Raw genomic sequence first — 246143 nt, forward strand, 5'->3', positions numbered from 1 at the left:
GGAAGTGTGCCTCGAATTAATTTCATTGACTTAATTTATTCACCTCCTTTCGCTGACCATTTGGAAAACAGATGAAGGAAAACAGCCTATTTTGTAGAATATTCATGGTAAGTGCCAATACGGCTGATGCATTTGGTGGGAATCAGAGCACCAAAGCAAAAGACCCTGGGTCCCTGTTCACAGAGAGCCGATGCTTGATAAAGCAGCGCTCAGGACTGGAGAGACACAGGTTCTTGATGATCCTTCGAGCTGGGTTTCCAACCACAACTCCTCCAAGCTCCTCTTTCTCAGAACCTCTTCTAGCATTCGCCCATCCTGCTCCAGCTGTAAAATCTGCACATCAAATAAATATCTGGCGGGGTCGTGTTACCTTTGGAAAAAGCAGATCAGATCATGGAGCAGAGGAATTTGAGTGGGTAGATGTGTTAAAGATTGTAATCTCCAATGCAGACCTTTCTGAAAAGAACACAGACACTTCAAAATGCTGAAGCTTTCAACGCTTGCGTTCTTGTCTGTCGAAGTTCTGCTGTTTTGCTGTGTAACTATTCTAATGTTGCAAAGCACAGGGCACAAGAGATGAGCTGTGAGACGGCATTTCAAGGCATCATAAAGTATTTTATTAAACACACTATCATGAGACTCATATGAGGAACACTACAGTTGCTGCCCATGCACAGTGCTTCAAATCAGTCACTGAGTGACAATTAAATGTTACAGAGAAAGATCCAAAAGATTAGACATGGTTTGAATATGAGTTCATTAGAAACCTTGATTTTAACATTAATAGTTGCATTTTGTATTGTTCATTCACTGGTGCGCAGTCATGTTGGAACAGGAAGCTGTTCCCCAAACTGTTCCCACAAAGTTGGGAGCATGAAATTGTCCAAAATGTCTTGGTATGCTGAAGTATTAAGAGTTCCTTTCACTGGAACTAAGGGGCCAAGCCCAACCCATGAAAAACAATCCCGCACCATAATCCCCCCTCCACCAAACTTTACACTTGACACAATGCAGTCAGGCAAGTACCGTCTGGCAACCGCCAAACCCAGACTCGTCCATCAGATTGTCAGACAGAGAAGCGTGATTGGTCACTCCAGAGAAAACGTCTCCACTGCTCTAGAGTCCAGTGGCAGTGTGCTTTACACCACTGCATCCCATGCTTTGCATTGCACTTAGTGATGTAAGGCTTGGATGAGCTTTCTACGCACTGTTCTGTTGCTAATCTGAAGGCCACATAAAGTTTGATAGGTCACAGGTGACAACCTATCACAGTACCACGCTTGAATTCACTGAGCTCCTGAGAGTGCCCATTCTTTCACAAATGTTTGTAGAAGTGTCTGCATGCCTAGTGCTTGATTTTATACACCTGTGGCCATGGAAGTTATTGAACACCTGAATTCAATGATTTGGAGGGGTGTCCCAATACTTTTGGCAATATAGTGTTTATCCTAAGAGAAAGTGATACCACAGCACTTGTCATAAACGTCAGTTTGATCCTGATTTTGTGTGTGCACAAGTGTGTGCACATAAAAGTGAACAACCAGTGCACTGTAAAAATGATATGATCAATACATTATGACAACATATGTTTTTACATTGCTTTAACTCATCAAAATAAGTCCACTTTTTTTCCACTTTTTTTTTTTTTTTACAAAATAAATAAAAAAAATCCAGAATTTTTTTTTTACACAACTGTTTTCAACATTGATAATAATCATAAATGTTTCTTGAGCATCAAATCAGAACGATTTCTGAAGGGTCATGTGACAATGACGACTGGAATAATGATGATAAATTCAGCTTTGATCACAGAAATAAATTACACTTTAAAATATATTCACATAGAAAACAGTTATTTTACATTTTAATAATATTTCACCATGTTACCGTTTTTTTGTTGTATTTTTAATAAAATAAACAGACTTAGTGAGCTTAAGATACTTACAGATCAAAAACCTTTGAACTGCAGATTGTATATATACACACATAGTTGGGGGTAATGCATTACAAGTAATGCGAGTTATGTAATCAGATTACTTTTTCCAAGTAACTAGTAAAGTAATGCATTATTTTAAAGTTTACAATAAAATATCTGAGTTACTTTTTCAAATTTGTAATACAAGTTACTTTGTTTACCCATTTATTGACTGACAGCTCTCATGTCCTCATGTTGAGATAAATTGTGAGTAAGTGCAGAGGCGTTGTGTGTGAACATGTTGGTTATTGTAGCTCTAGCTCTGAATGTGAACATGCATTTACTCATCTCACTTGCACAAAAACACATTCAGTATTCCTCAACATGAGTAAAAACAGGTAAATGCAAACATGTTCATTAAACATCTTATTAATTTACACAAATATAATTTATGTATTTAATCTCACTTTATTAACCGATGTCTTTGCTGCGTCCTCGACTGTACATGAATTTGATTTCCTTTTGCATTTCACTTTTGGCGTGAAAGGGCCTTGAACAAACAAGCCCAGCCCAGATGAGAAAAAGTAACGCAAAAGTAACATAGCGCATTACTTTCAAATGACCAGCATGCACTGCCTCAGGGATTTCAGGAATGGCACAGCAGTGGGAGACGACGTGCCATCAGAAAAGGTAAACACTGTGACTCTCCAGTGCTATCAAAACATTGGTTCATGATTTCTGCTAAAGGATGATGGATATGATTTCATTTTGAAGCTGAATTAACCGTTTTAACAAAGAAAGAGTTAATCAATAAGCAACTGTAAACTCTGGAGGTGTAAAGGCATAGAAGATGCATAAAACACTGGATCCTAGTGTTCAATAATATTATTAATGTTGATTATTCTGATCTAATATGACCTCTGACCTGTAAAGTTGCCAGAATAATAATCAAACCCTGTTTGTTAATTGGCCAGAGGAGAACTGGCACCCCGACTGAGCCTGGTTTCTCCCAAGGTTTATTTTTCTCCATTAGGTCACCTGATGGGGTTTTGGTTTCTTTCCACTGTCGCCTTTGGCTTGGGTTGCTCAGTTGGGGACACTACATTTGTCAACTAAATATCCACATGAATCTAATTAGTAAAGTAAATTAACTATATAAACTAAATTACTGGTCTGCCCCCATTGTCACTGTATGATAATTGAAATGAACTGATGACATCACCGTTTTCTCCGGAGCGGCTGTATGGCCGAATAAAATTATTTTGCATTATTTTCCTGTTTAACACTGTGAAGCTGCTTTGAAACAATCTGCATTGTAAAAAGCGTTATACAAATAAAGTTGACTTGACTTGACATGTGTGTAATTGTCTCTGCTAAAAGAGTCACTATAAGTTAGCCATTGCTTCCTGAAGAACACTGTGACTCTTTCAAAGCCTTGTTTGAACAGCCTGACACGGCCACTTCTGACTCATCGATTGTAAGATTGGGGCGGGGCTAGCCTTGTGTCAGGTGAGAGACGGGTGGAGCAGATGGGGCTATACAGTCTTTCTAATGGTTGTTATTTTTTGCAATTCCATTTAGTTCCACAAGTGGCACAGAAACCACACATTTCACCTTAAACCCTTAAAGGATTAGTTCACTTTCAAATAAGCTTTTGCTTATAATTTACTCACCCCCTTGTCATCCAAGATATCCGTGTCTTTCTGTCTTCAGTCGAAAAGAAATGAAGATTTTTGATGAAAAGATTTCAGGATATTTCTCCATAAAATGGAAGTCAATAGACGGTTCAAGGTCCAAATGAGAGGTTCAGTACAGCTTCAAAAGGGCTTTAAACCACATCAAATGGTACCAGACGATCAATAAGAGTCTTATCTAGCGAAACAATCTGTCAAGTTTAAGTTTTATAAGCACAAATGCTCGCCTTGATCTGTTCATTGATGCGCGCTCGTGACATCACGTGAAACGCAATTACGTTGAAAAGGCGCAAAGACGTTTGAATATGTGGATACGGTCCTCCTTCCGCTCATTTGTAAACACTGACTCGGTACTTCTGCCTGCGTCTAGCGGGACCTTTTCAACGTATTTGCGTTTTACGTGACGTCACGAGCGCGCATCACTGAACAGAGCAAGGCGAACATTTGTGCTTTTAAAACTTAAACGTTACTTTTTTTTTTTTAAAAATGACCGATTGTTTCGCTAGATAAGACCCTTATTGATCGTCTGGTACCGTTTGATGTGGTTTAAAGCCGTTTTGAAGCTGTACTGAACCTCTCATTTGGACCTTGAATCATATGGAGTCTATTGACTTCCATTTTATGGAGAAATATCCTGAAATCTTTTCATCAAAAATCTTCATTTCTTTTCGACTGAAGACAGAAAGACATGGATATCTTGGATGACAATGGGGTGAGTAAATTATAAGCAAAATTATATTTATAAGTAGTTTATTTGAAAGTGAACTAATCCTTTAAATGTATAACTCAGGCCTTTAGCGACCTTCTTAGTATTCCTCAATCAATTTATTATGAACAATATAACAAGAAAAAAATAATAAAATAATAAAATAATGCTTTTCCATTCTTTTTTTGTAAAACTTGTATAAGGTCGCTAATGACCCCCGGGTGTATCGGTGTACGTATTTTTTTTCCTGCACAACAATAATTGAATATTTGACGACTGAATAAGTGCAGTTCACCTTTATTCCTCAAGGTGGCGATGTCTGAAATTCAATGATGAAATGACGTTTCACTCAGTCACCGCAGACAGAAAACCAAAATGGCTCAGTAATTAATTGCTGAACGCGATCAAATGAGTGTCACTGTCACTTGATGGTCGATCTGGTGAAGAAGCTGTCAGCGATCAAAATATTGATTTTGAAGATGTTGAAAATGATAGTTTCGAAAATATGTTTGAGATTGTGAATATGAGCCAGACGCTGAATGTACAGGGAAATGAGCTCTGACGAGGACAGTGATGATGATATAAAACACCTGCTCAAACAGAACCCTTCCAAGCTCCAATAGGTAACGAAATATGCTTTTATTCTTTTGTAATTGTTATTAAATATCAAGAGAATTTTATACTAATGCGGCAGTTAGAGATCCATTCGTGTTAGATATAGATCCGGGTCGTTAAAGACCTGAATATGTAAGAATGGTTGGCGAAACATTCATGCATTTAAGAGTTAAACAAAGGCTGAACAAGAAAATGACAACAATGCAAAGTCTGAAATTTAAGAAACCATTTAATAATAATGATAATAATAAAAACAACTGATGTATTTCACAGATGAACAGAACTGAATTCAACAACAAAAAATACAAATAATTACAATGTCTTAGTACATAAATATGGCTAAAAACATTTGGCACATAGGACGAATGCAGCGTGAAGTGAGCCTGAGGATGAGGATGGGTGTGTATCAGGACGGCTCCCTTGCATGAGGACATATTAATGGCCTAATATCGTCCCCTACCTATATAGTGAGAGAGAGAGAGAGAGAGAGAGAGAGAGAGAGAGAGGGGTAGTGATTATGAGAAATAAAAAGAAACATGGTTTTAACTAGTTCATTAAATATTTTAAACATCAAATGTAAGCACCGCAAACTCATTTTCATGTAAGAAAGCATGCCAGTTAAAGAATCATGGCAGAAGTGGATAAAAATTAAAGGGATAGTTCACCCAAAAATTTAAATTCTGTCACGCTCAAGTTGTTCCAAAGCTGTATACATTTCTTTCTTCTGCTGAACACAAAGGAAGATATTTGGAAGCATGTTTGTAACCAAGCGGATCTCGGCAGCCATTGACTTCCATGGTGGGGAAAAAAAGCTGCCGAGATCCGCTTGGTTACAAACATTCTTCCAAATATTAAACATTCTCAAGTATCATTTTCCTGTTATCACTGTAAAGCTGCTTTGAAACAATCTGTATGGTATAAAGCCCTACAGAAATAAAGCTGACTTGACTATCCTTCGACTTTAGTTGATACCTAAACTTTGATACCTAAAGTTCAGAAACACTTCTTTGTTGAGAAAAGGTTTTTTAAAACAAATAAATGTTGTCTAAATGACTTCATGGAGATTGTTTCTCAGTAATTAAGACTTCATACATAGGGAAATGGCGTAACTAAATTTAATTTCTGAACATTATTCCCCCATGAACTTCCAGTTGCATCCTGCAGTTGAATAGGCCAAGTCATTTCAGGGCAGCTTTTGTCAGCAGCCATAGTAAGATGCACATTCATCCAAATATTGTTTAAAATGAATTATTTTATAACTCACATTTTAATCAAATTAAATTATTTAAAAAGTTACCAAGCAGTAGTCTGTCCGATTTAAATAATCTCATTGCCCTCTTCATTTTATGAAAGATACAGAATTTGTTATACACACAAAATTAGGAACAGAAACGACTCTAGAGGCCCTATTTTAACAATCTGAGAGCACGATCTGAGGCACATGGCGCAGGTGCACTTTTGCTAGTTTAATGACGGAAAAAACAGTCACCGCACCAGTCACATGGTCTAAAAGTGTTGTATCTCGTCTCTTAATGAGTCATGGGTGTGTTTTGGGCGTAATGTGCAAAAAAACAATCAGAGTCTCATCTCCCATTCCCTTTAAAAGCCATTTGTGCACCTGCGTTCTTCTCGCACCATGGAGGATTCACTATTTACATGTGAAGACTGAACACTTCTCCAGAGAGGATATATAATATTTTAAAATGTGTTTGCTGCTGCGTGTGTAAGATTCAGAGTGTACGCGTTTTGTCCTCCTATAGGCTCATATTACTAACACACCCTTTAAATAACACTAAAAATACTGCCCTATTGTCTTTAGAGCAGGTTTGTGTTGGTCAATGGCGCAGTCGTTTTCAGTTCCTCAAAATAGAAATGCTCCAACAATGCTCCTGAACACACCTGGTTTTCAGACCAGGCGCCCATGGGTGAACAGATGCTCCAGTGCATTTGATATTTAAACAACGTGGAGCTGGACGTGAAAATGATAACTGCGTCGGGCTGAAACTAGCAGAAAACACTTGCGTCGCACCTGGTGTCACATTGCGCCGAGTTATGATAGGGCCCTAGAGCAGATTTTTTCTTGACACACCAAAACTTATGCAGTAATACATTTTTAAAGAATGATGTCATTATGCACGCTATTTTATCGTGAAGAAGCCAATTGTACGGAAACAAAATTTCTTAACTTTTTTTTATTACACATTTTCACTTTGCCGCTAACAGTGCACAAAAGTGGATGGAAACTTGGCTATGCTAAGTGAAAGAGAGAGAGAGAGAAATATGAAATCGTCCAGCATGTCTATTTTATTCTGCTCAAAATCACTTGAACACACATTCATTCTGAACTTTTCAATAGTAACTTCCCAGAAGGATCTGACGGCATCAGTACTGCATCAGTGAGGCCTGTAACTGTCCTCAGGTCAGTGCAACACACAAAGGCCCTGTTTGTAGCTAGCATTGAGTGGCAACCCTCGGGCGGTCCGATCACAAGTGCTCAGGCGAGACAACCACTTTCAGTCTTGATTTCATCACTAGATACATTATTCACTACATGTGCACTGTGAGTGCAACACAAGAAACAAAGTGGGAAAAAATGACCAAACCAAGGATATAGGGAAATTTTAACATGTTTTGGACTTACACCTGTATTTAGCCGAGACGGATGTTAATACCAGGTGTGATCATGGCCTCTGATAGACAGAAACCAGTCTAGAATTGCTGCTCTTTCTCAGGCTGTCCCAGCGGTAAAAACACTGAACAATTAAAGTGAAAGACATCTGACATGGTTTGTTTATTCCACTCTGATTAAGAGGGCCAATCAACACCTGCGGTTCTTTCTTATGAAAGTTTGGTCACTGACCGTCCGATGCACGCTGATCATGAAACTGGACAGCACTTGTGTACATCACGAGCTCCAGTTAGGCAACATCTTGGCATCAAGTTGCACATGTTGACTTTGTATGACCTCTTAACAGCACGTAAAAACAAACTGCGATTGGACCCTTTGTGTATCAGTAATTGTACCATACCCAAACGCAAAAGCAAACGGGGTGGAAACACTGTCACAATCATTCTGGCCAGGTTTATATATATAAACAGACAAAACACAGCTGACACAGTTGAATGAATGTGGATAAATGTCCAGGCCCTCACCTCCTGATGTGGCCAGCATCTAGTTGCTCCTGTAAGACTGACGCTCTCTTCTGCAGGAAGCTGACCTGCAGACAAACACAGCTCAAGCTTAGTGGTACATGGGAAAAATATTGGTGTGGGATTTAATTAATGGTAACATTTCATTTTACAGTGTCTTTGTTACATGTACCTCTAGTAATAACAGTAAATTATGCATAACTACATGCAACTAACCCTAAATCAATCCCTAACCGTACATGCTGTTAATTAATATTATTCGAGGACACTTTAAAATAAAATGGAACCCAATTTTAACTCAGAAATTGCTAGTAAATTTCACAAATAAGTATTAACATATGTATGCAATGTGAAGGTTTGAAGTAGAAAGAATAAAATAGTATTTTCATATAAAACTCATTACCACAAATACTTAAAATAAACTGTTTTATATTTATAACTATTTTTTTTTACAATGTACACTATATTGCCAAAAGTATTGGGACACCCCTCTAAATCATTGAATTCAGGTGTTCAATAACTTCCATGGCCACAGGTGTATAACATCAAGCACTAGGCATGCAGACGCTTCTACAAACATTTGTGAAAGAATGGGTCGCTCTCAGGAGCTCAGTGAATTCAAGCGTGGTACTGTGATAGGTTGCCACCTGTGCAATAAGTCCATTCGTAAAATTTCCTCACTACTAAATGTTCCACAGTCAACTGTTAGTGGTATTATAACAAAGTGGAAGCAATTGGGAACAACAGCAACTCAGCCACGAAGTGGTAGGCCACGTAAAATCACAGAGCAGGGTCAGCACATGCTGAGGCACACAGTGCGCAGAAGACACCAACTTTCCAAACTTCATGTGGCCTTCAGATTAGCTCAAGAACAGTGCGTAGAGAGCTTCATGGAATGGGCACTGGACTCTAGAGCAGTGGAGATGTGTTCTCTGGAGTGACCAATCACGCTTCTCTGTCTGACAATCCCATGGACGAGTCTGGGTTTGGCGGTTGCCAGGAGAACAGCACTTGCCTGACTGCATTGTGCCAAAGTTTGGTGGAGGGGGGATTATGGTATGGGGTTGTTTTTCAGGGGTTGGGCTTGGCCCATTAGTTTCAGTGAAAGGAACTCTTAATGCTTCAGCAAACCAAGACATTTTGGAAAATGTAGTGTATGTTTATTATATTAGGAACCACTTACACAGGTTTCATCACTTGAAATGGCTATTTTTCCCATGCAATGACAACAAAATCATTTACAACAAAACCATTTACATTAGGGTCATGTTTAAGCAATCTCAGTTCATTATGGGCCAAGCTCCTAGTTCTCTGGAAGACCACTATAATGTCTAACAGTTACTTTGACCTTGTAACTATAGTGTGTAACACAAATGTATTTACATTATGCAACTACAGCAAAGTGAGCAAAATCATTTTTTATTTCCTCTTAAAGGAATGCACTTTGTGAATTCTGTCTTTCTTTAATTTTTTTTTGTATGAGCCTGAAAAGAATGTACATTGTTCTGCGAACATTTTCCAGGAAACAAAGATACACAGAGCAAACCTCAAAGCAAATCTAATGTTACCATCCTTGCAAATGCATGCCTCTGATTCTGAAAAGAATGACTATGGTTAGATTCCTCAACTGCCGCTGGTTTTGTTAAAATAATGCACTGCAATGTGCAATGCTCGAAATATTCAAGGACACTGGAGGCCACGCTGGTCACCAATTACAACGCATAAACATATCAGATCACAGAGCTGTGGCTGCGATTCCAAAAGAATCTAGTCAGAGCTATTCAGAGGCGTGCGCCAGGGTCTTTGAACTGTGATCTCGAAATGTTGTTTGAGGGGCCCCGGACCATGCCTGACAAAAAGGAGCTATTGTTTAGATTCGAAATGTTTAACAAAAATACTCTTGCCACAGACTCGTGTAGAACAAGACCGACTGTAACTAATAAGACCCTGGCCGGAGCCCTTGAAGCCTGTATTAATGTGGTTGGCGGGTGTAATTGCACATAAGCAGATGAACTGGACCGGAGACTTCAAAGCCCCGTGGCCAAATTAGATCCATGTCTATGGAGGAACTCGCAGCACTTGTTACCCCCTCCCCTTCCCAAGAAATCAAATAAACAAGAGCCACTTGAGTTCAAAGATGTGAGGTCTGACTGCTCGGCATTATTAGCTGAGGGACAGGAAGCATGATGCTGCGATCGCATACAAGACACCAAATGTACTGAAGAGGACTGATCACATTTGCAGAGCCACAGGACTGTAAAATGCATTCTGTACATTAACAACGGCTGGTCCTTATGAATGAATGACTTTAAAGCACAAGTTAGTAACAATCAATGTCATTTAAAGTAAAACAGTGGAACAGGTCTGTAAATTTGCTCATCATGACATACAGAACAATTAAAGTAAACCTTAATATCAAAGAGCAAGCTCTAAACAATGTCAGAGACAATAGATCTCAACCAAAAACGTCTTACTGTTTTTCCAATCCAGGTTCATTGGAAATAGACGGCTCTGGCTACATTTTTGCAAAACCTGCAATATGTCGTTTTGGGGATATTTTGAGTACTACATTTTCTCAGAAACAGTTAAACGTGACTGCAAAAAACATCACATTCTTATTACTCAGCACTATTTTACCGATCTGAGCGCATGGTCTGAAGCTCATGGCACAGGTGCACTTAGGACGTGGCCGAATCCACTTTTGCTAGTTTAAAGACAAAAAAACGGTTGGCGCGCCAGGCGCATGGTCCAAAAGGGTTGTGCCTAGTCTCTTAAAGGATTAGTTCACTTCAAAATGAAAATTTCCTGATTTTTTACTCACCCCCATCCAAAATGTTGAAGGTCCAAATTTTTTTAATTAATATATATTCATTTTTTTTTTTTTTTTAAAGATAATGGCAGATGGTTTGGCTAGATAAGACCCTATTCCTCGCCTGGGATCGCGCAGAGCCTCTGAAGCACTGTGAAACTACATTGATTTGGACCTTCAACATTTTGGTTGCCATGGAAGTCTAACAAACTAAATTATAATTTTGAAGTGAACTAATCCTTAAATGAGTCATGGGTGTTTTGGGCATAATGTGCAATAAACCAATCAGAGTCTCATCTCCCATTCCCTTTAAAAGCCAATTGTTTTAATAAATTATAATCATAATTTGGGTAAAAAAGAGCAAAAGTTGTTGTTGTTTTACTGTATGTAATGTAAAATGTAATGTATTTTCAAGGAGCCTAAGTTGGGTTTTTTTTCAGCGATTTATGTTTTTAGTGTGTGAGGTCTAGTGTAGCTGAGTCTTCAAGCTTTGTTTGGATGTGGTTGGGGTGTTAGTTGTTCTCATAGCTGTTGGGAGTTGGTTCCACCACTGAGGAATAAAGATCAGAAGTTCCATGATCTGGACAAAACATGGACTCTTCATGTGGAGAAAAGGGAGAGTTGTGTGGCCAGAATTAGTTAATTGTAGCCAGGCTTGGGTGAGCTGTTTGATGATGTGTTGAATGTGATGCATTGGCTTTTGAGTTTTGCATGCAGTTAGAAGGAACTGACAGCCAATGAGGAGACTTGCAGTGATATTTTAGTCCTGCTCTTTCATCCATTCGCTAACCCTCCTATGTAGGGTCGTGGGAATGGTGGAGCCTATCCCAGTGTCTCAGGCCATAGGCAGGGAAACAGGGATGAATGGTCAGTCACATAGTTCTTATTTCATTGTATGAAATAATTAACTTCTTGTTCCAAACCTGCATGAAGTTCTTTCTTCTGTTGAACATATTGAAGAAATTTTGAAGAATGTCGGTAACCAAACAATTGCTGGTCCCCATTGACTACCATAGTACGGGGAAAAATACTATGGAAGTCAATGGTGCCACTCAACTGTTTGGTTACCAACATTCTTCAAAATATCATCCTTTATGTTCAGCACAAGAAATAAATTGATATAGGTTTAGAATAACTTGAGGGTGAGTAAATGATGATAATGTTCATCCAGTTGGTCATTACCACAAAATAAACTCCACCGCTTCACACGCCAATCAAACCATCTGGGTTTATTTTGCGATAATTTGTGATGTACTACTCAGGCTATCAAGCTGTTTTCCCCGGACTGTTTGCAGGAAGCAGAATTATCATCCAGGAATCCAGGAATTATCCATGTTATAATGCACATCATCCTGTCTATATATAAGAGATCCAGGTGTGTTTATGAATCGGTTGAGATCGAGTTCATGTATATGAAACTATGCGATGTCCAGATGTGTCTGTGTTGGTGGTTTTTTGGACCTGCCTATTTGTGCGTGTGTGTCCAGTGGGAGCTCTTGTGGCGTGTGTATTTGTTTGATCACCTGTGACTTAAGCGAGGTGATGGTGTCCTCCAGCTCCTGCTGCAGCTCTGCAGGCATCAGGCCTTTGATCTTCAACTCACACTCCTGACGGACATGTGTGATCTACAAGAGAAGAGATGGGAAGAGTTTAAAATGCCCAGTAATAACGGCTCCATCAGGCTGTTAAACACTGGTCAGTCGTCAGTAAACTATAGCTGTGGCAAGACTACCGCAAATGAAGACAAGTAAAAACTATACACATGTATGTTGTATGAACATAGGCAAGTTTGGTTAGGTATCCTCCTCACACACACACTCTCATGTAGAGAGTGTAGTACTGTACCATGGTTAGTGCTGCAATTGTGCATGTATCTGTACTGAACCAAATCGATATAAATGACTGTGTATATGATAGCCAATCAGAAGAGCATGTGGGCGGAGTTTCCAAAATACAATCCCCTGTCGCTTGTCGTGTATTGTCATAGTGTCTAGTTAGGACATGGTTTTAGACTAAGGCTGTGTGTCCACCAAAGCATTTTTAGCCTTCAGTTGAGACGCTTTGCTTGCTATGATACGGAATATCCCCGGAAGTGTTACTAGTATCTCATTTCACAGAAAGTTTGTTTCTATATAAAAATGGAGATACAATGTGAAGTATTTGCTCTGCCTCTTGTTTTAAATTATTTTGTTCCTTTATTATGCTTGTTGCTGTCGTCTGTTGACGTTGTACAAGCAGAATGTGGCGGTTGGTCGGTCTTGTATTTGGCCCGCCCCTCCTGCACTGTGATTGGACGGCTGGGTAAAAAGTGACAGTGATGAGCGCTGCATTTTACTCATAGACTATAAAACAATATGGACGTAGTGTCTGTGACGTCACCCGTAGGTTTCTGAAGACCGCTTTTGAAACCTAAAAGTTGGCCGTCGCCATCTTGACAGCGTGTCCCCTGAGTGTCACTCCCGGATAACTGGAAATGGGCAAAGAGGCGGGATGTGGGTGGAGCTGAGGTGACGTGAAGACTAACAGACAGCAGACAAATGACAATCCACCTGTCACTCAAGTGGCCACGCCCTTAATTATGCAGAACTTTAAGGCTTTATATAATGTAAACGAATGAGTTATGAAAAAATTCACCCCCCTCACAGTTGTCATGAAGGGCAAAAGAGCGCCACATATTTAAAACGGCCTGAGCGTAACGAGATGCTGAGCGTCTATTTCACGCTCAAGCGCTGAGCGTTCAGCATTGAAAACAATTACAAAAATATGCCAGCCGTGTAAAAAAAAAAACGCTTTGGTGGACACACGGCCTTAAAGTTACAATTATTATGATGCAGCCTCATTTTACATTTTACAATGTGCACATAAAATACTCTGTAGTTTTGTATTGTAATGTTGGGCTAGTCTATGCTGGTCTATCTTGATGCCAAGTTTAGTGAATGTGAGAATGTAAGACGATTTCTAGTCTTGGTCTTAAGGGGTCTGGTATTGGTCTAGGTTTAGGTCTTAAGGGATCTGGGTCTTGACTCCAACTCTTGCTCCTCTGGCTTTGATCTGCTGAGGTCTTTGCCAGGCTCTGTCCACCATATTAAGTTAAAAACATCTTAATATTCGCCTTGTTTGAGGGAACAGAAGCGCAACAAGAAAGATGATTGCCTTTCCTAAAATAATTTTCCTGTTGTGGATTTAACTGATTGTTCTGGCTTTCTATAATTAATCTTTCAGGGTACAATGAAAGGATTGGAAGCCACTTCAAAGAGGAAGAGTATACATGATCTGAACATATCTCTGTTCTTTTTTTGTCCCACAGTGAGCTGTAGACCAGGCCTTTGCCACTTAGCCAATTATCCCCATTTCCTGCCCTCCTCTACATTTGACGCATCAATCCATTTACTTATTTCTTATGTCTGAGTGAATTTAACCCATATGAACTGTAGTACTGGCTATTGGGACAACTCTGAGTGTCTCTTAGCTGACCGTATTTGGTCCAAGGGCTCTTGAGATCTAGGGGTTGATGCTGGACTCAAAACAGCATGTTGCATTGCTCTACACTAGCTTCCAAACCCAAAGACTTTATCTCAATTACCCTCTTCATCATACACATTCCATGCAACACAGCTAGTGCACATTACAGCAGACGCAGCCCTGCGTACTGTATCGGGAGGCCCACGTGTAATTGAAGTCGACATGCCATGAATGTTTGCCTCAGAGAGTGGGAGGTAAAGGCATCTATGAGGGAAAGGAAACAGGGGGAGTGGATTTCATATAGAGCTAGACAGCTTCTTAAGAATAGGAGCCATCATGGTGCGCTGTGTCTGGCTAATAGCCTGTTACGTACAGCTTTCTTTGCGCAACCGTATTCAGCACGAGATGAGCCAAAACTGTGCAAGGGAAAGGCGGCTCTTGGCAGCTGAATGCTAACAGCACCATGGCTAAATTGACTTGTAAGAATGGGTTGATAGAGGGTTTACTAGTACTGGTGTTAATGCATTAGATTGTGGAGGACCCTTCAATAGCTGAACGCTCACCTTTGGCAAAGTGTCAGTGATTAGAAGAGGTTTGGCCTTCATTTATAACAGCAGCTCTGTGAGGAGTCTTTACTTTTAATTGAAATATTTCCTGAAGAAAAGGCCAGTGGATTTTGCACATGAGAACCTTAAGACTTATTTAGGCCCTATAGACTCCAAGAAGCCCATATCTATTATCCGGTTCCCTAATTAGCCCTTATAGGCTAATTGTCTTCCCTGAATATTGTTTATAATTAATCTGTTTATTAAAATAATTCGGATTACTATTTATTTATTGAATTATTGATTAACTGGATAGATGTAATATCATTCATTTCCCAGGGTGAAAAAAAAGCAATTCAAATGAATTATTTAATTATATTTATGTGTTAAACAAATGCAAGGTAGCTCACAAACTGCCGTCAATTAGCAAGCAAGAAGTATTCTTATTAACTATATAATAGGGATGTAACGGTACATGTCAGACGACAAATACAGTCAGTCGCAGACATTCCAGTCCAGAAGGGTGCATGTGCGATAATGTAGCGCTGTTTGCTAACCGCCACAACAGGAAAAAGAGCAGAAGAAGAAGAGACGATCTATGCACCAACCCAAAACAAGAGTTCAGATGGCAAGAGCTTGCTAGTAGCCACCGCCCGGGCGGCAGAAAGTGGCATCCTGTTTGTTTTCTTTCTTATACAAAAGCAGAATGTTTTGTTTTATTGTGTCTGTATGACCATAAATGACGGACCATTTTAAGTTTTTTCCACTGTTGTAATGAGACAACATGATATGGCATTGTGCCCATTTGTCGTGGAAGTCTCACTAAAGTCCAGTGATGAAATATGCGTGTCCTGGAAATGGGAAGCCGCAGGTGCCGCTTCACTCACTGTCTCCTCATGGAAAAGTGAAGTACACTCAGATGTCGTTGGCTCTTTTGTTCCTTCTCGCTAATCTTTCTGTGATTTCTTGAAAAAGCGTAATATTGAACTTTGTGCATTCGCCATTGTTACCGCGTGTTAATGAACTTTCACCACAAAGAAAACTAGTATCTGCACTAGTATAGTATCTGTTCTATTTATTGCTCTTCAGTTTAGTAGCTGATTGTGACCAAGTAACTTTTTTTATTAGCCCTACAAAATAAATCTATGGAAAGAGTGCTGCTTAGTGCTTAATACACTTAAGGAGGCTGTACTGCACCAACTAGAGGACTAAATGCCTCAAATAAATTGTAATTTGCACCACTGTCAGTTCAAAATAAATGAAAAGAAACCTAGCAATGGGGATTTGTTGCTTTTTTCGAACTCATATCGAACTGTGATCCCAAAACCAAGGTGCGTATCGAATCGTGACTTCTGTGTACTCTTACACCCCTACTATATATGGAAAACAAGAAAAAAAAAGCCAGAAGTATTTATTTTATATGTCTGGTTTGTTTAGCAATACCAGTTTTCATATCGTGTCAGGATGCTTTTGCAGAAAGTCCTGACACCTGTGCTACAGAAAGCTGACAGAAAAGCCGCCTTGATACCATGTCTGACAAACGACAGAGCTGAAGTTATTCATTTCCAATGGAGAGTAGTACAGGAGTTACGTGGAGTTCAGGCTATATGCAAATTCTTTGGATCCGATTTGAGCTTTGGGTATGTTGAAATATTTCAGCTTTTGTGGCTAAACTGCATGCAACCACCTGAATGTGTGTTGTTATGTGATGTATTCTAATCAAAACTACTGCAAAGTGAGATTTACTAATGTATTTGCACTAAAACAACTACAAGCTAGATTTACTAACAGCTTGCACCACAGCGCAGTTTAGTAAATCTACAAATCAAAAGTACAGGAGTCAGCATGGGCTGGTCTGCGGCTATGCAGCCCCATACACAACAAACTGTGATGCACTGTGTATTCTGACACCTTTCTATCAGAACCAGCATTAACTTCTTGAGCAATTTGAGCTACAGTAGCTCGTCTGTTTGATCGGACCACACGGGCCAGCCTTCGCTCCCCACGTGCATCAATGAGCCTTGGCCGCCCATGACCCTGTCGCTGGTTCACCACTGTTCCTTCCTTGGAGCACTTTTGATAGATCTGACCACTGCAGACTGGGAACACCCCACAAGAGCTGCAGTTTTGAAGATGATCTGACCCAGTCGTCTAGCCATCACAGTTTGGCCCTTGTCAAACTCATTCAAATCCTTACACTTGCCCATTTTTCCTGCTTCTACACATCAACTTTGAGGACAAAATGTTCACTTGCTGCCTAATATATCCCACCCACTAACAGGTGCCGTGATGAAGAGATAATAAGTGTTATACACTTGGTGTATATTCATACATGCATTAGATACATGCATTTATTAACCTCTTAATTTAGAAAAAATCTTATCAATACCAGTTGATTCATCACTAGAAGAATACCTTCTTTGGAAGGAAAGTTTTGATGTGACCTCAACCGTTCCTGAGGTTCCTGTAGCTCAACTGGTAGAGCTGTTCAGATCACTGATCAAAAGAAGGAGCTCGTCTATATATTAAATATATAAAACACTATATATTTAAAAGTCACAGACGTAAAGATAAATAAAAAAGAAACATCAATGTCCATTAGATAAGTGTTAAAGAGAATGAAAAAATGAAAATTCTGTCCAACCTGTAGGATTTTCTTTCTTCAGCGGAGCACAAGAGAAGATATTCTGAAGAAATGCTTAAACAATGAGAGTCAGTGGGGTTCAAAACAACATGGTTGACTGTCATTGTATTTCACAAAACATATTATTTTTGAGTATACTATCCCTTTAAACATTCGCGACTGTGGCATGAAGTACAAAGACACTCAGTATATTCCCAGGGACATAATCATTCGGAATTTATACAGGTTTTGTTTTGCAATAAATTCTGACAGGTCCTTAAAATCACAGCTGAAACACCGGGTCACTTTGAGGATAAGGATTTGTGCTTTATTTTTGATCTTCTTCCATCAACTAATGAACCGCATATAAAAGCTTCCAGATTTCACAGCTGAACAATATGACTAGTGAACGATTTCATCTTCATTTCCTTTTTTTAAAAGGTGTTCTTTGTTGTTTAATAAACCAATCTCTATTTTGAAGACTGAGCAGCAGTCTCTTTTCCGCAGCATTCTCACTTAAAATGACACTATTTCATCTATATATAGTCTTTAGATTGTGCCTGCATTTGACTTTACACGACGCAGGATGTGTCACTAGCTGGGGTTTTTGACAGCTGCCAGCTGAAAGCAGCAAGACCTCGGCACTTTGAATGTTCAAATAAAGTTTGTCATGTCGTCAGGAGCTTGATGTATGCTAATGAAGGGGTGGAGAGGAGGGAAAGAGTGCACAAGCATAAAAAAAAAACCCAGCAAAGTGACAAAAACATTGTCAGATTCACAAGGGTACATCAAAAACCGGCACCACTCACAAAGTTTTGCGTCTCAAAATTGGCGGTTCTGGAGTCAAGAGCACCGGTTCAATATGAAGCTCTCTGAAGAGCACGCAAACTGAAAAGGAGCGTTTTCAAGAGGCTGGGAGCGATGTGAGCAGAAATTAGAGGTTGGAGGAGACTCTTTATGAAGTTATGAGGCAGAAGTATGATTTATGAAGTGCCTCTCCAGTGGAGCGGGGCTCCGCAGAAGCACCGGTGCCGTAATGGGAAGCTAATGGAAAATGACGGCACTTTCTCTACGGTGCGTTGGCACTGAAGTGGAACAGATCTAAGGTTCAGGCGTGCTTTTTGTGGAAACATAAGCCAAATCTAATGTCCCTGTCACTGTAAAAAAATAATACTAACTATACTGGTATGTAGTACATTCATTGAATTTGTTTATGCAATACAGTATTAAAGTCAACAAGAAAAAGCATTTGCAACTCATTTTATTCATCAAAAAAGAAAAGAAAAGAAAAAATTAGGGTACTCAATGGGAATTGATTGGGTCTGTCCTTAGAGGGTTTCTTTTTTGCTTGACATTTGGGATGTTATGGTGCACGTATTTGTACCGAACATTTTCTGTATGGTTCTTATGGTTCGGTGTGCATGCGTACCAAACGAATACAGTGTAGCTTTAACCACGGCACATGCAGAATGTAATTTCATACCCTGAGTTTTCCTCTAGGATGGGACAATATCATTTATATCACTATACTTTGATGTTGCGGACACATCTGAAAAATAACTAAGGACACAGAGTGAGCTGCCGCTGCTGGATAAGCGCACAATCCAAGTTGTCTTTAAGATGAGATGTGCTTTATATTAAGAGCTGTAAACTAAATCATAAACCTACATCATAAACAAACCTACAACCTACATTATAAACCAACTAAAATGGTATTTCCATTTTGCATAAAGGATTATCCTGACAGCAAGCGTTAAAAGTGTTAGCATTAGTGTTAATGTTGTTGCCATTGCTGGTTAGTAACTGATTACATTAGGTCCCTATCATACACCTGGTGCAATGCTACGCCAGGCGTGACGCAAGTGTTTTTTGATAGTTTCAGCCCGACGCAGTTATCATTTTCACATCCAGCTCCACGTTGTTTAAATATCAAATGCACTGGCGTCTGTTCACCCATGGGCGTCTGGTCTGAAAACCAGGTGTGTTCAGGAGCATTGTTGGAGCATTTCTATTTTTGAGGAACTGAAAACGACTGCGCCATTGACCAAGACAAACCTGCTCTAAAGTCAATAGCGCAATATTTTTGTGCTATTTAAAGGGTGTCTTAGTAATAGAGCCTATAGACGGTGCACAACGTGTGTACACTCTGCTTATTACACACACAGGGACACGCAGAAGCACACACACATTTTAAATATTGAAAATAAAAGGATTCCTTTCTGGAGAAGCGTTCAGTCTTTCCTCCATGTAAATAGAGAATCCTCCATGGTGCGAGCGCAACTGGCTTTTAAAGGGAATTGGAGATGAGACTCTGATTAGTTTATTGCACGTTACGCCCAAAACACACCCATGACTCATTAAGAGACCAGGCAGACTAACCCTTTTGGATCATGGTCTGGTGCACCGACCGTTTTTTTTTCAATTGTTAAACTAGCAAAAGTGGATTCGGACACGTCGTTAGTGCACCTGCGCCATGCGCTCAGATTGTTAAAATGGGGCCCTTTACCTTTACCCTAGTACTTATCATTAGATTACATTACATTTTAAAATATTTTAATAGACTACAGTTGCATTTTATTGATTACATATTATTCCCACAATGGCAGTAAATTATTCACAAATCATTGATTCTCCTTTAATTTTTTTTTTTTTAAATGCACACATTTACGTCATTCCATATTTAAATGTATTCTCAATTTTTCCCCAAAAAATTCTCACACTTTTTAGTCAGCCGAACCTCTTTGACCTAATATATTTACTCGAGGAACTCCCTGAGATTTAAAATTTCTCAATAATTAAGTCTTAAATTATAATAAATAATTTAGCATTTTCTTGGTGGTTCAGAGATGTCGGTTAACGTTCACCTGAGCTGCAGGTAAACAAATAAAACGTTTCATTTTTTAGTAAGAGTTTAATTTTGATTTGCTTTAACTTCATATTTGTATGATTTATCAAATTATGAAACCCCTGCAGTTCCTTCAAGAACCTTAGATTAAGAAACCCGTAATGTCATTTTTCATGCAAATCATGTAGTTAATCACAAAGAATGGAATATATGTTCTTGCTTGTTAATTATTTTCTGTACTTTTATATCAAGATTATTTTCAAATGAACTCGATAAACGAGTCGAAAGTATCAAAAAGTAGTCATATTATATTACCTAAAATGCGTATTGTAATAGATTATGTTACTAACTACAATTTTCGTAATGCAATTTGCAATCAGTAACGGACTACAATTTGTAAGTGATCTCCCCAGCACTGGTGGTTGCATGGAAGGAGGGAAGACAAAATCTTTCTCTCTTCTGACCAACGTAATCAATCTCGCTATATTGTTTTCCTCTTTTTTAAAGTCATAGAAACACTATATTTGTGGATTCTTTTTCTTTTGCTATTGGAGCAAATGGGAATGCAATTTTGTTGTAGTTTTTGACGACAACTATGATGAGCTTCTTCCAGTAATTTGAAAAGGGCCAATCATTTTTGCAATCCGTTTGGTGATAGAGAAATGGCATACTGTACATTTGGCAAAGCGAGTCAAGATTTGAAAGCTTCGGGAGTGTTAGATTCATCCTCGCTGACATCACTGAAATCCCATGCTTGCATCAAAAGCTCGGCTTCACCCTCACCAGCAGAGAAGGGAGATTCGGTAGATTAAGACTCAATGCCGGCACTGCAGTCGTCAGCACACTTAGCATGCAGCGAATAGCTCTTGTTTAACTAACATGTCAAATCCATCCTAATATGAAAATAACACCTTGCTGCGCCTCAGGAGGAAACCTCTCGGAGGACTTCGTAACTTAACTGTTTCGAAGGCTTTGTGTCTGTAATCGTCTCATCCTGCGTGCCAGCGAGACTGCGCAGAAACACACCGCTGCCATGCCGACATTTCATGCCAAGCAGGCGTGGAGGGGCCCGGAGCAACCGAGCAAGGAACATCTGTTTGAAGTCTGGGCAAAAAGAGGGCTGTTTTTGCATGCCGAGGATTGCATTACAAAGACATGTCTTGGAAGATAAACTGGGGCAATATCACTGCACTGAAAAGAGAGCAGGCCTCTCAGCCTTTATTTCCACATATACCTTCCTCTCTCACGAACACATTCGCAGTGTTGTGGAGTGATGTGAGGGTTTATGAGGTGGGAGTAGATGTTCTTTGCATGCGCTCCATCTCTTAAGGTGGTCTGGGTTGGGCGATCGCATTCCAAAGTGGAGGTCTCGTCTAAAAGTCAAAATGAAATCAAAACTGACCCTAGACACAGCTCATTATGTCACCCTCATATCAAAGTTGGGAAGAGGTTGTTCATGCTGCACTTTTCCATGCAACAACACTGCTTAGTGACCATGTTTGTCAAGCTTTTGTGGTCTATTTTGTCCTTTATAGGGGTATGAATTGATGTTATGTGGAAAAGAACAGCTAATTCAGCTAATTTTTCTCACTGAACATGCTGATTCACTCAGAAATATGCATTACAGAACATTTCGGAAGTAAAATGGCTTGCAAAAGCTTGCGTATAGTGCGATATTATATAGCATATCTCGAGTGCTTGTGTTGTTGCAAAATGTGAACATAAGGCATTACGATATAATAAACATTAACAACATGGTTTTCTGTAAAGCTGCTTTGAAACATTGTGTATTGTGAAAAGCTCTATATAAATAATTTGGACTTCTTAATGTGACGTATATTTTGGTGGCATAATGTAAGCAGGACTTTATCTATTGTGAAATGACTAGCTAGTGATCATTGGGCTATAATATCAAAGCTATAAAGCAGAAGAAAGAAGACATGAAGAAACGTTAATATGCTTTGAAAGACATTGTTTTTGTTGGTACAAGAGCGCATTTTATATGCTGAAATTCACTATATTGCCAAAAGTTTTGGGATGCCTGCCTTTACATGCATGTGAACTTTAATGACATCCTTAATCCGTAGGGTTTAATATGGAGTTGACCCACCCTTTGCAGCTATAACAGCGTCAACTCTTCTGGGAAGGCTTTCCACAAGGTTTAGGAGTGTGTTTATGGGAACTTTTGACCATTCTTCTAGAAGTGCATTTGTGAGGTCAGGCACTGATGTTGGACGAGAAGGCCTGGCTCGCAGTCTCTGCTCTAATTCATCCCAAAGCTGTTCTATCGGATTGAGGTCAGGACTCTGTGCAGGCCAGTCAAGTTCCTCCACACCTTGGAGCCATAAAGACATTCCTCATCCATGTCTTTATGGACCTTGCTTTGTGCACTGGTGCGCAGTCATGTTGGAACAGGAAGGGGCCATCCCCAAACTGTTCCCACAAAGTTGGGAGCATGAAATTGTCCAAAATGTCTTGGTATGCTGAAGCATTAAGAGTTCCTTTCACTGGAACTAAGGGCCCAAGCCCAACCCCTGAAAAACAACACCACACCATAATCCCCCCTCCACCAAACTTTACACTTGGCACAATGCAGTCAGGCAAGTACTGTTCTCCTGGCAACCGCCAAACCCAGACTCGTCCATCTGATTGCCAGACAGAGAAGCGTGATTGGTCACTCCAGAGAACACGTCTTCACTGCTCTAGAGACCAGTGGCGGTGTGCTTTACTCCACTGCATCCCACGCTTTGCATTGCACTTGGTGATGTAATGCTTGGATGATCTGCTCGGCCATTGAAACCAATTCCATGAAGCTTTCTACGCACTGTTCTTGAGCTAATCTGAAGGCCACATGAAGTTTGGAGCTCCTGAGTGCGACCCATTCTTTCACAAATGTTTGTAGAAGCGACTACATGCCTAGTGCTTGATTTTATACACCTGCGGCCATGGAAGTGATTGGAACATCTGAATTCAATGATTTCGAGGGGTGTCCCAATACTTTTGGCAATATACTGTATTTTGCAACTTAAAAAAATAAATACATTTGACATTCATGCCTGTTTACTTTCTTAACATATTAATTCCATGTTGATTTTAAGGTTGAAGCTTTTATTTAACCTTCCAGATATCCTAGACAAACAGCAAGACGTGTTATCATCTATCCACCATCTCGTTGTTCCTAATTGTGAGGCGTCATGACACAATCTGACCACTAATCTATTGGCTCTCCGTCCGACAAAAGGCATCTTTGGGGCTCTTCCACAGAATATGCTGCCAACTCAGTGCAGCTGTTCCTCTAGAGCCCGCCTGTAGTTTAACAGACACTTCAGCCCAGGGCACATCCCAACAACTGTCTGAAGAGCCCAGTAAAGGTCACCAGAGGTTTTCAAGACAAAAGGGCGTTTCTACACTCATACCAGGTTCAGAGACCCTCCTGGAGCTATTAATCAGCTAATTAGCTCTCTCTCTCTGTCTCTTTCCTTAACTCAAGGTCAAAGTGGCCTGTTATTATCTAGAAATCCCTCAGAAACAAGGACAGCATTCCTGGCCCAGGGCTCTGGCTCTTGAAGCCGGATCTCATGGAATGTGTAAAATGTGCACGGGGCATATCAGTGACTCAGTGAGGAGACGTGGCTTCTTCCTGGCCCTCCAGGGGCCGTGGTACACACTCTGGGGTCCGAGCCGTTTGTAACTTTACCTGCTCCTGGTATTCCAACTCGCGGCTCATCAACTTCTTCTCAACGGCATGCAGCTGTCTCTGTAGGGTCTCTACACGTTCCTGAAGAACCTGAATGGGAAAATTGTGAATCAAGTGTTAGATAAAGTATATTTCAGAGAAAGGAAAGAAGCATCACTGTCAATAAAGCAGAGCATTGATCAGATCCATAACGAAGGGTATCAAATCAAACAGTTTGATCAGCTGACAGCCTATCATTTAATTTCAAAACCATTTAAAACTAAATCAGCCATTCATTCTTCTAAAGGGCCAAGCAGCAAATAATCCTGCAATCACTGTGGAAACTGGCACAGTTCCTGTCACTTTGAAGCAGATGTTTCTAGCACATCTGTACACTTCAGCGCCGATTATCCACCGTGAAAATTAGGAAAACGAGCAGGATGCTAGCAAAGCAGTTATTTGCCTCAGAGGTCTGCTAGATCCATTTAAGAAATTGCTAAATTCTGATTGGATGAAAGCTGTTGCACATCCTTAAAGAGGGCATAAAGAAACATTATTTTCATACTACATTCTATAACCTCAATTTATTACAACACTAAGCTACACAAACAGCTTGCTCACAGCTCATCATTAACATGAACATACAAACACTCGCATTTGCATATCAACACCTATTTAGCATCCTGACACCTGCCCTGACCTGATGATGGGACAATACATGGAAATTAGCCAGGTCAGTTCACCCAAAAATGAAAATTCTGTCATTAATTCCTAATAAACCTCATGTCATTCCAAATCCTTAAGACCTTTGTTAATCTTCTGAACACAAATTAAGATATTGTTGATGAAATCCGAGAGCTCTTTGGCCCCGTCCACACGGAGACGCATTTAGCTGTATACGTAAATATGTTGTGTCGTTTTGGCGTTTCATCCACATGGATCCGGCATTTTGGGAGCCTGAAACCGGTATTTTTTAAACCTGTGAACAGCCAATCCGTATATTCTGTGAAACGGTGATGTGATTACCCCACATCTTACGCATGCTCCAAGTCTTCTTCTCCATTTTTAGTGTATCTCTGTGGCAGAATTACAGCGCCACATACTGGTCTGGCATGTATACTACATCGTTTTGAGTCAGTATCAGTGGTTTCGTGTGTACGCAGATATTTCTGGAGACAAGGGAAAAAAAATATTGGATAGGGAAAGCTCTGGCTTCGTGTGGATGCGGTCTCTGACCCCTCCATAGACAGCAATTTAATTACCACTTTCAAGGTCCAGAAAGGTAGTAAAGACATCATTAAATAGTCCATATGACTCCAGTGGTTCAACCTTAATGTTATGAAGCCATGAGAATACTTTTTGTGCGCAAAAAACAAACAAAAAATAATGACTATGCAACAATTTCTTCTTGTCTGTGTCAGTGTCCTACGCAGTTTGCGTTATTACTGCAAGTGTATCGATTCATAGTTCTACGTCAGTCGCCAACTCACCATCACATGGACTATTTTATTGATGTCTTTACTACCTTTCTGGGCCTCGAAAGTGTTAATTAAATTGCTGTCTATGGAGGGGTCAGAGAGCTCTCGGATTACATCAAAAATATCTTCATTTGTGTTCTGAAGATGAACGAAGGTCCAACGGTTTTGGAACGACATGAGGGTGAGGGTTAATTAATGACAGAATTTACATTTTTGGGTGAACAAACTCTTTAAAGAGACAAGCAAAAACAGCCTTGTTTAATTGTAAAAGGTAGAGTGGAAAATGCTTGTGAAAAATCGTTTTTTGGTGCAAGAAACCTTGCCTAATGTTATAAGTGGACTTCACTCTTCTGCAGTGCGATCACTGAAGCTCCAGCATAGTTTTATTTTCTGAGTATAAGGCCTGACTTTCTGGTTGTGAAGGGTGAAAGGTCAGTGATGGTGTAATGCAATGGAGTTGACTGCTAAATCGACACAGGGTCCAAAATGAACGCTATACCAAGCAAAAAAAAAAAAAAGTGAGTTGCCTTTTTGAGAAATTGCAAACATAATACAGTGTTTAAATCCCACCTTCAGCCTTCAGCCTGTACTGATGTAATCAAAGAGAAACAAACAGTTGTGTACCTCTGTGTCGATCCTTCAACCAACAAAGCACTGAAACAGTATGTTTTACAAAAACACTTCCAGTGGACAAAAAACTCTTCATAACACACAAGTTGTGAACCCAATGTACACTGTCCCTTACAGCCTCATTTACATTAGCACTAAATGAAATATGGTGTCGACCTAAGGTCCATCAGTAGGTGTGGCATGCTCATATTAGACAGGCCTAAATGAAAAGTTAGAAAGCTTGCGTTAAGGATGACAAAGTCATGACCTTCACCGTATAGTAGTCCACATCTAATGAAACACAACAAGCCAGTAACCCAAACGCCAGCAGACTCCAGAACTGTAACAGCCTTTGTGTGGTGATGTTTCCTGGAAGAGTGCTGACAGTTATGAGCCGAGTCTTTCATGTGGTTCCGAGCAGATTTACGAAACAGTCGAGTGCCGGGGTGGGGTGAGGGGCTGGAAATATCTCTGTCTTTGTCATAAAAGGACCCTGTCATCTGCGGCTCTCATTAATAAACAGCCTGAATGAGTCATTGTGGGTGATCCCTTTGTCCCGATGTTCTCCAGAAGAGCTCATCGAGTCCTTCCAGACAGGATAAAGGTCACTGGCTAAGCCAGGCACGAAGGTGAGGGAGGCCAGTAAAGACAAGCTCTTAAAAGGGGGATTTGTGGCCCGATGCTCTACAGGGCTCCATTTCATTTGATCTCCAGGGACAGAGAGAGCACTCAATGGGCCACTTCACCACAAACCCTAGGTCTCCTGGACTCCCGAGCTGCACTTGATCTAGGATACACCTTGATACCGCCTTGTGTTTTCCCTCGAAAACCTTCCGAGGGAAGCGTAGCAGCCTCACAGCTGTTGTTCCTCTCTGCGTGAACGTGTGATTTTCTATGGTGAATCTCTCCAAACAGGGTCCAGATGGCCAGGGCGATACGCTCTTTATCAGCCAGCCAGAGCGGGATCAATCTAAACAAGCGGCAAACGTGGAACATTTGATTTCCTGGGGGCAAGGGAAGGGGGATTGAATGGAGAGAGAGGCATGGCAGTGGCCTTTATTCTCTCACTTTCTTGTCTCGGCCTCCTTGGTTTTCTTCAACAGCTGTTTATCCCCATAGATTACTAAAACACACAACTAATACGGCGTCCGCACATGTATGGACCTGCATAGATGTTGATGCGCTGAAAAGCTCACTCACGCTCAAAGGTGAGACCTGAGTCATTTTTCTTGGGTGGTCCACCTCGAACGATAAGGCAAGTATGTCTCCCTCGGGTAAAGGCAATAGAAGAGAGAGAAGAGAAAAGAGAGGGCCTCTTTAAACTGCAGCCCGTGTTTTGTTAGCACTAGCTGGCTATTCATGTGGAATTTCTATTTGTAGTGTGCTGCTTTAAGAAGTTTTCCAAGCGTCAGATTAAAGAGATCCGCTAATGACGACAAGCCAGAGCACTTTAAAGCTACAGAAGTGCAGTTCTGGCCCAGAGGGCTGTGCACACATCAATGTGGCCGTGTGAGAGAGCTCGCAAGGCTAAATTACAGACGGTCTTCCCTTCGCTCTGTCTTCCAGCTGCGCACATGTGAGGTTGATGATGACAGCAGGGAATGTGGATGTGGTAGATATAATGTCTTTAACCTGACTATTGAATGATAGATGTGAGGAAGAGTTTTGCCTGCAACGACAACTTATTTATCAAGGCCAGATATTCATTCAACGGATGGAATTAAAATGAACTATGCACCTTCTTAATTAAAAGTGCTGGTCTAATTGTGAACCATTCATCCATGCATGCTAAGGTCCTTGCACACTGAATCTGACATTTTCGAATGCGTATTTTTGTATTCGTCGTCCTCAAACATATTAGAATCAGTGGTATCAAAATTAGCGTGTTAGCGCATGCGATACATTTGTTCAGTTTAACGTTTTAAAAATATTTAAATTAAATTTGTCATCCTTGGGCTAGCGTTACATTATATGATCACGCTCTTATTCATGCAAATGCTTTTAAACCATTCAAGCGTGACAAGACAGTATCGTGTGCACAGACAGCGCGCCAGAATCGAGTTCTCTTTCGCGTCTGAACGAACATTAACACAGAATTATGCAAAAATGCCTGTTTTGTCGAGTATTCTCATAAGATAACGTCTTATGTGATAGTGTGTCTAATGTGTAGCTTTAATAAGGATTAATCTATATTTCATTTATTATCTATGCAGTGCAGAGTTTTTGATAACTTTATTCAATTTCTGTATATATTCTGCCACAGGTAGATCTGACATTTATTATAATAGGTTTACGTGAAGATTGGTTTAAGTTCACTTAAAATGTTGAATGTAATGTACACTGTAATGTTGAATGTCTATAATTAATGTTTTCATAGAGACATCATGCGGCGTTTTGCCTCCGATCTTTCGTATATTGCACTTTAATAATTGTTTCATCAATACAGCATCCTCAATAAACCCGTCTCCGGCGTGATGACTCAGATCTTTCGAATATTACGATTTATTATGACCTCTGACCTGTAAAGTTGCCAGAATAATAATCATATACTGTTTGTTAATTGGCCAGAGGGGAACTGGCACCCCGACTGAGCCTGGTTTCTCCCAAGGTTTATTTTTCTCCATTAGGTCACCTGATGGGGTTTTGGTTTCCTTGCCACTGTTGCCTCTGGCTTGGCTTGCTCAGTTGGGGACACTACATTTTCAACTAAATATCCAAATAAATCTAATTATTAAACTAAATTAACCATATTAACTAAATTACTGATGTAATTACTGAACTAAAGCCCACATTGTCACTGTATGATAATTTAAATGAACTGATGACATCACCGTTTTCTCCGGAGCGGCTATACGGCCGAATACAATTATTTTGCATTATTTTCCTGTTTAACACTGTGAAGCTGCTTTGAAACAATCTGCATTGTTAAAAGCACTATATAAATAAAGACTTGACTTGACATCAGTAGCAGTTTTAGAATCAGTGATACCTTCATAAATAAAAAGATGCCATATGATTACAACAAATATTTAAAATATATTGTCTATAAATTGTTTCTATATTAATCTGGAAAGTACCTTGAAATTATTACAAAATGAAAAACTCAGAATTACAGAAAAAATGTGTGTATAATTAGTTTTTTTATTTTTATCGATTGACAGCACTAGTATTAATTAATCCATTGCGAAAACAACAAAACGCAAAACAATACAAAATGGAGTCTTTAAGCAGTGAGGACGATTTTGTCTAAGGTATGGACACACACGCGGCATCGGAAAGGTGCGCGTCAGGCATTGAAACCAGCATACAAAGGCTACAGCATACAATGCAACACCATTATTTTGTGTGTGCTATACTATTTGCACAATTTTAGGAGCACTTTTTGTCATAGAGTGCTTTGTGCTGTGAGACGAAGTGAATCAACATGTCAGATGCCATTCTGGCGTTCGCTTGTACGGGGACTCTGAATGGTCAAAACACCTCTCAAAATGCTTGCTACAGATGCGAAAAATCGAAACCGATAATTTTTTTTAATGACAGATGAAAGTTTCATCTGTAAACGTGTAAACGAAAGGCCGTGTGTAAACGTGATTGACACAACGTGAGGTCATATTTATTTTTTAACGCACAAAAATTTCGGAAAAAAGGACCTTTGCTCTAAAGAAAAGAAATATGTTCATACTATCAATGTTCATTCTATCGATGTAACAAAGGTTATATAATAAATAAACAAATGTAATAACCAACTAGAATTTAGCATTTTCTGAAGAAAATGAGCGTTGTTTTGTCCATACAAAATTTGCTGGTTCAAGTTAAGCCACCTTCAATTCTTCAATGTAAGTCTTTTGTCATTTTTTTCCCCCACCCGTTTGCCAAAAGGGAAAAAAAGAAGTTAAGATAGAGAGACATATTCTTCTGGCAGCGGCCCTGTGACTCTTTATGAGGCAGATATTGGGTTTGTAAAAGCAGTGTTTGAGCTTTTATTTCCTTTCTTGCTTTGGTGTTTTGTGGTTCTGACACAGTGACTGCTGCTTTCAAACAATCACAGTTCAATACCATCCATACTCTCCCGTGCCAAGAGCTGAGCACGCCAACACGTCCTTCACAAATCCTTCAGCAAACTACAAACACACAAAGCAGCTTGTGGGAGAAAAAAGGGTCCAGTGCAGTGTTGCGGTGTAATTAAAACAGACCTGATGCTTGGAAGTCTTTTGAGAACAGGAAATAAAAAATATGAAAGCAAACGACTGTGTTTAACTGCCCTTGAGTAACAGATACTACACACTGCCACATCTGAAAGAGAAAAGACAGATTTTGCTATTGCTGTTGTTGTTGCTCACACTAAAAGCTGCACTGTGGATAAATTGATGAGAATTGAATAGAAAATGACATTACTGAATCAGTGTTCAAAAACGCGTCCTTGCCCGATTCACTACAGCACGCTTACAATAATGATGTCAGGTCGGATTTGGATCAGGTTTACATCAGGCCTGTAAGTAAAGAACATAAGGTTCTGCTATAATGGCGACAGATATGCTACTTATCAGTTCAAACTACATTTTATTTTCATCTTGTAGGACTTCTGCTATCATTGACTCTTGGTGTAACAGGCCAGATCTGATCACATGAAACCATATGCTACCAGTAGGGTTGGGTACCGCTCTCATTTTTACCAGTACTGAAATTCAGTGCCGACTTTAGGGATGTTTACCTCAATAACTGTGCAGAAACTGTAAGTCATTTATAGAAGTGTTATTGACATTATGCCAGAGCTGCCTTGGTCACTGTCTGACATTGTCTGTGATGTTTGTTTACTGTAATAATAATAATAAAAAAAGTGATTATTACTTAAGGCGAGACACTACAGGTGAATAGGTTGTTTTTTTTCAATTAATCAAAGATATGTGAAACTTCTCCAGTTTATTACTGGCATAAACATAAGGAAATTGAAGTGTTGTGTAAATTAATGTTTGAATATGCAAATTAAGCCTTATAAACTTAAATATATTCTCATTTGCATACATTTCCAAAAATTAAATCTGGAAATTGGAAAGGACCAGGTTTAAATTTCTTGGTTCTATTTGTTGACATATTAGATGAGAATTTTACTGAGGGTTTTACAGAGGGGATTCTGGATATCTTATTTTGTGCTATAGTAAATTGGAAAATACTGACAATAACATTTTGCCATATTTTTTGGAGTAAAAGGACCTATAACTCAGGATAGGAATGATATATCAACAAATCCCTCAGCAAAAGCCATCCGAATATAGTTCAGTATAAGACTGGAAAAGTTGGTGCTTGTAGGTGCTACTGAAGTGGATATATCTGACTCTGAGTGTGACAAAAAACTCACTTTGAGAAAACGGCCTTTAAAGTTTCATAAATGTATAATGTCATACATTTCTATGAAACCCCCAACCAACAAACAAAATATATATTCAGTTCATTAATATCAGTTTAATATTTAAAACACATGGGAATTGATAAATGGATAAATGATTAATAGCAATAGCCTTAAGCTGATGAGAACTACCTTAACAAACACACAACAACAGTCGGACAGACGGACTGTCGCTGTTTGTTGTGTGTCCATCTATAACTAATTGAATCAAAATTGCTGACAGGGTTTCAACGTCTAATCTGTTGTTGTTTGCTTTCTTTTTACTAGCTCTAGTGAGTGACAGCTGTTGCCGTCTTTTCTGTGAACATTTATGAGCTGATTTCGGCGTTGTCTGCATTTTCTCTCAGGCGGATAATAAACAAGGAAACGGCAGCTCATATCACGTAATGCGTGAGAACCAATCACGTAGTCGGAAATTCACATCGACCAATCAGATGTGGTTTTCGGCTGTAGATTCCCCGGCAAACTTTCTTGGTTGGTTATTTCTACAAAGGAAATGCCAATATTAGCTGTGTATGAGACTGAGAGCTTTACAATAATACCAGACATGACATGTTTCTGTGAATGGAGGCGGCACGGGAGTTCGCATTAGAATGCTAACTTTTGGTGATTTCCAAGTTGACAAAATATAATGAAATAACCACCTTAATGTGTAATGTTGACATATTTTTTATTTTGACATGAAAGCTTACATGTTAAGGGAGCAAACTGGCCCAAAATCTCAAAATTGACCACTGCATGAAAAAACTATGTTTTCACCTGCCGTGTCTTGCCTTAAACCAAACTTTTATTTTGATGAGTTACCATGAAGAGCTTTGAGTTTCATTGTGTTTATGATATGATGGTAGTTTTTCTTAAATAAAACGGTAAAATGCTGACTCTCAGAGCGGCTCTGGAGTGGAAGTTCATGCATTCATGTCCTCATATGAGACTGTCATGCGCAAAAAAAGGTAAATTAAACCACGCGTCAGCTCCATTTATTCACACAGAGACACGCAGAACATGCAGGATTCATATTTAAATAGTCTTTTTGTGGTTTAATATTCACAGACACTGGTCTATATCACTAGATGCGTTCTCAGGTACCGACATTTGGCACTGATTGAATCATTACTCGTTAGTACCAACATAATTCCCTTAAAAGTACACAACCCAACCCTAACTATCAGTCAAAATATTAGATTTTTTAATGATTTAAAAAAAGTCTCTATAAATGCTCACTAGGCTGCATTTTTGGATATAAAATACAGTAAAACAACAGCAATATTGTTGAATATTATTACAATTTAAAATAGAAAACAGTTATTTCAAAAATGTAATTTATTCCTGATGCAAAGCTAAATTTTCAAGCAGAAATTACTTCAGTGTCACATGATACTTCAGAAAATGTTCTAATATAATAAATGATATGTTTATATAAAGTGATCAAACCTCTTTAAAAGAATCTGATTAAACAGCTTGGTTCATATGTTATGGCCTTTGTGGATCTTCTAAGCTTTGGTTACTTTCAATGCAGGGACAGAAATATCTCAGGTTTCATTCAAACTATCTAATTTGTGTTTGAACAATTAACCAGTTCTATGGGTTTGGGACAACATGAGGGTGAATAAATGAAAGAATTTCAATTTTTGGGGATCTATCCCATTAAGCACTGGAGAACATCTGATATTTCATATTCCTATGGTAGTTTTTTACTGTACATGTAGGATCTTTGGCTGTTATTGGCTCTATTTTTCTTCTGATAGTGTGGGGGTGTGTTTAATTTTTTATTTCTCTTTATTACTAAAGTTATGTTACATCTGTTTACACACATCTTTCTTGCTTTCTCAATAAAAAAAAGACCTTAAAAACATATGTATAGCAATGCTCTAGAGCACCCTGGCAACTGCCACTCACATTTTCTTCAGATAATGTTTCCTTCTGCTTTGTTATTCTTCTTAAAAAAACAAGGACAGTAAATGTGTTGGGCTCAGGCGGGAGGTGAGGGCTATCTGACAGTGTGTGAGGGTGAGAGCTGCACTTTCGAGACTTTTCTCACGCAGGCCACTGGGACGTTATCACATGCTGCTTCCTGTGATACGTGGTTCAAAGGGTTCTGGGAATCTGCCCCATCCCTCATCCACTCATTTATCAGCTACCCTCTTCCTAAACTCCAAACACACACACACACACACACACACACACACACACCAAGGCAAAGCTCAAGGTTATCTTACTCGAATCTCACCAGATATGCTAACTCATCATTCCTGTGGCTGTGAGAGTCTGTGTCAAACCTCAACCATATGACGGCAGATCACTGAAGCAGCTCAGAGGTCATGGCAGGGTCGGAGAAAGAATTAGGGAATAACAGGACACATTAGTTCCAGACACCATGTGCTTGAACTTGAACAGACAGAAAAAACGGAAACGAGTACATCAAATTACAGTTCACCTAAAAATCTACTCCTCATGTTGTTCCTAACCTATATGACTTTTTTTTCCCTCTTTTGCATCTTTAACAACTATGTATTAACTTTTAAATTAATCATTTGATACATTGCACTTATTGTGTGCGGTTTTATTTTGTACTTAACTACATATTAAAAAAAATACATGCATGTAATGACAGCTGTAATGGTAACAACACTATATTTTAGGTTCAATTCTCACTATTAGTTGCTTATTATCATCCACATTACTAGGATATTGGCTGTTTATTAGGATTTATGAAGCACATATTAATGCATGATCATTTTCTACATCCCTTAAAGGGTTAGTTCACCCAAAAATGAAAATTATTCCAGGATTTACTCCCCCTCAAGCCATTCTAGGTATATATGACTTTCTTCTTTCAGATGAATACAATCAGTTACATTAAAAATGTCCTGGCTCTCCCAAGCTTTATAATGGCAGTGATTTGTTGGTTTATTTTTGAAGTCCATAAAAATGCATCTATCATTTATAAAAGCGATCCACACGGCTCCGGGGGTTAATAAAGACCTGAAGCGAAGCCATGCTTTCGTGTAAGAAAAATATCCATATTTAAAACTTTACAAACTGCGATATCTAACTTCCGCTAACGGTTGTCTTCACTTTCACGAGAGACTGGCGTTCCAGCAGATGGATGCACTTTTATGGACTTCAAAACAGAAACAACCATTCACTGCCATTATAAAGCTTGGGAGAGCCAGGATATTTTTTAAGATAACCCGATTGTGTTCGTCTGAAAGAAGAAAGTCATATACACCTAGGATGACTTGAGGGTGAGTAAATCATGGGCTAATTTTCATTTTTGGCCGAACTATCCCTTTAATCCTACCCAATACCTAAACTTAAACGCCACAAACACTACCTTCCTAACTATTAATAAGCAGAAAATTAGGAGTTTATTGAGGCAAAAGTCGTAGTTAATAGTGAATATGTGTTCCCCATACTAAAGTGTTACCGCAGTAATTAATCTATATACCATTCCCTTACCCCTTAACCCACCCTTAAACCTACCCATACTACTAAACCTGTCCTAACCTTACCTGTTTCGACCTCAATAGCAGCACATGTGGTTTTTAATACAACAGCGACACAATTACAGTACATAGTAGTTAAAGACACCTAATATAGAGTGTGACCAAAAATGTATCAAAGTTCAATGTACTCATTGTGTTGATGTTGTATTGCAAAACCTGCAGTGGGAAACAGGTAAGGTTAGGACAGGTGTTGTGGTATGGGTAGATTTAAGGGTGGGTTAAGGGGTCAGGGAAGGTCAACAGTGTAATTATAGATGTCATTACAGAAATTAATTAGAGACATAATTACATGCATGCATTTTAAATCTAAGTACAATGTATGCACACAATAAACAATTCATATACAGTCAAACCAAAATCTATTCAGGTAGCTTCAACATTTTCTCACATGATCACAGTTTATTCGCTATAGTTTATAAAATGGTAATAAAATATGACAAGAACTCAGATTTAAGCTGTGTCAGAACAAATTAATCTAGTTAATGCCAGATAACTTTGATAGAAAGGGATGTAATGGATTACATCAACCAATCAGCTGTTAAATTTAAGAACACAATTAGATTATACCAATTTAGCTCCACCAATGACCAAGCAATGCTTCATTAAGGTTAAAGATGCTTAATATAAAGTGGGACCCATTTTTTTTGACGCAAGTACATATTAGTAAACACCTTTTTTTGTGTTCCAAAGAAGAAAAAAGATGGACTGGCGATTTGTTTTTCATTTCGATTATACAAGTAACAGAACACCTCTCCTCAAAAAGTGAAGCACAAATGGAGTGAGACAAGTTTCAAGCATAATACAAAGTATGAGCAATAGCCTCAGCAAATACCACTAACCATGGGCGACATCTGACTCTTGAGTTAAGGGGTGGGTGGATGGGGGCAATATTTTTTGGTTGTACCTACATCAGCAAATGATTCGCAGAAATTTTAAGCAAACTAGTTTAAGTTTGCTTGTTTAATAATTGACTTCATTTTGTTATCATGGGAAATAACACGCTCAAAATGTGAATCATTATTTTGCGAGCAACTGCTGATAAAGAAAAATACCACGTCGCAGTATTGAAAATATCTGCATCTTACACCATGAGGGTGAGCCCATGGATATCATGTCGCAATGTGCAAACTTTGCACGAGAGTTATGCCGGTGATCAGTGTGGGGGTAACGCATTACAAGTAACTCGAGTAATGTAATCAGATTACTTTTTCAAGTAACTAGCAATGTAACGCATTACTTTTAAAATTTAAAACAAAATATCTGAGTTACTTTTTCAAATAAATAACACAAGTTACTTTTTTTTCCCAATACAAATATTACTTTTTGAGTAAACTGTGGCTGCAGTTGTATCTGCCTGTTATATCCTGTGTTTTATAATACACAAATGGGTAGGTTTACGTGTTCAAACGTGTCTGAATAACGGAAAAAAATAAAATACAATAAATGTAAATAAAATTAAGTTGGCTGATTAAATTGAGAATCACACTCTATGTCATAATGGCAAAATCATAACCCAATGTATAGTTTCATAATGACGATAACCATGCCCAACGTGTCTGTATATGACGGCAAAGGTTTCTCACTGAAATCAATGGAGTACCCTGCACGTTAAAAAGTGACGCCGAAGGGAACTGACCATGCATCAATATGTGACGAGTTGGGAGTGAGAATGTGTTGGTGAAGAAGTCTCAAACGTCAGTCAATTATTCACTTCAGAAACTGAAAGTAAAAAATAAACGAGCTTATGGCATCTGACGCTGCATTCAGGGCGCATTTTCTGTTAGAGACGATGATTAATCAAATTTATTTTCTTAATATTTCACTTGTGGCTTGCTTTTCACAATACAGCGATGTAAGCAATCCAGCAGGTGAGATTTGCTAAGTATATATCCCGCAGTATGTATGCGTATAAAGTTGGACATACTTAAATATCTAACTTAGAGTGGAGGGATTAAAATAGTTTACATTTTGCTACAATATAAACAATCAAGCAGTTGAGAAACACTCGCTGTCACATCCTGTCTCTCTCCTCTCAGTTCTAATAAAGCTGCTGTTGTGTGAGTAAGAGAGGTAACGCATGTCAGGACGCATTCTCTCATCGGACGTGTTTTAACGTGTCACTGCTGTCTTACACTTGAAGTGTGTGTGTGTGTTTAAGATAGCCTTGAGAATACACACATCATCCCCCAACCTCAAATGAACACATGGTTAAAAGAGCACACATGAAAGAATCAATTACAGACAGGACTCGCAGTGGAGGGCTGCACCTGTGGAATGGAAAGTATCATGTGTATCAGAGTTTTACATATTCTGAGGAAAGTGTGAGTGGTGTTTGCCTGTATGGTTGCCAGTGCGTATCAAGACAGTTGCTAGGGTGTTCTGAGGGGGTTACTTTGGGGTTGCCAGTGCGCTTATATGTGGTTGCTAATGTGTTCTGGGCAGTTGTCCAATCCCTGTGTCATTATGAACACGTGTATGACTAGGCTCCTTCTTAAATGTATGTGTGTGGGATTTTTTCACCTGTCTCATCATCCTCAAAATAAAAATCATTGGTTCTCGAGCCTCAAGCAACTTGTTTGAGCTTCAGTTCACCATATTTGGTGTGCTCTACGTGAATAAAGGCCTAAATTAAATCTGCTCATTACATAAAGCGAACAAACCACTCCATTCATATGGATTACTTTGATGTTTTTTGAACTTTTTGAAGCTTGAACGTTTAAAGGGCAAAAATCTTTCTATTCTGATCTTTTCATTTGTGTTTTGAAGATGAACAAAAAAAGTAATTGATGACAATTTTATTTTTGGGTGAATTAACCCTTTTAACTAAATGACGTAATGCTGATGCTTGACTTAAAGGGTTAGTTCACGAAAAAATGACATTTATGTCATTAATTACCCTCGTCATTCCAAACCCTTAAGACAAATTAAGATTTTTGATGAATTCTGAGAGCTCTCTGACCCCTTCATAGACAGCAACACAACGACCACTTTCAGGGCCCAAAAAGGCAGTAAAGATAGTGTTAAAATCGTCTATGTGACTCCAGGGGTTCAACCCGAGGGCTCTATCATATACCCGGCAAAATGCAACGGCAGGTGCGACACAAGTGTTGTATGCTAGTTTCAGCCCAACAGTTATCATTTTCACGTCCAGCTCCACGTTGTTTAAATATCAAATGCACTGGCATCTGTTCACACGTGGGCATATGGTCTGAAAACCAGGTGTGTTCAGGAGCATTGTTGGAGCATTTCTATTTTGAGGAACTGAAAACGACTGCGCCATTGACCAACACAATCTGCTCTAAAGTCAGTAGTGCAGTATTTTTTGTGTTATTTAAAGGGTGTGTTATATTTATATTTATGCATTGTGCCCTTATTACAGTGCCCTTATTACAGGGACAATCCCCCTGGAGCAACATGGAGTAAAGTGCCTTGCTCAAGGACACACTGGTGGTGACCGCTGGGATCGAACCAGCAACCTTCTGCATATCAGTTCCATGGTTCAACCCACCGGACCACCATCTCACATGTTAGTAATATGAGCCTATAGGGGGTGCACAATGCGCATACACTCTGATTATTACACACACAGGGACGCGCAGCAGCACACACACATTTTTAAATATTAAAAATAAAAGGATTCCATTCTGGAGAAGCGTTCAGTCTTTTCGCTTGCAAACTCTGCCATGTAAATAGTGAATCCGCCATGGTGCGAGCACAATTGGCTTTTAAAGGGAAAGGGAGATGAGACTCTGATTGGTTTATATAGGCTCATATTACTAACACGCACTTTAAATAACAATAAAAATACTGCACTATTGTCTTTAGAGCAGGTTTGTGTTGGTCAATGATGCAGTCGTTTTCAGTTCCTCAAAATAGCAACACACCAACAATGCTCCTGAACACACCTGGTTTTCAGACCAGACGCCCATGGGTGAACAGACGCCAGTGCATTTGCTATTTAAACAACGTGGAGCTGGACGTGATAACGATAACTGCGTCGGGCTGAAACTAGCAAAAAACACTTGCGTTGTATCTGGCATCAGGTGTATAATAGGGGCCATTGTGTTTTAAAACCAATAACAACCGTTTTGCATAGAATAGGCCATTTGCATGGTAATGCATTTAAAAGTTTGATTCTCAGGAAATTTTTCCCCTGATGATCAACAATTGTGGTATATTGTGTTGGGCTCTGCTGTAATAAGAGCAGCGCAAGTCTTTTGAATTAATGCCCTAATTCTGAAAATAATGAATCAATAAAAGAACACTGCCATTGTGGATCAGATGAGCATGCCAACAAAGCACAAACAAGCAGTGATCCTGTAGGTTATAAATAGAAAAGTCAGCATCAGAATGACACATGCCACATGCGGCCCGGATGAGATGTGTCGCATGCTGCGTGAGTGATGTCAGAGCAAGAGTGCAGCATGGCAGGGCTCCCGTGGCGATGGAGGCATTGATCAAAGTGCTGCGGTTTGACACTGGAGGTGGGGAACTATTGTTGATGTCACAGCCAGGCATGGCAGCAGAAGTCGAGCGCAAAGCCAGGCTTAAACAGCAGCTGTGCATGATGGGGCTGCTGTGTTTAAGCAGGGGGTTGAAGCCGGACCAGCACCCGCGCCCTTCTGTGTCATCTGTGTGCAGGAACACAACTGCACCAAGGTGAGTCACAATGTGGCGGAGTGGCTTTGATCACAGATTCGTATCTAGAAGGACGGCCACAGTCATATCTGCAAACGAGTGTTTGGGGCACATGCTACTGCCAATCAGAGAGAGAGGAAGGAAAACAGGAAACAGCAGGAGATCAAATACACGCACTTGCTCTGACAGCAGCCTACCTAGGCAACATTTTAATGCATCATAGACATGTTCTGAATGTGAAACGCTGTCCAAATATTAGGTAGAACAATTAACTACGGTCACATCTTGATACACCAATTCCAGAATTATATCGAATTTATGAACTGCACAAATAAAATAAATACCATACAAAACAAATCCATACAATCGTGAAATAATTCATGTATGATTATTTTACTTCAGTAAAGGGGGGGGGGGGGTGTCTAATGCTATTTCATGCATTCTGACTTATTTACACTGTTAAAGAGTTGATTCTCATGCTAAACATGGCCAAAGTTTAAAAAAAACAAGTTGGATGTATGAGGAATTCCTTATATGGGCACTTCACCTGGATGAGCGCATACACACACATACACAACAACCAGAGCGAGAGCACGCCCATCAACAAGTTCCGTTCGGGTTACGGGAGCTGTCTGTGGCGCTGTCATTTTGTTTTTAGACCACAAAATCAACAATGTCACTAAATAAGTGTGTTTCTGATTGTGAGGGAAGAATAACCTTGTTCAGCTTCCCAAATAACCCAGTGTTAAGGAGACAGTGGATGCAGTTTGTGTTTTTCGGATTTCTGCAAGTGTGTGTTTGTCCCCGGTCATGAGTGGAAACTGCAGGCGGTTAATGAAACTGCATCAAATGTGTGTGTTTAGTTGGCAATCGGTGCATAAGTGCATATAATGTGAACAACATGAATGTATAGTGAATCGAAAGTTATCCAGGGATAATGTCATGATGTATTGTGTGTGTGTGTGTAAACAGGCTGCGCCACACATTTGACAAGGACAATCAGCAAAACAGGGGAACTGCAAGTTTACAATACTTTTTTCAGTATGAACACATGCACTGAAATTGGTTTATGCATTAATATATAAAAAATATATTATTTAAAGGTCTACTGATATTATATTTTGCTGATATGATAATAACATGTTTAAAGAAATGCATAAAAAGATTTGTGCCGATGCTATTAAACTTTTTTATATTGAAAAAGTGTTAATGTGACAGAGAAAAGCCACAAGAGTTTATGTTAAATTAAAGGGATAGTTCACCCAAAAATTTAAATTACCCCAGGATTTACTCACCCTCAAGTCATCCTAGGTGTATATGACTTTCTTCTTTCAGACGAACACAATCGGAGTTATATTAATAAATGTCCTGGCTCTTCCAAGCTTTATAATTGCAGCCCGAAATTTCTTCGTAAATTGAATACGGAACGCCGGTCCACCGGACGCTAAAGTTTTAAATATGGATATTTTTCTTACACAAACCTATAAATTCACTTCAGAAGGCCTTTTATTAACCTCCCATGTGGAGCACTTTTATAATGGATGGATGCACTTTTATGAACTTCAAAACAGAAACTCCCATTCACTGCCATTATAAAGCTTGGATTAGCCAGGACATTTATTAATATCTAATTTAATAAATAATAAATAATCTGATAAAATTGGTCTGAAAGAAGAATGTCATATACACCTAGGATGGCTTGAAGGTGAGTAAACCATGGAGTAATTTTCATTTTTGGGTGAACTATACCTTTAAATGTTATTTATTTACACTAGTTATTAGACCAATAATGATCAGAAATTAAGCAGAATGTGGGACTTTTAATTATAAACAAGCCTAAAATCTCTCTTAAGGATTATGGGTAGTGTAGTACTTCAGTGTGGATTTGGCATTTAAACATGATTATTTCTTTTTTAAAGTTACATTTATACTGCCTTGTGTCTTCTAGAGAAGCACATGCCGTCAACAACAAGTCTTTTATGCTTCATATATGACCCTGGACCACAAAAGCAGTCATAAGGGTAATTTTTTTTTAAATTGAGACATATACATCATCTGAAAGCTGAATAAATGAGCTTTTCATTGATGTATGGTTTGTTAGGATAGGAGCCGAGATACAACTATTTGAAAATCTGGAATCTGAGGGTGCAAAAAATCTCCTTTAAAGTTGTCCAAATGAAGTCCTTAGCAATGCATATTACTAGTAGTAACAATAAATATTTTATATATTTATGGTAGGAAATGTAAAAAATATCTTCATGGAACATGACCTTAATATCCTAATGATTTTTGGCATAAAATAAAAATGGATCATTTTGACCCATACAATGTATTTTTGGCTATTGACACAAATTTACCCGTGAGACGCATGACTGGTTTTGTGCTCCAGGGTCACATATGTTTTCAGACATTTCAGGAAGTTTCTATGAGCAGGGCAAATATAAAGGAAAGGATGAAAAAGTCATAGAGTGGTAACACATATACTCTACCAGACGACACTATTTTGGTCCTTATACAGACATGTGCAAGACAGTCGATTAAAGACAGAAAGAACGTTTCCACAGACAGACCTTCTAAAGCTTTCGGGTGGAGAAAGTGGGACTTTAGGAGACTTGACAAACAAACAAGCGTTTAATCTTAAGCAATATGAGCAACAGAGACATCTGATAGCAGACAACGCAATCTGAACAACTGTTTTGGGATTATTGCATTCAAACGCGCTGCACTTTGATGTTTCTTTCTGCTCTTTTTTGTCTCAAGCCCTTCAGCTTTCATAATCCGCCTTTGAAGTGAGCTACTTGGCAACAATGTCAGTGTGTGACACGCTTATTCTTACCGTCCAAACACACACAGGCTGTGCAAAACATTCTTTCCTGTCCACTCTCTCTCTCTCTGTTTTATCAGTAATGCTATACATGTGTCTGGACTTATATCAGCTAGTCAGTCATTAATTAGACCCTCATTAACAGCAGTTAACACTCTGGGCTCAGAACACTGAAGGTTTTGCGTGGTCAAACACACATAGAAACAATCTGGTAAAGCCATTCAGACTCCCTTACGCTCCTAAAATCTGAACTGTGTGTCAGGCTAAAACTCAAACTCAGTGCAATTGAAACACACTTATAATGAGAGAGCAGGAGCACGGGTTCAACTTCTCGGGGTGTCTTTACCAATATCAAAAGTGACTGAGTTTGCTGGCTTGACATAGTCATAACAGGAATATTGAATATAACCCAGACAAAGCAAGTGGCTCAGATGCACTTTTCTCATATTACATGATCCACAAAAAGTCTTGCAGATATACACTATTTTGACAAAAGTTTTCGGACACCTGCCTTCACATGCACATGAACTTTAATGACATCCCATTCTTAATCCGAAGGGTTTAATATGGAGTTGGCCCACCCTTTGCAGCTATAACAGCTTCAACTCTTCTGGGAAGGCTTCCCACAAGCTTTAGGAGTGTGTTTATGGGAACTTTTGACCATTCTTCTAGAAGTTTATTTGTGAGGTCAGGCACTGATGTTGGACGAGAAGGCCTGGCTCTCAGTTTCCGCTCTAATTCATCCCAAAAGTGTTCTGTCGGGTTGAGGTCAGGACTCTGTGCAGGCCAGTCAAGTTCATCCCCATCAAACTCAGTCATCAATGTCTTTATGGACCTTGCTTTGTGCACTGGTGTGCAGTCATGTTGGAACAGGAAGGGGCCATCCCCAAACTGTTCCCACAAAGTTGGGGGTATGAATTTGTCCGAAATGTCTTAGTATGCTGAAGCATTGAGAGTTCCTTTCACTGGAACTAAGGGGCCAAGCCCAACCCCTGAAAAAAAAACCCCACACCATAATCCCCCCCTCCACCAAACTTTACACTTGTCAATGGGATTGCCAGACAGAGAAGCGTGATTGGTCACTCCAGAGAAAACGTCTCCACTGCTCTAGAGACCAGTGGCGGTGTGCTTTACACCACTGCATCCTACGCTTTGCATTGCGCTTGGTGATGTAATGCTTGGATGAGCTGCTCGGCCACTGAAACCCATTCCATGAAGCTCTCTACACACTGTTCTTGAGCTGATCTGAAGGCCACACAAAGTTTGGAGGTCTGTAGCTATTGACTCTGCAGAAAGTTGGCGACTTCTGTGCACTGTGACCCTCAGCATGCGCTGACCCTGCTCTGTGATTTTACATGCCTACCACTTCATGGCTGAGTTGCTGATGTTCCCAATTGCTTCCACTTTGTTATAATACCACTATCAGTTGAGCGTGGAATATTTAGTAGTGAGGAAATTTTATGAATGGACTTATTGCACAGGTGGCAACCTATCACAGTACCACGCTTGAATTCACTGAGCTCCTGAGAGCGACCCATTCTTTCATAAATGTTTGTAGAAGTGTCTGCATGCCTAGTGCTTGATGTTATACACCTGTGACCATGGAAGTGAATACTTTTGGCAATATAGTGTATATTAGCAAGGGATGAATCAAAATGTATAATCGATACCATGAAGTCACTGATGATGTGATGAAATAGAAGGAGCCACAGATCTCTTCTTCAGTTTGGTGTAACAGATTACTGAGATCTATGATTAGATGTGGACACTGCACACAAAAGTGGCGGATGAACGAGTTTGCAGGGGCAGGTTTAAGTGAACGAAATGATTGGAGAAGTCCTGCTTACGTCACCACGACTTTAAATTGTAACTGGTAATCCTTTAAAAAACAAGTGTTATGAGATACAGAGCAGAGAAAACAATGTTTCTAAAGTACTGAGAGTGTTTTCACATACTGACATTGATTGTACATCCATGTCACACACTGTATTCATAACGACCAGCAGACTGTGGGAAACACATGATGTATGCAGGTCTGGAAAGATTTCTTTTATGAGCTCATATGAAGCTTTCAGCAGCTGGTATCGTTTCCACACTTGCACATCATTTCAGTGTCCATCCTGTCAGACCCTTCTGATTTAACTCATTCATATTGATAAAACTCTGGGCTTTTGATCATAAACTAAAAAGTATGGTTTAGAAATTAAGTATGAAACTAAATCCAGTGTTAGCAGAGGGACAGAGATACATCAGGAGATCAACGCTATTCACAGTGCAACAGTCTGTAAACTCAGCGGCCATCTTGCACTCAAAGTACAGCTCCTGTCTAATTGAATTACTGAAATGTCAAAAACTACTTCAAAAACCTCACATTTCAATAACATTTTATAAATCAGCAATAAAAATCTGACATGAACTGTGTCATAAACTTTGTTTCGTACTCTCAACCGAAACCAGGCATTGCAGATTGGCGTCTGTCTGTTTTTATTTTTGTTTTCCCTGAAACGAGTTTTAGCACTTCCTGGAGTCAATGGGTTGCTTGAAATAAGGTCTGTGCTGAACACAAGCTCAAGATGTTTTCACATTTTATTCTACAATATAAAATACATCATTAATATCCCCTAGTGATTTTTTAAAAAGCGTTTACTTGTCTTGACTGCAGTGCCCTATTTGAAAGGTGGGACTTACTTTACAAGAGCCTTCCAATTTCTCCCATTCATAACAATATTAGCAGTCTCTTGTCTGTGAGATTACCTTTTGAGGGCTACTGCACTTACGTCTAAAGAAAAAACAGGTATTTTGAAGAAAATACCAATTTACTAATCTATTAGAGCTGCACAATTCTGTTTAAATTGAGAATCCCAATAATTTTTTTGTTTCGAACTGAGATCACGATTCTCCCACGATTCTGAACTAAATAACAAAAAAAACATGCAATTTACTAGAGGTTCTGAAAAAATGTTAATTGCTGCATTGTTTAATTCATTTGAATGATTTTATTTTTTAAAAACGGGTGAATGAATGATTCAATGACAAATACATTTTTAACTGTAACTTGTCGCCACCTACTGGTGTAACAATGTAATCGGTTCATTTGTTATTTGAAGTGGCAAGTTCCATTATATTGCCAAAAGTTTTGGGACGCCTGCCTTTACATGCACATGAACTTTAATGACATCCCATTCTTAATCCGTAGGGTTTAATATGGAGTTGACCCACCCTTTGCAGCTATAACAGCTTCAACTCTTCTGGGAAGGCTTTCCACAAGGTTTAGGAGTGTGTTTATGGGGATTTTTGACCATTCTTCGAAAAGTGCATTTGTGAGGTCAGGCGCTGATGTTGGACGAGAAGGCCTGGCTCTCAGTCTCCGCTCTAATTCATCCCAAAGGTGTTCTGTCGGGTTGAGGTCAGGACTCTGTGCAGGCCAGTCAAGTTCCTCCACACCAAACTCAGTCACCCATGACTTAATGGACCTTGCTTTGTGCACTGGTGCGCAGTCATGTTGGAACAGGAAGGGGCCATCCCCAAACTGTTCCCACAAAGTTGGGAGCATGAAATTGTCCAAAATGTCTTGGTATGATGAAGCATTAAGAGTTCCTTTCACTGAAACTAAGGGGCCAAGCTCAACCCCTGAAAAACCCACACCATAATCCCCCCTCCACCGAACTGAACAGAAACACTCTCTCTCTCTGTTGCACGTGCGATCGGTTCTCCTTGTGTCTAAATAATCAAATACACGAACGCACAGATGTCAAAATGTCCATCGTGTGGAGTATCTTGCATGAACACAGACGGTTATGGCTTAAATGTACGTAAAAAGGTGCTCTATAATCTATTAAAACGTTTTTTTTTTTGTTTTTTTTTAAATGCTTTATTAGAATACGCAATGAAAAAAATCATATTACTGTTATATATTTTGTCACATACTATTGTTTTAAAAATGCACTATGTATTCAAATCTGCACACTTCTTGACTTCTTTACCATCCAAATATCTAAAAAAATCTTAAATCAAGATGATTTTACTATTTTTTCTTGACTTCTGGGGAAAAAATCTAAATGAAGTGAGTTTTTGCTTAAAAAAAGCTATATTATCAGCCAGTGGGGTAAGAAAAATTATCTTATTTCTGTTTGGGACAGAAACAAGATTTCAATCAGAAACAATATAATATTTTTTACCCCATTGGCAGATATTTTAGCTTGTTTTAAGCAAAAACTCACTTCATTTTGATTTGATTTTGCAGAAAACAAGAAAAAAATATATTTGTACAATGTCTTCTTCCTTATCTAGTAAAAGCATCTTGATTTAAGAATTTTTTGATATTTAGACTGGAAACAAGACAAAAATACTAAACAAGAAAAGCAATTTTTTGCAGTGTATTTCAGCTTGTGCTTATAATGTTTATGGCAATGTTTATGTTTGGGAGAGTACAGGAAAGGCTGACCCTGAACACAGAGAGCATTACAGTTCAAAGCAGGAGTCACCCTCGTAAAAACACCACACTCCAATCGGCCACGATCCCAAAACCCTCTTTGAAAGCTCCACAAAGGACAGCAGAGTCATGTCTACTCAATAAAAGCCCAGGCCAGACTCCGGCACCTCTGTCATGCAAAAAGGCATGTTGGAGGCCTTTTGTGCGCAGTTGTTTCAGTTGTTACACACATAAAGAGCTGAAAACACTCAGTCAGCCATGATGGATTGGTCAAAACAACGACAAAAACAAATCATTTGGATGAATCTAAAGAAGCCTCTTTGTTAAGGGTGTCACACTTTAAGCTCATTTTCATCTGCATCTTATATCAAAGTATGTTTGTTGCTGGGCCATATTGTACACATCTGTTGCATCTGAAGTCCTCTTATAATGCTAGTCAGGTTTTCTTCACCAAAATTTTTTTTTTCATGAGCATTTTCTAGCCTCTCCCTGACCCTTGGAATTAAACAGGCTGTTTTGTTACTGTACCTTTAAGACTTCCATATGTACATGTATTTGGCTAACCTCTTTGCATATGAAATGAGTTACAACACCCTAACCTGAATACTCAAATGGTATTGATATAAGTGTCCAGATCAGCGAAAAGGGTGATTTCTGAAAATTCTGATAATAGAATAGAATGTTTAGGCAGCAATGTTGTTTTGAAACAACACCAATGTTATGGAAATGTCCTAAACTGTAAAATGACCAACAAAACCATGATTTAAACATCTTTACAGTTCAAATATTTTTTGCCAAAACAAAGAGTTTTATAAAACGATAAACCATGCATATTATATATAATTGGTGTGTACAAAATGGCAGATGGGCTGAATGAAAAAGCTAATTCAGGCCTTGTCCACACTAATAAATTTTTGTTTGAAAACGCATAATTTCCTCTCCGCTTTGGCCTTCCGTCCACACTGAGACAGTGTTTTTGTCTGCAAAAAATGTGCTTTTTGAAAAACTCCACTCCAAAGTCGATACATTTTAAAATGCTGTTTTCGTGTTGTAGTGCGGACTGTGAAAACTGAGGTATTTGACAACGATGACGCATGTTTATTAGTGACGCATATTGAACTGATAGATATTCATGTTTATACTGGTATTGTTCCTGTTATGCGCTATTCACGGTCACACTGTTGCTAAAGATACACTATAGATACACTAAGTATTGGGACACCCCTCCAAATCAGTGAATTCAGGTTTTGGGATGCATGCCTTTACATGCACATGAAATTTAATGACATCCCATTCTTAAGGCCTGTACACACCGGGACGAATATCGCGTGCGCTATTTATCGTTTATCGTGACGTTTTTCGGCGCGTCTTAAGTGTTCACACCCAAGCGATTTCCACTGGCGATGCGCCGAGTGAACGTGCACATTCAGTAGATGCGCTCCCGGTGGCGGTACACAAGTTGGTGCTGCGGCACTTTACGCTTCTGACACTCGCTTGTCACACAGAAAAAGAAGAGAGACAGTATTTACGTGCTTGCCAACACCACAGATATATTATGTCTATGGCCAAAACCATTCACACACACTTTTTGCTAACTGGCAGGCAGCATTAGCTGCTCATCTTCTTTGTCTACTTACTACTTCTTCATCGTATCAATGTGTGCTCGGCAAGACCGTTTTGTGCTTGAGCGCCACCAAGTCGTGTTTTACTGTCACTTCAGCAGCTCCAGGCACGTGAACAACAGCGCTGATCTCATTGGTCAGCCAGTTTTTAACGCGCCACGTCAAAATAAAAAACGAACCCGAGGCGTTTTTTTAAAAAATGACGCTTTTACGCCTGGCGTTTTGCGCGTCGGTGTGAACACTCACATTGGCGCTCATTGTTTAGTCACGAGGCGTTAAACGCGAACGGAAATCGTCCCGGTGTGAACAGGCCTTTAATCCGTAGGGTTTAATATGGAGTTGTTCCACCCTTTGCTTCAGCTTCAACTCTTCTTGGAAGGTTTCCCACAAGCTTTAGGAGTGTGTTTATGGGAATTTTTGACCATTCTTCTAGAAGCGCATTTGTGAGGTCAGGCACTGATGTTGGACGAGAAGGCCTGGCTCTCAGTCTCCGCTCTAATTCATCCCAAAGGTGAACAATCGGGAGGAGGTTTACACCACTGCATCCCATGCTTTGCATTGCACTTGGTGATGTAAGGCTTGGATGATCTGCTCGGCCATTGAAACCCATTACATGAAGCTCTCTACACACTGTTCTTCAGCTAATCTGAAGGCCACACAAAGTTTGGAGGTCTGTAGCTCTTCACTCTGCAGAAAGTTGGTGACTTCTGTGCACTGTGACCCTCAGCATGCGCTGACCCTGCTCTGTGATTTTACCTGGCCTACTACTTCGTGGTTGAGTTGCTGTTGTTCCCAATTCGTTCCACTTTGTTATAATACCACTAACAGTTGAGCGTGGAATATTTAGTAGTGAGGAAATTTCATGAATGGACTTATCACAGTACCACGCTTGAATTCACTGAGCTCCTGAGAGCGACCCATTCAACAAATTTTTGTAGAAGCGTCTGCATGCCTAGTGTTTGATTTAATACACCTGTGGCCATGGAAGTTATTGAACACATGAATCCAATGATTTGGAGGGGTGTCCAAATACTTTTGGCATCATAGTGAATGTTACTTTGTACACTCTTTACATCACAGTCCTGCAAAGATGACAGAAAATGTACTCGCATTTGCTGTCCTGTGGCAAAACATGAGAGCAGTTGCGTTTTAGACCAAACATATAACTGTGAGTGTCTGTGACCTGGACGCATCAGTGAATGCTGAGATGTTTCGCTAAATGAAATGATTCTGCCAGAAGAATTGCGTGATATCTTTATTATGTCTTGTTTCGTCTGTATCTCAGTGAGCTTTTATGAGGGTTTACGCAAGTGTAGTAAGGTGAGTTTAGCGTTTTTTGATGTTTTAGTATGGATGGGAAACTTTTTGGAAGACGCTTGAAAATGCTAGTGTGGACGGAGACCGTTTTGAAGTGAAAATGGCGTTTTCAAATGTATCCGGATTAATGTAGATGTAGCCTCAGGTTATACTTTATTTTGATAGTCCACTTCAGACATTCTACTAACTCTCATTAGAGTATAGGTAGACTGTTAGGTTAGGGTTCGGGTTAGTAGAATAAGTTGACATGTAGTAGTAGTAAAGTTACTTCTAGTCAGTAGAATATCTGTTTGGAGCATCAAACTAAAGTGTCAGAAGATATTAAGCAGACAGTCTACTAATACTAGTTGACGTAGTTGCAAAATTACTTAAAGTCAGTAGAATATGGACCATTGAAATAAAGTCACTCTCGGACAGTAGGTGGCGCTTATGAAAATGCATAAATACAGCATTTACAGCGGAGTTAACAAATCACATGAATGGCTATTTCAATGTCAGAACGACAAATTCCGCAGACATGTTATATCTTATTATTGTTACATAATAATAAAGAACATAATAACATAATAATAAAGATTAAGGGCCCTATCATACACCGGGCAAAATGCGACGCCAGGCGTGATGCAAGTATTGTTTCTAGTTTCAGCCTGACGCAGTTATCATTTTCACGTCCAGCTCCACGTTGTTTAAATATCAAATGCACTGGCGTCTGTTCACCCATGGGCGCCTGGTCTGAAAACCAGGTGTGTTCAGGAGCATTGTTGGAGCGTTGCTATTTTGAGGAACTGAAAACGACTGTGCCATTGACCAACACAAACCTGCTCTAAAGACAATAGTGCAGAATTTTTTGTGTTATTTAAAGGGTGTGTTAATAATATAAGCCAATAGGCGGTGCACAACACGTGTACACTCTGCTTATTACACACACAGGGATTTTTAAATATTAAAAATAAAAGGATTCCTCTCTGGAGAAGCGTTCAGTCTTTCCTAATAGTGAATTCGCCATGGTGCAAGCGCAACTGGCTTTTTAAAGGGAATGGGAGATGACACTCTGATTGGTTTATTGCACGTTATGTCCAAAACACACCAATGACTCATTAAAAGACGAGGCTCAACCCTTTTGGACCATGCACCTGGCGCACCGACCATTTTTTCTGTCGTTAAACTAGCAAAAGTGGATCTGGACCTGCACCTGCGCTCAGATCATTAAAATAGGGCCCTTACTTTATGTGTCTGAAAGTTAGAGTATAATACTGTTTCACATGATATGGGCTTTTTAACATCAATATACTTTTATTATCACGTAGCTGCCTGTAAACAGTCAGTTTGTGCGTTTCCTGACCTTGTTGGTTTGGTCAGCATCTCTGTTGAGTTGTCTCCTCTCCTGGTCCCAGCGGCTCTGAGCTTCTTGTATTTGTCTCTCTAGACCCTGCTGCGTCTGCCGGCTGTCTTCTTTGACATTGCTCAATGACGTCTGCAGCTCAGCGATCACCTGTGTAGACACATCCAAACACATACACGTTCATCTTCTAACAGATATGTCAGGGAGACTATAGCAACAGCGATCAGTAAAGCTCCTCTGGGTCTACGCTAATTACTCAGATAATGGATTCTGCTTAATTGAATGCTTGACCAGCTGAAGTCAAAGTCTCCAGCAATGTCTTTTTTTCACTGGAAGCCAAGATCTCAATTCAGCTGCTGGTGTTACATAATCAATCGCCTCTAATATACGCTCTGGATGCAGATGAACCAATAAGCAGATGAAATGGGTGAGAGGTAGTAGTAGTGAACTACACTAAATGTTAACTTAATTGAAGCAGTTAAATTGAGGCAATAACTTGTCATTTCATAAGTTTGAGATTATAGGGGAATAAATGTGAGCAGTGTTGAACTGAGAGGATCTCAATAGTGAAAGCATCAATCTCGAATTACTGTGATAACACCGTTTACACAGTTATTGAACCGAACTTAATCAACACTGAACTGATTTCAATTGAACAATGACACTATTGTCTTTTTAGAGCTGCTTTACAGCAGAATTAAACTCTGTTTGAATCATTGAATCAAGCTTTGAATCTGTATTGCATATGCGCTATAGAAATAAAGGCAACTTCACTAATTTGCATGAAACAAGTAAACAAAGCAATTTATTTTTAAATTACAGAAAACAGATGGTATTTAACTTATTTTGCCACACCCATGCAATGACTTGAAAACAGCACTAAGAAAGGACTTTCAAGAATTGTTTCTGACTTTTGACTCAACTGGGGTTGACACACTACCGAAAAACATTTAATTACAAACTTTTAGTTAAATGACAAGCAAACAAAACAAAAACAAGTGTGTTTACATGATTATGCCTAATGAACAGCAGTGATTGAGGTCATGTTCATGCCTTAATCTGTGTATTTTGAAGATAACTTTAAAGAGCCCCAGTGGTGAAAATCAAGTTTTTTATGTTGTTTATAAGTCTATGTGGTGTTTTAATATGATTTCAGACAAACCATGTGCAGATTCATAAGGCAACACCATTTCTGAGTATTTTATTCCAGTGAATCAAAGAAAGTCTCAAGAATACGGTTTGAAATCGTCAGCGTTTCTGACGTCCTACCTTTCAAACTACCTTGTAACCAACCACATCAATGTGTGGGCGGGCTTTAGCATATCATCATTACTATGGAGAGTCTCAAGAGAAGCCATACTGGTATATTATTCTGTTGATAAATGTTCAAAGAATTTCTAAGGATGCTGATTTTAGGAAGGATTGTGAAGACTGAGATTGTGAACGGGAACATGGTTTGTGTAACATTAGCAACACATTATTAGTTTGTTGACGTAGTCAGGCAAAAGGCTAATCATATTAAAGGTGCTCTAAGCGATTCTGGGTGGAGTAACTTCTTGTTGACGTTCGAAGTGTTGTCAAACAAAACAGAGGCTAGCTAGTCCCTCCCTCCTCCCCTCCGTGCTTCCTGATTGGAAGCCCTTCTGCTGCCGGAGTTCTCGCCACCTTTCGAAGACTTTTGCGATGTAAATTCGGGACTTTGCACGTTCCTTCTCCTTTTCCCTTTTCGTTGCAAGTTGTTCATCAGAACGTCGTCTCTTTGGTCGTGTGTCGGCCATATCAAAATCATATAATTTGAACTTTCCTCTTTATGCTTCTCTCTTCTTCACACACTTCATGTGCACGCGTACAAACCCCAAACCTGCACCCCCAAATCATTCTTGTATTCTATTCTATTGGCTTGTCGCATTATCCTGCTGAAAGAGCCACAGCCACCAGGGAATACCGTTTCCATGAAAGGGTGTACATGGTCTGCAACAATGCTTAGGTAGGTGGTACGTGTCAAAGTAACATCCACATGGATGGCAGGACCCAAGGTTTCCCAGCAGAACATTGCCCAAAGCATCACACTGCCTCCGCCGGCTCGCCTTCTTCCCATAGTGCATCCTGGTGCCATGTGTTCCCCAGGTAAGTGATGCACACACATCCGGCCATCCATGTGATGTAAAAGAAAACGTGATTCATCAGACCAGGCCACCTTCTTCCATTGCTCCGTGGTCGGTTCTGATGCTCACGTGCCCACTGATGGTGCTTTCGACGGTGGACAGGGGTCAGCATGGGCACCCTGACTGGTCTGTGACTATGCAGCCCCATATGCAATAAACTGAGATGCACTGTGTATTCTGACACCTTTCTATCAAAACCAGCATTAACTTCTTGAGCAATTTGAGCTACGGTAGCTCATCTGTTTGATCGGACCACACAGGCCCCTTCGCTCCCCACGTGCATCAATGAGCCATGGAAGATAATGCCATGACCATGTCGCCGGTTCACCACTGTTCCTTCCTTGGAGCACTTTTGATAGAGACTGACCACTGCAGACCGGGAACACCCCACAAGAGCTGCAGTTTTGGAGATGCTCTGACCCAGTCATCTAGCCATTAAAATTTGGCCCTTGTCAAACTCAAATCCTTCTGCTTGCCCATATTTCTAACACATTAACTTTGAGGACAAATTGCTCACTTGCTGCCTGATATATCCCACCCACTAACAGGTGCCGTGATGAAGAGATAACATTTTCAACTAAATATCCAAATAAATTTAATTACTAAACTAAATTAAAGGGGCTATATGCGTTTTTCTGAAATGTAAACTCGCGACTGACACCTGTGGCCAAAAAACAGAACTGCTCTCATTTTCTGCTCGCTCTCGCAGCGGTGGTGACGTCACATCCGCAGACAGCGCGGGAAAAGACGACCCGCCAGAAAATAGGAAAAATAGGATACAGGCTTATAGGTGCACCCACTGTGAGCGGACAAGGTGTCAGTATGCTCATCAGGAGATGTTTGAGTCATAAATGGTAAAATAAAAAGGCTATTGTTACGTTTATTTTGGGGAAAAAGTTGCATATAGCCCCTTTAAATACATCAACTAAATAACTGATCTGCCCACATTGTCACTGTATGATAATTAAAATGAGCTATTTGACATGAGTGTTATTCACTTCACCTGTCATAATGTTATGCCTGATCGGTGTATACTAGCTTTATAGCAAATCTCAATTGCTAAATCTAAACTGTATTATCGCCCAGTGTAATCAAGTGCTAAATGTCACTATAAGGCATGATAAGATGTTATAAACACTAACATCATGGTTTTCTGTAAAGCTGCTTTGAAGCAGTGTATTGTGAAAGGCCTTATATAAATTAAAAAAAGTTAAGCACTTAATTTCTGCCCATTATTTCAATTTCTTTGCATGTTTATTTGCATTCTGTCAGCTTATGCAATGTGCATTTCTCTGTTTACAGTTCGATGTCAAGACCAGAGAAAAAAAGTCAACTGTGAAATCTCATGTAATGCATTATTGGCTTTTAATAATGAACAGATTTTGATGGTTATCGTTTTGTTGCCTGTGTAAACACACTTAATGGCTGTTAAAATCTGTCTCTGTCAAGCGCAGATGAAGGTCTAGCCTCTAGTCCTGTCAGAATCAGTGTTGTTAGGGTCCAAATCAGAGCCATACAGTAAAATCCCAAACGATCAGCCCTGCATCACTACAGTCGCCCTTCACATTTCACACACAAAACCCAAGCTGAAAAAGAACAGAGGAGCATAGCGAGACAAGATGGACTGTTTAATGAAGCTCTGGCGAGATGAAAATGAGAAAAACTGGCCCTTTGAAATCTCGCAGTCCGAATTCAGATTCTATTTCAACTGCAGCCAAGAGAGCAGCGACGCGCAGGGCAGCAGCGAAGCTCAGGGCTAGACAGATAATTGTTTATTGTGCATAAATGTTCGGATGAACGGTTTTACTGGAATCCGTTCATTGTGTGGGAGTTGGGAGTGAACTCTTGGAGCGGACACAGAGGGAGAGATTAGGCTTATTTTGTCAGTGGGCGAACCACATGAAAGCACCAAACGCCCCATTATTATGGTAACATAAGTTCTCATGGTAATAATTATTTGGCTATACAGATTCTTTTGCCTAAAGGGACACACTCATCCCTTGATTGTTATTCCTCGCTCGTGATATTTGGGAATTTTGCCGTTAATGGCTTCAGCACGTCTTCTTTAATTTTAAAGCCTCTCTTTAGATTGGCGGAAATGTTATACTGTAGCTATGAGGTGTTGAACTGATGTCCTCTTTCTGATGGATGACTGAAGTATTGATATGGGCAAAAACAAAACAATGTACAGTATATGAGATAAAACCCAAAGCTTCAGTGATATAATGAGACATTGGGGATGATGGGTGGGCGATATGGCAAACATATCATATCACGATTTTTTTCAGCCAGGATCACAATCCACGATTTTATCACAATTCTTTTTCGTGTCACTCATTAGTATAGCCAAACTAATTTCCCCATTACAATGGTTACGATACAAGGTAACAAAATATATATATATAAAAAGAATGAAATAAAGAAAAAAGTAGTGTTATGCCATTTAGGATAACACTACTTTAGAGGGACCAGAAATTAGAAGAAACCAAAAACATTAAGAGCTAGCTTTGATGTAGCAGTTTGAAGATATTTAAATATATAACGTATATATTTTAAATTTTAAATGTCTGTGGAGGAGCTCTGACCTCATATGTGGTACCATTTTTGGGGGTATTACAGCTCAGACAACATATACTTAAATGTTTATCACTTTTAACAGTGTTTTAAGTAATTTTTTAGGTTAAAAAATAGTGTGTTACTAAATTTACACCACAATATCCAAGGTCAAACAGTAAAACTAACTAGTAATAACTACTACGACTCTATATTTAACAAAGCACATACGAAAGAGCTGAAAAGGAAGCGATGCTACCTGTTTTACAGCATACGGAAGTTTGTTGTGCATACAGCTGTGTAAATCTCAGAACTGTACTGATTTCATATGCGCATGCATAATAATGCTCTTGCACACATATCCATACGATAGTGGTGATGAAAGGAGATCTACTGTAGAAAGCAAAGCTCTGTTTGGACAACACCTTGTGTTGCCTCATCATTAGCTGCAGAGCTTCAAACACGAGCAAGATTAAAGGTCAGTGAAAGAGGAGCTGGATTTCCAAAATGCTAATTAAAGAGGCTCCAGTACAGCGAACAGTCATAGAGCCAAGATCCCTCTAGACCATGTATGGCATGGTATGGATTTAATTGCCGCATTTCACATGCAATTCCATAGCTCTGGGCACATCTGAGAGATGCCTGTTGATGCCATAGGTTAGTGTGTGCTTCAGAAGTTCAAAGGACACTTGTCTCTGCAACCTTGCGATGCCTTATGGGACGCTACAGCAACTGTGTTCCTCCACGGTTATTCTTCCAAGGCCAAATAGACACAAAGGAATATTTAAAAAATGGAATGCTATTCTTTTTTTTCCTTCTACTGCAATGTAAACCCTAATGCTCAAAATTATTAATTGGTTTGAGTGGGGTAAACTTCAATTAAACAAATTAGTCCAATCAAATTCAACTTTTATGAGTATTTAGTATTTTCTTTCCTTTTCTTTTGAGTTCTCAAAACTTAGACATTTTAAGTAATCTGAATCGTTTCATTGCTTTCAGTTTGATGAACTTGTTTCTTTTAATTTGGATAAACTTAAATTTAACTGAAACTGAGCTGAGATTTATATTTCCCAGCATACTTTGCCATGACACTCGAAAGGAAGAGTAAATATTAAAATGAAGTGTTATACAAAATTAAGTGTTTGTGCACGATTAACGTTAAGTGGGAGATTTAGTAGTGTGAATGAGCTTGGATTAAGAACATGTTATATATTGCCATATTCATACAGCAATTGCTATGCCATGCTAATGCTATCAAAGCATTTTAATACCAATTAGTGTTTACTGAATTAGCTAGTTAATGCTAGCCAAGATTCCACTACTAAAAATATTTAAGTAGGTATTACATGATCATTTTAAGTTAAATGTATGAATTAGCATACTCAAATATGTCAAGTTAAGAGTAATTTAAATGTACGAGTACAAAATAGAAATCTGCCAGTTCTGCTTACTTAAACTTTAAATTTCTTAACTTAATTTTTTGAGTTTTGCCAACTTATTCCGGTATACAAAGTTTGGAACAAAAGGAGAAATTTGCTCTTCTTTAATACAGAATATAATGACCAGGGGCTCCAATATAGTATTTTCATGACTACAAAACTAGCTAAAATAGAATAAGAAATGGACACAAATCAATTTTAGTTTTAGATATCCATCCACCCATCCATCTATTTAGTTTTAGATAAATGGCATATTCTAAAAAGGCATTAATCATAAAAATGGCATTAGATAGCAATAACGCTAGACTGAAATGTAACACTGTTAAACAGATAATAAAAGTAAATAAATTCAATACTATAATAACCCTGCTATTTTTATGGTTTCTGTTTTGTCCATTTGGGCGAATGATTCCAAACGAGAAAGCTAACAAGAGGAAGAAGTTATTTGGTGTGGAGGAGGCGCATTTGATGTGTATTAAACAAAGACGTGTTCCCACCAAATGCGAGTGGGAAACAAGAGAGAGGAAAAACTATGTTTATCCAGCGAATGCCAATTTTGTGCCTCGGAAAAGGAATTAATCATCAGTGGCCCTCTCAGAGGTTATTTAGAAATGGGAAAACGCCTGTGAACTCTTTTTCTCACACACTCCAAGTGTGTTCTTTTGATGTCAAGCATTGTGTAATTTAATAGGCCTGTGTTTTCACACAACATCTGCTTGTCAACCTGACATTCAACGCTCTGTGTTGTGGAGAGAGCTGAAAACAGGGCCGTGAAAGAAGAGCGAGTGTTTGAGCTGGGACTAAGGTAATGAGAGGCAATTATGACAGGCCCACAACCTCACGCTGAACAGTGCGATTTTACATCTACAGTGTTTGAGGAGTTCAGCTCGGTGTTAATCGTACACACAGAGAAGAATGAGGGTTATTCTTCTGAACCTGAAGCGAGTGTAATGGCATTGAGTCTGAGCAGATTAAATCTAATGTTTAACACATGGCAGAGGCCAGCCTCAGTAACACACATGATGGGATATAGAGGAGAGATAAGCCCTCAGACCTTCTGAGTGTGAAATCTCGGCCAGGAACTGAGGGTGGGCAACGAGTGTTGAGTAGGAATAGTATCAGGGGCTATGAAATGAGGACAGGTTGTGTTATGAAGGCGGAGGGGAAAAAACGGTTGAGGAATCCAACAGCACTGGGACTTTTCACTGTTTGTATCACTCTGCTTTACTGTTTGTTCCAGTCTGTGGGTAAGTAGGGGGAATTGAATAATTCACTCATTTCATTTATATATAGTAGGGAAACAAAAGCATAAACAAATATTACCGACTGATCTGTGATGTGCTGATCTGAATTCTGAGATTTTTGGTCTGAGGTTTTAAAGGGTATTAGTGGTGTTAAACGTGAAATGATGGTTAAAAATATTTAAGTAAATAAAATAAATAGTTTGTTCATTGTAGAAATTACAGCAGCACCAAGGGACATGACAAAACTGGCAACATCCTCTGAAATCGAAGTAAAATGAAAAGGATAAAGTTCACCTCTTACGCTCAGGGCGTTTTCATACCTGAAAGTCCGCACCAAGGTCCGAACCCAAGTTCATGTTTTGATACATTTTATACTTTCGGTTAGTTTTGGTTTGGTTTCACATTGCAATTATGAGAGTGCACTAAAGAACTTTACATGACGCACTTGCGTCCACTCGTCATCATCTTTGTGGGCTGCATATGGACATTGATTGGTTTGTAAACGGACGTGCGTCTGACGTCAGCGTCTTTGACAAGAATGAATGAACGGACGGACGCATATCGTTGCCACTATTGAACAGTGCGCATTGCTTGACAATTTTTTATTCGTTACGTTTAAAAGTGGGCATTTCAAGCTTTATATACACATATTTCTGTTTGTTTGTGAGACAAGTAGCTACTGACGCGCTCCAGTTCATGTGTAAAGCATGTGATCGCTCCCGCGATTATTGTCTGCTATAGACTATTTGTTTCTTATTTATTAAATCCAGGCAATTATCTGATTAAACGTTGATTAAAATTGTGAGATGGTGGTCCAGTGGGTTAAACCATGGAAATGATATGTTGCTGGTTCGATCCCAGCGGTCACCACCAGTGTGTCCTTGAGCAAGGCACTTTACTCCATGTTGCTCCAGGGGGATTGTCCCTGTAATAAGGTCCCTGTAAGTCGCTTTGGATAAAAGCGTCTGCCGAATGCATAAATGTAAATGTAAATTAAGATGCACATTAAAGAATTCACATTAAAGAAATGCTTTCTAAGCAAAATCATACAAAATTTAGTTCAAAATCATTTCTGACCTTCTGTCTTCTGACATATTGCGCATCTTTTCACTTTTCATAATCAATGTAGCCTAGATTGAATTTAAAAATAACATTATAATATTTAAACATAAACAGGAACTTCCTCTAAATGGTCTGAAAGTCCGAACCATACAGAAAATGCTTTCACACAAGAAACGAACCGAACCTTTGTTCAGTTTGATCCGGACCGAGACTACCTCTTTTCGTCGGACCAAATTTAGTCTGTTTGGTCCGGACCGTGGTACGGGGGAGGTTTCACACCTGTAATTTTGATTCGGACCAAACTGAAAAGTCAGAATGTCCGGACCAAACAAGGTAGGTGTGAAAACGCCCTCATTTAACCTTTAAATGCATGAATGTTTCCCAAATCGATCTGCGGATGAATGCAAATAATTTCTCCGTCTCTGTGAGTAAACTCAACCCGTCATGATTATACAGTTCACTGTTGCTCTCATATAGACATCTAGTTGTCCAGTGCGGGTCTGTTCATTCACGGTAGGTTTGTCCTGAAAATGTGCAGGTGTCATAGAATATAGAATGGGGTTGTCACACTCGTAAAAAACGTATGGAGAAAAAAAAGTATAAACGGATCTGTATTAAGCAGCGCTGCCATACTAGCCATTAGCATCTATCAATCTATCAAAATACAAGACACCACCCCCCAACACTGTGTTTGAAAAACCAGCCCACACCGTTCTGACCTTCTCTCCATACACCCATCAACACCTCCAGCTCCCCCACTCCTGCACTTCAGGTCTGTGAAAAAGATGTGTGACGGGTCTTATGGAAACAGAAGACGAGGAAAGCTCCAGGCCCGTCTGTGTTTTCGCCAGCCTGTCTGAAATCCTGTGCTGACCAGCTGGCCCCTATCTTCACACAGATCTTCAACAGATCACTTCAAGTTCCTGCTTCTAACGCTTCACCATAATCCACATCCCAAAGAAATCCAAAATCACAGGACTACAGAGTACAGACCTTGCCATCCATCCATCCATCCATCCATCAATCTATCGTACATACCCATCCATCCATCCATCCATCCATCAGGTCGTAATAACAGGACTGTTTTTTTGTGCTTGCCTGAGAACATTTGTATACCTGTGCAGACTTGGCCAGCTTCTGATTATATTCCTTCTCAAGATGCTTTATCCTGCTGTTGGTCTGTAACAAAAAAGAACACAGAGGAGGAGGGTGTTAGAAACAGAGAGCGTGGACACATGACACCAGATCGGCTGGCAGGAAGTGCAGCGAGACGCTTCGCCGTGACCTCTGCGACTGGCAGGCATGTTGGCATGCGTGTGGCTGGAGCTCTGGGCTCAGGGCCAGGCCTGACACCACAACAGCACACGGGCCTTTCATCAGAAGCCAACTTATCACCACTTAACAGGAAGAGAGAGAACAATATGACACCGTTATCTGCAAAACAAGAATATGACATGAACAAAAAAAACCCCGGCTGTAAGCTTTTATGGGCAAGGACATGAAAAGTGACAAAAAACAAAGAGATAAATGAGTATACGAGGGTTATTTTGTGTGAACAGACAGATGTGCTTTTGTCGCTTGCTCACAGATCTGATATTAGTAAGAGATTGACAGATAAAAAGGTAGAGTTTACTGCTGATTGGTTTGTTGACGCTCTGAGCTGCAATCCACCACTGCAATGCAAAACTAATTTTGTGTCTCTGTAAAATATTGATCTGTGACACTGCATGGAAAATAAAATGTGTTTTCTGAATGTGTTTTTGTGGAAGTGAGATGAGTAAATGCATGTTCACATTTAGAGCTAGAGCTACAATAACCAACATGTTCCCACCCAACGCCTCTGCACTTACTCACAATTTATCTTAGTTAATAGTCAATGAATGGGAAAGCAAAGTAACTTGCATTACTTTGAAAAAGTAACGCAGACACTTAATTACATAACACATGTTAATTGTAATGTGTTACCCTCAATAAGCTTCTTGCCCCAGGTCAGGGGCCATTGTTGGAGCGTTGCTATTTTGAGGAACTGAAAACGACTGTGCTATTGACCAACACAAACCTGCTCTTAAGTCAATAGTGCAGTATTTTTAGTGTTATTTAAAGGGTGTTTTAGTAATATGAGCCTATAGGCGGTGCACAATGCACATACACTCTGATTATTACACACGCAGGGACGCACAGAAACCAAACAAGAAATGGTTTATTTCACGTTACGCCCAAAACACACCCATGACTCATTAAGAGACCCTTTTAGACCATATGCATGGAGTAGCAAAACTAGCAAAAGTGGATTCGGACACTGTGCACCTGCGTCATGAGTTTCACACCATGAGCTCAGATTGGTAAAATAGGTCCTTGTGCTGCGTTCACACCGAGCACGAATTGAGCGTCAAATTCGCTTCTATCTAGACACATTTTGAATCCACTCATGCGTCCAAAGCGAGTTTCGAGGCACCAGACGCGCGTTCGAGGCGCTCCAGGAGCTGCGCCTGGATGACGGCTGCTTTCAGGTACTTCCACCTATCCTGTGCCCATATAGCTCTGTATGACTGCTCACTGCCACTATCAGTCGTTCCTCCAAGTTGAATAAGTGACTTTTAAAAAAAAATGTTTTTATTAAATGCATGAAAGAACAGTAACAACAATTTTCATCATTGTCATACCATAATAATGCAATAATACGCCATGGCCCTTAAGTATTTCAGTCCATATTAAGTGCCAAGTCCTTAAACACAGCCACTGTTTTGAATGAGTGACTCCGGGTGGGCCTGCCCCCATTTATAACGTGACAGCAGCAATCAGGCTCTTGATTGGTTAACGTGGCGTGGATAGATGCCAAAATTCAGATTTTTCAACTCGGGCGTCAGACGTGAATTTGCTTCAAATGCGTGAATGCACAAAAAGCACCAAATAAAATCAATCGCGTAAGACACTTAATTTGCCTCTTTCGCCTGAATGAGGCGAAATCGTGTCTGTCGCGCCACGCTAAACGCGTCTATCGCGCCACAGGACCTCCAGACACGCGTCAACACGTCTTTACATTGACTTCATTGATATGGAAATCACTCGCTCGAGACGCTTCGTTCACGTTCAGTGTGAACGCAGCATTAGAACTCCTTAGCAGACAAGAAAATGTCATGCTAAGAAGAACAATGTGTTCACTGTCGAAACATAGTAAAATGCAATGAAATATTTGTAGTTTATGTGTGGTTGGCAAAAAACAAAACAAAAAACTATTTCATTAGAATACACAAGTACTTTTTAATGGCCGTTAATAAAGAATTTTGCAAAAGTCCACATGAAGTTCACAACACAGCTTCCAAACCAACCCAACAAACTGAGCTCAACTCAGAAAGGCCAAAAGCTCTAGTGTGAAAAGCCCTCAGACAAAATATGAAACGTCGGTGCTACTGATCCAGCAGGCCGGAGACATCAATGAATGAGCTACAGCTAAAACACACACATCCATACCAGCAAACCTACAGCAGATCCACCCTGGGCCCTCCCTCTCTCCTCCTGCCAGTCACTTTATGTCCCCTCGAGCCCTTCAGATTGAAGAAACAAAGCAACTCCGGCATCTATAAAAAGGATATGCTTCGGTTTTTGCTGCTTGTGTTGCCATAGAGACCTTACGTTCCTTTAATTCTGCTGATGGGTAATGGGGAAGTTTGTGTGAAGGAACAGTCAATATAACATCCTCATACTTTCTGAACGCCAAATGTCTGTCTTTACGAATTTCCTCAAGCTTCTCACCCTCACGTTGTCCCAAACGTTTTCATGACATTATTTCCACGGAACACACAAGGATATGTTTAGGATATGTTTCCATGAGGACAGATCTGACAATTTCTTTCTTACATTTTGGACCGAAATTTTGGTCTGTTCCTAACACAAAGCTTCCATTCTTCCATCCATTCTCCAGACTAACAGTTCTACAGATGGTGGCACCAGCCCCTGAAGTTAATTTAATAATAAATGTACAATTGTTTTGTTAATAAGTGCAGTCACTAAAAATATATATTTTTTACTAATAATACATTTTTATTGGAAATCTAACGGTGAAGCACTGAGCTAGAATTAATATGCAGATAAAATTAACTTTTATTAAAGGTGGGGTAAGTGCTTTCTGGTAACCAATGTTGATTTCAAATAACCAAAACAAACACGCCCCTATTTTGATAGCTCCACCCCACACATACATAACCTATGCATCGACAATGGCGGAATCTGCTGTGCCAGCCGGCCGAGGGTATAATGTCTTTGGCTGAATCCGAAATCTCCCCCTAAACCCTCATTCACTATTCCCTACTTTAGTCCACTAATACAGTTCACTTGAAGTGAATGAAAACAAGAGAGTGGATTCGAAACACAGGCGCTGTGTGTACTTTGGCTGTACACTCATTATTGCGGTGCAATGTGGGATAGAATGAGTGCACTCGGTAACGTCCACTATGGTTTCGGACACCACTACAAATGGCTGTCCCTTCAAATAGTGCCCTATTTAAGGGTATAAGGGGCGGTTTCGGATACAGCCATCCAATAAGTGAAAGCAATGTGTAATGGTAATCCAGGTCGAATGTTCAGTGAAAAAGTCATCCCTTACATACCACAAACATAAACCCAGTTCTCATGAACAATTCGATAGCACGAGCACGACAGTCCACCTAACAAACATATTACAAATATGACAAGATTAGAGGGTTATATCGATCAGTAAAAGAGCAACCAAAGGAAACAAACATATATTAGGAGTTTATTATCTTACTTTTCGGACACACTTTGGGAGCGGACGCTTGAAACAGACAGTAAGGAGGTTTAGACGCTCCAGGCTTATACGGTGCGGAAATTAATGGGTCTTTGTCATCGCTGAAGTGAACGACAATCCGATCGCAAATGGACAAGCAAGCAAACATGACACATTAGCATATTCAAGCAAAAGCCAGCATATATTAGTTTTGTGAAACAAAACCAATGTTACTTGCCTATCGAGAAGAAATAAAGCAACCTCTGCCTTCGCTCCTTGAGTTCTCTCCAGCACTGGAAAGCTGATACTTCTTGACTGATCGTAAGCCTTCTCTCTCTTTCTGTCGCCGCTCAACTAATGTCCGTCCTGTGTCGTGTCTTTTGAATAATGACGTGCACTGAGCGCTCTCTTCTCCCCGTCATCAGTACACACGCCCCTTACTGCTGATTGGCTATAAGTTTGTTTTGATACTCGGCCCAAGACACTTTTCTAAAGCAGTTTTGAAATACCACTTACCCCACCATCAACAACAGTAATGTGCAAAGACCTCATTTATACAGGGAGTGCAGAATTATTAGGCACGTTGATTTTCTGATCATATTTTTTTTCCAGGCACATTTGACCAATTCCAAACCACAGTAATCCTAATAACTACTATTGATTTAGTATTTAATAATGTATAAGTGATATATAATTGTTCATGAAGGCTGGAAATGAAAAACACCTTATATTCAGGTGTGCAGAATTATTAGGCATGTTTTCTTTTACAGATAAATTGAGCCAAAAAAGAGATTTAACTCAGACTGAAAAGTCAAAAATTATTAAATGCCCATGAGAAGGATGCAATACTAATGCAATACTAGACATTGCAGTTAAGGCATGACCATTGGACAGTGAAATGCTCGTTGGGTCAGCAGGGTCAGACAAAAACATGTGGCGGAGCCTACCTGACAACCTACCTGGAGTCTCCAGAAGTGCAAGGTGTCAGGATCTCAGAGACTTCAGTTAGGTAAAGAATCCTAAAAAATGACCCCCACTAGATAAGAATCACAAGCTGAAGTATTGTAAAATACATGAAGCCTGCTTTTTTATAGGCTTTATAGGTTTTATAGGTTGAGAATGACTCTTGAAGGACCAGCACCACATCCTCTAGCTCCACTGTTTGAAGAATTCATCTTCCAGAATCTGGCAGTACGTTTTGGGAGTTCATTTTAGTCCATCCTGAAGTCCGTTTTGCAGAGATGGACTAAAAATGAACTCCCAAAACGTACTGCCAGATTCTGGAAGATGAATTCTTCAAACAGTGGTACTAGAGGATGTGGTGCTGGTCCTTCAAGAGTCACTCTCAACCTATCTGTCCATAAAGCCTATAAAAAAACCTTCTTCATGTATTTTACAACACTTCAGCTTGTGATTCTTATCTAGTGGGGGTCATTTTTTAGGATTCTTTACCTAACTGAAGTCTCTGAGATCCTGACACCTTGCACTTCTGGAGACTCCAGGTAGGTTGCAGCTTTGGAAAATGGTGGCGCTGGAGACTAAAGGGTTCCTGATGGTTTCACCCTTAATTCTTCACCTTAATTCTTAATTCTTTTGCAGTTAACAGGTGTCTTTTCTCCGCCACATGTTTTTGTCTGACCCTGCTGACCCAACGAGCATTTCACTGTCCAATGGACACGCCTTAACTGCAATGTCTAGTATTGCATTAGTATTGCATCCTTCTCATGGGCATTTAATACTTTTTGACTTTTCAGTCTGAGTTAAATCTCTTTTTTGGCTCAATTTATCTGTAAAAGAAAACATGCCTAATAATTCTGCACACCTGAATATAAGGTGTTTTTCATTTCCAGCCTTCATGAACAATTATATATCACTTATACATTATTAAATACTAAATCAATAGTAGTTATTAGGATTACTGTGGTTTGGAATTGGTCAAATGTGCCTGGAAAAAAAATATGATCAGAAAATCAACGTGCCTAATAATTCTGCACTCCCTGTATAAGGGAAATGTAATATTCTACTCTTAATAAATGTACCATTGTTCTTCTATAGTATCACACTGAACTGACCGACAGCTTAAGTGATAATTAAAGGAGCGCTTTACTTGCTTTCTGTGTAATTCAGTCATAATTCGAAGAAAAGTTTTTGTTTTTCATGAGACTTTGTGACTTCCTACTTTTTTCCATATATTAGGAAAGGGGAGTGGAAATTGCCAATAAGTCAATAAGTGCTCCTCTGCCGCCATCTACTAGTTATAGTGGTCATTTTAATGTCTTGTGCTTATTTTCCACAGTGTTAGTTTTCCTATATCTTTAAACTTTTCGTTTTACAAATCATTGCATTAAAAATAACATTAACTTTGGCGTGCTGGCAAAAGTGTGAATCAACTGAAAGCCCTTGAGAAGTGCTTGAATTTCACTCTCAAAAGGTTGTACGAACCCGGAGATGAATAATGTAAAAAAAAAAAAAAAAAAAAACGATTTCTTTCACAATACCATGTGGTGTTACTACATTACATCCATGGTGAATGTTGGTGATTTGTGGACTGAAACCCCTGCTTTTATTGACCTTTTTTTAGACGTGACTGTCCCTGGTCACTGTATGTTTTTGTTGTATGGAAGAGCACAGCATGAATATTCTTCTGAATCTCTCCTTTGGTGTCCCATGAAAGCAAGTCATAGAGGTTTGGAACAACATGAGTACACAATGACAGAATTTTCATTTTTGAACGAACTAAAAACAGACGATTCGATAAAAAAAAGGGTGCTTAATGGACCTGTTTGTGTATGGAAAAACACAAACAGTAAGAGTTAGAAAGCTGGAAGATGAAGCATTTGGGCTGCTTTGTGTGTGTTTCCTGGCAAATATCTGTACCTTGCCAAAGGCATCTTAGAGCTACAGGCGCTTTGAGCTTCTATCAGGTGCTGCAATCACTTCACAATGCTGCCGGTGTGAGTCCACGGCCTTTGAAGTGTGAACGCTGTATTTGAACGTTACTGTATTTGAAAGCACAAAGCATGCAGCGCCAAGCCAAACTTCATTAGCAATCTAATTCTGGAGCTGAGCAATCACAACACTCACCCTTCCAATCATACACATTAAAAAAGATGGAAACAGCAGCGCATACACCTACAGGGATAATATGAGATGTAATTATTATTAATATTTTTTCAAAATGAGAATAGTATAAGTACAAGGTTGCCAGGCATTTCTCCACATTTTTGCAGTGAGTGTCTGTGTGTGTGTTTAGAGGAGATTTTCAGGGCTTGCTCCATTGGATTGCGTAGCTTGGAGAGGAAGATAAACATGATTTTAAAAGCAATGTGCGTTCTCATGTATCCAAACTGCCTTGGGTTTATTGGTTCATGGTGTTAGGGAAAGAAAGAGCAGGATGAAGATTGAAACTTAAAGGAATTGTTCACCCAAAATGTTAAATTCTGCCATAATGTACTTACCCTCATGTCATTTTATATCCAGTATTACTTGTTCTTTTTCATACAATAGTGTTTACAAAGACAAAGGGCTGTCAAACTCTAAAAAGGCAACAACAAAAAATCCCATAAAAGCAAAGGTGGGAATAAGACACAAATATGCAAGTCATAATCAAGCTAGACAAGTCAAGTCATGCCAGTGGCTCACCTCAAGCAAGTTAAGTTAGAAGTAATAAGTAAAATAACCTCAAATGACACTATTTGGTAATTTATCTGCTAAATTTACGTTAATGGAACATAAGCTGTATCCCAATTCAGAGGATTCATCCTTCGACACGGACTTCGAAGTCTCCAAAGGTCGACCGAACGCTGTTAAATGGGACGGTCTAGGGCCTGTCCAAATACCCACACTTGCAGGTTTTACACTTGACCACTTGTCTACATATATGACGTATTTCCTGGATTTGGCCCAAGGGTTCAAGTGAAGACACATTGTTTGTGGATTATCAATACAAGCCAGCCCTTGACAACGACACAATTTATTAATTGACCGTTCGCAAAGACCCGCCCCCTTTAGTTACTGTTGCTATGTCCGACAAGCATTGGTGTTCTCACACCACACATGTTCTCACGTAGAGAAAATACATCACGGAGCAAAGAGGACACTGACAACACGCTGACAGCCAGGACAGAGCAAGTTACTTTTGATATGAAACAAAGTCTCAACTTTAAAATTGTGTCATTTTTTTTAAGAAATTGAAACAACAAATACCATTTTGTGGCTCTTTAATGTGTCGTGATTGCTGTAGAGCCTCAGTTAAAGCTGCCCGTGAACTGTCTCTTTCTTCTAGTTCATTGATAAGCATCACATTAACATGAATGAACACTAAAAGAAATGTTGTTTCAACCGTGGAGAGACATCAGTACACACCGTTTTTTCAAGTTCAAGTCCACCGACGTTAATCTATTAACTCTCCTAACTGCTTTGTCGGACAAAACGGCAGATTTGGCGATGTGATTGGTCAGATCGCCTGTCAATCAAACTCGCGGCGAAGGGTGAATTGTGGTGCTTCTAATGGTAAAAAGTGGTTGCAAATGTTGTACAATATACACATACTCATCTTTGCACCAATAAAATGTCCAACACTATATGTTTTACCAAATTATACACTGTAAACCCTAACGCTCAAAATAAATAATTGGTTTGAGTAGAGCCAACTCAAATGAAACAGATTAGTTCAATCTAACAAACTTTTAAAAGTATTTAGAACTTTCTTTTTCTTTTGAGTTCTCAAAACTGATACATTTTAAGTAACTTAAAGTGTTCTTTTAATTTAGACAAACTTAAATTTAGCCGAAACTGGGCTGGGATTTCTATTTCCTAGCCTGCTTTGCCATGACACTCAAAAGGGAAAGTAAATGCCAAAATTAAGTATTATATGTTTTTTTTGGTGCAAGATTAATGTTAAGTGGGAGATTTAACTTCTTATTTCAAGTTCAGAACAACTGAAATCTGCAAGTTCTGCTTACTTAAACTTAAAATTTTGTAACTTAAATATTTGAGTTTGGCCAACTTATTTGAGTTTACAGTGCATGTAATATCTAATTAATCTAACTTACAGTGGAATGTTTTCCTTGACATCTCGCATGAGTTCCTGAACAAGATGCATGATGGGATACGCTTAGTAGGGCTACACAATATATCGAAATATACATATTGCGATAAGCATATCGCACCGGCACGCAATATCTGAATGATTTTAATAGGCTACTTCGACATTGTGAAAAGTGTACGTTTTAGGTCGACGCATAGCAAAGAATAGACTGGGCACACGACTGTTACTTATGTGACTTGCTTGACGTTAAGTGAATAATATCAGTTGGGGAAAGAAAGCGAATGCGTGTCAATAGGATCCGTGCATTAGGTCTTAAAGTGACAGTTAACCTGCCGCTGTCTGTCAAACAGAGGTGTCAAAAGTATTCACATTCATTACTCAAGTAGAAGTATAGATACTGGGGTTTAAAAAGACTTCTGTAGAAGTTCAAGTATCAACTCAAGCTTATTACTCAAGTAAAAGTGTAAAAGTACTGGTTTCAAAACTACTTAAAGTATAAAAGTAAAAGTAATGTAAGGGGAAAAAATGCTATTAAAGGGGTAGTTCAACCAAAAATGAAAATTCTGTCATCTTTTACTCACCCTCAAGTTGTTCCAACCTGTATGAGTTTCTTTGTTCAGATTGAAGAATGTTTGTAACCAAGCGGATTATATGCAACCATTGACTGCCATAGTATTTTCCCCTACTATGGCAGTCAATGGTTGCTCTATCTGCTTGGTTACAAACATTCTTCAAAATATCTTCAGAACAAAGAACTTGAGGGTGAGTAAATGATGACAGAATTTTCATTTTTGGGTGAAGTATCCCTTTAAGGACAAAATATTAGGCCGCGCCACAGTGCATTCCCCACCTCCTCAAAAAAACATTTTTCTAAAGGCCATAATGACTATAATGTTATATTAAAAAGTTAATGTTGAACAATTTTAGATGCACGTGGCTACGCTTTTCAGCCGCATATATTCCCATTGAAAATGAACGCATTTTAGGACAATGCAAATACATTAAAGAACCATATGTGTACTACTGAGCATTAACGTGTTTCATGGAGCGGAAGATTTGATGACTAGTTGCCTATAAATATTGTAAAGGTAAGGCATGTTATCAATAACCATTTTTTGAATGTGTGATCAGTGTGGTCAGATTTGGTAGACGATTTCCAGCCCAAAAACCTCACCAAATGTACATTTATATTTTTTAAAAATGGTTATTGATAACATGCCTGGTTATTGATAACAATTTTGACTTTTTGCACCTTTACAATACTTATAGGCAACTAGTCACTCCAAGAAAAAAGCCCAAAACTTTAACTGCCAAAATAATATGATATTATTTTATTGCCATACCAATCAATGTTGATAAGTAAGTTACCATTTTATCTCCTTAAAACATAACATTGATGATAAAAAAATAAAAAAATAAAATCCGAGTAAAACGGATCAAATATGACTATATATCCTGGTAGAAAGATACCTCAGAAAAACACATACATAATTTTCAATGTCAACAATAAAAAGCCAATTTACGTGCAAAAAGTGCCCAATATAGAGATTGGAAAAAGCAATGTAATAAACAGGCATTTCACACGTTAATGCACACACCACTGCCAAAATGCATAATTCATTGATACTGTACAATAATCCGTCAACAAATAAATAACAACAATGCGCTTACCTTTGTGTTACACTTTGCTTTGACAAAACTACAGTATGTCTTTCGTGAAGTACATTGCACATGCACTTAGCACAGTCAAAACGGATTAATCATTGATTTTAACCTCTTTCAGCAACTGTCGGGGTTGCAGATGTCCTGAGTGTGTATATGATGATGGACAGGAGTCACGGTTATTTTTATAAAGAGTCTTCGATTCACAGGTGTAATTCACGTTTGAGAGTTGAGTCACTCTCCCACTCTTTACTGTAGATACAACTTACTGTATATTTGTGCCACTGGCATAGCGATCACTGGAATATACAGCTAAAGTTATCGCGCTAAAAACCCGGCTAAAGTCATGAATGAGCACGTCTGCCTGCTGATCGCTGATTGGCTGAAAGTGCGTGCTCGCTCGTCGGCGAGAACCCGCCCTATCTGGCAACATGGTGTGTGTGATTTGTGCAGGTGCAGGCGTGATTGATCGCGTACAACCCAATAGGGTGTCGGAATGGTTTGTGTTTATCCTTCTCATCCAACCACAATCAAATTCACTCTATCCGCATGGCACGATTTATCTGGATAGTTGTTTTTTATGACAAGCTGGAATGAAAACATGCCGACATGGAATAGGAGTAACGAGGCTATTTTTAAAATGTAAGGAGTAGAAAGTAGAGATAATTGCTTGAAAATGTAAGGAGTAGAAGTATAAAGTAGGCTGAAAAATAATTACTCCAGTAAAGTATAGATACTCAAAATTTCTACTTAAGTAAGGTCACGAAGTATTTGTACTTCGTTACTTGACACCTCTGCTGTCAAACAACAAAAGAAAAAGAGAAAATTACTCAGTGCTCTTGGCTGAATAACCTTTGAAGCTTTATTATGTATTAGCGTATATTTAATTAATGTGAAGACTAGTTCAAATTTTTAATAACAAGGATAAATTAAAATAACAAAATAATATTCCACCCCTAGTTCAGGTGTCTTTGTTTACCTGGATGTTCTTGATGTTAAGTTTTAGGTTGCTATAACTATATATTACCAAGTCAAGCAAAGAGTTTTCGGTATTTAAATATTGGCATTACATTTGATATTGGCATCATGTTTGTTTACATTGATATAAAATTATATTGTCAGATTTGTGACATACATTTTTGCTAAAACACTGCTGGTCACTTTCAGACGTTGTAGCGATGTTTTCTTTTCCCAGAAAGAATGTGAAACACATAAATGGTATCATTCTCAGTTTAATTAAACATTTTTTTATATAGCCTAATTTAAATAAATTTTACCAACTTAAAGCAATATCGCATCGCATATCAAATATCGCATTATTTAACAAGGTATTGCATATCGAATTTTTCTTAAAAATCGCACAGCCTGCCTCGAATACCACTCTGAAGTGTGGGTTTAGTGTGCATTAAGGCCACTGAGATGTGGCGTTTTCAGACCTGGGACAGTTGCAAGACACTCATAGTCAAGGTTTTTCATGTTAGAGAGATATAGAGCAATTATTTGTCCAGACTGTAAGCATCAGCTAAATCACTCACCACGCTACATTCAGACCATTATCAAACAGGTGCAAGACATGACTTTAGTTACTATTCATTATTCACAACATCTTACTGACTCCCTTTGATTTGGATTTAAAATCACAAAGACTTACTTACTGGAGCTACGGACATGAATGATATCTGAAATCAGGCATCTTATTGAAGAGAGGTGAGCTGTTACTCGCTTCTTTCTAATCAATCAGAGATAGGGCCCTATTTTAACACTCTGAGCACATGATGCAGGTGCACAAAAGTGGACCCAATCCACTTTTCCTAGTTTAATGACGGAAAAAACGGTTGGCGCTCCAGACACATGGTCCAAAAGGGTTGTGCTTAGTCTCATGAGATCTCATAGAGAATATGACATGAAATGCACACTTTAACCCCATTTTGAGAACTACGCCGAGACCTAAAGCACGATCAATGTAGAATCCAACAGCTTAGATACGCGCGTCTTCCTCTGCTTGTAAACAAATCGCTTCTGGGTCATGTGTCCGAACGCCGGCGCTACGTCATATTCTCGCGCATGCGTCGTGGAGGCACACACGGAAGACAAGAACAAGTTGGATAAAGGTGTTATTTTGATTTTTTTTTTGCGCACAAAAACTATTGTCGTCGCATCGTAAAATTATTGTAGAGCCACTGTGGTGAGATGGACTTTGTAACGACGTTTTAAGTGCCTTTTATGCGTCTTGGGAGTGTAAATGTACTGAATGCCAATGGAGGCCTGTGTGAAGCCTTTCTCAGCCATCAGCTTTCAACTAAAATATCTTCATTTGTGTTCTGAATATGAACGGAGGACTTACGGGTGTCGAACGACATGAGGGTGAGTAATTAATGACAGAATTTTCATTTTTGGGTGAACTAACCCTTTAAGTTGATGTAATGATGAACTTTATTATGTCAACAGAACTGAATATTGACAACAATATAATACAATATATATAACTGACAACAGAATATTTTTTGCAACTTAAAAGGTTTAATTAAAACAATAAATTTGAAATTTTTACTAAGTTGTGGTAACAGGTCCCCTGAATTACTTTTTAGAGTGTACAAGGAATACCCCATTAGATCAATTTAAGTTTTTCACTGTATCCAGTACCATTAACCAATTAACAGGTTTTTAATGTAGGATTTTTACAGTCTTTTACCATTTAAAATTATAATAATTGTTTTACAATGTCATTATTCAGAAATATGACCGCTGAATGCAGTGATTGACCAATCAGAGTCAAGTATTCCAGAGATCTGTGTAATAATATTGGGCTTTATGAGTCAAAACCATGAACCTCACAAAATGTGAAACATGACTACTGGCCAATCAGATAGCAGCTTGCAATTTTGAGAAAGTCATTACATGTGTACGATATGGACCAGATGGTCTTTGAACAGTCAATCTGTGGGCGTTGCATCTGCGTCTGAGACCATCCTCCACCTATCACCAAAAAGACACAAATGAAGTGCTAGACAAACTAATGCATGATAGCACAAAGGCCACCTGTCAGCGGAAACTTGATCAGTATTGAGTGATCACTCTGGAGTCTCCGCTGTCTCCTCCTCCTCCAGCTGAAGGGCGATGATAGATGGTGTTGTGAAGCACTCAGTGTTTTCTGCTCAAAGTGGAGAGTTAACAGCCTTAAAGTTGAAGGTTTGCCGTTATTTACAGGTCAACTCCACACACTTCGGAAATGTTGATGAAGCCGGCATGAAGAAAGCTGCCCACCCCTCATCAGAGCGCTCTAATCACACCACCAGATGGAGATGGCGGCTCTGGGGTCACCAGCCAAATAAAAGGCTCCTATTGAATCCCTAAGCTGGCCTTTGTATTGTTGCCCCTGGCGGCAAATCAGCACCCAAGGTCATCAAATGGGACGGATCGCAGGAGGTCCCAACTTAAACTACCCAGCAGCCTAAATCCTCACTCTGATGCATTCATGGCTGTGTTCCCATGATCCCTGCCGCCAGTCCATTGATCCACCTGCTAACAGAGGTGTGACAGATCCCTGCCCAAAAACAGACTTCGGAAGCCATGATGAAAATCAAACAACCCTAGCCACACACACTGGCTGGGGGTGTAGCCACACCTGCCAGTGTAATACGCGAGGACGAGGAAGGACGAGTGAGGATTGATGTGTTTTTCATTAGCATGGTGTCACCTTCACTGACTTGGCGTGTTCACAATAGGGCCGAGCAATATAGATGGACAAAAAAATACATCTCAATATTTTTCAGCCCTTTGATGATATTCAATGTTTATTCCCATATTTATATATTTTATAGATGTATGCGTTTTTAATCATTTCATCCATCATTTCAACTGAAAATGCTAAACTAAACAGTAAAAATCTGGATAATTTTGTTTTTCAAATCATATAAAACAAAGATATGGTCTGTTTTCAGCAATATATATTTAATATATATATTTATAAATATATATATATATTTTTAAATCATAAATAATGCCTACATATTCTAACACCGGTTTTGCTAATGAACTATAAATCTGAGGCGGTATAAAAACACCTGGTAACACTTTATTTTACAGTGTCATTGATGCATATGTTACATGTAGTTACTATAATAATAACTATAAATGATGCATAATTACATGCAACTAACCTGAAACCAAACCAAACCCTAATCCTAACGTAAGTACATGCAGTTACTTAATATTATTCAGTATTTAAATGTATATTTACAGTGTAACAAAGACAAGTGTAACCAAACATCTTAACATCATATCGTGTGAACTATAGCACAACAGAAGCACTTCCTGTCTCTCTCTACTGTACTCCAAAAAACAGTAGAGCAGCCCAAAAAATATAACTAAAAAGAAAACGCTGGTCAAATGAGTTTACTGATTTAGTCCAAAGAAGATGAAGATAGGCAAAGGTAATCTAATTCAAGTAAACTTAACAAAACTTTTTTTTTTTCATCTGTTTTACCAGGGGAAAATCATGGTCCCTATCATACACTCTGCACAATGTGACCCCAGGTGTGACGCAAGTGTTTTTTGCTAGTTTCAGCCCGACGCAGTTCTCCTTTTCACATCCAGCTCCACGTTGTTTAAACAGCAAATGCACTGGCGTCTGTTCACCCATGGGCGCCTGGTCTGAAAACCAGGTGTGTTCAGGAGCATTGTTGGAGCGTTTCTATTTTGAGGAACTGAAAACGACTGTGCCATTGACCAACACAAACCTGCTCTAAAGTCAATAGGGCAGTATTTTTTGTGTTATTTAAAGGGTGTGTTATTAATATGAGCCTATAGGTGGTGCACAACACGCGCACACTCTGATTATTACACACCCAGCAGCACACACACATTTTTAAATATTAAAAATAAAAGGATTCCTCTCTGGAGAAGCGTTCAGTCTTTCCTCCGTGTAAATAGTGAATCCGCCATGGTGCGAGCACAACTGGCTTTTAAAGGGAATGGGAGACTCTGATTGGTTTATTGCACGTTATGCCCAAAACACACCCATGACTCATTAAGAGACTAGATACAACCCTTTTTGGACTTTGTGCCTTGCGCGCAGACCGTTTTTTTCCCATCGTCAAACTAGCAAAAGTGGATTCGACCACGCCCTAAGTGCACCTGCACCATGCGCTCAGTTTGTTAAAATAGGGCCCATAGTGTAAATTTATTTGTTTTTAGTGAAGGGAAAGACCTGTTAGTGTTTAATGTCGTTATGTTTGACATTTAAAAGAGTTTCTGTAATTCTGTTTCTGGATTTTGTGGTTATCATTGTGCTAAAGAGTAGATACATGAAGGTAAACACTATTAACTCTATAAGCATGTTTCAATAATGCCAGTGACCAGAAATATCTTACTTGCTATATACATGTTGTTAGATATGATATGATAGCAGTTGATTTGAACTAAAATAGATAAGATTAATTGGATACAACTCTGGTAGTTGGAGCGACTTAATTTTTTTGAGTAATTGAGTAATGTTTATGCTACAAATTATTAAGTTCCTCTAACTCAATGTAGCTTGTTGATTGAACAAGCTCAAGTTTGTTCAATTCACTCAAAGTTGTCATAACAAAACAAAAAAAAGCAAACTGTTGCATAGATTTTTTTGTTGAGACAATTTTTTTTTTTAATTTTACAGTAAAATACATTTTACAGTTTTTAATATAACATATTTTAGGAATTTGGTTTATTAACATTATTTCTGTTATTTATATATATATATATATATATATATATATATATATATATATATATATATATATATATATATATATATATATATATATATATATATATATATATATATATATATATATATATATATATATATATATACATACATACACTGTAAAAAAAATTCAGGTCTCCAATTGAAAATGTTCTAGTGACTGATCACATCTAAATTTTTCAGTTGGCCAAATTGAATTTCTGTGAATTGATGGAATATATTTGTGACCCTGGATCACAAAACCAGTCATATTTTTATTTTATTTTTATTAAATATCATCTGAAAGCTGAATAAATAATCTTTCCATTGATGTATGGTTTAAATAAATCTAAATATTTAGAAAATCATCTTAAAAGTTGTCCAACATAAGTCCTTAGCAATGATTATTACTACTAATAATATTTTTTTTATATATATTTACGGTAGGAAATTTACAAAATATCTTCATGGAACATGATCTTAATATCTTAATGATTTTTGGCATAAAAGAAAAATTGATAATTTTGACCCACACATTGTATTGTTGGCTATTGCCACAAATATACCCGTGAGACGCATGACTGGTTTTGTGCTCCAGGATCACATTTAATTCCAATCTGTAAAACATTGTACTGTATTTTTATGGTAAGGTTTAGCAAACACAGATGCTGTTTTTTTAAACCATGAATTTCACACCTTTTTTTTTCAGAGTACATACTCATCCAGGAAACCTCTCCTACATGTTCATAGCATTAATTGTATTTATTTGGAAAGTAGCCATGTATTGTATAATTAGCTGGCCATTACTGCAAAACAAACCCCATTTATCACCATGATCACCACGTCTGTGTTAATTTTTTGATAACAACCAGCTGCATTATCCCTTACCTATAGATGTAACTGCTTTTAAATCTTGGTGGATCTTGGTCTAAATAAGCTGCTATATGGACCACACTTCATGCTGATTGTCAAAAGTCCATCTGTGCAAAACTGGGTTGAGAATTTCTTCTCGAGGGACATGAGCGAGTGGCCAAAGGCATTGTGGATACGTTCGGCAGCGGCTCTCAAAGCCAGAGCTTTCTCCACAGCTCTACACTGCCGGTCTGTGGCAGGCTTTTCTTGTGTCCCCGACTTTCCCAGCCACCGCGAGAGAAACAGAATGAGAAAAACTGGAGGATGGGAGGGAAAAACGGCATAACTTTCATCTCCGCAGAAGAAAGAAAAATAGAATCACCAAATCCATCCACATGCCTGGCTGGTCTAAATCTGATTTTCTGCTATTAAGCTCCATTTCCCTCTCTCGATCTGCCACTCCGAGGTGATGGGGAGGTGTCTTTGATCATATTCTCCCACTGTTTTGCTCTCTGTAATCCATGACCAAAAATAATGGGATTTGGTGTATCTCCAAATGGCAGAGAAACCAGTTGACAGAAATTAATAAGTTTGCAGGGACAAAAAAAGTGAAGACAAACAATGACAGCAACATCCCCATCTTCCGTCAGGAGTGAAAGAAAGAGAGAAAGTATGAATCATAATGTTAAACAGAGACTAAAAATGGTGGTGGCACATTAACAAAAAATAAATAAAGTTAAAAAGAGGCAACATCCGAACTTTGGGGCGGAATGACAGCTGACAGGCGTGCCGTGGGGGAGCTGGGTATACTGATGCGTCTTTGAAGTGAGCGTGTGTTTACCGCGTTCTCAGAGACAGCAGCAGCCATGTTCTCCGGGCCTGATTCACTCTAATCCCTCCTGTCACTGCTCAATGGAGATCTTGTACCAATGCCACATATCCTTCTTTGTCAACAGGTGCATTTCATTATGCAATGTGTACATGCAATCATCTTGACCAGTTTCCTGCCAGGTTTTATGTTCAACAGACTCACAGAATGTGTGCAGTGGTCCTTTAGCTTTATCGTTGAGTTGCTGCTTATTGTTTGCGTTCACATTCTGGTCGAAAACTGACCTATTCGTTTCAATATGACAACTGACATAAGAACGATTTGCGCTTTTCTCAAACACATCCTTTGGTTTGCTTGGGAGAATCAAGTATTTACCCCTGAAACTTTCTTTGAATTCAACTATTAACAAAAAGTTTAGGACATTTAGTGCCCTGTTTTAAAGATCTAAGTGGATGATCTAAAGCGCACGTGCACACGTCCAAATCCACTTTTGCTAGTTTAACAATGGGAAAAATATACATATTGCTTTACAAGAGATTTTTAAATGTGTAATATCAATTGACAGTAAAACCTTGTTTTTTGGATATATACTAGCCTGACACTGTCATACTCAATTCTAGTCAGAATATGAGTCTGATACTGCTCCAATGGGCTGTGATTATGGGGTGTTTCAATCGAACCAGAAAAAGAAAAAGCTTCTGCACTCAATTGGATAGACCTACAACTAATCAGAGCAACGGAGCGACTCAACTGCACACACGCTGGAAGAAGAAGTAGAAGAAGACGATGAGTGTAAACGATCTTTGTCGGTGTTGTGAAAATAATTTAAGGATACACAGAGTACTTACCAACACGATCATCATTTTTGAGAGAAACCGTAAAGGTGAATGCATATACGAACAAGTTCTCCGTTTGGGATTAGAACCAATTCAACCCAAGCGCTCTTTGTTACGTCACTGTCCATCATCGTATAAACACGGTCATCTGTCCATCAATTTGATTGGTCCGAACAACTCTGGTTCGAACATAGTTGCTCCACAACAGATCAAGTTCAGAACAAACTTCTCAACCTCAAATGTTGTGGGCGGGGCTAAGTTCAGCTGGCATCCAGGCTAGATACCTCAAGAATGGTTAAAAATAGATAAATACTTAATGAATATATTGCTGGTGGCTGTTAAAAAGAGCTTTACCAAAAAATGGTTGTCACACAAGAGCCCTACCTTAAATGCATGGATGAAAAGCACAATGGACATTTACAAATCGGAGAAGATAACAGCATTTTTAAATCATAAACTGGAACAATTTGCCTTGTGCTGGGAAAAATGGACCAACTATGCAACATCCCAAAGACCTGATTTTATTTTCTAGTTAATGTTTAGAATGCTCAGAAAGACTACTCCCTATTCACTACATAGTTTTTAACTTTATTTATTTATAAATTGTTTACATTTCTGATGAGTAGATGTACGGTAAACATGACGTATTGCTTATGTATGGGCACATATTTGTATGTTAATGCATATGTTTTTGATAAGAAAATATTTGTTATATAATATCTGATGTACATCTGATTGAAGTGTAATGTTTATCTGAGGAAAAAAAAAAGATGGGGAAAATGGTCGGTGCATGGTCCAAAAGGGTTGTGCCTAGTCTCTTATTGAGTCATGGGTGTGTTTTGGGCGTAACGTGCAATAAACCAATCAGAGTCTCATCTCCAATTCCCTTTAAAAGCCAGTTGTGCTCGAACCATGGAGGATTCTCTATTTACATGGAGGAAAGACTGAACGCTTCTCCAGAGAGGAATCCTTTTATTTTTAATATTTAAATTGTGTGTGTGTGTGTGTGTGTGCTGCTGCACGTCCCTGTGTGTGTAATAAGCAGAGTGTATGCGCGTTGTGCACCACCTATAGGCTCATATAACTAACATACCCTTTAAATAACACTAAAAATACTGCGCTATTGACTTTAGAACAGGTTTGTGTTGGTCAATGGCGCAGTCGTTTTCAATTCCTCAAAATAGCAACGCTCAACAATGCTCCTGAACACACCTGGTTTTCAGACCATATGCCCATGGGTGAACAGATGCCAGTGCATTTGATATTTAAACAACATGGAGCTGGACGTGAAAATGATAACTGCGTCGGGCAGAAACTAGCAAACAACACTTGCACCGGGTATATGATAGTGCCCACAGTCTGGACTGTCTTGGAAGGAAGTCTGAGATAGCAGTCTTTCTGATATGTCACATCCCTATAACGCAGTCAGCATTCCTGGGGGATGTTTGTGGATGGTGGGCAAACACTGTGTAAACAGAAGGCAGGTGAAACATTCTGACAACTTCCCCCCGGATCATTCACAAATACACTTCACATGTATTTACATTCTATTCAACTAGCGTAAAGTCGGATGCTTTCACCATACATGGCTCTTCACGCTGGCTCCTGCTACGCTGCAGAGGAACGGCACAAAAGAGCATGTGCTGACTTTTCAAAGCAATATCTCCACCTCTGTCTTCCACTTTTCTTCTGTTCTTTGTCACAGTGAGGAAACCAAAATAACCGCATCAGTTGTGTGCCGCACACCTTGTTACCATGGTGATCTCATGCATGTAGCTGGAAGCATAGATGCAGTGGCCCTACAGAATTACCATTTGTGTGAGAGAAAGAATATAGACAATAAGAACATAAAAGTAGTGCCCTGTGAATGTGGAAAATGCACACAGAATCACGGAATCCAGTCATAAAAATGAAATTTACTGTATAATACAGAATGTCAGTGAATAAATCAAAAGTAGGTTTGCACACTTAATCAAATCGCGATATGGACTAGTGTCTATGAATACCACCCACACACTGAAGCACGCGAGACACTGGTTTTCAGCATCTGCCATCTCACTATATGAACACATATTATCTGAGAAAACTAGTTAGATACACACAGAAACTCAAAAGTCTTCACTACAACCTGCCAAAATAAAAGTTTGGTTTAATTTTTGTGGAAATTAAGACAGAAATATATTACTATTGTACATTAAGTAATAATCACAATCACAATAATATAGTTTTTAGTAATACAGTAATTGTTTTTATTGAATATTAGTTATAATTTAAACTGTAAACCTGCACTTTATTTGGCAAAAATAAAAGGAATTGTTTTAATTTCATTTGAATACATCTTAAAAGATTAATTAAATCGTTTGTGTTATGCATTCATTTGACTGGCACTGTTTTTGATAATAAATGTGATGTAAATCATAGAGAAATTAAAAGACAACACAGAATTTTTATTTGGTCCTATTGTTAAATTAAATAATTTATTAGATTATTAATGTTTCAGGAATTCAATTAATTAGACATTAAATAATTAGAAAGTAATCCAGAAAAATAAAATAAAACGGAAAACAAAATGCTTTTGAAAAGATAAAATTAGTGCTGGGCAATCGATTAATCACGATTAATTGCATCCAAAATAAAAGTTTGTGTTTACATAATATGAAAAAATAAAAATGTTTTCAATATCATTCTGTATTACAAGTTTAACATTATCTGTGAATAATGACTACCAGAATAATGCCCCAGAATGCTATTGTATTATTTTTATTTGTTTTGTTTGACAGCCCAGACCCTCATTCAGTTTCATTATCTGGAACAACTAGTCCATTCGTCACCCTTTCTACTTTTGTGTTCCACTGCAGGAATATGGTCAAATGGCTTTATAACAATGTGAGGGTGAGTAAATGATGCAAATTAAAATGTTTGGGTCAACTGAATAAAACATAATGTTGAAGCCATTCATGAGAGGTGCCACAGGTCTATGCTCTGAGCCCGCTCTCATGTCGAATCTATGGCTCTGGGCTTGGTCTGACAGCTCAAGTGTATCAGGGTAGGTAAGGCTGGAGCCTTTTATCAGGGCAAACCCTTGAGCCTTTGGCTTTGGGGCAAAAAAGGGAACCAGCCACATCCAGTTTAGTGCCCACAGCTACAGTTTGTAACATTGCTCATTTCCCCCCTGAAATGACCAATCCCTCTGATGTTAAACTCTGAAGTTGCATCATCTGAGAAACCCTGATAACTCAAAAAGTGTGGAAATACTGTAGGAATGAGGTCAAACTAAATGAATTGGGAATATGTCTGTAAACTAAAGTTTAACACAATTGGATTGAATATGACAAACTGTCATCCTGTCATATGAAACAGAGCCAAAGTGTTCCTCCAAACTATTCCTGCTCATTTAAATCTTAAAACAAGAGTTCATGCCTGAATACCTCTATCCCTTTCCCGTACTACAACATAACTCGCTGTTTAACTACCATAGGCGATGCATTGTTGAAGAAATCTACTAGCTAGTCCTGAAACCATATTGTCGCAAATTTGTTGTTAAACAAACACATTGGTTAAAGTGATAGTTCACCCAAAAATGAAAATTAGCCCATGATTTACTATCCCCGCAAGTCATCCGAGGGGTATATGACTCTCTTCTTTCAGTCAAACACACAAATACCCTGGCTCTTCCAAGCTTTATAATGACAGTGCCAAAATGTTAAGCCTAAAAAAGTGCATCCATCCCTCATAAACATACTCCATACGTCCGTAAGCTGAATACAGAAGGCGGTCTGGCAGAAGCTAGATATTCCAGGACCAAAGTTAACTGCGGCACACAACCAGTAATGGCGTTTTTTAACCCAGTCTCATTTACAAAGAAATAATCGTGATAATGCCTTAATTTCTTAAATATGCACGTCGCAACAATAAAAGAATACATTTAGTGCCTGGTTAAGTTAGACTGCAGTGAATACAATGTAGTGTTTTGCACTGACATTCAGTGGGTGAAGTGATTTTGTACCGCATTGCCACATTCTTTATGTGTATAATCTAAATTTGTTTACATTCTACCTTTATGTTTGTTCGTAGTTGAGATTCTCAAACTTGTAAAAACAAGATAAGGTTCATGTATGCCATCTTTAAATAAAAACGGCTTTCCTTCTTGGGGTCTGGATGAATTGATTGGAATTGAAACTGGATGTAGCGATTAAAGAGAGACCCTGATCTAAAAATCAGCTTTGAACTTAAGTTTTCTTATTGGCAGATTTCGTTGAGGAATCTGCAGTAAAAGAGAAAACATGAAAAACTCTGAATCCAGAGGAAATCAGGACAGGAAGCCGTGATTTGTAGAGCCGTTACTCCAAAGCTAAAGAAGAAGAAAGTACAAAGAACATCTGAGCATCAGAGGCACTGGCTGTGAGCAGCAGAGAGAAGTCAGGTTTATCTGGAGGAACAAGGCTCCCAGGGTTCTCTGTGGTGGATGGAGATTGGGTACTGGTGGCTGCACTCACACACACACACACACACACACATATACACTCGCCGCAGCCAGATAAACCTCTGTTGTTAACAGAGACTGGAATAAATTCACTTTTATCTTCCTTTCTTTTCACTAAGCGCCTGACGTTGGAACAATCTAACACATGATCTTATCGCTTCTCATATTCTGTTTCTTATTATTTTATTCCACAAGCTCTCCTTCAAAAAGCCTGTGTCTTTCATGAAAACCCATTCATGGATTTAATGGATTTCTCTTTCCTTTTTCTCTGGACCTGTCTTCAAACTCTGGCTGGCCATTTCAGCAGCGGCTGACTGCCGAGGACAGCGTTTCTCTCACCATCAAAAGAATAAGAAATGTAAGCTTAGAAACATGCCAAGTCACTACGAATCTAAAAGCTTGAAAACTTCCAAATGAAAATAACTAAACTTTTCCCTCTGAAACATAGAGCTCTGATGCAGTTGGGGAGCGATAACGCAAATGAAATCATTAGCTGCCTTTAAAGCATTCTGGCTAATAATCAGTGAAACCAATAGGATTTATCTCAGTAACGTTTCTACTATCATTCAACAAGGGAAAACTAGTTTTTACATTTTCCGAAGAGAATGTCAGTGCAGTGGTGCTTTCTCGTCTCCACGATGCTAGGGTGCTGAGGTGTACTGCGTCCTTACCCACTAGCCTAAACCAAAAGAGCTTTCAATTACCTTTTTAGTCCAAGTTCCAGTTCCAAAGTCCAATCTGGGAACTGTTTCCACAGAAAAAAGACCTGGGTCAGAAAATTCAGCTATGCACATAAGAGGCCAGTGCAGGATTATGCCTTCAAGTGGTATTCAAAAACAACAACACAAAACAAACCTAGAATGCTTTATGCAACTAGACACATAAACAAAGTATGTGAGTGGCAAGTTTGTTTGTGAGCTGTGGTAAATTACTTCATCCTTTTGCTCTCACAAAAAATGGAATAGCAGTTCACTTGCAGGCTGAACACTAGGGACGGTAAACGGTAAACAAAACTGATGGTTCGGTTTTGAAGTCACTGTTTGTTTCGGCACGGCACGGCAAGGTTTTTTTTATTTTTTATTAAACAGTGGTTAAATGAACAAACTGTATCTGTCTTTAAACAAATTCAATTATAATCAAAAATTTCTTAAGAATAAAAAAATACCCTTTTTTTGCCCTAACTCACACATTACTGTAATATTAAATGTTAAAAACAGAGCCCAAACTATTAGCCTACATTCAATTGTATGCAAACATGTAAACTGCACATGCAGTTAACTTCTAAATCTAATTAGAAAATTATGTTTTTCCTCCAATTCCATTTACACAGTGTCTGTCATTTTCATGACAGATTTATTTAAACATACATTCAATAATCAAGATATCACTAACAGGTTAAGTAAATATAATGAATATACACTCACCTAAAGGATTATTAGGAACACCTGTTCAATTTCTCATTAATGCAATTATCTAATCAACCAATCACATGGCAATTGCTTCAATGCATTTAGGGGTGTGGTCCTGGTCAAGACAATCTCCTGAACTCCAAACTGAATGTCAGAATGGGAAAGAAAGGTGATTTAAGCAATTTTGAGTGTGGCATGGTTGTTGGTGCCAGACGGGCCGGTCTGAGTGTTTCACAATCTGCTCAGTTACTGGGATTTTCAAGCAGAACCATTTCTAGGATTTATAAAGAATGGTGTGAAAAGGGAAAAACATCCAGTATGCGGCAGTCCTGTGGGTGAAAATGCCTTGTTGATGCTAGAGGTCAGAGGAGAATGGGCCGACTGATTCAAGCTGATAGAAGAGCAACTTTGACTGAAATAACCACTCGTTACAACCGAGGTATGCAGCAAAGCATTTGTGAAGCCACAACACGCACAACCTTGAGGCGGATGGGCTACAACAGCAGAAGACCCCACCGGGTACCACTCATCTCCACTACAAATAGGAAAAAGAGGCTACAATTTGCACGAGAAATTGGACAGTTGAAGACTGGAAAAATGTTGCCTGGTCTGATGAGTCTCGATTTCTGTTGAGACATTCAGATGGTAGAGTCAGAATTTGGCGTAAACAGAATGAGAACATGGATCCATGATGCCTTGTTACCACTGTGCAGGCTGGTGGTGGTGGTGTAATGGTGTGGGGGATGTTTTCTTGGCACACTTTAGGCCCCTTAGTGCCAATTGGGCATCGTTTAAATGCCACGGCCTACCTGAGCATTGTTTCTGACCATGTCCATCCCTTTATGACCACCATGTACCAATCCTCTGATGGCTACTTCCAGCAGGATAATGCAGCATGTCACAAAGCCTGAATCATTTCAAATTGGTTTCTTGAACATGACAATGAGTTCACTGTACTAAAATGGCCCCCACAGTCACCAGATCTCAACCCAATAGAGCTTCTTTGGGATGTGGTGGAACGGGAGCTTCGTGCCCTGGATGTGCATCCCAGAAATCTCCATCAACTGCAAGATGCTATCCTATCAATATGGGCCAACATTTCTAAAGAAATCTTTCAGCACCTTGTTGAATCAATGCCACGTAGAATTAAGGCAGTTCTGAAGGCGAAAGGGGGTCAAACACAGTATTAGTATGGTGTTCCTAATAATCCTTTAGGTGAGTGTATAAGCTAATATAGTGCATATATTTACATAATTTATATAGAACATTTGTGACATATTGTTTACAAGCTGTTTTATCAGCATTGAAACATTGAGCGATTACACAAGATATGATAAGTTTCAGTAATTTGTACTGTTTCTTTCAACATACCTTATATTGCCAAAAGTATTGGGACACCCCTCCAAATCATTGAATTCAGATGTTCCAATCACTTCCATGGCCACAGGTGTATAACATCAAGCACTAGGCATGCAGATGCTTCTACAAAAATTTGTGAAAGAATGGGTCGCTCTCAGGAGCTCAGTGAATTCAAGTGTGGTACCGTGATAGGTTGCCACCTTTGCAATAAGTCCATTTGTCCATTTCCTCACTACTAAATATTCCACGGTCAACTGTTAGTGGTATTATAACAAAGTGGAAGCAATTGGAAACAACAGCAACTCAGCCACGAAGTGGTAGGCCACGTAAAATCACAAAGTGGGGTCAGCAAATGCTGAGGCGCACAGTGCACAGAAGTGGCCAACTTTCTGCAGAGTGAAGAGCTACAGACCTCAGATTAGCTCAAGCACAGTACGTAGAGAGCTTCATGGAATGGGTTTCCATGGCCGATCAGCTCATCCAAGCCTTACATCATCAAGTGCAATGCAAAGTGTGGGATGCAGTGGTGTAAAGCACACCGCCACTGGTCTCTAGAGCAGTGAAGACGTGTTCTCTGGAGTGACCAAAAGTTTGGTGGAGGGGGGATTACGGTGTGGGGTTGTTTTTCAGGGGTTGGGCTTGGCCCCTTAGTTCCAGTGAAATGAACTCTTAATGCTTCAGCATACGAATACATTTTGGACAATTTCATGCTCCCAACTTTGTGTGAACAGTTAGGGGATGGCCCCTTCCTGTTCCAACATGACTGCGCACCAGTGCACAAAACAAGGTCCATAAAGTCATGGATGAGTGAGTTTGGTGTGGAGGAACTTGACTGGCCTGCACAGAGTCCTGACCTCAACCCGATAGAACACCTTTGGGATGAATTAGAGCAGAGACTGCGAGCCAGGCCTTCTCGTCCAACATCAGTGCCTGACCTTACAAATGCGCTTCTAGAAGAATGGTCAAAAATTCCCATAAACACACTCCTAAAGCTTGTGGAAAGCCTTCCCAGAAGAGTTGACGCTGTTAAAGCTGCAAAGGGTGGGCCAACTCCATATTAAACCATATGGATTAAGAATGGGATGTCATTCAAATTTCATGTGCATGTAAAGGCAGGCGTCCTAAAACTTTTGGCAATATAATGTATATACCAAAGTTTAGTACTTGGGGTTAGAGGTTTATTCATATCCCTAACCCTAAATATGAGTAAAAGTTATAGAGATGCTTGACTTAGCAAACATTACGGATGAGTCATGTATTGGATTGCATTAGGGAGCTATGAAACACTGGCAAAATGAGTGTGTGAGTCAGATGTTTGGTTAATCCTCAGAGGACAGAGCAGATTTTGTCTGGAGGAATGAGTTTGATGTTGCGCCTCTGGCCAGAGAGAGATCAGAGAGCCGGTTTAGCTCCTTTACCTTGCATTATAATAGCCTGGTCACTCTCTCAGGCCTACGCTTACACCATCTATGCCATATTTATCTACATCTGTATTAGTAATCATAAAAATACTTAACTCACAAGTCATGACTTGCGCAACATACATATGGGCTTGATAACAACATCTATTTGTTGTGTGTCTCTTCATTACTAATCCACATCACTCTGTGAGAAATACCATAAAAGGACAGTTCTACCAAAAATGTATGACATTCTGACCTTTTAGGAAATACAAAAAGAGATGTTTAAACATGATCATTCACTTTAATTAAATCTCTTAAAGTTAATGGTGATTGAGACCTAAACCTCACTTGTGTGTTCCTCTAAAGAAAGTACAAATGTATTTTTATTTATTATTTTTGGCTGAACTTGTGTGGCTAATTCTGGTTCTCCACAAAGGGTCTTCTTCAAGGGGGCATTTATTAGTCTAAATAGAAAACATCCACCACTGGACTGCATTTACATCTTAGGATCTAGGTCTTCAACCCTGCTCCAGGAGACCCAGGCTGCGTCCCAATTCGCCTACTTATACTACGTCCTAAAAGTATGTACTCTTTTTGTGAAGAAAAAGTACATACTTTTGAGTGTGTAGCAGAAGAGTATGCAAGCTTTGGGACATACTACTTCGTCATCTTTAACCGACTCTGTTACGTGCGTCCCGTCACCGTGACGTGCCCTGTCAATCATCGTCACAGTTCAAATCCCCCACTTTCAATTTAATTTCCTACCGTATCGGAGAGAAATGTAGTCGCTCGTTGATCTGCCTTTCGTGGGTCTTTAATGCAGAGACTCCTCTCATGTGTTTGCAAAGTTAATGGCCAAACGTATCATTACAAAAGTTCTCAATGCTGCTGAAGGAGAAATGTGGATAATATTGAATAAATATCTTTTCGTCAGGTTAAATACTGATAATTGCTCACTCAAACCACTTTATCTAATCCTCTCCACTTAACCGTCAGACTCGCGTAACCGTCATGTTTGTAGTTTTTTAACACTTTTTATCCGCGTTTGTAGTTCTAATCGAATCCTCGTCCATCTCGCAATGGGTTGTGGGCAATATCAGCCGTTAGAGTGCGCATCGATCTGCACTTCGGATTCTGACCGGAAATAGTAAACCATCCGGGAATCTTTGGAATACTTTTTTCAACATACTAAGATTTGGGACATACTAATTCTTTTTTCGAATACTATTTAGTACGGATAGTATGCGAATTGGTACGCAGCCCAACTTTCCTGCAAAGTTTAAATGCGACCTGCTTCATCACACCTGCATGTGATTTTCAAGCAATCCTGAAGAGTTTGATTGGCTGGTTCAGGTGTGTTTGATTAGGGTTGGAGCTGAACTTTGCAGGACAAGAGCAGGGTTGAAGATCAAGGTGTTTTTCATCTTACTGGAGTCATTTGACATTGCTCGAAATGTTCTTCATTTAGTTTTAATGCATTTATTTCAGCAATCTATTCTACTTTCGTAAAGTGACACTGCAACAAAATTTTAGGGCTTAATTGACTTTATCCTGTGATTTAAAAGTTGGCTATACTGGAAATTTGAGAGGCCAAACAAGCTATTCTTATATTTCTAATGATATGCATTGACGAATCATGCACAAATAAAACCTGGAATGCATATTACAAAAGTAAAAACTTTAACGAGCCTCATTTATTGTCAAATTATGAATGTGTTAACTGCATAATATGAAACAGTGTTAAAACATGAAAACACATTAACTTTGGCAGCTCTGGTTTGAAGTGTGTCAATCAGTCTCACAGACAGACATAGTTGACGTCTCTTCAGAGGAGTTTTTCAGCCGCAGGTCAGGATGAGTATCAGATGAGGGGTGGCAGAAACAGAGACTGATTTTGTAAACAAGCCTTACGTGTCAGCTTGAGAGTGGAAAAGCGAGGCGGAATTCTCTTCAGATGGGATTTATGTGCAGCAATGCACTCACATATGGTTCCAAAATGGAGGCCCAGGATTTATGAAGAGGCCAAATGGCACGCTAATGTGCCGCAGATGTCCTGGGGGAGGGTGCAGTCAGCAGTGGTGCATGTGTTTAATGAAAACTAATCACTTTGATGGGCCTAATCAGGATTACCCTGTGATCAATACCACCTTTAGCCGGTTCCAGGCCAACCTGCGCTGGATTACAGCCACTTTCCAGCCCTCGTTTCTGTGGCTGGAATCAAGAGCTTTAAAAACAGAAAGGATGCAGGATTTCCGGTATAGTCGCCCAAGTCTGCTTGCTCAACCTTGATAGAGCCGGAGCAAAGAGGGGCTAATGTGTATAATTAAATACTAACGTGATCTCTTCCCTCAGTGCTGGAGTTCAATCCAACACAGGCCATCAGTGAACATGTGGATGCGTTTGTGTATATTGTACGCAACACACACACATGATTAGGTGATAATCTTGTCTTGTGTATTTATTCATCTGTTTGCCAGTAGTTTATTTGTTGCATGCTCAAGGTGAGGTTGTGATTTATTTATTTACTTTTTCTGCCACAGACAACATCTAATCATACACTATATTGCAAAAAGTATAGGGACACCCCTCCAAATTATTGAATTCGGCTGTTCCAATCACTTCCATGGCCACAGGTGTATAAAATCAAGCACTAGGCATGCAGACACTTCTACAAACATTTGTGAAAGAATGGGTTGCTCTCAGGAGCTCAGTGAATTCAAGCGTGGTACTGTTATAGGTTGCCACCTGTGCAATAAGTCCATTCGTTAAATTTCCTCACTACTAAATATTCCACGCTCAACTGTTAGTGGTATTATATAACAGTATTATAAAAGTGGAAGCAATTGGAAACAACAGCAACTAAAATCACAGAGCAGGGTCAGTGCATGCTCATCCAAGCCTTACATCACCAAGCGCAATGTGCAAAGCATGGATTGCAGTGTGTAAAGCACGCTGCCACTGGACTCTAGAGCAGTGGAGACGTGTCCTCTGGAGTGACCAATCACACTTCTCTCTCTGGAAATCCCATGGACGAGAGAACGGTACATGCCTGACTGCATTGTGCCAAGTGTAAAGTTTGGTGGAGGGGGATTATTCCAGTGAAAGGAACTCTTAATGCTTCAGCATACCAATACATTTTGGACAATTTCATGCTCCCAACTTTTTGGGAACAGTTTGTGGATGACCCCTTCCTGTTCCAACATTACTGCGCACCAGTGCACAAAGCAAGGTCCATAAAGACATGGATGAGCGAGTTTGGTGTGGAGGAACTTGACTGGCCTGCACAGAGTCCTGACCTCAACCCGATAGAACACCTTTGGGATGAATTAAAGTGGAGACTGAGAGCCAGGCCTTCTCGTCCAACATTAGTGTCTGACCTCACAAATGCACTTCTAGAAGAATGGTCAAAAGTTTCCATAAACACACTCCTAAAGCTTGTGGAAAGCCTTCCCAGAAGAGTTGAAGCTGTTATAGCTACAAAGGGTGGACCAACTCCATATTAAACCCTACGGATTAAGAATGGGATGTCATTAAAGGGGTGGTAAACCACGATTTCACTATTCTAACTTTAGCTAGCATGTAATGTTGCTGCTTGAGCATAAACAACATCTGCAAAGTTACAACGTTCAAAGTTTAAAGCAAAGGGAGATATTTGCTTTTAAAGAAATCCATTTCTAAGAACTACAGCAAACGGCCAGCAGGCAACTACAGACATTCCTCCAGGGTTGGTGACATCACCAGGCTCAATATTTACATAAACACCTCCTCCGTGAATATTAAATAAGGGGGGGTGAGGCCATTTTGTATCGCTGTTGTTGTGGTATAGTGGTAGGCTACAGGCAGGAGTGGTGTTGCTGCAATGCCGACGAAACACTGTTATTTTCATCCGGATTGCAGGTCTGGGGATGGGCGTTTAACATACAGCATGTTATATGCATGTGTTTGAGACAGAGGGGAACAGGTCTCAGATATATGCTGCCCATCATAAAGCACAAGACAGACAGGGTCGGAGGAGAAGACTGGAAAATGTGACATAATGGACAATATTTGTCCGTTGCAATTCATGAGCGGTTCAGTGTGAATCATGCGCGATGGGCGCGCCTCCCGCTGCACATTTCACGGAGGAAAACATCCACAATCTTCGCGAGTTCAATACCGGATTTGCACAAAGTCAGATGCGCGAGACAAACACTGCTTGTGCATGGATGCACGACGCGCGCTGCACATTTCACGGAGGAAAACATCCACAATCTTCGCGAGTTCAATGCCGGATTTGCGCCTCGGCTTGTCCTGAAAGCTGGATTTACAAACAGAAGCTGTTTACGGGCCACAACCTGTAAGTCTGATTTATTTTTCATCGATGTGTTTCCTGTAATAGGTTAATTGTACGTTGTAGCAAGGAAGTAAACAGATGACAACGCTGTTCTGCAAACCAGTCTGTTAAATGCTCATTCATACTTAACGTTATCCGACGAACACCTAACGTTACAAACACCTAACGTTAAAATCTCAACAGCGAACTTGGCATTAGTGTAAATGATTCTTTGATTAGAGCTTTTATGTATTATTTATCTACAGGCATGCTAAACATGGTTCTGTGTTTGATTTGGCTACTAGTAAAGCCAGTGTTTAGGGTTCGTTTTGGGTTAATAGTTCTTGCCACAGATATTTGGCTATAATCGTTCTAAAAATACAAAAGTACCATTCAGTAGCGATCACTATAGACCCGCAGTCTTTACTCTTGAGGACTGAACAGGTTCTGCTCGATCATCTTCAATAAAATGTTCTGGGTCTGATTCGGGCTCAGATTGGTGTGGTTTTATTGACGCTAATACTGACCAAAGCACAGCCTCCAGGTAAGGGGCGTGGCGTTTCCGACAAACGTGCACTGCGGTTAGCGAATCACAACACACTGGGCCAGCTAACCAATCTGAGCCCATTGCGTATTTTTGAGGGACTGGCTTCATACAACCCGGAAACCATCAGACCGTTTTACAAGGAGGGACAGAGCAGTGTAGAATAAAGGTAAAATATATGAAAAATAATGCATTTTTTTTTTAAACGAAGCATGAACACATGTTACAGTGCAAAAGAATGTGTTTTACCACCCCTTTAAAGTTCATGTGCATGTAAAGGCAGGCATCCCAAAACTTGTGTATATAAATTCTTGGATTGTGGAAAGTGTGAAGTGTGATGTGAATATTGAGTAACCACATAGACTTAATGTCAGTCATATTGGAGGATCAGAACTAGTTGTATAAAGACTTAGTAAAAGTATTCCATGTGCTATGTTCATATTCTTCTGAAGCCATTTGCTCAAAATCTTTCACACAACCATCATACATTGACCATACGACAACGGCTACTCTACCATGCCCACAGCTTTTCAAGAGCAGGTACTCTGTCTATGTCCGTCAAACAAAATGATGACATGAGTCAGCTTGCTCTCTGAAGTACCGATACAGTATATCCTATTTTAACATCACACAAAAAGCACAACTTTTGTATCATGATTCATGTTGTTATATTAAAACACTAAATATAATGGTAGAAAATAGTGAAATTACAAGGAAAAATCTACCCAAAGTGTCAAAAGGTTGGCATAACAGAGGCTTTACAGATGCAAACTGGGTAAATAATGTTTTTTTGTTTGTGTTTTTCTTCTGCATGTCATATTATTTATGACGTATCAGAGCACAGAGATGCTGGAAAAGTAGATTCACACCGGAGTCCATTAAGCATGCTTCTGTTTTTCAAATAAAACCAAATAATCCACATAAGATGAATTCAACAGATGCAAAAGCATCTTGGATGAAGCCCATGCGCATGTATACAGATGTTCACTCTAACAGTAGATAGAGGTTTACGGAGGAAATAAACCAAATATCACCTCAAATTATCTGAAGATAAACCTTATGTAATCGTCTAAATTAATGAAATCTGCCCAAACTCACCTGCTTTATTGGTATAATCAAGAAAACATCATGGAATGAATGACATAAATAAGTGTAAAATGAACGAAGGTCATAAAGAACGACAAGAGATTGGCTGATTTTGCTGGAACGAACAAAATTGTATTAACTACAAGTATCCTATTTACTTTTGCTATTGTTAAAAGAATTTGCCAAAAAAGGTTTGTGTGTCCGACAATTCCTTAAAGCTTGATGGACAAAATGGTGGATTGCAACAAGGCTTCTCAGCGCAGCGATTTGATTAGCTATTTGGGGTGTCAGTCGTTCATCGTAAGGTCAATTATCACATTATTCTCTCAATTTCAACACTGACATCAAACCTGGCACATCCTATTTGAAGTGAATGAGATTTGAGACAGAAAGGTGAGTAAATATTTTTTCCTGTAAATTACAATTCAAATCTTGAAGGGTTCAAACCTACAACCTTTCAGTTACCATCAGCCTTTCAATCTGCCATTGAAAAGCTCATATTGATTGGAATCACTTATTGAAATGCTGTGTTTCTCCCCTCAATCTAGTAACATGCATATTGTGCATTTTTGTGCTTATTAGATTATCATGACGTTAGCCTAGCAACTTTCTAATGTCAGAATCTGTGGGAATCGTAGATATTAATGCATAGATACAGCATTAGCAACTGTTACTGATTACGACAATACAATTATTTTTTTGTAGTAAACTCCAAATACAGTTATCTTCAAAATCAAAGTGTCATGATAAACACTGCGAAGATTAGGATCAAGGCAGTTGATTTATAATGCAATGACGTGTTTTAATCCAAAACCAATTAATTCAGAGGCATCTTCTCGATTGACTTCCATTCAAACAGGCCCTGTTGACCAGATGGAAGCATCTATGTATTAATGGTTAGTAGTTGAGTCTCTATGTGTAATGTGTGGGAATGAGGCTTCCTATTTAGAAAGTATCTCACAGGGGTTTGGAACAAGGCTGACAGGTCAGGTCACCCATATATTACATTAAATAAATCATGCAGGAGTAACCATGTGGGTTGTGAAACTTTAATTGCGACCTAAAAAGTCAATTTGAATTGAATTCAACACCAACCTTCTCTTGTGCCAGCTCTCTTTCAGACTTGTGGGTTCTTTCCAGGTCCTGCCGCACCTGATCCATTTCGGCCCGCAGGCGGTCCAGAGCTACTTGCTGGTCCTGAGCGGCCCGCTGTCGCTCCTCCTCCCGCAGAACACCCAACTGCGTTAGCTGCTGTTTCCTCTGACCGTGGGCTGCCAGTAGCTCCTTCCTCAGAGAATGCACCTGGGCCTCCAGATCGGAGATGGTCTGTTGAGAAACACAAACAACGAAATTTGTAAATCCGTTAAGGTGAACCCATATATGGAACAGATGATGTGTTTATGGAACACTGAATCTGGGAATACAACGCTTAGACTGTAAAACAGAAACAAATGCAACATTAAAAAAAAAAAAAAAAAGACTGAACAGTCCGGATATAGAGAGAGAGAGAGCGAGAGAGAGGATAAGAGAAACAAGCCAAGCAGGACCAGTGGAGCATTTGTGCCCATTCTAGGAAGAGGGAAACAGACACCACAGCCTCTGATCTCTGAGCCACAAGAGTTCAACATCAAAGCTCGGCATTCCATAAAGGTCAGCGGTTTGATTTAATGACCAAAATTAGTGCAAATCAAAGGTCAGTTACCCATGGGGACGAGGTACCGCTGCCATTTCTCATTTCAGGAAGATGAAAAACCTCATCGAGGCCACTTACCAATGAGCTGTTGCTTTATTGTGAAAGCGAGTGAAAGAGAGTAGGTGGATTGCTAAAAAAGAGCAGAAATCAGAGGCATTACCACAGGAATTAGCCCTTGATGGACCTGTCGGAGACCACATTCAGAGAGTCAAGAACCGTCTGCTGAAACTTGAGTACATAAGGAGAATTATGGAGAATCACTGCTAGTAGTAACTGGGGCAAAACATATTTCTAAGCTAACAAATCACACATTTCCTCTGCAATTCTGATCTATTTCCAAATACTTCTGAATAATCAGAGTAAACAATTTAGCAGGAAATATTGACTCGATTGTATCTACTTTAAGATTGTAAAAAAATTGGGCTTATGATTTTATTGTTTTCTCCCACCCCCTGGGACATTGGATACGCAAACAGAAAAGTCATTATTACATGCTGATGACAAATATTTCTCTCTTTAACAAGAATTGACAAGTCATGTACATAATGAAGCACATGGAATAAAACTCTTAAAAATACATCTCTTTAAAACCCATCTGACACTTTAAAGGGGTCATGAAGTGAAGAATCAAAAACCACACATAAGAGGTTACTCTACAACAAGTTTCAGAAATCTAAACTAACTCCCCAGTTTTAAATATTAATTATTCTTTGCTACCCTTCTGAGCGCCCAGATTTGAAATTGGGAATATTGTGATGTCACGAACCTCCTTGATATGCCCCTTAACATATTTAATAAAGGAGGAGTGTTCAGAACAACTCATGTCTGTCCACCAATAACAAGATCGATACTGCTGTTGGATAAAGATGTTGAAAAGGTCAGACACAGACATTGTGTCAGTGGATGTAAAGAAACTGCACCTCCAAAAACTTTAAATAGCTTTCCTAAATATCCGGGCATTGAAAATGTGTGGCTGAAGTTTACTTTTAATGACGTGAGCCTGAGCGACTGAAAGATAAACAGACTGTTTTGTGAATTATTCTCAACATGCTGCCGTTTTTTCAAAATATCTTTTATTGAAAGTTATGGTGGTGCCAAGCATTTTGTCCTCTGAGGCAACACAGGTAAGTACATTTATTTGTATGGTTCAGTTTGCTTGGTTTGTTTGCTCAGCTTTCCCATTGGCATTTTATCACCGAACCTAAAGATACTGAATCTAAAGGCATAGGGATATGTTCACAACCTGATTTTATTACATATATTTTGTGCCTGAACTTGCCGAACATACAAAACAAGGCTGTGTTCTGGGCTAAACGTGCTCGTTGTATGTGCGTAGCCTACAAAAGATGGTGTTTTGACCAGCTGAGAACTCATGAAAAGCTTATAAAATGTGTAAAGGAGTCAAAACAGCGTCAGAAATCCCTCCGTCACACACACAAACGAAGATCTGCTGCGAGGAGACGCGGTTCTGACGCCTGTACCGAACTGTGATGGGCAACATCACGGCACGAAAAAACAGGTATGATTGAGTATTCTGTCCTTTTTAGGGTCACATCTTGTGACATCATGTCCAATTTTGGTTCATTTACATGTCTTTGGTCTGTGTTGCGTTTATATATTTCAGTCGAACCGCACCAGAATTTGTTTGGAAGCGGAGCGAGACCCATCCCGGTCCACTTGTTTGGTTCAGATGGCAGCATTCACACTCATTCAAATGAACCGCACTAACAAGAGCAATCGCACCAGAGTTTGTTTTAATCCAAACAAATATGCCAAGTGTGAACACATTCCTTATATTTCCATGTCTACACCCCAAAGGAAACGCTCCAAATCCATTTGTCCTTTGTGTCAGAAGTAGCACGAGCACTTGGAGTACGTCAGAAATAGAGCGAGACATCAGTTTACTGTCTGGGATTTGTTGTGTTGCTCTGCGCTGCATCAAGTGTAGACAGCATCCCTGTTATAATGGGTTCTGTTGTCTATTGTCGTGCCCTGTGTAGGCAATTAAAACACCAAGCGTATCATTGTTTAAGTGTTGCTAAAAAAATAAGTACATACCCGATTGTTTCTATTTCTTCTACCTCGGGATCTGACTCAGGCTCAAACATCTACGCTCTATCACATCACGAGTGTTAAAATGCATGACATACTATGAAGAAGGGAGTACAGTGGGATGACGTTAACCAATCACAGCAGTGGGTGTTTACTTCTGTTTCTGCAAGAGATAACACCTTGAAATTGAGTGTTTTCAAACAGAGTGAAATTGAGGATGGAAATGATAATTTTTTTACAAATGTGACCCTTGACCACAAAACCAGTCATATGGGTAATTTTTTTGAAATTGAGATTTATACATCATCTGAAAGCTGAATAAATGAGCTTTCCATTGATGTATGGTTTGTTAGGATAGGAGACGAGATACAACTATTTGAAAATCTAGAATCTGAGGGTGCAAAAAAAAAAAATTATATTGAGAAAATCTCCTTTAAAGTTATCCAAATGAAGTCCTTAGCAATGCATATTACTACTATTAATACATTTTTTTAAATATATATTTACGGTAGGAAATGATTTTTGGCTTAAAATAAAAATGGATAATTTTTTACTCATACTGTTGGCTATTGCCACTCATATTGTTGGCTATTGCTACTAATATACCCGTGAGACTCATGACTGGCTTTGTGCTCCAAGGTCACAAATATTGGACCTTTTTTTTTTACTTTATAAACTAACCTCAAGAAACATAATATAAAAGTCTGAAACTGTCTTTCATGACCCGTTTAAGTCCACATAAAATATTGTACTTTAGCAATTAAAAGCACAATTGAGGCTAACAGACGTATACACAACAGCACACCCCGTCCGTAATAATAAAGTGACATCTTGATATTGAATAATCAGTGCTCCCAAAACATTTAACCCTTGCGCAGATGGTGGCGTGTGGTAGTCTGGCATGTTGGCAGTCCCTCGTCTGCACCTCGCGCTCCCAAACATCCATGGGAGGAGACTGCTAAGTGCATCACGTGGCACGTCTGTCGGAAAAGCATCTGAAGTTGTTTTGCGGCCACTTGGGGGAATAGCAGCAAACTTCAAAGCCGTGTCACACAAACACCCAGATGCCAAGACTGCGAGCGGGTCCAATACGGCCAGAGCAGAGCAGCACCAGCCCACATGCTGCTGCAACGGCACAAAGCTATTAGATCTCGGCTCGGAGGAGCCTTTAATCTATAATTCCCTCTTAAACTGGACTCTGGGAAGAATTTTCTGATGCATCTTTGATGGGCTTGGACGTGCTTTTATGAAAAGAAGCTGAGAAACTAGCACAGAAAATCAAAGGCAATAACCACAGAGAATGTCGCATCGTATATGATGTAACTTCAGCGCTTTAACAAACAAATTTAATTAAAATGAAGTGAGAAAGATGGAATGTAGGGCAGACTGTGATGTATTCTGTTATTTATGCACATATTCATTGACAAACAAAATACAAAAAATATGAATACCCTGGCCAAACACACAAAAACTGTGCTTGTGGGGCTTGCTGTGAACTCCTCTGCAAACAGGAACAGACAGAGTTTTGTGAGGGACTACACAAGCTTCCTCACAGAGGTACAGTACTTCCTGTCAGTATCATTCCACTGACTAAACTCTTAAAAATAAAGGTACTTAAGCGGCTTCTATGATTCCATGGAACCTTTCCATTCCACAAAAGGTTCTTTACGGTGGAAAAAGGTTTTTAAAATATTGTTCACACATAGAATTTTTTTCTTTTAACTCTTTCCCCGCCAAACACAGAATTTTCCGTTATTTGTGAGAAAACGCTTCCTTGCCAAACACAGAATTTTCCGGTTTTCCGTGTTTTCACTGTTATACGCTTTTATGCATCTTCTGAATGAGTACAGAATCTCCTGATCAAAACACAAGCGAGGAAGACGCAAAAAAACAAGCAATGGTATGTAAGCAGATGCATATGTAAAATAACATCAACATTAAACATCATATAAATCAAAACTGCCTAATGTTATTGAATGAAATGTCGACCCAGGACGAGCTACAGGACTGTGAAGCTTTGGGGGTGTTGATAGACTCAATCTACTCCATCTGTGTTTGATCATCGCTCTGAATCTGATCTGGATGTAGTCTTTGACAAAAACATGATTTTCTCAGTTTTTTGTTTAAAACATTGCTTTTTTATGAAACTTACCCATATTTAAGTGTTGATAAAAAGAAATGCATGAAGCTAGAATAAAACGGCTCAGATATGGGTTTGGGTTTGTGTAAGAAAAATATCCATATTTAACATGTTATAAAGTCAAATATATTCAACTTACATCCAATGTAAGTTGAATATATCTGGAAAGAAGAAAGTAATTTACTCCTAGGATGGCTTGAGAAAAAGGAGTGTCTCTCTGTGAAGTTGAGATCAAGCTTTAACCAGCCTTTGTAAAACAGTGAAATATCCCAAATGCATTGCTCAGGGAAACAGATAAGACAGAGTATGTCTGTCCCTGTTCTCTTAAGGCCAATTCAGACAGAGGGCAACAGAGACTTTGTCGGGCTTTGTCAGATTAATGTATTACCACTGTTGGTCGGCTCTCATTTTCACAGATAGAACATGATAAATCTGAGTTTTTCAGGCCGCGGAATGTCTGAGAAGCGATGTACTGTAATCTGGTGATTGTTGGTATTGGTCGGCATCTGTCATGCAGTGTGAATTGGCCTTCTGAGGTATTATATGCGTGACACGCTCCTCAATTTGCATTTTCAAGGACTACAGCACCATTCTGGATGAAAGACGGATGGTGCGATCCAAATCTTCGGCTGAAATGCATTTGCATGTCTTTAAGAGTTCAACGTGAAGCCTAGTGAAAAGCTTCAGTGATGTCTGGCCAGAGATTAAAACGCTTTTCATCATCGAGGGCCCATCTGGTGGTGAGGGCCCGTCTGCTGGAGCCCATCCTAAGTGACCCATCACAGCTGGATGGATGGACTCATGATGGTGCTGTTTTGATATCCAGAGTTGAAAAGAGCAGCTGAAATCAAGACAATGCCATTAGATGACTGCTTAAAAACAGCCGCAGTTTGGCAAAAAGTCCCTTGTGTCAACCATATGTCCTGAAAGTGTGTGTGTGTGTGTGTGTGTGTGTGTGTGTGTGTAGGGGGGTGGGGGGTCTGAACGATGACTTGGATAGGCTGAGTTGGATGAACTTCCACTCTCGTACAAGAGAAAAAAGTGAAACAATCATGGAATAGGGCTTCTTGATTATGACAATCATATATGATTATTTTGGTCACAAATATTTAACATGATTATTTCACAATAGCCATTTATATCAAGTATATTTTGCTGAAAATAAAGATGATATGATATCAATTAAAGTCTATATCTATATTCAACTAGTCTACTAGAGAAAAACACTTGTTTGATTAACATTAATGACACAGGCGGCAGCAGGTTTATTAGGCTGCTGTCACTTTAAGACCTAATGCACAGATCCAATATACTGATAAAAAGCCTTCTCCCAATGGTCTACATTCACTTTGGAGCTTCTGCAAAGCAGCCAGCCTTTGCCTAGATAACAGCTCTGAAATAGCTTGGGCGGCATGGCAATCCGACCGGGTGAATCCAAACCCCCTGCTGGTGCAAGAGACAACGTGACCGCCGTAAACAAGCCTGTTGTTTTTGGCACATCAGAAAGCAGGCCTGATCTCCTATGCCATGTCCGCCTTCATTTTCTGTGTTCTAATCTCTTACTGGGGAATCAAGTTCTTTGAAAGTTTGACAGCTTCATTAACTTGCCGATCAGAGCGGCATGATGTTATACTCCAAGGATTTCAGATGTTCTCCCATGCTGTTTGAACTCCAAGTTACATTACTGAGAAATGAAACTACAAAACAAAACAAAAAAAAACATGGAATTTGTCAAGAATGAAATCGCAAGGAAACATAATAATAGATTTGAATGGCAGAGTGAAGCATCTGTACAGTGGTACTAAATGGAATTAACTGATTGTCTCTTTTGTAAGTGTCTGAGACATTAACATCTGTCTGGAGATCAAATCAAATGAAATATGCAGCAATTCACAATCCGCAACAAAAACAACCTATGGACAGGTAATACATAAATAATAATTACACCACAAAACATTTTTTTCATTATTTAAACAAGAACAATATGGAATATGGCAAGTTTGACAATACTAATGATTTATAATAGCCTTAAATTGATATGGTAGTGTGAACATGATAAGCATTAAACTAATAATTTTAATGCTTACCATGATCCCAAGTCCCAATGTTAGTGGATCTGATTAGCCTTTAAAATAATTGTTTGTAAGAAATGTCCACATCATGTATAAATCAACCATGCCATATTAATCAATTAATATTTAGTTTATATTTATTAATTTCTTAAATTACTCCAATAAGGTCAAAGCGATCTACAGCGATAAGGCGGCTGGAAGCTATTTCCGGTGACTTCCAAATATATCCAATTACTCGATTAATCGCCAAAATAATCGTCCGATTACTTGATTATTAAAATAACCATTAGTGACAGCCCTAATTTATTTAATATTTATTATCATCTCCGGTGACTTCCAATGCAATAATTACTCCAAACAAGGTCACAGCGACCTTCAGTGACAAAGCAGCTGGAAGCAATTTCTGGTGACTTCCAAATATATACATCTGATTACTCAATTAACCGTCGAAATAATCGAATGATTACTTGATTACCAAAATAATCGTTAGCTCATATTTATTATTTATTAATGTCTTAAATTACTCCAAATAAGGTCACAGCGATCTACAGTGATAAGGCGGCTGGAAGCTATTTCTGGTGACTTCCAAATATATCCAATTACTTGATTAATCGGCAAAATAATCCTCCGATTACTTGATTACCAAAATAATTTTAGTGACAGCCCTATTTAATATTTATTAATGTCTTAAACGACTCTAAATAAGGCCAAAGCAATCTACAGTGACAAAGCCGCTGGAAACTATTTCCAGTGACTTCCAAATATATCCGATTACTCAGCCAAAATAATCGACCGATTACTTGATTACCAATTTTTTGTTCAAATGTATTATTTATTATAATTTTTGGTGACTTCCAATGCGTGTGAAGTCAGCGGAGCTCATGTGATCAGAGCTCCTCGACAGACAGATACTGCAGTAGAGTGTCGAAAGATGGAGAAGTTGCTGTGGACGATTTCATCACACATCTCTAATAGTTAATTATAGGTTATCAAATAGGTAAATAAAATGAAATACTTGTCATTTGTGATCTGCTTTTCAAAAGACAAGTCCAGTTCCGCAGCTTACCAGTAACATTAGATCATTCATAGGAAAGGCAATGCTTCCTATAGACCAACAGACCGACATTAAATCGCTCATTGTGAACGAGGCTTAATGCGTGCAGGCTGATAAAAGTCCAAATAAATGAAAGTTTTGATTCTGACCACTATTTTTTCCGGTATAACAATGATAGCGCCCTGAATGTTGTGAACATGTGGAATGGGCATTAAAGCGCATGTGGTCTCTGGAGTCTGCTGTGTATTGGTGTACTGTGCTGGCTGCAGGCAACTATATTTACTGAGAACCATCCTGATATTCTGGTCTTTTCATCCTCAAACAGACTAAAGAAAACAGGAACCCGAGGGCGGCAGAGTCCAAGGAAACTAATACACAGACCCCAGTCCAGAGACGAGGGGATTTGAACTCCCTCATCATCTTCCTTCAGATCAATACAGCCCTCCACAGACACGCATGAGAGGAGGGGAAGTGATAGGACTAAATCTAACTTGAATTTGGATTTGTAGACAAACTTGAATTCTCCAATGATGGTTGTAAAACCAGATGTGCTGTGGTTTCCTGCACCTAACAGGAAAACACACGCTGACACCATGTAATGTGGGTTACAGAACGGGCCGTGACAAACCAACGGTACAGGGCGAAATCAAGTCGCCGCGACCTGGAACAAAAGCTCCCTGTGCTGTGAGAAAAGCACGAGTCATTTGCTCATCTTGCACGCTCCTGATGTCCTGACCACATCAAGACATGAGTCTGAATGGCTCATCTTCATTGTGTGTGAAGGATGTCCATTCACACAGCCGGCTTTCCGCAGCGTGTCCTCTGATGTATTCCAGGAAGAGATGTGAGTGATGTTACCCGTCATTGGATGACCCTGTACTGTCTGCTGGTGGCGTGTGAAGGTTTATGGAATGTGAACTGACATGACAAACATCACCTCCAATAACAATCATTTTGTTTTACATCTTTAAATTAAAATCACACGTATAGGACTGACTAGAAACAAGTCTTGGTAACACTTCATATTCTGTGTTACACGTTACATGTTGTTCCTATAGTGAAAACAGTAAATTATGCATAATGGACCCTTTTCACATTTCTGGGGTTCTCATAAGCAGAAGTCGTCATAGTTGGGAAAACGTCTATAGCGGTGAATGGGAGATGACAGCAAATGTTGTTCCCATTTGCTCCAAAAGCAAAAGAAATCCATGATAGTGTTTCCAAGACTTTCCAAAAGAGGGAAAAATATAGAGAGACCGATCACTGCAGTCAGAAAAGAGTATTATGTGAAATTTGCCATGACTCACATCACACAGTATAGTGTTATAAATGTGTTACAAATCATAAAAAAATAAAAAATTTAAAAATTAAAAGATGTTAATTACTGTGGAAACACACCCTCAGAGTCTTTGAAAACGGCCTATTACAAGCAATTACTCTAACACTAAACCAAACCCTAATCCTATAGTTAGTACATGTTATTTATTAATACTACTCAGTAATTAATTGTATAAAGCCCAACTCAAAACCCACCTCAACTCTAAATGACTTTTAATTTAGTTGTTACCAAACAGATACTATTCAGTATCCAACCAGAACACAGTAACACTGGGTCAAACAATGGCGGGACTACCTTTTGAGTTTTTTTTTTTTACCAATGGCATATGGGGAAGTGGTCGGGGAAATAGCCAAAAACTCACTGCGCCTTAAAATGGTCTATCTGAGGTGCGTAGACCAAAATACTCCCAGGGAAATGATTAAAATAAGCCAGCACACGCTATCAATGAGGAAAAAGACAAAAATTGCGAGATAAAGCCACTGCTTCAATGGCAAGCATTTTTGGTCACAAGTGACCTTTCTCAATGCTTAAAGTGGTCGGAGAACCATTATTTATGCACATCCAACCTTTGAATCAGAATTCACAAAATTTGAAAAACAGGAAACTTAATAGCATACTTTTTATATGAGGTAATGAGTAGTGCTGAACAGAAAATAGTATTTAATTGCCAAAGACATTCTAGAGTTCATGTTGGCTGATATCTAATTAAATTAAATGAAATTAGCATACATTAAGTGAATGAATGATGAAAATGTACAGTTAAACCAAAAATGATTCAGACACCAGATATAATGTTTCACTAGTGGGTGCAGGACACTATAGTTCATTTATGTAAGTGAGGATAGCAAAATAAAGTAATCTGTGACATATTATACCCAAACATTCTTCATACAGTGACTACCAGTAAAATTGATAAACATTTGGGAGCAAAATGATTCAGACACTGACCTGAGCATGTTTTGCTGAAGTGGTTTTTCTTTCATTGCTAATGTGACCTTTGACTTCACACACTGAACAAAATGAAGCATTGCTTGGTCATTGGTGGAGCTAAATTGGTATTATCTAATTGTGTTCCTAAATTTAACAGCTGATTGGTTGATTGTAACCCATTACATCCCTTTCTATCAAAGTTATCTGACATTATCAAGATTAATTTGTTCTGACACAGTTTAACTCTAAGTTCTTGTCATATTTTATTGCCAACTATGTTGAATAAACTGTGATCAAGTGTCTGAATACATTTTGGTTTGACGGTACCTCGAAAGTTAATGGACAAAACTGTAGTAATAATAATTTGTTAAATTTTTATAGTGCTTTTCTCAGCACTCAAGGGGGCAATCGAAAGGCTTTGGCTTCCCTTTTCAGGCAGGAATATAACAAATTACTATTTGAATCTCCCCGCATTTGAACCTCCCACTGTGATTGTTGTTTTGGATCAAATTCCAATCTTCCAATCCATCCCACGATTTTCAAAAAGGACAAATGATCCATCACGCTTTGCACACTCTTCTCGGGAGGATCAAAACCTCTGGTTTTCAGATTATTTTCACATTGAAGTTCCGAAGCTACCTGGACAGCTGTGAAATGGAGGTTGTAGCTTGTTTCGAATGAGTCTCAAGCCCATAATGTCAACAAGTAATGGCAGCATTTTAGGGGCAGCACAGGAAAGAGGGTTTGAGGAAGACTGTGAACAACATCACTATGTCTGTTCCAAAGTTACACTGCTTGATTCAAAGAGACGTCCCAGTGTTTTGAGCTGCTCAGTTCACAGTATAGTCACAGTTTGGATATAAAGGGCACCAACTTTTTTATTGGATATAAAGGGCACCAACCAATTTTCTTGTGGGTGAATTGCTGATCTATTCTGCATTAAAGTGAAGAAATGAAGACAAAACTACAGAATTATTGCATTTCAAAATAAAACCATATAATAATTGGCATTTAGCTCTTGTTTTGGCTTGTGGTCATAAGACTCATTTCCGAGTAGTTTTCTTCAAGCTATCTGCAGCTGTTATGACTCTCTAAGTCACTCACTGAGAGCCTGCACTGCTTGTATTATCAAGAACGTTATGTTAAACTGATTACAACAACTAAACAAAAATGCAGAGCATCCTATAGGAAGTCTTTTGCTGTAATGGCGCCACCGGTGGAAAAGTGAGAACATAATATAAACCTTTGAGATTTTTGTAATGTTGCCAACATGCAACAGTGGGTCTTATGGTCAACAATTTTGATGCTCTTCCACACAACAGTGCTCATTCAGTAAATCATAGATGAACTATTCCAAGTGATATCCATCATAGCCTAGTTAAATTTTCGTGTAAGTGTAAGAGGGGTGTAGGAATATTCCAGGATCTTAAAGCGTTAGAGAGTTTCAGAGGATTGCTCTGAGATTTTCTATTCCAAATTTTAGGCTTCTAAAGAAAGTAAAGTAATACTGAATTATTACAGCGGTGAAATTTTGTCAACACTTTTCTAAAGTCATAATCCAATACATCATCAATATCAATACTTGAGTCTCTGATGGTTGAGGTTAAAAATAAGTTATTTGCTTCATAAATAGCAATAACTTTCATCAGCTCTCTACTCGTTAATATTCTTGCAAACATTTCCTGCGATCTTTTCAAGTCCATGAGTTGAGTTTCACTCTCAGTTTTTTGGAATGGAGATTTTTGGGCTGTAGTGGTTTGATGTACACTTGGCCAAAACTGCATCATTGAATCACAGAAGAGATACAGATCAGCCAAACCACAAACCTCTTCCTTCAAGTGCCAACTACCGGCTGATGAAGGACATGTCCACTGGATCAGGCCACGCTCAACAACACTGAGTTTCTTATGACACTCGTTTCTTAAGTTTTTACTATTATTCAGTTTTTGTATAACATGATCTTCCTTGTTTAACACAGCATTGATAAACTCTTTTGAAATTGTTTTTAGTGAGATAATTGATCACTGATATCAAACCACTAAAGATGGTTGACGAAGAGAAAACTTTCGCTCAAACCAGAAAAAACCCCATCATATTTTAATATTATCAACACGTTACCATACTTTTTCTCTAAAATATATTTCATCATGTAATGTTATGTCCTATGCGGCGTCAACATCTCTGAACTTGTTTCTCTTGCTAGGAGCCAATAAATATGGTTTAGCCATGCTGACAATTTACATTTAATCTTGTGGTTTGACGAGTCCACTGAATCCACAGTTGGGGGCTAGTCTATCAAATGGCTTCCCACAGGGATCCCACGATAGCCAGGCTGGAGAGGGAAGCGGCGGATGGGGCACTTGGCACAACAGGCACCAGAAACCCGCTGGTGACCAAAATGGAGGTCTTATGGCTATAGAGCTCATGAATGCTTTCTAAATAACATATGCCTGTTGCATCAGTTTCAGATATTAGAGAATAATGCTTATTAGTAGATAAATGCTACCTACACCGCAGTGACAAAACCAGCAAACAGAACTGTAGAACTCAGTGGTGGTGCACAGGCAACTATCCACAAAATAAACATCCCAAGAAAAGAAGAATGCACCCTACGGTTCCCAATAAAAGGCCAGAGCCACAATGGGCAGAGAAATGTACCTTCTTCATTCGGCAGCCTGTGGTTTAAAGCCGCTTTTTCAATTAAAATGATTACATTTTCAATGAAATCCCGCAGTGGAAAGTTGTACAAAAAAATAATGGGCAAAAAGTTTGCTTTTCCAAATTTAATCCTTGTTTTGTTTTTACGCACTGCACACTAAACATGATAACAGTGTTTTGAAAAAGTGTGCAAAATAAAAAAAATTAAAAAGTACCTTCAATGCAATGGAGTGTAGAAAACACAGATTCACAGCGTAAAAAGAATAATCATTAATTGTAACATTATCCTAATTAGCCAAACAAAATAGTGACAGAAAGCGCCGGAAAGGAAGAGACCCCCTACCTGAGCGTCGCGCTTCCTCCACTCCTGGGTTTGCGTTTGCTGCTGGACCATGGCGGCCCTCGCCTGCTTGTCCAAACTATCGATTTCCCGCTGGTGGTCCTGGACAAGGCTGTCCTTCTCGGCATTGTGTGTCTGGAGAAGGTGCGTCCGCTCCTGTTCATGCTGCAGTTTCAGTTCCACAATCTGATTGGACAACAAGGAGCAAGACTTCATCAGCGGAACATCCCTGTCGTCATGACAACTTGTGCATGGCTCAGCGAAGAAAAAAGTTCACGGCTTGCCTCACAACATAAGAAGCCTACGCTAGTTTTTGCGTCATTATGACCTAACATGTTGTTGTCCTTTCACTTCAGCGCTAATTATGACAAGCTAGCCTCTCTTTCAGCTCTGATTAGAAAAACTGGGCATAAAAATTGGCTTAAAAGTATGGCCAATATCATCATCATATGCTGCATAGAAGACGGTGGAGGCAAAACTGTGATATTATACAATTGCAAATCTTTACCTATAATCCCATTTATTCCAAAACACTGCTCCGAAAAAACACCCATTCATTTAATTAATTAGAATTTTCTTGTCTGTCCATACTGTCATGACGGATGTACCGCAACTTTAACAACCACTTACTGTTACTTCTGAGTCCGTTTCCGAAATGTTGCGCTTTGTCAAAAATGGAAAATTAGTCTAAAATATTCCAATCCACCCGGCATCCCTGCTAACTCTTATTCAGGGAAAAAATGTGGTCAGCATTGAAAGCAAGAAGGAAAATGTTGAAAGAGCACAAAAGCTAGCAGTGGCATTATCTCGCTGGCTTGCACCTGCTGTGCGGTGAGTCGAGCCTGGCGATGAGAGGCAGCACCGACGGTTCCCAAGGTCCGTTCCCACTCTCCTCTGGACGGGAGATGGTGACCTTGGCCAGTCCGGCCCCCTGTCTCCCAGTTAGCCTGCAGCGAAAGGCCTGGTCCCGGCCGTTTTTAAGCTAATCCCCCCACATTGTGTGGCTCGGCACCCTACCTGGCCTGCCAGCTAGAGGCTGCTGTGGTGCTATTGAGGGTAGGTGATGAATGGGAATTGAGATTCCCCCAGCCAATCAGGCACAAGGCCACAAAAGACGCTTCAAACAGCCCAATTTTAGTGGATTTGGAAATAAGATTTGGGAAGGAGATTTCTCATTCTCCAGCTTTATCGATTTCGCCCTTCGACACTGTAGAGATATATCAGACGTGGATGCATGCAGACGTCTCTAATAGGGCGAAACTGAACAGCCAACAGAAAGAGCCTCAACTAATTGATCAGGGACCACCGAAGGACGCAACTCTCCAGTCTTAAAGAAATAGCACAGATTTCTTCATAGCACATCATGCGAACTCTGTTAAACACACTGATTTTGAGATCTCTACTGGTAGTTACACTGAAATCCAACAGCAAAATTTGCAATATACACACGTCATAACAGATGAATAACCCGTGATCAGTGATTACCTTAGTTTAACGCCCGGCGTACAGCTCGCTGTGATGGGTTAAACCCGTCCCACAGCACTTGTCGGACAAGCGACAAAGCAAGGCTTTGGTTTTTGACAATTCTGAGTTAATTTTTTTCGACGCAGGGTGAAAATCCACGCCAAATATATGGCGATATGACAGTGGGAAAGCGCAGGGTGGGGGAGAGATTGAAAACATTGAAACGTCACAGAAAGGGCTGCTGGGTGCCGGGCTCTTAAAGCGCCAGCGCTGAATGGCTGCTGTCACTGGGCAGATGTGATTAGCGCCCCCTCCTAGAGCGCCAGCGTTGAGGTCATGGGGCGGTGGGCGACTGAAGGAGGCTCCCCTCGGAGAAACAGCGCCGTATCGGAGAGGAGGCACTCAGTAGGGGTTCTGTTTGAAGAAAGAAGAGTGGCGGAAAATATATTCTATTATTCAGAGTACAGATACTCCAAAAAGAACCATTCCGTCTACATGTTTGTGTGCAGCTTTTTCTGAAAACGAGAAAGAACGAAAGAGAGAATTGATGTGGATAGATAAGATAGATCCCCGAATGCAGCCTCCAAAGTTGTGAGTGGGATGTTAACGTCATACACTGCTTGACTTCTTACATGTTGTGACCTCAGACATCAGCTCAGTGTTGGCACACCAAGCCGGCATTACGTCAAATGGTGAGGAGGTCAAAGAGAAACAACACTTCTATAGAAATGCACTCTTTTAAAGTCCAATTGATGGGAATCCTGGGGAATGTTTCTTTGTGTCCACATGAATAGCTAAGAGTAACCCTCGGAGCAAAGTTCACTCATTAAATCAGCACTAAACATCTCAGCTCAGTCCGGCCAGCCGAGCTTTATGAATTTACCTTGAAAATTGCTCTCAGAAGAATACAGGCTAAACATCATTAACAACAATTCCTTAAACTCTTGACAAATCAGTACTGTTGTAATATCACAATATTGTGTTGTCAATAAGTCACTACACAGGAGTGGAGTGAATATCATAAAATCATGTCCATATCAGGCCATAGTTGATCCTGAAAAAATTATATGATTTTTTTGCAGTGTGACATTTTCAAGACAATTATGATGTAAAATGATGTAAAAGTACTTCACTTAAATGTATATATATTTCTTTGTCACTACTGTGACATATTATGATTAGTCTGGCCAACTTTAAGTGAGTGACATTACAGTTTGAACAGTTTAGACACTAAGTATTATATTACAATATTAAATTACCTTGGCAACTGAATCAATCACAGATTCATTAATTATCACTTGTAATATTTTAGACATGACAATAATTCATATTAATAATAATTAAAAAAAAAAAATCTCCATCATTTACTGTCTGAATAGTGAATAACAGGGATAGGTCTGAATAGTTCCCTGGCCCATTTGGTGGTCACCTAGCCTAGAAATCTAGTCGTCTAGCAATTCTCCGTTAGCTTGCGAGCTGGAAAAACCAAACTCTGGTCAGGCCAATCACATCGTGTATAGAGTCGGTGGGCTGGCTTAACATAATGACAGCAGAGTTGCGACGTTTCTGCGTGCTACTTGTAAACAAAGAAGCTGGTGAACAGCGCTCTTTCGAATCGGCTTTGGCCGTGACTCTGGAAGACTTAGAGTTAAGCTTTTCTTTGAGAAAAGAACAAAGAACCGCTGCAGAAAATGAGAATGCAGCAAATATTCATTATTCGTATTTGTCACACAGATGACTCTGACCATTTGACTAAACCAGGTTTGTGACAAGTAGGGTTGGGAATCGTGAGAAATTTTCTGGTTCCGGTTCCGCCTAACGATTCCGGTTCCATTAAAATTATTAAACAAATAGTGGTAAAGGAAAAAGGCACAATACGCAACTCAAACAATCCTTTTTGTGTTTATTACTTGCTTTCAAATTAATTTACAGGTTGGCAATGTAAAAAAAAAAGTCCTGTATTGAACATATATTACAGTATTAATTAAGCCATTCTTGCAAAAAACAGACATTAAAATTGTTCAAATGAAAACCTCTGAAATTGTCTTATTACATTTTCTCTCTCTGAATAAAACCAAGTTATAAAATATATTTATTAGTTATATGTATTAATTTGTTGTATATTAATTTAATAGTAATTCAGTTATTCAGCGAACTTGTAAATAATAAATGGTAATTCAGCATTACATCTCTCTCTCTCTCTCTCTCTCTCTCTCTCTCTCTCTCTCTCTCTCTCTCTCTCTCTCTCTCTCTCTCTCTCTCTCTCTCTCTCTCTATATATATATATATTTATTTATTTATATTGGCCCTGTCAACACGGAGACACGTTTAGCTGTATACGTAAAAATGTTGTATCGTATCAGCGTTTTGTCCAGATGGATCTGGCATTTTGGGAGCCTGAAACCGATATTTTTTTAAACCGGGTCCCAGAGTGGCTAAATCTGAAACCGAAACCCTTGTATCTTTGTGTGCACAGCCAATCCGTATATTCTGTGAAACGGTGATGTCATCACACCATGTCCCGCACGGTAAAGACTAGAAGGGATACAGCTGCGGCCACTGGGCATGCGCACATCAATATTGCATCCATTAATTACTGTATTTGAATTATTGTAAGGGTATGTTTAGGGTTGGGGTAGGTGTAGGCGTTAATAAAACACATTCTGGTAAGTAGCAAATGTATCTATTGTTATGTTATCGTGAGATTTTGCCTCACTTCCGACTGTTGCTCTACCCCTTCTAGCCACAACTCTTCTCCGTTTTTAGTGTATTTCTGTGGCAGAATTACAGCGCCACATACTGGTCTGGCATGTATACTACATCGTTTTGAGCCGGTGGTTTCGTGTGTACGCAGATATTTCTTGAGACGAGGGAAAAAAAATATTGGATAGAGAAAAGCTCTGACTTCAAGTGGATGTGGCCTCAGACATTTTGTTTCCCCCCCATAGATTTAGCATTATTAATCAGCATATTAAGAGGATTTCATAATAAACAATGTTTATCTTTTTGAAAATTATTAAGAGATGGCAAGGAAAGACAAAAATCTTTAAAATGTTATTTGTAAGTTTTTAATAGTTTATTACTTTGAGCAAAATATAAAAATGCTCTATGCTTTTCTTAAGAGGTAAACCCTGCACCCCCCAGTATGTTTTGTCAGTCACAAGGTTTTCTACTGTAAGTGCCATACGTCTAAATGTAAAGTAATTCATATTTAAAACAGTCTAATCTAACCTTATATATAACCTATATTCATATCCAGTTGGGAGAAATGTTTACTTTTGTAAATATTCGTAAAAGTTCTTGGACATCACTGCTTTGGCCAAGATTCTCATCTTTGATGACTATTTTGAGTGTTTTTCTTGTGCAAAGTACTATGGTTGCCCCGATGGAAATGCGTAACTGTTCCAAAAAAGTATTGTCTGGACGTCCACTGGGAGAGAAATATAGAGACTGGACCTCTTGGAACATTAATTGAATACCCCATCACCATCAGCTCAAAGGTTTTTCTGCTTTTTGCTAACTATTCAACACTTTTTACTCTAGAAAAAAAAGCCTCACAAAAAAACAAACAAGCATTTTCCTTTCTGTGTATTTTCAGTTATTTAATCAATACACAGTGCCTGGTGTTCAGTGCTGTTCACAATGATGCTAATTATATATTTATAATAATTTTTTAACCACTACAGTTTTTTATCCTAGGTCAAATAATAAAATTCAACATACTGTTCGACATAGAATAAATAAAATAAAATAAAATAAAATAAAATAAAAAATAAAATATTGTTTATTTATTTTCTAAAAAGGTTCCTGGTGTTACTGTGAATGATTCCTCAGCGTGCGGGTGGGAACAATAGGAACATCTCACTTTCAATCACTTCCCGACTAACCACCTGTCTGCCGCTAGCTGTGACCACCACAGGAAACACTAGGAGAGGAGGCGCATCTATGCCTGTTTTCCCTTTCACAAGCCTCTTCCCAGTCCCCGAGCTAACCTAGCTGCATACCCGCTAGCTTGAATTTTTGAACTTTGATGAAGGAGGAATAATGTAGAAGGGTTTGAGGCTTCCAAAAGATTTGAGCGACACAAAATTGAGGTTTCCTTGGCTTATGGGGTGTACTGGTTCAAAAACCAAAATGTTTGAATATTGTTTTGTGTTAATTTAGTGAAAAACATGGAAAATATGCCATGAATATTTTAACTAGATTTTTATTTGACAACAGATATTGAGTTAATTGTCTTTGTAATCTTTATAGAGTGCAACAGTCGGATTCCGGAAGAATTAAAATTAAAAATTAAAAAAGATAACCAATTTTTACATTTGATTAAGCTGTATTGAAGTTCTTTCCCCTCCCTAAAACCAGGCTGACTACCAATCATCACATGTTTTACAAACACAATAGGCTACAGTACAGTAGAGAGAAGAGTGCAACAGAATACTGTTACAACAAGCTGCCACTGCTAAGTTTGATTATCTACAACAGGATATCATGATAATGCCAAAGGCGTTTGACCTGGCCTTACAAATGAATGACTTTGAGTCAAAGAGGGATTGGATTCTGATGGTGGATTGAATCTTTCAAAACACAGGAAAAAAGAGATCATGTTGTCTGTCCTTCCTTTTGAATGTTAGGCTTTAGTGTAGTTTCTTACAGTATGTCATGTCTAACCCACTGCTGAGCACGCTAGCCAAAAAAGTCAGCAAGGAATTTATTTGCCTCGGTTTTAAATAGCCAGAGAAAAAAAGTGCCCACAATGCATTACGTGGGCAAGTTCAAAAGTAATGAGCCGTAAAGTGATAGACTAACTGGGACTAGTCACAGCATTTATATATTGTTGCCCTATTGTTGGTTTGATTGCTTATATTGTTCTCCCCTTTGGATAAAAGAGTCTGCTAAATGTTTAAATGTAAATGTATTTAACATGGACACAGTGCTGTATTTATTATTACTATGCTTGCTATAAAACATTAAAGGTGCAGTGTGTAAATTTTAGCTGTATCTAGTGGTGAGGTTGCAAATTTCAACCGCCCACCGTTCACCCTTCCCGCCGACACAGGACAAAGACAGCGCCAGAGAGATGTCCTGCTGTAATTGACCTATGGGTAAGCCCCTCCCATCGAACGCAGATGAGCCAATGGCAGTTTTTGGGACCAGAACTCGGACATCTTTAGGTTTCAGGGCCATAGAGAAACATTGGAAAATCCGAAGCTCTCATCGGTTTGATGGTGTTTATGCTACAAAAATGGTAAAACGATGTGCCTGGGTTACTGTAACACTGATTCAAGGTATCCTGAGAGGATTTTATGGTTGTCATACTCTCATTAAGTTACGATTAAAGTCCCTGCTAACGTACAAATCGAATTACTAACTGCTCTCACATCATGTAACGGTGTAGGTCAAAAACAATTATATTATAAATTATATATCTAACTACACTGATCAGGCATAATATTATGACACTGACAGGTGAAGTGAATAGCACTGATTATCTCTTCATCACGGCTCCTGTTAGTGGGTGGAATATATTAGGCAGCAAGTGAACATTTTGTCCTCAAAGTTGAAGTGTTAGAAGCAGGAAAAATGGGCAAGCGTAAGGATTTGAGCGAGTTTGACAAGGGCCAAATTGTTATGGCTAGACGACTGGGTCAGAGCATCTCCAAAACTGCAGCTCTTGTGGGCTGTTCCCGGTCTTCAGTGGTCAGATCTATCAAAAGTGCTCCAAGGAAGGAACAGTGGTGAACCATGACAGGGTCATGGGCGGCCAAGGCTCACTGATGCACATGGGGTGCGAAGGCTGGCCCGTGTGGTCCGATCAAACAGACGAGCTACTGTACCTCAAATTAGAGGTCTTCACGGAGCCCCCGAGACCCGTGGACCCGGGACCCGACCCGGGACCCGTACGGGTTCGGGTCTATATTTTAAATGATCAGCCGGGTCCGGGTCGGGTCCCAATCTATTACTACGGGTCCCGGGTCTGTTTAACATTGTCTGCAATACCCGAGTCGATCCGGACTCGGAGAATACCTGCCCGTGATCAGAGTCAGTCAGCACTGCTTGTGTGTTTTTTGTAACTTGCAACTGTAAAATTAGGATAAGAAAAGTGTGAGCCGGGAAATAAGGTTTAAAAAAAAGAAAGAAGAAAAACACGAGCGATCTCTCTCTCTCTTGCTCGCTCGCCTCACGCGCTCGCTCTCTCTCTCTCTCGCTCGCTCGCTCTCTCTGCAAGCGCACGGTAATAATAATGGTTACCTTCATGAGTGATGTGTGAAAAAAGCTAAAAAAACAACGAATATAAAGAAGTTAAACCCACGGCACCTCTTCTGTCCGGGCATCCTTCATGCATATTGTGGACAAACATGAGAAAAAAGTAAGTGCTGTCTACGTGTGACGCACTGTTGAAGTTTGATTTGAAATTATATTTAAATAATATATTTAAAATCAGCAACAAAATCTCAGTTGAACTGTCACAAATGTTTTCTATGATGCTCAAATTGCGTAAAAAAGCTCATATTTCAGGTTGCTCCAGCCACCGCGTATGTGCGCAGTATCAAGCGCGTGTCATTTCTATGGCAACCCGAGCTTCCGCTGTGATTGACTTTAATAATAATATGAATGAACCGTCTTATTTCTTAAAGTTTTGGTGGTCAGGCTCGCTCACAGAGATTATAGCAAATAAATAATGCGGACGTCAGCGGCCACCGAACGAGCAATCGCTATTATAGTTCAAAAAGGCAAACAGTCAAAGTTATTATGCGAGTTAACTCGAGTCGAAATGCAAATCTGCAAAGACGCATTTGTCATCCGTCACCGTGACATAAAGTGGACTTTTAAAGCTGAAATGATGAGTGAATTAAGCATGCTTGGAATAACAAGAGAGGAATAACATGGATTTAACTTTTTGGCAAGGATGTAATGCATCACAAGTAACGTTACAAGGAAGGGAGACGACGGCTAGGTAAGACAAAAAGTTATATTTTTCATAACTTGTTTATTGACTTGTTAATATCAGTTATTGTGGAATATGTGACAAACGGGTCCAGTCGGGTCTGTGTCTTCACGCCGGGTTCGGTTCCAGCTTTTAAATAATAGACGGGTCCAGGTCGGTTCCGGATACTACGTTTTTGGCATTTCTCGGATCTTCACGGGTCCGGGTCCAGCTTTTGAAATAATAGACGGGTCCGGGTCGGTTCCGTTAAGCACATTACGGGTCTCTTCGGGTTCGGGTATGAATTTTTGGACCCGTGAAGACCTCTACCTCAAATTGCTCAAGAAGTTAATGCTGGTTCTGATAGAAAGGTGTCAGAATACACACTGCATCACAGTTGCGTATGGGGCTGCATAGCCGCAGACCAGTCAGGGTGCCCATGCTGACCCCTGTCCACTGCCGAAAGCACCAACAGTGGGCACGTGAGCATCAGAACTGGACCACGGAACAATGGTCTGATGAATCATGTTTTCTTTTACATCACGTGGATGGCCGGGTGTGTGTGCGTGGCTTACCTGGGGAACACATAGCACCAGGATGCACTATGGGAAGAAGGTAAGCCGGCAGAGGCAGTGTGATGCTTTGGGCAATGTTCTGCTGGGAAACCTTGGGTCCTGCCATCCATGTGGATGTTACTTTGATACGTACCACCTACCTAAGCATTGTTGCAGACCATGTACACCCTTTCATGGAAACGGTATTCCCTGGTGGCTGTGGCTCTTTCAGCAGGATAATGCTGACACTGACACTAAGCAAAAATGGTTCAGGAATGGTTTGAGGAGCACAAGTTTGAGGTGTTGGCCTCCAAATTCCCCAGATCTTAATCCAATAGAGCATCTGTGGGATGTGCTGAACAAACAAGTCCGATCCATGGAGGCCCCACCTCGCAACTTACAGGACTTAAAGGATCTGTTGCTAACAGTTTGGTGCCAAATACCAAGTGAATTACAGTGAAAAATCCAGAAATCACAATGTATGATTTTTGTACTATTTATTTGTATGATACAGCTGCAAATAAGTATTTGAACACCTGAGAAAATCAATGTTAATATTTGGTACAGTAGCCTTTGTTTGCAATTACAGAGGTCAAACGTTTCCTGTAGTTTTTCACCAGGTTTGCACACACTGCAGGAGGGATTTTGGCGCACTCCTCCACACAGATCTTCTCTAGATCCGTCAGGTTTCTGGCCTGTCGCTGAGAAACAGAGTTTGAGCTCCCTCCAAAGATTCTCTATTGGGTTTAGGTCTGGAGACTGGCTAGGCCACACCAGAACCTTGATATGCTTCTTACAGAGCCACTCCTTGGTTATCCTGGCTGTGTGCTTCGGGTCATTGTCATGTTGGAAGACCCAGCCTCGACCCATCTTCAATGCTCTAACTGAGGGAAGGAGGTTGTTCCCCAAAATCTCGCAATACATGGCCCCGGTCATCCTCTCCTTAATACAGTGCATCACCCTGTCCCATGTGCAGAAAAACACCCCCAAAGCATGATGCTACCACCCCCATGCTTCACAGTAGGGATGGTGTTCTTGGGATGGTACTCATCATTCTTCTTCCTCCAAACACGTTTAGTGGAATTATGACCAAAAAGTTCTATTTTGGTCTCATCTGACCACATGACTTTCTCCCATGACTCCTCTGGATCATCCAAATGGTCATTGGCAAACTTAAGACGGGCCTGGACATGTGCTGGTTTAAGCAGGTGAACCTTCCGTGCCATGCATGATTTCAAACCATGACGTCTTAGGGCCCTATCTTGCACCCAGCGCAATTGACTTTGTACACCGACGCATGTGTCATTCCTATTTTGCACCCGCGCAAAGCGCGCTTTTCCCTCCACAGAAGCACGTCGCTAAACTAGTGAATGAACTTGCGCTACCTGGGCGGTTCAGCGCAAAAAAGGAGGCGTGTTCCGGCGCAAACAATCCCTGGTGCTATTTTGCTGTTCCATTAAACAATTGCGCCACTGACCAGAAAAAACCTAGTCTAAAGTCAGTGGCGCGTTGCGCGTTGTTCATTATGCTATTTTAAGGGCGCATGCTTGACCATAATGTATAGCGTGCACAACGCGCATACACTTTGCTCATGTAATCTACACAGATGCAACAGTTATTTTTGCAAATCATAAATTGTTACACTAAAAAATATTAACACATGAGATGACGGAAATCATTGTGGTGTGCCACGAAGATGTGAAAAAATAGGCATAAATCTAGCTTACAAATTATTCAGGCTAATTGTAGTCTAATAATTAAGGAGACCTGTTTGCCCAATAGTGGCAACTTCTGGCAAGACATATATGTATATAAGGACATCTAACAAATTGGTTTGTCCGTCAAGAACCAGGAAAAAAAATCGGTGAGGGTGGACGCAGCGATGTCCTCAGCTGGCGTCAGGTCCTGAGTAGAGGCAGATCCACCTCCCGTTACACGGCGTGCCCGATTGATGCTGGCAAGCTTGGACTTTCCCCGTCTTCTGATGTCATTGTAGCGCTTGCGGCACTGGTGCGACGTCCTGGGGATGCCAGCTGATGAAACAATTGTGGCTATTTCCTCCCACGCCTGTTTAACCGAGGCTATTTTGGGTGGGTTTCTCCCATCCCCATACAACACAACTTCTCTGTCTTTCACTGCTCTTACAAGAACATCAGTCTCCTCGGCTGTGAACCGCTCCTGGCGTGCGCCTGGTAAATACGCCATAATAATAGCAATCCATAATGGAACTTGCGCACCTGCTTTTACAGGGAATGTTGGATGACGCTCTGATTGGTTTATTCACGTTACGCCCAAACCACACCTATGAATAATGAAGCTACTTCAGACCAACCCATTTTAGATTTGCGCCGGGCGCAAGAGCCATTTATCCCGCCGGGAAAATAGCAACAGCGCCGAGACCCGCCCACAAAGTTACTTGCGCTTCGCGCTTTGACACTTGCGTTTCAGATCGTTAAAATAGGGCCCTTAGTGTATTACCAACAGTAACCTTGGAAACGGTGGTCCCAGCTTTTTTCAGGTCATTGACCAGCTCCTCCTGTGTAGTTCTGGGCTGATTTCTCACCTTTCTTAGGATCATTAAGACCCCACGAGGTGAGATCTTGCATGGAGCCCCAGTCCGAGGGAGAGCTTATTTAGCTTCTTCCATTTTCTAATGATTGCTCCAACAGTGGACTTTTTTCACCAAGCTGCTTGGCAATTTCCCCGTAGCCCTTTCCAGCCTTGTGGAGGTGTACAATTTTGTCTCTAGTGTCTTTGGACAGCTCTTTGGTCTTGGTCATGTTAGTAGTTGGCTTCTTACTGATTGTATGGGGTGGACAGGTGTCTTTATGCAGCTAACGACCTCAAACAGGTGCATCTAATTTAGGATAATAAATAGAGTGGAGGTGGACATTTTAAAGGCAGACTAACAGGTTTTTGAGGGTCAGAATTCTAGCTGATAGACAGGTGTTCAAATACTTATTTGCAGCTGTATCATACAAATAAATAGTTAAAAAATCATACATTGTGATTTCTGGATTTTTTTTTTTTAGATTATGTCTCTCACAGTGGACATGCACCTACGATGACAATTTCAGACCCTCCATGATTTCTAAGTGGGAGAACTTGCAAAATAGCAGGGTGTTCAAATACTTATTTTCCTCACTGTACATGCCTCGACAGGTCAGGGCTGTTTAGGCAGCAAAAGGGGGACCAACACAATATTAGGACATAATGTTATAAAGGCATAATGGCATAATAAAGGCATAATGTTATGCCTGATCGGTGTATATCTATTCTATTTCTAAAATGATAATTTTAACTAAAATCCATTGTTAGGCAACAGAATGTGCTTCAATGCAAATAGCAATGTGATAAGATTGTAAGGTGAACAATATTTCACAATTTTCAAGAAAGAAAGGAAAAAGATTGCACTGAAGATAAACACATTCCTGTTAGCCAATAAAAAATTTAAAAAGGTATCATCTTATCAGTTGATGGGACTTTGATTAAATGGAGAACAAATTAGATTTTTAATCAGGTGGAACTGGAGACTGAATGGAATGATATGATAAGGGATTTTAAATGGTGAAAACAAACCTATATTTGAACCTGCGACAGCCCATCCAATCATGTGTGGCTCATTGTAATAATGCTTGAATCTGAGTAAATGATTTGTTCATCTATATTTCTACCAAAAGGAAATGGTTAGTCACACTTAATGTCATGTAAATGGATTTGACCTGCTGCTCGTATCTCCGCTGCAGCTCCTCCAGCTGGAAACTGAACTCTTTACACTGCTTCTCTCGCAGAGATTTAGAGCGAATCAGATCAGCCTCTACTTTCTCCATCTGGAATCAGAAAACAGAGTGGCAGCATTATATTATAATACAGTATACTACATAATATTACTTTATTTTAAACTGAGATCTTTTTCGCTCCTCATGAGAAGGGCATACAAGAGTCACGATGACTACGCTTACATGCATAATTATAATGGGATTTTGACAATATTGCAATTAAACTTTACCTCATGCAAACACAATACTTCAATCTTAACAATGTGATTAAGCTCATAATCGTAGTAACCACAATCAATTTCAATTATGTGGCAATAAATCGCAATAAACACGCACGTAAACACCTTAATCGCATTATTACCCCTCCGACCAAAGTGCGCATGTGCTCGGATGTAAACGGATGACGTTTGACGTTCACAGAACGCCATGAATGAACGATGTGACATTATGAAGAATGGTGGTAAAAATAACCACACTTCTTAGTGAACACTTCCTTCGGAAAAAGAGTAGGGGTGTAACCCTGGCATCCTGGCCAAATTTTCCCATTGGCCTCAGTCCAATCATCTCCATACACTGATTGGCTTTATTATTGTCTCCTCTCCACCAATCAGCTGGTGGGCGTTCTGGCGCAATATGGCTGCCATCGCATAATCCAGGTGGATGCTGCACATTGGTGGTGGTTGAGGAGATTCACCCCCTTCTATATGTAAAGTGCTTTGAGTACCCAGAAGAGCGCTATAAATGTAATGAATTATAAATAATTATTATTATTACTACAGCGGAAGGCCCGCCTCTCCATTAATTCAATTGGACAATGGGAAAAAAACACGATGGCCCCGGGCGCTTTTCTGCTCAGAGTTGATTTTTTTCTAAAACTTCATGCGCTCAGAGCGCTCCTGGAAAAACGCGAGGCGCAGCAGGTGGTTAGGACACGAGGTGCCGGGGGCGCACAAAGCGCTCACTGCCAACAGAAAACTATTTAAAAAAGGCGCCTCTCACTGCAAAAACGCATTCTGCCTGATCGGGGCCTTTTGCTTGTGTCATGAAAACATTTTAAGGCCTTATTCTGATTATTGTAAAAAAAAAAAAAAATCACATTATTGGTGCACATGTAAACATAGTCATTGATAATATGCTGATAATCTAATGAAGAAATGTTCTAATAACAAGAAGCACACACATACTGAGTAAATAGTTCATGTATAATTGATTTTGCTATTGATAATTGGGTGGCAGTGGCTCAGTGGTTCCTGTAGGTTGTCTACAAACCGGAAGGTTGGTGGTTCGATCCCCGGTTCCACCTGACCAAGTGTCGAGGTGTCAATGAGCAAGACACCTAACCCCAGCTGCTCCCGACGAGCTGGATGGCGCCTTGCATGGCTGACACCGCCGTCGGTGTATGAATGGGTGAATGTGAGGCAATGTGTAAAGCGCTTTGGATGGCCATTGGTCTGTTAAAAAAGCGCTATATAAATGCAGTCCATTTATTGAATGAAATATACTTATAATGACTTTGAATTTTTTTACTTATAACTCTTGTATCTGTCTACCATATTGTTGCCTATGATGTTTTACAATGCAGTTTTAAAAAATACTGCAAAAATGCTAGTCAAAAGCTGTTAATTGGTTAAATAATAGCTATCACGTAGTGTTGAGAGACTGACTCTAAAGTTAACATTTTGGGTTAATCAACATAACCATGGTTCCCTGAGAGGAGGGAATGTGTATAACCCTGTGCCTATATATGAGTATTGGTCATATTTTTTGATATTTCACTTACTTTTACCACATGTATTATCATGGTGTTTATCAATACAAAAACAGATTTTGGTTTTAAAAGGACAGTTCACCCTAAATGAAAATTAAAGGAGTAGTTCATTTTAAAATAAAAATTACCCCATGATTTACTCCCCTTCAGGCCCTCCTAGGTGTATATGACTTTCTTCTTTCTGATGAACACAATCAGAGTTATATAAAAAAATGTCCTGGCTCTTCCAAGCTTTACAATGGGAGTGACGGGGTCCGTTGAGTATGAAGCTCATAAAAGTGCCTCCATCTATTATAAAAGTGCTCCACACGGCTCCAGGGGTTAATAAAGGCCTTCTGAAGCTAGTATATTCTCTGCAGTGTACAGTAAGCACTTACACTATTTTCAGCTCTAACATGATTAAATATCTTAGCTGGCTGAAGATACGCTTCACAGTTTAGTGTGTGTAAGTCAAGGCCATGTCCCATTATCCAGAGGACTTTCCTTTCTATGATGCTGTTATAAACAGATGAATGCAAATGGACAGCAGAAAAGAGAAAGAGGGGGTGGCAAGAAAAAAGTGTTAAACACTTTGATGTGGGTTGAATCTTGGACACATGATGATCGCTGGAGACACAGGGTGGAAAGAGAAAGGTGAATCAGAAAGAACATGAGCAGGATGTGGGCAGCAGCTCGGAGTCCAGAGAGAGCTTCAGGATCCCCTAACGCTCGCCCACAACTACATGACCATTAGTAAACACACACACACAAAGTCTGCCCAGGGCAACGCTGCAGAGGAACTCTGCCCACACTGTGCCAACATGACTTAATGCTAGCCTGGTTAAAGCATCCTGTGGGAGCTCACGTCATTTCTGATCATACATAAACACATAGAAGAACACACAAAATAACGTTGCGCTCCATCCATTTCTGGATGTGGGATATTACTTCCGACTGACTTACAACCATCAAGGCGTTTCATTGGCTATGTACACACTAGGGCTGTTCTGTTATCCCTTCACCTTTTGGTGCTTAATCCTGTTCTGTACACACACACACACACACACACACACACACACACACACACACACACACACACACACACACACACACACACACACACACACACACACACACACACACACACACACACACACACACACACACACACACACACACACACACACACACACACACACACACACACACACACACACACACACAGAGTTTAGTAATTTATGTGAGTGACAACCTCATTCTACAACCAAATTTTCAGTTATCATTTTCACGTCCAGCATCACGTTGTTTAAACAGAAAATGCACTGGCTCCATCTGTTCACCCATGGGCGTCTGGTCTGAAAACCAGGTGTGTTTAGGAGAATTGTTGGAGCGTTACTATTTTGAGGAACTGAAAACGGCTGTGCCATTGACCAAAACAAACCTGCTCTGAAGTCAATAACGCAGTATTTTTTTGTGTTATTTAAAGGGTGTGTAAGTAATATGAGCCTATAGGTGGTGCACAACACGCGCACACTCTGATTATTAAATACACAGGGACGCGCAGCAGCACACACACATTTTAAATATTAAAAATAAAAGGATTCCACTCTGGAGAAGCGTTCAGTCTTTCCTCCAAGTAAATAGAGAATCCTCCATGGTGCGAGCACAACTGGCTTTTAAAGGGAATGGGAGATGAGACTCTGATTGGTTTATTGCACGTTACGCCCAAAACTCACCCATGACTCAATAAGAGACAAGGGATAACCCTTTAGGATCATGTGCCTGGAGCGCCGACGATTTTTTCCATCGTTAAACTAGCAAAAGCGGATTCAGACATGCTATAAGTGCACCTGCACCATGCACTCAGATCGATAAAATAATCGTGTCAATCTAAAATACTCCTTCTACTCATCGTCTGTGAAGTGCTGCAGGACAAAGTCGTCAACGTCGTCGGAGAGTCCTTGCTTCGGAATCTCGTCCACAAATTCCTTGTTTTGGGAGTGGGAATGGGCTGTTTTTAGTGCTTGATAAATACAGTATAAGTAGGCACAAAGCTTCATGTGCTTGTCGTCTCCTAATTAGGACCCAAAATAGATAAATATGTAATCAGTTTTTTAAAACAATGAAAAGGAGGATGGCAAAAGCGTAGTGACAACAGCGGGAAACTGTATATTTCGGTGGGAAAGTGACGAAAGTGACATCAAGGCATACCCTCTATTACTATGAATGGGAGAATGTGCAACGCGCAATATGTTGGAATACTCAGCAGGAAATAAGGCGATATTTGATGCTATTCAAGTTTCCCAAAGCATCTTAAACTGATCTTAATCTTAAGCAGATTGTAGAAACCTTTAGCACCTACAATCCACATATGGGAAACGCAGACCAGGATTTGACTGGATCATGGATAATTGATTACAATTATTATTCATTTTTAGTTGAATGTTTTCTTTATAATAACGCACACTCAGGAATCATTCATAACAAGACCAGTAATATTTATTAAGAAAGTAAACCAAGCTAACTTTGATTGGATCATTTCGTTTTGAACGATGATATTTGTGATCTGGAGGCTATATAAATCTAAATAAGAGGCTTTTAGCAGCTAGGTAACTATAGCGTGAATGTTTGGTTGTGCACACATTGGACGCAGCTGTGGCAGTGATCCCGGGTGGCGCCGCAGCGGCCCGCTCCAGCATCTGTGTGCAGGATGTGATGTGTGTCTGCAGTGCTGATGCTGTGGCGGGGCAGGGACTGAACAGCGGAGCTGTTATGATGGAAATGGTGAATGTACAAACAGTCATACTGCATATATGTTGGGATGAGTAACAATTCCTGATGACTAACAATGAGACCTGTTTGCTCATCGAATACCAATCATTGGCAGCGATCGCAGACAGTGTTCTTAAGCCAGCTGAGGAAGATAATGGATTAACAATATTTTATTTGGCCTTTTTGCCGCTTAAAGGGGACATATTATGCCCCTTTTCACAAGATGCAATCTCTAGTGTCCCCAGAATGTGTCTGTGAAGATTCAGCTCAAAATAGAAGAGGACGGATCCTTTATACAAACTCTGAAAACTCCATCAACAACAAAACATGCAAATCTCTGAAAATTTATTTGGGGGAAATATGAAACAGCGCAATGAGAGATTGATAATGGTAATGGATTATAAAAAATGATTGGGTGGATTTTTACCATTATCGGCTGGTTGTTCACACACACTGTGATACAACAAATAAAAGTGACTTATGCATAATAGGTCCCTTTAAGGAGAGAGATCAGCAAACAATGTGAGCCCGATGAAACCTGCATTACCCACATGTGCTAAGTATTAGGTCATACTGGAAGGTTTTCATTGATATGAATTGTCGTCTGAGAGATGCTCACTGCCCATATGGGGGAATGCAGTGATATCCTGTGAGACTGAACGAGGGGATGTGATTTATGATCTGGTCTGCAGTACTGATCGCTTGCTGTCTGGACTCCCTGGAACAATCCACAGTCCACATACATCCTGAACTCAATTACACAGAGATATCAGTGAAAGAACGTCTCACATAGTCAGATGGTTTACAGCCTCATGGAGTGCTGCCACAATGCAGTTTGTTCAGGTCAAGAATGTCCACCTAGATGGAAAGCGACACAATGACTGGATTGTAAATTTTTAAAGTTTCAAAATGTATTATTTCATCGGAACGAGGCGACCACTTGGAGAGTCTACTCTGAGCTGTTCCCCAGACTATTAGTCAAAAATGATTCATTTCTACAGCAATCCTCATAATGGATCCATGTGTGGCTTTGTTGCACAAACCTCATAATAATACTTATAACATAACATTTGTAAAACAATAATTCTCCTCTATATTCTCTTGCAAAAAACAAAACAAAAAAAACATCAGGTAACTGCTGTTGAAGCTGTTTTTACATGGTGTCACAGTGTGGGAGAAGTCATCGTGAGATTTCCTCACTACTAAATATTCCACGGTCAACTGTTAGTGGTATTTAAGGGTGCTCCGATCAGGATTTTTGGAGCCGATCACCGTTTGCCGATCACAAGAAGCAGTTACCAGAGATCAGGATTTTTTTTACAGACATTGATTCAGGCCCTGAATTTCTTTTTTGAATCCCCCCTTAGGTGACTCTTGTTTTTTTATTTGAGGTGGAGGGGGCCATTTTTAGACATTTTTCTAAAAATACATAATTATCTCATCAAAATGTTTGATCATGCAGAGCATTTTTGTTTTTACAATGGAGCAATAGTTGCACAATAGCTTACACACAGCACAAGCCTGAAATGAATTCACAAAAAAGACAAGTAAACAGTCAGTAATAAAATAAAAACAATTAACAAGCAGTGACACAAAAAAATAAAATAGAATAAAGATACAAATAAAATAAACTGTAAAATAAAGTGCTTTACTTTTTTTCAGGTAAGTCTAACAGTAGTATTGGGGTAATAAATACTAAAGAAATTTAATAAGGAATCAAATGTAAAATAATATTGGATGGTCTTCCCTGAATAAATTAAATAAAGATTACTCCTTACAATTAAAGTCACAAAATTTAGTGATTCAAGAGCATTAGGATTATTAGCTGTGACTGTCACTTTAAGAGCTACACGGATCTCTGTTCTCAACTGTATACGTTCACTTAAGACAAAACCGACTATGTTTACGTGTATACTCGTCAAGACAGCAATTTTGTTCATACATTTGTTTGTATTTGGCCATTTAAGCACAGTTTTCTCGCAGTCTATTTGTGAGGTGGCTTATGCGTGTGCGCTTTGAGTGTTCATGAGCTCTCAGAGTGCATGTGAGTGCTGAGGGGTTAAATACTGGCAAGACTTAATAAAAAATGCAAATTATAACTTTAGTGAGAATCCAGCACTGCATTGGTTGTGCAAGGGACAATTCCTGACCTTTGCAACGTGCAGCCAGCTTATAGTGCAGACGCGATATGCTGATGTGAAGCCATTTGCGCATGTTGAGAGGGACAGAGAGCGCGCGCGGTGATTCACTCACACGGTTTGTGAAATGACATCTCACAGAAAGTTTCGAATTACTGTAAGCTATTTAATAAAGAAATATGAATTCTACCTCAGCTTCAGCATTATAATTATTTTATCCGAGCCGGACAGAGACTGAGACGGTGCTGCTGTATGTCATGACGTACCTCTCACGGCAGGCGCGCGTCTTTATGAGACGGCAGCAAGAGATCGGCCTTTATAGAGACCGCCGATCAATCATCCCAAAGCTATTATCGGCCGATAGCGATCGGTAGCCGATCAATCGAAGAGCCCTAGTGGTATCATAACAAAGTGGAAAAAAATTGGGAACAACAGCCACAAAGTGATAGGCCACGTAAAATCACAGAGCGGGGTCAGCGCATGCTGAGGCGCACAGTGCGCAGAAGTGGCCAACTTTCCAAACTTCAATAGCTACAGACCTCAAAACTTTGTGTGGCCTTCAGATTAGCTCAAGAACAGTGTGTAGAGAGCTTCATGGAATGGGTTTCAGTGGCCGAGCAGCTCATCCAGGCCTTACATCACCAAGTGCAATGCAAAGTGTGGGATGCAGTGGTTTAAAGCACACTGCCACTGGACTCTGTCAGTACATCACCAATGCATATTTTTCAAAATATATGATAATATGGTTCCACAGAGTCGTTTACACCACACTCTCTCGTCGCATACCTTGTATCCTGTTTTGGTGCGTAAATCTATTTAATTACTTCAAGAATGTGACATTTTAGAACATTTTTCACAGGGGAATAATACAACAGACATTTCAGTGTGTTGAAGAAGAAAGGCCTGCTAGCTGAAACATCCTGTTGTATTATTCCCCTTTGAAAAATGTGAAATAAAGTGACTCAATGACTCTAATTTTGAGTGTGGATCACAGCTATATTCTCAAAATATATGATGCCATCAATTCAAATCCAGTGATTATTGTAGCAGCCTAGAAACATACATTTGGAAGCTGCGTAGTAGCCAGCACATCAGATTTAAGCGAATTGATTTCAGCCTGATTGTGTATCAGAGGTTGTGTATTGAGATCTTTGGATTATGGATTGTGACCGTAAAGTGTAGCGTGTCACCCTCGACTCACCTGTTGCTTCATGTCAGCGTAGGTCTTCTCCGAGCTGAGCTCCACCTGCTTTTTAAAGTTCTCCAGTGCGCTCTCAGCTTGCTGGGCCTGATGTCTCTGACTGTCCCGAAGACGAACCAGCTGCTCCTCTTTACCCCTACAACATAAAACACACACAAACTGGGTCACCCTGTGACTGCTACACATGAATACCCATGCATTATTCTTAGGAATAAGAGCACAGAGTGAAACCTTGTTTTATGTGCTCTAACATAACAGAGTTGGAAGACACGTCACATAAAAGCATCATGTTGTGCTTTATACTCATTTTTTATCAGCTGATTGGGAAAGTGTTTTATGTTCACACAGAAAACTTCAGCGCACAAATGTGTGTCGGCGCAAAACAAACAGCGTCTCAGACTCATGTCTGACAACAACGCTGAGACATAACCGCCAAAAGAGCTGTCAGTTGCAAGCCAGACTGCTACAAAGAGCTTGTCAACCTGCTTTCACTGTCTATTTCCGTGCATGTGAGGATGTGTGTGAGGCACATCTCGCCCTCCCTCAAACGGGTGTAATTACTGTGGTAATTACTTTTCATTGAGAGAACAATTCACCAGGGCCAGTGAAACTACATATTAGCTCTTCATCAAACAAGTTAACCAGCACATCCAAAAAGCCACAGGCTGAACAATAACAAAGAGGAAACGTGACATGCAATGACATCAGAGACACAAGACATTTAATGTGAGGAATTGTTTTTGTTACAACACATATTTGATCATGATTTGTAATAATAACTATAACTATAATAATACAACTGATAATATTTTTACACAAAGTAAATCATACACACACATACATTTTATATATGTATATAGTATATATTAGTGCTGTCAAATCGATTAATTGCGATTAATTTCATCCAAAAAACAAGTTGTTTACATAATACATGTGTGTGTGTACTGTGTATAATTATTATGTATATATACACTGATCAGGCATAACATTATGATCGGTGAATAGCACTGATTATCTCTTCATCATGGCACCTGTTAGTGGGTGGGATATATTAGGCAGCAAGTGAACATTTTGTCCTCAAAGTTGATGTGTTAGAAGCAGGAAAAATGGGCAAGCGTAAGGATTTGAGTGAGTTTGACAAGGGCCAAATTGTGATGGCTAGATGACGGGGTCAGAGCATCTCCAAAACTGCAGCTCTTGTGGGGTGTTCCCAGTCTACAGTGGTCAGTATCTATCAAAAGTGCTCCAAGGAAGGAACAGTTGGGAGTGAAGGCTGGCCCGTGTGGTCCGATCAAACAGATGAGCTAATGCAGCTCAAATTCCTCAGGAAGTTAATGCTGGTTCTGATAGAAAGGTGTCAGAATGCACAGTGCATCACAGTTTGTTGCGTACAGGCCTGCATAGCATATTTTATTTTATGGTCATAATGTTATGCCTGATCGGTGAAAATACACACACATGCTTGTATATATTTAAGAAATATTTGCATGTATATACTGTATATATATTTATATAATTTATATTATATATAAATATAAATATTTGATCTATAAATAAAAAATAATTCTTAAATATATAAATGCATGTGTGTGTATTCAAATATGCATCATAATTATACACAGTACACACATATATTATGTAAACAACTTATTTTTTGGATGCAAACCTTTATTTTGGATGCGATAAATCGATTTGACAGCATATATATATCATCAGTTATCATAACATCATCAGTTCATAAGAAGGACATCCTTCTTTAGTTATTGTCTCATTTAGTGCACACATACAAAGCAGACATAACAATAAGAGGAAATTAAAAACAAAACAAATGCAACAAAAAAAAAAAAAAGTTGGGGACCTTTTTTTCTCTTTCTATGGCCTCTTTTCTGTGTAATTTTGGTCTCTCTCATGTTTGACATCAAAAGATCTAGAAATTGTTTCTCCCTGACTGTTGTGTAGTCTGTAATTATTAATCTGTCTTGCAACATGAATGCCTTCAGGGCAGAGCAAACACAAAAGAGCCTTCTGCTCATCTCTGATGTGGAGCAACCAGCAGAAAAAAAAAAGAAAAAAAACACTGAAAGAAAGAAAGAAAAAGAAAAACAGGCGTCTAAACAAGAAAGAAACAAGAAAGAGATGAAGCCACAAAAATAGCTCTCTCTGAACATTGTGAGTTCCAGAGAGAAGAGAGAGCAGCTCATCGAGAGGAAGAGAGGATTAGTTAGTTGTTGGGTTAGAGGTTTAGTTAGTGCTTCCTTTCTGTTCATCTGTCCTTAAGGTGTGGAATTAAACATACTAAACAAAACTGCTCCTTTTCTCTTTCTTTATATGTGCTCCAGGTAATCCATCAGTGCACATTATTACACCACAAGTCTTACACCGGATGTGACCGGATGCACACCGCAACATCTTGATTCTGTCTACATTGGAAGTGACAACTCAACCACTGCAAATCCCATTTCCTTCATGTCAGAAGTAGCGTGAGCGCTTGAAGTACATAATAATAACAATAATTTGTTACATTTATATAGTGCTTTTCTCAGCACTCAAAGCGCTTTACATATAGAAGGGGGTGAATCTCCTCAACCACCACCAATGTGCAGCATGCGGCAGCCATATTGCGCCAGAACGCCCACCACACACCAGCTGATTGGTGGAGAGGAGGCAATAATAAAGCAAATCAGTGTATGGGGATGATTAGGAGGTCATGATGGACTGAGGCCAATGGGAAAATTTGGCCAGGACGCCGGGGTTACACCCCTACTCTTTTTCCGAAGGATATCCTGAGGCCTGTTGCATGAAGCTAGCTGAACAAACTCTGAGTTTCCGAGTAGGTTTAGAGTTGACAAATCCAGATAAATACAACCTGGTTTAGATCAGTTTCAGCGGTCTCACAAAGCTCAGTATAACGTTCTCGGTCAACTCAGATTGAATACAGGGTTAATACACCTGAAAGTGTCACATGTAGCAAACAGCCAATCACACCGAACATGGAGAGCGTCGGTTTGATTCACTCCCCAGCGCGAGAGACGCCGCAATTGACTTCTCTTCTGAAGATTAAGAGGTTATGAAAAATATCATGAAATGAAATGCATTTACAAGGCAGGAATAATCACTCCTGCTGCAGTACAAGTTTGAGAAGGCAGCTGAAAGAAAATATCTGACTATATCAATAATGCATGTGAATCAAATAAATAGTTCTAATAATTTATATAGGTTCACAAAGAGCTCAAATGAATACACATAAGCTTAATTTTTTAAAAGCTTTACATATTAATGCATATATATATATGAAAATGCATTCCGTGTGAACCGACCATTACTTCATCTCTGAAATGACTTTACTTTTTGGTTGACGTCACTAAGCCCTCATTCTCAACCCCTCCCCTCTAATCAACTGTCAAAGAGACCAATATTCCTCATCCAAACAATTCCTGCTGGATAAAAGCAGAGACCCAGACTGCAAGCAGTTTGGAGAAAGGATGGTTGAATGGATGGTCCTCAACTGGTGGGTCTTTGACTGTTGTGTTGCCTGGTTTTTCAGTGCTTGTGGCATGTATGCCACACTTTTAAGATGACACGTCAAAAACGCATCCCAGCATGCTGCTCCAGCAGCCTTGAACACAAGGACACATCCAATGTATCCAACACCCTCCTGTTTAGCCAATGTTATGTTAAAAACTTTGCATAGTGTTGGCCCTTTGCAGTTCAAAGATAATATTGGTAATATTACTATATTTCATTGCTTGATTCCAAGGTTTCTGTTTACTTTTGTATAAATCATACTTTTGGTCCTGCATTGGTCAAAAATTTGCGTCCTGAAGCAAAACCAGCTGAGGAACCACTGGCCAAACCAAAACAAAAATAGTATACTCTGTAATAAACAATATGTGTAACACTGAAAACTGCCTTGGTTTGAGAAGAGATAAAAGTGCTACATTAGCAATGTTTAATGTTCTGCGGTCAAAGGCTGACCGGTAGAAACCCCATTTTGTTAAGAGCACAGAGCTGATCCATAAGCAAAGCTTTAAATGCTGTGAATATCCTTCAAGAAGGTAAGGGTTCATCTTCTGGGATCCATGTAGGTGTGTAGTGCTGTGAGAAAGCAACAAAGGCTGACCTAGGGTGTGGAAGCCGAGAAGAGCAGACAGTCCGTCACCATCCGTCACAGAGAGGGGTGAGATGAGAAGGCAGAACGGGGAAGGACAAATAAAGCAACGCGGCAGGGAAAGGGGAATGCCAGCTCCGCAGAGGCCGTCGGCTTTGGCTGGGGTTTGAGCTTGGAGAAGAGTGGAAGACGAGCAGACTCAAATTAAAGATGTGCCGTCAAACCAGAGGAAATCGTTCTCATCCTGCACTCTTTAAGGGGATTTTTTGGGGGAAAAGCAGAAGGAAGGGACTTAAGGAAAGGGCGACAGTGCTTCCGCCTAGCCACAAGTCAGACAGGAGGGTCAATTTTCCAAACCTCCTTAACCACAGGACGCCTCCAATGTGGAGAGCAGGACGCTTCGATGGGGAGCTTGTACTGTAAATAAGACTGGAGATGCTGCTAATTCAAACGCTATGGCCACACAAACGCACCCATTCATTTTCATTCAGGCTGTGTTCAACCCGTCAGACGTCTGAGTCTCTGGCACCCACGGCCTCAAGGAACCTGGGCTCGTGACCTCCGCGGTCTCCGACCCGTGAAGGACAACACAATAAACACGGTTTTGTGTGACTATACTAAAAACAATAAACAATTCACCCAACAGGCTGTAGATTTACACTGACTCATTAGTGATGACACAAGTGTAACAATGATCCACGACTGTTGGGGAACATAAAAAGCAAGCCATATTTATTTATATGTTTTTGCTCGGAAATTACTTAAAAAGAAGATGTTAAAATATGAACAATATAAACAAATATTACATTACAAAAACATTATTTATCTATAATGCAAGTAAATGCCATGTGGGAATTTCCATGAACAATTTTGAGTCATAAAAAGTCAAATTAATCAGGCTTATCAAGTCCCGAATTGTGCTACTAAATTTTAACTCAAAGACACTAAAAATATCTGTCTTAGCACAGGAGTGATACAAGAAGAGATCACAAGATTTAGGAAACTAATATGGCTGGGAAAAAAATCATATTTTATATCTATAGCATTTGTAATGAAAAATAGCAACATACACATTTAGAAACTATAGCTACAACACGCCACAGTTTAAATATAAAACTTTAGTGAAAAATCTATTTCCTTAACAGGTTATCTATTGTAAATTTAGTAAAAATTGTCAAAATTTACCACAACAAATACAACAGAATGTGATGAATTCGTGTAAAGGTGGTCATGAGTAGTTTTAAAAGCTTTGTAATTTGCAGGAGGATGTTTCCTCCTCTTTTCATCAGTCATTTTCGTTTATGTGTCTGTCTTAGATCATGTTTGACTTTCCCCATAGAATTTTAAAACAGCAAATTCTCAATAGAATTCGGCGCGACTCGCGCAAATCTTTTCACACTTTTGGAGCGCGCTGGTGAACACGCGCAGGTGGTGATGCACAGTTAAATAAACCGGGCTTCAGTCATATTGCGCAGATAGTTGGTCCGTTCAGTTCGTACGGGAACTTAGTGCCAGAATACGCGATGTGTATAATTAATTAATTGCCTGATTCTATGGCTATAAATTGCTGTAATTGCTTGTTTTGGTTATTGGGGGGTTACCTCCCCCATCCCCCATGCAAACTACAGCCCTGTCTGGTTGTGAGGGAAAGATCACCTTGTTCAGCTTCCCAAATTACCCAGCGTTATGGGAACAGTAGATGCAGTTTGTGTTTCTGGAGTTCTGCAAGTGTGTGTGTTTGTTCCCAGTCATGTGTGGAAACCGCAGGCGGTCAGTGAAACTGCATCAAATGTGTGTGTTTTATTGGCAATATAAGTGCATATAATGTGAAGAACACCAACATATAGTGAAACGAAAGTTATCCAGGGAGGGATAATGCCATGATTGTGTGCGTGCGTGTGACTCTTTAGCTCCGCCCACTGCACGCCTCCACGGGTTCGGCTGTTTTCAGAAAGAATCGGTATAGCGTATCCGTCTTTTATAAATATGATAAAACTAAAGACTCTTTAATTGGTCATGAGCAAAGCACTATTCCAATACAAGTAGATATATAATAAAGATAATACAAATATCCTGTTGAAAATCCAGTTTATCCAGCAGGATCTTAATTGATTTGTAGTGGATTCTTGTTTGATCCCAATTGTGAGTCCATCTATTAATTACGTTAAGTAACTAGGGATATGACTGCTTAATTTTATATTGGCAATAATAATAAGTGTAAGTTTAATTATACAGTTAAGTACTGGGTAATAATAAACTACATGTACTTACTATAGGGTTAGTTGCATTTACTTATGCACAATTTGTTTTAATTAATGTACTAACTACATGTAATGTGTAACAAGGGCACTGTAAAAGAACAATAATAATGTTGAAAATATTGTCGTCAGGCTACAAAGTGCTTTATATGCGCAGCATCTTCATATTAGACTCCCACTTGGCCAACACTCAGTCTCTCTGGACGTGGGCTATAAACACACCGGGAGAGACATATGGATTCCAGGTGGATTACACCTCTCCACACCAGTGTGAAGCCAAAGGCCGTCCACTCCATGAGCTCATCCTGACGGAATGATAACACATCCAGCACCAGATCAAAGCTGGGGCCCAAAAAAGAGGCAGCACATTAAAGCCAGAGAGAAAACGCAAAGCTGAAATTTTCAGCGCCCTCAAAAGAGGAGCGCCTCATTCCTCCATCCCCAGAGAGCCAGAAACGCACAGAAACAGCCTCGCACTTTACGACTGACATGCAAATACGCACCGTTCAAAAATAACAGCAGCCGCTGCATGAACACGCAGTTTTAACAGCCTGCGCTCATGGTCAAATATCCGCCTGAGGTCAAAGAGATTGGGTGGTTATTGACTTTCTTGTTGTCATTTAAAACCAAATCGAATGCAAACTCTAGAGTGGGCAGTTCGATGATGCCACTTTGTCAGCAATTTCACACAAACGCAATAAAGGAAAGATATATTGGTGTGTTAAAGTCATGTCAGATTAGTTGAATGCACATGAACGGCACCACAAAGGCATAGTTATGAGTGAACAACTGAACTTTCTTTTACGCCCTGAGTAACCGAGTGGGGTGTGTCAGTGAGAAAACATGGTGGATGTAATGGATGAATCATCTATATTGATAGAAAATGTGTAGAAATGGATGCAGCTAATTCTACAATTACGATATGATTACATTTACAACACCCTCATAAATGGAATAAAAACGTAAAACAGCAAAAACACAGCTTATCCATCATACATTCTGTAGAAAAGGTACATTGCCATCTTGCTCCAACCACAGTGACTTGAACGGATCTGATGTCGTAATTACGACTTCCCAACTAGTAAATACAAAATTCTGAGGAGGACTTTAACGCACCTTCAGTTCAGAGTAGTTTACTACTCGTACTACAGCCACAGAATACAGTATGCATACTTTCCAGAGTATGCTAACAATACATGCATGGTCTACTACATTAGCCAAACTGTGTAGTGTACTACTGAGTCAATTATCCCACAGTGCAATGAGCTCGACCTGATATTCCCTTTTGCATCAGTTGGGTTCCGGAAGTAAAAACTCCAATAATTTTCTCTAAATTGATAAAATGATTTTTAACGATAACTTATAAACCCTTAAGCCTCGTTCAGACTGTCAGTCCAAATCTGTTTTATGCAAATCCGATTGGAATCTGATCTAGTGTTTGACTGTCCACACTGTGAATCACAACTGTTCAGATCTGATTTGTGTGTCCATGCAGCTCTTTTCGTTTATATGGCAACGACGTTGCGTTAGTAGGAAACGGATTTCGAGAAATGCAATTTGAATAGGATTATATTATAGGATCATATGAATGTAGCTCGAAATGGATTTGTAAAATTCATGTGACTTTTGCCTATTCAGACTTGCTAAATCTGATCGGATTTCAATCAGATATGCACAAAGATCGCATTTGGACTGACAGTCTGAACAAGGCTTAAGGCCGCGTGTCCATCAAAGTGTTTTTAGCCAGCTGAAAACGGTAGAAGCTCTGCTGAAAACGCCTAACTCTGGGCGCTCGAGAACGTTTTGGAAGCACAGTTGAGATGCTTTGCTTGCTTTGATACGAAATATCCGTGGAAGTATCCAAGCAGCAACCTCCCATGGTCTCTGAAGCCAACACCGAAGTGACTTTTGCAATTCATTGACTGGCCGCTAGGGACAGGCTCCAGAAGGGAGCAAAATCTCATTGAGCCCCATGTTAAAAATGCCCAAATTTACAGAAGAAAAAACCTGTTTTTATTTTTTTTTGTTGAGGCGGGTGAAGTCATCCGTTTAAATAATATAAAGTCTTAAAATTCTGCATAATTAAGGGTGTGGCCACTTGAGTGACAGGTGGATTGCCACTATGGTCGAGCTAGGTGGGCGTGGTTTCAGCGGGGACGTGCTGCCAAGATGGCGACAGCCGACTTTAGGCTTCAAAAATGCTCTTCAGAAACTTACGGGTGACGTCACGGACACTACGTCCATATTTTTTTACAGTCTAGTATCTCATTTAACAGATAGTTGGTTTCTGTATTGTTTCTATATAAAAATGCATATACAATGTAAATGTAAAGTAAAAAAGATTTTGTTCCGTTATTATGCTTGTTGTTGTCGTCTATTGACGTTGTACAAGCAGAATGTGGCGGTTGGTAGGTGTTGAATTTGTCCCGCCCCTCCTTCAGAATACTTGAATATTGGTATTTCAATTGATATGTATATTTTGCAATACAATTTAAATATATTGTTTCTATAGATATAATGGACAACTTCTAATGAATAGCTTTCTATCATTTTTTATTTGATTGTCATTCACAATGCATCATGGGTTTGTAGTTCTTTCTATCACAAAGTTGTTAAGTAAACTCTCTTGTTTTTGTCCGACGTTCAAATACTTTGCTGCTTTAAATACACGTTTGTTGTGATTCACCTCATAGCTGGTTGGCGTTGTTCATGGCTTATAATACTTTAATTTAGTATTGTATTATAATATGCTTTTTTATTTAGTATTGTCTCATTTCCAGTCTAAAGATCTAAAAATTCTTAAATCAAGATGCTTTTACTAGATAAGTAAAACCACACAAGTCTAAATAAAGTGTTTTTGCTTAAAACAAGCAAAATGATCTGCCAATGGGGGAAAAAAAAGAAACAAGATTTCAATCAGAAAACAAGATTATTTGTCTGACCCCATTGGCAGATCATTTTGCTTGTTTTAAGCAAAAACTCACGTAATTTTCCAGAAAACAAGAAAAAATGTCATTTTATTCATCTAGTAAAAGCATCTTGATTTAAGAATTTAGAGTTTTACATTTAGACTGGAAACAAGACAAAAGTACTAAATAAGAAAAGCATTTTTTTTGCGGTGAACTCTCGACAAATGTTTTTTTATGTACAAGATGCTAACAGGACAGCACTTTCTAAATGAAATGCGTGCATGAGGTCTGGTCATGTGAAAGCAGCATAATACTGAATTTACTACAAACACACGAGATAGCCAATCAATATGCAGCTCAGCGTGCCAGCAACATGCATTTTTCTTCTTTCAGACTCTCGAAAATATTCGCTGACAGGCTTCGATGGTGAGAAATTAGAAAATACCTGGCGACCGTTTGTGAAATCTGAATGTTAAACTACTAAAAGGTTTGTTTTATTCTTTTAAATTTGTAATTGACCCAAATAGACATGCATTCGCTTATTTGACCAAAAACAAAACACACGAGTTGTTCATTCGACTAGTGTTGATTTGTGATTGTTGCGACGGTGTGGACCACCAGGGATGTGTGCTGCTGAATCAGTGAAGTGTGTGACTCTTGGGTGGGATTACATCCAGGGACGCCTCTTAATGAATGTCATTCCCAGTGCTAAAGACACATGCAATGACACACACCATAACCCTCCTGCTTTAAGTGTGGGCCGATTATTCAACGATGTGGTTTGCGTAGATACAAGAAAACAACATCTGCATCCCTTTAAAACTTCCAGAGGAAATTCCAAACATGAGGAATTTGTTCTTAGTTTTCAGTTTATTCCCGCTGTCCCAGATGATCAGTGTGTCTGTATGGCGCCCCCTACAGGATGAGCAGGGGCTGATGGTATGCATGTAATGCTCTGTGGAAAGTGTGACTGTGTTCGATTTAAATGCTTTCAGATGCATGAACCAGCGGGCTGTTTTCTCCATTCCTATGCAGCCGGGCACGCCTCCCGCTTCTCTCCTAGCAACGGCGAGTGAACAGCCTTCTCTCGATGTGTTTTTGGACACTTTGGATTCATTAATTTATAGTAATTCTTCAGAACATCAGGCATCTGTTAGACGCACATGCATGCAGACCATAACTCATAAACAATGCAAAGTTGAAAAAAATCGGCACATAATTGCAAAAAAAGTAAAAACAGATGAGGGGAATAAAAGTGTGTTCCTGTCACATATGCAGCTGAACATCATGTGTTAGTGGTGTTGGGCGAGTTGCTCAAGCATGTATTTGAATCAGCTTAGCAGATCAAAGTGGAGATCAGATTTCAATCACCTATCCACGATCAAAAATGAAAGCTTCTACACAGCAACACATGTGAATTGTTTACTGCCAAGAGCAATACTGCACATTTTCAATCAGACGCAACTCCAGAAGTAACTCATCCTTATGCTGAGATGAAGGGTCATGCATGTTTCTTTACTTTACTACGGTATATGGGCATGTTTGACCCACTTTGCAACTCTTGCACTTTCACTAGTTTATATCATTTGTCCAATAACATTTTTTCTGAAACATTATGAACGTTTTCTCCTGTAAGATATGTGTGACGGATGTCTTTGTCTTGCTAAGGCAAGATCTTGGGAGCTTGATCTGCTTTTAAAGGGGGCCTATTATGCAAAATTCACTTTTATAAGGTGTTTGAACACAGATGTGTGTCCACGCAATACATTTTTTTATACTCCCCATCAATCATTATCAATCTCTCATAACGCTGTTCCAGATTTTATTACTAATGTTCTGTTATTGGATGTACAAACGAACATCCGAACCACTAAGGAATTTCATTTATGAAGGAAAATATAATAAAAAATATATTTGCGCAAATCATTTTACACATGACTGCTTCACCAACGAGGGTCAGAACAAGGCTGGATTTGTGAAAAAATTGTTTGCAAATTTCCTTTCTGAATGAGCTTTCTAGAATGCTGTACAGCTAATATGGCTAAAGTTACCATCGTCTCTGACTGTATTTACAGAGACTAGAGATGTGTCATTAGTTTTATCCTGAAAACGTCAACGTCTGCGTAATTCATAAACACACATTTATTATGCATTGTATAGTCAGGTGACAGACTTTTTACGTTCCCACACGAGCACCTATACAACAGTTTATAGAATTTATAGATTTATAGATTATAGATTTATAGATATATAACAGAACATGCTAGTCGATGAGTTGAATCAACATAACTCCACAATAACTAACGTTACATAAATGTATCCACTAACCATTCAGAAACGTCCAGGTGAATCTAAAAGTCTGTGTCTCTCATCTGTGTTGACTCCGGTTCAAACATGTAAGGCTGCACTTAACACTGGTTATTTCTGACATTTTGGCTGAGTGAGATTCGCCCAGACCAAGCTCAATCTTTTAAGATTGAACATTGGTCTGGGGAGTCGGCTCTGTATTTTCTACTGCACAAGAGGTGTGATCAACGGGCATAGTTCAAATGACTCTGTACGCAATAGGATAGTCCTTCAACCAATCAGACCAACGATCCATTGCTTCTCTATCCGTCATTGTGTTAAATTTGAATTTGGGATTTTCCTTAGTTGTCAGTTATAGTCATCAAAATTATAAGAAATAAACATTTGAAATATATCAGTCTGTGTGTAATAAATGAATATAATATACAAGTTTCACTTTCTGAATGGAATTAATGAAATAAATCAACTTTTTGATGATATTCTAATTATATGACCAGCACCTGTATATTACATCTTGTGAAAAGGGACATAATATGCCCTCTTTTAAAAGAAATGCAGCACATTCAAATGATATGTGTGTTCACACTGATAGATATTAAATCAATAGATGTCACCAAGTTGCACTGCTATAGCCATGTGTATCAGGTAGCCGTAGCAGATCACATGAGCTTCACTACATTAATGTGCATCCGCAAAAAAGCCAACACTCTCTGTTGCTCGTGTTGGCAAATCATTCATTGTGTATTTTTACCCCAATATTGTATTAAACTGACATCTCTCAATAACTTCTGTTGACTGACATTCATTTGCAATGTCAGGTAGCATGCATTGCATTGTGGGATACATACAATATTTCATACAGTGTGCATACAACGCAGTTAGGCAAATGCGGTAGGTAACCCAGACATGCAAATAGAAAGTTCATATACAATGCATAATGCAAAAATAGTAGTACGCCATTCCAAACACACCCTGACTCTCCCTGGCTTGGAGCATCAACTCAGACAGACAAAAATACATATCCAAATACAAAGACAATAATTAGCCTCTTCTATGTCTGTAGGAGCTCAGCAAACTCATGTTTTGGTAGGACAAGGAGATTTGCACAAATACAAATGATGAGTGGTTCATCCAGGGAATGCAACACTATCGTCTTCAAAACGAGGAACTGAGTTTAGGGCCAGCTGGTTTATTTTCTTGCCTATTCTTATCCTTCGTCTGATCCAGCAGGACTGCAGTGATTAGTCCGTTTGATGTTGGCCTCTGAATCCCCAGGGATGTGCCCCCTTCCCTTCCTCCCCCACCAGAGCCGGACTGGGCCGAAGCCGAGACTCAAAGAGATCCGCAGCTGCAGACGTGGGACAACACAGTCGGGCCAAACACATATCCCTGTGGCACTCCCCTCCTGTGAGTTTACGCCGCATTTTAAGACAAACATATTGTACTGTCATTTGCAGTGATGGGAACGTAGTTGGGCTGTTTGTGGAATGTGTGCTTATATAGGACTAGAAGTAAAGGAAATAATTCTGGTTCAGCTCCAAGAAGTTCTGTATCACTTTCGTCAAAATAAGACGAGTATGAACATTCAGAGCTCGTCATGTATATGCATTTCCTCTGATGATCAGACAGACACACTGATCAAAAAGAGCTAACTTTGTTTTTCCCCCCACTGTGGTAGCTCACTATGGTATTGCCATAGCAACGGAAGGTTAAACAATGCACCAATTCTCATTTGCATTGGGAAGGGGGTGCGTCTTTTGATGTGAAGGGGGCTCAGGACAAACAAACAGCACACCAGCTGCTTGTATCTGCACGCATATACATGTTTAAATTCACATGAGCATATCAAAAAGGGCACGTAAAAGCCTAAATACGTAACAAAAAAAAAATGATGCAAGCCATGCTAAACATTACATACATTTTCAGCCTCTCTGTCCCACTTATGCGCATGAAAGTGTGTCCAACATGCCGGGATATAATGCGGTGAGCAGCCACCATTTTATGCGGTTTCATCTCGTTTAAATTTCTCTGCTCATCCTCTGATCTCTGCTATCAGGCGTTGCTCTCTTGATGTGTGCGCTGGCTGGCTGTTTGAAGTTCAGCGCTGACTTTAAAGCGGCCAAAAGACCCTGAACGGCAGGTAGGCAGCAGACCGGGGATCCTGGCTGCTCGTTAGCCCAATGACTGTTTAATTAGCTCGACGAGGACTGCAGCGTAAATGCGGCTGCCTATTGACACAAATGGGCATCTGTGTTGTTCATTGCTCATGCGGGGCTAATTTATTCATCCTAAGCCGTGTGTGTCTGGCGCACTAACGCGTACGTCAGATAACGGCACTCGTTTCATCTCCACACTTTAAAGCAACGGCACAGGAAAAAAAAAAACACAATTCAGCAGATGAAAGGAAGCGCTGTGCTGTACGGAACAAGACATGCAAAACGTCCTGGAATGGTTTTAAATTACATATGTGCCAATGACAGCCAGACCTGATTTCTTTCGTTTATTAGCTGTCCTATTTCAGTGCTTCTTTTACAAAAGAGCCAACAATAAACCGCTGGGAGGTTTGTTACTAAAAATTGATCTTTTGTGATGCAAAGAAATTAAATATTGTTGCAACATTTATGTTAGATCAATGCAGTTGTTTGAATATGATATAAAACAGTGAATTCATCATTCTGTATTATATAATTTCCACTGTCCTGTATTAGTAAATAAATAAAGGTAAATACAACACTTTTTGAGGAGAATGTGAGTGGTGCTAAAGACATCCCAATTCAGACTATTATAATAGAGCATTTCAGTAGGGGTGTACGATTCCAGGTTTTTTGGAGTACCCACTGTAGGAGTAGATGTAATCAAAACAGGGTCAGACATAAGACAAGATGGCAGTCGTTACACACTAAAATAATTTATTTACCCCCGACAAAAAGTCTTAAAAGCCCCTTATTAAAACACACTTTTAGTGTGACTGTTCAAATTAGTCCAATTTAGCGATGACGTGATGAGTAGAGCTATCAACGTTGCTACCTAGTTGTTGCCAATACCTAATTTTACAGTGGGAAAATTCACGAAAAACAGCTGTAGTCGAATATTATGTCAGAATTATATAAACGATAAAGAAGGTATTCTTTAATGAATTATTCTTATTATAGGCTAATGGTAGGGTGATGGCACTAAAAGCACATGATCATTGTCTTTAAAGGTGCTTGGACAGGAGAGTTAAATATACTAAAAACGTACACAATACATACCATAATGTACACTTATTTTAATGATTATGAACACAAGGTTAACCATGGAAAACCAAATCTATATTATTGCATTAATATACCACCATTTAAACTAAAGCTGGCACGAGGTATGTATAATAACAAATTAAAGTGATGGATGTTCTCTATTTCTAAAGTGAGCTACAGTACATGTAGGATAAATGTGTGTGACAAAGTTTCTGCGACAGTTCTCTCATTTCGTTCACTTCTTGCTTATACGTATAGTGCACTCAACTGCCATGCACTATATAGGGATTAGAGAATCGGTAAACAAGTGTGCACAGCAACAGAGTCGACACAGAGAGTGGATTGTGAGTCCTGTGCTGGAGTCGACCCCGACTCAGAGGCTATTCAGAGTCGAGGAATCCACTCTTTTGGAGTCAACTCCCCATCACTACATTTCAGTAATGACAGGGCTTGATGCTTACTTTTTTCCCCCACGGAGCACCTGTGCTCCTAAATTGAATAATTTAGGAGCACATTTAGAAACTTTATGGGCGCAACTAACTATTTCTGCATTTATATATAAAACACACAGTCACATATTTAGCCATACTAGTGTTATTTTAGTATCTCTGAGATATTATATCTTTTGCTAATCTAATTTAATTCTGCGTTCATTTTAATTTTAATTAAAAGTTCCAGTAATTATCTTTAATATTAATCTGTATAGTTTTTATTCATTTTATTTCAGTTTTAGTTTGGTACAGGGTAATTTCAACTAAATGAAAATAAGAAAAGTTTAAGTTTTGTTTGTATTTTATATCAGTTAACATATATTTCAAGTAAAAAAACTTTTTTTATGGTTTTAGTTTTTGTTAACTATAATAACACTGATACTAGTAAAAGTCTACATATTTAATGATGTGTCAAATAATGTTATTTGTCTTTCCATCCTGTGATGGGGCGTCCCAGACAGAAGCTACAATAGTTTATTTTAAATGGAAATTAAATGACATACAGTTTGTGTAGCCAAATAATAACCAGGGTGGAAACTGGACACACGGCATGACTTTTATTTAATAAACAAACCCAAAATACACCGGGACTCTTATTTTGAAATGTATATGCTTTATTATTGCAGGAGCTCATTCAAATTCAGATGAATGTCATTTACACCTAGGCTGAATCTGAAGTCGCCCCCTATATCCTTAAATAGGGCACTATTTGAGGGGACAGCCATTTGTAGTGGTGTCTGAAACATAGTGGATGTTATTGAGTGCACTCATTCAATCCCACATTGCACCACAATAACGTGTGTACAGTCTGAATTCACTCTGAATTCACTAACTTGTTTTCATTCCCTCCTTCAAGTGAACTTTATTAGTGGACTAAAGTAAAGAATAGTGATTAAGGGTTTAGGGGGAGATTTCAGATTCAGCCCTAGAATGGCTTGAGGGTGAGTAAATCATTGGGTAATTTTCATTTTTGAACCATCCCTTTAAGCTTCCAACAACTCTTTCCGTCTTTATGTAAAACACATTTTCCATGAAAGTTTGAGTTGGAATAGTTTGCAAGTGCTTTGCAAGTGATTCGGTGACAACCTCTGTGGTCATATTTAGCCACTTGTTAGCAATCGCCTTTTTGAGAGTGTCTTGAGCTTGTGTTCACCACAGACCAAACCAAAAACCCATACCCCCCCCCCCAAAAAAAAAAAAAAAACAATGACTCCGGGACAAAGGAACCTGAAGTGCTAAAGTACTAACACGTTATATAATAGTCACCCCAGCAGCGCTCTACTGCACATGTTCATGCAGTGCCCCTGCTCTTATTTTGCAGAGCTTCACATGACTGAGAATTAGAGAGAACGGTCAAAGAAATTTGTTTAGTCACCCTTCTTCCATTCTTAATCGATGATTGAGTCAGACCGACGTCAGAAGCAATAAACGTTCAGTCGTATAAACCAAAATTTCTTCCTTTTTTTTAGTTGACAAGTGAGACGCCATCTTAGTGGTGTTGTGGGTGGTTCTCAGGCTGTTGTGAAGGTGTTTTGGGTAGTTTGTGGGTTGCGTAGTGGGTTAAAGGGATAGTTTACCCAAAAATGAAAATTCTGTCATCATTTACTCACCCTCATGTTGTTCCAAACCTGCATGAGTTTCTTTCTTCTGTTGAACACAAAGGAAGATATTTTGAAGAATGTTGGTAATCAAACAGTTGATGGTAGCCATTACCTTCTGTATTTTTTTTCATACTATGGAAGTCAATGGCCTACCGTCATCAGATTACCAACATTCTTCAAAATATCTTCTTTTGTGTTCAACAGAAAAAAAGACACTTATACAGGTTTCAAGGCTCGAAATTGTGACATTTTGGTCACATATGCTCCTGAAATTAAATCGCGACCTCAAATTTTATTTGGGAGCATTTGTGCGAGTGCAAATAATTGTTGTGGTGCGACCTTTTTTCGAGATATATGCACCGGACGACCAAAATTGGAAACTGCCAGTTTGTACAGAATCGCAAGTGGACGTTTTTTAGTTTTATTTTGGCTGATCTCTATTCAGGACTTGCACACAAAATGTGTTGCAATCGTTTCCCAAAATATAATTTGTGTGACAATATTACAAAGTCTGTTAACAGGATGTTAACACAGGCCAGATATGGGACACACTGAAGCAGCGAAACACACAGCAGCAGCAAAAATACCAGACACAGCAAGATCACTGTTCGCAATGCTCGAAAAATAAAAATATACATTTAAATTGGGGTGGGGGTTTATATGAATCATTTCTGAAGTAAACTGACTGTCTTCCGAACAGTTTCGATGGCATTATCTTTACCTCTTACCTCCGTATAAAGTATGTTAATAAGCGCAGCTGCTTTGTTTACAGCGGTACCCAAAGAACTCTTCTTTTCCATTAGCGCCACCTACTGTCAGACAGTGAATTTGCATGTTCAGTCTGTTGTTGTTTTGTGCAGGTGTGTCTTATGAAACATAATTTCACAAAGCTAAAGTCAAACCATTCTGTATTTGCTCAAAGTCTTGAGATTATGCAATCTAACTTAAATCAAAAACAACTGCTCATGCTTCATGTGCGTAGAGTCTTTGTTTGGATCGTGATTAAAATGCAGTGGTTGCCTCTAATTTTGAATGGCTCATTTTATTTATTTATTTATTTCTGGCCAGTTTGACCAGTTATAGAGCAAATAAACAACAAATAAATTTGCTTAAACAAATAAAAACTGGAATTGGCCAATTTGCTTGTAAAAAAACACGGAATCGCCCATGAAAAATCATGATCGGCGAATAACTACCATTTTCATTTCTCTACAAAACATGGTGTTGTTTTAAAATAAAATAAATATTTTTAATATATATCAACTGTAGTTGTGGTGCTCCTTAATTTTCAGTGGGTGATCCTACATTTTTGCTGGTGCTCCTAACTTTTTGAAGATAATTTCAAGCCCTGGGTTTGGACTAACTTGACTTTTGGGTGAACTATCCCTTTAAATCTAAAAGAGCTCACCCTCAAGTCTCTAAAATATTCTGGTCTCTAGCAAGTCTATACTGACATGCAGGTGAAGTGTGATCGTGTAGAAAACTAATAGCACACATATCCTTGACAAGCTGCATGAGCAAACGAGGGCCTGAATCTGGCGGGAAACCTCACAGTTTTGGTAGCACGCCTGTACTACATCCCGGTTGAGAGAAATCACAGTATTTGGGTGTGCACTGTATTCTTCTTTGAGCACATACTCCCCACACCCAAACACTGTGTAACTGTCATTAGTAGCCTCTAATTCTGTACCAGGATCAGGAAAAAAAAGGTAAAATGAACAATAATGCCCTCCAAATTCTAAATTGATTGACTGTTGTGCTAAAAATTAAATGTGAAAATGAATAAAAAAGTAGCGACATTATATTTGAATCACGTCAAAAGGAGAAATGTAAAAAAACGTCCTGCATGCACTCCACCATATAATGGCAGTGAATGGCGACCAAAACTTTACAAAAATTATACAAAAGTATCACGCAATGATACAGTGAGACGTGCGCCATATATGGAAAGTGTTCAAGAGGCATACTATAAGGTTTGGCGAGAAAGAAACCATATTATTCAGTCAAAATACTGAGCTCAGCCGTCAGCAGCCGCTCAGGCAATAGAGACAGAGCGTATTTAGGCCACGCCCACACCGAGGGGGAAAACAATCCAACGCTCTCCATTGACTTTGCATTGCGTGAGGCTGCATCCTTGTCATCTCGGACTTATAACAAAAAACAGAACAATGTCTAAAAGCGGATATGTGACAAAGTGTACAGCAAACAAGCTAAAAAACACAAAAATAAGTTTTTATAAGCTGTCGACCCAAAAAAACGAGAGTTTAAGGAGACAAAAGTGGATAAAGGCAGTAAAATGTGATGCTTCAGCAGGAAGAATGGGTACATTTTGGGATCCTGACACTCAGTATGTCTCAGTATGCCTATGTGTGCAGTAAATATGTTGTCACTGTTAAGTCGAATATCCAAATGTCAGTTTTATATATTATATTTACTGTCACTGATTATGTTCCCCTCTAGTGGGTGTAGTTCTCAGTGTAATATAACGTGTCGCACTCTGTCTCAATGGCCTGTGTCCACTTTTTTGTCTTTAAACGCTCGTTTTTTGGGTAAATAGCTTATAAAAACTTCAGTTTTTTTGGTTGTGGGGTTTGTTTAGCTTGTTTGCTGTACACTTTGTCACATATCCGCTTTTAGACATTGTTCTGTTTTTTGTTATAAGTCCGAAATGACAAGGATGCCGATTCACGCAATGCAAAGTCAATGGAGAGCGTTCGATTGTTTTCCCTCCCGGTGGGCGTGGTCTTCAGATTATATCGCGTGCCGCTCTGTCTCTATGTTGTCATGACAACCGGTACACAACATTCACTTCAGGAGGTTTACCTTATTATTAGTATTATTGTTTTATTTCTTATCATATACCTATAAGACGAGCGTCACGTTTGTTTCTATTGAGCCTGATTTCGCAAAATGGTGCGTGTGTGCTTATCAGTGATTGGCTGTTTCTGTTTTGAAGTCCATAAAAGTGCATCCATCCATTATAAAAGTGTTCCACATGACTCCAGGGGTTAATAAAGGCCTTCTGAAGCAAATCGATGGGTTTGTGTGAGAAAAATATCCATATTTAAAACTTTATAAACTGTAATCTCTAACTTCCGCTAACTGTCGTCTGCGCTAGGGCTGAACGATACATCAAATTTTCATCGTCATCGCGATATGAACTTGCGCGATGAACACATCACAACAGAGAGCCTGACACGATAAATAAGGGAAAACAGTTTATTACATGAGCCAATCTGAGTAACGTATTCTGAATACTTGGATTACTTCCACATAGAATTTTTATAATTGTTTTTTTTAGAATTTTTAGAATTGAATTTTTAGAATTTTATAAGTGTAGGAATGCGGCCATCAAATCCTGCTTACGTCAAACAGGGCCAACGGCTCTTGGGCTAGTAAATCAGCACATAGGAGAATGTAAAGTTGCACGTCAACTAAGCAGGAGCACCGGCGCTGGTCGGCCAAAACACTTTTTTTTGTATGTGAATGCTGTTTTACATGAATATTATGACACGAGTGAAGCACAAAGCTTTATTTACAAAATAAATAATAGGTTTGCAATTAAATGTTACATCTCAGCCATCTCAGCATATGGATTCATACCGAACGAGAGAGGCTTTGTGTGGTGAGCCAAATTTAAGTTTGCTTGCGTTTTGCGATCTGGTCACACGATTTTCCACGAATTTAACAATAGGCTTACTCCATTTTATTCTACTGGACATGGAATCTCTTATTTATTTTCCTAAATCCTCATTTACGTCTCTCACAGGGGATTAAACGTTTCTTCCTTGTTTGATTTATTTAGGAGTAGCCTAGGCTATATTCGCATCATTTACTGTGGTAAAGTAGAAAACGGAGTAGGACAGATACACTTCAAACTTTACTTTATTTAACACAGTTTGTGCTTGCTTTTAGACTTGGTCAAGTTTATGTGTAGGCTATAGCGTATTTCATACACGCCGGAGATTTTTAGTTTTGCTTTCTTTCACAGCGCATAATCAAACAAAGTCTAAGTTCTTGACCCTACGGAAGATAATTTTGTTCTTCACATTTTACTACAAGTAGCCTATCAGTTTTGGAACATCAGGAGAAAACATGAAGATATTAGAAAACAATGCTTCTTTCCTGCGCGTGTCATCCCTTTCAGCGCAAAGAGGCATATGACTCAAGTATGTGGGGAAATATAAACACATTTTTTCTTTAACTAATATTTAACTTATATTATTTATATTTCCATTATTTACAGATATTTATTTAAATGTTTTACAGGCTGTAGTTTGTTGTTTCACTGAAAATAAACACGCATGTTTGAGCCTTGTTTATATTTTTTTAACTACAGCTTACATTTTGAAAATAAAAATATAAACAAATAATATATATTTAACAAATTTATAATTTATATTCGTTAAATATATATTTTATATATAGGCATATATATGTATATATTTAACGAATATATAACAAATTTATATATATATATATATATATATATATATATATATATATATATATATATATATATATATATATATATATATATATATATATATATATATATATATATATATATATATAATATAAGCTATATAATAATATATATATAGGCGTGCGTGCGTGTGTAACCGCACCCCCAAACACTGCACAGTTGCACTGCTTGCCCTGCAGTGTTATAGCCTATTTCATTCTTTCTTCTCTTTCTTTAATATGAAATGCTGTTTGAATTTCCAAGATAGAAACGCTTTCTTGCCCTGGATCTGCTGTTCTGGCTCCATCTCTACCTCCAGCTCCCGCTGCTCCTCTTCCGACTCCATTGTGACTGACACGCAAACCGTGCATTTTTTTGTTTTCATATTGGGGCTTCTGAGAAATGCATTGAGTTGGCTTAATTTATTTAGAAAGTAAATAAACTTATGAAACAGAGAAGTATCGTAAATGTAATCCATTGATTTCAACAATGTAACTGTATTCTAAATATCAACTATTTAAATTGTAACTGTAACGGAATACAGTTACTCATAATATGTATTATGAATACGTAATGCCGGTACATGTATTCCGTTACTGCCCAACACTGAACACGACCTATTAAAGCACTAAGACATGGGAACAGTATAGCGTACATTCACATTTGAATATTTATCGCAAGTCATATCGTCATCACAATATTAAATAATGTTATTGCACATTGCAGCTTTTCCTCATATCGTGCAGCCCTAGTCTGCTCGTTCACGAGAGACTGGCGTTCCAGTGTATGATGTAGGACACACACTGGAACACCAGTCTCTCGTGAATCCACGTACAACAGTTAGTGGAAGTTAGATATTACAGTTTGTAAAGTTTTAAATATGGATATTTTTCTCACACAAACCCATCGATTCGCTTCAGAAGGCCTTTAATAACCCCGCGGAGCCGTGTGGAGCACTTTTAAAATGGATGGATGCACTTTTATGAACTTTAAAACAGCCATTCACTGCCATAATAAAGCTTGGAAGAGCCAGGACTTTTTTTTATATAACTTTGTGTTATATAATTGTGTTCGTCTGAAAGAAGAAAGTCATATACACCTAGGATGACTTGAGGGGGAGTAAATCATGGGCTAATTTTCATTTCAGGGTGAACTATCCCTTTAAGGTTGAACCACTGGAGTCACATGGACTATTTTAACAATGTCTTTCCTACCTTTCTGGGCCTTGAACTTTGCAATAACTTTGTTTGCTTTCTGTATATAATTAATCCCCAAATTTACAGTACAGCTTCCTTTTTTGCTTTCAATCACAAAAAACATGTTGATGGAAATACACTGTAAGTGATACTGGAACAAAGCGACAGAAAAAAAATCTGAAAGTGTGTCAAGGAAAGGTATTCTAGGAAAAACTATAAATTCAGGACCAGGTCTTGTGCTCCAGGCAATGATGATGTCACATGTCCATTGGCAGAGTTAATGACTGAAATCTAATTAAACACGCAGTTACTGCCAAGAGTGTGTGATGCACCAGAACAAGGGCCAAACAAACAAACAGCAAATAATGAGCTCATCGGTGGGCCGAATCCAGCCTGATGTCATTCTTCAACCTAAATGGGAAGTTTTCCACCAATGTTTGGATGTTGTAAATAATCTCACATCTGCGTCTAGTGGGTACGTTAAACGTGGCACGCAGCTTGTCAGGGGAGTTTTGTTCTTTTATTTTTTCTGTGAGTGACAGTGAAAAAGCGAGGCCAGACAAACTAACCTGAAGTGTGTGATTCCACCCGGCACACAAACCCTGCAAGCTTCCTCAGAACGCCATCCTAACCACTTCCACATCTCCCGCTGCATTCCTGCGGTTGGGAACGGGCTCCGGGAGCACAGGCAGTAACCCCACGCTAGCTCCACATCTAAGGGCTCTGCTGTGGGCCAGGAGATGGCCTTCCCAAAACAGGACTTAGAGCAGAGCCTCTTCCACAGCCCCATAATCCAGTCCAGACCACAGCATTGTTCACATTTTACTGGTCTCTGCTAGCACTCAACAATACAGGAGCACTGCTGGATGTTACGGCTCCAGAGCCGTCAGGGAGGCAAGACTGAGCAAATATTGCCCTTGACACTCAAATGAGAATCAGCATATAAATAATAGTATACAAAATACTTGTAAATTAGGGGTGTTGCGATATACCGGTATTGGCGAAAAGCGTAATATTTTAAATGAACAGTATCGAGGGTATGCATTGACGTCACTTTCCCGCCAGAACACGCCCCCTCAGCCGGACTGAGTGGCCGAAGAGCTGAGCATTACTGGAGTTAATAGGGGATAACAAAAAGTTATCAGTTTAATCTAAAGGTTGGACTCCATATAGTGTTCCTTACAGTGATCCATGGATAGTGACATGCAGCCAGGAATCGTGTTTTCCTGACATTTATATGAGCCTGATTTCGATACATAAATATTTAATCACCGTCAAGTCATCACAATTTTGAAAATGAATCCCACTTGTATGCGGATATGGGTCTATGTATTGAAATGTGGCCGCTAGTCAAGAATGGAAAACAAAAGTTTTATTCAAATTCTGAATATATTATAGGCCTATTAATTATGTTAGTAATCGCCTAGACAGCGTGCAAAGAGCGCTCCCTTTATAATCACTGAAAGCTGTCACTCATTCAATGAACAGATCTCACACAGTCCCGTTATATTAATCAGTGAAGCTGAGGGCACAATGAATGTCTTATTTACATCATGTCTACACCACTGATTTATATAAATGACTGGATTGCTCATGACGTCATAAAAAGTGAAGCCGCCGCGCCGCCATGTTGGTATTCCCTAGTTAGCTCACGCGTTCTATTGAATTAATAGGACATTTTATGATTTTGCTGAGAAAACATTGGCTAAGGAGACACCGTTTTTATATCTAAAATCTCTCTGTACATTCTTACAACACAAACGTCCTCAGCAGGAAAATGGTTATTTGTTTATGGTCAGGAATTTCCCCAGCTGATTAAAAAGTTACGTTCATATTCAATACAGTAGTGAACATCAGCTCAACGTGCGGACGGGACACTTCAGCGTATGTATTACAACTGTCAAAGCGCACATTTTGAAATCGGAATAAAGATGTATGCCTTGTAGTCAAGTCAACCTTATTTATATAGCGCTTTTAACAATGCAGATTGTTTCAAAGCAGCTTTACAGTGTTAAACAGGAAAATAATGCAACATAATTTTATTCAGCCGTATAGCCATTCTGGAGAGAACGGTGATGTCATCAGCTCATTTCAATTATCATACAGTGACAGTGTTGGCTTTAGATCAGTAATTAGATCAGTAATTTTGTTTATATGGTTAATTTAGTTTAATAATTAGATTTATTTGGATATGTAGTTGAAAAATTTAGTTTTGTAGCCTGAAATCGCGTTGTACTGTTGCGTTTATGGATTTATGTATTTATGTTGTGCTGTAGTATTGTTTTTATTCATACAGTAGGCTAACTGCAAATGTTTCAACAATGATTTCGTTAACAGCATGCATTTTGAAGCAGTTAATTATTTAAATGATGATTAAATAAATATGTAATTCAACAACATGCCATACAAAACACTTTTATGAAAAACTTATACTCATATAACACTTAGATTATATGGAAACTGTTAACAGCACAAATTTGCGCTGTCTTCAAGAGTCTGAAATAGGCGTTGCTCAATCAGGAAATAAAATACATACATCATAACGCTGACTACTTTATTTCCGAGATGATGCATGGCAAACTTTGAATTGTAATACAATATAGTGCAATATAGAGGCTTGTATTAATTTTGTATAAGCTATTCAAATCAATTTCTGCAGCTTAACACAGATATACATTAATAATGAATATTTCCTCCATAATTGCATACATAAAGAAATATGTTTGTGTTCAGTTACGTTACCTGTGTCGGCAGTGTGCAGTATACACACCCACATTAACGATTTCAATATATGACTCATCCTCTCCGAAAAGACCATAAACATTATGGATAACATCTGAGGTAACTATTAATTTACATACATATATCGTAAAGCTAATCCTGTGAGACTGAGACGCTGCAAATTGTGTGATATTAGGTCAATGTTTTGGCTGTACGTCAATGATGCCCTCTGCTGGTAGGGAATAGTAAGATGGCCGCTCGGTGGCTTCACCGCCTGATGGCAGTTTAGAACGCGATGAGCAATCCAGTCATTTATAAAGATCAGTGGTCTATACTTAGAGAGGATTTACGCACGTGTAGAACTCAGCACTGGACAAAAACTCCAGCGGTGAGTGGATTCTAAATTCAACACCTGTGATTGGCCATTGCATTCATGAAATCAACAAACATGTCTGTGGAAATTGAATCTTTTGATGAGTGTAAACACAGATATCCATCCATCCATCCATCCATCCACCTCACAGGTGTGGCATATCAAGATGCTGATTAGACAGCATGATTATTGCACAGGTGTGCCTTAGGCTGGCCACAATAAAAGGCAACTCTAAAATGTGCAGTTTTACTGTATGTGTGTGTGTGTGTGTGTGTGTGTGTGTGGGGGGGGGTCAGTCAGTATCTGGTGTGACCGTATAACACATATCCTTCTCATAGAGTTGATCAGGTTGTTGATTGTGGCCTGTGGAATGTTGGTCCACTCCTCTTCAATGCCTGTGCGAAGTTGCTGGATATTGGCAGGAACTGGACCATGCCGTCACACACCTATGAGGTGGATGGATTATCTCGGCAAAGGAGAAGTGCTCACTAACACAGATTTGTGAACAATATTTGAGAGAAATAGGCCTTTTGTGTACATAGAAAAAGTCTTAGATCTTTGAGTTCAGCTCATGAAAAATGGGGGCAAAAACAAAAGTGTTGCATTTTTAATTTTGTTCAGGGTATAATGCAATGCCAATTGACATAGCCTTTATCGCTGAATATAATACTATAAATTATTTAATTTATTTTAAATTTTTATTTGACTAAGAGCATTATTATTTTTTTCTTCTTCAAGGTTTCCATAGATATCGCAATGTATCATTATTGTGAATTCTTTTGGCCCTGATAACAGTGTAGTGAAAAATCTGATATCGTGACAGTCCTATTGTAAATATTACAATATAAGGTATATTTGTATCACAGTGTGCTCTCATTATAGATGTATGTGGTACTTGAGAACAGGAAACGGTGTTTAACGTCCAGCACAGAACATGTTTCCAGGTGCAACAGAATATACAGTGGGATGTTTTTTAAACATAAGTGTATTTTTTTACTTATTAAAGAATACCTTTTTATGTTATTATTTTCTAATGTATTCAAATTATTTTCTACATGCAATGGCAAAGAATTCGCAATGAGGCCAGGTATAAACAAAGTGAATAATGTCAAAAGTGGCAAAAAGTATACTGATGATGTCTACACTACCATTAAAAAAATGTGGGGTCGGTAAACGTTTTTAAGAAAAAGCCAGGTTGCATTTAATTGATCAAAAGGAATAAAAGCAGAAATATTGTACAATAATATTACAATTTAAAATAACTGATGTGTGTTGTGAATATATTGTAAAATGTAATTAATTCCTGTGATCAAAGCTGAATTTTCAGTCTTCAGTGCCACATTTTATTTTTCATTTTCAATGAAATTTTCATTTTCAGTTATCATTATTAATTATTATAAATGTTGAAAACGGTTTTGCTGCTTAACATTTTATGGAAACAATACTTTTTTCAGGATTGTTTGATGAATAGAACACCATTTATTTGAAATACACATTTTTAATTTGACGTAGCAAAATCAGCAGGACATACCTGAGTGCGTCCTCCATCTTGCTCATCTTCCTCTTGCTATCGACCGATTCCTTTTCCAGTTGGGCCTGAAGCATCTGCAGCTGGGACAGGACGACAGAAGTGTCAATCACTCAACACGCTTTATCTGCTCCCGCCCCTCAGCATAACTAGAGCTGATCTCATTTTCTAAAGGTCAGAGGTCAGCCGTGAGCAGCCGCTGGCAGACGGCTGGCCTGCAGGTGTATACGGCCTCTGCTTTGCAGATGTGCCCTTGACAGAGGTCCGCCTCACCGTCCTGCTTTATGACCGGACAGGCCCTTTGAAGGTGGGGCGGCAGGCAGCAGCCAGGTGTCTGAGGCTGATCTTAAAACTTATCTTCAACTGATTGTGTCGGGCCAATTATTAAAGCGGCCTTTTTATGACAGTTCTGAAGCTTTGAAGACTTTTGAAAGGGAGCCGTTTGGCAGCAGCTCCTGTTAAGTCTCATAATTAGTGGGGCAATCAGGTTGGGTCTATCACTGTCCCGTTACGCTGCCCTTTCATTTTGGGAAACACTTGGGTGCCGCTTTGACATATACCAACTTGGTCCTGTTTCCACCTGGTTTTTTGGTGATACGATCACAAGAAACGAGGTCTAAAACATCTTGTGATCGGATCAGTGAAATCACATACAAAGAGGTTTGTGACTACATCACATTTGTAGAGGAATGATAATCCCTACTCGCCGGCCACTCACTTAAAGGTGCAGTGTGTAAATTGTCTCTCCTCCCTTTCGAAGCACATAGAGAAGCTACGGTGGCCGACACAGTCTGAGACAGCAGAGAGTAACTAGCGCTCTGTAGAGCAGTTTGTCCGTTTAGGGCTACCATAGAAACATGGCGACGCAAAATGGCGACTTCACTGTAAAGGAACCGCGGTGTATGGAGATAGAAACAGCTCATTCTAAGGTAATAAACACATAATGGTTCATTATGTAAGGTACACCACTGAAAACATAGTTATGTATATTATATTGTATTTCTGTGAATAGAGCCTCATAAATATTACACACTGCACCTTTAACTTGAAATTGTTATGGGTTGTGTTGTGAGAAAGCGCACCAAACTAGTGATTCAAACTTTGCTCCGTTGCGGTGGAAATGGCAGCTGCGCTCCTTACCCTTTGTCATTCGTTTGCTTTTAAACTCACTCGTAAGCCATGTAACGTAAAATTGTTCATTCAATAGTATTTGCGCGAGCACTCTGTACTCCGCCGGAAGTGACGTCGAGTTTTTGTGAAATAAGAAGGGAGTGTCTCGACGAAATCCGAAAACAGGTGATCACAGGAAACAACCTATGTTTAAAAACCTATGTCAATACCAGGTGTAAATGGCCAAACCATCTGTGATCGGATCACTAAAAGCGCATCTTAACGAGATAGTTCACCCTCAATTTGTTCCAAACCTGTATCTTTCTTCTGTTTAGAAGATATTTTGAAGTATTTTTTTTCTACAATGGAAGTCAATGGCTACCACCAACTGTCTGGTTACCAACACTCTTCAAAAATATCTTCTTATTAATTCAACTGAAGAAACTCACAAGTTTGGAACAACTTAAGAGCGAGTAAATGATGTCAGAATGTTCATTTTTGGGATAACTATCCCTTTAATACCAGGTGGAAACGGGGCCCTTGTAACAAGCACTCGATTTTACAGCCTCAAATCTTCACATCATCAAAGTGAACTAGGGCAATTGAGAGCAGAGGAAATGCTTTTATGTCGAACTAAACCTGCCTGCTTTGGTTTAAACTGCTTCTGAGACTGGACTGGTGGTGATTATGAGGACTGGTCAGTCTCATAACTGATGCTTTTCAAGTTTATTCAAATTGCTTCAATACAATAACCAGGGCTTTCAACTTGAGCTAAAATTTGTGATTAATCATAAAAAGTGTAACATTTGCAAATCAATGTAAAACAATATATAATCATTTTGTTCAACAATTCTACAATCAGCTGCGACTACAGCCAACTGTTTCTTTATAATCAAAGACACTCGCTTTGATATTTCGTTATATAATGACTACGCTGCCCCCTAATAGTCAACCAGAAGAGGCTTAAGGGAGTCGCACACCGGACTAGAAGCTCATCGTTGCACCCCGTCTCTGACAACTCACAGGTTTCACACACCGGACGCACACATTCTATGATTATCAGTTTATGATTAGCAATATTGTTATGTTTAAAGACATTATGATAAGATGATGTCCATACTGTTGTGATTGTACTGTACAATTAAATACAATCGTTGCTAAGTCTGCAGCCTGAACATTTACCTCAGGGCGTAACTTACTTTAACTCAATTCATTGAGAATCTCACCTGAAAACCTGAAAACATTAGCGATCTTCATCCACACAGCCGATTTCTGTATTCTGATCAGAATCAGCGGTTTATCGCATATAATTCAAGGTATTTCCCAATTTCATTGAGTTTTTCGTTGTCTTTATGTTACGCTTTACTCTACGCTATTTTCAGCAATAGTATCCAGTTGAGGTGTGTGACCTATTCAACCAGTTAAACTATAATTCTGAGTCGTAGCTGGGCACCGCAGACAGACGCCAAATGGTGGCGCTGGTGTGTTAACACTCATAGAAAATAATGTGTTCGGATTTTAAAGACGGGACGTGGCACGACGCTGAGCTTCTCGTCCGGTGTGCGACCCCCTTTAGTCGACTACATTTTCAGTCAGGGACAGCCCAAATAATGACATATCCAAACACATTTTGGCCACTGTACAATATTATTAAAAATATGATATAGCTTAAAAGGCTAGAGGTCGCCTATTCAAAACAAAGGTGTATCTTGATGACATCTAGACTGAGCGTGGAATCTTGTGAGTTGTTGTCTTCATCTCACAGAAAAGAATCGGGACAGGATGCAGGCAGAAATCATGTTCATGGATGAGATTATTAATGTTACTGTAGTTTGAAAAAGGGCGGGGCTGAAAGAGGCGCTGGAGCGATTGCTAATGAGAGACGAGCGTTTCCTCTTCTTCCGCTGTTTTATCATATTACACACATTTGAGTGTGTTGAGAGTTATGTTAAAAAGCTATTCTGTGTGTTTACTCTGCGCTGCAATGAGACACTTGTTCACACTGCAGTGAGCTAGAGCGATATAGGCATGGTAAAACATGGTACTCGCGGTAAATCAAGAACACCAGATTTAAACAATAAGACTAACTGTGTTGAGCTGTAGAACAATCATTAGTCTTCTGTCGATGCATGATCCAAACTGTTTCTCACCTGTCTAATAAAACACATCATATATTAAAGCGTTTTTGGGGTTTCCATGGTTTCTATCAAATAAATCCGGAAATCTAGGGTAATGCGGGTATGATGTCATTGATAGGCGACGCACGGACACGGTCCGTGTCCTGGTTAAAATTGCAGATTTCTCTAGATTTAAACATTCTTGTAAATATTCGGGATAATGTAAGTACACAAGTCAACAAAATATATAACATTGTTCTAGTGGTTTTTGGATATTTTAATCCAAAAATCTTACATGTTGTGCCTTTAAATATAATACTGTGCTTGTGAATAAATTAATTACCTTTTTGTCAGTGATGTTTTGCAGGTCTGTTATCTCTTGCTGCATCTTCTTTTCTTGGTCCTGAACAAAACAAAACAAAACAGATAAATGCACAAACATAAGGTATATTTGTGCACAAACATACTCCTGGGTATATTTGTGGCAATAGCCAACAATACATTGTATGGGTCAAAATTATCCATTTTTCTTTTATGCCAAAAATCATTAGGATATTAAGTAAAGATCATGTTCCATGAAGATATTTTGTACATTTCCTACCATAAATATATCACAAATGTATTATTAGTAGTTATATGCGTTGCTAAGGACTTAATTTGGACAACTTTAAAGGAGATTTTATAAAACAAAAGTCTAGCACTGTTTCCGGGTCTCGAGTGACTAGAGCCACTGTGAGAGGTGATTGTGACTTGGCATTTAGGCGGACCGCCTTTTCAAAGAATGTCCTGTCATATCAGGGAGTGAGTTTCTGGAATAGTATTCCACTGTCAATGAGGGAAAGCACAAGTCTTCCTACCTTCAGGAGTAATTTAAAAGTGTGGCTGAGGGACACACAAATATGCGATCATGGTTAGTCAATCATTACCAAACGTAAAATAAGTGCATTATAAAAAGGGATACGATTATCAGTGTAATACGGATTGTGCAGTAAGAGTCAGTATAACATGGGTTGTGCAATAGGGGTCATGCGGGTCAGTGTAATGTCAGGGCATGTGCAAAATTGTGGTTTGTGCAATACAGTCGATGCTTTCCTGTTTTCTATATGTCCTTTGTTGTCCACTCTTGTTGTTATTGTTTGTTTTAACATGAGGTGATCAATGTTCTTGTCCTTTTCTGTTTATAGTGTATCTGTATGTATTTATTAACTTGTGTGTAACACCAACCTGCGGGGGTCTGCAGATGGAAATTAGCCTAAGGCTATAATCTGGCATATTTACATTTGCAAAAATGTTCATTAATATGTATTGTCCCCTTTTATTAAAAAAAAAAAAAAAAAAAAAAAAAATATTTAGATTTTTTTGCACCCCCAGATTCCAGATTTTCCCTATCCTAACAAACCATACATCAATGGAAAGGTATTTTATTCACCTTTCAGATGATGTATACATCTCAATTAAAAAAAATTTTTTACCCTTATGACTGGTTTTGTGGTCCAGGGTCACAATTGTCATTCACATCTAAAGTCAATATGGAATGACAATTGCATATGAGGCATATGAGGGAAAAAATGTAGGGCTTGATTTTATCCTTACGGATTTTATTGGATGGTGATAAAAGTGACAAGTGATTGGAGGAAAGGATTTGACAAATAAGAGGGCACATGGTGACGTCTGACATTAAAGAAAAGCTTTTACAAGTTATTACATACAGATAAAAAATATTATGAAGACAAATTTGATTTCTCTTGGATAGCATGCACTGCAGAACTGTTCATAAGAAGACCAGGAATGTGATTTCCTGAGGTACATGGGGTCAGACTTGCATTACTTGCATGACAAAGCAACTGATTGTTAATTGAGAGTTGGCAGCAATATCTGATTTGGACTTTTTATATTATGCAAATGAGCAGTGATGTGATGCAGTGACTGTCAATGGAAATGAAGTACCTAGATGTCTGTTACTGTGTTTGTTACTCTATTAATTCTGAATCCCACCACCAATAACAAGAGCAACCAGCAGTATGAAAATCCACTATAGCCAAAGATACAGTGATGTTGGGCATGGAAGGGTGTGTAAAGCGTGAACTACTGACCCTGAGCTGTCTCTGTCTTCTGTTTTCCACTTCCTGTATCTGCTGTTTGAGGTGAATCACAGTCTGTTCCAAATCCTCAATCACCTCTGATGCCTGACAGAAACACACACACAAAAAAACAAAAAAAAAAAACACTGAGATTAGCTCTGTTCCAAAACCTAGTGAGCTGCCTTCTTAGACCGCATTTTCATCACAAACATCCTCCTGATGCAAAGGCCCTTCAGAAGACAGCCTTATAAGAAACTTTGCTATTTCATTCTTCAAGAATACCCATTACAAAAGACAAGTATACTTCAGATTAATTTTCATAAAAGTGTGAGTATATTTTCCAGGTATACTTTATGCAGTAAGTATGCTAAAATCATTGTGTACTATTTCAAGACTTGGGACTAAGAATAACAGCAGTAGACTTTTAGCACACAACTAGCAGAAAACACTTGCATCGCGCCAGGTGTATGATAGGGCCCGAGGACTTTTTTGTCAGTATGAGCCAAGTATACTTATCTATAAATGTATTATGTTTATCTCTGATAAGCACACAACAAGTATACACTCTGGTTTTTAGTTGAAAAGTAGACTAATGGCACTGTTGAATAAACCAGTTTTTTTTCAGAATTGTAAGAAGCTCAGGGAATCATCAAAAATTACAAACAAATGTTTACTTTTTTTAGTAAACATGTTCATATTTTATTCTACAACATAAAGAACATTCGTATCACACCACTCATGATTTTTTTTGTAGCTGTTACGTGTCCTGAAAAAGGTGGTTACTAACAAGTGTCTAAATGGGACTAGAGAGCCTGTCGAGGAGATTAAACTTCATCAGCCGAACAGGTAACCTCAGTCCGCTTTTACAGCCCCATTTATGCTCATTATTGTGCTCTTATTGACTAGTCTAACTCAAACGCTCTGGGAAAATGTTTTGAGATAAAAACTGAAAGAGTTGTCAGAAGCTTTAGTGATGGTGACGTTGAAGTCATGTGACTGTGGTGTAGTGCGTTTATAGCCTACCTTGTTTAGCTTTTTACTTCTGGCGACTGCATTTAGGCTTCAAAATTAATAAAAGTTCTGTGATAATTATCTTGATGGACAAAACGTGTAAGTATCATAAACTTTTGTTGATCACAGTGCTTGTTTTTTTGCGATAATCCAAAAGCCTATGGGAAAATCCTATTGGGTTTTTGTCGAGGGAACCAGTGCGATGCGAACCGCAAGTTGTCCTACAACGTAACGTCACACCTGCACCACTCTATAATAGATTTATAACTACGTTTCAGTTCAGTCACTTCATTTGGCTTAGGATGCTGCAGTAGAAGGTAGCTGTGATGTAGACAGTGAAGCAGCCCACTAGGGTTTGGAACAGAGCTAATATATCAGGGATCTTTGCTAAGCTTGTATATCAGAAAGTTAACGGAATGTTCTGGGTGCAGTAAAAGTTTAAGCTGTCAACTATTACAGGAAATAAAAGTGAGTAAAGCATGTGTAGGTGTGAGAGGTGAGTGAAGATGCCTTGGCTGCAGAGAGGCTGTGCTCCTGCTGGAAGTGGCTCATGTCTGCGTTATGTCTGGCCTGAAGTTTCTGTAGTGCGTCTTCATGCTGGTCTTTCATCTGCTCCATCTCCCTCTGCAGGGACACGGCCCTGAAGAACACAAACACAATCTCTCCAAACTCAAACTCCCATTCACTGCCATTATAAAGTTTAGAAGAGCCAAGACATTTTTTAATATAACTCTGATTGTATTCGTCTGAAAGAAGAAAGTCATGTACACCTTGGATGGCCTTTGGGTGAGTAAATCATGGGGTCATTTTCATTTTTGGGTGAATTACCCCTTTAACATTGTCACTAACTGCAGTGCATTGTGGGACTGCATTATAGTTCAAGGATAGATGTAACGCTGCCTATAGAGTTTGGATCACTCTTCAAGTCAGGTGTGTTTACGAAGCCTTCACATCTGTTACATCAGATCTCTGCAGCTGCGATCAGTCGTATCTGAGCATGTCAGGATTTCGCGTACCTGTGGTTGGCCTCTTGTAGCTCAGTGCTGATGGAGGCGATATGAATCTCTAACTCTGCTTTCTCCTGTGTGACCTTCTGCCGGAGCAGGTTCCCGTTCTCCACCTCCACCGAGAGCTGCTTCACCCGTGTCTCCAGCTCATGCACCATCTGCTCCTAGAGAAGCCGAACAGAAAAAGAAAGATAAGGGAAAGAGACAGACAGTTCATACAAATGAACCAGCTCAAAATAAAAAAGATTCACAGATTTCTATCACTGCAAAAAAAAAATTTAATACAGTGCTTTACACAATACATAAGTAGCTTCACAGTAATAAACGTGAAAATGACAGCGTTAATGTTCATCAATTATAAAAATAATTTCCAGCTGTAAAGCAGCTATACAGAAGACAATAGTGTTCTTATTCAGCTTTAAGTTCACCCAAAAATAAAAATGGAAAAAAATACTATGGAAGTCAATGGAGTCCATTGGTTACCAACATTCTTCAAAATATCTTATTTTGTGTTCAGCAGAAGAAAGAAGTTCATACAGATTTGGAACAACTTGAGGGTTGAACTTTGGATGAACTATCCCTTTAATGTACACTGAAAAAAACTTTGCTAAATGAGCTAAAGCAACACAATTGCTATACATTTTGTCCTAACTTAATTTGTGTTCAATCCACTTAAATATATGTCAAATTGATGTTTACTTAATCCGTTTGTGTTATTACATGAATGATTTGTGTTGCATTAACTGAAACTGGGCGGGGCTTGTTAGTTCCCAGCATGCTTTGCGTATGGCTAAATCAAGAAAGAGTAAATGGTAAATGGTAAATGGACTGCATTTATATAGCGCTTTTTAACAGACCTACGGCCATCCAAAGCGCTTTACATTTTGCCTCACATTCACCCATTCACACACTCATTCACACACCGACGAGTAACAATAACAAGTAAATGTTGTTATTTTATATGTAAAAGTGTTATTTTATGTATTTTGGAGACAGATGAGAAAGGGGGAGACTTGACAGTGTTTAATAGTCAATTATGTTGAAATTATTAGAACAATTTAAATTACAGTGGGTTACCATTGTGGAGAAGAGTGGAGGCTGTGGATTTATATACAGCTAATGCCATAACCGCTTTGCTGAAGGAGCTTTTAATGCTTAATAATAATAATAATTAATTACATTTATATAGTGCTTGTATCAGCACTCAAAGCACTTTACATATAGAAGGGGGTGAATCTCCTCAACCACCACCAATGTGCATCCACCAGGATGATGTGCCAGAACGCCCACCACACACCAGCTGATTGGTGGAGAGGAGACAATAATTAAGCCAATCAGCGTATAGGGAGATGATTAGGAGGCAATGATGGACTGAGGTCAATAGGCAAATTTGGCCAGGAAGGGTTACACCCCTACTCTTTTTCCGAAGGACATCCTGGGATTTTTAATGACCACAGAGAGTCAGGACCTCGGTTAAACGTCTCATCTGAAGGACGGTGTTTGTTAGAGTACAGTGTCCCCAACACTACACTGGGGCGTTAGGACCCACACAGACCACAGGGTGAGCGCCAACACCTCTTCCAGCAGAAGTCTAGTTTTCCCAGGAGGTCTCCCATCCAGGTACTGACCAGACTCAGCCCTGCTTAGCTTCAGTGGGAAACCATTCTTGGGCTACAGGGTGATATGGCTGCTAATGTGTGCTATTGCTAGCTAAAAGTTTGTCAAGTTTTATAATTCAGTTGTGTGACACTAAAATATATGAAATTGAACAGGATGAATGAATATATGAAAATGAATGCCTGAATCATGCCAGAGAGCCAAAATTCACTTTGATATACTTAATTGCGTCACTTACAATGTCTTCATTCCATGATGTTGAAGTTACATGAACAAATTATGTTTGTTTAACTTAATTGAATCATATGGGACCAGTGAAGGGAAAAACGACGTTATAGATAAACGGCGTTACTAACGGAATAATTTTTTTCCGTAACGAGTAATCAAACGAGTTACTGTTTCTCCCGTTACAACGCTGAAAATAAACGCGGCGTTACTATAATTGAGCTCAGAGAAGGTTGGTGTGTGTGTGTGCGGGCATGCGTGCATGCCATGCGTGTTATGGTACACATAACTGATGATGATTGGTGGGTGGGAGACAAGGTTGAGGTTGATAGGTTGAGTTCACACACACCTATAACACACACGCACACACATATGCACAGTCACACAGACCAATGACCAGGAGGAGTCAGAGCGATGGCAAGTCCAATGACTTCAAAGGTAGCTTTCGCAAACTGGAAGTATAAGCACTACTTTTCCCTCGTTGAGGTGAAAGGTAAGAATATTTATGTAACTTGCAACTTATGCCCAGGAGGAAAGAGTCTCTCCACGGCGGTGGCAAGTAATTCTAATCTAATGAAGTCTCACATCATCACATGCCGCCACAACATTAGTGGCTAAAAACCCAGGTGATAACATGAGCTCCACTACTAAAAAAGGAGTATAGTACTGATAATATTTACACAATATTTACACTATAGTAGGTCTGATAATATTTACAATAATGTATTTAATTTGATAGGTGTCTCTCACATTGTCCCACAGCAACATTACAATAGTGTACATTAATGTACAATGTTTTATAATAATAATTTATTCTATTTAGTGTCCAATTCATTCATTTAACATATTTAATATTGGGGGCATCCAAGTTATTTTACATATTTGAACATTTGAAGAAAAAAAAAGTAACACAGTAGTTACTTTCCTGGTAATTAGTTACTTTTATAATGATGTAACTCAGTTACTAACTCAGTTACTATTTGTAAGAAGTAACTAGTAACTATAACTAATTACGTTTTTAAAGTAACGTGCCCAACACTGTATGTGACCGATGTACACAATTAAATCATGTAAATCCAACACACTTTTTTCAGTGTAGTTCAGTACAGTAACAAACATTTTTTAATAATAAATTGTGCACTTTTGTTGAAAAATATTTTGGTAAATGCTACTATGCGCCACTGTTTTTTTGTTGTTGTTTTTTACGTACAGTAAATGTATCTTTTCAAGTTTAATTCTGTCACTAAATAAATTGCGCTATATTGCAAAATTGTATTAAATTAAAAGTAGGCCTGTCGCGATAAGTCGATACAATCGACTGCGTCGACACTAATAATTAGTCGACGTCAATATTTTTAGTCGACTGGGTAAGTTGGGTACGATATGAAATTGCATTAGTACCGGTACTTTAAAAATGACAGCACTCTAATAAGAGCAGTATTTTTTAATTTGTGTCAATGTGTGACAGCAGGAGTGAGGGCGTGTGTGTGAGCTCTGCTTCCACCATTCACTAAACAATGGAAGCAGAACAGTCAAATATATACGCGCAGCTCAGGAAAAAGAAAGCAACAGAAAAGTGCGGTGCGGCCGGGACGTGCTCGCGCGAGCGGCAGTCCGCGCACACGCCTTTCACTCATACAGATCGCGGCGCCAGTTTCGCGGATTATTGGGTTTGAATGGTAAAAAATATGTAAAAATGCACGTCCTGGCAAGTATTCGGGTAAACGCAGTCGGATAAGTCTTTAGTGAACGTATACAGAGTTGAATGAGAAATCGGGTGTTACAATGAATTTGGTCTGTGCAGATCTTAAAGGGCCAGACCTAATATTCTGTGTGAAGCCGGGCAGGGCAGGGCAGGACAGGACAGGAACATGCCGGCCAAGTGAGTTTTTAGTTTTTTTTAAGCCTAAATCAATGAATAGTAAGTTCTGTCATATTGTTCAATTACTTTTACTGTATTTTGCCATGGTATCGATTCAGTATCGGTATTGAGGTATTTTAGTCTGGTATTGTATCAAAGTCATAATTCTATATAACACTATTCTATATAAAAAGTATTTGCTGATATTCTCTTTGTTGGTTTACAAATGTGTACCTTTTTACATTTTTACTCTTTTAGTTGTACATCTTGTCAAGCGTTTGTTACTTTTTTTTATAGTACACTACTGAAGGCTAACGTTGCAAGTTAAATTAAATGTTTTTAAGTAAAATTGTTGAAAATTGTTGTGATAAATCAGTCGATAGATTAATTGATAAATTAGTCAATAGATTAATCGATTTAAAAATAGTCGTTAGTGGCAGCCCTAATTAAAAGTTGTAGCCCCCTTACATATCTTCAATGTAGTAAGCTGTTCATTAGTAGTTGTTCTCATAACCAACATGGCTCACAACTTTTTCAAAAGTGTAGCTGAACTACTTTAAAATGATGAGTAGCTTGAATCTCGACAAACTACAGTTTCACAGTAGCTTCCCAACACTGATTTCCACTACAAAGGGACAACAGAAAAAGGCCATAAGGATCTCCTGAATGGGGAATTCTTCTGTAGATGTGATAGTGAAAGTAACAGTGAGCTTAAACAGCTTTCTAACAGCATTCATGGCCACCACACCATCAAAGATCATCTGAGATCATCTTTCAAACAGCCTCAAATCTGATGCACCTGTGGGCCTCTGTTCTTTAGCACAACCCAGAGCATGCTGGGACTGAATATGAAAAAGGCATGTGCAGCAAAGCATGGCTCAGTCCTCAAAGAACATCTAGGATCTAGGATGGTCTTCATTTGAAAATGAGACAACCATATCTGATGAAATACAGGAAGGGGGAAACTTTCCATGGGACAGCAAGAGCTGTTAAACCAAAACCAGACAGCCTGCCTTAGAAGAGCTCAGACACACAGACACAGACACACACACACACACACACACACACACACGTGTCTCATCGTTAATGGAGGCCACTGTCCCGTGCGTGGCGGATGGAATGCAGGCTGATATGAATGATGACAGATTATTGATTGAAGATACATAGCTCAGATGATGAAAGTGGCCAGTGTTGAAAAGCACAGCTTTCTGATGGCAACGTCAGTGTGGAAACACTGGAAAATAGGCCTTTGTTAACTCCCAGTGTGAAATGCGGCATGATCTGAAAGAGTAGGGCTTGTGCTATGACGCACGCTTGTAATTAATACACTGACCCTGATAGCACACGCCCGCCAACGGCACATAAAATCATCTGGCCACAGTCTGAGCCATTCAACAATCTGCATAGTTACCCATCCTACAGTTAAAAAACAGCACTTGCTACAGTATAATTTCCATTTTTTTAATCCATACTTCGAACACTGAGTAGGGGAAAGTGCGTGGCATAAGAAAAATTGATTAAGTAAACTTTTTTAACCAATTTGAGTGAACACACATCTCAAACTCCTCTGAGAGTTAGAAACAGCTGTTGATGTAAAAGTGATTGCGATAACATGCAGGTGACTTGGGACACGTCTGCCCTCATCTCACATGCCCTCATCTGAGAGCACGTCTCAGTGGCCAGGAGGATGTATAAAAGCGCATGCTCCACCAAAGAGTGTATGTGCTTTCCTACACACATACTGTACACACATCACCCCTCTTCCGAGGATACGGATCAACAATTGTTTTTTGAATACTCAACCCAAACAAAGAGAAAATAAAACCATATCTCATCCTCCTTTCAGGCAGTTTGTTGACCATGTTTATCTGCTAGATTTTATAGGGGCATATTCTACACAAGTCTAATAATCAAGGTTATTTTCACCAAAAATGTTGACATTTAATTTTTTATACTAACTAAATACTAACCTCTTTGCATGTGAAATGAGTGACAGCCATGCCAAGTTGGTGAATACTGAATAGAAAAATCACATTTTCCATGATAAGTAAGAGAATGTGAATGACATTATGTTTGCTTTGTATTGTATCAGAAGAGAAGGTACATGCATATTATATTGCTTGTGTTTTGGTTTCGGAATAAAGGATAATTCCTCATATATCCTCCATTCAGGCATTATCATTGAAGCATTAAGATAGACCACACCGGTGCAACTCCTGTCATCCAAGAACATGAAACTGAGGCTACAATTCACACGGGACACCAACACTGTACAACAGAAGATTGGGAAAAACATTGCCTGGTCTGATGAGTCTGATTTCTGCTGTCATTCAGATGATCAGGTCAGAATTTGGCGTAAACAACATGAAAGCATGGATCCATCCTGCCTTGTACTTTGGGCCTCTTAGTACAATTTAAACGCCACAGTCTACCTGAGTATTGTTGCTGACCACGTCCCTTTATGATGGCTACTTCAAGCAGGATAACACACCATGTCAAAGCTCAAATCATCTAACTGGTTTCTTGAACATGACGATGAGTTCACTAAACTCAAATGGCTTCCAGTCACCAGATCTCAATCCAATAGAGCAGCTTTGGGATGTGCTGGAACGGGAGATTTGCGCAATGGATGTGCAGCCGATAAATCTGCAGCAACTGTGTGATGCTATCATGTCAATATGGACCAAAATCTCTGAGAAATGTTTCCAGCACATTGTTGAATCTGAGCCACACACCCGCAAACACACACACACACACACACACACACAGTTAGAGGATCACCAAAACTGCAGCTCTTGTGGGGTGTTCCCGGTCTGCAGTGGTCAGTCTCTATCAAAAGTGCTCCAAGGAAGGAACAGTGGTGAACCGGCGACAGGGTCATGGGCGGCCAAGGCTCATTGATGCATGTGGGGAGCGAAGGCTGGCCCGTGTGGTCCGATCAAACAGACGAGCTACTGTAGCTCAAATTGCTCAAGAAGTTAATGCTGGTTCGGATAGAACAGTGTCAGAATACACAGTGTATCACAGTTTCTTGCGTATGGGGCTGCATAGCCGCAGACCAGTCAGGGTGCCCATGCTGACCCCTGTCCACCACCGAAAGCACCAACAGTGGCACGTGAGCATCAGAACTGGACCACGGAGCATAGAAAGAAGGTGGCCTAGTCTGATGAATCACGTTTTCTTTTACATCACGTGGATGGCCGGATGTATGTGCGTGGCTTACCTGGGGAACACATGGCACCAGGATGCACTATGGGAAGAAGGCAAGCCGGCGGAGGCAGTGTGATGCTTTTGGCAATGTTCTGCTGGGAAACCTTGGGTCCTGCCATCCATGTGGATGTTACTTTGACACGTACCACCTACCTAAGCATTGTTGCAGACCATGTACCTTTCAAGGAAACAATATTCCCTGGTGGCTGTGGCTCTTTCAGCAGGATAATGTGCCCTGCCACAAAGCAAAAACAGTTCAAGTCTAGTGGAGTCCATGCCTCAACGGGTCAGGGCTGTTTTGGCAGCAAAAGGGGGACCAACACAATGTTAGGAAGGTGGTCATATTATGCCTGATCGGTATATATATAAGCTTTAACTACTACACTACACCACCCCCTTTAGACAACACATTTGTTATTTTAATGTGGACTATATAACATTTTTTGATAAATCCTTTAATCTCCGTGCTATACAGTGTGGCTATACAGTGCATAGTGCATAGTTTGACAAATGGAGGTTGGTGGCTGATGCACTCAGTATCACTGGTGTTCACATCTCTCAGGTACAGTTTGTGCTATGCCATCAATGCAAGTCATCAATCTCCATTGAGTCCCAAATGTGATGAATATGTATCGTGTCATCAATATTCAATGTGTTGCTTCCCCTATTGAAGATTGACACTGGCACTGACGTTCCGCACATCAAAACTTGGCGATCACGCCACCAATGAATGCTAGGAATATTAAGCAGAGCAAAGGAAAAGAACAGTTATGCCAACTTTTGACACGCGGCCAAGCAAGAAGCCACAGGTAAACAGACAAGCACCCGTTGGGCGCTCCAATCTCGCCCCGTGCAGAAGATATGAAATGCGGCCGATGTGACTCCACGTAGCTTTGAAGAGCTTTTTTGAGAAATCAGGATAGCACCAGAGTGTGCCGAACAGAAGAATGATGAAAGAACGAAAGATAAACAAAGGCTTTCAAAGGCTAGAGTATTGAGACATCAAACGCAAAGTAGAAACAACACACAGCATCTCACCTCAGCTGACATATTGACAACAGCAGCCTATGAGGAGAGAAGAGGTAAGACACGAGGAGGGGGGGGGGGGGTGGAGAGGTTGGTGAGGTCAGCCTAAACCAACAGAATGGGAGAACCTAATTTCCAATGACAGAAGGGCCTTTCATCTGGGGCCCTGCCTGGAAATGTGCTGTGTTTAATTATTAAAGAAGGGTCATACTCTGTGGGGTCGGTATGCATTTGAAGTCTCATAAATTCAGCCCTGCTGACAGGCCGCGGCCGGCCGTCTCAGTTTGTGTCTTTACCTGTATGACAGCCGCTGAATGCTAATTTGTAACAAGCAAAACTCATTAGGCCTCTGCCATGGACGGACGCATGTCCCGTCGCAGTGCTCCAGGCCCTCTAGTGGGACGGCTTCAATCGAAGCCTATAAGGCATGCTTAGTTTCAGGCACACCCCGAATACACACACAAGAAGACGTTTACAAGGTGAGAGAAGAGGAGAAAAGACCTAGACAAAGAAACATTCTCCACACAAAACACAAATGCAGACGCAAATCTTGTCTAATGCTTTACAAGTAGGGGTGTAACGGTTCGCGTATTCGTACCGAACGGTTCACGGGGTGAGTTCCAAATGGAATCAGTATTCCCTATTTGATCATCCCTATGTGAGCAGGACACGCGTGTGCCATGCCGTATGTAGCAGTTTGGAATGCACTTGGCAAAGGGAGCGGAGTAATTTCCTCATTATCTTCAGCTGGGATTTTCCTGTGACAACGCAGCGCCGGCATAAATAAATATATAATTCATATTTTTAAGAGTTATATTACTTTTTATATACAGCAGCCTATTACAAAACATATTTTTATAAACTCTTTAAAATAAAAAAATATTTTTATTTGCAACAGTTAGGCTAAAAAAAAGAAAAGAATTATGCAGATTAGTGATGCACCGAAATGAAAATTCTGGACCGAAACCGAAAATTTAGTATGCACTTGGCCGAAAACCGAAACTGAAGCCGAAAATGTTTGAAAATCCCAGCTGAAGATAATGAGGAAATTACGCCGCTCCCTTTGCCAAGTGCATTCCAAACTGCTACATACGGCACGGCACACGCGTGTCCTGCTCACATAGGGATGATCAAATAGGGAATACTGATTCCATTTGGAACTCACCCCGTGAACCGTTCGGTATGAATTCGCGAACCATTACACCCCTATTTACAAGTACTTGTTCTTGTGCTCAGTACGCAAGGTGGCGATAGAGTTTCCTTCAAATGTTAGTGACAAACTGTTGCTCCGCAGGCCCAGTTTTAAGGTGGTGCTAATCACGCACAAACAAAAGCGAGAGCACCCTAGGTTGAAACTGTAGCATATTGGCAAATGCTCCATTGCGTTTTTGTGTTTGCGCTCTGGGGAGCGTCACAGGTTTCTATTTACAACATGTTTATTGAGAATCCACTCAATAATGCTCAAAATGGCGAGTTTTTGTTCAGTGCTGACTTCTGCAAAACTGGCAGATCCTCTCATAATTACAACAAAGTGTAAACAAGATATTAATTGTGGGAAGAAGACAGCTTAATTGATTATAAAGGAAGTTTTCGCAAAAGTGCTGAAGATTGCGATGAGCGATCAAGTTCTTCACACAAGTGATGTGAAGCACTTGTGCGCTTTTTACATACAGTATAATGCATTCAGAATCTGAATAAGTTTTCATACTGCTAAGAGAATTTAAGAGGGATTCACTCTTGAAATTGCAATGATTGACAGTAGCCGCGTTTCCATTACCCTTCAAATTGCGCAAATTGAAATTGCGAATTGAAAATACGCCCAATGGAAATGTGTCAATTTTGCAAAAACTCACATATATCGCAAAAAAGTTTTTACGCTCGCATGAAGTGGATTTTCAGGCAATTCGAAAAAGGACATTTTCTCAAAACTGAAATGGAAACTTAAATTTTTCGCATTTACAGGTCACCTGGCATATGTACAAGTTGATAATTCTTTACAGATGACGCTGTGTGTTTGGACAGAAGACGAGACAGAGCTATTTATTAAACTCATAAAAGCCAATAGAATTACAGGAAAACTGGACTCTAGACAACAAAGAAATGCCACAAATGATCAAGAAGACATTGAAGCAGATATGAGGGAGAAACACCCAGAAACACCTCATACGTGCCGCTCAAGTATAAGGTGCTTTCCTTGCCATTAATGCTTCGATAACACGCCTACATCTCCTTCCAATAAAAATAATGGCTAGTACGGTGGCTCGGATATAAGTAAATCTACCGACATATGTGGAATAATTTTTTTAATTACTTATTGTAAAAAAAAAAAAAAAAAAGATTTAGAAAAATCGCAAAAGTTTTGCATAAATCTGTAACGGAAACAGGGCTAGTAATATCCACAGCAATGGATGGGACAAAAATATATGCTGAAATGCATTAAGTGGCTAGCTGTGCATTAAACTATTTTAATGCAGGACATGAAGGAAAATAACCACCTGAAGCATTCAAATCCTTTAGTGCGATGCATTGAGATCATTTAATGCACAGTTAGCTGTGGTTTATCCCACTTATACCATGGTCAATTGTCAGCGTTAACGAGTTAAAGCTGTTTAACTGACCAGAAGGGTAAAAATTTATTTAATTTAGTTATTTTCGTCAGTTACGGCTCGTTATATCAGAGATAGTAGTGTTGTAATATTACATTTATTTAAAAGAATGAATTATAGCATTTATTATTTGATTGAATTATTGAACGACAGAGAGAGAGACATACTATAAGAGTGTGAAATACCTCCGTCTGTGCAGCGTCTCTCTCTCTCTACTAGCAATGATGCTGTGAGTTTGATTACTTCAAAAACAGAGGTGTAACCCTCTCGTAGCTGAGAACTATATAATGTAGCAATTCAGTAGCAAAGCTATTTTATTTAAAAAAAGTTAATACAAAGTTTCTGTGCTCATGAATGTTTCTGTGTGTGCATCAAAGAAAGCAGCACATTAATATAGAATGGTGATTAAACTGACTGGAACTACCTGTGCATTAAACGGTTTTATTGCACAACTTCCTGCCAATCAGAATCGAGTATTCAGACATGGTATAAGCAATATAAATGCTAATAGATTAACATAAAAAATATGCTACTTTTTTATATATCAAACTATTTGTGAAATGCTGTTGCAGTTACTTTTAAAAGTAATTACTTGTAAATCTTGTAATCTTGTAAATCTCTCACTGTACATTGCTATTCTTGTAATGCGGGGCTCCAGACTTTGACCAAATGGTCACAATTTGCTACCTTTTTCCTGCTGGTGTGACTAAATTCAACGAGTAAGTTCAAGGGTTTCGGTCCACAAATCACCAACATTCAACATGGATTTATTGTAGCCTAGTAACACCACATGGTATTGTGGCAGAAATAGTTGAATGTTTTTTGTTTGTTTTTTACATTATTCATCTCAGTACATCAAAGTACAACCTTTTGAGAGTGAAATTCAAGCACTTTTCAAGGGCTTTCAAGAGCTTCACACTTTTTCCAACACATCAAAGCTCTAAATATTATCCAATCCAATATATTATCCTGATGTTATTTTTAATGTGATGATTTGTAAAACTAAAAGTTTAAAGGTGTAGGAAAGCTAACACTGTGGAAAACAAGCACTTTTATTTAAAAGACATTAAATGACCACTATAACCAGTAGATGGCGGCAGACGAGCACTTATTGTCTTATTAGCCATTTCTACTCCTTAATATATGGACAAAAGTAGGAAGTCGCAAAGTCTCATGCAAAACAAACCTTTCTTCAAATTGTGACTGAATTACACAGAAAGTAAAGAGTACTCATTTAATTATCACTGAAGCTGTCAGTCAGTTCAGTGTGATACTGTAATAGAACAATGGTACATTTAATAAGAGTAGAATATTTACATTTCCCCTATAAAAATGAGGTCTTTGCACATTACTGTTGTTAATAAGTTAATTTAAAGTTCAACTCAATAAAGTTCATTTGATCTGCATATCAATTCAAGCTCAGTGCTTCACTGTTAAATTGACAATAAACAAACATGTAATATTATTATAAATTGAGGTATATGTCCAAATATAAACTGGTAATGTCATACTTAGTGGTATCGTGGTGTAATAATATGTTTGGTTGTAAAATGTATTACCTGAATGAATTGAAATCGAAGGTAGCTCGTTCATAAACGGCATATGCAGATTTTCAACTAATAAAGATGTTCATCGCTGGAATATAATAGGATGCATTTGCAGATTTGCTTTCAATTGACTGTAACGTTAGGTCCAAGGCCACTTCATCCAACGCTCTTGATGTTCTTAAATTTCATGTTACGACTGAGAAACTATGAGTGAGAAACCGCTTCAGATGATTCAGTACGCGCAGGAAACTGAACAAGTCATTCAAACCGATTCGTGAACCAATTCAGTCAGTTTGATCAAGTCTTTGAACAGAATCTACTCAAAAGAGTGATTCATTTGTGAATGGGGTATTGCTCATGTCCCAGAAAAACGAGACAGCACACGCTTGGAATAACTACGTATTTCTTAACATATATTGCATTAAACTAGTAACGAGAGTAACATTGCCCAGTGTAACGAAGTAAAAGAACAGTTTTTTCATTAGAAATATACTTGAGTTAAAGTAAAAGTAACCACATTTAAATCTACTCTTAAAAGTACAAATTTTCCAAAAAAATACCCAAGTACATGTACCAAAGTAAATGTACTTTGTTACTACCCACCTATGATTATTAGTAACTGCACTTTTTAACAAAACAACGCAAAACAATAGTAATTTTAAGATTAAATTTACTTTATGATAAATTTTCCACCAGCGGTAGTGCCACTGCTCTCAAATGTTAGTCTGGAGCCCTGTAATGGTGGCTGTTATGGTATTTGCATAACATTTTGAATGGTGTTTTAACACATTTCAGAAAGCAACAATGTGTGAAATTGATCTTATGTATGTCAAAGCTACATCAGAGGTACGGTTTGTTTCCATTCAACAGTGTTGAAGTATGTGTACTCACAGTGGCCTGTGTCTGGCCGCTGTACTCGGCCTCCATCTTGGCGAGCCGTTGGTTGGTGTCCTCAAGCAGCTCCTGGATGTTGTCTGTGTGCTTCTTCTGCAGCTCAAACTTCTCCTGTTCCATCTCCGCCACTGCAGCATGGAACTACCAGAGAGGATGAACCACTCATATAACAGAGCTCAACATAAGGTGTCCAGGAGAGAAAAAATAAAGTCTGAAATTGTTAATAGGGATGCTCCGATCGATCGGCATCGGCCGATAATCATATTTTATGACTCGATCGGTACTCACTAACTTGGCCGATCTCACGAACCGATCGCAATTTGATGACGTCATCACGTGAGGGCGTACATGACGCGTGGGGTAGGTAGTAGCAAATATTCAAAGGAGAGCTTTGAAGGCCGAAGTGGAGAAGGGTTCCATGTGAACAGCAGTTGAACACGGGTCAGTCGGTTCTAAGGGATGGTCGAACGCCGTTCGGAAGTATCGATATACAGTAGTTTAATACGAACGCATATGAAAAATAGCTGAGTAGCCTACACAGAATGAGCTGATGCAGGGAAAGTGCATGATACAATTGGTCCTAAACATGACACATGCTTTATATTAAGGGTTTTAAAATATCTGGTAAGATACTGTTAACACGTATAGTTTAAAGCAGCTTGTCCTGTCAGACGCTCTGAGAGATAGGCTACTTGTGCTGACCCTATGGTGCTGACAGACATAAATACCCACGGTGTTTAATGCGTTTGAAATGTGGTGCTTTCCTCAGTGCATAATTTACATTTCACAGAGATATTCTCCATCGGTAAATGTTAGAAAGTCATGCAAATATGTCCATTTTGCTGTCAGGAGACGACGAGCCTTCTGCATGCGAATCTCCGTTAAAATTCAGACTTCCGAGAGCCAGACGGAGCACAATAGAACGCATTAATTCTGACTAAAATATACATATTTCTAAAATATTTGTTGTTGGACAATAAATGTGCCATATGTTGAATTTTAACCCTACAAGTATGTATATTTTTATGAAAGTGTCATATGCTTTTGTTTATATTTTCATTTTTAGTTCAGTGAATTAAAAAACAAAATAATTAATACATGCCTACATTACATTCACTGTATTTCTTTATAGCCTTCAATATCAACATTGTTTTTTGGACATCATTGGGCAGGATGTGAAATAAAATTATTATAAAAATAAATACAGATTTTTTTTTTATCCAAATAGAAAAACGTAGAAAATACAGCCCTATTAAGTATCCTGATATGCATAGTGTTATGCAGAAACCCCATTTAAAAGGCATATTAAAATGTTCACTGTATAATGAATAATTTTTTGATTATTTATTAGTACCCTGTTAAAACAAGTTACATTACATAATTACCATAAACATTTAACAAAAATATAATAAAGGCAACACCTATAGTTGTTTTTGTTTTTTATCAGAGAAAAAAAAAGGTTAACAGTGATCACAGAGCTTACAAATCAGTGAAGCATTGGTATCGGGATCGGTATCGGCCGATCACCATGACAAGAAATCGGTACTCGGTATCGGCAGCAAAAATCCTGATCGGAGCATCCCTAATTGTTAAGCAATGGTATATGCAAGTGGGCAAGCAACAGTGAGTGGTCATTGTTGCACTCTGTAACCTCCACTGTCTACTGCATACAAAACCAGAAAAAAAGATAATGTTAAACTGGTGACATTATATTGTTATTCTAAATAAAAATATCTTTCTTTTGTCCTGTTTTATCCTCATATTCTTGTAGTTCCCTCTCAGTCACATACCTGACTCAAAGGCTCATTCATTATGCGGCTCATTATGGGTTCTTTTGTCCTTTCAGGTGTGAATCACAGCATTATTCATGATCGTTCACCCCTCTTTGCATATGGGCTTTGTAAACAAAAAGTGTCTTACCAAATTTAAATCAACATATTGTTTTATGTGAATGAGTAGACACAATGATTCTCACATTAGCTTGAAGCAAAAACTCTAGGCAACAACACCCATTAGTCAAAAGTCTTGTGGATTCATTTCTATTGTGTGTTTTGTGGCCTTATTTCAGTAAATATTTAGTTTTTTCAAAAACCATGCATAAACATTATTCTCTCAAAAATACAAGCATGTACATACATGTTGCTCACATATTATGATAACCCAGTTTGTGCTGAACACAGTGTAATGACACTTTTGCCATCAATGTGTTTATACGCAACTGAAAAAAGCACAAATGTCAGAGCATGTCAAAACTTCTAAAGGGCCCCAAAACTGTGCTCATAGGGGTTAAACCAGCACAGTTCATAATGATGTCCAATGTATCAAAGAAAACAAAATGTTTAAGTTTGTAAAACAACAGATAATTAGCGAACATGAGACTATCTCACGCTGCCATCTGGTGATCCTTATGGTTGAGCCTAGAACATGAGGCCTACAGACTATTACGTTTAGAAACAGAGAACAAAGAGAATGCTTTATAAGGCCTGAAGCAAGATACCCTTCAACCAAAAGCCTGTACAAAGGCAAGGCCGGATTCTCCAGAAAAAAAAAGAGAACGTTTTTCTTTTCTATCTCTGCAATAAACATACACATCTACTGAGCACCCAGAGAAGATGGATTTTTGAGATTGTTCCTCAGACTCAGACGGGATTGGCTAGGCTCTAAACTTACTGAGTGTTCGGTGTTCAAAGCTCTGGCTGCTGGAGGGAGGGACAGGCCTGTGGAAACCTGAGCCTTTTCAACCCTTCCTTACCTTCTTCTCCCATTCGTTTTTCAGAGATTCAGCACTTTGATCAGACATTTTCTTCAGCTCGCTGATCTGTTTCTCTTTGGTCTGTCGGATGACCTGGGACTCTCGCAGCAGGCTTTGAACTACAGGGGAGAGAGGGAGGCAGACACAAACATTCAGGCCTGGCCGCAGGGCATCTCTCTGTCTGCTCGCACCCCAGGCCGCCCCAACAGCACTATTCTTCTCGACTCCAAAAAAAAAAGGATAATAATAGAAATAAAAAATACAAACAATAGTTATGAAAACAACAACAGATAAACCAATATCTCAGTGTTCTATGAGGTCAAGTGTATTACAGCAGCAAGCTATAAAAGGTTAGCTGTGAGCAGGGCTTGACATTAACTTTTTTTTTTCTTCTAGTAGTTATCCAAAGTTACTAGCCACTCAGCATTTTCACTGGCCACAATTCTGCTGTTGGTGTAAATGACCACTATACAAACCCAAATCAAGTCTACATGAAATGTATAACATGACAGGTCACTCTGATAAGGTTGTGTGAAAGCTCCTTAATCTAGACAGAGAAACACTAAAAGTTGCTTGTCTGAAATTTTTTTTTGTGTGTAAATAGAATTTATTCTCAAGCAATATTCTCGTCAGTGTTCTATCAGCTATGACATATTTAGCATATTTTGTGTATGAGCCCATAAAGCAGCCTAGTGAAATACATATCCGTATGTTCATATGATATGGCAGTTTATTTTATTAAAGGGTTACTTCAGTGATTTAGCATTAAGCTTTGTATTTAAATTGGGTCATTTACAGGGAGTGCAGAATTATTAGGCACGTTGATTTTCTGATCATATTTTTTTTCCAGGCACATTTGACCAATTCCAAACCACACTAATCCTAATAACTACTATTGATTTAGTATTTAATAATGTATAAGTGATATATAATTGTTCATGAAGGCTGGAAATGAAAATCACCTTATATTCAGGTGTGCAGAATTATTAGGCATGTTTGCTTTTACAGATAAATTGAGCCAAAAAAGAGATTTAACTCAGACTGAATAGTCAAAAAGTATTAAATGCCCATGAGAAGGATGCAATACTAATGCAATACTAGACATTGCAGTTAAGGCGTGACCATTGGACAGTGAAATGCTCGTTGGGTCAGCAGGATCTGACAAAAACAGGTGGCGGAGAAAAGACACCTGTTAACTGCAAAAGAATTAAGAATTAAGGTGAAGAATTAAGGGTGAAACCATCAGGAACCCTTTAGTCTCCAGCGCCACCATTTTCCAAAGCTACAACCTACCTGGAGTCTCCAGAAGGTGTCAGGATCTCAGAGACTTCAGTTAGGTAAAGAATCCTAAAAAATGACCCCCACTAGATAAGAATCACAAGCTGAAGTGTTGTAAAATACATGAAGAAGGTTTTTTATAGGCTTTATAGGTTTTATAGGTTGAGAGTGACTCTTGAAGGACCAGCACCACATCCTCTAGTACCACTGTTTGAAGAATTCATCTTCCAGAATCTGGCAGTACGTTTTGGGAGTTCATTTTAGTCCATCCTGAAGTCCGTTTTGCAGAGATGGACTAAAAATGAACTCCCAAAACGTACTGCCAGATTCTGGAAGATGAATTCTTCAAACAGTGGTACTAGAGGATGTGGTGCTGGTCCTTCAAGAGTCACTCTCAACCTATCTGTCCATAAAGCCTATAAAAAAACCTTCTTCATGTATTTTACAACACTTCAGCTTGTAATTCTTATCTAGTGGGGGTCATTTTTTAGGATTCTTTACCTAACTGAAGTCTCTGAGATCCTGACACCTTGCACTTCTGGAGACTCCAGGTAGGTTGCAGCTCTGGAAAATGGTGGCGCTGGAGACTAAAGGGTTCCTGATGGTTTCACCCTTAATTCTTCACCTTAATTCTTAATTCTTTTGCAGTTAACAGGTGTCTTTTCTTCAAGTCATCAAGTCAACTTTATTTATATAGCGCTTTTAACAATGTAGATTGTTTCAAAGCAGCTTTACAGTGTTAAACAGGAAAATAATGCAGCATAATTTTATTCAGCTGTATAGCCATTCTGGAAAAATTTCACCACCTTCACCACCTGTTTTTGTCAGATCCTGCTGACCCAACGAGCATTTCACTGTCCAATGGTCACGCCTTAACTGCAATGTCTAGTATTGCATTAGTATTGCATCCTTCTCATGGGCATTTAATACTTTTTGACTTTTCAGTCTGAGTTAAATCTCTTTTTTGGCTCAATTTATCTGTAAAAGAAAACATGCCTAATAATTCTGCACACCTGAATATAAGGTGATTTTCATTTCCAGCCTTCATGAACAATTATATATCACTTATACATTATTAAATACTAAATCAATAGTAGTTATTAGGATTAGTGTGGTTTGGAATTGGTCAAATGTGCCTGGAAAAAAAATATGATCAGAAAATCAACGTGCCTAATAATTCTGCACTCCCTGTATGTAGTAGAAAATTTATTAATTTTAATTAATTAATAGTGAAATTATTTTTGAATTTGGTCCCTTCTAGACTGAGAAAAGACAGAAAATGTATTTTTGTCTCATGTGGAGGAAAGACAACAACTCCCAGAATGCACTTGCTTCACTGCCCTACGAGTCCACTCCGTACACCGTCATTTTGATCTTCATAGTAATACAATCATTTCGTTCAGTTAGAGAATAAACACTACAATTAAAAACTGAACGTGTCTTTTCAATAAAGTGTGAGTGAGCCGAACGAAAGTCACGGCACAGACGCAGCAGTGTCAGATTTCATTCAGCACGAAGAGCTGAGGTAACGTTAAGCGCCAGTCTGGCACGTTTTCAGATCGCATATGGAAGCTAAACTATACCAGGAATTCATTGAAAAGTAGAAACACTCACTTTGCTCTGCATAGCACCGTTGTGAATGTCCGTGCGGTCGTCTGTGTCACATTCTGTGCGTGAGATCCCACCCCTATGGGCAGGTTGATAACATGCGGAACAGCTATATCTAGTGGCTGTAGTCTTTAGCCAAAAAATCCTCAGATGACGCAAAATGACGATATTTGCGTCATCGGAGGAATTTTTCCAGAAATAAAATGCCTAATTCTCTCGTCTCAGGGGGATATGAGGGGGGAAAGTACCATAATTTGAATATACTACCGGGTTTCTACTGATCCATCAAAAATCGAATAGGTGTGCATCATACCTGACACCTACGGTTGGTTTTATGTCTGTAAGTCATTCTCTTCAAATGCTATTGCATCGCAGTTTGTTGCATATGGGGCTGCATAGCCGCAGACCAGTCAGGGTGCCCATGCTGACCCCTGTCCACCGCCAAAAGCGCCAACAGTGGGCACATGAGCATCAGAACTGGACCACGGAACAATGGAAGAAGGTGGCCTGGTCTGATGAATCACGTTATCTTTTACATCACATTGATGGCCGGGTGCGTGTGCGTCGCTTACCTGGGGAACACATGCCATGGTATCAGGATGCACTATGGGAAGGAGGCAAGCCGGCAGAGGCAGTGTGATTCTTTGGGCAATGTTCTGCTGGGAAACCTTGGGTCCTGCCATCCATGTGGATGTTACTTTTACATGTACCACCTACCTAAGCATTGTTGCAGACCATTTCATGGAAATGGTATTCCCTAGTAGCTGTGGCTTTTTCAGCAGGATAATGCGCACTGCCACAAAGCAAAAATGGTTCAGGAATGGTTTGAGGAGCACAACAAAGAGTTTGAGGTGTTGACTTGGCCTCCAAATTCCCCAGATCTCAATCCAATCGAGCATCTGTGGGATGTGCTGAACAAACAAATCTGATCCATGGAGGCCCCACTTTGCAACTTACAGGACTTAAATGATTGGCTGCTAACATCTTGGAGCTAGACACCACAGCAGATCTTCAGGGGTCTAGTGGAGTCCACGCCTCAACGGGTCAGGGCTGTTTTAGCAGTAAAAGGGGAACCAACACAATATTAGGAAGGTGGTAATAAAGCTATGCCTGATCGGTGTATATATTTTTTAAATATACAGAGTTTTGCATACACGCGCAAACAATTTTTGTGCCTTTGAGAAACTATTCACATGCGTACTGGAAACGTTTGCGTGCTTACGCATTACAATTTCTAGTTTTATATAGACAATAACCTATTTCCTTTGCGTCACTGCCATCTTACTATGAAGAAAACGAGAGCATGGATACACATGAATTAATAGAGATCTGTTTGCTCAAAATTTGGCTTTCCTTAGAGTAGTACCTCTAATATCATTGCCTAATTGCCTCCTGATCGATTGCTCCTGTCTGCCTGCTGTGTCTGTTGCTCTGTAGCTCAAGTCTGTAGCTCTGTAGAGCCTTGTTTACGTTTAAATCTTTATTTTGATATTTCCTCTTTCTTCTACTGCTAAATATAACTTACTCATCACCATACATTGTTTAAAAATTGCCTATCACGTTAAATTTGACATCCCTAGCTTTTAATCTAAATCACCATCACACGTTAGCATTTCGCTAGCCTGTTAGCTTGTTATCTCTGCACCCGGGTCTCCCTTTTTCTGAGTCCATAACTTGGATTAGTAAATTGTGTCCAGCAAACGATTGTGGTAAGTGGTAAGCTGGATTAATCAACAAACACGGTAAGTCATGTCTTCTCCTGTCATTATCACTTGCAGCGCATGTCGCATGTTTAGTGTAGGCTTCTCCGCTGGCGAACAGGGCTTCACATGTGATAAATGTAAGGAGATAGTTAGGCTGACGGAGAAGATTTCAGAATTAGAAACATGCATCCATACTTTATCTGAGAGTAGTGAGGATGTAACAGCTTTAGACACTGATTTGGATGCGAATAGCTTAGTGAACTCTGTACATTCTTCGGTTCCGGCTGCAGGGCCCTCGCAGCAGGGAAACTGGGTAACAGTGAGGCAGCATAGTCGCAGACCAAAGAACCGCTTTTCCGTTCCGGTTAGAACATCAAACAGGTTCTCCCCTCTCAGTGAAGCACCCACTGAGTATCCTGTTGAAAGTGCCCTAGTCATTGGCGATTCTATTACACGGAACGTGAAGATAGAGACACCAGCCACCATAGTCACTTGTTTACCGGGAGCCAGAGCACCTGACATCAAAGCAAATTTAAAAGTGCTGGCTAAAGCTAATCGTAAATTCTCTAAGATTATTATTCACGTCGGCACTAATGATGTTTGACTTCGCCAGTCGGAGATCACCAAAATTAACATTAAAGAGGTGTGTGAACTCGCTAGTACGATGTCAGAGGCTGTTTTTTGTTCTGGACCGCTCCCTGTAAAAAGGAGTGATGAGATAGTTAGCAGACTATCATCACTCAATGGCTGGTTGTCTAAGTGGTGTCTGCAAAATAACATAGGGTTCATAGACAATTGGAAAAGTTTTTGGGGCAGACCTGACCTGTTGAAGAAGGATGGCATCCCTCTTGGGGTGGTGCCGCTCTTCTCTCTAGTAATTTGGCACATAGTCTTAGAGCTAAACCTTGACTCACTAGGGCCCAGGTCAGGAAGCAGACAAACTGGCTAAACCGACCGTCTGCTAGCTGTCTCACGTTACCGGAGTCAGATAAATCCCAGCACATAGAGACTCTTTCACCTAGATATTATCATATAGAGACTGTGTCTGTTCCCCGAATTAGTAAATACAAAAAAACATCAAAACCATTCAACAGTAAAAATGTAATTGATGTCCAACAAATAAAAAAAAGATATAATACAGATGAACAATTGATAAAGCTTGGGTTGCTGAATATTAGATCCCTTTCCCCAAAAGCGCTTATTGTTAATGATATTATTACAGATAATATTCTAGATGTGCTCTGTTTGACAGAAACCTGGCTAAAACCTGATGACTACATTACCTTAAATGAGTCCACCCCCCAAGATTATTGTTTACATTTACATTTTACATTTATGCATTTGGCAGACGCTTTTATCCAAAGCGACTTACAGTGCACTTATTACAGGGACAATCCCCCTGGAGCAACGTGGAGTAAAGTGCCTTGCTCAAGGACACACTGGTGGTGACCGCTGGGATAGAACCAGCAACCTTCTGCATATCAGTTAAGTGGTTTAACCCACTGGACCACCACCTCTCCAGTATATAAACACGAGCCGCGTCTGAAAGGTAAAGGGGGAGGGGTTGCTGTAATTTATAATAATATCTTCAGTATTACTCAGAAGTCTAGTTTCAAATATAATTCCTTCGAAGTTTTGGTGCTTTATATAACGCTATGTAGTATACATGATAAAACCTGTTTAACATTTGTGTTAGCTACTGTATACAGGCCACCAGGGCATAATACAGACTTTATCAAAGAATTTGCTGATTTTCTATCAGAGTTAGTACTGGCCGTAGATAAAGTACTAATTGTTGGTGATTTTAATATCCATGTAGACAACGGAAAAGACGTATTGGGATTAGCATTTAAAGACACACTAAACTCTATTGGAGTTAGGCAACACGTGTCAGGAGCCACTCATCGCCATAATCATACTTTAGACCTAATATTGTCACATGGAATAAATGTTGATACCGTTGAAATTCTGCAGCAGATTGATGACATCTCAGATCATTACTTAGTATCATGTATACTTAATTTAGCTAAGGTTGCAAAGCCGCCCCCTCGCTTCAAAAATGGCAGGACAATCACTGCCGCTACTAAAGATTGCTTTTTAAATAATCTTCCTCATCAGTATCATCTGCTCAGCATCCCAGATAGTATAGGGGAACTCGATGTTGCAACAGAAACTATTGATTCTCTCTTTTCCAGTACTTTAGACACAGTTGCTCCTCTGTGCTTAAAGAAGATTAAAGAAAATAGTCCAACGCCGTGGTACAACGAGCACAACCGGGCCCTTAAAACAGCAGCCAGAAAAATGGAGCGCAGCTGGAAGAAAACAAAATTAGAGGTATTTCGTAATTCGTGGAAAGAGCACATGATCACATACAGAAAGGCCGTAAAAATTGCTAGATCTGCTTATTTCTCAACTCTCTTGGAAGAAAACAAATACAACCCAAGGTATTTATTCGATACAGTGGCTAAATTAACCAAAAATAAAGCTTCAACTTCTGATGATTGTAAACAGCACAGCAGTAATGACTTTATGAACTTCTTCACATGTAAGATTGATAATATTAGGAAAAAAATGTTAACCATGCAGCCGTCTACTACAGTATCACATCAGACAGAGCATTGTAGTGTCACTGAGGAAAAATTACACTCATTCACTGCTATAGGAGAAGAAGAATTGGCTAAACTCGTTAAATCATCAAAATCGACAACATGTATGCTCGACCCTATACCAACTAGGCTATTAAAAGAGATGCTACCAGAGGTCATAGATCCTCTTCTTAATATAATTAATTTATCTTTGTCATTAGGATATGTACCGAAAACTTTTAAGTTGGCTATTATTAAACCACTTATTAAAAAACCGCAACTTGATCCTACAGAATTAGTCAATTATAGACCAATCTCAAATCTACCCTTCCTGTCAAAAATACTTGAAAAGGCAGTGTCTTCACAATTATGTTCCTTTTTAAGCCTTGTTTATACTCGCCGCGGCCGCAAGAGCGCGAGGCTGCGCGCGGCAAAAATGACGTCAACGCGGAGGGGGCGGTCTCGCGCGTTGGCTCCGCAAGACCCCATTTCGCCTGGCGGTGCGCAGCGCATTTTTTGTAACTCCGCGCGCACCTCCGCATCCGAAGATGTACGATTTTGAGGCGACTTTGTCCGAGCTGGTGCGTCAGTACCGGCACATTTATGACCATTCCATGAGGGATCATCGCGACAGCCAGATGGCACAGAACTCATGGAAAGTTTGCATTGATGGCCATCCATCCGTCCAACCATCCATTCCTTTTGTGAATAGGACTTTGCATTAAGCACCCAGTTTGCACTTGTCTTAAGTAACTGCTTACATTTTCAAAATGAGCCTACACTTACTGAAATAGAACCTTTGATAAAATAAGGCAAGTTTTATAAAAAGTAACTGTATAAAGAGGCTTAATTTAGTACATTAGTTTACAAGACACTTTCTGCAGCATTTATTGTGCTTGTTTAGTGTTAATTTCAGAATGTACAAAATCAGAAATTAGTTGTCATCTTCAGTTAATGCACTGTGAACTAATATAGTTATATATATATATATATATATATATATATATATATATATATATATATATATATATAATATATATATATATATATATATATATATATATATATATATATATATATATATATATATATATATATATATATATATATATATATATATATATATATATATATTAGTATAAAAACCATCTGCAAAATTTGGGGGAATGTACTTGTACTACGATCAACGAAACTGTGGTCGAGCCCAACTTGTAACTGTAGGCAACACATTTTTGGTTACTGCCAGACGCAAGAACACGTAGTGTGACGGCCAGTCTCTCTTGTAAAGTTACGGGGCTCATGTGGGTTCGTTTATGTTCCACGAACGGCTTGCGGGACGCCATGTTCACCTGTTCCGGTAAACTACTTCTTCGCTCGTGCTTTCGACGGATTTAAGAACAATTACTCCAAGTCGCCCCCTGTCGTTTCACAGAATACTACAACGGCGCGCGCGTCGACTATAAACGCCTCGTCCGTTTGGGGGAGGAGCGTGCTCAGTTTGCGGAGCTCCGCTTCGGAGCCAGGCGCGAGTATAACAGGGCCTTTAGAAAGAAATGGTATCTGTGAGGATTTCCAGTCAGGATTTAGACCGTATCATAGCACTGAGACTGCTCTCATCAGAGTTACAAATGATTTACTCTTATCATCCGATCGTGGCTGTATCTCTCTATTAGTGTTACTCGATCTTAGCGCTGCATTTGATACTATCGACCACAACATTCTTTTGAATAGACTCGAAAATAATGTAGGTATTAGTGGAATTGCTTTATCATGGTTTAAATCATACCTATGCGACCGTTATCAGTTTGTAGTAGTAATGAAGATATGTCACACCGATCGCTAGTTCAGTATGGAGTACCGCAAGGCTCAGTGCTAGGACCGCTACTCTTCACCCTGTACATGCTACCACTGGGAGATATCATTAGGAAGCATGGCGTTAGTTTTCATTGTTATGCTGACAATACTCAGCTCTATATTTCTTCACGCTCTGAAGAAACTTACCAATTCACAAGATTAACGGAATGCATAGCTGATATAAAACATTGGATGACTGGTAATTTCCTGCAACTCAATTCAGAAAAAACTGAATTTTTAATTATTGGACAAAAAAGCTCCACAAGTAGTAGCCTAGAATACTGTCTAACACTTGATGGCTGTTCTGTCAAGTCCTCGTCGTCAGTGAGGAACCTGGGTGTGCTCTTTGATACCAATCTTTCGTTTGAAAGCCACGTTTCTAGCATCTGTAAAACTGCTTTCTACCATCTTAAAAATATATCTAAATTACGGCACATGCTCTCAATGCAAAATGCTGAACAGTTAGTTCATGCGTTCATGACCTCAAGGCTAGATTATTGTAATGCTCTACTGGGTGGTTGCCCTGCTCGCTTAATAAATAAACTCCAGCTGGTCCAAAACGCAGCAGCTCGAGTTCTTACTAGAACCAGGAAGTATGACCATATTAGCCCAGTTCTGTCAACACTGCACTGGCTGCCTATTAAACATCGCATAAATTTGAAAATCTTAATTATTACTTACAAAGCACTAAATGGTTTAGCTCCCCAATACTTGAGCGAGCTCTTAACAAATTATACTCCATCACGTCTACTGCGGTCTCAAAATTCTGGCCAGTTGATAATACAGAGAATATCCAAATCAACTGCAGGCGGTCGACCCTTTTCCTATTTAGCTCCGAAACTCTGGAACAGTCTTCCTAACATTGTTCGGGAAGCTGACACACTCTGTCAGTTTAAATCTAGACTAAAAACACATCTCTTTACTGTGGCATACACATAAAACACTTTTTCAATGAAATGATTCTTAGGCTGCATTAACTAGGTCAGCCGGAACCAGGAACACTTCCCATAACACCTGATGTACTCATTACATCATCAGAAGAACGGCATCTACGCTAATGATAGTCTCTCTGTTTTATCCCGAGGTTTACTGCAGTCAGCCGGATCCGGGCCGTATCCAGTTCAGATGGTGGACCTGCGCCCAGAGAAGACCAACACAGGACCCCGAAGTGTCTGCAGAGACCGTGATTAGACTCCCCCTGCAACTGCCTCATCGACACGGCATCTCAATAAACCTGTCTCCTGCGTGTTGCCTCCGATCATTCGAATATTGCACTTTAATAATTATTTAATCAACATCATCCTCAATAAACCCGTCTCCAGCATGTTGCCCCCGGTCCCTCGAATATTCTGATCTATTATGACCTCTGAGCTGTAAAGCTGCCAGAATAATAATAATAATAATATGCTGTTTGTTAATTGGCCAGAGGAGAACTGGCACCCCGACTGAGCCTGGTTTCTCCCAAGGTTTATTTTTCTGGGGTTTTGGTTTCCTTGCCACTGTTGCCTCTGGCTTGGCGTGCTCAGTTGGGGACATTCAATTTTTCAACTAAACATTGAAATAAATCTAATTAATAAACTAAATTAACCATTTAAACTAAATTACTGATCGAATTATTGATCTAAAGCCCACACTGTCACTGTATGATAATTGAAATGAACTGATGACATCAGCGTTTTTTCCAGAATGGCTATACAGCTGAATAAAATTATGCTGCATTATTTTCCTGTTTAACACTGTAAAGCTGCTTTGAAACAATCTACATTGTTAAAAGCGCTATATAAATAAAGTTGACTTGACTTGACTAATGTCCAATTTAACACATCTTCTGTGGCGGCAGAGAAACGGCACAAAATGGGCTGAAGGTGCAATAGGAGGCTCAGTGTGCGAAACTGTGCATTGTCCTATATGCTAAGTTTAATGGTTTCTCGTGTGCACACGAAGGTCAGTATATTTTTTATTTTTGCAAAGGTCCTTTTAGAGGCTCTGTAACACGGTGCTAACAATATCATGAGAAGAAACCCGAAACGCTAATAACCTGCATTTTTGCGTAATGATAAAGTACAACTTGAATTTATGCAGTCGTTTTTGACACTCACTAAAGAATCACTAAACACACTTCTTGTATGATTTTTTTTTTTCTCATAAAATTCTTAATTTTCTATTATAGAAAACTAAATAAGGGCAATAGTCTGGAAATGCAAATATTTTTCCATACTCTGCTTTCTTTTCCCCATACTTTTCCAGACATGGAAATTACGCAAATCAAATTCCATACTTTTACAAATTGTGTAGGAACCCTTTGGAAAAGCCAAATACAAGACACCAAAAATGACAGATCCTGCTTTTCCTTAGTGGAAAGAAAAAGCATTTTTGTTTGTGGTTCATAGTGTACAACACGCCGATTTACAAGGTGCCGCTTTTGTTGGGTCCTCTGAGCCATATTATAAAGGACAACTCTGGTGAAAAATTAACCTAGGGGTAATTAACACATTACCGAGTAGATCGTTCACTGGGATGCGTTTTCATGAAAATCGAATGTAAAGACTTATCTCTAAAAACAGATTAGCTTATAACGCTAGTATATGGGGCATTGAATAAGTAAAATTAAATCGCTAGTTAATACCACTAACAAGGCTCAAAATAGCCTCACACTAACACGGTAGAATAATGAGGGTCCCTACATGCAAACCGAAGCATTGAGAACTTTGTAAGTGTACAAACAGTTTAATAAGAAGATACTTTATAAAGACAGTACATTACGCGTATACAGACAGGAGCCATCTTGGAAAACAGTCTCGACGAATCGAGCCACGAACGCTGTGCTAAGCTGAACTTAATTCCTATCGACCAGCTCACTTAGCACAGCGTTCGTGGCTCGATTCGTCAAGACTGTTGAACAACTCAGAACATGACCTCACCTCTCTTCTCCAGCCTCCGAACCGTCTCCTCCGCCTCCTTCTGCTTCCCACGATACATGCTCTTCAGCTCATCAATCTCGCCATTCTTCCGGTCCAAAATCTGAGGAAATACATAGATTTCTGAAGAAAATGCATGTTTGTTCTGTGCAGTTGCTAAGATGTCCAGAGTGGTTGTTAGGCTTATATGTGGTTACTAGGGTACATTATCTGGTCTCTAGATATGGCTCAGGTCTCTTCTTCAGTGTAATTCTCTGGAGTTCAATCATCTATGAGGTGAAAAGTGCAATCACTAGAACTCCAAGTGCTATCCATGTCACAAATAGTGCATGACGAGTTCCTAAATTTAAAGTTTAGGGTTTGTTAATGCCTCAACATCAAGCCACCGTTAAGCATCCACTCCTGGTCCTACCAGACTGTAGCCTGGTCCTACAAGACTCTCGTACATTTAATTTGTACTGAAAGTCTGGCCACTCTCCATTGACAAGCGTTCACTTCCTTGAAGGCAGGTACTCTGCTGTAGTTTAAAACTATTGGATCTGCTCAGAGCCACTCTGGATCTGCCATAACCAATCACTAACGTTTGCTTGTGACGGATGTCATACGTTCACCTTTGCCAACTCCTTCACCACTAATGGAGCAAGCTGCAAAATCAAACTTTTCCCGAACCCCGTGGGGAGGACGGCCACAACATCATGGCCACCAACAAAACTCAGCAAAGATTGTTCTGGCTTCGGCTTTAACTTCTGTATATTCGGCAGCGTTGCCACAACGGACCAAATGGCTTCGCTCGCATCTTTCTCCGCCGTCATTACTGAACTACAACTCAAACTAGCGCACAACATCAATGTCATCGTTCTCAGCCACTCCCCCTGTTTGCTGATTGGACCGGTTAAAATTCGGCCGGAGAAAACCACTGCCATATAGACTACTGCCACCTGCTGGTAACAGGGCTCCAGACTAACATTGGAAAACAGTGGCACCAGCGCTGGAGGAAAATTTATCATAAAATTACTATTGTTTTGCGTTGTTTTGTTAATAAGTTTGTTTAATGTAAATTTAACAGTGAAGCACTGAGCTTGAATTGATATGCAGACCAAATTAACTTTTATTAACAACAGTAACAACAGCAAAAACCTAATTTTATATAGGGAAAATGTAAATATTCTGCTCTTATTAAATGTACCATTGTTATTTTATAGTATCACACTGAACTGACTGACACTGAACAGTATTATTCAGAGGTAATAGACCCTTTTCACATTTCCAGGTTTCTCAGAGTGGAAGTCGTCATAGTTGGGTTAACTTTTATAGCGGCGAATGAGAGTATACATTAAATATATTTTTTGTGTCCCTATTTGCTCAGATAGCAAAAGACAAACTGCAGAATCATGATTAAACAACTTCCAAAAAGAGAGAAAAAATAGAGTGCGATTGATAACGGCAGTGAAAACAGAGAAAGATGTAAATTTTTTACCATCACTCTCATAGATGCTGTATTAGAAACACCCTCACAGCAGCGGTAACTTGTTTTTGTAATTTGATGCAAAAGTAATATAATACAAATATAAATGTAAATACATAAAAAAAAAAAAAAATGAAAATAAAAAACACGTTGCAGGATTTACGATATTGATGACCATTAAAGGGGTGGTAAAACACATTCTTTTGAAGGCTTGATTGTGTTTGTGGGGTGCACTGTAACATGTGTTCATGCTTCGTTTTGAAAAAAATTGCATTATTTTTCATATATTTGACCTTTATTCTACACTGCTCTGTCCCTCCTTGTAAAACGGTCTGATGGTTTCCGGGTTGTATGAAGCCAGTCCCTCAAAAATACGCGATGGGCTCAGACTGGTTAGCTGGCCCAGTGTGTTGTGATTCGCAAACCGCAGTGCACGTTTTTCGGAAACGCCACGCCCCTTACCTGGAGGCTGTGCTTTGGTCAGTATTAGAAACAATGGCGTCAATAAAACCATACCAATCTAAGCCCGAATCAGACCCAGAACATTTTAGTGAAGATGATCGAGCAGAACCTGTTCAACATGTTCAGTCCTCAAGAGTAAAGACTGCGGGTCTATAGTGATCGCTACTGAATGGCACTGTTACTTTTGTATTTTTAGAACGATTATAGCCAAATATCTGTCGCAAGAACTATTAACCCATAACAAACACTAAACATTGGCTTTACTAGTAGCCAAATCACACACAGAACCATGTTTAGCATGCCTGTATATAAACAATACATAAAAGCTCTAATCAAAGAATCATTTACACTAATGCCAAGTTCGCTGTTGAGATTTTAACGTTAGTGTTTGTAACGTTAGGTGTTCGTCGGATAACGTTAAGTATGAATGAGCATTTAACAGACTGGTTTGCAGAACAGCGTTGTCATCTGTTTACTTCCTTGCTACAACGTACAATTAACCTATTACAGGAAAACAGAATTAATAAATAAATCAGACTTCCAGGTTGTGGCCCGTAAACAGCTTCTGTTTGTAAATCCAGCTTTCAGGACAAGCCGTTGAGCAAATCATGCATTGAACTCGCGAAGATTGTGGAAGTTTTTCTCCGTGAAATGTGCAGCGCGCGCGTCGTGCATCCACACACTGGCAGTGTTTGTCTCACGCAGCTGACGTTGAGCGAATCCTGTATTGAACTCGCGAAGATTGTGGAAGTTTTCCTCCATGAAATGTGCAGCGGGAGCCCCGCGCGCGTCGTGCATCCACACACTGGCAGTTGTTGTGAACCTTTCTCTTCTAAAGTGTAGGAAACTCAGAAGATGAAGACCAGGAGACTTCGGGATCAAACAGAAGTTATTCTTTTAATGAGAACTCTCTGTGCTGCAGGTCGTCCGAAAACAGTCTAACTTAACAGTACAAAACAATGCAATTTATCTACATTTAAGGAGGAGGGATTATACAGCAGGGGAGGAGACGTTCAAACAAAGGAATGCATATGTTGTGAAGGTAAAGGACACACCTTAGACATAACAGTGTGACCCGTCCTAATTCAATCAGCATAACAGTGTCATTCAAATGCATAGATGCTAATCCAATCACTCAGACTTGTCATTGTAAATAGTCAGGAAGTGCATAAAGACAAAAGACTTAATGTCTCAAACACTTACACGGCCTGACGTAATCTCCTTAGAATTTCCTCAAGTTTACTTCAAAATGTAAAACACAAATATAGATAATGTTTTCAGTTATATTCTATTACATTGGAACCTAGATATAACAATGTATACATTTGTAATCCCACACAGTATTTGTCTCACCCAGCTGACGTTGTGCGAATCCTGTATTGAACTCGCGAAGATTGTAGAAGTTTTCCTCCATGAGATGTGCAGCGGGAGCCCCGCGCGCGCCTGTTCCCCTCTGTCTCATACACACATGCATATAACATGCTGTATGTTAAACGCAGTGCAACGCACCCCCGTCCCTAGGACTGCTGAACAAAGCAAGTACCCCAGACCTGCAATCCGGATGAAAATAACAGCGTTTCGTCGGCATTGCAGCAACACCACTCCAGCCTAACTATACCACAACAACAGCGATAAAAAATGGCCTCACCCCGCCTTATTTAATATTCTCGGAGGAGGGGTTTATGTAAATATTGAGGCTGGTGATGTCACCAACCCTGGAGGAATGTCTGTAGTTGCCTGCTGGCCGTTTGCTGTAGTCCTTAGAAATTGATTTATTTAAAGCAAATATCTCCCTTTGCTTTAAACTTTGAATGTTGTAACTTTGCAGGTGTTGTTTATGCTCAAGCAGCAACATTACACGCTAGCTAAAGTTAGAATAGTGAAATCGTGGTTTACCACCCCTTTAAAACGCGCCATCACAGTCTGTGAAAAGGGTCTATTAAAGGAGCGCTCATTACTTGTTTTCTGTGTAATACAGTCACAATTTGAAGAAAAGTTTATGTTTTTCATGAGACTTCGTGACTTCCTAGCCTGGCTTCCCCCTCCTACGTACTTCCGCTCAATTAAAATTTTCCTTCAGTACTCCGTCTGGGATTGCGGTATATTCTCTGGTTTTCTCAGATCAAATTTGAACCGGTCCAATCAGCGAACAGAAGGAGTGGCTGAGAATGATGACATTGATGTTGTGCGCTAGTTTGAGATGACAAATGTCACGAGCAAACGTTTGCGATTGGTTATGGCAGATCCAGAGTGGCTCCGGGCAAATCCAATACTTTTAAACTTCAACAGAGTGCCCGCCTTCAAGGAAGTTAACGCTTGTCAATAGAGAGTGGCCAGACTCTTTGTACAAATTAAATGTAGAAGAGTCTGGTCGGACCAGGCTAGTGACTTCCTACTTTTGTCCAAATATTAAAGGGTTAGTTCACCCAAAAATGAAATTTCTTCCATTAATGACTCACCCCAATGTTGTTCCAAACCCGTAAGACCTCCGTTGATCCTCGGAACACAGTTTAGGATATTTTAGATTTAGTCCGAGGGCTTTCAGTCCTTTGAATGTAAGTGTAAGGACACTTTGCTTTCCACGTCCAGAAAGGTAATGAAAACATCATCAAAGTAGTCCATATGTGACATCATTTGGTTAGTTAGACTCTTTGAAGCGTCGACAATACATTTTTGTCCAAAAATAACAAAAACTAAGACTTTATGAAGCATTGTCTTCTCTTTCGTTATCTAGATATCCGCGTTCACGAGGCTCCAGTGACGCTGTGACGTGTTATCTGGTGCGACAGAGCTTCGTTTGTAGTCTGAGGGAGACTCAGTACAGCGTGCGTCTCCCTCAGACTACAAACGAAGCTCTAACACGTTACAGCGTCTTACGTCTGCAGCGTCACTGGAGCCTCGTGAACGCGGATATCTAGATAACGAAAGAGAAGACAATGCTTCATAAAGTCTTCGTTTTTGTTATTTTTGGACCAAAATGTATTGTCGACGCTTCAAAAGAGTCTAACTAACCAAATGATGTCACATATGGACTACTTTGATGATGTTTTCATTACCTTTCTGGACGTGGAAAGCAAAGTGTCCTTACACTTACATTCAAAGGACTGAAAGCCCTCGGACTAAATCTAAAATATCCTAAACTGTGTTCCGAGGATCAACGGAGGTCTTACGGGTTTGGAACAACATTGGGGTGAGTCATTAATGGAAAAAAATTCATTTTTGGGTGAACTAACCCTTTAAGGAGTGAAAATGGCTAATAAGTTAATAAGTGCTCCTCTGCCGCCATCTACTGGTTATAGTGGTCATTTCTAGTATTTTTAAAATAAAAGTGCTTGTTTTCCACAGTGTTAGTTTTCCTATAAATCATCACATTAAAAATAACATTAAAATTGGATAATATTTAGAGCTTTGATGTGCTGGAAAAAGTGTGAATCCATTGAAAGCCGTGAAAAGTGCTTGAATTTCACTCTCAAAAGGCGAGATAAATTATGGAGATAAATAAAGTAAAAAAAAAACAACAACAAAAAACATTCAACTATTTCTGCCACAATACCATGTGGTGTTACTACATTAAATCCATGGTGAATGTTTATGATTTGTGGACTGAAACCCCTGAAAGTTTCAGTGTTTCTCCTGGTTCCGTGTCAGCGCTGTTTGATCTGATATCTATGGTTTATAACAGAGAATTCTGCACCAAAAGCTTCCCACTAGATCTCGCAGTAGTGATGTTATTTATTCTGTGGGGAATTCAATTGCTTTTTCACTGGATCTCCCAGCGCTGTGTAGTCACTGTGTCGTGTGATCGAGCTGTGTATGAGCTCATGCTGCGCTGTCTATTATTGACCCGAGCTGATAAATGGTCCGAGCAGCGCACCTCAAACGAGTGGTGTGGTTCCGTCCCGCCTTTGTCTCATTTGCCATTTGATGTTTCTCACAGAAATGGCAGCTCTTATCAGTTGGGCACCGTGGTGGTGATACCAGTGCGACCACTAACAAAATTTTGTCACACCAGCAGGAAAAAAGGTCGCAAAATGCCATCATTTGGTCGCAGACTGGAAGCCCTGGGTATGGAAAGTTATTTAATCTTAAACAGGCGCAAAGCGGACATGCTAGTTGGCCCATGCTGTTGTCAAGTGACACTTTTGGGCCTTGATGCGAGGCGACAACATAGTCAGATTTCGTGTGCAACAGTTTTTTGATGTTGGATTGGTGTCCCAGCCTTTAAAGGTTTGTTCAGATCACTAACTCTAAGCATGAGCAGTAGTGATACTTGCATTAGCAAACAACACTACAAACAAGAAGCATTCATGACACTGAGACGACAGATGACAGAACGTTTATGTTCCAGACTTTCCAGCTAATCTAGAGCCATAAATACATTTCAGTGGGAACAGAGTTTAAATAGAGGTTTGTGGTGCTTCCATATGACAAGCTAATGCTGGCTGCAGATTACAGAGGATAATGTTCTTATTCACAAGCATGACCATGAAGGAACTCGCCCTCTCCTGCGTCACTGAATGCTGGAATTTGCTGCTTTGAAGCCGACATTTAGCGGATGGGGGGTGGTGGGGGGCAAGATCCCCATATTTGGCCCTTTCTTCAGCAAAAGGCTTTTTGCTTAAGTATATTATCTGTAACAGTAGCGTAAGCTTAAAGCAGTGGATGACAAAACCCGTATGAATCTCACATTATGCTCTGGAAAGGAAGACCACTCCAGGAGACACACCCATGACCCCACTGACAAGTAGTAGTGTTTTGGTTGCGAACAAAACAAATCATTCACTTTCGCGCACTGACATATTTCTTGCTCACTTGTGAAGTGCGGGAGGCTTTGGTTGCTTCTCCCTGCTTTCAAAGACTGACTATAGCATGAGCAAAAAGCATGTCATTAGCATACATTAGCATATAAATAGCATATCAATTGTTGGACCTGCTGAATGTATACGCCCTTCACTGAACAAGTCCATTGGTTTTAGAGTCTGAATGACTGAATGGACTGGCGCTTGTTCACGATCAAACTAAACAAACTGGGACATGGCATTTGAGAATGTACTGAATGAAGGTATTTTATTTGTGAACAGGGATCTGCTGACCAACAGTGACTGAATGAAAGGGGGCATTTGATCATTCAGTTCAGTATGTGAATCACTCTGGTCAACAATGAGAGAAAGGGTCATCAGCTCACTGGTAGAGACTTTTTCTGTCATTAATGATTCTGATTGAATCTATTGAGTAAATGATTCAATGACTCACTCATAACACACAAAAACACACTCGTTTGTCACCGTCTACTGTCGTAATGATGTAACCTACAAAAGGGCTCACTAAACAAACCAGTGGAAGAATCTAAATGAATCCTTTTGGTTCAAAAAAGTCACTTGGATTAATCAAAATCTCCACCAAAACTCACAAGCATGTTTAATAGCAAAAGAGACCAAATAAATATGCAAAATAGACGTGCAAAAGTCGCTCATTGAAGTTCTCTGTTCTCTGGAGTAAATAAAGAATATGGACAAAAGGAATCTATTGAGTAAATGATTCAATGACTCACTCATAACACACAAAAACACACTCGTTTGTCACCGTCTACTGGTGTAATGATTTAACCTACAAAAGGGCTCACTAAACAAACCAATGGAAGAATCTGAATGAATCATTTTGGTTCAAAAGAGTCACTTGGACGAATCAAAATCTCCACCAGTATGATTAATGCTGGTCTATTGAGTAAATGATTCAATGACTCAGTCATAACACACAAAAACATACTCATTTGTCACCGTCTACTGGTGTAATGATGTAACCTACAAAAGGGGTCTCTAAACAAACCAGTGGAAGAATCTGAATGAATCCTTTTAGTTCAAAAGAGTCACTTGGATGAATCAAAATCTCCACCAAAACCCACAAGCATGTTTAATAGCAAAAGAGACCAAATGAATATGCAAAATAGACATGCAAAAGTCGCTCATTGAAGTTCTATGTTCTCTGGAGTAAAAAAAAAAGAATATGGATAAAAGGAAATGGAGCGATCTCTTCACTGAAAACAGAGTTATGTATTCTTTTTGATGTGTCTCAGGAGCACGTTGAGTGTTAACATTCCAGACTCTGTGAAGCATGAATGAGTGCTGCCGGTATCTGAGAGGACTTGAGCCACAGCCCTGAGGAACTCACTCATGACCTTGTCCCTCATCTCTCAAAGACCTCTACGGTGGGCTCCCAGACTCCAATGGACCGGTTCTGCAAGTCCTCAACAATCCGCCCATTGTGCGACACAGTGCGGGCATTTGATGAACCCAAGGAATTTAGAAATCCTTTGTGGCGGGGCGGGATGGAGCCAAGTGCAACCCGTATTTAGCGAGCTCCAAATAAACAGCAGATCTGCTGGGCTTGTTCCCAGTCTTGTGCCTTGAGCTGTGGGTGATAAGATGCCTGGGCTCAAGGTGGGGCAGGAGGCGGGCATTTCAGAAATGTGTTTTATCTGATGCGGCCACTGCTCAGCAGAGAGCCGTTTGTTCAGACCGCTGTAACTCCTTTGATGGCCTGACCTTCTACAAGCCGCCTGTGTCCGAGTGGGAGTTCAAAGACTGTCAGCCATTGTCTCAGTGAGGGTGGACAGCGGCGTTGCGACCAGGGGTCTGTAAATCTCAAAGGACCCTATGGAGATCAACGGCTCGGAGGACATGACAGGGCACAGTCGCCCCTGGACTCCCACCAACTGGACAGCTCTGCACTGCGTGTGTGTGGTGTTTATAGGGTCTTCAAAGAAAGATGCACCTGAGCAAATATTGACATTCTCAGAACGCTGCACATCTGAGCCTTTCAGAACCAAACAACAGCGCTCATTAAGAGCAAAGCAGACACAATGGCTGACGAAAAATCATCTGAACTGAGATTTCATGTAACGCTGAACACAAAGAATGGTGAATTGATGAGTTCAAGATCCTGAGGAAGCTATTGAGGTTACTTCCCAGTCCCCACTAAACACGAATAGTCTTCATAAGGCTTTGGCGGCGACAAGAGCTCCTATTTACAGGAGTACTCTCTGAGTTTGGGGGGGATGGTCTCTCGTGAGGCCTACTAAAACAGTGCTCAGTGAAGAGAGGTTGGACATCGGAGACAAAAGGACCATTTCAGAGATGGCCTTTCCTTCAAACATAGATGCAACTTCATTCAAACCAAAAATGCCTCCCAAAAGTTATTATTTTCTCCCTCTGAAAAGTCAGTGAGCCCATCAGTGGATTATTTATCCTGCTTTTTGTCCATCAGAAGAGCACTCTGTTGCTAAGCTCATCATCCTGTGAGCTGGTCGCCTGTGAAAGATGAAAGCTCGCAGCCGAGAGCGAGGGAAAGAGGGGGCGTTAGGGAGGTTAAAGGGAAGTTCGTGGAACATTTAGGGACACACACAATTTTCCCATCGTCTCCTTAAAGAGCTCTTTCAGACACCTGCAGTCGTAACAGAGTGTCGAGGACGAAGTCCAGAGGCCGTTGGGCTTTTAGGGATGCCATGAAAGACAACAGTCTGCCAAGAATCATGTTACTGCTTATAAAGGGTGGGGACACACAAACATCTAGTTCATTTAGTAGGCTTTATTGAAGCAGAAGATCAAGGTGTGATGTCACTGGGACTGAATAAAGCGCACAGTAAATGTGGAAGTCACAGAGATACTGACACGGCACATGCCAGTTGTTAAGTTTCTGTGGAATTATATAGAGAATACCTGTTTAATTGTTGGCACTGGCCTGATAATGGTATTAAAAAAACAGTATCACATAAGAAAACCTTATGCATTAAGCAAACTGAGCTGGACTTGGAATTTTAAACTTGGATTGTGGTTCTATTTTTCTTGTGTTTATTATAATGAATAATAGGGGTGTAACGGTACACAAAACTGACGATTCGGTATGTACCACGGTTTTTGAAGTCACGGTTCGGTACAGTAGTTTTACAAAATTGCTTTTTATTTATTTTTATTAAACAGTGGTTTACTGAAAAAAATTGTGTCTGGCCTTAAATAATAAAAGATAAACTATAGGGAACCCTTACTTGCACATTACTATAATATTAAAGGTTAACAACAGAGCCCAAACTATTAGCCTAAATTCAGTTGCTATTTATTTTTAGATATAATAATCAACACTCAAATAACACATTGTATGCAAACATTTAAACTTCACATAAGGCAGTTTTTGCATTAACTTCTAAATCTAATGATAAAATTATGTTTTTTCTCCAATTCATTGTTGAAATATAATCATTTATACACAGTGTCTGTCATTTTCATGACAGATAAAATTAAACAGACATTAAATAATCCAGACATCACTAACATGTTCAGTAGAATATAATGAAAATATAGGCTAATAAAGTGCATATATTTAGTGAAAGAGTTCATCTCTCTAGAGAACTAAAAGCTGTGGACACTGAATGACTTTATTTTTACATGACATTACAGATTACACAACATATGATACGTTTCAGTAAGTTGTAATTTATCCTCGACGTACCTTAAAATATGAATTAATGTTTATTCTTTGACTGAAGAGATGATCTCGTTAATTTTGTGATAAAATTGACAGAATATTTCATATTTTTGTGTGGGAACTTGGATTGAAGTATGTTCTGCACGTAAAACAAGCCGACTGTTAACTGTTAAAGATTGCATTCGTACTGTTTGGTACACTTGCACCATACCGAAAGCCCTGTACCAAAACGGTTCGGTACCAAAAGCGTGTACTGTTACACCCATAATGAATACATATTGTTAATATATTATATGGACTTACAGAAATTGATTATTTTTTATCAAAAAAAACTTGGGACGCCATCTGGGATGGCATGACAGTGTTTTCATTTTTGAGTATTTAACAAAACAGTTGCTCACCTTCTGAATCTCTGCATCATGTTTCTGCTGCATTCTCAGTGTATCCTCCTGATGTTTGGCCTCCAACACTTTAGTCCTCAACTCAACCTACAAATGAAAAACAGATCAAATGACACATCTCAACACGTTTTTCCTGAAGTCTATGTGTAATGGTAATGAATGTGTAATGGTTAATTACACCAAAAACCTAATTTCGTTTTTTATGACCTTTATTCACTGTTTCTGACCATTAAAATGAAACCCTGGAGCACAAAACCAGTCATGCGTCTCACGGGTATATTTGTGCTAATAGCCAACAATACATTGTATGGGTAAAAATTATCCCTTTTTCTTTTATGCCAAAAATCATTAGGATATTAAGATCATGTTCCATGAACATATTTTGTCCATTTCCTACTGTGAATATATAAAACATTTATTATTAGTAGTAATATGCATTGCTAAGGACTTCATTTGGACAACTTTAAAGGATATTGTAAGGATTGTTGGAATGTTTGGGGTGTGTCCCTTTTACCTATCCAACATTTGCATTCTTTTGTTTAGAGTGTCTCCTCCCCTGCTGTGTAATCCCTCCCCCTGAAATGTAGATAAATTACAATGTTTTATACTGTTTGAATTAGACTTGTTGGACGACTGCAGCGAAGAACAGCACGTGTCTCAATAAAGAGTAACGTCTGCTTGAAAGATATCCCAACGTCTCCTGGTATCTTCTTTGAGGAGGAAAAGAGTTCCCAACATTAACAATGCAATCTCTATGCAGTGATGTCATAACTACAATGATGCAGTGATGTCATAACTATAACTATAAAGATCTAGGTTTTGACGCGGTCGACCCGGGTTCGAAAAATAGAATAATTTACACTCTATGTTATTATTGCATCCTGTTAATGTACAACAATACTGAGGTGCAAATAGTATGTATCTGCCAAAATAAAGTTTAAATAACATCTAATTACTATTTACACATATTGCAAATAACTACTTTTACATGGTGTAAATAGAATACATCACTATTAGCATCTACAGCTACACCAAAAAAAAAAATTTTGGGCAAAAATTTTGAAAATTGATCATTACATATTGGCCCAATAAATGACTTCCAAATAGTTATCCAAATGCAAAAAGATGCATTGTACTAATCATAGCTTAAATTATATATTCATCCAATCATATTTAATTGTGCGCAGTCAATCTATGAATTCGAAGTGAAAAATCCATGTTCGATGAACAAGTCCTACGTCCGAAAAACTGTATACGCTTGCGCAAAATGCACTGGAGGATAACCATTCATGTGGAGATTTCACATGAACGGTTGTGAAATTGCGGGAAATTGAACGCTTCACATTGCGGGAGCGGGAGCGCGAGCAGACTGCAGAGCCAAACCAGCCGGTGCTGAACTGAAGACCGAAATAAGCGATTTTTGCTTCATGACCCTGAATGAAATTTAAAAAGACATTTTTGTATAATCACGAGTTTATGCATTCATTGGTTTCATGAGTGTGTTCTCGTTTACCACATAATTGTCTAAGGGTAGCCAATAGTTTTATTTTCCTCATGTCTTATATGTCTAAAATAATAGGTAATAAGTAAATTAAGTCATTTGTGTGATATGTGCAGCATGCGACCGTTGAACACAGTGACGTTAGATTGCGTTTGGCGTCAGCCTCTTTCAGGGCTTAAGTTATTGCCTTTCAAACACGTCAAGTTCGTGATTATCTTATTCGTCCATTCATTCGTCTCATCCTCATTATACAATGAAGAACTTCTGTTTTTTCATTTGCCAGATGTGATGCAGGGAAACTTTGCCATTAATATTATTTTTATTTGCAGGTTTTTAGCCTATGCAGTGCCGCGTTTTCTTCACCATGACATCCTGTTATGCAGAAGACTTCTTGAATATTCAGAGTTTGGTATTTTCACCAAATATCCTGTGTTGGAATTGACTTGTTAATAAAATAATGTGATAAAATGTCAACCCTAATTGCCTGTGTTCATTTTGCTTAATATATTTATGTTTTTAGTCATTTTTTGTCTTTTGGGCAGTGAGAAATATACAATTGTTACTACAATTTAAAATATTTAATTGGACCAACCTCACAGTTTCACTGTAAAACATTTTTTCCAATTCAAAATGTTCTAGTGACCGATCACATCTACATTTTTTAGTTGGCCAAATTGAATTTCTGTGAATTAAATTGTATCAATTCTCAATTTGGCCAACTGAAAAATTTAGATGTGATCGGTCACTAGAAATTTTTAAATTGGAGAGGCCTGACATTTTTTACAGTGTTGGTAAATTAAATTTTTCCATTGGCTCAACAAATTTTCCATTGGCTCAACATATTATTTCTTATTGAGCCCATGTTATTAGACTGTTGCCACAATGGATAAAATTCAATACACAGAAATTAAATTAGGCCAATTGAAAAATTTAGATGTGATCGGTCACTAGAAAATTTTGAAGTGGAGAGGCCTTACATTTTTTACAGTGTATTTGCACTTAGTGTAAATATAATCTATCGCTAAGAAAATTTGTTATTTGCACTTGGTGTAAATAGCATATCACTGTTTACATTGTGTAAACAGCCGCTGACATTTATTTTTATCTTAGAGGAATTAGGGCCTTTATCATTGTTTTTAAGCAAAAAGACATCGATATATAATACAGGATTTTATTTGGAAAACAGTCAAAAAAGTTATAACCCTAATGCCTACACAGCACATCAAAATGATTTGGTTTAGTAAATGGTCCGAGTTAACTCAAGAGGAAAGTGCAAATATTAAAGTATGTCTACAAGGGTTATAACTTTTTGACTATTTTTCCAAAGAAACTATTTCCTGTATTATAAATCAATTAACTTTTGCTTAACATTAGGGCTTTTTTCATTGTTTTTAAGCAAGAGGGCATCAATATATGATACAGGAAATGTTGAATATTTTATTTGGAAAATAGTCAAAAAAGTTAGAACCTTAATGTCTACACAGCACATCAAAATTAGTTTACTTTTTTTACTTATTTCAAAAGAAATGCTTTTCATGATATGACCAATTTACAAAAAGCAAACCTATAGAAATGTCTCTATTACAGTGTTCGGTGTCCTCTACACCTCCAGTCTTTTTGTTTTTAAGATCACTCACAGAAAGAGACAGTTCAAAGCAAACACAAAACCACATGTAATGCACTGTGAGACATTTAGGAAAGAGCACATCTGTTCAGAAGGATACAGATGATTAAAACTGGACAGGAAACAGCAGATAGAGGAAGATAAAAATGTAACTACACACATAATGACAGTTGATTTGTACTTTAAAGACAGTAGTTTGCTCAGTGTTTCCAATTCTGATTTAAATTTATGATTACATTTTTTTCATTGCGTTGAGGACCAATTTAAAATAATGACTCACTGAACAGGTTTCTGAACAAGCAACGGCAATTAACTTCCCACACCTAGAGCAACTTCAGGCTTTTAATGTGCCTCAAGATTTTTGGGATCAAAAGTTCAACATTTTTTTTACCGACCGGTTAGGACATGCGTCCCAGGCTCTTCAAGTTGCCAACCTCACACAAATAACGCAAGCGCATTCAGACAGAAGAGAGGTGTAGGCACACACTTCCGCTTACACAAACACAAAGCGAAACTTTCGTCACTATGGCCGCTGGTCATTCCTGGAGCGGTGTCTTTCTTCTCATGTATTTTGGGAAACATGTTTTGATGTAGAATGAGCAGGATTTTTTGTGTGAGCCTCCCAGCCCTCTGGCTGACTGCGGATTAGGGCTTTCAACTGCTGCCATCAGCGTGGGACACGATCTACCGGCTTATCAGATCCACTGCAGGGCACTATACGGCCAGAGTGAAAGAGTGTGTGAGAGAGATCCAGACGTCTCTAGGCCACAGGACATTTCTGCTGCCTGTTAGAACAGACTCAGACTGACAGGAAAAAGCAACTCAACTGGAGTGGTCACTTACGCTTGATCATCGCTTATTAAATGTTTAGGGAAACGTTACATTGCGCTAGAGCTTCCTCTTTGAATACAAACTCACAATACCAAAATATGACTTCGATACGATACCAGACTAAAATACCTCGATACCGATCCTGAATCGATGCCACGGCAAAAATAAAGTACTTTGTTTGTTTCTAAAAAACTTATGGATGTTCCTGTCCTGCTTTTTGACCATTCCCTCCTCTTTATTTAAATAAATAAATAATAATAATTACATGCCAGTGTGAACATCATTACAATATGTCAAAAATAGTGCATGAAATCATGAAATGTAAAAAAAAAAAAATAAATAAATAAAAATGTGCAAAAAATTACTAGAGTCTTCACTCTATAAATTAACTATACACTGATTCTGATAAATATATTAAAGTTATTCAGTCAAGCATTGAGTGATTTTCTATTTTCCTTTTGTTGTTTGATTGATATTAATCACAGAATATTAGGTCCGGCCCCTTAAAGGGTATATTGCAGGTAAAAAAAAATTCCAAAATGAATATATAACATTGTATGAAAATACCGTATGAAAAGGTAATGCAGGATTTAAAATGTTTTAAAAACACATAAGAGCACAAATGTAGTATATAAAGTGGCCGTTTCTTTGACAGTAAAAAATACTTTTTTTCAATATGGCGTCATATTACATCCCGAGAGGGAGTCGTTTGCCGGGCTCTGCGTTGGCTTAAGCAGAATAGGTTGGTATTCAGTACGAGTCTGTGTATTTTTAGTAGTTTTTCTATTTCAATTTATCATTGTCATGGTAAATTATTGTGTCCAGCCTGTCAGGACATCGAGTCCACAGGTTTCCTAAAAAAAAAAGTTAGAAAACCCTGCATAGTGGCGTTTTGTGCAGGTGAAGAGACAGGACTTCTTCATCTGCTTTGAAACACGCAGTGGTGTCTATAGTGTTCACTTTAGACCAGAGGATTCTCATCCCGTCGATATGATGGAGTTCAAAATTGCAATACTCATGTAAAGGATGATATTAAATTAATAAACATCCACACGCGATACTTCTTTGCCGTTGTTTTTACGTGAATCAATTTGAACATTTATGAATACAAAGTATGTACATTAACACAAGTGCATACAGTCTCACACTTTTCAAAACAGTTTGGAATTATGTGCTTGTAATGTAAATATTTTATTCATGCCATGTATGTACATTCAAGCTCACTCAAATACATATTACCCAGACATGACGTCATATACACTAAATAAACTACCTAAATAAACTAAATAACCATGAGCAGTACATTTGTTACTTTATTTTGTTAATCTTTGTTAACAGTGCATTAACTAATGTTAACAAGATTTTAATAAAGTATTAGTTATTGAAATGAACATTAACAAAGATAAACAAATGCTTTATAAGTGCAGTTCATTATTAGTTCATGTTAACTAATGTAGTTAACTAATGTTAACTAATGAACCTTATTGTAAAGTGTTACCAAATAAACCCATAATACAGAATGAACGAATAAAGGATAACATGAAACACATGCAATAACACTGAAGTATCTGTTTTTCGGCCACCGGTGGGAGATGTGACGGTCACGGATCCGTCAGAGATGCAGCTCGAAGAAAATGTGAACTGTGCACCTTAAGTCTTGTTTTTTTAAACAACTACCAAATCAGTCGTGATGAGAAACCGCTAACGTTACATCCCATAACGTTTAGTGTGGAGGAATATTAACGAGTGTGACTTTTCCTGATGGTCAAAGCTTATTCGTTTCTGTTTTTGGTAAGTATCAATACTCCTAGATGACCAATACCAGCTTTTCTATTGCCTGATATACATGATAATAATCTGTACTGTATTGTGAACTGAGCACAGTGTTCATATCGTTAGCTAGCGTTATCTATATGCTAACACTGTTCTCTCACCGAGACACCTGGCGTTCTCCACTGTTTCTCCTCACACAACAACTCAAATTGTCTCCTCTAATCGTTGTTCTGTCTAATCCTGGCCTGTCCCTAATTGTGTGTCATAATTGTATGGCTGTGGTCTGCCATATGAGTATTAATAAACATTTTTCCTCAGCGTCCGATAACTGTCATTGCAATCCATTGTTTTCCTATCGTTAAAATTGACTGCACTCCCTCCCGTTACGTCACTTCCGGTTTTGGCATTTTTAGATGCGGAAGTAAAACTTTCTCACAAAAATGACTCCAAAAGCCTTAGTAGCATATTTATAAGTATATTTAAGTAATCTTAGTGATTTCTTAAGTTATTCACGCCTGCCGGCTTTGTACGGACGTTGTTTTGTGCCACTATTTTGTATTGAAGTCTATGGGAGGTCTAGTTTATTTTCCCCTAAAAAGGGGCGGGGACAACATTTAAAGTTAAGTTCCCGGATGTGCCGGTAGTACGTACACACTGATTGGATTTATTATTGTCTCCTCTCCACCAATCAGCTGATATGTGGTGGGCGTTCTGGCACAATATGGCTGCCGTCACATCATCCCGGTGGATGCTGCACATTGGTGGTGGTTGAGGAGATTCACCCCCTTCCAAATGTAAAGCGCTTTGAGTGCTGAGAAAAGCACTATATAAATGTAATGAATTATTATTCATTACAAAGTTGTCCATCCCTGAATATTCTTTGGTTTGCCACAGTATACAGTGATACTGGCTATATTCGATCAAATTGATTATTCCTGAAATGAAGAGATTCCATGAAGTGAATGCATGATAAAGAAAAAACAAAATGAACACACTGAAAGCCAGATGTTCTTTACTGACATCAAAATTACACAGGCAGAATTACGGATAAACTGTAGTCGGGTTGAGTACAGAGACAACGCAATGTAATTGTATAAAATATTAATTGAAGAAAATATTGTGAAACTATTTTTAACATATCTCCCTGCCCTAGTATATGCCGTAGTTTCATTTCATATTCAAGCCCAAAACATGAAGACATCTCATGTGCTCTACGTAAACAATGTATTTATTTACACATCAAAAACATGAATACAGCCCAGGAGGCTTTCGTCAACTCGAGAGAGAGAGAGAGAGAGAGAGAGAGAGAGAGAGAGAGAGGAGCATTAGTATCTTCTTCTACTGTGATTCTCAAAAGCTATAGTGCATAATATACAGCACATCAGCTGCTGGTGTTTGGCTGATGAGAACATTTGATATTATGGCACCAAAATTGATCAAATTGTGATGATGAATCTTCGTAAATGGTCTGATGCTTTGGCCAAAATTTCCCTAGCAACCACATTCCCTTCAGATCCACTCTTTACCTGGCTTTCCAGCAGGTCCCTTAGAGCCAAACCGTAATCACCACTTTGTGCTTATTCTTATGCTTTTTGCAAGCTGCACTGTATATGGAAATGAATTTGTAGTAGGATTGGGTATCAAACCGACCGAATTATGTCAGTACTACAGAGTACAGATTCACATTAAATCAATCGGTGCCACGTTTGGGTACCTGAGAACGCATCTGGTAATATAGACCAGTGTCTGTAAATATTAAACCGCAAAAAGACTATTTAAATATGAATCCTGCATGTTTCCATCTCTGCCGTCTCATACGAGGACATGAATGCATGAGCCGCTCTGAGAGTCACTTCATAAGCATTTCACTGTTTATTTGAGAAAAACTACCGTCATTATACACACACAGAAACTCAAAGGTCTTCACGGCAACCCGTCAAAATAAAAGTTTGGTTTAACTTGACAAATATATTACTGTTGTACAGTAGAGTTTAGATACGTCTCAATGTAATAATAATACTAACACTAATACATACACTAACACTAATGTGCATACATTATCAAAACTTTATTTATTAAGTAATAAATCACAATTTTTCTTCCATGTTTTAATTTTAACAGTATAAAGCTCAGTTGTGCAGCTTGTTGTTTGAAAAAAAAATTATGATTAAAAGATCAATTAAATAAATGTTTGATGTCTTCATTTGATTACAAGTTATTGAGGTAAACATCCCTAAAGTACAGAAAAAGGTACCGTTTAAAGTGTGAACGGTACCCAACCCTAATATATTTAGTACCTTAGACCAGAATCCCACCGTACACAAGATACACAAACGCAGATATAAAAGCTTAACCAATGCACGGTCTTGCTGTACATGCTCAAGGGAGTGATATATTTACCTTCAAATGCCTGTGCCATTAATAAATGAAAACTGAAAAAATCGAATCACTTTTGACACGAAATGAGTTCATCCATCAAATATCATCCCCCAGATATCCATCATATCTGTTTGTATATCTGAGTGGAGAGAGGAGCATTTGTAAGTTACCGAAAGCCAAACCACAACGAAAACATTTGAAAATGAAAATCACAAATGAAAACACACGTTTGAGTAGCGCAGAGTGACTCTCTTGCACTGTATGACGTGACAGGTAACTAGTTCGGTTCCCAGGTTTTCTGAGAATGCGGTTGTCCTGAAAATTTACGGATGTGAGTTTGTAACCGTATTAAAGGATGAAATGAAATTAGCCCATGATTTACTCACTCTCAAGCCATCCTAGGTATAAATGACTTTCTTCTTTCAGATGAACACAATCAGAGTTGTTAAAAAATGTCCTGGCTCTTCCAAGCTTTATAATTGCAGTGAATGGCAGCCCAAAATTTGAAGTCCATAAAAGTGCATCCATCCATTATAAAAGTGCTCCACATAAAGGCCTTCTGAAGCGAATCGATGGGTTTGTGTAAGAAAAATATCCATATATTTCTGTGTGGAGCACTTTTATAATGGATGGATGCACTTTTTTTGGGGCTTCAAATTTTGGGCTACCATTCACTGCCATTATAAAGCTTGGAAGAGCCAGATTTTTTTTTTTTATACCGATTGTGTTCGTCTGAAAGAAAGTCATATACACCTAGGATGGCTTGAGGGTGAGTAAATCATGGGATACTTTTCATTGTTGGGTGAACTATCCCTTTAAGGACTGAAATACATGAAGCGTACATAGAATAAAACAATTTTGGTTAAAAAAATTAAAAGAGTTAATTTCACCAAGCTCATTGCTCACTAAAATCCCTCACAATTTTCAAGTAATTTCAGGAATGCACACAAAAACAAGAGGCGGGCTATATCTTGTGAACAGCATAATAAGCCAATCATGTGACTTTTCCCCATTTATTCTCAATTACCCCGCACCAAACCCACAAAACGCTTAAGGGTCTGTTAAAATTCAAAGGGCTGTAATACTTTAACCACTGACGGTAACTGAAACTGCTGGTATCGCAGTAGGACAGTGTCACTTTAGAAAAAAGAATGATTTACACACCTTTTAATGTCATATTTTATACTGCATAGGTTTATTTTCAAATCGAATTTTTTCAAATCGAACGCCCCTGGTTTAGATGTATTTGAAGAGCACGCCCCTTAGAAACTCCAGAAGAGAACATATTTCACAATGTAGCAGTCAGACAGGCTTCATGAATAAACATTATTTTCTATAAATTGTGTCCAGACACAATTTAAAGAAACCAAACTCAGAAGTTGGTATCATGACAGCATTTTCTGGAGGCTGTAACGGATCTCGTAAGAGCAAAACACACAGTTTGCTACCGTCACCTGCCCTACTTCCACTCAACCCTGAGAAACAGGCCCCCGCCTCTCGCTTTGCGTATGATTCTTCTTGTGCAATCTCAGAGACCACAGGAGACCTGTCAGAGGAGGAGATTGCACTGATTGAAGCCACGCAGTCAAACACATCTCGGCAGCACAGATGCAAACGTGGGCGGCACTTTTTTCTTTTCTTGTCTTTTTTTTGAAGCTTCAATTGGTGCTTTTAGAAAAGTTTGTCAAACTACATCAGTGGCGTTCTGAAACTCTTGTCTGAAAGGGTGCGGCGGGCAGGCGCACACCTCCGGGTTTTCAGATTCCCTGGAATCAGTCAAGCGAATGACATTGGTGCTTTTACTCTCGCTAAACTCACAGAGATGCTGTGCTTTTTGAAGAGTAGAAGGAGAGATGGAAGGCAGGGAGGAAGAGAGATAAAGATGGTGCGAAGAAGACGAGAGCAGCTGTTCTGTCTTTTCTTTGCCCAGCACTGGTTTCACACATTTCCTTAGGGAGCATTTTCACAAAACGTCTGCTACGTTTTAGCGCCACACTGCGGGTTGAGTCTGTGATTCCAGCTATTTTAAGAGTCAAAATCTGGGTGACTGTTCAGTGTTTAGATAAACACTTCCTCGGCTTCCCCAGTCACACTGATGACATCTCAATCAAATCACTGCCTTTGCTCTATGAAGGAAAATAATAGAACTGAAAAAAACTAAATGTGTAAACAAAATGTGATACACATAAACCCCGGGTTAACGGAACAATAGTCTCAGCCTCAGAAGTCATGCCAACTGACGTCTGATAAGGCACACAAAATGGTTTAGAAGTCGTCATCTGACTGGCTGAATTCTACAGGATGTCCGGGAGGCATGTGTCGCATTCTTTAACGGTCCGCCTGGAAACAAAGCCGTTGTGAAGCCAAACCCGTTCATGGAAGAAGAACGTTGTCGTGTTTACAACTGTGACAATGAGTGCTTACCAGGATCAACTAAAAGCTGGATTTTCAAAAGATTGTGAAGTTTGTGAACATTCTTGAATAATTTATTAGATGCTGTTAATGCTGTTTCTGATAGAAAGGTGTCAGAATACACATGACCCCTGTCCACCGCCGAAAGCGGCAACAGTGGGCACGTGAGCATCAGAACTGGACCAGGGAGCAATGGAAGACGGTGGCCTGGTTTGATGAATCACGTTTTCTTTTACATCACGTGGATGGCCGGGTGCGTGTGCATCGCTTACCTGGGGAACACATGGCACCAGGATGCACTATGGGAAGGAGGCAAGCCGGCAGAGGCAGTGTGATGCTTTGGGCAATGTTCTGCTGGGAAACCTTGGTTTTGCATTGTTGCAGACCATGTACACCCTTTCAGCAGGATAATGCGCCCTACCACAAAGCAAAAATGTTTCAGGAATGGTTTGAGGAGCACAACAACAAGTTTGAGGTGTTGACTCGGCCTCTAAATTGCCAAGATCTCAATCCAATCGAGCATCTGTGGGATGTGCTGAACAAACAAGTCCGATCCATGGAGGCCCCACCTCGCAACTTACAGGACTTAAAGGATTTGCTGCTAACATCTTGGTGTCAGATACCACAGCACACCTTCAGGAGTCTAGTGGAGTCCATGTCTCGACGGGTCAGGGCTGTTTTGGCTGCAAAAGGGGGACCAACACAATATTAGGTGGTCATAATGTTATGCCTGATCAGTGTATAATAATGTAATCTATTAGAATTTGAATAAAACTTTTGTTTTCCATGCTTTACAAGCTGCCATGTAGGGGTGGGCGATATGACTAAAATATAAGAGTAATTTAATTTCATGATAATGATATCACAATATAGTCTACTTATTTTTGCTTTAACCCCTTTACGTGCAAAGATCTCTGACGGCCCCACATTTTTGTTGTTCAAATTTCACAGCACGTTAAAACATCATACTCTTACTTGATCTGGACAAACTTGTGTATCATTAGAAAGATTAACACAAAATTATCAACACGACTATGAATTATGAATTCAGTCACGTCTACTCCTGATGACAGCTCTAAAGCTCTAAACGCTCTAAACGTTTTTACCGCATAAGTTTTTCAGCATATGTGTCCTACCACAAAAATGTAGCAATATGAGTCTACTGACACAGTTTGCAGGAAATAAAGATATAACCCATCATTTCAGATCACAGAGAAAGAGACCTTTTGAAAAAAAACAGAATATGCTGGTTAGGTATGTTTTGAAGCATGGCAGCTGGTTTGAGCTGGTTTATGCTGGTCCTTGACCAGCACTTGACCAGTTTAAAACAGCTCATGACCAGCTAAGGCCCAGCATAAACAAGCTCATGACCAGCTAAGGACCAGCATAAACCAGCTCACAACCAGCATAAACCAGCTCATGACTAGCTCAGGACCAGCTTAAACCAGCTCATGACCAGTATAGACCAGCATAAACCAGCTCACGACCAGCTCAGGACCAGCATAAACCAGCTCATGACCAGCTCAGTACCAGCTCATGACCAGCTCAGGACCAGCATAGACCAACATAAACCAGCTCATGACCAGCTCAGGACCAGCATAGACCAACATAAACCAGCTCATGACCAGCTCAGGACCAGCATAAACCAGCTCATGACCAGCTCAGGACCAGCATAGACCAACATAAACCAGCTCATGACCAGCTCAGGACCAGCATAGACCAACATAAACCAGCTCATGACCAGCTCAGGACCAGCATAAACCAGCTCATGACCAGCTCAGGACCAGCATAGACCAACATAAACCAGCTCATGACCAGCTCAGGACCAGTATAGACCAGCATAAACCAGCTCACGACCAGCTCAGGACCAGCATAAACCAGCTCATGACCAGCTCAGTACCAGCTTAAACCAGCTCATGACCAGCTCAGGACCAGCATAGACCAACATAAACCAGCTCATGACCAGCTCAGGACCAGCATAGACCAACATAAACCAGCTCATGACCAGCTCAGGACCAGCATAAACCAGCTCATGACCAGCTCAGAACCAGCACAGGACCAGCATAAACCAGCTCAGGACCAGCTTAAACTAGCTCATGACCAGCTCAGGACCAGCATAGACCAGCATAAACCAGCTCATGACCAGCTAAGGACCAGCATAACCCAGCTCAAACCAGCTGCCATGCTTCAAAACATACCTAACCAGCTTATGCCGTTTTTTTCAACAGGGAGTGCTGAGGCACAAGAACGCACAACAAGAGAAGTGCCGGTAATGAGCTTTGTTTTTCTCTGCAGTCATTTCAATCAGGGGCAGCGAAGGGCAACTCATGCACCATTTCCCTTCATCAAAGCCTAGCAGTTCACGAGGTACGTTTGACTCACCCTTCACCCCATTACCTGGGAACGTTTCTTCAGCCTTGACATTAACTCAAGCGGTCCTCTTGGCCGGCCATTGCTGCCACCTGTTATTAATTACCACAGCCCAACGGCAGGCGCCATTTACTCTGCTTACAGTAAAACAATGTTTTTGCTAATCTCAAAATCTCTTCGCTTAAAAGTGTGTGGAGTAAATGTGCTGGCTTTATCTTTGAAACGGCAGCCTTGGAGACTTGAGGACCATTTCAAAAGAGTGTTTAGCTGTTTGCGAAATGGCTGTGTTCTAGTGAAGACGAGGGCTGATGATGCTGTATGACTGAAGTTGACCTAATTGAGCACTGCTCTTCCCAGAGGAAGTGTGATTACAGCAGGTCACGCTCAGTATATTCAACAATACCAGTCAACTGACATCAAAGAGAAGCTTGTTCTATGGGATTTTCAGCTTAAACCCACATACAGGGGGGAAGTGTCATCACAAACAGGGTTTGTAAAGCTCTAAGGAAAAGTCGGTGTCCCTAAACAAGGGAAACTCAGAGAAGCTGGCTTTGGTAAGGTGTGTGCAGCTGTCATCCAGCATCGCTTTTTTGAGTTTATTAAAAGCAACCAGCCATCATACAGCATTTACTTAAGAAGTGGAAAAGTGTGCCGGATAACAAACCTCAACAAGACAGCAGCACTGAAGAAAACTGTCACTGGTTAAGTGAAACTTGTGTCATCATTTAATCATGTCGTCCCAAACCCCATAGGGATGTCTTTCTTTTGTGAAGACATTAAGACGTTTAGCTTTTCCGTGCAATGAGACCGTCGTTATTCATTGAATTTTCGAAACTATAGGGGACTGGACCAGATCCTACCTCTTTAGCGGCTTTCACTGGGACGGCCTCATCAAAAAGAGTGCTGTTTTTCCCAAGACTTGATTTGTTGTAAATCTATTAATACATAAAAAACAAAGACAAAAATTTGCAAATATAAAAAATAAAATAAAAAACACTTTCAAAAACACTTTTGTACCACGTTGATACTAAATTGAGTAAGAAAAAAGTTACAATAACAATTCTACAGTTTTGGATGCACCAAATATTAGAATGACAAACTCAAGAAAGATTACCCTTTCTGATCACTTTTTCATTAGGTTGGCCATTTCGTTTTGATAAAAATTTGTCTTAATTTTAAATGATTACATGCATGAATTTCAGCATTTTTCTAGCTTTTTTTTTTTTCAATGCCTTGCTGTATCCTTCGAGTTAGCCAATGTAGTGCCAGTTTTTGTAGTACACAATAATTAAAGGGATAGTTCATCCAAAAATCTAAATTATCCCATAATTTACTCACTCTCAAGCCATCCAAGGTGTAGGATTTGAAAATGTCCTGGCTCTTCCAAGCTTTATAATGGCAGTGAATGGCAGCACAAAATTTGAAGGCCAAAAAAAGAGCATCCATCCATTATAAAAGTGCTCCACACGGCTCCGGGGGTTAATAAAGGCCTTCTGAAACGAATTTGTGTAACTGTGCGTCACACCGCCGCCGGCGAGAGCGTCAAAATTCGCTCTGCCAGCAACACTGTAAAAAGATTTGTAGACGCTCTGACGTAGATCGAATGCTTGGTCTTTTTTTTTATTTTTTTTATTTAAAGGGGGCGCAAAGCAGACAAGCATGTTGATTGGCAGACTGACCACAAGTAGGGTATAAGTTAACCTCATGCAATCTTTTAAATGTGAAAGTAAGAATGAATTGCATACCCGCTGAAAAACAAGCATTCTAGCGCAAATATATTGCCAATAAATAGTGTTGCCAGCTAGGGCTGGGCGATAAAACGATAACGATATGTATCGCGATAGACACATAATCGATATCAATAAAAAATTTGTTCGATAAAACGTTCGATAATTTTTATTTCTTCGTCAGAAGAAACCAGAGGTTGGGAAGCAAGTTTGGTTGCATGAACAAAGGCACTCGCTCTCTGGTAACCAAGCAACGGAGGGAGTGACAGGCTAACAGCCAATCATGTAACCGTATCAGTTTGGTTGACCACCTCTGCTGACAGCGTGCGCGCCTCGTTCGTTTGGAGACCTGTTTATACTCAACGCGCTCGCCGTTGTGCTATTCTTTGGCTGAATCCGAAATCGCCCACTAAACCTTCAAATCACGATTCCCTACTTTAGTCCACTGATACAGTTCACTTGAAGGAGTGAATGAGAACGAGTGAGTGAATTCGGACAGTGTGTACATTGGCTGTACATTCGTTATTGCGGTGCATTGTGGGATAGAACGAGTGCACTCAATAACGTCCACTATGGTTTTCGGACACCACTACAAATGGCTGTCCTTTCAAATAATGCCCTATTTAAGGGTATAGGGGCGATTTCAGATTCAGCCTTTGAATTTAAATGGAGAGGTAATGTTACTCTGCATCGGTACCTTATGACAAAGCATCTAAACGGTAACAGTTACAAAGAAATAACGGAGGCACTGCACCTTAATGTTAAGAGACAAATGTTAAGTGTTCATTGTGATTTTAGACTTGTGTCTATATTTTAATTATTTGAGTGTTTTCTATGGTTGTGTTGACCTCTGCCTTTATAACTGAGGGGATTATAATCAGAGGAAGGTTACGTTTAAAATATAAAAAATGTTTAAATGTATAATATTTTTCTCCTGGTCCTTATTTTAAACAGGTCATAAAAAAATATCAATAATTATTGATATCGACCGATATGAAACACTTATATCGTGATACAGTTTTCAGCCATATCGCCCAGCCCTATTGCCAGCCTTCTTATCAAATTACACATCACTATGAATGATGACGTTGTAAATAATAGAGAACCCCGTAATGATCAACTTCTCCTCCATTTTGCTTGGGAACTAATGTGGTCGGAACCAAAGTTGGACTGCGTTCTCTGGATTTCTCTCAAACGGAGGACTTCTACATTCCAATTGGTTGCCTCCAAACCGCGCCATAGCTCAGCAACATAAATTTAACCTGATTTCAACTGTCCTCTACGCACCGTGCTGCTCTCGCCGGAGCTCGCCACCGGCTCCCATTGAAAATGAATGACTTCCGGCCACTGGCGGTGTGAACGCACAGTAAGAAAAATATACCTATTTTACACGTTAGATAGTAAAATATCTAGCTTCCGGCAGACCACCTTCTGTATTCAACTGACGCAGAAAGTGTAATGCCTCTCGCAGTTCAAAACGCTTACGCCCAATGTCATCGTCGCACCAGTTAAACTTGTTTGTAAGTTAAATATAGAAGGCGGTCCGCCGGAAGCTAGATATTTTACTTTTTAATTATATTTTTCTTACACAAACCGATCGAGTCACTTCAGAAGGTCTTTATTAACCCCTGAGCCATGTGGAGCACGTTTATAATGGATGGATGCATTCTTCGGGGCTTCAGATTTTGGGCTGGATTTTAACATAACTCTGATTGTGTTTGTCTGAAAGAAGAAAGTCATATACACCTAGGATGACTTGAGGGGAGTAAATCATGGGCTAATTTTCATTTTTGGGCAAACTATCCCTTTAAGACCACTTTCGATTTACTTTCAACTGCTGTTAGATACCTTAAAACTTTTGCGCACTGATTATTTAATTTGGTTTATCTTGGTTCGTAATTGGCGTTTGTTCTTTATCTACTCGCATTAAAATGATTCAATTGTAAATGCACTTGAGATCAGCGTTGTCAATGCCGTCAGCACTTACCGGAGACAGAGGAACAGGGTTCTCACGCAGATATCTGGGGTTTTCTATCTGTAAAAATAAAACAATACAACACAACTTTACTCTCCTCCTCTTTTGGTAAGTCCCAAACACCTCCCGTCCACCCCTGACATCCTTTTACTTGTCATAAACAATGTGGAATGACTTCAAAGAGTGTCGCTTAAATACAGTCTCTTCCCTACACTGGCTGTGTTTACAGAAATCAGACCTCAAGCCCACAGAGGCATTGTGTGCAGCAAGGCCATTTCCGCCTTTTTTAAAAACTCTTTTTCCCTCCAGTGAGTTTGTCTTTTGTCCACATAACCCACAATCTCTAAGGCAATAGGAGTCTGTCCTCTCTGATGAGACTGTAGAAGACGCGTCTCAACACATCATGAGATGGACCATGACTGAAACACATCATTATTCATAATGAAGCCAATAGTTTGACGTTTACTGTACAAGAAAACAATTGCATCAAAATATCTCATAATAATAATAATACTTAGATAGAATGTTCTTATTTCCATGAAAATTAAGCACTTATCCCCTTCAAACACTTTACCGTAGACCCATTAGTTCTTGTACACCGCATACTAAAACCCTGCTCACACCTAGTTCAATACAACAAAATGACACAAATCACAGGGCAAATGTCCTAATTATAAGTTCAATGCAGTTTGCTCACTAAGGGGTCATTTTATTTTTAATCATTATTTGTATGCTACTTGTCGGCCAAGAATGGCATTTTGGTCCAAATAGTGATAGATGATATTTACTAAGTGAAAAAAGTGATATATTCTATTTACACCATGTAAAAAGTAGCAGTTCTTGGCAAAACATGTGTAAATACACTGTAAAAAATCCAACTTATATTTTGTATGACAAATTCAGCGTTGAAAGTTTATTAATCTATTTAACATGAAAAAAGTTTGTACAACAAATGGACCCTAAGTTGAGAAAACTCAAAAATGTTCTGCAGCTGGTTGCCTTAAACTTTTAAGTTTTCTCAACTTTTTTATTTTTTTTTACAGTGTAGTAGTTAGATGCTATTTCTATTCTATTTTGGTAGATATATACTATTTGCACCTCAGTATTGTTGTACCTTAACCGGATGCAATAATAACATGTGTAGTGTAAATTATTATAATTATTAAAATTATTAAATGGATGCCGCATCAATGGGACAATAAAAGCCCTCCCTACACTGACCCCTAACCCTACCCAATAAATGCTTTTATTATTAAACATTTCGTTAGGCACTTTATTTCCATTTTTAGAACATTTTCTTAATTTTTATTGAAAGTAAATGCCTTTCCGATGTGATGTGCGATGGTAAAAAAGAGAGAAGAGCGAGCTCTGCAAAAGGCGGATTCGAACCCGGGTCGATCAAAACCAAAATCCTCAAGCCTTACGCTTTACTGACTACACCACAGAAATCGCTGAAATACACGTCTTTTTTTCATCTTGTTCGGCCCAACCAGGCATTTTTAGGTGGAGCTAGTGCGAATAGCACCTGCCAACAAGGCACGCTATTTGCACTTGGTGTAAATAGACATTCCGTATCATAATATCACGACCCCAATGTGAAATCACATGAATTCCAAACACCAGGCGAATGAAAGACAGCTGTCCATTACTGACCGATTGCAGGTAAGCGCAGCTGTACCCTGAGGGAGAGCGAGATAATGTATATGATAGAAAAATGATCTCGAGACATATGCTTCCTTTAAGTTTCGTCGAGGGTTAAAAAACATACACCGTTATAGTTGTGACTCTGCAACGTCTGTCAGCGGGATGCGTTTTCTCACATGAGAATAATATCATCCACATGATATTATTATTTTTCTTAACATGAAAATGTGAAACGATATAATAACCATATACTGACTCGAATGTATATGAACGTTCTGCACGATAACTGGCGCGCTCTGCTTATTAGCTTTTTTTCTGCTCACGCTGCTTGAGCTTATGATGCTTTTGTTCTTTAGGTCTTTATTTTTTGTTTACAAATATTATTTAATGTTTTGAACTGAAAGAAACTCTTAAGATTATAATGTAAGCTTGTTGTGTATATTGCCTAATCATAAGTTTGTTTGGAAATGGTGACAAAAACATGATGAATAAAAAAAAAGTCATTTAAATAACAGAGTGTCTATTCACAACAAGAGCAAATAGCGTGCATTGTTGGCAGGTGCAATTCGCACTAGCTCAGCCTAATAATGCCAGGTTGGGCCAAGCAAGAAAAAAAAGACGTGTTTATTTCAGCGATTTCAGTGGTGTAGTAAAGTGTAAGCCTCATGGAGAAAGCTTTTGACACGATCAACCCGGGTTCGCATCCGCCTTTTGCAGAGCTCGCTCTTCTCTCTTTTCCCTTCACACATCACATCGGAAAGGCTTATACTTTCAATAAAAATTAAGACATTTTTCTAAAAGTGGAAATAAAGTGCCTAACGAAATGTTTAATAATAATTAAAGCATTTATTGGGTAGGGTTAGGGGTTGGTGTAGGGAGGGCGTTTATTGTCCCATTAAAGGGATAGTTCACCCAAAAATGAAAATTCTGTCATCATTTACCTCAAGTTGTTCAAAACCTGTAAGAGTTTCTTTGTTCTGCTGAACACAAAATAAGATATTTTGAAGAATGTTTGTAACCAAGCAGAAAGAGCAACCACTGACTACCATAGTAGGGAAAAAGATACTATGCAAGTCAATGGTTGACAAAAAAACCCTAAATAACGACTTATATAGTGATGACGATTTCAAAACACGGCCTCATGAAGCTTCGAAGCGTTATGAATCAGTGAGTCGAATGAGCAGTTTGGATCGCCAAATTTCAGCAGTTTGGCGGTTTGACACGCGATCCGAATCATGATTCGACTCACTGATTCATAACGCTTCGAAGCTCTATGAGGCCGTGTTTTGAAATCGTCATCACTATATAAGTCGTTATTTAGGGTTTTTTTGCGCACAAAAACTATTGTCGCCGATTCATAAAGTTATTTTAGAACCACTGTAGTGAGATGGACTTTGTAACGACGTCTTTAGTACCTTTTAAGGGTCTTGAGAGTGAACCGTGCATTGTGCCAATGGAGGCCTTTCAGAGCCATCAGATTTCAACTAAAATATCTTCATTTGTGTTCCGAAGATGAACGGAGGTCTTACGGGTGTCGAACGACATGAGGGTAAATAATTAATGACAGAATTTTCCTTTTTGGGTGAACTAACCCTTTAATAATTTTAATAAATATAATCATGTTATTATTGCATCATGTTAATCTACAACAATACTGAATAGTATGTATCTGCCAAAATAGAGTATAAATAGCATCTAATTACTATTTACACATATTGCAAAGAACTGCTACTTTTACATGGTGTAAATAGCATCTATCTAATATTCAAATATTCGTTTTTTATGAGCCCAAATATTCTAATACAATATTTTGGAAAAATGCCCATCCCAAGTTTCCATCACTTGTTTCTGATGCAATACTTCAAAATGTGCATAAAAACAGGGTGATGGAATCACTTTGACCCAGTCAAAAGTGTGAGTGCTCAAACATTACATGAGTGTGATGTGGCTCTGAACAGCACTGGACGGCCGCAGCGTGCTATCGCAGCAGTTTCCAGGCAGAACGAAGCGGTGCTGCGCTTCACGTCCACACATGATGCAGCTGTAGATTATTCCAGCATCAGTGCCCACAGAACAGGGGCCCGGAGCCGCTGAAAACCCGCCCGCAAGTGCACATACTTATCTCAACACTCCACTCTCTGATAAGAGCAAAGTTCAGACTCTTGTTTTTCTGCATAAACTTTGTGATGAAACAAGCACTCGGAAGGTTTCGCAATTTGCTGGGAAGTCAGAAGTGGCTATTGAGAAAATCTGGAGCCCAACACAGTCCTATAAAGCTTCAAACGCTTTGAACCCAAGAACTCAGCATGCCAACGTGTTGAGCAATCACTGCAGCACATTTTTCCTCCCACATGGTGTAGTCATCCGCGGCAAACAATGCTATTCTTTTGCTTTTTTTCATTTTAAGTTTTAACCAAGAACTCAAACTCAGGATGCGCTAAAAATGAACCATGGACACTGAGAGTGTCATTTTCTGGAAACATGCTGTGACTTACATTCCAAAGTAGTGTTGTCACGATAATGTAATTTCTAATTTTGATACGATACCTTAAAAAAATACTGATATTCAATACCAATTTTGATACCTCAAGGAAAAACTGTCATATGTGACCCAGGAGCACAAAACCAGTCATGCGTCTCACGGGTATATTTTGTGGCAATAGCCAACAATACATTGTGTGGGTCAAAATTATCCATTTTTCTTTTATGCCAAAAATCATTAGGATATTAAGATCATGTTCCATGAAGATATTTTGTACATTTCCTACCGTAAATATATCAGAAATGTATTATCAGTAGTAATATGCATCGCTAAGGACTTCATTTGATCAACTTTAATGGCGATTTTCTTAATATTTAGAATTTTTTGCACCCTCAGATTCCAGATTTTCAAATAGTTGTCTATCCAGTGAAATTCTAGGTAACTCATGAAACACAATCAATGTCAAGCACACAAAACATTTGGATTCATGCTGATTGACAGAGGTACGTGTATAGTAGTTTCGGTTTCGGTTTTCATAAATTTGTTTAGTTGACGTATGACGTTTATAATAAATGCTGTTTATACTGAATGACAATAAATTATGTTAGTTTTATAATTACAGTATATTTTTCATTCCTGTTTGGTTCTATATATGTATTTAAAGGATTTTGGAGTGAGGCGATTTATAATTTTTTTTAAACATTAATTTTACATTATTTCCGACTGCAATAATAAAATGTAACGTACACCGATGCAACTTATCTGTTTTATTTTACTTGTGATTTTCTCTCAACAATGCAATTTATACCGGTGTGCATCTTATTTTCCAGAAAATACAATATTTGCACTTACTGTCTGTTTTGATTTAGCAAATTAATTATGCAAATCAGGTAATAATGCAAATGCTCCGACAAAATGAGCATGCACGATTTCTTAGCTTGCTTGAGTGTGGTAATTTGTGAAGGATGCAGTTTACTGAGACTGTACAGCATCCAGATCCAGATACCTAAATCAGGAACCTGAAACTGACATCATTTCATTATCAGTTGATGAATTACTGCTGTTGTTATAGCAAATAAACAGTGTCTTGTGGACAAAATGGCCATTTTCAATATTTCAACAATAATGATGCGGGACAAATATAGTGCTGATTTTGGTGCAAATTCTATAATAAGCCCTAATTTACATAGCAAAGCATGTGTGCACTGAATTGAATGCCAATGACCTCATTTAAATGCGCATGGCACGACGCTGTGCAGGTGAATAAGGCTTTTTTTGATTAAATACTGCACGCTGAAGTGGCACAAAAGCTGAATTTTGCCTGATTGGTGAATTAGCATTGTTTCACACCATTAGGCAAATTGTGTTTCACTGTCATCAATGCTAAAATGATCATTGAAGGTCTCCAAATCAATTCTTTTTTGGCTCAGCTCACATGAAATGGTTACTGTCATCATAGCAACAAAGTCACATATGGAAATCCATGGTGAAGGAAAACTGAATTTTAAACGAATGGGTAGATTGGGGGAAACTATTTGAAAAAGAACATCCAACTTTACCCCCAGGTTCCAGCTGTTGAAGCGAGCCTCAAAGTCACTATCATCAGAGGAGATGGGCAGCCTCCTGTGTGCCTCCGCCTGGAGGAGAAAAACACAGTGAGGAACAAAGAGAGACGGCAAATGATGTCCAGGGATGGAGAGCGCTGACTGAGATTCAACGCCATCACTGAGTTTGAACTTAACCTGCTAGACAAGGGCAGAGATCCCCAGCTCATGATAATAACATTATAATGTAACATTCCTCAACCAGTAACATATAGAGTATAACAGGTCCTTTGAAAACCACTTTAATCCACTCTTTTTATCATTTGGAAGAACAGTTTTTAAGATATTGACTATTCATTGTGAGCTCTGAAAGATACTGTATGAATCAAAAGAGAAATCTGAAAAATAAAACAAAAATGTTATAAAAGCTAAACATTTGTTTAAAAAATGTGTTATATATAGGGTTGGGTATCATTTGAATTTTATTCATTCCTAATTTCGATACCAATAAGGTACAAAAATGTTTAGATATCATTCTTATTGCAGAACATTTAATTGTAGCTCAATACCACAAACAAAAATCAACAGACTAAAGAACACTTACACAAGAAACTTAGCCTATGGTTTAAAAATAGCATAGCAAAAATAACTAGCCTAACTAATATAAATTCCAAGCATTATTAAAGACAATTAAACACTTTAGCAATCACACTAATAAATAGAACTAAACAAATAAAACGTGTTTCAAGATTTCCAGGTATTCAGAACAAAACTGCACTTTATAAAACAAAATATACATTACACATATAGTTACAAAAGTTATTCAGTCAAGAACAGCTTTGTCTTTTGTTGTTTGATTAATGTTATTATCGGGACGGCAGCAGGAATATTAGGCTGCTGTCACCTTAAGAGCTGCACAGATAGCTGTGTATTGATTCTGAAGTGAATCAATGAGTTGAATATGGAAGACGGTCTAGCAGAAGCTATATATTTAACTTTATAATGTGTTAAATTTTGAATTTTTCCTTACACAAACCCATTGATTCACTTCAGAAGGCCTTTATTAACCCCCAGAGCCGTGTGGAGCACTTTTATAATGGATGGATGCACTTTCTTAAAATTTTGGGCTACCATTCACTGCCATTATAAACCTTGGCAGAGCCAGGACATTATTAATATAACTCATGTTCGTCTGAAAGAAGAAAGTCATATACACCTAGGATAACTTGAGGGTAAGAACTATCCCTTTAAGTAACCGATTTTCGATTATCCAACCCTAGCAATGTATATAGTCACAAAAATATTTAAATATTTAAGTCACATTAAAATATTAAATCAATGTTAAAATAAAAAAATGCTTATAGATGTTTGATATAGAAGAGAGAGAGTGAGAGAGACACAGTAACTGAGAGATGGCTGGAGACACGGACATCATGGTACACCAGATGTTTGACTGTTCCACATAATTTCTGCTTTTCCCTTCACATGCAGTAAATTCCTGCGGAGGGTCACATGACATCCCGCCCCTCTTTGTTTTCAGGCGCTGCTCTTTTGTCAGGACTATCCAGCTCTTTATGAGCTCTATATAATTTGAAAGTTTCCAGGGAACTGTTGTTCCAAGTTCACTTTCCTGAGTTCAGCTTCGGCTCTTCAGGAAAGAGAAGCAAGGAAATGTCCAATAAAGCTCAATTCTAATGAAGTACATGGATCCTGCTGAAGATTAATAGGACTGTTGGAAGGGGATAGTTCACGTTGAGCAAACAACTCACGTTACAGGAAGGTGTCTGAACCCAAATACCTGATAAAAACTGGGACACATGGGAACAATCCTGGTTATAACCCAACGATATAGAACTTGTGTTAGGTTGAAAGGTCATGGTGATTCTGTGTGGTCAATTGGTGAAAAAAACCCTGTGAGGTCTTTGGTTTCAGTGTTTTATTGAAAGAAGTTCAAGCTGAGATGAGTTGAAATCATAACACTCACCATCTTGGCATCATCCTTGATATTGTGTTTGACGGGACTTGAGGACAAGGGTCTAACTGGTGACTTATCGCTGAGTAACTTCCTGTGGAGGAGAAAAGATTTCAGATGGTCATTCTCACCTCATTTTTAAACAAGAGCCAAATGTTAACCAGTATCGATGCTAGCTCCCTTATTCTGAAATCCACATGCACGGATGCCTTTCTGTGTTTAACATAAAAAAGCTTCTCTTATATATGTGATGGAAACATTGCATCATCTTTAACACATGGTCCATGTTCCTAGTATAAAGCAACAGCAGACCTGCCACACACTCATGCCTGTCGGGGGCATTTATTACATATAATTTCCAGTTGACTGATATTTATGATCTCTTTCTTTGCCCAGATAATTCCCGTTGATCAGCTACGCCGAGGCCACCAACGACAACTTCAAAGGCTGAGACGCACGCGTCTGACTAGATGTCGCTGATCTCAACAGCCATGACACATTTGTTTCACGGGCAAATTAAGAACGTGTTCTCGAGCTAATTATGAATGCTTAACGCAAATCTCAACTAATTAAACTAATCCCCGTTAGTCAAATGATGAAGAGAGGGAGGATATGATGACTATATGAAAGTCGCGACAAGTATTTGGGAACACATACACCCTCTTTTTTCTATGGTTTCTTTTGGACTTACTATTAAGCTCTAGCCTAAAATACACATCAAAAGGCAGTTTTTTTTATTTTGCTGTCAATCACATAGCTGAATGCACAATTATTTATGTACTTATAGCAATGATGACTGGATCCAAATATGCACAGAAGTACATGCATCGCTGCGGTAAAACAACAGTACCATGATACACTAATCTAATGTGTCATTAAACCACATCTTAAAGTGTACTGTTGTCATTTGCATCTAAGCATATCAATTTTTTCAGCACTCTTCACCTCTCACATTTTACCCTGTTGAAAACAAAGTAAAATGAAGTAAAATTAAGTCTTAAATGTGATGCGTATCAGATCTGCGTCATGTGCGACAGGTCTTAAAGTGACAGCAGCCTAATAAACCTGCTGCTGTGATCTTTCATTAATGTTCACTAGAAGGTGACACAGGAGTGGATTTTCAAACCTCTCCCGTCCCACTTCCACAAAAAAAAATCCCGTCCCATCCCAATCCCACAAAAAACTGGGGAGAAATCCTGCTCCGTCCCAATCCCAGAAGAATGACTCCCGTTCCCTCCCACTCCAGTGTTGTGTTTTTCTGGTCGTAATCTGTCAGTTACAGTAAAAAATCCAGTACAGATCAGAGCATGCCCACTGAGTTGAATAAAAATCCAAAATGTAGTTTTTGTTGTTTTATTGAACTGAAAAGCCAGCTTAAACAATGCACACACATTAAATTCCATGTAAATCATCTTTGCAAACAAACAAACACAGGCACGCACGCACACGCACACACAGTCTTGCAGCTGGCGTATGGCGTTTTCACACCGTCTTTTTGGTTACTTCAGATTATCCAGAAATGTCGGTGAGCACAACTGAGGTATCATTTTATCACGACAGTAGTCGTTGCAGCTTGGCTTTCATGTCTGACTCCATTTTGATTATGATTTTTGCAGCCACAAAGTCCATGGCATACCAACTTGGTGAATTACCGCCACCAACTGTTACGGGTGTGGAGCACGTCATTCACTTAACCAGCCACACCAAAGCAAACAGGAGAGCATAAAGAGACAGGGCAACTAGACTTGAGTTCAAAATTTCCATGAACGGTATATATGTGTATATAGTTGGTATCATAGTGTTATTACAATTCCCAGTCCCGCCCACTCCCACTGAATTTTTTTCCTCTCCCGCCCCAATCACGTGATTAATAGTGATTCCCGAAAAAAAGTCAGCCTCTAATGTTCACCCAAAAATGAAAATTATCCCATGATTTACTCAAGCCATCCTAGGTGTATATGGCATTCTTCTTTCAGACAGACACAATCAAAGTTATATTAAAAAATATCATTAATCTTCCAGGCTTTACTTTTGGCAGTGAATGGCGGTCCTGATTTTGAAGTCCAAAAAAGTGCATCCATCCATTATAAAAGTGCTCCACACAGCTCCAGGGGGGTAATAAAGTCCTTTGTGTAAGGTGTAAAGGTGTTTGTGTAAGAAAAATATCCATATTTACAACTTTATAAACTAAAATAACTAGCTTCCGTATGCATCGATTTACGGCGAAAGAGTGACCCGACCCTGACCTGACGCATTGCGAAAAGCGCAGAGGATAGAGCAAAACAAAACACAGGTCAAACGCCGATAAAAACGTCCTACGTCAAGCGCCTTTTTGACAGCTGACCAATGACAAGCGAGTACCAAAACCTTACTCGTTTCAATAACAACAAGAAAATGGAGAAGGTGCCGGTAGATTGACTAAACACAAGTAGCATGTCTTCAAATTGACTTCTGTTAAGTCTAAAATATGCCGCAAACTGCGCATTATCCAACCGGAGCTCCAGGACTAAATTATTGTGAGCACTGTTTTCTTCGCTGTATAATGTCGTGCACCCACAAACGTCGTTGTGAACCGACATTCTCTCCCCGTTAACTTCAAAAGCCAACACAAGAGCCAACTTTCTCTTTCTAAACATTTTGTATCGCTGCACCACACAGCACTCTTGTTGCAGCTGTTGCTATAAACGGATTCAACGGCAACAACATAAACAAGCGCTGCTGCGCATGCACACTTTTATGGCCCAAACTTAACTTCCGGTAGACGTCCGCAAAGAATCAATAACAACAGATTGCGTTATCTTTCTTATCGTAAGACCTTAGAGAAGAAGAAAAATATCTTAATTTGTGTTCTGAAGATGAACGAAGGTCTTACGGTTTGGAACGACATGAGGCTGAGGAATAATGACAGAATTACAATTTTTGGGTGAACTAACCCTTTAAGGACCGTGTAATGTGTTTTCTGTATAGTGGCCTATATAAATTCTTGCGTGCTCACCTTATAATCATGCAATGCATTAGAATAACATGTTTCTTTGTTTCATAATATAAGATTAATGTTGGGAACTTAAAGGGGTGGTAAAACACATTCTTTTGAAGGCTTGACTGTGTTTGTGGGGTGCACTGTAACATGTGTTCATGCTTCGTTTAAAAAAAAATTGCCTTATTTTTCATATATTTGACCTTTATTCTACACTGCTCTGTCCCTCCTTGTAAAACGGTCTGATGCTTTCCGGGTTGTATGAAGCCGGTCCCTCAAAAATACGCAGTGGGCTCTGATTGGTTAGCTGGCCCAGTGTGTTCTGATTCGCTAACCGCAGTGCACGGTTGTCGGAAACGTCACGCCCCTTCCCTGGAGGCTGTGCTTTGGTCGGCGTCAATAAAACCATATGAGAACATTTGAGTGAAGATGATCGAGCAGAACCTGTTCAGTCCTCAAGTGTAAAGACTGCGGATCTATAATGATCGCTACTGAATGGCACTGTAACTTTTGTATTTTTAGAACGATTATAGCCAAATATCTGTCGCAAGAACTATTAACCCAAAACAAACACTAAGCACTGGCTTTACTAGTAAGTTAGCCAAATCACACACAGAACCATGTTTAGCATGCCTGAAGATAAACAATACATAAAAGCTCTAATCAAAGAATCATTTACACTAATGTCAGGTTCGCTGTTGAGATTTTAACGTTAGTGTTTGTAATGTTAGGTGTTCGTCGGATAACGTTAAGTATGAATGAGCATTTAACAGACTGGTTTGCAGAACAGCGCTGTCATCTGTTTACTTCCTTGCTACAACATATTACAGGAAAACACATCGATGAAAAATAAATCAGACTTACAGGTTGTGGCCCGTAAACAGCTTCTGTTTGTAAATCCAGCTTTCAGGACAAGCCGTTGTGCATATCCTGTATTGAACTCGCGAAGTTTGTGGAAGTTTGTGTTGTCCTCCGTGAAATGTGCAGCGCGCGCGTCGTGCATCCACGCACCGGCAGTGTTTTTTTCACGCAGCTGACGTTGTGCAAATCCGGCATTGAAATCGCGAAGACGGTGGATGTTTTCCTCTGTTAGATGTGCTGCAGGAGCCCTGCGCGCCTGATTCCCCGCTGACTCAAACACACGTGCATATAACATGCTGTGTGTTAAACGCTCTGCAACGCACCCCCGTCCCAAGGAAGGCTGAACAGAGCAAGTACCCCAGACCTGCAATCCGGATGGAAATAACAGCGTTTCCTCTGCATCGCGGCAACAACACTCCAGCCTAACTAACTTATACCACAACAGCGCCGCGATACAAAATGGCCTCACCCTCCCTTATTTAATATTCTCGGAGGAGGGGTTTATGTAAATATTGAGCCTGTTGATGTCACCAACCCTGGAGGAATGTGTGTAGTCGCCTACTGGCCGTTTGCTGTAGTTCTTAGAAACTGATTTCTTTAAAAGCAAATATCTCCCTTTGCTTTAAACTTTGAACGTTGTAACTTTGCAGATGTTGTTTATGCTCAAGCAGCAACATTACACGCTAGCTAAAGTTAGAATAGTGAAATCGTGGTTTACCACCCCTTTAAACAAAAATCGCCATTAATAAAGGATAAAGCGAAAGTTGTTTTACACTCTGTGACAAAGGCCTATTACATACCTAATTTAAATATTTTGCGGGAAACATAAATCCGATCAGTTATCCAGATGATGATCGATTTAAGAGCGATTAATTAGTCAATTTGTGTATATAGGGTTAGGGTTAGGTTAGGGTTAGGGTTAGGGTTAGGGTTAGGGTTAGGGTTAGGGTTAGTTATATATATATATATATATATATATATATATATATATATATATATATATATATATATATATATATATATATAGGCTATATGTGGCTCTGTTTGCACACTACATCAAAGAACAGATCTAAAAGGGCACAGCAGCTAAATCTGCTGGACTGCATGCATACTACACACACACGCAGTCTACCTTCCCTTTGAGATGTCAGATGAGGCCAGCCATTGTGATTGGCGCCTGGCCGTTAACAGGTGGATGGGGATAATTGAATCAGATGAGAGTGTGGGATCAAAGAGCTGTGGGGGCAGATCGTGGAGGTGCTGCTGCCCCGCGGCCTGATTAAAGCCCATGCCCTGACCTGCAGCTGCTCAGAACAGCCCCAGTCTCAGGGACACGTCCTCATCCACACCACTTAAAAACACAAGGCCAAAGCATTCATGCGTACTTGACTCAAACCTTGGACTCGGGAACACATCTGATGTCTCTTATGGCAGTCGCTGCCGCTGTCGCATTTGGCAACGGTTGGAGACTCTGGCTAATGTTTCCGGTGAGCAAATAAAACCCAAACATTCAGACAAGGAGGTTCATATGAGGAAACTATGGCAACTAGGTCTTTAGATGATCTGAACATGTGAGTTCTGGATGGTTGCTAATGCTATGGTGTTGTTAGGAAGCTACTTATGTGGTCATTGGTAGTAAGTGCATTACTAGTCTTGCTATTGTGTGGTCACTAAAGGTGCGGTCACATTAGCAAAATTTCACTCTTTTTCTATTGTCAATAGTGTAGTGATTCATGAAGCACAGCTCACACAGAAGACACAGAAATTGCATGACCAAGTGAAGTCAATGGGAAATCTGCATGGGGAAATCTTTCGCCCTGTATGTAGTTACAAATCATGTGAACTCCTATGAAATCCTTAGTGGATTTCACCAGCGAAAATATGCAGAACGATGGTAAATGTGACCGGATGTTAAGGCACACTGATACACAGAAAAACCGCATTCTTCCATCTAAATTGCATTTGCTCTCAATGCAAAATGCAGAACAGTTAGTTCATGCGTTCATGACCTCAAGGCTAGATTATTGTAATGCTCTACTGGGTGGTTGCCCTGCTCGCTTAATAAATAAACTCCAGCTGGTCCAAAACGCAGCAGCTCGAGTTCTTACTAGAACCAGGAAGTATGACCATATTAGCCCAGTTCTGTCAACACTGCACTGGCTATTAAACATTGCATACATTTTAAAATCTTGCTAATTACTTACAAAGCACTGAATGGTTTGGCTCCCCAGTACTTGAGTGAGCTTTTAACACATTATACTCCATCACGTCTATTGTGGTCTCTAAACTCTGGCCAGTTGATAATACTGAGAATATCAAAATCAACTGCAGGCGGTCGATCCTTTTCCTATTTAGCTCCTAAACTCTGGAACAGTCTTCCTAGCATTGTTCGGGAAGCAGACACACTCTGTCAGTTTAAATCTAGACTAAAAACACATCTCTTTACTATTGCACACACATAGAACATTATCAATTTATATTATTCAAATCAGTTAAATGATTGTTTTTAGGCTGCATTAACTAGGTCAGCCGGAACCGGGAACACTTCCCATAACACCTGATGTACTCATTAGATTACATCATAAGAAGAATGGCATCTACGCTAATGTTAGTCTCTCTGTTTATCCCGAGGTTTAGAGTAGTCAGCCGTATCCAGATCAGATGGTGGACCTGCGCAAGACACAACCACAGCGCGGCCCTGAAGTGTCAGCAGAGACCGTCAACTAGACTCTCCCCTGTGAAGGCCTCCTTCACTTCACTCTGTACGGATGAAAATGTTATCAAAATGATCAGAAACAACTAAAAACACTGTATTAAGAATGCCAGACAAGTAATTTGGCGGACATTTTGAAAAGAAAAACGGCGCACCTGCGCACATACGTACTCAAATGTGCTTGCGATACACTAAACACGTAGGCCTAATGCTTACATGCATGCCGTCACCGTTCTCACATATTCACGTTTTTGGAAGTTTACACAAAGATGATAATGGCCTCGTTTTTTTTTTAAACTATTTCAAATCCTATTTCAAAGTTTGTTATGCAAATGAACGGCCAGAACGCATGAATAGTTTTCTATTTTAGTTGAAATGGTGTTTTGTAAGTCGCCCCGAAGTAAATAACTAATGTTTTTTTACAACGGAAATTAATCAAATCAAAAACTTAATTTAGCTTGGACAATACATTTTTTCTAGAGCTGCTGTACAGCCTCAACTCTTCCATTAGTTTGCTACCTGATGGCTTCAGATTTTACTATCTTAAAATTGTCCTAAGTTTGCTTTGCTAAATTTTAATCACTAAATGCGAAATGTCTCATTTCAACCAAAAATTTAATTAACATTGACATTTGACAAACTTCAAGAATGGCGACAATCAAAAAATGCAGAAAGATGAGCTCTTAATATCACAACTCAACAACAAATAACTAATAATAATGAAAAAACAACAACAAAACGTAAAAAAGCCAACAAAAAGCTAAACAATAATCCTATAACAGTAACCACCACATCATGTATTCATGCTGCAATGCATTCTGGGAACTCACAAACTCAACATTTCAGCAATATCGTTGTTTTTTCAGGACTAGATTTGGGTGAATTCTGTTGGTCTAACATGGGTTTTTAGTTTCCAGATATTTTATACCACTATATTAGGGCTGCAATTGGTTTTCAATCATTTTGACTCCTCAATGACCAACACAATATTTGAAGGCCCCCGCCCCACCCCAAATATTTTAAAATATTTTCTGTATTTGTGCTCTAATCATGACAATTGTGATTCCAGACGTTTCCGGTTATTGAGAAAGAAAAAAAGAAATTTTTCAGTTTACATATTGATTTTGATTGTATGTGTTGTTGCTAGGGTGTCCTGGGTGTGCAGTCACTAAGACACTGCTAGGCACTGCATGAATTAAGTATGAGCAACAATAATAGTGAAGCGTGCCTCAGCAAACAATCTAAAGTTCATACATTAACCCATAACTGAAAAACAAGACGTGAAACTCTTCTGGCAGCATTAAACACACATCACCAGACATCTTTGAGAACATCTCTCAGATCTGTTACACACGCGTGTTTAAGCCTCTCTAAACTCAGCTGATATGCTTTAGGAGACAAATTTAAGTGAAGAACGCCATCAGGTGGACAAACATGGAACATGTCAACACTTTCACAATACTGTACTTTTAACATTCACTCTAAAAAATAAAGATTCTTTATTGGCTTTAATGGTTCCATGAAGAACCTTTGACATCCATGGAACCTTCCCATTCAACAAAAGGTTTTTGTAGTTGAAAATGGTTCTTCAGATTATTAAAATGTTCTTCACACTAAGAAAATAATGGTTCTTTGGTGAATTAATAATGATTTTTCCATGGCATCCTTGCGAAAACCTCCTTTTGAAAGCTTTATTTTGAGTGCTGTGCCATTGCCATTATTTTATGAAAATTATAGACACATCACAAGCTCATTTACATAATGAAAGAAAAAAAACACCATAGAAATTACACCGATCAGGCATAACATTATGACCTAATATTGTGTTGGTCCCCCTTTTGCTGCCTTTTTCGAGGCATGGACTCCACTAGCCCTCTGAAGGTGCGCTGTGGTGTCTGGCACCAAGATGTTAGCAGCAGATCCTTTAAGTCCTGTAAGTTGCGAGATGGGGCCTACATGGATCGGACCTGTTTGTTCAGCACATCCCACAGATGCTCGATTGGATTGAGATTTGGGGAATTTGGAGGACAAGTCAACACCTCAAACTCGTTGTTGTGCTCCTCAAACCATTCCTGAACCATTTTTGCTTAGTGTCAGTGTCAGCATTATCCTGCTGAAAGAGCCACAGCCACCAGGGAATACCGTTTCCATGAAAGGGTGTACATGGTCTGCAACAATGCTTAGGTAGGTGGTACGTGTCAAAGTAACATCCACATGGATGGCAGGACCCAAGGTTTCCCAGCAGAACATTGCCCAAAGCATCACACTGCCTCCGCCGGCTTGCCTTCTTCCCATAGCATCCTGGTGCCATGTGTTCCCCAGGTAAGCGATGCACACGCACCCGGCCATCCACATGATGTAAAAGAAAAACATGATTCATCAGACCAGACCACCTTCTTCCATTGCTCCCTGGTCCAGTTCTGATGCTCACGTGCCCACTGTTGGTGCTTTCGGCGTTGGACAGGGGTCAGCATGGGCACCCTGACTGGTCTGCAGCTATGCAGCCCCATACGCAACAAACTGCGATGTTGTGTGTATTCTGACACCTTTCTATCAGAACCAGCTTTAACTTCTTGAGCAGTTTGAGCTACAGTAGCTCGTCTGTTTGATCAGACCACACAGGCCAGCCTTCGCACCCCACGTGCATCAATGAGCCTTGGCCGCCCATGACCTTGTCGCCGGTTCACCACTGTTCCTTCCTTGGAGCACTTTTGATAGATCTGACCACTGCAGACCGGGAACACCACACAAGAGCTGCAGTTTTGGAGATGCTCTGACCCAGTCGTCTAGCCATCACAATTTGGCCCTTGTCAAACTCACTCAAATCCTTACACTTGCCCATTTTTCCTGCTTCTAACACTTCAACTTTGAGGATAAAATGTTAACTTGCTGCCTAATATATCCCACCCACTAACAGGTGCTGTGATGAAGAGATAATCAGTGCTATTCACTTCACCTGTAATGTTATGCCAGATCGGTGTATATTTACTGTAACAGCATATATACAAAAAGTACATATTTTTTTGGAGAATATGAGTTTTTTTATTAAAATCTTTATAACTTAAATTCAATAACAAATGTCTCTAAGTCGATGCATATTTGCAGATGTACTTTACAATGTAAAGAATTGCAATTCAAATTACAGTAATGCAAATTATATTTCTGGCTTTACAGTAGGCAACTAGCAATTTGAAGATTTGCTCATTGTCATGGAAATAATGGCAGTACTGGTGAATGGAGTGTTAACTAATAGATATCACCACTCTTCCCCACTTGATTAATCACAGGGCATTAAGTATTACAAGCTTCTGAAATGTTATGTTTAAATATGCAAATGAGGCATTATCTAATTAAAAATGCACTGATTTGCATACATTTCATTCTACTGACAGTATCACAGCTAAAGGTTTTTTACAGAGACAATTTTGGATGTCTTTTTATCACGTAAATCAGAAAGACTCAACAAACATTTTTTAGGAATAATGATATGAACAACCCCCTCAACCTTCAGAAGGAATAAAACATTGGTGAATAAAATGTTTGGTGCATGTAAGTGCTACTGAAGTGGAGATTTCTGAAAAGATTTCACCTGTAGTGTCTCGTCTTAATGGTCCTAAGAGGGAAAATTAATTTTGTTTTATTTTCCTTCCTTTTGGTTAAAGGATTAGTTCCCTTCAAAATGAAAATATCCTGATAATTTGCTCACCCCCATCTCATCAAAGATGCTCATGTCTTTCTTCAGTGGAAAAGATATTACGTTTTTTTTTACGCTAGACGTAGGCAGAAGTACCGCCCCCGTGTTTACAAAGCGCACATGCAAAGACGAATACAAACATCCTTTAGCAAAAAAAAGGTAAAACAACGATGTCGGACAATTTTGAAGTTGAAGATGGAGTGTTTTTTGGTAAAGGGTGTTTGTATTAGTCCTCGCACATTCGCTTGGGGTGGTACTTCCGCCTACGTCTAGCATGACCTTTTTGAAGTGATTACATAATCCTTGGCACGTCGCAGAGCAGCACAAGATGAGCAATTTAGGTTAAAAAGTATATGAATGTTTATTTTTTTTAGATAATGTCCAATGGTTTGTCTAGATAAGACCCAATTCCTCGTCTGGGATCGTGCAGAGCCTCTGAAGCCCTTCCTGTGAAACTGCATTGATTTGGACCTTCAACCGTTGGTTGCCATTGAAGTCCATTATGTGGAGAAAAATCCTGGAATGTTTTGTATGCAAAAACATTAAAACTTCAAACAGTGTTCAATAGCAACGGGCTAAAGAAAAACTCCCATGAAAACCACAAAAGCAGAAAAGCTGTTATATCACCACCTGACTGACTGAAAGCAAACACAGCCACATCAGAGAAGAGCAGGGAGCTCGACGCTTTAATCTGATCTAAATGAGAGTGACACATAAAAGACACGGCTGCAATTTTCTCCAGCAGGACTTGAGTCTGTGATCTAAATGCCTTTAATGGTCTTCTCCAAATAGAGCACTGAAGCACAAGTCCAGGCTTCCTCTATCTGCTGACTGCTCCGATTGAGAGAGCTCTGATTTCAGAAGAACCTGTTTAATCTTAAGCTCGGAGGGTCAATGGGCTCTTTGAGTCATGAACAACACAGGCCTCGTGTGGCTAAACACATGCATGTGTCTTCGGCAGTGATTCTGCCTGGCATAGTTGAGGTTTCAAGACCTTTTCACACCAAGAGCGACACGACAAAACAACATCTCCACAACATCCACACCAAAACTTTCTCACTTGGTGAATGTTCATACTTTTTTTAATTGAAAGATTTGTTGCTGCAAAAGTTCACACTTAGTGTCTGAACACGAGTCTAGAGATCCTGTCTTCTAAATAGCAAAGCATAATGTAATAACTGCACATTTATATTAATAAAATTAAATTAAATGTTCAAATGTTCAATCATGTAATAATTTTCTCAAAGCATAATAAAATAATGTTCATAATATAATAATGTGATAACAGAAATTAATTACTTTATGAACTCACCAAAAACCCTGTCATAAATTTCCAACCCACCCAAAAAACGTAAACATTTTAATTGGCAATGAAAGGCTGTAAATACAGTATAAATATAGCAAAAAAAACTTTTTAAAACAATAAGCAATTTACAAAAATTATATATATATTTTTTTTTCATAAGGGTCTTTACAGTTATAGTTTACCTCCTCAGTGTGAACAGGCCTTACACATTATTTCCAACTCAACATCTCAAGAAGTTTGGGGTTGGGAATATTTTTTAATGTTTTTTGCTATTTTATGCTCACTATCGACCTCAACATTAGTTCATGCGTTCATGACCTCAAGGCTAGATTATTGTAATGCTCTACTGGGTGGTTGCCCTGCTCGCTTAATAAACAAACTCCAGCTGGTCCAAAACGCAGCAGCTCGAGTTCTTACTAGAACCAGGAAGTATGACCATATTAGCCCAGTTCTGTCAACACTGCACTGGCTATTAAACATCGCATACATTTAAAAATCTTGCTAATTACTTACAAAGCACTGAATGGTTTGGTTCCCCAGTACTTGAGCGAGCTCTTAACACATTATACTCCATCACGTCTATTGTGGTCTCAAAATTCTGGCCAGTTGATAATACAGAGAATATCCAAATCAACTGCAGGCGGTCGATCCTTTTCCTATTTAGCTCCAAAACTCTGGAACAGTCTTCCGAGCATTGTCCGGGAAACAGACACACTCTGTCAGTTTAAATCTAGACTAAAAACACATCTCTTTACTATTGCATACACATAGAACATTATCAATTTATATTATTCAAATCAGTTAAAGGTCCCATATTGTAAACCTTTCTGGAGTTTATTTTAGGTGTTGATGTCCTTAAGAATATATATATATTTGCGGTACAAGTACCAAAAACCATCGCAATATATTTTTACAGCTCCTTTCTCACAAACTCTGATAAGAACAGGTCGATTTTGGCCTGTCTAATTAATATTCATGAGCCTCTCTTCTGATTGACCAGTTCGGAAACAGCGGCTGTGGGCGGGGCATGAGGAATTTGACGTCACATAACTCAGAGAAACAAAACGGCTTGTCTAATGAGACTGCTTTGTTTTAATGGGGATTCAAAAATAAGAAGTGGGTGGATTTTTATCATTGTAGGGTGGTTGTGTTCACACACTGTCAACACTGTTCACAAACTGTGTTCACCACATTCATATCCAAACATAATAGGTGACCTTTAAATGATTGTTATAGGCTGCATTAACTAGGTCTGCCGGAAACGGGAACACTTCCCATAACACCTGATGTACTCGTTACATCATAAGAAGAATGGCATCTACGCTAATATTAGTATCTCTGTTTATCCCGAGGTTTACAGTTTATCAGATGGTGGACCGCCGCTATATAAATGAAGGGGACTTGATTCAAAATATAGTCGCAGTTAAAACCTTAATATTGTGAAATATAATTACAATTTAAAATAGCTGTTTTCTATTGTAATATGTTTAAAAATGTACTGTATATCCTGTCATCAAAGTTGAAATTTCAGCATCATTACTCCAGTCTTCAGTGTCACATGAAACAGTAATACTTTTGTGGGAATGGTGATACATTCTCCAAGATTCTTTGAATGAATAGAAAAGAAAAACAAGTATTTGGTATAAAAATCACATTAGTGTTTCAGGATGAACTTTTGAGTGTTTTCATTTTCACATTAAACATATGAAACAAGTATTTGCCTGTTTTATTATTATTATTATTAATCACTCAGCCCTGTGCATCAAAGGCCTGTTGTCCTAAAATAGGCTTTGTTGTCTAAATACAAAATATCTTCCCTAAATTCATTTGATTTTGGGGTGAAATACAATATGACCTGGACATGTGTGTCCTTGATGGGTTATTCATCCATTCAAACGCTTGTCCTACGCAGGATCGTGGGGATGCTGGAGCCTAAATCACGCACTTAATAAATCACATTGCATTTCAACACAGCAGCAGTGAAGATCGACAGGAGGTGGAGTCAGTGTCATACCTGTGTGTGCTTGAGAGGGGTGAGGTGGACCATGTGCCATCAGCCTGACCCAACTCACCAGACACCCAGTCCGGCAGCGCTGCAGATCCCTGCTCCTGCTCCGAGCTTCCCAACAGCGGCTCATCAAAATAGATGGACTATAGGAAAATTAAGCTCAATAATCACCATGTTCATGTTGCCTTATACAAGTCAAGGTAAAGACACGCATCAAGAGGAAAGCTAAATGTCAGTGCAGCATTTACCATGTACGTGGGTAAAGTCTTGAGGCCGCCCGCTTCAGGTTTGTGGGTAAAGGGACCCTCTAAAACACTTTTTCTGAGCATGTGCAGAAGAAGTCGGGCGTACATGTTACGATTCTTCCTTCCAGTCAGTCCAGAACCACAACTCACAGGATCACACAGCTTTTTAATCCACAGCGCACAGCGCTGGCGCTCTGATGGACAAATGTACTTTTGTAAAAAAAAAAAATACATATATATATATATATATATATATATATATATATATATATATATATATATATATATATATATATATATATATATATATATATACTGTATATATACACTGCCGTTCAAAAGCTTTTGATCGGTAAGTCTCTTAAGCTCACTAAGGCTGTGTTTATTTATTTTTTAATTTATTTTTTAAAGGTAATATTGTGAAATATTATTAAAATTAAATATTATTAAAATGTAAAATAACTGTTTTCTATGTGAATATATTTTAAAATGTAATTTATCCCTGTGATCAAAGCTGAATTCAGTGTCACATGATTCAACTTTTGACCAGTAGTGTGTGTGTGTGTGTGTGTGTGTGTGTGTGTGTGTGTGTGTGTGTGTGTGTGTGTGTGTGTGTTTGGGGGGGAGGGGGGACAAAATGTCAATGGCATTATGGGGACAAAATGTCATAATAAAGATGCCAATATCCTAGATCCTTGTCCTTGTGGGGACATTTTTGGTCCCCATGAGGAAACAAGCTTATAAATCATTAATGTAAAGATGCAGAAAGTTTTGTGTGATGGGTACGTTTAGGAGTGGGGTAGGGATAGAGTGTGTGTGTGTGTGTGTGTGTGTGTGTGTGTGTGTGTGTGTGTGTGTGTGTGTGTGTGTGTGTGTGTGTGTGTGTGTGTGTGTGTGTGTGTGTGTGTGTGTGTGTGTTTTTGCAGTATTCTCACCTGTCTTGTGTGTCAGTTTAAGCACATACGGCTTCATGTCGACCAGGTAATGATCAAACTCAGAGTCCAGAATACCAAAGGAGTCCTGGTCACTCATGTTGCTCCTGACAAAACAGACAAACGAAAACACCCTGCACTTTAGTGTACACTTCAGAGGTAATGCAGTTTTAGGTCATTGTCATAGCAGACAGACACAATTGACAGACATGTCATGATTTGTTCAGCCAACAGAAATACAGTCACGCTTTTACAATTCTTATGAATACATAATTAGCATGTGATGTAACTTAGTTCGTGCATATATTTTATATTAACTCACCAGTTAGCAGAACTCATTCACAAATACTGAGAAGCTTTTAACTTCTGTGATATCTTTATAGAGTGCTAATGCAAACACAAGTAAGTGTCAATACTTGTCGAGCACTAAATCATTATTAATAAACATAATAATGTCTTCTTGTAGTGTTGTTTGTGGCTGTGATTGTGCACTTGTTGCTACTTTACGCTCCCAAACGGTTTCAAACTGACACCCTGTGAAGTCATATATCACAAGCGTCCTTCATGTTTCAAAATAAAAGTCTCAACTCCATATCAGAGTCTGAAATGTTGTTTATTATGTTCTTTATCATTCATTTCGTGTACTGTTTGTTATTTGTTCTAATTACTGAGCTTGGTTTTGTGTCGTTTTTAGTTTGCTTTCACTGTAAGTTTGTTAAACACATTATACAAGATTTATAATAAAGCACATTGTCAAAACAAATTTGAGAACTAGCTGTTGTATTTTACAGCTTTAAAATTCAGCAATGCCACTCACATAAAAATTATTTAGCCTTTGTTTCTATATTTTAACTTTATGTTTTATATTATATGAAGATGCATTTACTACTTTTAATTGTGAAGACTGACGGAAAGGAGCTCATTATTTGTGGCTTCATTCCGGTTTTCGTGAAGAGCGTTTCCGTTTCCTAGCAACCATAAGATCGCGTGTTAAACAAACCCTTATCACTGCCATACAGTGCTCCTATGACCATATGGCTTGTGACTGCCATTTATTATGAATGTGTTGCGTTTAGTTTAACCTGATTTTTAGGAAACTTAATTTATGTTTTTAAGCACTTAATTAAGTGATTTTATTAGAAACAGAATATACCGAAGCACACACTTAACAAATCTATCTATCTATCTATCTATCTATCTATCTATCTATCTATCTATCTATCTATCTATCTATCTATCTATCTATCTATCTATCTATCTATCTATCTATCTATCTATCTATCTATCTATCTATCTATCTATCTATCTATCTATCTATCTATCTATCTATCTATCTATCTATCTATCTATCTATCTATCTATCTATCTATCTATCTATCTATCTTGTCCATTCATATGTCCATCCATTCATCCATCTATCTTATTCATCCATTTATCCATCCATCTTTTTCGTCCATTCAAACATCCATTCTTCCATCCATCCATCTTGTCCATTTGTCCATCCATCCACTTGTCCATCCGTCCGTCCGTCCATCATCCATCCATCCACCCATCCATCTTGTCTGTTGGTCCATCCATCCATCTTTTCCGTCCATTCAAACATCCATTCTTCCATCCATCCATCTTGTCCATTTGTCCATCCATCCACTTGTCCATCCGTCCGTCCATCATCCATCCATCCATCCACCCATCCATCTTGTCTGTTGGTCCATCTATCCATCCATCTATTTGGTGGCAGTGGCTCAGTGGTTCATGTAGGTTGGCTATAAACCGGAAGGTTGGTGGTTCAATCCCCGGTTCTACCTGACCAAGTGTCGAGGTGTCCATGAGCAAGACACCTAACCCCAGCTGCTCCCGACGAGCTGGATGGCGCCTTGCATGGCTGACACCGCCGTCAGTGTATAAATGGGTGAATGTGAGGCAATGTGTAAAGCGCTTTGGATGGCCATGGGTCTGTTGAAAGCGCTATAAATGCAGTCCATTTACCATTTATCCATCCATCTATCTTTTTTGTCCATCCATCCATTCATCTTGTCCGTTCATCCGTCAGTCCATCCATCTATCTTTTTTGTCCGTCCGTCCATCCATCCATCCATCCATCCATCCATCCATCTTATCCGTTGGTCCGTCCATCCATCCATCTTGTACGTTAATCTGTCCATCCATCTATCATCCATCCATCTTGTAAGTTTGGTTCGTCCATCCATCCATCTTGTACGTTCATCTGTCTGTCCATCCATCGATCCATCTATCCATCCTGTATGTTCATCTGTCCATCCATCTATCCATCCATCCATCCATCTTGTCCGTTGGTCCATCCATCCATCTTGTACATTCATCTGTCCATCCATCCATCCATCCATCCATCCATCCATCCATCCATCCATCCATATATCCATCCGTCTATGTTTTTCGTCCATTCATCCATTCCTCCATTCATCTTGTCCATCTATCCATCCATCTATCTATCCATCTTGTCCGTTGGTCCGTCCATCCTTCCATCCATCTTGTACGATCGTCTGTCCATCTATCCATCCATCTATCTTTTTCATCAATTCATCTTGTCCATTCGTCCGTCCATCCATTCATCCATCCATCCATCCATCCATCCATTCTTCCATCCATCCATCCATCCATCCATCCATCTTGTCCGTTTGTCCATCCATCCATCCATCCATCCATCCATCCATCCGTCCATCCATCTTGTCCATCTATCCATCCATCGATCCATCCATCTATCCATCTTGTCCGTTGGTCCGTCCATCCTTCCATCCATCTTGTACGATCGTCTGTCCATCTATCCATCCATCTATCCATCCATCTATCTTTTTCATCAATTCATCTTGTCCATTCGTCCGTCCATCCATTCATCCATCCATCCATCCATTCTTCCATCCATCCATCCATCCATCTTGTCCGTTTGTCCATCCATCCATCCACCCATCCATCCATCTGTCCATCCATCTATCATCTATCTTTTTCGTCCTTCCATGCATCTATCCATTCGTGAATGAAGACAATTGAGCCCTTAATTATAATTATAAACAAATCATCACCAAGGGTTTTCTGAGCTTTTAGTATTTTTGTGCTGGTCTTGTATAGTCTGTACGGGGTCAGTTGTTATAACCTACTAAATGAATGGCTAATATAAAATAATAAACATATTACAGTTTTTCTCCATTGGTTTGGCTCATTTCTTGAAACAGAAATGACATTCTCAAAATTGTAAGATAATTTGGCAAAACGGTCTTACAGTTCAGCACAACAATATAGCTCACTTGCAAAAGCTCATACCTCTCCCAAAACAGTTCATTCATGTGTCAAAACTAAATTTCCTTCTCATTTCACCAGTCAGTGCCCCCAAAATGCTTCGTCCCTTTGGCATTGTGTAAGCAATGCAAGTCAAAATGTTTAGATGTTTTGTCACTATGGCAGAGGACCATTGAAATATCCCTCATGTCCACCTTTCAGTCTTAGCCCAGTCCTTCATTTTTGACTAGCTAACAGAATACAATTGTGTATAAAACTGAAAAAAAGAAATAGGATTTTAAGGTTTGACATCACACATTGCACTCATTCTGCCAAGGAAATTGTAACCATTATCATTCACACACATAAAGTAACTTCCATACATCAGAGTAAAAAGAAAATGTATACAGCATAATATACTGTAACATAACACCCAAACAAAAAAAACAATGAAAATTACCGTCCTCACCCTCCTGGCCATCCACACGCTGCTGTTCTCAATCTTACTGTAAACACTTGTAATATTGTAAAATTTCTACTTTTCTAATGACATAATCTGGGTTTGATTTTTTTAAGAGATATTGTTAGAGTAAAGTATATGAATATATTGACCAAACAGTACACACAAGACCGGTACTGCATATTGATGAAAATATTTATTTCTCTCCACATTTGTAAAATCATTCGATTCATTCATGCATTTTCAAAGGTTTGTTTTTTTTATATCTGCTGAGGTTGGGCTGAAGTCTCTGTCCAGCCTCTCTCAATGTCAACCCATAGTAGAATCGCATCTGATAAATTTGGTCCCTGTCTTCTTTGGCCACATCCTACTCCAGGTCTACCTCTTCCTACCCCCCTCTTCCCCTTCCCCTCTCTTCCCCTCTCTACCCCTCTTCCTCCACGGGCTCATCCTCACTCTTCCTCGAGCAGGCAGTTGCCCTTGTTCATTTACTTGGCCAGGTGCCTCCATGTTCAGAAATTGTACTGGTCCTGCACGATCAAGCTCTTTACATATTATGTTTGGCAGCATTCACAGTAAAGCACCTGTCAGGTAACTAAACACACTGTTTGATTGGTCATCTTAGATGTGTGAAAGTCCTCCTTCATTAGTCAAGTTCTAGTTTCACCTGACTGTCAATTGCTGTACTAAATTTATCAAAGGTTACAAGGGATTCATATATGGTATTCATGGTATTATGTTCTTGACTAATTTTGACAATTGAACTATTGTGCATGTGATGACTTATACAATGACATGACGCTGATACGTTTTGGAGCGAACGACCATTAGACTGAGAATCAAACAATCAGTTTAGATCAACAAGATATATTCACTTGGAAACTGTGCTAAATGTAGGCTACCTGTACTTAATCAATTGCAAAGATGTACTGAGACATTGAGACGTGTACTTAGACATTTGCAATTTGATGAAATGAATGAGAAATGCTATTCTGTTGTGAACAATTGCCAAGTGGTTTGGAGATTTGTCCATGTTGTTTTGAGAATGTAATTTCTGTTTCAAGAAATGAGCCAAACCAATGGAGAAAAACTGTAATAGGCTATATATAAATATATATAACAGGTGAAAAAAAAATATAGGCTACACTCAAAAAAAATATTTATGATGCTGTTCACTTTATTTAAGCAATTCATCTTGATTTAACACCATTATATTAGGTTTCTGGTTCAAATGTAATTGATTCATGTTGAACTGACTTAAAACCGTTACTCTTTGACATAACTTGATGTTTTCATTTTGAAATAACATGTTTCAATCAAGTAACCCAAAGAAATAAGACTTTCACTTCCCATCATGCTTTGCAAAGGGGCTGAATTCGGAGAGTAAATGTTTAAATAAAGTGCAATTTGACGCATTTTTAACAAGATGAGAAAATTGAGATACTTTTTAATGCTTATTGTTTTGTTATGTTGGTATTTAAAAGTTTGTGTTATGATAGTGTTTTTGGAGGTTACCATTGTGGTGAAGTGTAGAGCATGTGCTTGGGGTCAGGACCTACAAATAACTATTAAAGTAATTATAAATTAAAAATCTTCTCTGTGCATGTCATGGATGTAAAAATCCATCT

The 246143-nt window shown here is 39.2% G+C and overlaps 1 protein-coding gene across 2 annotated transcripts; it reads right to left on the bottom strand.

Annotated features, from left to right (window-relative positions):
- Nucleotides 1–5142: 5142 nt before the first annotated feature.
- On the bottom strand, nt 5143–241368 carry cep112 (centrosomal protein 112; the record flags this gene model as incomplete). Of its 2 annotated transcripts, XM_079815822.1 has the most annotated exons (27): nt 241129–241368; nt 240810–240913; nt 239878–240068; nt 239636–239772; nt 226083–226164; nt 224114–224191; nt 218441–218488; nt 215587–215661; nt 201837–201923; nt 191034–191133; nt 179085–179203; nt 176330–176473; nt 163356–163510; nt 162850–162979; nt 161341–161433; nt 159591–159650; nt 156024–156103; nt 128828–128963; nt 120913–121020; nt 108251–108433; nt 95065–95295; nt 60792–60854; nt 51213–51362; nt 24062–24151; nt 12413–12514; nt 8084–8148; nt 5143–5390 (listed from the first exon to the last, which is right to left on the bottom strand). In XM_079815822.1, exons 1-27 carry the CDS (start codon nt 241143–241145, stop codon nt 5387–5389), a joined length of 2832 nt encoding a protein of 943 aa, XP_079671948.1. In that variant the 5' UTR covers nt 241146–241368. The 2 variants fall into 2 exon arrangements, with proteins under 2 accessions (XP_079671948.1, XP_079671949.1); XM_079815823.1 differs by lacking the exon at nt 5143–5390 and having other exon boundaries at nt 8080–8148.
- Nucleotides 241369–246143: the final 4775 nt, after the last annotated feature.

This window comes from Gobio gobio (assembly GCF_949357685.1).
Source record: "Gobio gobio genome assembly, chromosome: 1".
Classification (NCBI taxonomy): Eukaryota; Metazoa; Chordata; class Actinopteri; order Cypriniformes; family Gobionidae; genus Gobio; species Gobio gobio.